Raw genomic sequence first — 288,358 nt, forward strand, 5'->3', positions numbered from 1 at the left:
TCATTTTGCTTTTTTATCCAGCTGTCTGACCTTGAAATTTCAGGAGCACACATGTCACATTGTAATACTGTAAAAGTGTCTTAGATATCTAGATACATTGTGGCGTTTCCTCTGCCAGGAGCACCGGAGGGCAGTCATTAACCTACATGGATTTTTAGGTGTGGCTTGACAGTGCAACTGTCATTTGACCTATTAACTTACACTGATAGTTTTCTACAGTTCTTTGCTTCCCCACAAATATATATCCTTTCCCATGCTATCTACTTGTAATTGTTCATATTACCAAATGACATTCCTTTAATGCTAGAGCTATCAGCTTTGCCAATGCTTGTTTTTGAAATTAGTTGGTTTCTGCAGGAGAGATATACTAACTGTCTGGCTCACCATCTCCTGCCACCGTGCTGAAAATTCAGTTCACAATTCTCCATCATTCCATGAAATTGCCTTGTTCTTTTTGCTACCTTTTAAAGTATTACCAGAACAATGTTTAGTCATCAGCCATAATGACGATGTATATAAAAGTGTCAGCAATAGTGTGTGTGTCAAAATGTCCGTTTGTGTGCCATCAATTGTATTATTATTTTTGAGTTGTTGTTACATTTGTAAGATCTCACTCAGATTCCTTTCCATGTTTCATTTTTTTTGCTACGCTTATATTGTTTATAAGTGAGCATGACGACGCTCTTTCAACCCATGACCAATGTCTTAGCTAAATAAAACACCAAATATAAACAAAATAAATAACTCATACATTCAAAACCCTGTAACTGTTGAATTCAAATTAAGAAAATTCAGTGAGTTAAATAAATTCACATTGCAGACATTGCAGTATATTTTCGCTGAATGTTTGTGTAGGTAGTCACAAACACAGTACACTCGATTCCTAGCTTGTTTCTTAATGTTGTACTTGCCTACACAACATATTTGTGTATATAGGATATATTATATAGGTGTTATAAATCATTAGGAAATCTTTTACTCAATTAAGAGGAAAAACTTTTAAATCATCCAACACATCAAAATGCAGGCCCGAATATTTCAAAACCACACAAATTGATTTTTTCAATCAGAACACTTTACCCCACCCGCAGGATATTTTGTTTTTTAAAGCATTTAAACAGATATATACATCTATAATAAACTATTAATTTAAAAATATTTAATTTACAAATTTTACAACGTAACATAGAAAAAAAGTAGCAAAAGCACAAAAATCCCACAATAGTTATGCTACTTAATCTTTTCAATAATGCCTGCATGAAAGGCCGGACGTTTTCTTACCTGTCCTGAAACTCTGGGACTCTCACCCCGCTCAGGAACTGTCACTCTTTCCTCACCTTCCTTAAGACACTGAAGACCTTCCTCTTTAGCTGCCATGTCTGATTCATTGTCTTTGAAGTTGTTGTTTAGCATCCTCTGTGGCTCGCTTGCCTCCCGTTCAGTGCCAGGAGACCCTTGTTGGGTAGCCACGCACTCTATATATGTCCAATACAATACAGTATAAAGCCCCCACCCAATTCTTCGGGCTAAAAAACCTATTTTGTATTAAATGGAACCAAACTAAAATGTATAAACCCAAATATTTGTAATACATATGCAAAACTATTTTTATTTATTGCATTATGAATAAAGATTTAAATGTTGAATGAGAAATCCACCTACCCAACCCTAAAATAAACTTTAAAACCTATAAAGAAATAACATCGCAGAAATGTAAAACATAGTAAAAACAGAACTAGACAATATTACACATTAAAACAATAATCGCAAATTAATGTAATGTTAATTGATATAATATATATATATATATATATATATATATATATATATATATATATATATATATATATGTGTGTGTGTGTGTGTGTGTGTGTGTGTATATATATTTACATCTACCCTTCCAATCCATAAACTCCATAACCTTAAATACGTAATACATATACAAATATAATACAAATTAATAGTTCACTAAATATTTCCGTATTAGTTTACAGCAAAAACAAACACAATGTGAAGCAAGTTAAAACAATTACAAAACCACATTATTTCAATAAACATTATTTCGAACATAGACATTATTGTAAGAAATAAAAAAATACCTACCCTTACTCTTTAAAACCGAATATTGTTGTTCTTCATATATTTTGACCTGATTAATATGGTCAAAGTATATTGTGAAGTTAATATTCTGGAGCCACACCCAAACAGGTCAAAGAATTTTCCCAGAAGCTTAAATACTAGTGGTATTTAGGTCGCTGCTAATCAAAGCTTCTCTGAACCTAATGGTTTTAAACATCTGCCATCCCATTTCTCTGCTGCTGTTCCTGAGGAAGTTGCTCAAAAAAAACTCATCCCGGACCAGCCTTAAACATTCACAGATTTGAAAGGCATGCTTGGTATTTATCAGGCAGGCTTTCAGCATGGCTTCAGCATGAACTGGTTGCATTCTCAGCCTTAGATGATCCCCGGAGTTTAGTTGACAGCTGTGATGTTGGAACACTAATCCTATTCGATCTATTGTCTGCCTTCGACATCATAGACTAGATAGAACATTATGCCTAAATCCCTGGCCAAATTCGGCACTGCCAGAAAGGTTTAGAACCATATTATATCCTTTCTTTCAGGAAGCTACCAGTCAGTAACATTTTCTCCTGACATCTCTGAAGAGAGAACTCTGATCTCTAGTGTTCCTAAATGTTCTACTTTCTCACTGTTCCTATTCAATCTATACATGCTGTCCTTGGCTGCTTCATCAGACTGCAAACAAAACAGGTGATGGACCGAATGTGGATCAATGTCACACATTCATCCTAGTCCAAAGATCTGGGCCCAACTCCATCGTTTTTTTGCACTCCACACCACCCTGGGTTAGACAATGGCGATATGCAAATCAGCTCTGACCCTGTGCCCCATGGGAACAGTCCAGTCCGAACTACAAAAGCCATGTCCTTCCCAGAACGGAATCAAGCATCCGAGGACCGGACCGGTTTCGAGGTAACACCTCTCATCAGCCCGGCTAGCTTGACTCCAGTGGTGTGGAGTGCCTGGGACCCACGTCTGGGCATCCCCAGCGCACTTATGGCGGCAATTGCAAACAAAACAGGTGATGGACCGAATGTGGATCAATGTCACACATTCATCCCAGTCCAAAGATCTGGGCCCAAATCCATCGTTTTTTTGCACTCCCCAAATCCATCGTTTTTTTGCACTCTGACATGGGGCACAGGGTCAGAGCTGATTTGCATATCGCCATTGTCTAACCCAGGGTGGTGTGGAGTGCAAAAAAACGATGGATTTGGGCCCAGATCTTTGGACTGGGGTGAATGTGTGACATTGATCCACATTCTGTCCATCACCTGTTTTGTTTGCAAATTCCGTCATCAGACTGCAGCACAATTTTACTAGTACCTGGATGACACATAGAACTCTCTTGTCTAGGTTATAGTTGTTTGGATCCTTGGGGTCATAGCCATGTTTTTAATGATTGACATTTTATTTCTGGTGTTTAAAGAGTCAAGTTCTGTGCTGCGTTCTATTAACAATTTTATGATGTTAAGTCAGAGAATGTTTAGCTTTTAAATAACGCATAGCCCTCTAACTTATGGATGAAGGTTCTTTCCTTCTTTTGCAATGAGTCCCACATGGCATTTTGATTAGATTTTTACATATATATATATTTATGTGTGCACCCGTCTCCTGTGGGCATATAGGGTTGCCCTTGTTGAGATTTAACTTTCTAAACGTGTCATTTTCAAAATTGTGACTTAAAATCCGACTTTCCCTCAGCCTGTACAGACTTCAGGCCATCATCAGGGCCAGGTTACGAAATCGTGTTGCCGGCGGCAAGATGGCGGCCGCTTGAACCAAGTGAGTGTCACTCCCTGTCAACGGCGGGATTGTGGATAGTTTTTTGAAGCGAGACTGCGAGAATTGCCTGGCAGTCCCGGTAGATTTCTTCAGGGCTGAAAAAAGGAAACTCTGCGGAAGAAGCAATCTATGCTGGCCGTTTTTGGTATACGGCAACTCTGGCTGCGGTCAGCGCGGCTGGCAGCCACCGCCCTTCGGAGCAGCGCACACTTGGGGGCCTGGTGGGTGTGTCTTGCAGAGGAAGCACGGAATTCAACCTTCGAGACGGCCACGCCCGGCAGGATGCCTCCCCGCTAGAATGGAAATGCTTCTGCAGCGGCCGTGAAAACGGTGGGAGAATTACCCGTTGTTGGCATCGGGCTAAGGAAAAACCCGACCACTGAAAAAGTGGAAAAAGCAAGGAGACTCGACAAGCCGGAGAAGCCTGCAGTGAAAGTAACGGCGGTGAGTGGCAGAAAGGCTGGGCTGGTTACAGGGAAGCAAGGAGAAAAATCGGCGGATAAAGCCGTGGAGAAGCCGCCATCCAGCGACGCGCCCAGAGTTAAGGACCCTGGTCCCCCTTCAATAAAAGCCATCACTTGTTGGAGGTATGGAATGCGTTAACTAAGGTTCCCTGTATTATATTTAATGTTTACAAGCGTAAGTGGATTTATGCAAAATAGACTGTTTTCTTTTTCACTCGATTTTCAGGCATAAATCAAAGCCTTATTTCTCGACTTGATAGACGTTCCTACAAGCATCTTCCCATAAGAAGTGGTAACATTTTACTGGAATAAATTACTCTATACAGAATCCATTTCGACTGCCAAATTTAATGGTATACCAATGGTAAGCCTTATAGGATAACTTCCTGTAGCCTCTCCTGGTAATGATACTTGTATAAAAGGTACTTTTATAGCCCCTTTCTATGGAGTGCCAATACCTAGTTTATATTCCAAAATAGTTTTTCTCTTTACATTTAGGCTTTAAAAATCGTAGTTAATACAAATGGAATAGTGTGACAGATTGGAGCTTTCTCATATGGTTACAGTTTACGCAGGATCCAACTATCTTATCCAAAACCCAGATGATAGTGGTAAGCCCTTTCAGGGTGACCTTTTGTGACACCTTGAGTGGTTATAGTAATGATACCTCTACTGCTGGATAAACAATCCATTCTCTCATCCTGTAGGCTGAAAACCAACACCTACCAATAAGAAACTTTAGGAAAACATGCCAAGACTCAAACCTTTAGAGGTCAACAGGTAATACTACATTTAGGAATTTATGACCACATATTTTTTAAGCTTTTAGCAAACTGTGCGGATAAGTTCCTTCAAGCATAGATGTTTTCACAAACAAATTAAAGGCATGACCCAACTAGTATAATCTACTGTATATTTCTTGTTTGTACTAGCTGACACCCAATAGACCTGTAAAAAACATCAGTCTTTTCCCTGTTATCCACAGTTACAAATCACCATTCTGGACCAAGAGAATCTAATCCTCTTTTGACCATACCCCTCTCGCCCCTCGCGAAAGATGAGCGCTAGTCTCTAGTTTACTGTTTAATCCAACAATGTGGGATTCAGACATAGATAGACAACACGATTTTTAATTGTTTATAATGTACCACCATCCTATGAATTTATAACAGGATGGGTGTGTTTCTAATTCGTTTTTCTAATTGTCCCTTAGGAGGTTGCCCACCCACAACTTTCTTTGTCCTGACGAAGACCCTTTCGTAAGGAAAAGATTCCTACTGTTTATTTGGGTCAAAACGTAGACGACTACACAACCACCGACCAACTCCGGTCCCAATTTAGACATTTACGGCTCTAACGGAGTTAGGCCTGTTTTGCCAGTTATAATTTCGGACTCTATATGAGCCTCAAGCTGTGGCCCTGATTCTAAGGGACCACATGTACATTGTCTTCAAATCATGAATAAGACTTGTCACTGAATGAATCAGACCACGTCTATCCTATCCCCGACACTGAATGGGGTTATATGGGTTTATTACAAGTGAGTAAACATCCCAGTACCTCTGTTCACCTGAGCCACGACACGCCACGTCCACGCCAGACTGAGCGTAGCGCGAAACGCCTCGAGCAGGAAGCGAGGAAGCGAGGAAGCAGGAGCCGAGCCGAGCGGGAGAACCACGGAGCGAGAGAGCCGCGCAGAAAGTGCTGCGTTTCTGCGGACACTCACCAGACAGCCACCGGACGTTCGGACGACCGCCAGCTGATTTTAGCGGTAAGCGGGAAAAGTAGAAAGTGAGCGTACAGCCGCAAACCCCCGTCCTTCGCCTCCCGCCCCGCCTGGGACTACAGCGGCGATCGCGGGGAGGAGGAGGCGTAAGCGCCGCCGGAGAATCTTCAAGAGGCAATAAAGGTTCACGCGAAAAGGGCACACGGGAGGCAGTGGTGGCGGAGGCCACTTGACGCGAGCCCCACATCGTCAGCGCCTAATCAGCGCTTCAGCGCTAGTAACCAGCCCCAGCCCCAAATTCCCCCCTAGGCAGACTCGGACGTACAGCTGGAGGAGTAACCAGCAGAGTCTGCAGGGGATCAGGGAAACAGGTGCCCAAATATCGAAAGGGAGCGCCTATAGGCATCAAAGAAATTCCAGTAATTAAAGATTACAAGCCCAGTACAAGCCTTGGAACTATTGTGAAGCAGGCGACCCACCTAAATACGGGTGAAAGGGCATTTGTGGCAACCAAAAAGGAGGGAAAACTGGCGGAAGGCTCATAAGGTAGAACAGAGGTAAGTGGATTATTTGTAATAAGTAAAAAAAAAAAAAAAATTTTTAATAATTAAGTGTTACACCTACATTAACACAACAGTGCATGCACCCTGAAATGGCGCCCAAGAAAGGGACAAATCTACCTACAGGGGAGGAACAAGAGAGGAGTAAATTAATGGAGGGATCAAAATCGCTGGATGAGAGCCAAGAAAGCCATGTATCATCCTTGGAGAATAGTAAGGGTAAAAGAAAGAAAAGGAAAGTTAAAAAAGCATCGAAGAATGCACAGAAGGCAAAAAGAGGTGGTAATCAAACGACCAATAAACAGAAAGAGAAGTCGGAAGTGACAAAGTCCATAAAGGAGTTTGTGGGTAAACACTATAAATCACTGAATCCAGCGATAACATCGGAGATTGATGACGAAATAGTGGAAATTGGCGGAGAAAATGATGAAAACCCAGACAAACCGGACAAAAGGCAAAGTCGGTTAGATAAGGGAGGAAACCATGAAAAAGCCAGCCAGGACAGTAAAGAGGAGGGGGAGAACCTCAATACTATAAATCTGACTCTTCAAAGCCAAAACCACCAAATTTCGGCGCCTCGACTATCATCATCTCCCAAACTGTTCTCACAGCTGTCTCCAGGAAACAAAGATCAAAGGGGAAATGAAGATCAGAACCGAAGTGTTATCTGGGGAGGAGCGCCAGATCAGTTCCAGCAGCTCTATCAATTGCAAAAAACACCAACGCATCAAGAGAGCATAAGGTCCAGTAACCAAGTAAATCCGGCCAGAAACACAATACAGGATTCGGTGATCTCCGAAACGCCAACATCATCGCTGATAGAGGTAATCCTGTTACTCCAGAAGGCTCTACAAGGAATCCTGGAAGTGAGCCTCTCAAATAATGGTCTGATGAAAGCTCAGAAACAACATCTGAAGAAAATAGAAGAGGAATTAGGAGAAATAAAGAGCAAAATGCCAAACAAGGTAATGTCAATGGTCTCAACCCCGCTAAAGGAGAAAAGTGACATGGTAATACTAGAAGAAGAAGAAAGTAGTGTAGCTTTGGAAAGTGCTCACCAACCTGCAAAACAATCAGCACAGAAGGCAGAAGAATCATCCGATAATGTATATATATCAAGAAGACCAATGCTGATAAAAAGGCGCGGGGGGTATGTCACACGTGGGGCCACGATCAAGACGGGAAAAAACAGGCAACTGAAACAAGAAGGGAAGAGAAAAGTGAAGGAAACAGAGATGGGGGTGATACAGTCAAGCTTGAATGCATCAGCAGCGACCTTCACAACAAGTAGACCCATGCATGTAGAGGCAAAAGCCCTAAAGACCCCAAGGACCCCGAGAATATCAAGAAAAATGCTGAGATGCAAGGAGGCAATCGAGATCCCCCCTCCCAATAGTACGATGAAACAGAAAGTAAGGCAAAGGGATGATCGAGTTACAGAACAAAGGAAAGTAGAACCCAGATCTATGAAGACCCCAATATGAGAAAGAACGGGCGGCAACCAGTGAGATCAATCACTTATCAACAGGCGATGGTAACGAACACGAATCTCTCTGAGAGAGATAAGAACAACTGGTTATTTCTGGATTTAGTACCAGCTGGGAGGAAAGAGAGGCCGACAGGAAATCCAAGACCCCTAAATAGGGCACTGATTTTATCCAAATTTGAAAAATGCGGCAGCCTGAAAGGGATTGGTACTAAAGATATACAGCATGTCGGCTTTGTAGAAAACAGGTTTGGGAAGGAAGTAACAAAAATTACTCTTCACTCAGATCTGGTGAAAAGGGCAATCCTGAAAGCATCAACTGAAATAACTCAACTGGGAATAAGGATTATCCCAGAGAGAGAAATAAAAACCCTCACCGATAACAAGTTCCTAAATCACCACGCCGGACTGCAGAAGAGACAAGTGATTCTCTGCAGAGAAACAGAAAAGGAGTTAAGCCGCCTGAACATCATAATAGACAACACAAGGAACGACTCCCCATGGGGTAACTGGTCGTCACATAATAACCCAATGGGAGAAGGTAACTTAAGTAACTCGTTGGACATGGAGGAAGTAGGTGTTTTGAGTGACATTGAATAGGATGGAGGGGGGTCGCATGATTTAGGTCTCTTAACCTGGAATATCAACGGGATAGGCAATGAGCAAAAACGTGAGTACATAAAGGAAGCTATAAATAAAGTGGACATTGCCTGCCTGCAAGAGACCTGGTTATGCGACAACACCCCTACATTTGAAGGATACGTCCATATTCAGCGGCCAGCCACAAAGAATAAGCATGGTCGGCCCTCGGGGGGGTTACTGACTTTGATATCAACAAAAGTTATGAGAGATTTCGAAATATTGAATATAAAATGCAAGTGGGTACAAGCATGCAGAATTGAACTCATGAAGGTGGAACAGAAACATAAAATGATGATTTTAATGAATGTATATATGCAGTGGGATAACAGGGAGGAGTATGAAAGGGAAATGAAGAATTTTAAAGAGGATGTAGACAGTACCCAAGAAAAATTTCCCGTAGAGACAATACTAATAATGGGGGACTTTAACCATAAACTGAATCCAAAAAAGCAGACCTATGGAATAGGGAACAGTTAGAGGTGTACGGGATAAACCCGGCTAAGTTCCCAATCGGGGAAATCTCGAAACAAGATCTAGGTCTAGTTCACACCCTAGGAGGTAGTGGTTTTCACTGCTTAAATGGGAGAGTAGAGACAGACTCACCAGCAGGAAAGACATTCATTCAGGGGCAACAGAATTGCCCCATTGATTATATATTCCTGCAGGCCTGGAGCTTCAACCTGATTAGGGATTTTAGGTTAGAACAAAAAGAAGTGAGCGATCACAAACTCCTGCATATAACATTAGCAGGAGGAAGGGATCTAGTGAGAGAAAGGGTAATCACACAGGAGGTCGAGTATCCCAAACGGGTGACGACACGCCTCACTGAGGAATACATGGAAAAATTGAAGTCCTTGCAACTAAAAATAGCACCAGACAACTGTGAGAATAAAAAATTGGAATGGTTTATAGGGAAATTAGAAGAGGTGGTCCAATGCTTAAAGCTAAAACTAAAAGGGAACCATCCCACAATGGGTAAACACACAAATCGATGCAAGGGGTTCTCTGTGGTGTGCCAAAACAAGAAAAAGGAGATACGTGCAATACAAAGAAGACAAAAAAAGAATTTTACATTAGAAAGAAAGGACCAGTTAGTTAGGCTGAAAAAAGATCTTAAGAAATTGGTAACCAACGCAAAAAGAGAATATAAAGAAAAATGCTGGTTAGAATTACTAGAAACCATAGAGAATAAAAACCTAAGGCAATTCTGGAGTCTAGTAAAGTCTGCAGCGGGGACTTCAGACGGAGATTTGAATTGTGTAGTGAGTGAGGCTGCATGGGAAGGGTACATAAGGGATCTGTACGGGGTAAGAACCCCTAGAGTGGAGGTGGAGTCTAATCTATGGCAAGAAATCTCGGATGACCTATTACATCAATTCAATGAAGACTGCGTTGAGCTCACAATAAGAGAACTCAAGCTAACTCGGGCAGCAGGGCCGGACAACCTCCCCGCGATAATATTAAAATTTGATATAAAATGGTGGGCAAGATTCCTAGCCATGATGTTCCAGGTTGTCCTAAAAGAAGGGGTAATGCCACCAACCTGGAAGGGGGCCATAATTAGGCCAATACACAAGAAAGGGAGCAAAGAGGAGCCACAAAATTACCGGCTAATCAATCTGCTAGATATAGGCGAGAAAGTGTTCTCTAAAATTGTGCTGAAACAACTGGAAGTATGGGCAGAAGAGTTTCAAATAATACCCACAGAACAGGGTGGATTTAGAGCAGGCCACTCTACAATAGACCACGGATTTGCGCTATGGGCGATGGCGATGAAGTCGACGGAACAGAACGGCAAGTTATGCTGCTGTTTTGTCGACTTCAGAGCAGCCTTTGATTCGGTGGATAGGGCCTGCCTATGGGAGTTATTAGAGAGGTTGAAGATCCCTAAGGATCTACTCAATATAATAAAAGAACTCCACAGGGAAAACTGGGGTCAAGTAATTAAGGATAAGGCGGGTTCTTTAACACTAAAAATACCCATAGCAAATGGACTAAGACAAGGATGTGTGTTGGCCCCACAGCTCTTTTCGATCTTCCTGTCTGATCTTCCGGCACATCTCGAGGTGGAGGGCAGTGCCAGCCCTAAAATGGATGGCAAAAAAATACCCTGCCTACTGTATGCAGACGATCTGGTGATAGTAGACCAGACTGAGAGGGGCCTACAAAGGAAGCTCAATGCTTTCAATACATACTGTGCCAATAAATTATTAACAATCAATCTATGCTTCGGGAAAAAGATAAGCAAATTTAAATGGTATATAGGTGATCTCAAACTGGAGACTGTCAATGAATATCGATATCTGGGTCTGTGGTTCGATAGAGTTTTAAACTGGAACTCCCACCTGGATACCCAAAAAGCTAAGGCACTCTCTTCCATATGTGGTTTAAAAAGGTTTAATGGGGTATATGGAGAGATGTCACACCGACCTATGCTGAGAGCTTTTGAAGCAATGATACCATCTCAAGTTTTATATGGCGCTGAGATCCTTTATTTGAGCGGTAAGGGATCTTGGGACATGTTAGAGGGGAATTGCCTAAAAAGACTCTTATCTCTTCCTCAATCTTCAATGATACAAGCCATCAGGTTAGAAATAGCCACAAAATCCTGGAAAATACAATCCCAGATGGCTGTGATTAGATTTTGGAAGAGATTGGAAAACCCCGAAAACCAAAAAGTAGCATATTGGTGTCGCAATGAAATAATGAGAAGCGAGCTAAAATGGGCAAAAGGATGTAGAGACAAACTGAAAGGAATCTGCAAATCTTTGGAGATCGATTGGGACCAAGAATTGCTTCGGGCCCTTAGTACTAAAGGGGATCTGAAGCAAAGGGGGAAGGAAGTTTCTAAAGAGATGGATATAGGCTACCTAGCAAATAAAAAATCAGTGGCGCATATGTTAAATGCTTGGTCTAATGAAAACTGGTTCCCCTACCTTGATAGACTTCCTAACCGCGGGCTCAGGCAAGAGATCCTGAGGTGTCGAATCGGGATTAACCCGTGGCTAATAAACAAAGAGTCCAAAGCTAAAATATTAGATCATGAAGGCTGCTGCAAGTGCAACCTGAGAACCAAGGGAGACTGGCCGCATATTTTGTTGGACTGCCTATTTCTCCTAGAGCAGAGAAAACTATGGCTGCGCCCGGTTTTCCTAAAATATGGAATAAAAACAAGGATGCAGGCAGCCAGCCTCCTAACAGAATTACCCTACATTGACATTGTAATTGCCCTAGGGAAATACTTAAAGGTGGCCCAGAGTGCACTGAGACCCAAGGAAAAATGTAGTACTGTATGAATTTTTATTGTCTGAAATTTACACGACGTTAAGAAATATGAATAGGTTTTAAACTTTTATAGCATGTTTTTAGGTATCATAATTTTAACTGGTGTTTAGTGTTTTATAAGTGGAATTTGTACCCTTGGAAATGAAATATAGAACTGATTTTAAAAGAATATCATTCTAAAATAAGTATAGATATTTATTGTATACTCCGCCTATTGTGTTATGCTCACTGTTTTGTTTAAAGACTACGGTCATAATAAACATACATTTTGACTTTGACTTTGACTATCCCCGACACTTCCCTCACGTCACCCCCCTCCCCGTTGTGAATGTGGGCACATACACTGTATATAAACTTGTTGATATCAAATAAATGTATAATGAGTTCAAATCCATTAAATAGGATGTATATGCAATTTTGAATTAAACTCCTTTTGCATTCAATAGCTTTGCTTTTTTTGAATTAATTGAATACAAATGGAATGAATTTGTAATTTCTTTGTTCTAAGTCTCGGGACCCCGTCCTTTCATTCTAATTGCTACCCAGGTCCCTATTGACTGTATTGGGTTTAACCCTGTTTTTCCATAACGTAGTTTGTACAGGCGGTGGCCTGTGAGGTTACGCTACCTCCCTCGTGGAGGTCATTCCGTGTTTTCTAAATTCTAAAAAATTTTGTTAGAGATATTTTTGTTTATAAAAAAAATTATGATTCACCAACATGGTAGATAAGGAAATACTTACCTACACAGAAGACTACATTGATCAATTATTACATGATCCAGCAAATAACTTTCTGTCAGCTAGTACACCCATTATCGACATTACCTTAAATGACAAAATTTTTCAGTTAGAGAGATTAGAAAAAAAGTTGATTTGCACAAAACTGCATGGCCATTTTCTCGCGCAGTGCCTCCAGAACAATATCATACCTGCAGGCCTGCAAGTCAGAGTTGAACCTGCTATCTTTGTAGACAGCCCTAAATTTCGTGAAGGATTTAGTTTTGTTGCAAATAATTGCTCTAGACACTGGATGGTGTTGGGGATAGAGACTGCAGCAGAACAGGTGGCCGTACTTACCAAACAGATAGCCGAATTGAAGGCAAGCATTTCAGGCGACAGCACCCTCACCAATTCCAAAGAGGCGCTATCTAAACTTGTTGCGACTCTTCAAGATTTTGAGACCTCAAATATCAAGAAGAAGCTTTACAATCTAGCCCGTGATCTCAAATTCTACGACAAAAAGAAAACATATCCATACCTGTCTGAGGATTATTTCCGACAAGACCATCAAGGACGCTTTACGAATCGGGGCTACAGAGGTGGTAGATCTAGAGGACGTTTCACCACATTCTCTGACTCTTCCTACAGTTCAGGAGAAGACTCAGAACAAGCAGGTCCCAGCAATTCCTACGGATACCAGTATAATTACCGTCCTCAATACCAACCTAATTCTTTTTTAGAACAAGGGACATGGAGACCGCCCCGCGGACGAGGCAACAACTGGAACCGAGGTACAGGACGTGGACAGCAAGGCCCCCCGATGCATTGGGACAACGACGGTGGCAGAGGCCGCTGCACGAAACAAGTTTGATTTCAGCCGGAGGAACACGGGGAACGCTCAACCAGGCGCAAGAATTACAGGTGGTAAAAACAACGGACACACCAATCATCAATCTGTCCTCACATGAACTCAATGAGGATGTACGCAGGGTGCTGAGTAAGGGTTTGTCCTTTGTCCCTACAACTCCTCCAAACTGTTTCAATACGTTAATGGAACTTTCCAAATTCTTTCGGAAAATAAGACTGCGATTCTTCTTCAAAAATAGACCACCACCGATGAACACATCTGTAACCGGATTCAGAGTACCATCCACATTTGTACCCCAGTCCAATGCAATGAGCCACCGTATACTGGCGTATGAAAGCATCATCACTGACGAGGTCAAGAAAATTTTGAGAGAGAAGACTTACGTGAGATATAATATCCGTAAGACCGAAAGAACAGCACTGATCACTCTTAAATCAAATCCCAATGTTGTTGTAAAGCCAGCAGACAAGGGCGGCGCAATCATCATTCAAGATGTATCTAAGTACAAAGGAGAGATCCTGCGCCAACTAAATGATGGGATAAGTTACAGGAGACTGCCATCTGACCCTACGCGGGACCTGGCAACGGAAATGCAATGGGTGACACAGGAAGGTGTCCAACAAGGTTTCCTCACGGATCAGGAATACCGTTATCTCAATCAGAGCCACCCACGCATACCGACGATCTATACCTTAACCAAGGTGCACAAAGACCTACACAATCCCCCGGGGCGACCCATCGTCTCCGGATGTGGATCCATTCTCGAGCCTCTATGCCGTTATATAGACTTCTTTTTAAAACCACTAGCCGAAGCTACCTCCACCTATTTCAGGGACACTACACATACGATCACTTTGGTTGATGGGAAAGCCTTTAATCCGGATGAAGAACTACTGGTAATGTGCGACATTGTGTCGCTGTACACAAGCATCCCACAGGAGGAGGCCCTAATGGTGGCCACTGAAGCCCTTGACAGTCGTGAAGCCCCTGTAAAAGTACCAACCTCATTCATAATTCTTCTACTAAAGATTGCAATGATGAGAAATTATTTCATGTTTCAAAATGTGTTTTACCTACAAACGAAGGGCGTGGCAATGGGGGCAGCCTTTGCCCCTGACCTGGCCATTTTGTTCATGGCCTTCTATGAAAAGACTTTTGTCATTTGTGACCAAAATCCCTTTCATCATCATATACAACTTTGGGTACGGTACATTGATGATGTGCTGCTAATCTGGAAGGGCAATAACAATGAACTTAAACTTTTCCATGCATGGCTAAATCTACGGTCTCCAGACATTCAATTTACGATACAAGCCAGTAACAAAAAGATTGATTTTCTAGACATTACGCTAGTGGCAGAGGAAGGCACTCTACATACCACTTTATTCAGAAAACCTGCAGAACGGAATTCATTGTTGCAGTATTCCAGCCACCATCCTAGGAGCCTTCGGGACAATTTACCCTACGGACAGTTCCTTCGTGTGCGAAGGAACTGCAGCAAAAAGGAGGACTATATGCTACAATCTGAGATTTTGATGGCACGCTTAATAGAGAGAGGCTACCCCAAATGGCTCATCAAACGCTCTAGAAAAAGAGCTTGGTTCTGCCACCGTGAAACACTCCTTGAACCATCAGTACGCAATTGTCAATCAGAAGAACGCATGATTTGCGTGACCACCTTCTCGACCAAGAGCCATTCCATTAAGAAGGTTATAAACAAACACTGGAACCTTATTGCCAAGGATCTAGACATTACAAACGTACCGATGCACACCTTTAAAAAGGCCAGGAATATCAAAGACTATGTAGTTTCATCGTTCTTAGAGTGCCAATCTGAACCCACTATAACCTCATGCTGGAAACAACCACGGGTAGTAGGACATTACAGATGCGGTAAATGTAAAGCTTGCCCGTCGACTATCCAATCTAAAGACTTTGTTTTCAAAGACCATCGGCACATACATAAACATCACACGAACTGCAACACCAAAAATGTGATCTATGGAATTATCTGTCCATGTGATCTCATCTATGTAGGTCATACTCAGCAGCGTGTAAAAGCACGGTTCCTTTCACATTGCAGCAGAATCAGATGCAAGGTACCTGGGGAACCCCTAGTTGAACATTGTACGAAACATAACCATTTGCCTGAATCACTAAAATGGGTAGTTTTGTAACAAGTCACACTAGGCCCAAGGGGAGGAGATCTATCTAATATTCTAAATATCAGAGAGCTCAAGTGGATCTACATTTTTAATTCTGTAGTCGAAGGTCTCAATGAATCTGAAAATAGTTTTGCACAATTAGCGATCCTTTAGGGTAACATGTTGAACCTCTTTCAAGTTACACAACTGTGAGTATACAAGCTGACTTTCTTTCTCAGTATCAATATATGTAAAATGTTTGAGTTTACACTATCCTACGTGATAAGTGCACTCTTCTTTCCACAATAACCGTCGCCTTAATGTATAGTACTATGATAATACAATGTTGGTATAGTTCCTTTTTGATATGTATGTGGATCCTGTAAATATTCAATTTTCATGAAATAATGTGTCCAAGAGTTTACACTATCCTATGAGATAAGTGCACTCAATATATGTTCAAATGGATTTTTTTAAAATCCTACTATGTTCAAAAGCCTCACAATGAAATAATTCATAAAATTACCGAATGTTAGTTAACCAGTAGTTTACCCTTTAGTAGCATGGTTGGTTGCTACAGACTAGGCTTGTTTGGTAATAGTGTAGGAAATAATTTTGACTACTTTGGAACGTTTGATAATTTAATTTGTACAACCATTATTTCAGATGAGATTTAACATTGTCAAGAGAAACGTATAGATGGACTATATAATTTAGACAAAACACAGAGTTCTTCAACTCGAGGAGAATTTGGTTTATAATGGGTTGAGTCTTTCTTCCTTCCTTATAACACGAGGCCCCGCCCTCTCCGGATCAACCAGGAAGTGTTAGCTCCATAGCGGCTTTTATGACAGAGAGCAAACGGAGTCTCAGATGTAACGGGAATGCATACTCTGCGGTAGTGAAACCGAACGCGGAGCAATTTCTGAATCGATTTTGGGCGCACTCGCGGACGTCATAAGGTAATCACTCTCAGCCCCTCACCTACCTTTTTTTTTAAAACATGGCGGCGTACTCACGGACATTTCCCTGAATCCCGTTTGTTCAACCTGCTGTAGGAGGCGGTGAACATTACGGAGGATCCGGTCCCCCTTCAATAAAAGCCATCACTTGTTGGAGGTATGGAATGCGTTAACCAAGGTTCCCTGTATTATACTTAAAGTTTACAAGCGTAAGTGGATTTATGCAAAATAGACTGTTTTCTTTTTCACTCGATTTTCAGGCATAAATTAAAGCCTTATTTCTCGACTTGATAGACGTTCCTACAAGCATCTTCCCATAAGAAGTGGTAACATTTTACTGGAATAAATTACTCTATACAAAATCCATTTCGACTGCCAAATTTAATGGTAAGCCTTATAGGATAACTTCCTGTAGCCTCTCCTGGTAATGATACTTGTATAAAAGGTACTTTTATAGCCCCTTTCTATGGAGTGCCAATACCTAGTTTATATTCCAAAATTGTTTTTCTCTTTACATTTAGGCTTTAAAAATCGTAGTTAATACAAATGGAATAGTGTGACAGATTGGAGCTTTCCCATATGGTTACAGTTTACGCAGGATCCAACTATCTTATCCAAAACCCAGATGATAGTGGTAAGCCCTTTCAGGGTGACCTTTTGTGACACCTTGAGTGGTTATAGTAATGATACCTCTACTGCTGGATAAACAATCCATTCTCTCATCCTGTAGGCTGAAAACCAACACCTACCGATAAGAAACTTTAGAAAAACATGCCAAGACTCAAACCTTTAGAGGTCAACAGGTAATACTACATTTAGGAATTTATGACAACGCATTTTTTAAGCTTTTAGCAAACTGTGCGGATAAGTTCTTTCAAGCATAGATGTTTTCACAAACAAATTAAAGGCATGACCCAACTAGTATAATCTACTGTATATTTCTTGTTTGTACTAGCTGACACCCAATAGACCTGTAAAAAACATCAGTCTTTTCCCTGTTATCCACAGTTACAAATCACCATTCTGGACCAAGAGAATCTAATCCTCTTTTGACCATACCCCTCTCGCCCCTCGCGAAAGGTGAGCGCTAGTCTCTAGTTTACTGTTTAATCCAACAATGTGGGATTCAGACATAGATAGACAACACGGTTTTTAATTGTTTATAATGTACCACCATCCTATGAATTTATAACAGGATGGGTGTGTTTCTAATTCGTTTTTCTAATTGTCCCTTAGGAGGTTGCCCACCCACAACTTTCTTTGTCCTGACGAAGACCCTTTCGTAAGGAAAAGATTCCTACTGTTTATTTGGGTCGAAACGTAGACGACTACACAACCACCGACCAACTCCGGTCCCAATTTAGACATATTCGGCTCTAACAGAGTTAGGCCTGTTATAATTTCGGACTCTATATGAGCCTCAAGCTGTGGCCCTGATTCTAAGGGACCACATGTACATTGTCTTCAAATCATGAATAAGACTTGTCACTGAATGAATCAGACCACGTCTATCCTATCCCCGACACTTCCCTCACGTCACCCCCCTCCCCGTTGTGAATGTGGGCACATAACTGTATATAAACTTGTTGATATCAAATAAATGTATAATGAGTTCAAATCCATTAAATAGGATGTATATGCAATTTTGAATTAAACTCCTTTTGCATTCAATAGCTTTGCTTTTTTTGAATTAATTGAATACAAATGGAATGAATTTGTAATTTCTTTGTTCTAAGTCTCGGGACCCCGTCCTTTCATTCTAATTGCTACCCAGGTCCCTATTGACTGTATTGGGTTTAACCCTGTTTTTCCATAACAAAAGAATTGTAGAAGGCCATACTTTTTTTGTACGCTCAGATTTTTGACACGCAACAGTGGAAAAAAGGTGGCGACTCCGTTCACTGATTATCCCCTTCAAAAAAAAAGGGTGTTAGGTGTTCTTAATGAACCCCGCATGGCTAAAAGTCATCTGCCGTGCAAGATCTGGGTCTTTTCATCTGAAATACAGGCTGAAGAATACCTGAAAGAACACCCTGATGGCTAAATGGCTTAAAGAACGCTCAGCATAAATGTAGGCTTACTTAGATTTAGTTTTTGACAGGGACTCTATGGACATAACAATAGACATAATAAGGGGGGGAGGGGGAAATACGTTGTGATGTTCATATCCTGGTGGTCTATTCTCTCTCTTTTCCCATTTTTTCCTCTTTTAGACTCATTTGGGACTCAGTTTGGATCTTTTTATTTGGGTACTTCCGCTCGCTTCTGTAATTGAGGATGTATAGACAGGGAGTGACCTGGGGACACTCGGGAAGTGGGAGGCATCACATGGGTCCGGGGACCTATTTTGCCTGTGTATGGGGGTAGGGGATCAAGGGGAGGAGGGGGGGTTGGGGAGGGGGATTTGCTAAGGGAGGGACAATGGTAGGATTTGAAGTTTGTTTTATGACAAGTTAACTAAATCTGAATTAATGCAAAGGGTTGCCTGTGGTTATTTGCTGGAAATACTTTTTTTTGGTATTGCTAATAATAGAATAGCATCCATAAATATATGCGGGCTTAATGACCCGACTAAACGGCGTCGGGTAAGGGAAGATTTGCGATTCTTGCGGGCAGATGTTCTCTGCCTTCAAGAAACACATATTGAAGCCAGCCGCCATAAACTGCTTGAATTTGAGGGATTTCAACTTGTTTCTTGGACCAAAATTGAGGCTAAGAATAAAGGAGTTGCTATCTTAGTAAGGCGGGGGAAGGCTAATATTATCCGCTCTTCCGCTGACATTTGGGGCCGCTGGGTAATTGTACATGGTAATTTTCAGGGCAAAAATATCACACTTTGTGCTATATATGGCCCAGTACTTGACGACCCAGAATTATATAAATCGCTTAGTCTAGAGTTGGTAGGGTGGCCATCCCAGTTCATTTTCTGCGGGGATATAAATATTAGTATGGAGTGCGGACTTTTGAACAAACCAGGGATCACATATACTGGGAGAAAGCCAAAAGTTTATCGGGCTTTACAACACTTGATAGATTTGCATGGATTAATTGACGCGTGGGCTTTTTTTTAACCAGGATGATCCTGGATTTACTTTTTCTCTGCACCACATAAAATCTGCTCTAGGCTGGATTCTTTTTTTATTTCACCCGCTCCTACTCAAGGCTCTGGTATTACAAGTTTTCCGCGAGTAATGTCAGATCATAATCCGCTTTTGCTTGAGGTGAATACACAATCATGTAGGATTAAAACTGATGCTTGGACGTTTAATCGCGGTTTGCTTAGTGAAAGGGAGCATATTGACTCCATGTCCTCTTGGATTATTAGGTTCCTGGATGAAAATATAGGTAGTACAGATATCCATAATCCTGATGTTGGTCTTGTGTCCGAGGAGAGGGCCAAAGCTCTTGCCTTACAAAGGTTCTATCAAAAATAATATAATGAAGAAATTTGCGATAATGATGCACTTCAGGTGGAAATTCGAAAATATCTGATGGGTATTGGGGTGGATACATTATCCTCGGAAGAACGTCATTCACTAGATGCTGAAAATAGCATTGAGGAGCTTTGGCAGGCTATAGATTCTCTCCCGGGGGGTAAAGCTTTTGGCCCAGATTTTTTGCTGGGAGAATTTTATAAGATATTCCGGCCTCAGCTTACCCCGGTTATGCTGGAATTGTTCCTGAGAGTTCAGGATTGAGAGGTTTCCCCTGAGTCTTGGCGAAAAGCCCGAATTATAACATTTTTAAAAAAGATAAAAATCCTACCGATATGGGATCATACCGCCCAATCAGGCTTATTAATATTGATACTAAAATTTATGCAAAGATTTTCGCAAATAGGATTTCGGGGGTGATTAAGAAGATTGCTTCTGTTCAACAACACGGTTTTGTGCCTGGGCGTGAAATAATAGATCATATTCGTCGTACAATTGCATTGTTTGATTTTACTAAGGTTTCAGGAGACCCTATGGCCTTAATTCTGCTAGATGCGGAGAAGGCCTTTGATAGGGTATCTGGCCTTTTTTATGGGCCGTTCTGAGGCATTATGGACTTGGAGAAAGAATCATAAAAGCAAATCAGAGTATGTATAAGCAACCAACGGCTCAAATCTCTGTTATGGGGATTCAGAGGGTACAATTAATATTTTAAGAGGTACACAGCAGGGCTGCCCCTGCTCCCCTTTATTGTTTGCAATTTATATAGATCCCTTAATTAAAAAATTTCTTTTGAATGATTTGATTCGGTCGGTAAGATCCAGGGGTGGCGATACCAAAATACAGGGGTATGCGGATGACCTTGCCATTTTGACAGATTCTCCTCAGTTTGCACTGCCGTAAATCCAAAACTTGACATCACAGTTTGGTAAACTGTCAGTTTATCATTTGAATGACTCGAAGACCCAAATTATCTATATTAATAAAATCTTGCTGTTTGATTCTCGGGTCACTGATAAGGCAAAATACTTAGGAATACTGATAAGCTATATTCCTGAGGAAATTGTGGCGATCAGTCTTAAACCAATGTTATGCAAGATCGAAAAGGATGCAAGTAAGATTAATAATCTCCAGCTAACTCTTATGGGTAGATGTAATGTCGTTAAATTGATTTTTTTACCAAAGATTTTGTACCTTTTTAGAGCTATTCCTGTACTTTTTGAACAAGTTTGGTTTAAAAAAATAGAACGTATAATTTCTTGGTTTGACTGGGCTGGTAAACGACCTAGACGAGTCTTTAAATATATGACGTTACCAAGAGAGAGGGGGGGCTGGTCTGTGCCAAACTTCCAGATTTATTACTGGGCAATCATCTTGAGGCACATTGCTGTGTTATGGGACTGTGCGGATTTAGAGGATCTTGAGAAATCAACTTATAATCTTATTTACGGAGAAGAGATGAAGGGGTACTATTTAGGCATATAGACTTTGCATACTTTAAACCTGTGAGGTTTAAGGTTTTATTAGCTGCTTTCAAAGTTTGGACACCTGTGCGGAAACTATATAATATAGGAAGAATACATATTTATACTCCAGTAATGGGAAATGCTCTTCTGCCTGCAATTTTTGCAGATGGGTATTTTAGAGAATGGACTGTACAAGGAGTTACTATGCTAGGGGATTTGGTTTCAGATAAAAGGGTATCGACTGTTGATCACATAAGACAGAAATTTGGTATTAGTAATCTGCATTTTTTTAAGTTTTTACCGATTCGTGATTTTCTTTCTAGGAAAACTGTTAGCTGGATCTCTATTCCACTAGTTGAGGTTATTAGGGGCGGGCATTCCACTATATCTATGATTTAAAAAATGGTAAATGAAAGGAGGAGTGATGATCTACCCAAACATTTTAGTTGCTGGCAGACTGGATTACATGCTGGGCAGGAGGTTTGCGAAGATTCATTATGGCTTAGTCACACTGCCACCATATCTGCCAACCTTCAGGTTCAATGTTTTAAAACTTGGCTCAATCTGTATATAACCCCACATCATATACAACAATGGGGTGGGATTACGGGAGTTAACTGCCCTAGATGTGGGGAGTTTGCGGTTGACAGCATCCATATGTTTTCCTCCTGCCCTAGCCTGATTCTATTGTTAAATAAAGTTAAACAACAGCTGGAGCAAGTGTTTGGTTATATGGTACAACTTTCATCTCAGGCTGTTATACTACTGGGGGTAGCGGATGTGAATATGACGTTAACAGAGCGGAAGATATTTTATATTGCAATGGCAATGCTGAGAATATGTTTAGCAACAGTTTGGTTAGATCCTGCCCCTCCGTCAGAACATGAATGGTTCAGTAAATTTCTAAATGTTGGGAAGTGGGAGCTTTTGGTTTTTAAGAGGAGAGGCCCAAGGGCTGGTAGAGATGGAGAATTAGTATGGGAACCCGTAATTAATTGGCTGGATCGTGCAAATCAATGATTTTTGCAGTAGGATAGCAGCTTATATGTATTGTATATATTGTGATATAATGTGATTAACTTGCCTCGAACATGGCTTTCTGTTTAATGGTATTTTCATCTTAATTTCTTTATTCTTTATTTTTTTTATTTATTTTTGTATTTATTTGTCCTGCCTAATTTCTACTTTCTTCTTCTTTTCTTCCTCCTGTAGCAACCCCTGGAGGGGTGGGATAGGGGGGGTTCGGGGGTAAAACTTGTAAAAATGTGAGTAATGACATAGATGAAATGTTTTGTGGTACTTTTCTTTTTGATTTCTGTTTGGATGATTGACTTTAATGTCATGATACTCTCTAAATAAACAATTAAAACAATATATATATAAAATCCGACTTTACCATTATTCATCTGTTGTCAATCAAAAGTTAGCGCTTATTAAATGTAATTAGGCAACCCAATGTTATCCTACGTAAGAGGTAGCACTCGCAGTAGTGAAAAACAAATGTAGGTGTTATCAGGACATGTAAAACTTAAAAGTACGGGGCCAGTCTTTTAACTACAATGAACCCTGCCCTATGAGTTATGGAGGGCCTACTTCTGTTATTATACACAAAATCGAATTGTAAGATTAAAACTGCATTCAAGCGGTTGCATTGGCAGGCCTGGAACATGTCTTAAGGAGCAACTTAAGTAAGTGGCACAATAAGTGCTGAATACCCACGGGTAGCATTTAATTTACAGGCTATGGTTGTATGATATACCACTGAACTAGGGACTAATAGGTAAATTAAATATGCTTACCAGGTGTAAGCCAATTTTACCATGTTTAAGGGAGTGAGCCTAAGTACTTTAGCATTGTCTAGCAGTAGAAAGATGCACAGAGTCCTAGGGGCAGATGTACTACCCTTTTTAGCAGTCGCAAATGGGAAATCAGCCTGTTTGCAACTGCTAAAATGGGTTTTGTGTATATTTTGCCAGTAGATAACCTATTTACCGACTCTCTCAAAATAGGGTTTTCGAGTCGCTATTAAGAAGGGGAGTACCAAAGGCATCCCTTCCTAAGAGCGAGTCACACTAGTAGGTAAGAGTTGGCACCTACTTAAAGTAATTGGAGAGCAAGGTGCTAACTGGAAGGGATCCCTAGGGGACTCTTCTCCTTTGTGACTGTATGGGGAAATATTTCTAGAAGCAGGCAGTGGTCCCACCTACCACTGCCTGCCCTTAAAAAATAAAAGAATACTTTTGTCTCTTTAAACACATCCTGTTTTTCTTTAAGAAAAACGGGCTGCATTTGAAAAAAAAGTAGCTTTATTTAAAAAAGCAAGCACAGACATGGTGGTATGCGCCCCCAGCAGGCCCCCATCCCTGTGATATGTGAGAATCAAAGGGGTTGCAAATTGCGACCTACCTCATTAAGACTAATGAAGTAGGTCTTCAGCAACCACGTTAGGATTCGCAAACAGTTTCTGAGACACTGTTGTACATTCCATTTTATGAGTTGCAAATTGCGAGTTGCAAAAACGCCGCAATTTGGATTTCGCAAAGCAGAATGGTCGTACATCTGCCCCCTAATGCCAGCAAAAACAAATTCAACAAAAATAAGATAGGTGAAAGCAAAATGTTTGGAGGTGACTCTGCAGAGAGGGCAAAGTCCAACAGTCACCATGTGTGCAAGGCACAGACCTTTGCCAGACTTTAAACTCCTAAATTGACAATGTCTAGCCTGCTAGATAAGAGGATCTCTTGGGTTTACTAAATGTTGGTCCTGCATAAGCCAGACATTTTCTAATGCTGACAGTGACATGGCAGATTAGTCTGGGTACTTTTGAAGCTGCAGATTGTATCACATCATTAGTTTATACAATTCAACTATTTGTATTACATTTATTTTACAAGAACAAGTTTGTTGCATATAAAAAGAAATGTGTCTATCCTATGTATGAGGTGTCAGGTGAAAGAATGGGGTTTCTTCACACTGTGTGGTTGTGGCATGAATGAGGTTTTCTGGGAAGCGATTGTCAGAGTCCTGTCTGATGTTTTGAAATGCTCAGTTATCATCACCTCCAAGGAGAACCTACAATTATTATTGAGGATCTGGACATTAGCCAACGTTAGCAAATCTTCATTTGGATTATTTTATTTTGGGCCAAACAAGATATAACGTAAATCAGTTGTGGAGGCTTTGAGCTGTGCTGATTGGAAGATAAGCCTGGATTAATGTAGAATTGCTAATTTATGAGGTGCTGAAATACCCCCAAAACATGAGAAGATAGCAGGGCATGGATGAGTTATTAGGGCAACATCAATAAGGTGTTGCACTAACCATTTTTTCTAACAGGAAGAGGGAGACACAATGAATTGTTGAATTGATGTTACATCCTGAAATGTGATAATTGTAATATGTTGTAAAGTCTCAGGCAATGCCATAGAATGATGTGGGTGTTATTGTTCATAAATAAAACAACAATAAAAAGTTTACTGAAATATACTCCCTTTTCTCCTTTGGTTTTTATTGGGTGCATGGGTTGCATACTATCTCCAGTGACATTCAGCCTGATTCATCAACGGGCCGTTTTGCGAGCCCCTAATAGCGAATCATAGCGATTCGCTATTAAGGACTCGCAAAACGGTAATCATGTAGGAATCGCATAATAAAATGCGATTCCTACTGATTCCTTATTTGCGATTAGCAAATTGCTAATCGCAAATAAGGAATAACTCGCCATTCATTCCTATGGGCCGATTTTTGCATTTGAGATGCTGAATCCCAAATGCAAAAATAGCTCTTGCAAAGGGCCGGATTCTCAGAATCCGGCCCCTTGCGAGCGCAATTTAGGTTCATGAATCAGGCGGATTGCCTTTTAGAGTGAGTTTGAAGAAGTCATGTACTCATCCTACACACTGTTGGAGTTAAATTGGACTAAATGTCTATGTTGAAATATAGGAAATGCTATATGGTGGTATCTGATATGTCTTGTCTGACTGAGTTTAAAGGTGGCACTCAGCACACTTTTTTCTCCTAGATATGAAATATGATATTTCACTGGAGAGAGGAAAGGAGCAGCAAATTAACAGGAGAGAAATGTCTTCACATCTGTCTTACAGTGGATGTGCAAGGGGCATCTTGCTATTCGAAAAGGGATGTGAGAGTTGGGGCTTGTACCATATTCTAGAAACCTGATTTTGAGAAACATAATCGTTGGGGAATCTGGAGACAGCTAGAAGGATGTTTTGACGCAATTGTGCAGGTTTAATGATAGACGTCTGGGACCTTATCAATTTTGTATGTTTTCCTACTTTGAAAAGGCAAGTGGTGCGATCGTTTGAGGTGACTAGACCGCTTTTCTTTTTCTCAGGTTCCCAATGTTCAGCCAGCTCAATTAGTTGATTTTTTTGGTGGTGATCAAAGAGGCACTCTTGATAAGGGAAGATATTCGACGAGCAGATTTTGGCAGTAATATGCATCCTTATGAAAGTTACCCGTATGCTAGTGGGATGGTGGGGATTCCATTCAGCTGTCTACATTAAAAGGAGTGTGTCGTTAAGATGCCCTGCCACACTTGAAAACTGTGACTGATATCTTATAAAATTCCAAGACAAACAGAAGATACTGAAACCTAATTGTCACCCTATATCATACTCATTTTACACTAACTTGACCATTGTAGATGGCGTTTTGCTGTTTTTTCTTCAATAGTGCATCATTTAAACATGTACTGTTGTCATGCCCTTTGATGTTCAAACCACAGATCTACTATTGTTTCAGAGATCACCTTGTAGAGGGATCATATGGATTACATGGAGTGTATTTAAAACTCTATATTCTTAATTACATTATGCATGTAATTTTCCAAATTGAAATATGGCATAAGAAAAGTCACACCTAACTAAAAGGAGGGTAATCCAATTTAATGTCTTCATTTGTGTACTGCTTAAAATAAACACCTGTGCCAAGGAGACATAGATGACTAGTACGAATATGCCAACAGTGATACATGTGGTAGTGCACCAACGTAGAAAGCACAGAACACATAAAAAAGGAAGTGGATAATTAGAAAGTGATTGAAAGTCCCCGAAATGCTTACACAACTATTTATGTATTAACAATTAGAATTTTCCTCCGTGAAATCACTTGTACAGAAACCTGTCAATATTGCTGTGCCAAGAATCTCACAATCAGGTTGACTGACTACTTTTTAAAACTTTTTTCAATTTCCACCAGCTAAATATTAGTAGAAATGTTGTTGACCTACATTTTTCAATAAAGGATGGAGCTGTTTACAATTGAAATGAAAGGTCTCAGAGCATTTGCATCGGAGAAACGTTTTTAGTGCATTACATTTGTCTTCAAGAGAAGCTGCAAGCACCAACCCAAAACAGTGTGTCAAGGCCAGAAAGTAGCTATGGCTTAGTTATGAATTTGCTAAGTAACTGAATGACTGCCAACATTCATGGTCAAACATAGACATGCCCCAATAATAATGAAACCAAACCAACTTACTATGCATGTGCCTTTAAAAAATATTTTACATAATTTTTAAATACTTTAGATGAAACTGGTGGATTCTGAAAAATGGTTTCAGAAGCAAACCAAGGCCAACTTTAAAAGCTTGGGCCACTATACAGTAAGTTCACACTATGCCATTGACTTAGATTTGCGATATCATACACCAGTCTTCCTGCAAAGGGCACTTGATGCAACTGTGGCCATGTAATTTAGAATAAGCTCACAATTTCTTATGAGAATATCCAGGTATTAAGATTTAGCAGAGGCAAGTTTGAGGAGGTTGGTATGTGGAGAGGGCATGACTTTCAAATGATAAAACATGCAGGTTCCTATGCGTACTTTTGTGAATATCATGTGACATATCTAGTGTGGTCCTATCTTTCTTTTACAGCGTTCTGCAGATTGTTAAATTGAGCACAGGTTGAATGGGTGTCCTTTTGCAAACCCTTTTTTTATTTCTCTGTATGAAGAACATTGTTTGCTGTTTAGCAAGTCCTTCGCCTACACCCCCACTAAATGTGGCATTCATTTGATGCCCTTATCATCGTGGAATGGGTGTTACTACAACTCTTATCTACTTACCTGGTGTGGAGTACAAGAACCTTGTGATGGAGAAATCAGCAGCAGTAAATGCATTTACTTTTCATGTTTTCATATTTAAATATAGGTTTATGGACAAAAATAACTTTGTGAATACGGCTCTAAGAAATTTGGGACCCCCTTTTGACAAAACCTTGTAATTGAAACCCCTTTTGATGCAGAAATATTCCCTTTGTTTAATAGCTTATGCACTACAGGACTTTATGTTAGATACAGAAGGGCCAGGGCCATGCCTTTACTAACAGTTTGGTTATCGGTTACTTGTAGTAGGGTAACAGCCTGGAAGCACCAGTTTAGAGGGGAGTATGGTTACCATGCAAATTAAATTGCCTCTAGTTGTCTTTGGATGGATTTGCATTGTAGTCATGAATCAACTAACGCATGCGCAGTTTCAAAGAAGAAGCCGGATCGGGAAGTTTGCAGTTCAATAATAAGGTAAGTTTTAATTAAACTTTATTTCCAGCCTGTAAATATAATTAATAAGGCGGGCGGGAAGGTGGGCAGGAAGCGAGAGGCAGGCGTACAGCCAACTTCCGTTCCGCAGGCATTGTGCGGAAATTTGCACCGTTTCCGCCTTTTTTGCGGAAGGCGGAAAATGCAAATTATCGCACATTCCGTGGGTGGAACGGAAATGTCCACCAACCCCTAATTGTAAGCAAGGGTGTTGATGTGTCCGAGTAGGTGCTTTGTGTCTTTCAGGTACATGCTAGTTGACTGTACTGTTGGTTGAAGGAAAAAAATCACAGTAATGTGAGAGGGGCTCAAGCAAGGACCCAATGCCTGACACTATAAGGCATCCGGGTGGTGGTGTCTTGTTTTTGTGAATTTTGGGGACTGTGTAGAAGTATGGGATTTTACCAGCAGTGGTGTTGAGGAACCAGCCTTCTTGTTTTGTGATGTGGCCTGAGTTTTCTACATCCTCCTCTAGGTTCCGAATTTTTGTCTTTAGGTTTTTTACTGGGGTCTTCTTCCAGTCTTTGGTATTTCTTGTTGTCACTCGGAAGGCGTTTGCAGTCTGCACTGTAGTTGTCCTTGTTCTGGATGACGATACAGCCACCTTTATCTGCAGTTGGTATAATGATCTTGTCATTGGACTTGAGGGTTTTCAGGGCTTCATGTTCCTTGCTACTGGTATTCTGGAATGTATGGTTTTCCTGTAGAGTTTCAATTTCATTGAAAACCGCTTGTTCGAAGGCTGGGATTTCATCTGATATGGCACTAGGAGGGGGAATGAAGGTGGATTTGGTTCTTGTCTTGCTCACACAAGGAGCAAGACAAAGGAACATCAACCGGGCCCCAGCACAAGCTAAGCCTGGTCATGAACCAATCCTTCCACATGCTGACGCCCCTTGAAGAGACAATCCTCAACAAGGGCCTGGGCTTTGGTCTATCAGCCAGACTAGATAGGTTCCAAATACACTGGTAACTGGCTGAATTTTTGTGAAAACTTAAATTAAAAGCTTTCTTCCAAAACCTTTCTGACCAGATGGATCCAGAAAGACAGGGTGAAACACATTTCAGAACGAAACCCACCTTCATTCCCCCTCCCAGTGAAATACCAGTTGAAATCACAGATGTTGGAGACTTCCTGCAGATGACAATGGAAGGAATGGCAGCTTGGTGAGTACATTTTTGTTTTATTAAGGTCGGACTGGGGTAAGGGTAATTTACAGGACTGTAGGCCTTGTTTCAGGATGGGGGGGTCTGAGTATTTATTCTGGGCTGGGGACTGGTATTTAGGGCTCGGGCTGGGGTCGGCGTAGTTTTTATGGCTGAGGGCCTGGTTTTAGGGCACAGGGCGGGCAGTCGGGGTAATTGTTTAGGGCTGTGGACTGGGATTTAGTGGAGGGAGTCAGGTATATCACAGTGCTGGGGACTGGGTTTCAGGGTGGCGGGTCGGGGTAATTTTCAGGCTGGGGCTGGGATTTAGGGCTCAAGGTGTGGGATTGGAGTCATTTCATTTTTAGGAATGAGGACTGTGTTATATGGCTCAGGGTGGGGGATTGGAGTAGTCTTTAAGGCTGGTAGATGGTTTTAGGGTTCAGGGTGGGGGGTGGGCGTTTAAAGGGCAGTTGGGATAGTTGTAGGGCTGGGGGCTGGTTTTAGGACTCAGGGTGGAGGGGTTGGGGCATTTTAAGGGCTGGGGTAGGGGTAGTTTTAAGAGCTGGGGCCGGGTTTTAGGGCTCAGGGCCGGGGGCTGGGATGTAACCTTTACCTCTCATTAACCTTAACCAATCATGCCTTTTCAACAAAATGCAGTGTTAAAGGATGCATGGTAAAGGCATGCTTGGTAAAGACCTGGGGCCAGATGTAGGTAATTCTATTTTACTGATTCATAAATACCGAATTTTACAGATTCTGTATTTATGAATCGGTAAAATAGATGGGGGAAGATTTAGGTAAAATCGGTAATTGAATTACCGATTCTGTAAAAATCGGTATTTACCGAATCGGTAAATACCGATTCGGTAATGCCCATTGATTCCTATGGGCATTGAAGCCCATAGGATCAATGGGCATTACCGAATAGGTATTTACCGATTCGGTAAATACCGATTCCAGCAAGGGTGCAGGGGGTGTCACTTTGACACTCTCTAGCACCCCAAATACAGGCATGTGTGCCATGTGGCACACAGACATGCCCTAAGGGCATGTCTGTCTGTCACATGGCATAGGTGTGCATGCACATATGTGCATGCACACCTGGATTCGGTATTTTACCACCCATTTGGATTGGGTAGTAAAATACCGAATCTGTAAGGCCTTTGGGACTCAGACGAGTCCCACCTACATCAGGAAGTTGCCGAATCGGTAAAAATACCGAATCGGTATTTTACCGATTCGGTAAATTTACCGATTCGGTAAATTTACCGAATCGGTAAAATAGGGCCCCTACATGCCAATTCCTAAATACCGGTCAGTAACGGCCGAAATCGCCCGTTACCGACCGGTATTTGGGCTCCTACATCTGGCCCCTGGTCCTTTAAAAGACTGTGTTGTTCGGCATGCATTGTTAGGTCATGTGTGGTTCTGTCATACAACCGTTTACACGGACTGCAGATATTTCACCTCTGCTGAATTGTCTACTGCTGGAGAATCCACTCTTGGGGAATAGGACCCTATGAAATGTTACAGGACATTACCTGAAATATCCTGGAAACTTGCATCTGGCACAGCTTTGCAGGTGTACTTCTTATAAATAAAAATAAATCCCAATTCATGCTCATGTGGAGCCCTATGTCGCTAGCCATACTTTTCTTTCATTTTAATAATACTTCCTATTATATTTATTACTATATTTATATGTATTTTCACATTTGAGTGTCTGAACATCTTTGAGACATTTATAAATAAGATAATCTTCCTCTGGTCAAGATTTAGTTGCTCAGGCTTAGTCTCAATTTCGGAGCGTGGCATACTCCTATGGGGCAAAGCTGTGGCCATATCTGATGAGGACTCCTGAAGGCCAGATACCTTCTCCCTAAAGTCTCATTGAATCAGATTTGCTATTGCAGAGAAGCTCTGAGTGGGAGAAAGCAGTTTCTTTGGCAAAGCGGCAATGCACCATGGGTGAATTGGCTTTGCAGGTTGTTGCAAGTCCAAAATGTTTTTACGTCCCAGGTTCTCAGGGGTAGTAGGTGAAGTTCAGCTAGAGACAGCAAAGGGTTCCAGTACCTCAGGAACAAAACTTGGTGTTCAGGACTCGCTCTAGTAGAGGAAGGGTACAGGGCAGGTTCATTTGTAACTGGTCATCGGGCATTTGTAGAAAAGGTCTCTTGTAGCTTGTTGAATTCCTTTAGCTTAAATAGGAGGTAGCCTTCTCACCCTTAGAGAATACTTCTTTCTCCTGGTTACAAGAGAGAGAAGGCTCAGTCCCTTAGTTTTTTTTTTGTTTGGTGTTTCAAACTTAAGAGGTACACATGTATCTATACACTGCATTAATATTATAACATTCAGTACATTATACGGTATGTGGTAACATTTGTGTAATACAAAATCATACAGTTACATATCATATGGTGGTCAGCCAATTCCATCTGCACTCGACATTAACATTGGTCATCTAACACTGCACTTCCACAATATTGTAGTATCAGTACACTTTCGTACCTGGATATACAATAGAATTAGGTCATCCCAGCGTTGTTAACGACAGATATCAACAAAACAGCAGGATACCCCGTCTCACACATTCTAGGTGTTTTCTACCTGTGTGTTATCAGTGAACCAGCACAGATCCTCCCGCATGACCTCCGTCCAAATAACATATAATCTTTTACACTCACTTAGGATTGTAGTTTCAAACTATCAATTGTGCTCAAGGACTGTGTTCCCTCTGGGGGTCTGAGTACTTCAATGGGGCCCAGATGTCGTTTGGTCTGGAGGCCACTGGTAATAATCAAGCTATCCAGGCTGAAGAAGGCTGATAGCCAGAAACTGGTCCTTGGATGCTTGATTCCGGTCTAGGAAAGATATGGCTTGTTAGTTCGGGCTGGACTGTTCCCATGAGGCACAGGGTCAAGGCTGATTTACATATAGCCAGTGTCTGACCTAGGGTGGTGTGGAGAGCAAAAAAACGATGGATTTAGGCCCAGATCTTTGTACTGGGGTGAATGTAAGAGATTGTTCTGCGTTCTGTCCATCAACTGTGTTTTTTGCAATTTTCACCCTGAGTGGGCTGGGTATGCTCAGACGTGAGTCCCAGGCTCTCCACATCACTGGAGTCAAGCTATTCAGTCTGAAGAAGGCTTATAGCCAAAAACCGGTCCTTGGATGCTTGATTCCGGTCTAGGAAAGACATGGCTTGGTAGTTCGGGCTGGACTGTTCCCATGAAGCACAGGGTCAAGGCTGACTTGCATATAGCCAGTGTCTGACCTAGCGTGGTGTGGAGAGCAAAAAAACGATGGATTTAGGCCCAGATCTTTGTACTGGGGTGAATGTAAGACATTGTACTGCGTTCTGTCCATCAACTGTGTTTTTTGCAATTTTCACCCCGAGTGGGCTGGGTATGCTCAGACGTGAGCCCCAGGCTCTCCACATCACTGGAGTCAAGCTATCCAGGCTGAAGAAGGCTGATAGCCAGAAACCGGTCCTTGGATGCTTGATTCCGGTCTAGGAAAGACATGGCTTGGTAGTTCGGGCTGGACTGTTCCCATGAGGCACAGGGTCAAGGCTGATTTGCATATAGCCAGTGTCTGACCTAGGGTGGTGTGGAGAGCAAAAAAACGATGGATTTAGGCCCAAATCTTTGTACTGGGGTGAATGTAAGACATTGTTCTGCGTTCTGTCCATCAACTGTGTTTTTTGCAATTTTCACCCCGAGTGGGCTGGGTATGCTCAGACGTGAGTCCCAGGCTCTCCACATTACTGGAGTCAAGCTATCCAGGCTGAAGAAGGCTGATAGCCAGAAACCGGTCCTTGGTACTTGATTCCGGTCTAGGAAAGCCATGACTTGGTAGTTTGGGCTGAACTGTTCCCATGAGGCACAGGGTCAAGGCTGATTTGCATATAGCCAGTGTCTGACCTAGGGTGGTGTGGAGATCAAAAAAACGATGGATTTAGGCCCAGATCTTTGTACTGGGGTGAATGTAAGACATTGTTCTGCGTTCTGTCCTTCAACTGTGTTTTTTGCAATTTTCACCCCAAGTGGGCTGGGTATGCTCAGACGTGAGTTCCAGGCTCTCCACATCACTTGAGTCAAGCTAACCAGGCTGAAGAAGGCTGATAGCCAGAACCCGGTCCCTGGATGCTTGATTCCGGTCTAGGAAAGACATGGCTTGGTAGTTCAGGCTGGACTGCTCCCATGAGGCACAGGGTCAAGGCTGATTTGCATATAGCCAGTGTCAGACCTAGGGTGGTGTGGAGAGCAAAAAAACTATGGATTTAGGCCCAGATCTTTGTACTGGGGTGAATGTAAGACATTGTTCTGCGTTCTGTCCATCAACTGTGTTTTTTGCAATTTTCACCCCGAGTAGGCTGGGTATGCTCAGACGTGAGTCCCAGGCACTCCACATCACTGGAGTCAAGCTATCCGGGCTGATAGCCAGAAACCGGTCCTTGGATGCTTGATTCCGGTCTAAGAAATACATGGCTTGGTAGTTCGGGCTAGACTGTTCCCATGAGGCACAGGGTCAAGGCTGATTTGCATATAGCCAGTGTCTGGCCTAGGGTGGTGTGGAGAGCAAAAAAATATGATGGATTTAGGCCAGATCTTTGTACTGGGGTGAATGTAAGACATTGTTCTGCGTTCTGTCCATCAACTCTGTTTTTTGCAATTTTCACACGGAGTGGGCTGGGTATGCTCAGACGTGAGTCCCAGGCTCTCCACATCACTGGAGTCAAGCTATCCAGGCTGAAGAAGGCTGATAGCGCGAAACCGGTCCTTGGATGCTTGATTCCGGTCTAGGAAAGACATGGCTTGGTAGTTCAGGCTGGACTGTTCCCATGAGGCACAGGGTCAAGGCTGATTTGCATATAGCCAGTGTCAGACCTAGGGTGGTGTGGAGAGCAAAAAAACGATGGATTTAGGCCCAGATCTTTGTACTGGGGTGAATGTAAGACATTGTTCTGCGTTCTGTCCATCAACTGTGTTTTTTGCAATTTTCACCCTGAGTGGGCTGGGTATGCTCAGACGTGAGTCCCAGGCTCTCCACATCACTGGAGTAAAGCTATCCAGGCTGATGAAGGCTGATAGCCAGAAACCGGTCATTGGATGCTTGATTCCAGTCTAGGAAAGACATGGCTTGGTAGTTCAGGCTGGACTGTTCCCATGAGGCACAGGGTCAAGGCTGATTTGCATATAGCCAGTGTCAGACCAAGGGTGGTGTGGAGAGCAAAAAAACGATGGATTTAGGCCCAGATCTTTGTACTGGGGTGAATGTAAGACATTGTTCTGCGTTCTGTCCATCAACTGTGTTTTTTGCAATTTTCACCCCGAGTGGGCTGGGTATGCTCAGATGTGAGTCCCAGGCTCTCCACATCACTGGAGTCAAGCTATCCAGGCTGAAGAAGGCTGATAGCCAGAAACCGGTCCTTGGATGCTTGATTCCGGTCTAGGAAAGACATGGCTTGGTAGTTCGGGCTGGACTGTTCCCATGAGGCACAGGGTCAAGGCTGATTTGCATATAGCCAGTGTCTGACCTTGGGTGGTGTGGAGAGCAAAAAAACAAACGATGGATTTAGGCCCAGATCTTTGTACTGCGGTGAATGTAAGACATTGTTCTGTGTTCTGTCCATCAACTGTGTTTTTTGCAATTTTCACCCCGAGTGGGCTGGGTATGCTCATACGTGAGTCCCAGGCTCTCCACATCACTGGAGTCAAGCTATCCAAGCTGAAGAAAGCTGATAGCCAGAAACCGGTCCTTGGATGCTTGATTCCGGTCTAGGAAAGACATGGATTGGTAGTTCGGGCTAGACTGTTCCCATGAGGCACAGGGTCAAGGCTGATTTGCATATAGCCAGTGTCTGACCTAGGGAGGTGTGGAGAGCAAAAAAACGATGGATTTAGGCCCAGATCTTTGTACTGGGGTGAACGTAAGACATTGTTCTGTGTTCTGTCCATCAACTGTGTTTTTTGCAATTTTCACCCCGAGTGGGCTGGGTATGCTCAGACGTGAGTCCCAGGCTCTCCACATCACTGGAGTCAAGCTATCCAGGCTGAAGAAGGCTGATAGCGCGAAACTGGTCCTTGGATGCTTGATTCCGGTCTAGGAAAGACATGGCTTGGTAGTTCGGGCTAGACTGTTCCCATGAGGCACAGGGTCAAGGCTGATTTGCATATAGCCAGTGTCTGACCTAGGGTGGTGTGGAGAGCAAAAAAAATGATGGATTTAGGCCAGATCTTTGTACTGGGGTGAATGTAAGACATTGTTCTGCGTTCTGTCCATCAACTGTGTTTTTTGCAATTTTCACCCTGAGTGGGCTGGGTATGCTCAGACGTGAGTCCCAGGCTCTCCACATCACTGGAGTAAAGCTATCCAGGCTGAAGAAGGCTGATAGCCAGAAACCGGTCATTGGATGCTTGATTCCGGTCTAGGAAAGACATGGCTTGGTAGTTCAGGCTGGACTGTTCCCATGAGGCACAGGGTCAAGGCTGATTTGCATATAGCCAGTGTCAGACCTAGGGTGTTGTGGAGAGCAAAAAAACGATGGATTTAGGCCCAGATCTTTGTACTCGGGTGAATGTAAGACATTGTTCTGCGTTCTGTCCATCAACTGTGTTTTTTGAAATTTTCACCCGAGTGGGCTGGGTATGCTCAGATGTGAGTCCCAGGCTCTCCACATCACTGGAGTCAAGCTATCCAGGCTGAAGAAGGCTGATAGCCAGAAACCGGTCCTTGGATGCTTGATTCCGGTCTAGGAAAGACATGGCTTGGTAGTTCGGGCTGGACTGTTCCCATGGGGCACAGGGTCAAGGCTGATTTGCATATAGCCAGTGTCTGACCTAGGGTGGTGTGGAGAGCAAAAAAACGATGGATTTAGGCCCAGATCTTTGTAGTGGGTTGAATGTAAGACATTGTTCTGCGTTCTGTCCATCAACTGTGTTTTTTTGCAATTTTCACCCTGAGTGGGCTGGGTATGCTCAGACGTGAGTCCCAGGCTCTCCACATCACTGGAGTCAAGCTATCCAGGCTGAAGAAGGCTGATAGCGCGAAACCAGTCCTTGGATTCTTGATTCTGGTCTAGGAAAGACATGGCTTGGTAGTTCAGGCTGGACTGTTCCCATGAGGCACAGGGTCAAGGCTGATTTGCATATAGCCAGTGTCAGACCTAGGGTGGTGTGGAGAGCAAAAAAACGATGGATTTAGTCCCAGATCTTTGTACTGGGGTGAATGTAAGACATTGTTCTGCGTTCTGTCCATCAACTGTGTTTTTTGCAATTTTCACCCCGAGTGGGCTGGGTATGCTCAGATGTGAGTCCCAGGCTCTCCACATCACTGGAGTCAAGCTATCCAGGCTGAAGAAGGCTGATAGCCAGAAACCGGTCATTGGATGCTTGATTCCGGTCTAGGAAAGACATGGCTTGGTAGTTCAGGCTGGACTGTTCCCATGAGGCACAGGGTCAAGGCTGATTTGCATATAGCCAGTGTCAGACCTAGGGTGTTGTGGAGAGCAAAAAAACGATGGATTTAGGCCCAGATCTTTGTACTCGGGTGAATGTAAGACATTGTTCTGCGTTCTGTCCATCAACTGTGTTTTTTGCAATTTTCACCCCGAGTGGGCTGGGTATGCTCAGATGTGAGTCCCAGGCTCTCCACATCACTGGAGTCAAGCTATCCAGGCTGAAGAAGGCTGATAGCCAGAAACCGGTCCTTGGAGGCTTGATTCTGGTCTAGGAAAGACATGGCTTGGTAGTTCGGGCTGGACTGTTCCCATGAGGCACAGGGTCAAGGCTGATTTGCATATAGCCAGTGTCTGACCTAGGGTGGTGTGGAGAGCAAAAAAACGATGGATTTAGGCCCAGATCTTTGTACTGGGTTGAATGTAAGACATTGTTCAGCGTTCTGTCCATCAACTGTGTTTTTTGCAATTTTCACCCTGAGTGGGCTGGGTATGCTCAGACGTGAGTCCCAGGCTCTCCACATCACTGGAGTCAAGCTATCCAGGCTGAAGAAGGCTGATAGCGCGAAACCAGTCCTTGGATTCTTGATTCTGGTCTAGGAAAGACATGGCTTGGTAGTTCAGGCTGGACTGTTCCCATGAGGCACAGGGTCAAGGCTGATTTGCATATAGCCAGTGTCAGACCTAGGGTGGTGTGGAGAGCAAAAAAACGATGGATTTAGTCCCAGATCTTTGTACTGGGGTGAATGTAAGACATTGTTCTGCGTTCTGTCCATTAACTGTGTTTTTTGCAATTTTCACCCCGAGTGGGCTGGGTATGCTCAGACGTGAGCCCCAGGCTCTCCACATCACTGGAGTCAAGCTATCCAGGCTGAAGAAGGCTGATAGCCAGAAACCGGTCCTTGGATGCTTGATTCCGGTCTAGGAAAGACATGGCTTGGTAGTTCGGGCTGGACTGTTCCCATGAGGCACAGGGTCAAGGCTGATTTGCATATAGCCAGTGTCTAACCTAGGGTGGTGTGGAGAGCAAAACAACGATGGATTTAGGCCCAGATCTTTGTACTGGATTGAATGTAAGACATTGTTCAGCGTTCTGTCCATCAACTGTTTTTTTTGCAATTTTCACCCTGAGTGGGCTGGGTATGCTCAGACGTGAGTCCCAGGCACTCCACATCACTGGAGTCAAGCTATCCAGGCTGAAGAAGGCTGATAGCCAGAAACCGGTCCTTGGATGCTTGATTCCGGTCTAGGAAAGACATGGATTGGTAGTTCGGGCTGGACTGTTCCCATGAGGCACAGGGTCAAGGCTGATTTGCATATAGCTAGTGTCTGACCTAGGGGGGTGTGGAGAGCAAAGAAACGTTGGATTTAGGCCCAGATCTTTGTACTGGGGTGAATGTAAGACATTGTTCTGCGTTCTGTCCATCAACTGTGTTTTTTGCAACTGGTAATAATTCAGCATATGTCGCTATTTGTTCCTGACAGTAAATAAGGTCACTTATCCATTCCTTGAATTTAGGTGCTCTCCCTCTCCCCACCGGCATGCCACTCTCCTTTTAGCCATGAGTAGCGTCATCACCGGAAACGCCAGGATCATACAGGCCAATAACATTAATGAACTCGGATATTAAAATATATTCTAAGATTTTAGCAAAGAGACTTGCAGGAGTGATTGAGCAGTTAGTGACCCCTATCCAGCATGGCTTTATACCTGGGAAAGGGACTACGCAACATGTAAGAACTGTAATTACAGTATTCGATCACGCAGAAATACTAGGAGATCCTGTAGCAGCACTTTTTCTCGATGCCGAGAAGGCATTCGATAGGGTGGACTGGAAATATCTTTGGTGTGTAATGAGATGGTGTGGGTTGGGTGAATCCTTTATAAAAGCGATCCAGGTACTGTATAAGAATCCGGCAGCGAGGATAAGGGAGAATGGGGGGCTTTCAGATGTAGTAAAAATAGCCAGGGGGACCAGACAGGGATGCCCTTCCTCTCCCCTATTGTTCGCACTATATCTGGAACCCTTACTACGTAGGTTGGAGGAGAATGTAAGGATACCTCCAATGAAAAGAAATGAAAATGTGGTGAAGTCCTTAGCCTACGCAGATGATGTGGCAATTTTAACTCCGAACCCTACTCTAGCTATAAAGGAGATAGAGTTAGAGGCTCAGAAATTTGGGAAACTATCAGGGTACAGCTTAAATAGAACTAAGACCCAGATTATTAAAAATAGATATACCCCGTGTGTGGATACTAGGGTGGTTGATTCAGCAGTATATCTAGGAGTAACACTAACTGCAAAATTGGAAAGAGTAGTAGAGTTAAATCTGGATCCTTTAATAGGCAAAGTTAAGAAAGACCTTGAAAGAATGAATAACCTACACCTTTCCCTTATGGGATGCACAAATGTTGTCAAAATGCTAATTTTACCTAAATTTTTATATTTTTTCCGCACTATTCCTTTAGTTTTCGAAGCCAGATGGTTTAATTTAATAGAAAGGACTCTGAACAGATTTATCTGGGCACATGGAAAGACCCGTAGAGCGTATAGGTACATGACTTTACCCAGAGAGAGAGGGGGCTGGGGAGCCCCTGACTTTCGGATGTATCAGATGGCTGCTGCATTACAATACATGCAGGGAATAATTGGGGGTGGAGGAAGTGGTGCAAGGGTTGGGACATTGTCCACGGAAGTGTATGCCATTATACTGGGGGCGGAGGCAGAAAATAATTTGTTAAATAGAGTAGAATTTGGATATTATAAAAGAACAAGGTTTAAGACCATGATGGCAGCAACTAGAATATGGAATACATTTCTTAAGAGAATGGGAATGGGCAGATATAATAGGTATGTAAGGCTTTACAAAAACTGTTCCTTTCCGATGGAAATTTTTGGTGACTCAACAATGTTGGGATGGATGCAGAAAGGGATAGAGCAGATTGGGGATATAATAGATGGGGATGGGGTAATCCAGTTCATAGATCTTTGTGCTAAATATGGGATTGAGAGAAAGGATTTCTTTAAATACCTGCAGGTACGGAGTTTTTTATTGCACAAGCAAGGTGGCAGGGAGGGGTTTAATAAAAATGAACTCTTGGAAAAGATAAAAGCAGGAGGGGATTGCACAATTAGATCTTTCTATGCAATACTAACCAAAGGGAAGATGGATGATCTGGAGAAAGTTAGCACTAAGTGGGTCGGAAAGTTGGGAGAGGATGCAGGAAGCTTTCAGGATTCTTTAAACTTGGGATGTACCATCCTGCGCTCTGGACCCTTGCAATCGCAACACTATAAGACGCTATTCTCGCTGTATTACACCCCAGCGAGGCTAGCTAAGTGGGGAGGGTCCACTGGAATTACTTGTCCACGGTGTAATGCAGCAGCTGCCGACATTATCCATATGTTTGCTACTTGCCCTCAGTTATATACCTTGATCCAAAGTATAGAAGACTTTATTAATAATACTCTTGATATAAGAGTTAAACTAACGCCTAGGATGATTCTGTTTGGAGTAGATAATCAAGTTGGATTGGTTCATAAGGAATTTATGTTTATAGCAATGGCAGTACTGAGATTAATAATTGCAAGAGTATGGTTGGACAAGGTACCCCCTGATTTACAGGTATGGCTATCAAATCTGCTAGCTAGCTATAATCTTGAGAGAGCTATATATGCTCGGAAGGGGAAGAGGGGAAGGAGATTGGGGTTGAAAATTTGGGAACCAATAAACATATGGAAAGAGAGGATGGCATAGTAAGTGGTGGAGATTAAAGGTTAAGTCCTTCTGCTATATGATTTGGTGTTACAAATGTATTTTGGTTTTTGATTTGAAAAGCGTCAAACCAGTGATATTCTGTAAAATGTAAAAATGTTCTGTTTTGTTTTGTTTTGTAATCCAATGTGCAAGTTAACAAGAAAAAGGGGAAAAATAAAAATATTTAAAAAAAAAAAAAAAAAGAGTAGCGTCATCGCGACAAATTTGCGGTGTGCCGCCTGCAGTGCTTTTACATATCCCAAGAGCGCCAGTACTGGGGAGGGCTCCACCACGACATTTATCATCTTAGACAGGGCAGTAAAAACCTGTAGCCAATATGCTTGTACTCCCTCGCAGGCCCACGCTAGGTGTAAGAAGTCGGCTTCTGGAGCAAGTCATCTATCACAGGTGTCTGTCTCGCACAGTCGGTACCTATGCATGTGAACAGGTGTATAATATAACCTATGTATGAATTTATAATGAATTATTCTAAGTCTACTGCTTGACGAAATTAGCTCAGTTTGTTGCAAACAAAAATCCCATTGTCTGTCCATCAGTTCCACACCTAGTTCCATATCCCACTTTGTTTTGGCTGTCGGAGCTGGCAGCTCCCTCAGCGCATGCACTGTCTTATAAAACGTCAACACTAGTTTCTTGGCCTTTGCTTCCTGAAGAATCCGCTGTAGTGGCGCGAAAACTTGGGGTTCGTTAGGAAAGTCAGGCGTAACAGACCTAAGTCCCTGTCGAAGGCGAATGTACAGAAAAGTGTTGAGAGGTGATCGCTGTATACCAAGAAACTAGTGTTCTATTGTTCAGAATGTCCCTTCATGATATAGGTCTCCCCACATTTTAACATGTGTGCGTTCAGCTAATTTATGAAATACAGTCTCCTGTAGTAGAGGCATGTCTGGGTGGTATGTAAGTGGTAAAAGCGGTGAGTATATCAGAGGTGCATCTAGCAGTTTGCCCAGTTGGAACCATGCGTTGACCGTGCTCATCACTGTCGTCAGTGTCTTGTCTCTTCCAGGGGGGTGGGATATACAATGCACCCTTAATAGGAACCAGCAGAGCCAGCCAATGTTCTGCTGCTATCTGAGGCATATACCGAGGCTGGTGTACCCAGAAAAAGGCGTAATGCGCTTGTGCACTATAAAAATATTATTCAAAATCGGGAATCCCAAATCCCCCCTGTATATAAGGCCTAGTGAGAATCTCCCATTTGACTCTTGGGTTCTTACCTCTCCACACCAAGCGGTTTAGTTCCGATTGCAACTGTTGGAAGAAATACCTCCTGGGGTAAAAAGGAATGTTCAAGAATAAATAGAGTAACTGTGGTAATATCACAATTTTTATTAAAGATGCTCTACCTGCCATTGATAATAGGAGAGTAATCCAACGTGTGATTGTGTCTGAAATACGGACCATAGTCGTCCCGTAGTTGAGCCGCATGAATTCATCTCTGTCTCTTGATATACGAATTCCTAAATATTTAAACTTATCCTCACACCAGGAAATGGGGTAGTCCATGGGGATCTTAGCTGTTGCAGCCGTAAGGGGAAAGAAGCACGATTTGCTCCAATATATTTGAACACCAGAAAGTGCCTCTCTTTATGGGTATTTCCTGAGGCACTTTTCCATTAATGACTACTTTAGCTGTGGGCGAGTCGTATAGCAACCGAATCCAGGATAAAAAAAATAGGAGGGAACCCCATACGTTTCATCACTTCAAACACATAATCCCATTCCATGGAATCGAATGCTTTTGTGGCATCTAGAAATATTGCCGCCATAGGAAAGTCTTCAGCGACGTTATTCATAACCGTAAAGAAAGTCCTCAAGTTATGAGATGTCGCCCTACCAGGAACAAAACCCGACTGATCAGGCAAAATCAAGTTTTCCATAAGGAGATTAAGGCGTGTGGCGATGAGTTTAGCCAGGATTTTAACATCACAGTTGAGTAATGACAGGGGTCTATAAGAATCACAGCTCTGCAGAGGTTTCCCTAGCTTTAGTAGCGATGTGATGAGGGCCACTCTCATGGAGGGGGGTAGATGTCCCACTTCCAATGCGTCATCATATACTTCCCGCAATATTGGGGCCTTGAACTCAATGTAAGTTTTATAAAATTCAATCGGGATCCCGTCCAATCCGGTGGCTTTAACGGATTGCATGTGCATTATAGCGTCCCGCACCTCGTCTAATTCAAGTGGGGCACTCAAAACCTGCAGTTGGATATCGCTCAGCCAGCCCAGAGATACATCCTCCAAATATTAATTTAAATCGAGTTTGTCTGTCCTCGTGGTAGTGTATAGTTTAGTGTAATGTGCACTGAAGGCAGTTAATATGTGCGCTGTATCTCTATATACCGACCCATGTGTTTCCTCAATTTCTAGCACCACATTTGTAGGACGTGTCATTCTAATCATTGCAGTTAGCGCCTTACCCGGCCTCTCTCCCTTGCCATACCGGCGGGCTGTCCAGTATCGCCCTCGAAATTTGGACTCTCTTCAGGCTTCTTCCATATATTTTGTGAGTTTCTCCCTAATTTTTGATTGACCTGTGCCATCTGGGCATATGGCCAGGGACTCTTCTAGCGATTTGAGCTCAGTTTCGAGAGTTGTCAGTGTGGTCAGGATGCTCTTAAGCACCCCGGACCCTTTTGCTATGCAAATCCCTCTCAATGTAACTTTAAATGCCTCCCATATAGTTTAGACATTCTCAACAGTACCCTTGTTGCGCTCAAAGAAGTCCAGGACTTCCTCCCTAAGCTCCTCTTGAAAGACAGTGTCAGGCAGCATAGTAGGTTGCAAACACCAGCAAGAACTCGGCGGGCCCAGATCCTCCGCGCGCAAGGTAAGCCATACTGGCGCATGGTCCGAATAGGTCCTGGCCAGGTGTTTCACTTCAGAAATCGAAGGACATAGCCCCATTGACAAAAATATATATTCTAATCGCGCCCATGACTCCGCGTGTGCAGTAAAATGTGTGCCCCCATGTGTAGTAGGGTGAAGGTGTCTCCAGGCATCAACCAAACTATACTCCATGAGTATTTTGTGTAACTCAGCACATGGTTTAGTACAGTGGTGAGGGGCCGGGTGTGATCTATCTATGTCCGGGTTATGTGACATGTTAAAATCCCCGCCCCATACTATGTGATCAGACCCAGTGTCCACAATACTGGCCCATACTTCAGTAAAAAAATTGAGGGTCATCTATATTTGGAACGTAACAACATACTAAAGTGATAGACGCATGTCCCAGTCATCCCCATACCACACAGTACCTCCCGGGTGTGTCATGTCTTTCTCCTGCCAATGTGAACTGTGTGCCTTTTTTAACAAGAATCGCAATGTCCCTCGCATATGTCGAATATGAGGAAAATATCCTGTGTTCTGCCCACCTACGGGCAAAGGTATTGTTGGGCTGAGCTTAAAATGTGTTTCCTGCAAGAAAGCAATGTGTATGTTATGCCTGTCTAGATATGACAACACATGGCGTTTTTTTCGCGGATCCCCCAACCCCCTCACGTTCCATGTTATAATGTTCGGATTACTCACAGCCATGGATAGCGTAAATCATAGCTGTAAAACCGTCTGCAGACCAGGCTGCCCTGAAAATGACCAACACAATTTTGTAATATACATCTAGTATCCATTGACATGTAACAAGCAAAAGTTCGCCACCACGAATGCAAATCTGTACTGTTATTGTTGGAAGCATAGCCCCAATGTGTGGCTTCCAAGTGCACCACCCTACAACAGCCAATCATCCAATCCCCCCCAAACAACCTCTCCATCCCTCCCCCTTTCCCATCCACAATTATCCATGCAATACAACAGCACACCTCTCTTCTCACCTCCGAACCTCCCTCCTCCCGCTGAAGTAATTCCAACGTGCCAAAACACTCTGCCCACCCGCCTCCCTCTACCCCCAACAAGAGCACCTCAACAGCAGCAGCACCAAAATCATAGGGCAATATTAAAATAACATCCATTGTTGTATACGTCCATACAAAAAATCCCATAAATGTGCTTATTGACAACCATGTGTACCAAACAGCCCCTTCGGACACACCCCCCACCAACCCACGACTAGGCAACAAGATCCACCCACACTGAACTACAATATACCAGTTGTAACTTCTCACCATTAACCATGGGTGACTGAATGTGTCAAACAATATCATAACCAGTCGCCACAACCAAGCTTCCCTACCTAATCCCCCTCCCCCTCCACCTCCCAAAAAACTCCCCTGCCTTCCAACAGGCAAACAATAAGTGCCTACCCAATCCGGTATCAATCCAATCCTCCGCCCAGTAAACCTCCCATCACCCACTGAAACAACCCTAACTTGCCTGAATTCTCTTCCCTCCCTCCCTCCCCGCTCAACAACAAACAACACCACCATTACCCAAGTGATGCAATCCAGCATGGGGGAATACCCGTTGGGGGACATCTCTAGTCAGCTACACAGCCACTCCCCCCCACAAGCCCCCCAATCGATACCACCTCTGGGCTCTGTCAGGGGAGGGGAGGTGGGGCCTGGAATACATTACCAACGGAAAAACCGTGAATGTCTTTGGTGTCCTATCACTCCAATGTCCTCAGTCCCATCGCAGACCAAGAGAATCCATGCGATCGGTCTCGACACTCAAAATCTTTACTGCGGGACTTACACCTCATAAGTTCTCAGCCTCCTCCTGTGCGTTGTCTTGTTGCACAGACCCCCGTCCTCCCCCTCCTCGATTCGCTCGCTTCACTGTCCGGAGGAAATCCTCCACTTGTTGCGGGTTTGTAAAGAAACGCTGTCTCCCTTGGTGCGTCACCTGAAGTTTTGCGGGATACCACAATGCAATTTCAATATGGGCCGCACGGAGCTTCTTCTTCACATCAATAAACTTGTGCCTCTCCTCCTGCACCATTGGAGTGAAGTCCGGATAAATCGAAAAGGAGACTCCATCATACGACAAGTTTTGCTTAGTTCGTGTCGCACGCAGGGCCACATCTCGGTCGCGGTAATTTAACAATCGATAATGGGTCTAGGCGGGTGTCTGGGCGCCGGTCTCGGGCCACGGGACCCGTGGGTTCGCTCAACAATAAATTGCGTGGAGGAGGCGTCAGATCCAACGGCGGCCAAAAGCATTTTCTCCACATATTCCTCCATCCACCCAGTGTTTGTGGATTCTAGCACACCAGTCACGCGAATATTATTGCGCCTACTTCGGGCTTCCAAGTCCTCATTCTTCGTGGCTATTACCCGCAGAAGTTTGTCCATTCTTGCGAGCATGGGCGTCTGCAGGGGGGGCAAGGAGGGGCCCCCCCCCGGAGCAACCCTCCTTGCCCCCCCTGCAGACACCCATGAAAACAGTGACTTAGACGGGGTTCTCACTCTCTTTCCTCTCCTTTCTTTTCTTTGCTTCCCTGTGAAATGGATCCGAAAAAGTAAGACGCTTTTGCTGGAAATGTCATATTTTTCTGACATTTTAATTTCAAAGTGCAGCATTTACAATAAAAGGCTAAAAATATAAAAAATAGATAAATAACTAAATAAAGTGACACAGAGTGGTAGCAAACTGGCCAAACTGATTTTATTCACACTGGAACACATTAGGGCCACTTTTACAGAGTTTGCCTGTGAAGCGCTATTTTTGTTTTCTTGTCTTTGTTTTTCCTGGACTTGGAACTAGTGCACCAATCCTGGAGGTACTGCAATGTGTGGATTGGGAAACAAGATGTGTGCTGCGGCTCTGCGTCCAGGGATGTGGTCTTTTTACCATACTGCTTACATTTTGCAAGGATATAAGAAATGGCCATTGAAATCGGTCCATTCAGGGCCCTGTAGTCATGTCCTTAACTTTTCAGGCAAAAGCACTCACTGATTTCTGAATAGTGAGTGTAAAAGCATTAAGGTATCCATGTTGTTTCTGCTTACATTTCCCATGGTTTGCTAAATTTTGCATTCCCTATAAGTGTTTGCTTTTTCCAGGATGTTTTTACTTTTTTTTTGTAGGCCGCATATTGCTCTTGTCTAGTTCTTAATTTAAATTGAGCCGCATCCAGGTATTTATAGCGGGCAACAATTGGGTTGTAGTTGAAGACAGTGGGAGTTCTTCTCAGTGGGGCAGTACGGTGTTCAGTGGGGGAGAGGATGTGGCACTATGGTTAGAGCTGCTGAATTTGGAACTGGGAACCAGGTTCAGACTTAATAACCAGTCCACCAGACCACTCTCCTGCGAGAGCACAATCACCTGCTAGACCTTAGAAGGCTCCGCAAGACCTTAGAAGTCCTGGTGTCTTCGCACCAGCAGGTGGACCCTAGCATGACAAGTGTAGGTTAACCTTCAAGGCTTGTCCACCACTATCCATACTGAAGTTCACCTCCAGTCTTGCGGGCAGGCCCATGAAGCAGCACACCCTAGGATCAACAGTCAATGAGGTCACAGGACCCTTGAGAAGGGCCAGCTCTAGGGCGGTGCAACCAGTGTGACCTCACCGGGTGCTGAATTTAGGTGGAGACATCATGTTTGCAAGTATATTATGGTTTTTAAAACACTTGCTGCCTCCTTCCTGGCCTCCAGATGTTTTTGGCAACAATAAAAATGTCATGATGACTCTGGTGATTAATGTTCTTCCTAGAGAGAGATCAGAATTTTGTCCAGTGTAAGTTTTGACTCATGGAAAGGTAGCTCAGAGGGTTAATATAGCGGCTGCAAATAACATGCGCCATGCAGATCACAAAGTGCACATAATGTAAATAGGGCAGTGGGCTACTGCTTTTGTCAGAGAGATCCTTTTGTTACTTGCAGTTACTTGCAGTTTATAATTTAAAATCCTAACTTAGAACAGTGAGCTATTAACTGTCATCTAAGAGCTGCATACAAACTGCAAGGTATAAATTAGAGCGTTATGTACCCCGCCCCCTGTCTTTGATTATCCTAATGTCCCAAAAAGTGTTCTTTTGGACACAAATTAATTCTGATTATTAAGGAGAACCCCCAACCATGGTATTATGTTTTAAATTCCAGGTATTCTGTTTCTCCAGACCATTCACTATAAAACTAGTAGTCCCTAGTCTTTTGTAATATTTTCTATACAGTGATTTGCAAACATATTGATTGTTTCTGTGTAATGTGTATGATGTAAAGAGTGTAAAGTGCTCTGACACCCTACAATGGTATGAGTGGCACTGTAAATAAATGTACATGCATCTGAGAGAGAGTGGTTATGGAGAGTTGGAGGGCACAGTTAAAGGGTGGTAGTGAGGGAATCCATGGCAGAGGTGGTCATTGGGGGGCACTAACAAACATTAATGCACAGGACACCACCAGTGCTATGGCTGACCCTACCCTTAAGGCCAGTCTGCCTCACCCATAGGTACCTCCATTGGCCTTGTTTCAGCAGTAGTAGCTGCAACTCACCAGGGATTTGCAATGCAGGATTTGCACGCACACCAAACTACGTTCGCAAACTTCACAGTCTCCCTGCTTCATTCACAAGCACTTTAAACATGTGCTGCCTGTTGTGGGGCCACTGGAATTAATCATGCAGCAAAGGATGACAACATTATGCCATAGTGTTGACTAAATTATGCATTAAAAAAAAGTCTGCAGTGTAAGGCAGTATATTTTCAGATATTTTATTATTTTGACATGTGTACACATGCTAATAGTCTCTGGAAAGATTTTGCCTTATTGGTACCAGTGTAACATACAAACACAGCAGTGAGAATGGTGACCAGTCAACCTTTTCAATAGGCCATCCACTCGGCAGCAGCACAAGTCACTTTTTATATTAACTTTTGATATGTTTGAGCTACAAACAATTTATTAGTTTAAATGGTCAGATCATGCAGCAGATCTTGCATTTTGAGGCAAATATGGCAGGAAACATTTGCAAACTAGGATATTTTGCCATTCATGTTTGATCTGCTGTTGTGGAAAAAGGGAGAAGTGCTGATGACAGAAACCCCATGGCTCGGAGACAAATGGCTTGTGTTTCCACACTTTATCGTATTTGGTACATTCTGTGATTTAATGTCAATAACTCATTATAACCTTAAATAATCATGTGTAACCATTGGTTGATTAAACTGGGCATTGAAATGCCAAACAAATACTAAAAATTGGGATGTCTGCGCATTCTGGGCACACCTCTGGTTCCACCCACAGATCCAATCATTGGGTTATTCCCGCCCACTTCGACCACTGTGTAAGACTCAGCAACCCTGGACCTGTGATGTGCCGCCGCTGCGGGCGCCGCATGTGCCACACATTTATGGTGCCGGGTTTCCGCATAAGGTAGCTGGCCAATATTGTATCCCTAAACTTGCGCACGTTGTCAGTTTGACATTGACTACACGTAGAGGGACTCTAAGTTTCTTTTAAAAAATATAGCCAACATTTGGACCTATACATTTTATTTTGTATAAATTAATTGAATGTGTGTAAAATTTAGCAATGCCCGGGGAATTCTAGTATTGGGAGAACCCATTGGCGAATCACTAGCGTGTGTGATTGCTGCATTATTTATTACTAACTTTGACGTTGTGCTTTAACTCTGGATAAAAGTTATCATGAATTCTAGCACCAAGAAGCCAATATTGGCAAATATGTGTGCTACAAATAATCCCTAACATACACTGTGCATACAGTATATTTATTCTGGTTCTTTAATCATAGGCTTTTTTAAAGTATTCTGATAAAAATCGAATCATGCTGAAGACAGCCTTGATTGGTGTTGGATCGAGGACCCAGAAGTCTGCACACCTAGCAGACAGAGATAAAGCAGCTTGTCAGAAAGTTTAGCGTTTTCCCTACAGGCGGTGATTGTTGGCCTGTGGCAGGGCCAGTCGAATGTCCTGGATTCCTGGCATTTAACTGAGTCTATCCCAGTTCTGCGCCCCAGTGTTTCTTGTACCCCACCTGGCACACATCATGTCGGAGGATGTCGTGATGATGTTAACATTTTGCCCCCCCCCCCTTCCCCCCCTGGAAAAGTGTCTGCGGGCGCCCATGCTTGCGAGCTGTGCCGTATGACCAGCCGTGGTGTCATCATTTTCGGATATGCGCCTCTCAGTGTCTGTAATCCAAGGCTCAGTCCCTTGGGGCTTTTCTCGGGTCTCAGACAGAAGGTTCAGTCCTCTTCTGACCTTCCTCAGGTCCAGTAGTGTTCTGAGGAGGGTACTAGGGATGCAACATGTATGACTGACACCAGCTTGTGGAGGAGGGCAACTCCTCATTACGCAGTGGGGTAAAAGTTCCAAGGGTAACTATTCCCACTTTTGGTGCATTTCCTGCACGTATGACCAACAAGAAACAATCCCACTCTCTGTCTAAATCCAAGATGGTGAAACCTTTCTCACCTTGTGGTGAGCCAGGGTACCCACCCTAGAGGTTTGGCCAATAGGCCGGTGCGTGAAATTCCACTCCATTCATGGAGTTTACAGATTTTCTTCCCACTCCACGCTCCACAAAAATGCAGAGTGGAGCAGAGCTTTTTCCTCGTTTGCGCTCACAACTTAATTTTGGTGTGCAAGAAAAAAACTCTGCTCCAGACCACCTCCCAGCGAGAATTCTCAACATGGGCGGTCGCAGATGGATGCTGAGAAACCTTCCGTTCACGTTGGGGAAGCTACCACTCGAGTAGAAAATCTACTGGAGTGGCAGAAAGACGCAGCACCCTCTTGCACTGCGCCGTGTGCCGTTAGTGCTAATTTTCCAACACAGGACAAATACTGGTGCTTAAAATCAGTGCGCAGAGCGCAACCTAATGCACTCTGCTGCTTCTGGAACTCAGCATAGTGTGGCAGAGATTTTTGGTTACTTTGTACAGTTTCGCATAACAAAACTCCACCCAGGCCTAGTGGCCAGTGAAATCAACAACTTCAAACCAGTGGTCACTTTAAACCAGTTCTGGGACAGCACCCTTCCCACTGTAATTAGTGCCTTCCTGACTGGGGGAACAAAAAAAGGGGCATTTTCAGGTGTCACCTGACATCTGCCTCTGACATGAGAGCCCACTATGAAGTAAATTAAGTTCCTGGGCACTACTCAAATGCTCATCCTACAAGAGGAACAGAAACACCTACCCAAACCAAAGCTTTTGCATCCTGATCTGGGAGCAGCTTCACACCTTATTCAGAGTTGAGCACTCAGAGGACTGCGGCTGGAAGCTAATGTAGAGAGCCTCCACAGGCTTCAGGCACGTTGAAAATAACTTTTTTAAAGTACCTTTTCCTTAATATTTATAACAATCTAGACTTCACAAATGAATTGGATTGTTAATAAATATTACAAAGAGTCCAAGAATGAAAGACTTTTAAACATCACTCTTCATGCCTTATGGGCAACAAGGCCTATTTAGGGGTGAAATACTATTGTTTTAAAGGAAGGTTTAGACTTGTCAAAAATGTTTTTTTTTTCAGGCTGAATTGCATTTTAAAAGCTGATTTAGTCAGGCCACAATGGTAGGCCTGAAACCATGTTTTACACTGAATGACAGAATAGGTGCTGCAATCCCCCAGGGACATTTAACTAATAGATCCTGGGCATAGTTTGCACTAAGTACTGGGGACTTATAGGCAAGTTACCTATGTAAATTAGGGATATACCAATTTCATTATGTTGAGAGGAGGAGTACAGGAACTTTCCACTTGTTAGAATAGCAAGGTGCACAGAGCTCTACAGACAGACAGCAAAAACAGGCTCGCAAAGGATGGTCGTTTCCTACAGTGGAGATCAAGATACCGATGTCTACTGCATAGGTCCAATAGGTTCAGTACACTTAAATTATTGTAGTCACCTGATATAAGGAGATCATCTATGGAAGACACTAGTGCAGGCTCATAACTTCTGTTGGTATGGACAGTCAACTGGACATCATCCAGGTCTGGTTGATCCTCAAGAATAGCAGTTAGCTGTGTGGTTTCTGTACCATATAATTCAATAGATGGTGAAATGGGTGGAAGAAGGATAATAAGTCCATCATTATCATAATTGGAAAAAGAAGTAAGCGCTCTATGGAAGAAACCATTAGCGGACCACAACACCCACAACAGCTACAGACCCATCTTGCTCCTGCCTTTTCCAGCTAAAGTCATTGAGAAAGCCATCAATACCCAACTTGTAGATAACCTAGAACTCCATCAACTCCTAGACATCTCTCAATCAGGCTTTCGCACCAGCCATACTAAAGACTCATGCCTCATTGCGGCCACTGATGACATCAAAAGCATCTTCGGTCAAGGAGAAACAATCAAAATCATACTTCAGGCTCTGTTTTTTTCTATTTTTACTGATTTTTACAGATCAATACAGACAGAAAACCATTTATTTTTCTGTCTGTATTTATTTTTAAATGTGTATAAAAACGGAAATTAGGTTGTTTTTAAGTGATTCTAAATGCTGTCAATAATTACTGCCAGGCCAATAGCTGTGCAGAATAATAGGCAAGGGGATTTAAAAAATGAAGGCATTTTAGTAAAGAGCCTGAAACAGCAGTAGATTTGCACAATCTTGATACTAAAATGTGCATGTTTTCTTATCAGTGCATATTTTAACATCTTAGTGTGTAGGTATATCAATGAAACCTAACAACAAAAGAAGATATGTCCCGTCAAATAGATGGGTGTGCTGTACTGGAAACTAAAGACAAGGTGGGATCATATAGCAAGCAAAAGAAATGACACAGGGCTGAGAAACTCCCATCAGCCCACCCTTATGGCGGAATATCATCATGTGGAATACAAATAGTAAATCCAAACCTCGCCCAACCCATCAGTCGATGGTGCAGAGATGAATTTCTGAGGTGGAACTCTAGCCACAGTGTTATTCAAATGGTGCTGATGATGTGCAGTACTGTGAGGATGTGTGTGAAATATTAAAATTGGCTACTGGGGCAAAAAGTCAAGTTTAATAAGGATTGTCCTAGTGTCAAAATTAAAATAACGCCTGATAGTCTGAAATTATAGTCTGAATTATATTCTGGCGCTGTGCAGTGAGGTCAACATGTTTCAGCCGAGCGGAACAAACTGTCCGGCTTTCTTCAAGACCCAGAATGGATAGCTACTGCAAAAGGTGAAAGTGAAGAAAATATGAAAAATATTACTGTGCAACAAATGTTCAATTACTCCTACCAGGAACTTGAGTCCCCAATGTAATCTGGTGGGATTGAATTAGTTGTCCTTTCCTAATGGAAAAAAAGGAAAACAGTGCACAAAGTACATGATATGGTTGCATACATATATATCCCAAAATGACATAAAGAGACAGTACAGACAACACACATAAAAAACGAAGAGAAACGTCTTTTCGTTAAACAGAAGGCTATAGTACTTCTGTTTCTTCAATTCTATTCGATTAATAGTTTTGTTTGATATCTTACTCACCCAGCATTATGTGGGAGATAACCTCACCTCGCCCGGCAACCGCTCGGGAAAATGAGGCCCCGCTCTGTTATGTAAAAATGAAAAATGAGGACACAGTCAATACCTTGTTTGTTGTGTCCAGCTAGATTGCTATATCATTTTTACTTTAAACAGAACCCAGTTGTTACTTGAAGACCTTCCCTCTATGAACAGAAAGGCTGAAACTTCGCAATAAGATTGCTAGTGGCATTAGATGGTCTACCTCTTTAACGATCAACAATTCACTTATGGCAAAAGGCACATAAGTGAAACAGTGTGGGGATAAGGTAAAGATGGTGGAAATCCCCATGACCCTCTGCTCGTAAAATGAGGGGAGGATTGTTCAAAGAGTAGCTGGCTAGAAAGCTCAATGCTCTCTTGGTGTAGATCAACATCCTCGAAGGAAAAACCCCGGACCTACCTAACCGTCGGTACCCCTCTCTGGCGTCCGAGAGGATGTGGAGGTACCGTAGGGCACGTCGTCGCGCTCTTTATAGCGCTCCTAATTGAAAGATAGCTCCAATTAGGTTGTCAATTGCTGGCAAATGATCGCTGCACAGTTCTTGTTGCAGTCGCATGGAAATAGGGCCACTGTTCTACCCGGGCTGTGGAAAATTAATACAGTTTGGTGAACATTATCTACGCCATCTTGCCTTTTTCCTGATGCCACACTTTTTCGTCATGCACATCTGCCATATTTTGGCTGTTACGATCAGAACCACTCTCTGTACGTCCCTGACCCCCAACCCGGTTCTTCACCCTCGCCAGCGCCCCCATGTACTAGTCACCCCCCCCCTCACATGCCTTGCGCGTAATCAGCAGCCATTTCAAAGCACCATGGCCCCTCTGCCCCTCGCTGATAGCCAGCGCGTCTCTCTCTCTTTCTTAGCCTCGCGGACATCCCCCGCACGCTGACAGCCCCCTCGCTCTCCTTGGGTCATAAACCCCTCTTCAGCGCAGCTCCACCACTAAATCCCATCCTGCTCCCAGCGCGACACCTCCCTTCATTCCTTTCATGGTCTCAGATCCTTTTGATGCAAACCCCCTTTCCCTGTGTCCCCGTTTGTCTTCCTTGTTCCCAGGCCGCCACCTGGCCCTGCGGATACTGTTTATTACCCCGTACAGTAGGAAGCTTCCCCTCCCCATCAAAAGACCCTCGAGCCGATCAAAGCCCCCACCCTATGAGATCCGATCAACTCCACGCATTCCGTGAATCGGCGGAATGCCCTGCTGCGCGACAATCATCACCTGTTGTGACCGGGGTGGGGAATTCAACTGTAAATGTATGTGGGAACGGACCTGAAGGGGAGATTCCGAGGATGTTCTTTCAAATATCAAAGTGTTGCGAGAATGTGTTACGTGCAATAAAGGTCATAAACCCTAGTATAAGAGGCCAGGCCTCAGAGATGTGGTTAGAGCACCTCGTGACGATACTTGCTGTCTGAATTGATGTGTTCTCCTCCGGAGAGAATAAAATCCTCGTTTCCTGCCTTCCAGTCTCCAGCGCCTGCTTCTTCATTGATTAATATTGGTGGGTCATAGAGGCGACACCGCCGGGCAACATAAAGGGGTCTTTGGTTACTGGTTGTCTTTGAACCCCTATTAACAATTGGCGTCCCAAGCGTGGGGCCCATCAGCGACTCGTGGATCCAGTGGGAGAGGCCCTGACGACAGAGTGAACGACTGCAACGATCGGAAGGTACCCTGTCCGATAGACCCTCGTCTGACAGCCGATCATCCGAACTTCACTGGTTCCGAACAGACCTCTCTCGAGTGATCTGCGGTCCTGACTGGGAACCATCAGGAGTGCCGCAAGGAGTACGAAGAGAAGAGGACGATCGGGCGCTGGATTCGGAAGACAAGAAACTGTCCATGCGGTCCGGGTAAGGTCGTGTAAACACGACGAATTGCGAAAGTGATTGATAATTGATGAGAAAATACTAGTATTACTTTTTGTTAATTTATTTGGAGATTCACTGTCTGCAAACGGAGAAACAACAGGCTCTCCCTTTATAAACAGTGAAGGATAGGTACGCATCCGTCGGACCTATCTTTCTCCCCCACTGAACAATTGCCCCTCCCCCATTGATTAACTGTTATAGATTGTTTTCTGGAGATTCTCTGTCTGCAAACAGGGAAGAATAGGTCCCCTCTTTGCAGATAGTGAAAGGGTAGGTGACGCGGACCTTTGCGAGCCTACTTATTCTCCCCATTGACTATATTGATTTTTTATTTTTGACCTAACATTGATTGCTCAAGATTGGTTCATGAGGTATTCACTGCCTGCAAACAACGTAGAATAGAAATATTCTGTCTAGTCTTTGCACGCAGTGATAAGATAGGTAGTGCTGACTATTATCCCATTGTGATCCGTCATGCCTGTCTTCTCCCCACTGGTTAGTAGCCTGTTTAGCCCGGACCGCTTATTAGAGATGAACCATCCGGCTCCGCTGGAAGGCACCCCTAATAAGGACATGTTCATGAAGCATGGATTGATCGCTATAGCCTATAGCGAGCTATGGCATAAATATACGAAAAGGGATCGAGAAAGTCAGTGGCCACTGATAGGATCCTTCGATCTTGACAAAATAGAAACGGTAGAAATAGCCCTTCGTAGGAATGAAACAACACCTATTATGCTCGATAGTCTCGGTATGTGGCGCAAAGAAGCCACATGACGAAAGGAAAGCGATGGAGTCAGAAAGGGTGAAGAGACACGACGGACCACCCTCCAAACGTCTAGTAGGCAAAGGGAAGGGCCAGTGATGGCACAGTTCCGAGGAGTAGACATGAAAAGGGAACGGTGTAAAGGGATGTGCCGACAAAACAACCCCGGGACACAACGACCCGAAAGTAATCCCCCGACACTATGCACAGGACGAACAGATTTAAAACAAAACCAATGTGCTTTCTGTAGATGCCTCGGGCACTGGAAATCCCAATGCCCGACTCTACAGAGCATAGGTAAGAGCGGAGGGTCGACAGAAAGAACTGGCCGACAGAAAGGGAAAAGGCGCGAGATAAAAACCAATCAGACTAGCACGGACAGGACGGATAGAACCACCACGTTTGATTATGCTCGATGGCACAGATTTCGTCAGACCAATTTTAACGACATGTTAGAGTTCTGGGACTGATTGCTCTCTGTTGCTCCCCCACTCTGAAAAACAAAAAAAACAATTACAGGCCAGTGTAAACAGCCCCCGTTAGAGAAAGGACTCAAGGAAGCCAAGCATCTGTTATATAATTTAGGATTTAATTACGGTAAAGATAACACACAACCAACGGTAAATAGAATAACTAGTAAAACACTCTCTAAAGCAAACTGTACTAATAGGAGAAATACAAAACATATTACACTCACTCCGGAAGTCCTCGAAATGTAACAGTTCGACGGTCCCGCCCACCCGAAACACATAGCACGTGTGGGGTGGGGCCTGCCAACAGCCATAGACCAAAAGAGATCGCCGGCGAGAAGGTACAGGAGGCTCCTCAAAGCAGGCAATGAAATGGTCTTCCCATACTACCCTTCCAGGGATGGCGTCCCCCGGGCCACGAGTAGGGAGGGGGCGGATGCAAATGACCCCCTCCCTCGTATCTCCTGGTCCGGCCATCGCGAATTCTTCCATCGAGCTGATGCAGGGTGGGCAGGGAGGGAGAGGCGACGCGGACGAGCCTCTCCCACCTCCACAGGTAGGAGGCTTCCCTGCCCTGGCCCGGCGCCGATGTCCTCCAGCCGGGCGACGGCCATATACCTGCGCAGCACAGAACTTACAATGTCCGACGCACATATATTTTCGTAGCACAGGACATACAATGTCCGACGGGCATACTTGCGCAGCACCGGACGTACAATGGTCCCCCAAGAGTCGGAATCAGGGGTGTAGGGTGGTCATCATGTGCACCCCTGATTCAAAGGGACGGCGTGGGATGCGCCGGGAGAGGGAGACGGCACGGATGAGCCTCCATCACCTCCCCAGATGAAGGCTCCACAGCTGCACCCTGGCGCCCCGAACCAAAATGCCCTGCTCCAACAGCATGATGTTCCGCTTTCATCACCACAAGAAGTTTCTTCCACTCCTGATAGATACGACGAAGGGCGGCAGATGCAGGGTCTCAAAATGGCGCCTGGGCCCTCTGGAAGGCGGGTCTAGGCTGCTGGAGTAACTTTGTCCAAAATTGCAACTCGGGCACTTGCCCACCTGGGCACAAGCCCCCACCATCGACAAACATCCCCTCGACTTTGAAGATTCTACCAAAGTCCCAAGAGCCCTCGGCCCCTTCAGGCTTCCGGTGGGGAACAGCTGCATTGATCACTAATGAAATAACCACGGCACAGCAGCAAGATGGCGGTGCTCTCGTGTCTGCACCAGCTTCAGTCTGAACCACCCAGGAACATTATGGGCTAACAAACTCGAGTAAGTTCCGGCTGAACATCAACATGACCCGGTAAGAAAGACTCTACCTCCCTCCCTCTCTTGATTGACGGTCCACACCACCAGCCCCTCTGTTGGCACAGGTTTTTTGAACTGCCGAAAGGAACCCTGGTCCCACCGCCAATATTCGGAGACATTTTTGCCCCTGATGCTACTTCCGGACTAAACCGGCCTCGCCCAAAATGGCGCCGGTATCAATAGGAACTAACGGATGCCTCGTGGTGTTCCTTAGCTAGTGAGACTTGATGTACTAAGATATATATACGAACCATTGCGCACTTGATGAAAAAGGGAGGAGGGTTCACTTGGCGAACATTTGAAAGGGGTCCCGTAAAAATGTTGATTTCAATGAACGATTTATTTTGATATTTATTGTAACTGGTACATAACGATGCCTATGATGCACACCCACGGTATACATCTAGGAAATGTGATTACAATGAGCTTGACTGTGTTTCCATTTATGAACTGAAATGCCCCTGATCCCTCATCACGCAATGAAACGTTTTTAGTTACTTGCAAATAATTAATTAGGCCTTTTTAACATGTTCTTGTGCCGCAAAATAACCCCCCTACTGTATGTGCTTCCATCGTCGACATGTCCGGCCAAAATATGATTGCACTCTCACATTTTACGTACTGAACGATTATGCAAATAAAGGTTTTCCAAACTATGAATAGGCATCACATACTTTTGTAAATGTGGGAATTGGTGGGAGGGCTTTTCTGTGCGCAACCGTTCTGCTCTTTTTTTAGGTTATGTGGAAAAAGCTGGTCGGCCCCGGATGGATGATTGAATCTAAGGTATGATACGCTGCCTCCAAATGTGCGACTGAGCTCGGGAACTAACACATGAAGAAGGACCTCGACTTCTGAGAATGGGTAAAGTGAAGCGGTGTGATTGATAGAATGTTATAAAGGTATGGTGGTCGAAGGTACTAAGGGACAGGGTTGACCGAAGAACTGATATGCCTTAGAACATCACAGCTTTGGGAATGATTTAAGGATCCCGATGGCCAGATACATCTACAAAACCAGGTACCTCGCGCTAGGCACCTCTGATTCCTCTTTTTAGCGTTTCCCTACACACGATCCATAATGCCACCCTCGAACCCCCCATGAACCACCTATCACACTGCCCGCCCCCTTGACTTCAGAAGCCAAGACCCTAGGGATTATATCCCGGGGAGATAAGTACGAGTATGTGGTAAGTAAAGGACTTTCGTGCCCGTACATTTGATGTGCTCGGATGTTGTTCCCCCTCCCTTTTCCTCCTTTTTTCCCTCTGCAGATTACATTGGAGTCCCGATTAGGGTACCGTAAAGGATCTGGAGCCACGTCACGCCCGATGCATGAAAACGGACTAACGCTGCAAGACGACACAAAAAGACGCCCTACTCAATGCGCGACCTTTTTGTACCTGACCTAATGCTCTTCCGTCCCAAAACTGCATGCTTTCTACCTCCTAACACAGACCCGAAACGTCTAACGTTGGGTAATGCACTGAATAGCCCAAACAATACACGGTCATTCTCCATGTCACACGTGTACTATTTGGCCTATTGTTACTCTCTCTCTCTCTCTCTCTCTCTCTCTCTCTCTCTCTCTCTCTCTCTCTCTCTCTCTCTCTCTCTCTCTCTCTCTCTCTCTCTCTCTCTCTTTCACCCCTCCACACTTTCCCTCTTCCTAGCGACTGGCACCTGATTGGCGAACCTGGTGCACCACCTGATTGGCCCCAAATACCACAAGTATTTGCACAAATTCGCCCTAAATAAAATTGTATCGATACCACGTTACTACCTCTCCTTTTCTGCTAAATATGGATGAAAATTAAATTGACCAAAAGAAAAGGGACAGGTAAGACGACTAAGGTTCCCTAAATTTGACCCACAGTCAGGGAACTATTTGTCAGTGGCTTCTATGATAAAAAATGTCTGTGGTAATGCGACCTTCCCCATTCCAAGTTGTCTCCGTACCCCAAGCAGTAAAAAAAATGATCGAGACACCCCCGTCTTCCCAAAATGCCCCCAGTTTGGTATCAGCTGCCCTGAACGAGAATCTGAAAAACGCCCCTTGCTCCAATTCACTGTGTTCCTAGTTGTTTTCCATAAGACCCCACCCACCCCAAGGATAAGTTTAATAATTATCGCAAGTCCCCCCGTGTTTTTGTAGTAGCCAGGTTGTGAGAAACTATGTAGAAAGTTAGAAAGATGCTTGCAAAGTTAAAATTAGATCGAAAACTGAAAGAACTTGTTGCAGTAAACCTTGTTGAAAATAGGATGTTTAGCTAAAAGATAGGACGCATTAATGTAATGGAGAGTCGTTTAGCCTATGTTCATCCCTCAGAAGGATGCCTATCAGACTATGGTGAATAGCACGTTGCACTTTTCCGTAAGATACAAAGCCCTGAAGACCGGCCTAGCCTTGCAAGACTCGTACTAGGGAAATGGGTCTCTACCAGAAGAACTGACATCTACTGTAATAGACGAATGCAATGAATGGGTATCAGACCTCGTACCACGACGAATGAATGTAATAACCAACAAAACGCCAAAGAATTAGCCACAAAGGGAAGTTGTAGGAAATCCAACAAACCCATCATCAATTGTTTATACGTTGGCTGCAAATCTCAATGTAGCGGATGTTTACCCCAGTTGCTTGGTGTTGGGAGAGAAATAGGTTTATGTAATTACCTTCTTCTGCAAAATCTCTAAAGACTGTCTTTTCGAACTCATTTAAGGGTACCACTGTCGGAGGAGAAAGAGACCGGATGTGGGAGCACGCGGCCTGACTGCGGATCGTGGAACCTCAGCGACGGAGGCCAAGGCGAGACCACGGCAGTAAGGAGTCGCAGGATTAGGCACTGTTTCAGACAAAGCTAAGGAAGGGGCTGACCTGAAGCCCCTGCTCTATGATCGACGTGTGCCAAAAAGGTCCCCGCTCTCTGAACCTGGTTATGGACCCGCCTGTCTCAAATTCTCCATCCCCCTGATCTGTTCCCGACTTGGCCCTGCTCCATCCCCTCCTCCTCCGACCTACCATAAGGACTGTTCACACACACACCTTTCCACCTGAACTTTCAAGTTCCTCCAAATGCTACTGAGCTATCCAGAGAAGGGTATTCCCTGCGTCAAAAGGGAGGGAGCTCCGACTAAGTAGACCACGAACTATATTAATCTCAGAACGGTGACCTAGAACTCCACCAAGGGTCGCTCTGAGGAGAAGATGAACGAAGTATGTGGTTCCACCCGCCGCTGAGCGCCCCGAAAGACGATGGAAGCAACAGGAATGCCCACCACAGAGACCCAAGAAATAAAAGGACTCCACATCTCAAAGACAATTGCACTTTTCATCACAATCCTTTTTGCCTCCTAATAACTATGCTCTGAGTTATGGAAGAAAATGTACGTGCCCCGAAACCATAACGCATTTCTCCCATGAGGTCTGGCGAAAACGACAGAAAGATGTACCCCTGCCCGCAGACCTCCAACGACTCAATCCACATGAACATTCCTGTTGACAGAACGAATTGTAATCCAGGTGCTTAACAGTGCCAACAGAAGACGACAAAGACATTGAGAACTCTGGTATTTATTTTTATTATATCTCATTTCTCTCCCAACCACCATTGGACTGACTATGCTCCTGCCGAGTACAAAAAGGACTTATTTATATGATAACTTACCAGTTCCTATTCCAAATGACTTTAAGTATCTATGATCTGTACCCAGCGCCCTCGCTACATAATTCTAGTCTGATATTGCATTACTATGACTTTTTCTGCAACCAACTTAACGATGAACCCGCCTACTAGATGATGAGATTTTTCAATGTGATGTTTATAATGTGATGTTTATATACAGTTCCTTTGCCTAAGTCCCCTCTCCCTTACTTATGACCGCTGCAATAGGTATAGATAGGAAATAGGCCAGCAAGATGTCTTGGAAATGTTAAAGGGAGGACTGTGGAAAATTAATACAGTTTGGTGAACATTATCTACGCCATCTTGCCTTTTTCCCGATGCCACACTTTTTCGTCATGCACATCTGCCATATTTTGGCTGTTACGATCAGAACCACTCTCTGTACGTCCCTGACCCCCAACCCGGTTCTTCACCCTCGCCAGCGCCCCCATGTACTAGTCACCCCCCCCCCTCACATGCCTTGCGCGTAATCAGCAGCCATTTCAAAGCACCATGGCCCCTCTGCCCCTCGCTGATAGCCAGCGCGTCTCTCTCTCTTTCTTAGCCTCGCGGACATCCCCCGCACGCTGACAGCCCCCTCGCTCTCCTTGGGTCATAAACCCCTCTTCAGCGCAGCTCCACCACTAAATCCCATCCTGCTCCCAGCGCGACACCTCCCTTCATTCCTTTCATGGTCTCAGATCCTTTTGATGCAAACCCCCTTTCCCTGTGTCCCCGTTTGTCTTCCTTGTTCCCAGGCCGCCACCTGGCCCTGCGGATACTGTTTATTACCCCGTACAGTAGGAAGCTTCCCCTCCCCATCAAAAGACCCTCGAGCCGATCAAAGCCCCCACCCTATGAGATCCGATCAACTCCACGCATTCCGTGAATCGGCGGAATGCCCTGCTGCGCGACAATCATCACCTGTTGTGACCGGGGTGGGGAATTCAACTGTAAATGTATGTGGGAACGGACCTGAAGGGGAGATTCCGAGGATGTTCTTTCAAATATCAAAGTGTTGCGAGAATGTGTTACGTGCAATAAAGGTCATAAACCCTAGTATAAGAGGCCAGGCCTCAGAGATGTGGTTAGAGCACCTCGTGACGATACTTGCTGTCTGAATTGATGTGTTCTCCTCCGGAGAGAATAAAATCCTCGTTTCCTGCCTTCCAGTCTCCAGCGCCTGCTTCTTCATTGATTAATATTGGTGGGTCATAGAGGCGACACCGCCGGGCAACATAAAGGGGTCTTTGGTTACTGGTTGTCTTTGAACCCCTATTAACAGGGCATGCGCTGTAGTGCTGTCCGATAGTGCATGCGCGAAAGTTATGCAGAATGTGCGCTAGTCTTGTGCTGATGCGCATGAACTTTAATTTATATTGACACATGACGCTGTTTAAAAAGTGCTTTATACAGCATTCAGTTGCTCAGGATCTACAAAAAATAAAGCAAATTCCCGTTACTTTTATTTGCCAATCACTCGAGGATATATGTAAATCTCGTGTGATGTAAGTGCAAGTGTCTACAAAAGAGACACTATTTTGGTATTTCAGTTGCCAGGGAACATATCTCTCTTTAACTTACGATATATGCCAGCACCTGTGCCATATTTTTGGACATGGCTTAATAAATGAAACAATGAGACATTAAATCAAAGTTTTGCTGTGTCCCTGTGGTTCCCCGGCAATTGAAATACCAAAATAGTGTCTCTTTTGTAGACACTCGCACTTACATCACAAGAGATTTACATATATCCTCAAGTGATTAGCAAATAAAAGGAACAGGAATTTCCTTTATATTTTGTAGATCCTGAGCAACTGAATGCTGTATAAAGCGCTTTTTAAACAGCGTCATGTGTCAATATAAATTAAAGTTCATGCGCATCAGCGCAAGACTAGCGCACATTCAGCATAACTTTCGCGCATGCGCTATCGGACAGCACTATAGCGCATGCGCGGGTAGAACAGTGGCCCTATTTCCACGCGACTGCAACAAGAGCTGTGCGGCGATCATTTGCCAGCAATTGACAACCTAATTGGAGCTATCTTTCAATTAAGCGCGCTATAAAAAGTGCGAAGATGTGCACTACGGTACCTCCACTTCCTCTCGGATGCCAGAGAGGGGTACCGACGGTTAGGTAGGTCCAGGGTTTTTCCTTCGAGGATGTTGATCTACACCAAGAGAGCTTTGAGCTTTCTAGCCAGCTACTCTTTGAACAATCCTCCCCTCATTTTACGAGCACAGGGGCATGGGGATTTCCACCATCTTTAACTTATCCCCACTCTGTTTCACTTATGTGCCTTTTGCCATAAGTGAATTGTTGATCGTTAAAGAGGTAGACCATCTCATGCCACTAGCAATCTTACTGCGAAGTTTCAGCCTTTCTGTTCATAGAGGGAAGGTCTTCAAGTAACAACTGGGTTCTGTTTAAAGTAAAAATGATATAGCAATCTAGCTGGACACAACAAACAAGGTATTGACTGTGTCCTCATTTTTCATTTTTACATACCAGAGCGGGGCATCATTTTCCCGAGCGGTTGCCGGGCGAGGTGAGGTTATCTCCCACATAATGCTGGGTGAGTAAGATATCAAACAAAACTATTAATCAAATAGAATTGGAGAAACAGAAGGACTATAGCCTTCTGTTTAACGAAGAGACGTTTCTCTACGTTTTTTATGTGTGTTGTCTGTACTGTCTCTTTATGTCATTTTGGGATCTATGTATGCAACCTTATCATGCACTTTGTGCACTGTTTTCCTTTTTTTCCTTTAGGAAAGGACAACTAATTCAATCCCACCAGATTACATTGGGGACCCAAGTTCCTGGTAGGAGTAATTGAACATTTGTTGCACAATAATATTTTTCATATTTTTCTCACTCTCACCTTTTGCAGTAGCTATCCATTCTGGGTCCTGAAGAAAGCCGGACAGGTTGTTCCGCTCGGTTGAAACATGTTGACCTCACTGCATAGCGCCGGAATATAGTTATACTTTCAGACTATCAATCGTTATTTTAATTTTGACACAAGGACAATTCTTATTAAACTTGACTTTTTGCCCTAGTAGCCAATTTAAATTTTTCACACACATCCTCACAGCACTGCACATCATCAGCACCATTTGAATAACACTGTGGCTAGAGTTCAACCTCCGAAATCCATCTCTGCACCATTGACTGATGGGTTGGGCGAGGTTTGGATTTACTATCTGTATCCCACATGATGATATTCCGCCATAAGGGTGGGCTGATGGGAGTTTCTCAGCCCTGTGTCATTTCTTTTGTTTGCTATATGATCCCACCTTGTCTTTAGTTTCCAGTAGAGCACACACATCTATTTGACCAGACATCTCTTCTTTTGTTGTTACATTTGAGTTGGGGTTTTGAGATGTCAGGGTCGGTAAACTGACCCCTTTAGACCCTCCTTACACTTCTTTTTTCAGTATCAAAGAAACCTGTCAGGTGTTCAGGCACAAGTGTACATTAACTGGTTAAATAAATGCAGAAATATACACATTTCAGCTTCATTTTTTCACAAAACCTAAAATAAATATGGATAAATACAAGTAAAATTAACAAACAATAAATATGGATAAACATAGACGGAAAAGACAAAAATATAAATACCATAAAACCTGGAGCTCTAATCATACTCCTCAACCTCTTTGCTGCATTCTATACAGTATCCCACAAGTCACTCATTAGACAGCATCAGCAAGTGGGTATCTGCGGACTGGCCCTCAAGTGAATATCTTCCTTCCTCATGGACCAAACTCAACGACTTACACTTCACCTCTACACCTCACAACCCAAGAATCTCATCTGCAGAGTGCCTCAAGGATTGTCGCTTGGCCCAACACTTTTCAATGTCTACATGATGCCCCTCAAGGACATTGTTAGAGCCCACAGCATCAACATAGTATTGAACAGCAATGACACACAGCTCATTCTCTCCCTTACCAACTCAACGAGCTCTGCCAAAGCAAACGTTGCCAAGTGCGTGAGCAGTGTTGCTGTCTGGATAAAGAACAACTGTCTCCATATCAACACAGACAAAACTGAAGTCCTTATCTTTAGCAACATCCACTCCCCATGGGACACCTCTCAGTGGCCCTCCAAACTTAAACCCCTATTCATCCATGAGGACCATGCCAAGTACCTCAGGTTCACCCTGGACATCAACCTCTCCATAAGCAGACAGATCACCGCTGGGTCCTCATCATGCTTTTTCAAATACTAAGCAAGATATTAAGCAAGTGGGTCCCACTGAACACCAGACAGATGGTCACTCAGGCTCTTATCACAAGTAGACTTGATTACGGAAATGTACTGCAAATCAAAATCCTAGCCCATTTCCAACACTGGCTCCAAACCATCCAGAACAGTGTCGTCAGACTCATTCTGAACATCCTGTGAAATAATCACATCTCTCCACACCTCACCAGTCTCCAAAGGCTCCTGTTCCAGGAAATATGAAAGTTCAAGCCACTCACCCGCGCCTACAAAGCTCTCCACAATACTGGTCCAGCTTACCACAACCACCACCTAAACTTCTACCAACCCACCAGACACTGTCGACCTGCATCCCAGTCAATAGCACACCTCCCTCACATCAAGAAGATCAGATGTGGAGGACGCTCCTTGTCATACCTCACAGCCAAGACCTGGAACAATCTCCTCAGAGCCTCCCTCTCTCTTTCTTGAGGACTTCTGAAGGAGTTTCAAGACATGACTCTTCCAGATGAAACAGGTATGATCTTCTCCTCCCTCTCAGATCTACCCCACTTGGTAATTAGCTGCACTCTACAAATTCACATAACACAATATAATTTGAGGATTTAGATATGACTTTTTCAGTAGAGGCTTAACTGTTCTTTCTTTGAGTTCTTTAAGGGGTATGCCAAAATCCAGGAACAGATTTACAGTCTGGAGAAGGCTGTTAATTAATCCAGGGATAGCTAAATGAAGAATCTGTATGGCACTCAGATCTCAAGGAGAATTACATGTACATTTCTTAATAAAATGCTGTATGGTGTCTAAAGAGCGCTATTAACTTGAGTAGTGATTTTCTGCTAAATTTGCTGTAATGTTTAAGGGTTTTAGGTGTTTGAACTTTTCTTCAGTTACACCAGAAGAAGTATTGTCCATTTACTATATTAAACTCCACACTGAAACATGTTTTTTGCTCTCAACTACCATTTTTTCATTTAAGCATGGAGCTTTTGTTTTTCTTCTAGACTGCCATGGCACACATCGCATGTGACTTTCAAAGTGGTAGCCATTATAAATGTGACCACTTTTCAATGCAGTCTTGATGCTTTAGTGGGAAAAATGGGACCATCAAGCAGATTGTCATACTGCTTGATCAGTGAGATGCTTTTCCTTTCTTGATAATTTGGTGAATCTAGACTAAAACTGATCAATATGAATCGTCATTGTAAGAATTTGGGTAGTTGTGTGACTGAGGTGTGAGCCCTGGTAAAGCCGCAATCACACTTCTTGTCAACAAAAGGCACAAGCAAGCCCCAAATTAACCTGTATTCAACACCATGGTAGCTTGGCACAGAGCAGTACAAATGTCCGCTCCACCACCTTCCGCATCGACCTATGGGTAGCATGGTATCTCTTCTCATTTGCGGTACTTATGTTGAGAAATGGGGTGAGTATGACTCACTGCATATGCACTGTCACGTACAGAAGAAAGAAAAACACATCAATCACAGGCCACTTCAAATACATCCAAGGTGTACAGCAGAGTGTGTCACAAGCATTTACCTAGCAGGTATCCTTCTCCATATTCTCCCCCAGTCCGACGTGTATAGATTCCTCTATGCCTGAAGATGTAAGAGTCATGCGTACTTCACGGTAATTTGGCAACAATATCAGTGTTGATGTATGAAGCATTACAAATGACCTGGACGTTGATGGAATGATAGGATTTTAAGTTTCTATATACATACTCTCTTACTGAGGGGGGACAGATTGCGACATGTGTCCCATCAACGCACACAATGACCTGTGGGAATCGGGCCATCTGGTGGAAATCCATTTTAGTTTTCTGCAGTTCTTGTTGTGTGGTCGGAAAGTGGATGTTATGGTGCATTCTTTGAAGCATGGCATCCAGGAAGGTGTTGAGGAAGCGTGACATGCAACTTTGGGAGACCCTCCGGCTGCAGCTATCATCCCCTGGTAACTACCTGATGCAAGTAGGTGCAGTGAACACAGGACATGCACATGTGTTGGAATTGCATGGGTCCTGCATGTCTGATGTTCCACGATTGGATGCAGGTCACGTATCAGGTCTAGAATGTTATCAGAGTCAAGCCTGTACCTATCATGTATTTCTTCTTCTGTCAGTTGGAACAGGGTAATGTGCACTCTGGATATGCGTTCCTGTCGCCTCCTAATTCTATGTGCTGCTGATTGTATCTGCATCCTCTTGCTATGACATACAGGGCTACCAATGTGCAAAATATTGATGCACTCTGGGCATGTTTATATGCTGTGCACCTGGTTACCACCTGCTTTGAGTTGGTGGTAATTTGTGAGTTGCAAGTAGTGATTTCAATCCTTAGTTGCGAAATCACTAATACAGAGTCGCAATTTGGGACTCTGTTAGTTCATATTCGCAAAATAAGGATCCGCAGAATGGATGGTCTCTGTTTTTTCGATTCCTTAATTTGCGATTGGGTATTTTGTTCTATACATTGCACAATGCGAGTTTGCTATTGCAAACGCTGAAATTCTGCGAATTTTTGCGTTTGCAATTGCAATTTAGCTTGCTACATCTGGCCCTACATCTTCTCAACAAAGCCACATGTATTAAAAACCCAAACTTCCTGGACTTTATAGATGCTAAGAAATCACTTTACATAGCCCACTGGCCCTTCCCCAGGCAATCCTATGGAATACTGGAATGTAAGTAATTTTCTGGTAATGGGTGCTGAATGACTATGCACACCCAGAGGCTAGAGTATGTGTGAACAGCACAACACCAGGCCCCTTTTGGATACAGAGGGGCATATACCAGGGTTGTCTGCTGTCCCTGCTCCTCTTTGCCCTACACATGGAGCCACTTGCAGAAACCATTCGCCAAAACACTTAGAATATTGGGATGATGTTGGACCTGGCTCTTTTTTCAGGGTCATCCCTGAAATTTTTGCCTACCTCCTGTATTTTCTCTGGCCTGTTTTTGTTGGTTTTATGACTCTGGGCACTTTACCACTGCAGATCAGTGCTAAATGGCATATGCTCTCTATTAAAATTGTTGTATTGATTAGTGACTCTATGATTGGCTTATTTGATTAACTTGTCAGACCCTAGTACAGTACACTTCGTGTGCCCATGGCTTGTAAATCAAATGCTGCTGGCGGGCTTGCAAAACTGATTGTGCCACCCACCGGAGCAGCTTGAAAAGTGTGTCTCAGGCCTGCCATTGCAGAGCCTGTGTGCTGTCTGGTACTGCCATGTCGACTTGGCAAGTGCACCCACTTGCCAGTCCCTAAACCTTCCCTTTTCTTCATACTAGATACCCCTAAGGTAGGCCCAAGGGCAGGGTGCATTCTAAGTATAAGGTAGGACATGCCCCGGTGTGTGTGGCATGTCCTAATAGTGAATTACAACCATTTTCGTTTTTCACTATTGCAAGGCTACCAGTCCCCATAGGTCAGAATGGGCAGTTTGATTAGAACACCTTATAATCCTAACTGACCCAGGGAACATAGTAGAAATGCGAGTTTAATATGCCTGAACTCAGAATGATAAAATACATATTTTAGTGAAGTTGGTTTTAACATACTGTGTTTGAAAATACCACTTTTAGAAGGTATTTATTTCCTTACCTAAACATCCAGCCTGCCTCTGCTAGCTTGTGTATTGTATGTCTGGTTTGTGAGTGACAGGGGGTGGGGTGGTTCCAGGAGACAGGGTGAGTCAGCACAAGGCTGAATAGACCTATCTGCATGTAGATGGGTGGGAGGAGTAGCACCTGGGTCTGAAAAGGGCTGTGCCTGCCATCCACAATGCTGGCTCCACCTCCTGTGGTGTGTCTGATGACCCTGGCCCACCCTGCCAAGGGAATGAAGGAGTCCTGTAAACAAAGTGCTCCAGGACTGCACAGAACTGGTTTGGACTAGGTATAGGCCCCTCTGCCTTCAGAGGCCAAAGGATTTTGCGGTATAAATATGGGGACCCAGACCCCAAGACTTTAGATCACTTCAGGAACAAGACAAACCTCTGCAAAGGAGAAGCACCAAGGAAGCCGTAGGAGTTGGACTGCCCCCACCCAGTGTGCTGTGTTGCTGGGGTGGCCTACAGTGGTGTCTTCAGTGTCAAGGAGAGTAAAAGGAACCTTCAAAGAACATTCATAATCTTGCAGAATATTACTCCAATAGCTTGAACTTGTGCTTGCCTCCTGCTGAAGGCTCAGGGACAAAATACTTCACCACCAGCTCCCCTATGAATTTCCTTGCTGGGAATTTTGTCTGTGGAAGCCTGCAAGTCGCTGGGAACTGGAAGCGCGTCTCAATGAGAAGAAGCTTGTTGCAGTCACAGCTGTTGCCATCGCATGGCCAGAGAAGCATGTCGCCCCAGCAGAGGTCGCCGTCGAATCACCGGAGAAACCTGTTGCAGGGCCTGTCGCTGCTCCAAAGTTACTTCGTCTTCACATCATCGCATCAAGGGCCCAATCTTATTGCATCGCACCGGATTGTTGTATCGCATAAATGCGCCATCTTGCCGCATCATAACCGGACCACAGTACGAGAATCTACACATCACCTCATCTCTGGTAAGGACCAAAACGCATACCCTACTCTGCGCAAGCATTGAGGTGCGACACATCGTCTCCCCCGAAGCAAGAAACCGACACATTGCCAACTCTGCAAACCTTTTGTTTGTTTTGCGTTACGCATCCAGGTACTTTTGTGAGAACTGAGACGCTTTTATCATCAACTTGAACTAAGTGACTTCTACCATCTTTAAGTCTATTTTAAGGACAGTATTGTGGATTTTTGTCGTTTGTGTGCTTGTGTTAAGTCTATATAAAAAATTCTTATTTTTCGTAAGCCTGTGTGGTATTACTGTGTGTGTTCAGAAATGTTTAACACACTGCCTCCGAGATAAGCCTGTCTGCTCGTGCCAAGCTACCAAGGGGGTGAGCAGGGGTTATCCAGTAGTGTAATCCCCTTTCCCTGACTTAGAAGCAAGGGTCCCTATTTGGTTAAAGGTATATACCATTGTCAACTAGAGACCCCCAGTTCTAACAGGTGACGTTTGGCAAAACAGGACGCAAATTAGCTCTCAAGGTGAATGATTTCCTTTTGATGCTTACCGACCCACTGACCACGCATCCTGCCCTAGGGCTTGAGCTAGAATCCTTTGGCTCAGTCTCGGAGTTTAAGGTGAACATGCACAAATCCCATATTCTAGGGATAAAGAATCCAAAGAGTGGCAAAGGTGCTTGCAAGAAAAATGCCCTGTCTTGGGCGCAACAATACATTACATACTTAGGCATCAAATTTAGTCTTGCAATAGAACAGAATGCCGAATTGAACTACTCATAACTCCTGCAGAGACCAACAGAACTGGAAGATGGGGACCTTTTATACAAGAGATGTATTGCACCCATTAAGATGACCCTCCTGCTAAAAATATTATACACAATGCAGACTCTTCCCCTACAGCATCCCCAGGATATTTTGCCCTCCATACAGAAACTGACAGAAGGCTTTGTCTGGAAGAAGAAGACGTTTGGATACCCAGGCAACACCAATATACCCTGCCAGAGGAGGAAGGGCTTAGGCATGAGCGAATTTTGCGGATCTCGCGTTCGCGAATTTTGCGGATTTGCGGATTCGCAATCCGCAAAATCCACGAATTCCCGCGAATTTTTTTTTTTTTGTGTTTGCCCGTGTTTCTGCCAGTTCGCGAGGGTTTTGTACACTTTCGCAAATTGCGAACTTACCTGTCGGGTCGCAAGTTTCGCGAACTTGTTGTTTCTACGTGTCCAGCCTGTTTGGGACACTCTTCTTCATCACTGCCACTCTCTGTCACCACTGCCACTCTCTGACTACTCATGCCACCCTCTGGCCCACCCATGCCACCCTCTGTTTCATCACCACACCCTCTGGTTGTCCAGTGTACATTATTTTCGGCAAAGCAAAGCACACCTTTCCTGCCTCAAGTGACCTGAATTAATTTGGGGCTGATTAATGTGTCACAGAATATTTTTTTAGCTGGCACCTGCTTCCTTAGTGCGCCCTGATTAGTGATCTTTTGCACTTGCTAAGTGCTTTCATTGTTGCAAAATTAGTTACAACACCTGCCCTGCCCCAACTGACAATAATGAATTAGGGGCTGATTAATGGATTTTAACTTCCAGCCTGGCTCCTGCTTGTCTCCCTTAGCTGTAATTCAGGACCTTTGTGGCATATGTGTAACTATTCTGAGGTTCAGAGCAGGGTCACATAATAGTTTCAACTGGCAACTGAACTCTGGAGGGGCCCCTCAGGAAGCACTACAGGAAATGGCTACTAATGATGAGCCTGAACTTTTGAACCTGGTAAGTAGTTACTTTCAGTTTTGCTAAGATCGTATTTCTGCAATTTTGCACTTATTCGCGGGGCGCGAACTCACGCGAACTCACGCGAACAGTGCGAGCAGTGCGAGCAAAATCCGCTGCTCGCGGATTTGCGGATTTTGCGGGAGATTCGCAAATCTCGCGGATTGCGGATTTCCCGAAAATCCGCAAAATCCGCGAGCGGAACGGATTTTCCGCCCACCCCTAGCTCCGAGGGCTACAGATCCCCTCATTTAGGCATTACTATAAAGATGCCCAAATCAGACATATTGCCGAATGGCACCACACTGCCTCTGAAAAACACGGGTGCTTTATGGGTTAATCGATAGCTGGCATACATGTATGGAAGATCCCATGGTTATCTAAGAAGCATAGACCATTGGGAGTATACAAGCTCCCGGTAATGAGGGCCACTCTGTCAGCCTGGGATAGTGTAGCTCTTCCTTTAGGCCTCACCTCTATGCGCTCCCCAATGACCCCGATCTTAGGCAGTCAAAAATTATCACCAGCATGGAACACTATGGACTTCCAGACTAGACAGTAAGCAAATTGTAAACACATTAGGGACGTTTTTTAACATAGAGGGCTACAGTCCTTTGAGCAAAGCCAGGCAGGTACGGCCTTTCAGAGAAAGAATGGATGCTCTATTTACAGATCCTTTTAATCAAATTGGGGAGAGAGAAGCTATGATCCATTCAGCTTCCATGCATTAGTCAGGTAATCAGAGGGGAATGGATCACTTGTCCTGTTTTTACCAAGGTCTTGGGTTTTCCTCTAATTAAAAAACCCTCATTCACGTAGTGTTCGTAATAGCGGTATATCTTGATTATCCGCTTTTATCTTTTACTTGAGCAGCATCATCATCGGGTCTTATCTGTGCTTTCTTCCGCCAGGAGGGACACCAACTGGTTATTCGCAGTAGTGATCAGGAAAGCACACTATTTACAGATTCATCATAGGGTGACCCATCCGACCATTCAGAAAATTGCAACCTGCCCATTGACTCCTTTGAAAAATAGCTCACCACCAAAACTGTCCTCTATAAATTCTTCAGGGGGCTGTCCCCTTCCACACATGTTGGCGCAAAAAAGATGGAAGCTCAAATTGGAACTCACATTCACTGACAGGGAATGAGGGGTATATCTTGCGGCACACACACAACAGCATGCAGCACTGTGGGCAAAGAGGCCATGATTAAGGTTGCCCAATACCGTTATTACACTCCAGCCCACATACACTCTTGGTCCCCAGGTAGATCTCTGAACTGCTGGAGGGGGTGCGGAGGACATGGTACCCTTGTCCACTTGTTGTGAAGTTGTCAAAAACTCCAGCCATATTGTACGACAGTCCTGCACAGCATTAGCAAAATATGTCACACCAATATCCCTCCATTTCTGGCCTATACTAGCTTGGGTCTACCCAATGCACTTGTTTCCACTACATTCACATAAAGGTAAAGCCATTGCCATGACACTCTGAGCAGCCAGACAAGCCATCATGGCCCTCTGGTGCAAAGATCCCACTCCAGACAATGGATGTGGTTCACCCTCCTTTGGTACATATTGGGGACGGAAAATATTTTGTCTATCCTAGAGACGAGGGGAAGTGGATTGAGAAAGCGTGTGGTCCCTGCATTATGTTCCTCATGATGGAATATAGGAAACTCAAATGTTTTTAATTCTTATTGGTACTACGCCTTACGACCTCTGCCATTTCCAACCAATTATTAAATAGGTAGGATTAAGTGGTGGTCTGACCAAGGGATAGGGAGGGGTTCGTTCACTACTAGGCTCGGGAGGTTAGTGAATATGGGGTCCAATAAGTGGCCCTTAGAGTGGGTGGGCTGATTGCATTTTAAATGAATATTAAGGGAGGCTAGGTCTTCCTTAAGGTCCTCCGCTATTTTGTTTGATGAGTCGTCGAAGTGGAGATTTAAATCTCCTAAGACCGTAAAGTTGGGTGACAGACAAGCAAGAGAGGAGATGGTTTCCACTAGGGATTTGCAAAAAAGACTATGCTGTCCTGGGGGGCAATACACGAGGATTCCCGAGAGGGTTTTTGACGGGGATAAGTGGATGGAGAACCGGACATTTTCACAGTCCTGAATTGGGCTGTCCTTGAAGTGGCAGGACAGGTTATTTCTGTAGATAATCGCGATTCCGCAACCCCGTCCCAGATAGTCTGTCCTGATGCTTGATTAGGATGCTCTCTCTCTCTCTCTCTCTCTATATATATATATATATATATATATATATATATATATATATATATATATATATATATATATATATATATATATATATATATTACCTACTGGCGGTCGCCAGTAGGTATATATAGTTAGGATTTTTTCCCTATGGGATTTCTGAAAATTCTATGCCTAATAACTTTTGCGTTTGTGGACGGAATTGGCTGAAATTTTCAGGAAAATGGCACATTTTGTTTCTGAGCAGCCCCTGAAAATTTGGTGGGGTTTCGTCAAGGGGGGGCTGAGAAAAAAGGGGGGTCCCAAAACGTGTTTTTTGCATTGAGTTTTCCATAGGGCGGTTGGACTCACTTTTAGCCCGAACGGCTGAATGGATTTTCACGAAACTTGGCAAAATTGTAGGGACTGTTAGCCCGATGTGCCTTTGCTAGGTCTCAATATATGTGCTTCAGTGGATTTTGAGAAATTAACGTTTAAATCAAGATATATATCTGTAACAGCGCTCCGGGCAGCGATCCGGTTAGCGAACCTTTCGCGTATCGGAACTTTGCGATGCGAAGCTGATTGGCCCTCCGGTGTCTGTCAACATTCTAAACAGTCCGGAGCGGCCGCCATCTTGTCTCTCGGTAGGATCGAGAGACAAGAGGAGGCCAAAACAAAGGGGGAAATTACCATAAGGGGGCATAGTAGATCCTCGTTGACCCCCTAGGTTTTATGTGGAGGTTTTAAAAGGGCCTAGGAGGGTCCCAAAAAAAAAAAAAAAAAATTATTTTTTTGCGTGGTAAGCGTTAAGTTCGCGAACCGGAAAGCGTTCTGGGCAGCGAACTTTATGGATAAAAGAATGAAAGACTTTTCTAATACTGTATGTTAATTATTTGTTGGTTTTGTTGATTATTTTTTAATTTTTTTATTTTTTAAGCAATTTTTTATTGTTGTGATTGTGTTTCAAAATTTAATAACATTTCTAACATTTAACTAGTTTATGAATTACATATAAAAATGATTAAAGACTCAAACAATTTTTTAATATTACATACAATTTTATTTTTCGGATTGTTTTTCGAAATTTAATACAACGTCTAGCATTTCACTGTCTGATATGTGTTCTTGTTCAGTGAACATAAGTTCAAACATTTGACCGTCATCATAATGAAGTAAATGATCCACTGATTCTACACATTGAACTAATTCATGGTCCCGTGATTCATCCATGAAATCTGAGTCATCATTGTCCGCAATAACTTTTTCTGTGTTGGTCTCCAGAACAATTTCGAAGGAAACATTCTGCTCACCTTCCATTTTATTGCTGTAATTTGCATAAAAAATAAATATATCAGTAGAGATAGGGCACTGTTGGGTTTAAGTTCAGACAGGCACTTGTGAGTTTATAACAGAGAAGTAATCTATGGGCACTGTATGGTTTCAGGCGTGAAGTAGTACTATTAAAAAGTGCCTGTGAAGAAGCCTAAGTAAATTCATAATTATACCACAGAAACCTAAATCAGTCCATAATTATAATAAAGAAGCCTTTCTCAATGTCTAACTCTTACAGAGGGATAGTATATAACTATCTGAAAAAGTTTACCATATTTACTTATAGTGCACAATATACTTCAGTTTTAAAAATAACAACTTACCTTTAGAAACAAGTTGATGTTATTAGTGATATTCTAAATGATATATACAACAACAAGTAGTAGTCAAAATGGCTGTGTTTCCTTCTCTCCCTTTATATATATACAGGTATATAACCAATCAAATGTCAGGTAATAAAAGTAGAAAAGGAAAGTAACATTTTCATTGGTTGTCAATTCCAACAATTCAGATGTGTTTTGTGAAGTAATTTACCTCACGGTATTTGGAGAGGTCTACAGGCTAAATGGCTAAATGGAATTTCAATGAAATTTGTGAGAATGGAAGGGATTGTTATGTAGTATGAGCTAATCTATATTTGGTGAGAGTGTCTCTAGTCGTTTTTCTGTAAATTACTTTCCCGCCTTTTTTAGGACCGCTTTCCGGGAAGCGGCCCGGTTAGCGAACCTTAAGCGTCACGGGAGTCCACCATTTTGTGTTTCGGTCGCATTAAGATACAAGATGGAGGGCAAATAATGTTTAGAATGGGTAGAAGGGGTCATGGTAGACTTATCTTGACCCCCTAGGTTTTCTGAGCGTGGCTGAGGAGGCTTATATGTGCGGAAAAAAAAACTTTTTTTAAAAAAATTCCGCGAGGTTAGCTTTCGGTTAGCGAACCGGGTAGCGCTCCGGGGAGCGAATTTTGTGGAAAATTAGTGAAAAAAGTTAGAGAAAAATAATAATTGTGAGTGATCAGATGTAGGGTAGCTCTGAGAAGAGCTTTTGGGTTTATGGTACATTTAGGTACTTATAAGTAGGTACCAATGCACAGTCTTAAATTCAGAATGAAAATTCTGTTGCCCTCATCTGAGAAGTGAACTCCATCTCCTCTGTAGATATCTTGCATGTAGTAACGCAAGTTATTGTTGTACAGAGAGCCCATTCCATGGTCTCTCATGTAAGCTGAAACAGATTTGTTTGCATGCTTCCTCGCTTTCTCAATTTGTGGACAAAATTGGTTGGACCACCTCCATTTCTGTCTTTGGCATATATTGGAATATACCAAGGCAGTTTGAGGAAAAAGTGCCATTAATTGCTCAAAGGTGTCCTTTAAAAGCATTTCCAGACCTACCCCTGTCAAAGTGCCCAAATCATTACCTCCACAGTGCACTATTAACAGGTCAGGTTTTGGCAAATGCATAAAGGTTTTCACCAATGGTATCAATTGGTGACATTTTAATCCTCTTTGGCCCAACCACTTAATTTCCACATCTTGTAAATTGAGGTTAGGCACTTCCGGGAGCGCTAACGCGGCGCGTCATTAGACGCATTACGCGATAACGTGATACGTCGCGCTTCCGCGACGCGTCACAGTTCCGCTAACGTAACGTTGACCGGTTCGCGGACTAGATCGCGGCATCAAGATGAGCTAACGGAAAGCTTCCCGGTTCGCGAACTAGAAGCGAAGAAAAAAAATATTAAAAAAAAAATTATCAATAAACATCTAAATATATTTTGGAATTTAAAGAAGAATACATTTTACAGCTACAGATGTTAGCTTTTAAAAAACCAATGAAATTCACAGAAAAAACCATAGGTTATAGACCATATATAGTTAGGGATTTGCATTTACAAAACCTTATTTTACTCGCATAAAACCATTGAAATTCCATATATAGTTAGTTGCGCTAACTATATATCGCGCACCCGCAATCCACTGCTGATGATGTCACATATTACATCATTCATGACATGGTCAGTGACATCACTGATGACATCACTGATGACAACATCCAGTGACTGTATGTTTCTGTGAAGTTAAAATATGTCTTACATATTGAAGAATGAGTGGATGTATAAGTGTCTGGATGAAGGATTTAGTAGGTGCATGACTGACTGTATGAGTGAGTGATTAAATGTGTCTCACTGAGTGCATGGGTTAGTGACTAAACTGTCTTAATTTGTGCATCATTATGTCTGTTGTTCTGTAAACTGCTGCATGTGTTGATCAGTAGCTATATGAGTAACTATATGGATTATTGATTGGTTGCCCAAGTATTTGTATGGGAGACTGAGTGTGTGTGTGGGTGGCTGGGAGGTGTATGACTCTGTGCATAGATGTGTGAGCAGTTGATACACTAGATGTATGGGTTCAAAAGTGCATGTGGAAACAGCTGTATGGGCGGTTGACTGTGTGCATGAGTGTATTGGTGAGTGAATGGATATCTCAGTGCTACATGTCAAAGTAAGTACATATTTAAAACACAGTACATGTGAGAGTTGACATATATAAATAACTGTGCATAAGAGCCAGTGAATGTGTGAGTGGCTGTATTGATCATTGTGAACTTGTATCAGGGATTGTATAAGAGAGTAAATATGTGTTAGTATATGTTTGAATAAGTAAGGTGTGTATAACTGTATAGTTGAGGAATTGGAGGTGTGATTGATTCTTTGCATGACTGTCTAGGTGTATGAGTAACTCCATGGATGAGTGACAATCTGTGAGTGTCTGTTTTCACTGAGTGTATCTAAGGTTATATCAGAGTCTGTAGAGGTTCATCGTATTAACACATGAATGATGTCATCTGTGATGTTGTCAGGGATGTCATTTGAGTTGTCATCAGTGATGTCATCAGTGATGTCACTGACCATGTCATGAATGATGTAATATGTGACATCATCAGCAGTGGATTGCGGGTGCGCGATATATAGTTAGCGCAACTAACTATATATGGAATTTCAATGGTTTTATGCGAGTAAAATAAGGTTTTGTAAATGCAAATCCCTAACTATATATGGTCTATAACCTATGGTTTTTTCATTGAATATATATATATATATCATGTACCATAATACAGTACAGGCACTAGCATGTTAACGATGAGAAGAATTTATTCTCACTTACTTAGGTGCTCTACTTTCTCAACCCCGGGCCAGCACACCATTAGTCCGCACGTATCGGATGCATGAATTTCACCCCCGACCGAGCGCCTAATTGCATGCAAAGTCACATTGACCACTCAGGATTCAGCCAATCCTGTCAGATGTGAGAACACATATGAGCTGATAAACATGGATTGAACGGGGACATGTAAACAAAGAATACAATGTATCTTACTATAGCAATTGTATAACGTGTGATGTTATGTGATCTATTTTAAACACGGTTAAAACAACGTTTCGTAAACCATATTCTGGGCATGAATTTAATGTTTGGAAACTTTCTGGGACAATGGTTCATGACAACAAGTGAAAACAGACTGCCATGAAGTTAACATGTGCTTAGTCATGTAATTGTCCACGTCATCACAGAGGGTGTAACTGTGATACCATAGCAACAGCCAGTGCTAATCAGTTGTGTTAATTGAACCCATGATACTTTGTATCTGTATATATTGCGCACAGTTTGTAAAGCAGATGTTAGTGAACAAGGCGGGAGCAAGCCGCCGAAACGCGTCTGAGCAGAAACTGAATAAGAAATAAACCGTTTGGATTGAGACTCACAGAGTCAGCGCCTTCTTTGAATGAAAGTTTGGTATGGTGAAAATATATATATATATATATTCACTGAAAAAAACCATAGGTTATAGACCATATATAGTTAGGAATTAGCATTTACAAAACCTTGAAAATTCACTGAAAAAAACATAGGTTATAGACCATATATAGTTAGGGATTAGCATTTACAAAACCTTATTTTACTCACACAAAACCATTGAAATTCGCATATATAGTTAGTTGCACTAACTGTATATCGCGCACCCGCAATCCACTGCTGATGATGTCACATATTACATCATTCATGACATGGTCAGAGACATTATTCATTTTTATATGTATTTTTTAAACTAGTGCCAAATTGATTATAATGTAAAATCACACTTTAAATATACTGTGCAACTTTTTTGCGTAGCATAGTAAGTTACTTCCTTTCTCCCACTATATTATCTCCAATGTGTATTTAACATCGCTTTATCATCTCCTGCCTCCATGGTGTTTCTGCTTTCCTGACAGACTATGCTATGAATTCCATATACCACAATAACTTCTGAAACAACATGCAAGATATCTATAAAGGAAACGGTGTATTTTTATTTTTAGACTCTGCATTGGTACCTACATGCTGGTACTTACATTTTTTTAAAAAAATACAACAAAAAGAACAATCAATATACATACACTATTTGAACATTCTTTCATTCTATTTTCCCTATATTACGCTCCCTGGACCGCTTCCCGGTGCGCGTACCGAGCGCCCCCCGTAAAAATAATAATTTGTTTTTTTCTCCCCACGGGGCCCTTTTAAAGCCCCCTCATCAAACCTAGGGGGTCAGGGAGGATGTACTGTGCCCCCTTATGCTCATTTCCCCCTTTGTTTTTGCCACATCTTGTGTCTCGATCCTACCGAGACACAAGATGGCGGCCGCTCCGGACTGTTTAGAATGTTCACAGTCACCGGGGAACCAATCCGCTTCTCCTCGCGAAAGTCCGTTACGCGTCAGGTACGCGAACCGGGGCGCTAACCGGGACGCTGTCACAGATATATCTGTTTTTAAAACGTTAATTTCTCAAAATCCACTGGAGCACATATTTTAAGACATAGCAAAGGCACGTCGGGCAAACCATATCTACAATTTTGCCAAGTTTCGTGTAAATCCATTAAGCCGTTCGAGCTAAAAGTGATTCCAACCGCCCTATGGAAAAATGAATGGGAAAAACGTGTTTTGGGACCCCCCTTTTTTCTCCCCCCCCCCTTGACGAAACCCCCCCAAATTTTCAGGGGCTGCTCAGAAACAAAATGTGCCATTTTCCTGAAAATTTCAGCCAATTCCGTCCACAAACACTAAAGTTATTCGACATAGAATTTTCAGAAATCCCATAGGAAAAAAATCCTAACTATATATACCTGCTGGCGACCGCCAGTAGGTAATATATATATATTCACTGAAAAAAACATAGGTTTCACACCAGTTATAGTTAGCTGGAAATTTTACTGACATAAAACCAATGAAATTCCCACGTTATAGTTAGCTGGACTCACTATAACTTGCGCGCCTGCAATGCACTGCTGATGACGTCACATATTACATCACTCATGACATGGTCAGTGACATCACTCATGACATCACTGATGACACCATCCAGTGAATGTGTGTCTTTCTGAAATATCAATATAATTTATATATGTATTTGTAGAGGTCGATGGACGAATAAATGTTTAAATAAGTGTGTAAATGGATGTTTATTTTTAATAAAATATTGATTGGTTAACTGGCTTATAAAGTGTATCTTAGTGAATACATATATTAGCGAGTAATGTTTAAATATTTTAAATATATGTATCAGAGTTTCACTTTGTGTATAAATGGCTGCATGGGTTGGTGACTGACTCACTGTTTGTATGTGTTTTTAAGACAGCGTATGTGCAGGACTGTATGGGTGGATGAGTGTGAATATGTGTGTGTTAGTGAGTGAATGCCTGCCTCACTAGTGTTTTCATGAGTAACTACATATGTTTTAATCTAGTATATGTGAGTATTGATGTATATAAGTGAGTATATGTGAGAGTGAGAGATTGAAAGAGTTCTTGTTTAAATAAGTATGTGTTTCTATAAGTGATTGTTTAAGAGAGTAAGTATGTGTAAGTTTCCTTAGAAGTAATGTACTAGTGTGTGTATAGCTGTATATGCAAATAAATGGATGTTCAATAGTTTATTTGCATGTGTGAGTATGTGTGTGAGTAACTTTTGGATGACTGTCGGTGTGTAACAGGATGTATATGTGTATCACTACATATGATGAGTGAGTAACTATATAGAACTGTTGCTGAATGAGATGATGTGTATATAGACGGTGGAATTACTGAATTGGTTGTTGTAAATGTTAGTTTCTATTTTTGAATATGTGTTTCAAGGGTTACATTACACCCAAAGGAGGTCTGTCACTCTGTCACAAGGATGGTGTCATCAGTGATGTCATGAGTGATGTCACTGACCATGTCATGAGTGATGTAATATGTGACGTCATCAGCAGTGCATTGCAGGCGCGCAAGTTATAGTGAGTCCAACTAACTATAACGTGGGAATTTCAATGGTTTTATGTCAGTGAAATTTCCAGCTAACTATAACTGGTGTGAAACCTATGGTTTTTTCAGTGAATTTAATAGGTTTTTTAAATGCTAATTCCTAACTATAACTGGTGTGAAACCTATGGTTTTTTTAGTGAATTTCATAGGTTTTATAAATGCTAATTCCTAACTATAACTAGTGTGAAACCTATGGTTTTTTCAGTGAATTTCAAAGGTTTTTTTAATGCTAATTCCTAACTATATAAGACCTGAAAGCCCACCAGGAATCTCCACTATGCGCCAGGGGACTGCATTGTAGAGAGGTGTAATGAAGCCACAACCCTTTTTACACCTCTCTGCAACGCAGCCCCCGTGCATGTTTGAAGAGGGGGAACTAATTCCCCTTGCATACTGGGGGCCCCTGGGGGCCAACTAGCCCACCTGGAACCTCCAGTATGCTCCAGGGGGCTGCATTGCAGAGGTGTAATGAGGCTATGCCCCTTTTTACACCTCTCTGCAACGCAGCCCCCTGCCGCGTTTGCAGAGGGGGAACTAACTCCCCTTGCATACTGGGGGTCCCTGGGGGCCAACTAGCCCACCAGGAGCCTCCAGTATGTGCCAGGGGGCTGCATTGCAGAGAGGTGTAATGAGGCCACACCCTTTTTACACCTCTCTGCAATGCAGGCCACTGGCGCGTTTGCAGAGGGGGGACTAATTCCCCTTGCATACTGGGGGTCCCTGGGTCATATCTGCCCAAACACCGATATTCCGAACGATTGAAAATGACTTTTCTTGAGAAACATTTGGATTTGGATTATCATGTCCTATACTTTGGAATTTTTGAAAGACTAACTTTGAGGATGCTATAAATTACTCAAGTCTGCCCGAATTGTGTGGGTAAAATTGATACCTAGTCACTTTGAATAAGAATGTACTTACGTCTCGTCTTACATTTGGAAGAAATATCTAGTTATATGACAACAGGATACCGACATAACTTGAAGGAAATAAGAACGCCCTGAAGAAGTTCTGTTGTACAGAACGAAACGTTTCGGCTGGCTGTGGTACATAAACTTAAGGAAAATAAAAGCATTTGAATATCCACCAAGATTCAGCGCTTCAATAAGGACTCTAAGTGATATGATTTGATTGGACTCATTGTGCAAGTGGTGCTGTGCCAAACTTTGGAATATTCTCCACTACTCTCTACTACTTACTCTCTCCTACTCCACTACTCTCAAATACTCACTCTCTACTACTCATTCTCTACTACTCTACTACTCTCTACTACTCTCTCTCTACTACTCACTCCCTACTACTCGCTACTCACTACTCCCTACTACTCACTATCTACTACTCTCAACTACTCTCTCTCTACTAGTCTCTACTACTCACTCTACTACTCACTCTCTACTACTCTACTATTCTCTCTGCTACTCACTCTCTACTACTCTCTACTACTCACTCTCTACTACTCACTCTCTCTACTCCCTACTACTCACTCTTTACTACTCTCTACTACTCACTCTCTACTGCTCTCTACTACTCACTCTACTACTTACTCTCTACTACTCTCTACTACTCACTCTCTACTACTCACTCTCTACTACTCTCTACTACTCAATCTACTATTCACTCTACTACTCTCTACTACTCACTCTCTGCTACTCTCACTACTGCTCTCTACTACTCTCTACTACTCACTCTCTACTCTCTATTACTCACTCTCTACTCTCTACCTCTCTAACTCTCTCTACATCTCTCTCTACTAGTCTCTACCTCTCTACCGCTACCTCTCTACCTCTACCTCTCTACCTCTCTACCTCTACCTCTCTACCTAAAAAAAAGAATTTTTTTTTTAAAACAGCTAAGTTTTTTTAAAACTGTCATTCTTTTTCCCCATGGTACGCTCCCCGGTGCGCGTACCGGGCGCTCCCCCCGCAAAAATAAATGTTTTGCCCCGCGGGGCCTTTTTATGGCCCCCACATCAAACCTAGGGGGTCAAGGGGGGGTCTACTCTGCCCCTTTACGGTCAATTCCCCCTTTGTTTTAGCCACCTCTTGTGTCTCGATCCTACCGAGACACAAGATGGCGGCCGCTCCAGACTGTTTGGAATGTTTACAGACACCCGAGAGCCAATCAGCTTTCCACACGCAGGTCGCGTAGCGCGCCCGGTACGCGCCCCGGTGCGCGTACCGGGGCGCGCCTATAGGTATATATATTTTTTTTAACCTAAATTACTCAAAAACCACTGGAGCACATATCTTGAGACATAGCAAAGGCACATCGGGGTACCAGTCCCTACAATTTTGCCAAGTTTGGCGGAAATCCATTCAGCCGTTCGGGCTAAAAGTGAGTTTGACCGCCCTATGGAAACTAACATGGGGAAAACAGGTTTTGGGACCCCCCTTTTATCTCTGCCCCCACTTCACGAATCCCCCCCAAACTTTCGGGGAAGGACCGGAGCTCCGCTGGGCAAATTTGAGGAAATTTTCAGGCAGATTCGTCAACGGACGCCAAAGTTATTCCAAATAGAATTTTGGAATTTTGCATTGAAAAAAATCCTAACTATAACTACCTACTGGCGACCGCCAGTAGGTTATATATATATATGTATATGGCAGTTTGGCAGTGGTTGCTGGCGGCGTGTCGGGTGTTGGCTCCTCTGAGGAAGTTCAAGTGAATGAACAAAATGCATAAGGAAAAGGCCACATGCTGACAGACAAATCAATTAAAAATCTACAAAGAGAAAAGTCAAGTGTGCGACTCGTTTTTCCCTCGTGTGGGGATGGTTTGGAGGATATATGACGGCTTGGTTCTGCCGTGGAGTTAACGCACCACCCAAAGAACGCCACAACGTTGCACGAACGAACCGGCTTTTGCAGACGTGGAAACACATGCAACGAGGTGTCACCAAGGACTGACTTTGGTAAGGGCTTTGAATCCGGTCTTGAAAATGGGGCGGATTTGAATTGACTTATTGCGTGAATAAAAAAGAACTTGATAAACTAAATCAGCAGCAGCATGTTTTAAGACACCGCCCATTGGAGGGTTTTTCAAAGTGACACGCTAGGCAAGCACCACATGCCCCAGAATGCAACAGTACATAAAGTCCATCTGGGGACGGAAAAAAAGTTGATTGAAAGGCAGTTTGGCAGTGGTTGCTGGCGGCGTGTCGAGTGTTGGCTCCTCTGAGGAAGTTCAAGTGAATGAACGAAATGCATAAGGAAAAGGCCACATGCTGACAGACAAATCAATTAAAAATCTGCAAAGAGAAAAGTCAAGTGTGCGACTCGTTTTTCCCTCGTGTGGGGATGGTTTGGAGGATATATGACGGCTTGGTTCTGCCGTGGAGTTAACGCACCACCCAAAGAACGCCACAACGTTGCGCGAACGAACCAGCTTTTGCAGACGTGGAAACACATGCAACGAGGTGTCACCAAGGACTGACTTTGGTAAGGGCTTTGAATCCGGTCTTGAAAATGGGGCGGATTTGAATTGACTTATTGCGTGAATAAAAAAGAACTTGATAAACTAAATCAGCAGCAGCATGTTTTAAGACACCGCCCATTGGAGGGTTTTTCAAAGTGACACGCTACGCAAGCACCACATGCCCCAGAATGCAACAGTACATAAAGTCCATCTGGGGACGGAAAAAAAGTTGATTGAAAGGCAGTTTGGCAGTGGTTGCTGGCGGCGTGTCGGGTGTTGGCTCCTCTGAGGAAGTTCAAGTGAATGAAGAAATGCATAAGGAAAAGGCCACATGCTGACAGACAAATCAATTAAAAATCTGCAAAGAGAAAAGTCAAGTGTGCGACTCGTTTTTCCCTCGTGTGGGGATGGTTTGGAGGATATATGACGGCTTGGTTCTGTCGTGGAGTTAACGCACCACCCAAAGAACGCCACAACGTTGCGCAAACGAACCGGCTTTTGCAGACGTGGAAACACATGCAACGAGGTGTCACCAAGGACTGACTTTGGTAAGGGCTTTGAATCCGGTCTTGAAAATGGGGCGGATTTGAATTGACTTATTGCGTGAATAAAAAAGAACTTGATAAACTAAATCAGCAGCAGCATGTTTTAAGACACCGCCCATTGGAGGGTTTTTCAAAGTGACACGCTACGCAAGCACCACATGCCCCAGAATGCAACAGTACATAAAGTCCATCTGGGGACGGAAAAAAAGTTGATTGAAAGGCAGTTTGGCAGTGGTTGCTGGCGGCGTGTCGGGTGTTGGCTCCTCTGAGGAAGTTCAAGTGAATGAACGAAATGCATAAGGAAAAGGCCACATGCTGACAGACAAATCAATTAAAAATCTGCAAAGAGAAAAGTCAAGTGTGCGACTCGTTTTTCCCTCGTGTGGGGATGGTTTGGAGGATATATATATATATATATATATATATATATATATATATATATATATATATATATATATATATATATATATATATATATATATATATATATATATATATATATATATATATATTTTCCCATAACAAAAAGACTCCTTGCTGGAAACTAGTGCTCATGAAAGGTAGCGCGTTTTGCTGGTGGAGACAATCGGCTGTAAATCCAATGCAAAGTCCAGTATAATGTGCACTCAGTCCAAGAAATTGGGAGACAGTTCAACAGCTAGGAGGATTTATTACTGGCATAAACCTCCGTGGCGCATTTTGACCGTTCAACGGTGTGTTTGTTCTCATGTCTTTACATACAATCATGTGACCAGGGAGTAAACATGATAATAGACAAAGGACTGCTGCTGAGGAAGATAGAGAACTGCTGGTAAAGGCAGCAGCCTTCCCGGAAAGCCTGCTTTGTGATTGGGCAAGAACAAAATGTGTGCACCATGACGCTGTGTACCTAAGGTGTTGGGTTTACACGCATCCCCAGATGTACCTTCCTCCACAACACCATAAATTGAAACAGGAGCAGTCCTCGTACTGATGTCGTGTTGGGGCTTCTGACCGTGAATAAAGGCGTAGTGCCTTATTACAGTGCTGGTCAGTTCCCCGGCTGGAAGTGGGTCATCTGGTCCATGTGGGATAGATGTGACAAATATTATCATGGAATAGCATGGTGGCCTCAAAGGAGGAGGGACGTCCTCACTGTGTCAGTGCCAGGAGTCATGCATACAGGTGTCGAGTGGCCCCATGTGGTATTGTGTCTCAACCTAAATGGATCTAAAAAAAGCTCATACGTGAAGGTGTACGAGGCTGCTGCCTACTGGTTGCAATGATGCCCCAGACCTAAATCTGCAGCAGAAAAAAATAAGATGACTATGAGACAGCACAACCTTGTACTGGTCCCCCCCCCCCACAAGCCCTCACACAGTACTCATAATGTAATAACAATAAAAAGTTAAAAAGCGTGAACATTTCTTATCTGATAAATACGAGGCATCGTGTGGATGTCATGAAGAAAAGGGTAGGGAACCTAATGTCGCCACCAGATCCAGCCTTGGGCCCCTTCCTTTCCTCCTGCAAGAGACAGACAAGTTAGGGATGTTACTGTCTGTGTTCAATTCCCAAGAACAGAGCAAAAATGGGAAATCTAACCATTAAAAAGCACGTTGAATATGTGGGCTAAAAAAGAGAGAAAAGAAAAAGAGGGTGGGAAAGAAGGGGAGGGAAACAGGTGGGGAGGGGACAAGGAGGGGGGGCAGAAAATAGGGGGAAGAGGGGGAAGGGTGGAGAGTGACGGATTCAAAGAAGGGAAACAGAGAAGTCAAGAAGTCAAGAACAGGAGAAATGAGATGACACCTATGCCCTATTCATCTTGTAGGTGTATTGCCATTTCCTCGTCCATATTGTGCCCTCCTGGATATTGGGTATCTAGGCTAATGATGTATCTAGACTCCCTTTTCCTAAGTTGGAGTACCCTGTTGCACCCTCTGGCCTAGGTGTGCACTTGTTCAATGGCGTAGTAGCCCAGTTTGGTGCGTTCAGGGAAATGATGGGTTTCAAAGTGCCTCGCAATGCTGATCCTTGTTTGTGATGGCCCTCATGTGCTCCAAACTTCTCTTCTTGGCCAATGGTAGTGCTGCACACGTATCTGAGTTTACAGGGGCATTCTAATACATATACCACAAAGGTGGTACTGCAGACGAGGAGTTGTTTGAAGGGAACCGTTGTGTTGCTACTGGTGTTGTGATACTCTTTCTTCAAGCGGCAACTGCCAGTTGCTTTTCAGAGTCCACAGGGAAAGAAGCCCTGTAGATTGATGCCACTGCTCTCGTCTGTAGTAGGGATGTTGCTGTGTACTAGTAGGTCCCAAACATTTTGATCCCTTCTGTAGGTGATTTTGGACCTATCTGCGATGGTGTTGCCTATAATGGGATCCTTGGTAAGCATACCCCTATTCTTGGATATGATTCTGCAGATGTCATTGGAATTCCCATTGTAGGTCAACATCATTCTGGGTTCGTTATCATCATTCACTGGTTTCATCTTGTTGGTGTCGTTGGGGTACCCTCTTTCTCTAAACCCAACAATCATCGTGGTTTGTTCTGCCTTGAAAGCATTGTCAGAACTGCAGTTGGGTTTAGCTCTTACGAGTTCTAAGAAAGGGATACTCCACTTCAGATTGTCCGGGTGACTGGTCATAGCGTGTAACAGTGTGTTGCCTGCAGTGCTCTTCCTGAAGAGACTGGTGTGGATTTTGTTCTCAATGTTTTCTATAGGATTGTCCAAATACTCCACCTTCTTGCTGCTCACAATGCGGGTGAGTTTCAGGTTGTGGGAATTGGAATTGAGTCTCTGCACAAAATCAAGGGTGTCCAGTTCAATGCCCTCCCAGACAACAAACAGGTTGTCACTGTGTCTGAGCCGAAGAAGTACCTTTGCAAAGTCTCTCGCATAGGTACGGTCCCTCCTGATTCCCTCCTTCCAGGTATCCAGGAACAGGTTTGCAAAACCTGGTGCAAAGCAGGTCCCCATCTCAGTGCTCAGGATCTGTCTGTATATGTTGTCATAGAACAGAAAGCAGTTATTGTGTAGGCAGAACTTGATCATGTCCAGGAGCATCTGTGTATGCTCCATGTGCCAGATAGGTATCTTAAACAGATACTTGGCGCAAGCAGTCAACCCCTGTTTGTGTTCAATGATCGTGTATAAGGAGTTCACATCCATGGTTGTAAGGAGGTAATTCTCCTGCCATATGAGGTTTTTGATCTTCATGAGAAAATCGTTTGTGTCCCTGGGTAAGATCACAACGTGATCACTAACGAAGTGATAAACGTATCTCAAGATGTTTTTGAGAGCACTACCTCTGGAAGACACAATGGGTCGCCCGGGGGATTGGTCTTGTTCTTGTGGACCTTGGGTAGGAGATATAAAATTGAAAGTTTGGGGTAGTCTTTCTTGAGGAAGCAATATTCCTCCCATTCTAACAGGCCTCTAGCTTTCCAAGCAACCAGCCTGCCTGATATGTCAATGATGCTGTTGTTATATGCAACCTTGGTCGTGATCATATACGAACAGTTGTCATTAAGCTGGAGCATGGCTTTGTTGATGTACATGGCTCTGGACAGAATGACAATGTTGGCACCATTGTCTGCATGTCTAATAATGATGCTACTATCGCTGGTCACATCTTTGATGGCATTCTTTTGAGACAGTGTAAGAATGTGTCTAAATGTGCCCATCTTTTTGACACAGTTCTTCTTTCTGAATTCTAGAAGCTGTGTGCTGACCATGCCCTTAAACGTATTGATATGGTCATGTGGCATGTTAGGTAGGAAAGTTGATCTGTGTTTAAAACTGGTGTGGGCTGCTTTGTTGTACGAAATGTCAAGGTTGTCTAAAATGTCATACACATTGTCACCCATCCCTCCTCCTCCCCCTTCTAGTTTGTGTAACATAACCAACGTGCCAATGTCACCAATGTTCAATTCACTGTTGGCAATGGCCTTGCTTGCAACATTGGATTCCTTGTTCTCGACTGATCAAAGTTTCTGCCACTTTTTAAGTTTGAGTTTTCTACAGAAATTAAAGAGATCAATGCGGGTGTCTACATAATGGATGGGTTCAGGTGGACAGAAAGAAAGGCCAAGACATAATGTATTTTTTTAGGTCATTCATGTGACTCTCAGAAAGGTTGATAATGGTGCGATTTACCATGGTGTCATCGCATATACTGTCTTCTTGGAGCGTGTTGTTCTATTTCCCATGTGCTCCGTATCGTTCCCTCTTCCATCTCCTTGGATTGATTCTCATACTCCTTTTGACCTGGTACCCCGTCCTCTTCCACGTCCTCTTGTTTTCTGAGTTGTGTCTCTGTTCTTTGTTTTGGGAGTTGTCCTTGTGGTCTGCCCCTTCACAGGAGCCGGTATTCGTCTAAAAAAGTCCTGGGCCTAGTAATGGCATTGCTCTCCTAAGTGGAGCTTTCTGATGTTCTTGATGTCAAGGATAGTTCTGTGTTTGAACCACTTGAGCTTGCTTGTTCCTCTTCCCGGATGCCATGTGCTGATGGGCCGTGGAATGGCAGGTCATAGGTTTGATCATGTAGGTGATCATACTTGTAACTGTAGGTAATGATGTGTCCCGACTCGTAGTGTCCACAGTCACTGTGCAGTTTTCTTTGTTTTATGGCTTTGATGTCATCTTTCAGATTCATCAGTCTTTGTTTCATCTCACTGAGAAATATGGTGATGATTTATTGTTAACTGCTTTTGTTGATTTCTTCAATGATTCAGTTAATTTCCCTATTACCCGCATCCCTAACTGACCATGCATATTTCACTAGTATTTCTAGCATTGTTCTTGAGCTTTTGGCTGAATTAGCTGCCCACTCCTCTAGCATGCAAGGGTTGGGAAACTTGTAGGAAGGAGTGATGTAGATTCTCAACCCCTTAGGGACCATGTTCTTGTCTATATCATCATGGAGGGAGATGGCTTCCCACCACTTGGAGATCTCAGTTTTATGTAATTTTTCAAATTTCCCTAATAAGTCAGTGATGGTGGACTCCTTCTCTCCTGTGCATGCTAAATTGTGCCCCTTGCCTTATGCGCATTCAAAGAGCACTTGTGCCGCCGCTCGTCCATCACTACCGTCGCCCATCACAATGCGTCCTTGCTGTTCCCGTACCTTTCAGAAGTTGCCCCTTTCCCAAAGTCTAGCCCCTCTGAACAATGCGGAGTTCCTTCTGCCGTCTTGTAGAAAATGCAATACTGTCCTGTGCTGCTGGTGCCCCGTACAGTTGTATATTCAGGAGGAGCAGAATGTAGGTTCTTCATAGAAGATTGTATGCCCAGACCCCAGGATTGTTTGTGGGAGCCAGGTAGTTGCTCTTTTCCTGTAGGAGGCCTTTGCCACAGTCCTCTGTGTGCGCAGTGTCCTCCTTATGAATGCACTCAACACACCTCTTTCCTGAAACTGTAATGTAACATCAGCTGCAATTCTCTGTGTGTTGCTTATGTTCAGAGTGGCAGTGTCTGCAGTAGTGCCTTTAGTGATGAAATTCTAGATGCTGTATTGTCACTCTTGGTATGCAGGAAAAGTCACATGAAAAGTAATGTGCAAGGGTTTTTCACCTGTAGCACATGTAAAGCCTGCAGGTATAGCACAAACTTTACAGGAGATACCCGCTTGCTAGGGCAGACACAGACCACCCTTCACTTCAGCATAAGTGACTAACCACACAGCCACGCCCTCCCAGCCTCGCCCATATACACCCCACACCCACCCCTTAGTAGAGGGTCATAAACCACACAGGAAGGGTTGGTTCATATGAGTGGTTCCAATATGTAATCTGTTATGTATCACATCTGCAATGTAATCTGGACCTTAGGCCACAGGGTGGTCTGTGTCTGTCCTAGCAAGCGGGTATCTCCTATAAAGTACTTAACATGAGAAATCGCCATGCTCACCTGTAGCACCCATATATTCTTAATACAGTTGATGACACCCTAACATAACTGGAGCAGACTAAAAGGGGCAATGAGCGTGGGAAATTGGCTTTAAAAACACTAGACACAGTGCAGTAAACAAACTTTCCACTTGAAATTACACTACCTTGAGCAATCACTGTTTACATCAAGACAGTTTTAAAAAAGTTCACCCCAAGATCGCAGACACATTTGATGTTTTAACATTATCACGCAAAAAAGCCTGCATGTGTAATTTTGAATACTGCATCCCCACAAACACTGCTCACTGGGACCAGAGCCAGGGTAGGAGCACAGCTAGCTGCCACGCCACCCTACGTGAGTATGCTTGCCTGGCCGCGACCAACAACTGCTGGTAAGATACAAGCAACGATCGGGTACTGATTACACGCCCGGCTTATACCATGTTTTTCCACAGGGCGGAGCAACTGTGTGTATAGGCATTTATATAGCGCACTACTTACCCGTAGGGTCCCAAGGCGCTTCGACCGCTGCGAAACCCTTCCTGGCTTCCCTGAGAGATGGTCCCTTAATGGGTATCTCCAGGGTGAGATCAGGCATCCCCGGCGGTCTGGTGGGGCCGTTAGTGAAGATGAGGCAAGCTAATGCCCAGAGTTGCCGAGTGTGATCGCTGATCAGAGTGGGCACCGAGGCGAGAGAATTATCGAGTCCGCTGACCCTGGTCCAGAAACCTGCCGCGCCGGGAATCGAACCCTGGTCTCGGGCCGTCCTCTGCTCTCGGGTCTGCCGCCTCTAACCAGTGAGCCACACTACGGGAACAGCAACGAGGTGCTCTGCTGTAACGCCCCGTCAATCCAGACCTACTAACTTTGGGGTGAGTGGGAAAGCCCGTGTTTTGCTTTGCATCATGCTTAGAAATGCACACTTGACTTTCTCCTCTGATTACCACTACAAATGTTAACTATGTAAATTACCATGCCCACAGCTGGGACAATATTATATTATATGTGTGCACTTGTATATGGCTACAACTAGGGGTCAGGTGGATACCCCCTTTTTCTGTCCGATGACTATGTTCACACATAGATGGCAAAGATTCTTGTTGCTTCAAAGCCCACTAGTTGTGTTGTTTTGTCACTGTTTGTCTCTTCAATGTTTACGAGTTACGTAACCTCTGCACTGTGACACCTATTTGGCTCCTCAATGAAATGGCAAATTGGGGCTGGCATGCTTTGTGAATAGGCACAAACCATAAAAGGATTGTCCACTAGTGCCAGATCGGACCACTATATCATGTTGATATTAGATGTCCTCCACTGCTCACCATTTGCGCTGAACCACACGGGATCTTCCTATTTTTTTTAATTCTAAGATACACGCCAAGGCACTTCACAAGGGATAGCAAGTGGCTACACATTAGGGACACCTCAAATCACTAGGTGTCTCTTTCTCTGTTTTATTTACTAGCTCTGTCACCATGGCTACACCCTTAAGGGCTCACCCTATGAACAAAACACCACAATGATGCTGCTGCAAACCCCCTAACCCTGGTCTACCCTTGTTTTTGTCACTCTCTTTCAGGTCTCAGATTACTAGGCCAATTGGACCTGGTGTTCAACTGCAAGGCTGGTTTATACTACATCACGCCAATCCATGAACAAGCATTGCGGTAGTGCTAGAGCTGCGATTAATTTCTCTGAATCAAACACGGTCTTGATGAATTTCCACTAGACCCACTCGGGGCTACATTTGGCATGAAACATATCGACTTCAAGCACCACACGGGCCCTGTAGGACTATCATATCCAGTCAGGGCTACCTGCTTTTAGTTAGGCTAGTGCCCCACCTAGGAATACAACTAATATAAAGGGCTGCCCCAGACCTATTTTAAACAATATGATACATTCACCGAACTACCCAGTCCACACACCCACATGCACCATATGGCTTCATCTACAAAAGATCTCCGCTAAAGAGCCCCTTTGCGGGTGCCCGTCGGGCATTGCAGCACTGGCCCGACGAGGAGCAGGCCCAATGATGAAGCATGACATCCTCTAGGGTGTGTGAGGGCACTTCTTAACAGAACTGAACACTCTGCCCCACACTTAGGAACTGCATACTAGTTTTACAAATACACAACTTAGGAGTACGTGTGCAGGACCTGCTTAAAAAGCTCCTGGTTCCTCTTCTGTAAGAGACATGCTTTTCAAGTAACAGGTCACAAGGGGGGTCCCCATAAATAACAGGCAAACAGGCACCCATGGAAAGCCCTGATCAATTCCTCAGATTGATAGTTGCACCACAAACACAAACAATTCTGAGGTAATTGGCCCCAATAAATCCCGATTGACCAAAAGACTCGCTTTCCCGAGAAATACCCTAAAGCAAGATACCATATGCAGCTAGGTATACTCAACTAATCAGGACACAACATGCACACCACACATACTGACCACGCGGTTCTCACACCGGACAGCTGGACATATAGACACTGGCCCACATTAGCTCTCCCCAAGGTCAAGAGCCATCAACGTCCTAATCAGATGTGTACATGTGATTTATTTACAACTAAGATGCTCTTTAGGAATGTAGAGAACATTTTATTGTACCTCAATGACTATATAAATTGACAGCCAAAACTTTGCACAACAAGAGATTTTGAGCAGGTGCATTCTGTCCAGACTCTCCCACCCACAGCGTTAAATTAATTAAACGTGTTCCTGTTTTGCCAAATGCCTCTTGTCTTTTTATTTATTTAAGGTAAAATCATATCTGAGCAGCCAGGAGATATTGGTTCATTGAGCCCGACTGCTACCGAAGGAATGACCTCGGCCTGAAAAGGTTCATCTGCCCCAATAAAGATTGGTGAGAAGACGCCATGATTGATTATAAGTTCTGCTGAATCCATGGGGTGGATCCGCCCAAAGACAGCCGCCATAGGGTAAGAGAATTCATCTTATCCTTAGTCCCAACTTGTGGTGTATGGCACACTAGGACAAGTATGTAGACTGATTTTGTTTCTCCCCTAGTCAGATCGCTAGAAGAAAGCAAAGGTAGCTACCTGACCTTGGTTGTAGAGAACAAGGTAAGCCTTGTACCCAGGTGTTCGCAAGGTAAAGCCTGACTTTAGGCTTTGAACATGTCTGCCTCGATCCCGGGTGTTAGCAAGGGATAGGCAGGCTTAGGGCTTGGAAAATGGTGTGCCTCGTCCCCGGGTGTTAGAAGGGATAGCTTGGACTGCTGGGCTTGGTGGAAAGTCGGTTTGTATAGGCTCTGGGTGTGATATAGAACAAACATCTCTAACTTGATTTTTTTGTTACAAAAGATCTTAGGGCTGTTGATACCAACAAAGATAGCACCTGAAAGAAGTAAGAGGTGTTCCCTTTGTTCTCTCTGCTTGGATTGCTTGGTGTTAGCCTGTTAGGCAGCGATACGCACAACCCCTGGATATATTATAGGGTGAAATTCAGAAGTTAGGGAACACATTTCGGACCAGGGTGAATCAGGTATAGCTAGTGTTTAGCTGCAGAGCGCCTATAGCTATAGGTTAATCTTTTTTCTCTGATCAAATTGTTGTTATTTTTGTCTGCTGAGCTGATTGTGACAGACTATCAGACTCACCTTGCTCAGCATACTGCACAGAACATCCCCTCCCCGTGGACTATTGGCACTAGGACAGGGCTACGTTTTTTGTACAAAATAATGTTTTTCTGTTAACCTTTTTAGTCTATTTTAGATATTTTTCCATTTTTTTACATCTATTGATGTTGTGGTGTTGTTGAATTTTGCAAAATGATGCCACATGTGTAAATGCTATGTCTCATTAAAAAGTCTATGCTTTTACGTGACAACAACCGTTTTTTCCACATCAGAAGTTCATGGTTGATAGTTTTCTGCTGCAAAACAATCCACACTGCCCTGAACTAACACTTGCACTTTTGTTACAGGTTGTTATGCCTTCATTGCATACTTGTCTCTATTTTAATTTTAACCAATTTGTTGTTGATGCATCAGGTTGTTTGCTGACCTCATAACCAATAAATTGTACCCACCCCGGCGACACAGTTCCCACAAATAAGAGTAGAATTGGTAACTAATTTTAAGAAAATCTCGAGATAACCAAACCAACATTTTTCAAACCCTTAATACAAACAAGCTTCCAACTTTGTCATGGAGGCTCTGTTAGACTCCATTAAAGTGAAGTTTCCTAAACAGGGTTGGAGACTAGAGAGACACTGCAGTGGGTGCCATTCCCATACTAGCGCAAAAGCATTTCCCTGGCCTGAGGGAGTAACATTAGATAACAACATCATAGAAATCACCAAAACGTTCATTCAAACCAGACATTAGGGCCAATAGAGATGCAAATTACCATGTTAAGAATGTGGGCTGACGAAGGGGCAGTGCCAACATGCACCATACACAACCCCAAAACTAGCAGCAGTGAAGAGGAAGGCTCCAGCTCCTCTGAGTCAGACAGCAAAGGTGAAAGCCTAGAATGGGGCCTGCCAAACCAGGGGCAGATAGGGAGTGCTCACCAAAAACCATCCAGGTACATTAGAACATGCTCAAACCCCTGGCAACCCTGGATAGCCTTGAAGAGAGACCTATGGTCACAAGGCTCATTAGCAAAACACTGTACCGCTTCCTGATAGGTCATGCCTACAGTACCATTGAGTTGGGTAACAATAAACATTGGTTATTTAGAGCCAGGACACCTACGGGTAATCATACGCTTTACAAATGCACCTGATATGTTATGTTATGTTACAGGAAGGAGCAGCCCCTGAATTGAAGACCACCACCAAGATACAGGGATTCTCAGGATCTGTGGCTAAGGTCTCTCTCACTGAACAGCTAGAGTTGAAAATAGGAGGAAGTAAGATCAGAGAACAGTTATAGTTCTATTGATCCTCCCGACCAATATATTAGGACCGGGCCTATTGTCCAAACTGAGGATGTCTATCCAGTTCACTGAGCATGGGAAGTCGTCCCCTGGAGTACAGACCAATAACATCAAACCACACCTCAAGCATATGAGTCAGGGCAATCCTGGACTATCAAGCCCTCCTTGAGTGAGCATTCTGGGGTTATACGGGAAACCTCCTCAACTTCTGCAAACTAGCCTGACAGTGAACTAGGCGAACACACCATCACTTTGTAGAAATGGTCTAAGCAGTACCATGTAGGGAACTCAGGGAACTTGGGACCCGGATCACCACACCCACAGGACCATCACATCAAACCCCCATGGCCAGAAGTGAGGCAGGCACGGGGCTACCCAGTTCAGCCTCCGCCACTACCCTGGTGCCTCTTCAAAGGAAGAGGAGGCCCAGGCGGAGCGGCACCCGGCCTAGGGGCGCATTTCCAACATTAGGAGCCCTCTCCTTGCTGCCCAATATAGGCTGAGACAAAATTACTGCGGCAGGAAAAGCAACATGTCTGACCATCAAGAGACTGGGCAGGGTGCAGTGTAAGTGAAAGGTAGGACATGTTCTAGTATGTGTTACATGCCTGGATAGTGAAGTACTGCGAATTTCGTTTTTCACTATGAAGGCTATCTGCCCCATAGGCTAACATAAGAAACTCTTTGTAACATCTTACAAGTATAACTTTCCATTGGGACTAGTTAAAGAAATGGAGTTTAAGCGATCTGAACTGAGAATTTAATAACACATCTTTTTAGGGATATGGTTTTAAAATTGTGTGTTTGAAAATGCCACTTTTACAAAGTAGCAAAAGACACACAATTGATGGACGGAATGCAGAACAAATCTAAACATTCACCCACAGTCAAGAGAGCTGGGTTAAATCCATCATTATTTTGCTCACCATGCCACCCTAGTTTAAACCTAGCCAAATTCAAATCAGTCTTGACCCGGTGCCTCATGGGAACAGTCCAGCCCGAACTGCCAAGCAGGTCCTCCCTGGAGCGGAAACAAGCATCCTAGGACCGGTTTCGGGGTTTCACCCCTCTTCAGCCAGGATAGCTTGATTCCAGTGGCACAGTGAGCCCAGGACCCACGTCTGGGCATACTAGGAGCATTAAGGACGAGAAAGCAAAAGACACACAATTGATGGACGGAATGCAGAACAAATCAAAAAATTTACCCCCAGTCAAGAGATCTGGGTTAAATCCATTATTCTTTTGCTCACCATGCCACCCCAGTTTAGACCTGGCCATATGCAAATCAGTCTTGACCCTGTGCCTCATGGTACATTCAAGACTGATTTGCATATGGATGGGTCCAAACTGGAATGGCATGGTGAGCAAAAAATTATGGATTTAGGCCCAGATCTCTGTACTGGGGTGAATGTATGACTTTGTTCTGCATTCTGTCCATCAATTGTTCTTTTTGCATTTGTCACCCCGAGTGGAACGGGTATGCTCAGACGTGAGTCCCGTGCTCTCTATGCCGCTGGTGTCAAGCTACCCTGGCTGATGAGGGCTGAAAGCCATAAACCGGTCCTAGGAAGTTTGTTTCTAGTCCAGGGAGGACCTGGCCTGGCAGTTCGGGCTGGACTCTCCCCATTGGGCACAGGTTGAAGACTGATTTGCATATGGATGGGTTCAAACTGGAATGTCATAATGAGGAAAAAAATGATGGGTTTAGGCCCAGATCTCTGTACTGGGGTGAATGCATGACATTGTTCTGCATTCTGTCCATCAATTGTTCTTTTAACTTTTACAAAGTAGGCATTTTCTTATTTAACCATTATGTGGGCCTTTGCTGGTTTGTGTATTGACTGTCTGGTTTTGGAGTGACAGGGGCTGGGAATGTGCATTTACTGTAGACAGCCACACGGGGGGTTAAGGTAGGTCCTGCCTTTCCTGGGTGACTTAGAGCTGAGTTGAATAGACCTTGGCTGCATTGAGAGTGGTGGGAGGAGTTGCACTTACACCTGAATAGGCAGTGTGTTCTCTGCATAAAACTGTCTCTACCTCCTGTAGAGATGCTGCACTAGAGGGGACAAAACTGGGGTAGAGTGGGCTCAGAGACCCTTGCCACAGAGGGAATAAAGACAAAATGGGGTATAAGTAGTGGACATTAAACCTCAGAGAATTAGATCACTTCTAGACTCAAGAGGAACCTTTTGCAAAGGAGACAAGCTGTAGAACTGTAAAGATGAGTACTTCCTCATGCTGTGTGCTTTGCTGGGTTGGCCTGAAGTTGCTGCTTCTGCCAACAAAGAGGACAAAGACTGGAACTTTGCTGAGGACCTGTTTTAAGAAGAATCTCCAAGGCCTTGTGTGTGCTGGCCTCCTGTTCACAAAGACTTCACCATCAGCTCCCCTGAACTCTGGGAGTTCTGATCTGATAGGATGCGCCTATTCCAATTTTGGGCCACTGGAGGTTGTTCCTGCTGTTGAGAGCTGGAAGAAACTTAAAGAAAGCAAGAAAAACAATTCTGATGCCATCGGTGAAGCCACCAATGATGCTGCGACCTGTGCTGAGGTCAGGGGCACCACTAGTCAAGTGCATGATGCACTGCCCTGCCTGCACCACAGCGCGATGCACTTTGACGCCCTTCGAAGCCTGCAGTTATCGGCCTTCTTGCCACCAGTGCTCGCACTGATGCCAACACCGCTAGTGCCAGCATCTTGTTAATGTGGAGCCAATAACCAACGAGAGTGACTTCACAAACTATTCAACTTGGTATTTCCTCACCGGAACCGCCGCCTCACTGAATATGCCACTGACTTCTCCTGTCCTGGACTCAACTTGTCGCCTCCTCATGGACAAGATGCCTCCCTCCCCCATGGCAACCAGGGAACTGGACTTGACTGTGGCACCAAAGCCTCACCTCCACAATGCGTGCATTGTCGAAAGACTTAATTTTCCATGGTATTGTTGTTTGGGGGTCCCCGTAACATAGTGCCCGATGCTGCAAACCTTGTGGTCGGTGCCGTACTTTGTATTTATGCCTGTCACAATGTTGTAATAGCCCCAGGTGGAGCCATTTGTTTCTACAAGTGCTATTTCTACAAGTAACTGTTTTTAAGTGCTATTTTGATGTATGTATGTTGGAGTTTTGTCATTTTGGTCTTGTTTGGTTTAGAAAAAGATACCTTACTCTTTATAACTGGTGAGGTGTCCGTTTGTGGTGTTTTCGCTATGTTACTGTGTTTTTTTAGTACAAATACTTTGCCCATTGCCTTTGGGATAAGCCTGTCTTCTCTGCCCGAGCTACCAAGGGAGTGAGCAGGGGTTATCTAAAGTGTGTATACCCCTTACCCTGACTAGAAGCAAGGGTCCCAACTTGGACAAAGGTACCTACCTCTCTCAATTAAAGACCCCCATTTCTAACAGGCATGGATTATGACATACATTGGTATCATTAGTGCTGATGTTGGCGCTGCTGTGCCACTCGTAGGACACCCCCGCGCCACACGGCCACCAGCTGCTGCGTGTGCCCCCTCCGCCCTGTGCCTCGCTGCCCGGCTGCTGCCGCCTGACCACGCCCCCTCCCTCGAGCCTCGAGGTCCGTGGTTGCTCCTGTGCCCTGCTGTCTTCTGTCAGCCTTAATTAGATCTGCATTCTTATTTTGTGTGATTTCTTCTTTTTTTTCTTTTTTTTCTTAAATTGTCAGCATTGTCGTCTTCTGTCCCTCTGTTCCCTCCCCGCTCCCCGCTTCCCGCCACCGCCGCTAAGCCCCGCCCCTTTTGCCTTCTGTATCCCTCCCCGCTCCCACCTCCCAGCTGACCCGCCCACCCGCGCACTTGACCATATATGGCGACCGTGCGACGCAGGTGAGTGTGACCTACTCGTAGGACACCCCCGCGCCGCACGGCCACCAGCTGCTGCGTGTGCCCCCTCCGCCCTGTGCCTCGCTGCCCGGCTGCTGCCGCCTGACCACGCCCCCTCCCTCGAGCCTCGAGGTCCGTGGTTGCTCCTGTGCCCTGCTGTCTTCTGTCAGCCTTAATTAGATCTGTATTCTTATTTTGTGTGATTTCTTCTTTTTTTTCTTAAATTGTCAGCATTGTCGTCTTCTGTCCCTCTGTTCCCTCCCCGCTTCCCGCCACCGCCGCTAAGCCCCGCCCCTTTTGCCTTCTGTATCCCTCCCCGCTCCCGCCTCCCAGCTGACCCGCCCACCCGCGCACTTCGCCATATATGGTCACGCGCAGCGGGTGCGCCGTTTGTGCACCGAAGGCGCGCCAAAGGTAAGCCCGTCTACCCCCGTCCGCGCCTGGACCGCGCCCAGTGCCAGGACCCCTGGCCCCCGAAGACCCCGGCCGACCCGCCTGATGTACACCGCCGCCACCCTCATCGCACTCAACACCGGCCGAGCCCCGGGATGCTGCAGAGCCACCCCACGACGCGTCCACGGACCCTTCAGCTGCAGCACCTGCAAGTTCACCTGCATCCGGACCAGCCCGACACCAGCACCTGCCATGCCGAACACCAGCAGCAACCACCTCAAGTGCATCCTGCTCAACACCCGCTCCGTCCACAGACACGCCATCGAACTCTGGAACCTCATCGACACCACAGCCCCCGACGGCGCCTTCATCACGGAGACCTGGATGAACGCCTCCTCAGCGCCCGACATCGCCATCGCCATCCCAGAAGGATACAAGATCACCCGGAAGGACCGCAACGCCAACCAGGTGGGAGGAGGCATCGCCATCATCCACAAGAACACCATCCGCATCACGACCAGCACCGACAACTCCCCACCCTCCGCCGAACACCTGCACTTCCAGATCCACACCGACCCGAAGACCACCCTCAGAGGCACCCTGATCTACCGACCCCCGGGACCACGCACTCAATTCAGCGAGGACATCGCCGACTTCGTCAGCCCGCACGCCCTCCCTTCCGCCGACTACATCCTCCTGGGGGACTTTAACTTCCACCTGGAGAACAACAACGACTGCAACACCAGCACCCTGCTCGACAACCTCGCCAACCTTGGACTCAAGCAGCTGGTGTCCACCCCCACCCACCTCGCCGGACACACTCTTGACGCCATTTTCTCATCCAGCAAAGACATCGCCTTCAGCCACGCCACAGAACTCCACTGGACGGATCACAGATGCATCCACTTCACCTTCAGAAGAACGACGATCCACCACCACCAGCAACAGGCTGCCCGAAGAAGCTGGAACAAGACCACAGCCGACCAGCTCGCCGCCTCCCTGAGCCAGCACCCTCCGGCCAGCTCAGCGAACCCCAGCCAGGCCGCCGACAACCTCACGAAGTGGATCAGCGACTGCGCGGACGAACTCGCCCCTCTGAGGACCCCGCCCAGCAGACCCGGCAGCAAGAGAGCCCCATGGTTCACCGACGAACTCAAGAGCTCCAAGAAGAACTGCCGCGCCCTCGAGAAAGCCTGGAGAAGGGAACCCACGCCGGACAACAGGACCACCCTCAAGCTCGCCACCCGGAAACACCACCAACTGATTCGCATCCCCAAGAAGACGGCTTTCAAGAACCGACTGGACAACAACGCACACAACTGCAAGGAACTCTTCAACATCGTGAAAGAGCTCTCCAACCCCAACGCCGCAAACAACGACATCACCCGTTCGCAAGAACTCTGCAACTCCCTCGCCTCCTACTTCCACAACAAGATCGCGGACATACACAACAGCTTCAGCACCCATCCGACCCACGCCACGACCGCAGCAACGCCACCCACCACCACCCTCCGCGCCTGGACCCCGGTCAACACCGAAGACACCGTCCACACGATGAACTCCGTCCACTCCGGATCTCCGACCGACCCCTGCCCTCACCACGTCTTCAACAAAGCCGACGCTGTCATCGCACCCCACCTGCGGGACATCATCAACACCTCATTCGACACCGCCACCTTCCCCGAGAGCTGGAAGCACGCCGAACTCAGCGCTCTACTCAAGAAACCTACAGCAGACCCCACCGAACTCAAGAATTACCGCCCCATCTCTCTACTCCCGTTTCCAGCCAAAGTCATCGAGAAAACCGTCAACAAACAGCTGGCCGCCTTCCTCGAGACGAATGGATCCCTCGACCCATCGCAGTCCGGATTCCGTGCCAACCACAGCACCGAGACCGCCCTCATAGCCGCCACTGACGACATCAGAGCCCTGATGGACAACGGGGAAACAGCGGCCCTCATCCTCCTAGACCTCTCCGCGGCTTTCGACACGGTCTGCCACCGCACCCTAGTACAGCGCCTCAGCAACGTCCGAATCCAGAAGAAGGCGCTGGAATGGATCGTCTCCTTTCTCGACGGAAGAACACAAAGAGTCCGCCTACCACCGTACAAGTCAGAGGCCACCTAAGTCATCTGCGGCGTCCCTCAGGGATCCTCACTGATCCCGACGCTCTTCAACGTCTACATGAGCCCTCTCGCGGCCATCGCACACCAACACAACCTCAACATAATCTCCTACGCCGACGACACCCAGCTGATCCTCTCCCTGACCAACGACCCCGTCGCCGCCAGAGCCAACCTGCACGAAGGGATGAGAGAGGTAGCCGAGTGGATGACGACGAGCCGCCTGAAGCTGAACTCAGATAAGACGGAGGTCCTCATCCTGGGCTCCTCGCCCTCCGCCTGGGACGACTCCTGGTGGCCCCCCGCCCTGGGCACCGCACCCAAACCGACAGACCACGCTCGCAACCTGGGTTTCATCCTGGACTCCTCCCTCTCCATGACCAGGCAAGTCAACGCCGTCTCCTCGTCGTGCTTCAACATCCTGCGCATGCTTCGGAAGATCTTCTGGTGGATCCCCACAGAGACCAGGAAGACCGTCACCCAGGCCCTCGTCACCAGCCGACTGGACTACGGCAACGCACTCTACGCCGGAACCACCGCCAAGATCCAGAAGAGACTCCAGCGCATCCAGAACGCCTCAGCCAGACTCATCCTCGACATCCCACGTCACAGCCACATCTCCGGACATCTAAGAGACCTGCACTGGCTCCCGGTCAACAAGAGAATCACCTTCCGCCTCCTTACCCACGCACACAAAGCTCTCCACGACCAAGGCCCGAGCTACCTCAACAACCGAATCAACTTCTACGCTCCCAAACGCCACCTCCGATCCGCCAGCCACGCCCTCGCCACCGTCCCACGCATCCGCAGAACCACGGCTGGAGGAAGGTCCTTCTCCTACCTGGCCGCCAAGACCTGGAACTCCCTCCCGGCCGACCTGCGCCTGACCCAAGACCACCTCTCCTTCAGGAAAAAGCTCAAGACCTGGCTGTTCGAGCAGTAGCGCCCCCCCCCCCCCCCCCCCCAAGCGCCTCGAGACCCTACGGGTAGGTAGTGCGCTCTATAAATTTCTTTGATTGATTGATTGATTGACAAAATTATATATATTGACATTTCATCGACGAGCATTGATGAAGTTATGTGGGCACAGGCTGTGGCATAGATTCACATTGCATTTACTGATATTGCCGTTGTTTGGCCTGCACATATCATGAGATTTATTTACATCGTATTCACCCATCCCAACATTCCATCTAGTGGAGTCATCAACTATTTTATCCTCCTTGAATGTCTGGTTGCAAAGAATCTTTTCATGGCTCCCCTTATAGGGTGTCCATCTACTGACATCTGTGATGCCTATTCTCCCTGCTGTACTTCAGTAATTTGGTTTCCTACAAGTGGGGGTTTCTTGTAAAAAAAACAGTCCTCAAATTAGGTAGAATGCACTTAGCTAGGGGAGAAGCAACTGACAATACATACACACACACTTTCAAATAACATAAATGTCATGACATACAAGGAGGATAGAGTATTTGATGACTCAACTAGAGGGGGGAATAACAGTAAATACTATGTATGACAGAGCCTGTGCCCACATAACTTCGTCAATGCAATGTCAATGTATGCCGTAACCTGTGCCTGCACAGCGGCGCCAACATCAGCACTAATGATAGCAATTTATGTAATAATCTAATATATGTGATGATTTTGATACAAAAGGCACAGTTTGGACTGTTTTTTTTTACAAAGAAATACAATCTTTCTCTGAATGAACTATAAGGGAGTCAGGCATACGTGTTTCCCTCACTCTCCAGGTCAAACGTATTGTTCCCCTCTTAAATACTAAGAAGTGCGTCACACATAAATCTGGATTGAGTCACATATCCTCACAGAAAGCCTTAGTAAATCGGCTACATAGTAGTTTTGAGTTACATGATGTGCACAGATAGTTAAAGTGAAAAAAACAATGTTTTTTCCATTGTTGGCACTCTAATGACAGGGTTGCCTGACAGAAGCATGCATGGCTACACCACGTGTGCCTCAACAATGCGGTCTCAACAACGAATGCATCCTAACCACGCATTCTTTTACCACGCATGCCTGTACCACGCAATTTCGTTGTACAGGCATCATTGGTAAAGGAATGCGTGGTTAAGATGCATTCGCCATAAAACTGCCCCAGCCCTGAAAACTGTTCCTCCCCCACCACCCTGAGCACTAAAACTCACCCCCAAGTCTTAAAACTACCCTGACATGACCCCCCCTTTCCTGAGATCTAAAACTGCCCCTGTCCTGAAAACGGTCCCTACCCCCAAACCTGGGCCCTAAATCTCGGCCGCCATGTTGAAAAACTACCCTGACCCCAGGCCCCACCCTGAGCTCTAAATCGCGGCACACAGGTCCTAAAAACTACCCTGACCCAGGCCCCTACCCTGAGCCCCATATCTCGGCCCCCCCCAGGCCTATAAGCTACCCTGACCCCAGCTTTCCTGCTCTGAGCCCTAAAAACGGACTTTATGCCACTAAAACCTACCCCATCCCCCACCCTGCGCCCTAAAACCCTGCCCCAGCCCTAAAAACGACCTAGACCCCCAACGCTAAAACCAGCCGCCAGCCCTAAACACTATCCCCCACCCGGTAAAACCTGGCCCCACTTACCAGATGGCGCCCCTGAGCTTCCTTTCTTGATCCTTCCTGTTCCTGTTCCTCTACCCGCCATCTACACTTCTAGACCGCGCACTGCCTTAACCAGGCTTATGCATGGTCAAGGCATATGCGTGGTTCTGCTTGTGGGGAGACGGCAGGCATGACTCAGCCCGCATTGTACAGGCCGTTTCCCTAATGACAAAAGAACAAGACAGCTTTCTTATGTCAATACATTGTGTATGCAATTCAGAATTCCACTTTGTAGCTCTCCAATATCAATAATAACAAGAATAATGTTTGTGCAAAAGGCCTACATTTTCCTAAATGGTTGGGAAATACAAACTGAAGGAATGATACTCTTTCTGTCTGTCATTTCTCTTTCACAGAATGTGAGGGATATTAACAAACTCACTCCTAGTTGCATGGTATATATCATATCTTCTGTCATTTTTCCACCCTAATTTAGATTTCGAGCTCAGCTCAAATTGCTCGACCTGGGTTTCTCCCAAGGCCAAACTTTCCAGAGAAAACCTGAAGTAATCTGTGCAGGGTAACATACTAAGAAGGGGAAAAACATCAGGGTTTATCAACCGGCAATTTGTATGTTAACCCAATTCAAACACAAGATACTCAGAAGAAGGACGAAAATACATCCAGAGGAAAAATTGATTGGACCTCATTGCAAGTTGGATGGTTCCAGGGGAGTGGTAAATTCATATGTGAAATTGCCATGTGGTAAGTCTGTCTCAATAACGTCTGTTTGCAAGTTAACCTCCATGGAATGTGGAATTCCAGTGGAGGACATACTTTTTCAAGTCGTGTACCACATTGGCAGTTTAACACATACATTTAGCACATGAGCAGGTCATAAATGAATGGAAGGACCATTGAGCAAGGTGGTGGGTGAGAGAGGGCGATGGGTAGTAGGAGAGGGAAGGCCATTTTAGCCAATGGGAGCATTATCTGGCGTGTGAAGCCTCACAAGATAATTAAGAGCGAAATTACCAGATGGTAAAATCAGTTTTCATTCTCTCACACCTGGAGATACCAGGTGCCTCGTTTATGGCATTTTGCCATAGGGCAGCAAGGCACCTCCCTGAGCTGCCCTTTGCCAAAGTGAAAGGGCAGGAATGCACCGAATTTAAGCAATACGGTGCCTTCCTGTCTTTTCTGCCTGTGTTAGCACTGTTTCAACAGCCTAGCGCTAATATAGGCACCCATGTATCATGGTACAAGGATGCTTTTGTTGCAGGCAGGATTGTTTTTGTGCAGGAAAGTGCACCTTCCTGAGCCAAAACAATCCTATGAGGCCTTTTCCTCTTTTTATGTGCGCTGAATGCAGCAAATTAAGTTATTTTCTTCTCGGAAGGCACACAGATTTGGCACTTCCCCGGGTTTACATGTGATTGTAAATGTGGGGCATGTCTGAACTGGGGTGGTGTGGAGTGCAAAAAAACTATGGATTTAGGCCCAGATCCCTGTATTGGGGTGAATGTATGACATTGTTCTGCATTCTGTACATCAACTGTGGTTTTTGCATTTGTAAATCTGGGGTGCATCAAATTCTAAGGGTCTTTCATGGGAACACCCACTGCAATGCACATGGAACACCTCCCAGATGCAGAGTAAGGGGATGCGGTAATATGCGCTGCATCGCCTTACTCATGACTTATGAGGCCACTCAATGACACGCAGGGTGGCTTTGTGTGGCTTCATAAATCTTCATGAGATCCCTGCGCAATGCATGTACCACTTTACGTATTACAAAAGTGAGGCAAGGCTCTCATAAATAGGCCCATAGGTTTGGAAAAACCTATGAACTCAAAACCAGGCGTAGCACAATTCCTTGCTGTCATTTTACTTACTTGAGTCAGACTCAAGGTCACTGTGGAGAGAAGATATTTCCCCCGTAGTTTCATCAACTGCGATTTCTTTGGGACTCAGAATGAGCATGTATTTATTGTGTTTTTGCTATTAACACCTACACAGAAAGCCCTAAAAGTCCCACACCTGGTTCTCAGCTTAAGATAGGATATGTAAAATGTAAAACAAGGAAATACTTGATTTGCTAAATGTAAAAGAAGAAAAAACTCGATTCCTGATGCAAGTTCCAAAAACCTGAAACGTACGAAAATACACAGCAACGAGACAGGGAGGCGCTCTCTCTGAATTTGAATGAACCATGTTTCTGTTTTTATACTTGTTGGTGACACAAGGGAGGCTGACATTGTTTAACATGTGAATATTTTCCGAGCACCCCAGTTAAATTTGTGTTTGTACTTCTTTACAGAGCGGTTTTACTAGCGTGTACCCCTAAAACCAGTAGCTAAGATATGACATGAGATCCAAATGTATGCACGTGGCCATGCCTTGAACTGACAACATTATATTCGCATGTGAGATTAACATAAATAGCTTAATTAACTGATACAAAGTTATACTAGCAACACCTATATGCCGGACTTTCTATTGGTCTGATTAACTTCATTATTATGAGAGTGGGCGTTATTTGAGTACATGATTATATACATGTACATGTACTGTACATGCACTTTTAAAAAGACAGAGTTTGCCCACTCTACTCAATTTGCATCGAATTCAAACAAAATTAAGGATAGTGGATTGAAAAAGGAAATATGAAGATTCTTTTTTTTTAAGTTTGAGTTTATTAAAAATTAAAGAGAAAACACAATAAAAAAGCATAAAACATAAAAGAAGAAACAGATAACATGATAAATGAATGAGGTAAACAATGTAAAGAAGATTATGATATTACAAATTACAAAGAGAAAAATACCAAATGCAATTGAGGAAAAAATATGCAAATAGAAACAACATAAGCATATCAATAATTGAAGAACCAACAAGACTATGCAATATATCAAAAACAGTATTAAGAAAAACATTCAATGAATAATAATGAGGAAAAAGGCAACGGTAAATCACGGTGGCTTTTGTACTTCAACTGATCTAACATTGAAGGTAATGGCTGAGTGGGCAGATGAAGACAGATAATTTACCAAAGAGAGCCAGAGAAGGTTTCTTTTAATCGCTAGAGAGATGGGGGTAACATAGTTGGTATCGAGACGGTGATGAAAGCAAACCGCATTCCACCATGCACCAAAAGTAACATTAGTAGCTTGTTTCCAATTAGTGGTGATTAGGTGAAATGCAATTGCTAGTAACAGATCTATGAGCAAATGATGGTGAGGAGATTGGGGGAGAGTAGGAGATAACGAACCCAGAAACATGTGTATAGGGGAGAAGGGGATTTGAAAATGAAAGATTTTTTGGATTTGGAGCCAGACCAGTTTCCAAAATTGGAGTATAGGGGACATTCGAATACCATATGTTTCAAATCAGCAGATGGACAAGGGCAAGACCAACATGTAGAAGGAGTGTCTGAGGAGAAAGTGGAGAGAGTTAACGGGGTAAAAAAATTTGATCGTAAATTAAATAAAGAGTTTGAGTAGTGTTAGTAGCTCTAGAGGTTTTATGAAGTTTAGAACAAATCGTATCCCAAAAAGGGACCGGCCATTCTTGTTGAAAATCATGTTCCCAAGCTAGCTCAGTCTTAGACTTAGGTCTATCTAATGAGAGGAAGAAAGACTTAAAAAAAAATAAGCAGAAGGAGAAGAATCTAATGCAGAAGAAATAGAACGATGAGTGAGAGGGATATCACTAGAATTTGGTAAGGATTGTAGGTATTGAGTAAGAACAGGTATCAGCAAATTGTATTGAGTACGAGAACTAGATGGTAAGGAGAATCAAGATTGAAGTTCTGAAAAGGAAAGGGGATGATCATGTGAAAGGAGTTGAGAGATCCATCGGATACCACGGTATTGCCAAGTTTTCCAGAAAAAGGAGCGATTACGAAGTTTGAGAAGTTTATTATACCAATTGGGTTGAAGATGAGTTGAAGAAAGAGAAGGATAAGGATATAATAGGAAAGGAAGAAGGAGTTTATGAGAGTAAGAAAGAATGGGATTACGGAAACAAGTCAAAGTAGACGTAAAGGACAGGATTTCGAGGAAATCAAAGGGAGAAGTAAAAAAGGATTCAATTTGCAGCCAAAGTGGAGGGTAAAAAGGGAGATCGATGGAGAGCCAACGAGATGTCTGTTTCAAGGAAAAAGCACAATGGTAGGCCCTGAAATCTGGGAAGCGAACTCCAGCATGGGATTTACACTTACGTAAAGAAGCAAGAGCAATACGAGAACGCTTGCCATTCCATAAGAACTTGAGCAGATGGGAATCAATTTTTTTGAAATAGTAATCAGGAATATGAATGGGAATTATAGAGATGAGATAAAGTATAAGAGGTGATAGCATCATTTTATTGAATTGAGTCGCCCCCACCATGACAAGAAGAGAGGGTTCCAACGAGTGATGGCAGCATCCAATTTCTTTGAAATACAATCAAAGTTTATTCTAAGAGTGTCAGAGAGGAGGGGGGCAAACCAAACACCTAGATATTTAATCTTGGATGGTTGCCACGAAAAACCAGATTGGTCAAAGAGATGTTTTTGACAGAGAGGATTAAGGGGCAAGATTTCACACTTGTCAGCATTAAGACGATAATCAGACACAGTGGAAAAAGAGGAAACCTGATGAAGAAAAGCAGGAAGAGAAGAAAGAGGGTTCGAACAATAGAAAAGAATATCATCAGCGTAAACCGAAAGTTTAACTTGATGGGAGCCATATAGAAAACCAGAAATAGAATTTTCTTGATGAATTTTGGTGAGAAAAGGTTCCAGGGCTATAACAAACAATAGAGGAGATAATGGTCAGCTTTGACGAACGCCCCGCTGGAGATCAAAATAATCTGAAATCGTACCATTAACAAAAATTGAAGCTTGAGGGCCAGAATAAAGTAAGGAAATAATAGATATAAATTTGGGTGGAAATGCCGCCCAGTTAAGAGCATGGAACATGAAATCCCAACCAATCCTGTCAAAAGCTTTCTTAGCGCCTAAAGAGATAGCAGCTAAAGGAACATCTAGGGAAGAAGCCTTACTAAGGATGTCGAAAAAGACACATGAGTTGTCCGAAGAAAGGCGACCTTTAACGAAACCGGACTGTTCAGGACCGATTAAGTCGGGTAAGAAATGATCCATTCTAAGAGGCATAATCTTGGCCAAGATTTTGTAATTGGTGTTTACCAAGGAAATGGGCCAATAATTCTTACATAAAGAGTGGTCTTTATCTTCTTTAGGGATCAAACAAATTAAAGCTTGTTGAACTGAGCCGCTAGACAAACCCGCATCAAGAAAAGATTGAAATAGAAGTGAAAGTTTTGGTAGAAGAAGAGAAGAAAAGTGATTGTAGAATTCAATGATGAAGCCATCGGGACCAGGGGCCTTACCATGACGTAGCTTGGAAACAGGGTGGGAAATTTCTGTAAGAGAGACATCATGTTCTAAAGATTCAAAATTAATATGGGTAGAAGGAGGAGGAGGAATAGAATGAAAATAGGAAAGAAGATCTTCAGAGGAAGGGATGGTTTCGGGGTGTAAAGAGTTTTATCAAATTTGAATAATTCACGTAGAATGTCTTTGTCTTTGAAGAGAGACTCCCTGGAGGAAGAGCGGATAGATTCAATTTTAGTACGTTCTTTCCGAACCTTCAGGTAGTTGGCAAGCAATTTCCCCATTTTGTTCTGACCACCGTATTAACGTGAATTACATTTTAATAAGAGATTGGAGGCGGCGTCAGTAGTAAATTTATTGAATGAGATTTAAGCATCGATGAGGTCTTTGAGGGAGGATTCTGAGTTAGAGGAGTGGTAAAGAAGTTCCAGTTGTTTAATTTTTGTGAGAAATTGAGCAGATTTGGCTTCCATTAATTTTTTCTTTTGTGAGACAAAATTTATGATGAAACCTCTAGAAGCTGCTTGAAAGAGTCCCATACCATGACATATGGGATATCAGGAGTTTGGTTTAGAGAAAATAATTCGGTAGCAAAAGAACTAAATTGTGTACAAAAAGAGGGGTCGAGAAGTAAGGAATTATTAAATCTCCATCTGAGTGAGGGGAAAAGGGAATGAGATCACTATCTACACGGACAGGAGCATGATCTGAAATTAAAATTGAGCCAATATCAGATTGTATGGCATGCTGAGCAAGAGATTTGTTAAAGAAAATATATTCAATGCGGGATTGTGAATGGTGGGATGGGGAATAGAAACTATATTCTCTAAGATCCGGATTACATAGTCTCCAGATATCAACCAATGCATTATGATGAATGGCGTTGGTGAACTAGGAGTGCATCTTAGACGGGGAAACATTTTGCTTTGGAATTCCTGTCAAGAATAGGGTCATAGATTTGATTACAATCACCACCCAATATAATATAATCTTCATTAATTGTGGTCAATTTGTCAGCGATGGAAGGACAAAATGATTTATCTATACCAGTAGGAGCATAAACATTGAAAATAACAATAGGAATTTTATCTACAAGCATTTTAACAATTACCCAACGACCATTGGCATCACAATCATGAGAAACCATGGAAACATTTAACTTTTTATGAAACAAAATCACAACACCATTTTTCTTGCCCACAGCAGGTGAATGAAAGACATGTCCCACCCAACAACGTTTAAGCTTTGAGGCTTCTGTATCTGAGAGATGAGACTCTTGAAGAAGGGCGACATCAGTTTTAAGCCTGGCAAGATGGGTTAATACTCATTGCCTTTTAATCGGGTTACTTAAACCTTTAACATCCCAAGTAGTAACCCGGAAGGTAATTCAGTGAAAAAGTATGAAACAATGATATGCTTGTTCAAAATTGAAAGGAAAAAATGTACAAGAAGAAAGAATAAAAGAAGAGATAGTAGAAAAGAGAGCGGAAAAATAAAGAGGACAGAAAAGAGAGGAATAAAGAAAGGACGAAAATGAAAATGAAGATGATGAGAATGAAGAGATAAGGAAGAGAAAATCAATAGTATCGGAAGAAAAGAAGAGAAAGAGATAAAGAGCAAGAAGACAGTACAGGTCCAAAACAGACGACTGTAGAGCATACTTACGAAAATAAACGAAAGATGGGGAAGTGACGGCGTCAAGAGACGACGACGACAACAGCGAGAACGAACATCAACCCTCGCCATAGGAACTTCAAATATTCACTGAGACAGTGCAACATAATCGGAATAGAAAAAAGGGGGAGAGGGTATCTGTAAGACAAAAAGAGGGAGAAAACGTTATATGAAAGGGAAAAAATATGAGGTCAGGACGATATGATTTAGGGGATAATGTGGAAGCATAAGAGGTAAACAACAACGCCCAGAACAAAGACAACAGAAGTCTACAAAAATGAACAGAGACAGCAAGGTCACATTGGTACAGAAAACAATCCATTAAACAATTCTGGAAGTGTCCATGACGTCTGCTCCATGATGACGAAGAAATTCCTGCAGCAATGCAGGGTCGTCAAAAGTTGTAGTCTTTTCCTTGTAAGTAACTTTGAAAAGACATGGGTGGAGGAGACCATATCAGGCACCAAGAGCTCTCAGTTGAGGACGCATGTCCAGAAATTTCTTCAGACGGTCTGCGGTTACTTTAGCTACATCTTGTGATAAAAAGAGACTGTGACCTTCCCATAAAATTAGTTTCTTGGCTTTTGCAGCTGAAAGAACCTGAAGGAGATCTGTATATTGAAGAAATAGCATTATAACACCTCGAGGCTTGGAGGAAGTCTTTGAATATTGATGGAAGAAAGAGCAGGGGAGTCCAAAATTTTGGGGAGAAAAGACTGAAAGAAAGCTGTGGGATTGGACCCCTCTGAAAGTTCTGGAAGATTGTACAAGCGTAGGTTACTCCTACGATTTCTGTTTTCCAATTCCTCCGCCTGTCTTTTAAGTTGAAGTATATCAGCTTGCATGGATGGAATACAGGAACAGGAAGTTTGGAGAGACTCAGTTGACTGCTCTATGATTAGGACTTGAGAGTCTAGGGAGGACCATTTGTCCTGCATAGTTTGGAGGGTCTTGGTGGTGAGATCCATGAATGGTTTAAGAGCTCGTATCGCCTCCAAAATAAGATCCATTGACGAGGAGGAGGAGGTACTACCTAATGAGGGAGTTCTTCAGGCGTTTAGTTGACGATGAGTTAGTGGGAAGTTTACCACCATTGTGTGATTTAGGGATTGTTCCATTTCAGGTTTGGACTTAGGGATTGCACCATTTCAGGTTTGGACTTAGTAACATCCTCCATGGCGTGTAAGGTCGAATCAGAATCTGAGCAGGTAGGTACTTTTGTAGGCGTTGAGAGTTTCAAAGAGCGAAGTCTCCCCATGAGAAATCAAAGAAATATAAATGAACCAATGCAAAAGCCACCAAAAGTCATTCCATGAGCGAGCATATGTTCAATAGTTGGAAAAGAAAACTGAAAAATAACTAAAATGGCGGCAGTTCAGTTAGGAGAAAGTATTTGAAAAAAGAAGCTGTTAGAAAAAATCATATGACGCTTTCAGATGAGAAGGAGATGCAGAAAAAACATTTACGTAATGAAGAAATGAAGAAATCCAGCATTTGCACCTCAAAAACGGAGAAACTGCGTAGAATTGAATTCAAAATGGCGGCCAGAACCATGAGGTCTAAAATTGCAGCAAAAACAAGGGAAATAAAAGCCACCAAAGGGACAGGGCAAGAGAACACTGAATTTATTTCATCTCAGGGAGCGCAGGAATTCAATCTCCTGGAAAAACCACTTTGAGGAATGTCAATTATGTGTGAGAGGTAGTAGAAGGCACAAAATGGCGGCAGGGAGCAGGAGGACCAATTTGCGGCAAAAATATGAAGCAAAAAGCCGCTAAAATAACAAAACAAGAGGGCGCTCAGCTCACCTCATCATTGGGAAGCAGGAATTCAATCTCCTGGGGCATCCCTCCTTGAAGAGCCATGAGTGTTGCCAAAATCCAGGAGGTCCGCTGCGAAGCACAAAATGGCCATCGGGACCAGGAAGGTCTGAGTCATGGTGAAATTGGGGATGAAAAATCCACTTTGATGAAAATAACATGAGGGCGCTGGGCTCACCTCATGTTTAGATGCTGAAAAACGGCAATTCCTGAATCGAAATGCCGGTCGCGTCACTCCGAGGTCAGGAACTTCGAGGGTGAGTCACGGAGCTTCACCGCAGCGCCGCCATCTTATGCACCGCGTAGCCACGCACCCGTAAATATGAAGATTCTGATGTTAAATTGAGAAAGATCAGATGGGATGATGGAGGGTACCCACTCACAATAATGCTATGTGTTCTTTGAGGCAAAAAGGTTGCATCTTTATTGGTAAATCGTCTAAAAAAACACTATCAATATGTGCTTTAGTATTTTTCAGCAGGGTCATCTAGAAGCTACGTAAACTAATGATTAGACATTAAGTTTAGAATGGCTAGCTAAAGGGGAACTTGAATCTAAGGGGGCGATTCACAAAGGCACGTAAAACTTACTTTTCGGTCAGAAAAACAGACTTAAACATGGCTTTCTTCTTCATTGGGAGTCAATGTTAGGCTTCTAAGTGAGGTGTTATGAGAGTGAGTAGAAAGCTTCAGTGTAACTCTTGCTGCGGCATTTCGGATCAGAATACCAAGGTGGAAAGCGTTGCCATATTCTAGTTTAAAAATGTTTAAACTTGTAGTATGGGTTTGCGAGATGTCTTATTAAGATATTTAAAACATGTTCTAATCCTTTTAAGGGTAATAAAGAGAAAGTGATGTGATTGGCTTGAGAGCACATAGATTGGTATAAGTCAAAAATCATTCCCAAGTTTCTCTTCTGAGCTCATAGGAGGGGTCTGGACCCAAACTGTAGGGCCATCAATCTCTGGGGTGAAGTCTCCATGAGAAGCATCCAATTAGCCACTACTTGCATACGATGTTGGATTTAGATTTTGGAAATATAGGGGTCTTTAGGGATCTGGACCTCAATCTGTGTCTAATCTGCCTATAATTGGAACACAGATCCAAAACACCTAACAAATGCAACCAGAGAGGGGGTGGAAACATTAAATATGGTGAGGCTTAAAATAAAGTCTGAGGAAACACTCCATAAATTTGACAGACGTGGGGAGCAGGGAGAAGGGACTTTATTTCGCTGGAGATATAGAACCACTGAAGGATTTTTTTAATATGGATTTTACATTAGCATGTTTCCAAAAATCTAGGGCCACAGCTTGGGATATAGGTAGGTTGAAGAGCATAATGAGATTGAAACTACTAACACGCCTATCCGACTAAGGCATTTATGTGGACAGGGTAAATGCATGAGACAGTTTTAATGGACAGCAGAGCAGATCACACCTCTAATTCTGGGATGTTGTGAAACCTTGTCAGCCTAGGTATAGTAGCAGTCAACAGGACAAAGTTCCCATTAGGGTTGGTGAGGTTGCTTGAAAAACAAGCACAGATTTTCTCAGTATGTTAGTAAAAGAGAACAACAACAAGGTGATGAATGTAATGCTTGAATTAATCTCAGCTACTGGCAGTCACTTGGGCTGCATTCTTATCCACTGTTTTTCACCCACCATGCTACTTTAGACAATAGCCCACCTTATGTAAATCAGTGCTGATACTGGTCACCATGGGAATCGTCTGTACTGAGCTTCCAGGAAAGGCCTTATCCAGAAGAGATCACAAGCATCCTCAGAATAGTTTCAACCTATTTAGGTGTCATCAGTGAGGTATGATGAGCCCTCATCATGATCCTGCATAAGGGTGAAACTGGTCTTGGGTTGTTTGTGTTCAGGCTCAGGGAGGACCTGGCCTGGCAGTACAGTGGACTGTTCCTTTAGGTGCATGGTCAGGAGTGGTTTACGTATGGCTGGATCCAAACGGAGTTGTGCAAAATAATAACTGTGATGTGGCCCGAGCATTTTGCAAATGGCTGAGATTAATTTAAGCATTTTATCAGTTAAGTGATCTACATTAAAAAAAATATTTGTATTAAACTTATTCATCAACATACAGTATGTGTAGCAGAGGAGAATGTATTTAGTTACATCAGGTATGAATTACAATATATTGACATAACAACACACAGTAAACATAGCTTATGGGGTAAGGGGTTCCTCATGGGCATCTCTGCGTGGGGGGGTGCAGATGTCCCCACTGTAGCTGTTCCAGGGGCTCCATATTCGAGACCACCTACGGGAACAACCTCGATCTACATATACTGTCTTTTCCCTGAACATACACCAGTCTAAATAGTTCTTCCAGGCTTTGACTCTGGGTGGTTGTGAGGATCTCCAAAGTTGTGCTATGTTTCTCTTTGCTAACATGAGCCCCAGGGTAACCCACTGTTTGTTGCAGGTGGAGAGGTCGGTGGGCTCCCATATGCTCAGGAGGCATTGCAGAGTCTCCAATGGCAGATCTAGAGTGAGGACTTCACTAAGGATGCGGTGTATATAACACCAGTACGTATGGATGTGATCGCACGCCCACAATAGGTGAATTAATTTACCCTCTTTCCCACATTGTCTTCTACAATTTCCTACTTCTGCTCTACCCATACGAACCAGGCCAGGCCCTGTAATGTAGATTGTGAGGAGAATTTTGAGTTGGATCAATCTAAGTCTGGGCAGGATAGCCACCTCCCCTGGGGAAGACAATGCCTCCTGCCAATCATCGTCATCCAGTTCAATCCTGTCCCATATCCATTTATCCCTGAGTGGCTGGAGGGTGTCTGCCATGTTGTTAATTATATTTTTATATGTTAGGTAGCTGGCTCTCTCAGGTAAGTGTTCATCAAGCAATCTATCCTCTAACGGTGAGGTGTCGGGGGGAAGAGCTGTCAGTAGTTGGGCTTCTAGAGCGTGACGTATATGAGTGTATCAGCTAGTTCGTATTGTTGCTGCAGAGAATCGATTGGCTTCATTCCGCCTTTCACCCATAGGTCTCTAATGTGTGAGATACCACAGAGATCCCATTTATCAAACCCTTTGGTCTTCCACAGGTTTCCCAGCCTCCCAGAATCACACAGAGAGGTTGCTAGTGTAAGTTTACGATCCCAACAAAGGTGTTTGTTTACCACGTGCCAAATGTGTACTGAGTGGTTTGTTGGCCCAGTTAACAAGTGTTTCCGGGGTCGAGAGAAGACCGCCCGGTTATAGTTCCCTCCCGGTAGGAGCCACCGATCCATAGCATATCCCGGGTCATCTGAACGTCCATAAGTGCCTTGGTTAACGGCTGCAAGGTCAGTGGCCCAGTAATATTTTTGGATATCCGGGAAACTGATTCCTCCATCATTCCAGTTTAATGTCAATTTGGCTAAAGGAATGCAGGGCTTTCCGTCCCAAAAGAGGTCCATCTGAAAGCCTTCAATTTCTTTAAAGTAGGACGCCGGAACTGGGTCTAAAGAGTTTTGTAGTAAATATGAAAACCACGGCAGAGCCATAATTTTAAAAAGGGCCACCTTACCCAGCCATGACAGTGGAAGCGCCTTCCAGCTTGTTATGTCACGCTTCAACCTTTGAAGGGGGGGAAATGATTATGATTAAAACGAAGTGTATGGTCACAGGAGATAAATATACCTAGGTACTTGAAGCCTACTGTATTAATTTGAATCGGACAGTCCCTGGGGAGGATAGGTGAATCGCCTTTTAAGACGTAAATTAGGAATTTGCTTCGATTAATGGAGAACCCAGCGTATCTCCCAAAGATGGCCAGTATGTCCAACATTGCTATGAGTGATGCTTTCGGGGAGGCCAGGTAGAGCAGAATGTCATCTGCGTAGAGTGATATGCAATTCTCCCATTTGGGGGACCAACGCAGACCTCATATGATAGGGTCTCTCTGGATCCAGGAGGACAGGGGCTCCAGGGCTGGGACAAACAGCAATGGTGAAAGGGGACATCCTTGGCGGGTCCCCTGGTTCATTTTAAATACCGTTGAGTTCTTGTTATTACTAAGTATGGGCGAATTTTGCGAATTCGCGATCCGCGAATTTGCAGATTTGGGAATTCGCAATCCGCAAAATTCGCGAATTCGTGCGAATTTGGAGATTTTTTATTTTTGCGTGTTCGCGGGTGTTCGCGCGTGTTTGGGGGGAACTTTGCGTATTCGCGGGGCGCTTTGCGTGTTCGCTTTTTTTTTGTCTGGTTCATCACTGCCACCCTCTCGTTTTTTATGCCCTTCTGCTCTCTGTACCACTTGTTTTTGTGCCTTTCTGCCCTCTGCCCCACTCTTGTTTGAGCCCTTTTGCCCTCTGCCCCACTTGTTTCTGTGCCCTTCTGCCCTCTGCCTAACTCATTCAGAAAAGGGGGTGGTGATGAACAGAGTGTCTGAATTAAGCAGACCACTCTTACCCAGTCCAAAGATCAGGGCTTGATCCATCACCGTTTTTTAGCTCACTGCACCATCCCAGCTCAGAACCTGGCTACATGCAAATTAGTCTGTTCCTGTCCCAGTGCATGATGGGAACAGGGCAAACCAAACTACCAAGCCAATTCTTATACTGGGAAGGAAACAAGCTTCCAAGGACCGGTTTCTGGCATTTCAGCCGTCGTCGGCCCGGCTTGCTTGAATCCTGATGGTGCAATGAGCAAGGGACTCACATCTGAGTATATCCTTCCACGCTTATGGTGGACAAAATGATTCAGAAAAGGGGGTGGTGATGAACAGAGTGTCTGAATTAAGCAGACCACTCTTACCCAGTCCAAAGATCAGGGCTTGATCCATCACCGTTTTTTAGCTCACTGCACCATCCCAGCTCAGAACCTGGCTACATGCAAATTAGTCTGTTCCTGTCCCAGTGCATGATGGGAACAGGGCAAACCAAACTACCAAGCCAATTCTTATACTGGGAAGGAAACAAGCTTCCAGGGACCGGTTTCTGGCATTTCAGCCGTCGTCGGCCCGGCTTGCTTGAATCCTGATGGTGCAATGAGCAAGGGACTCACATCTGAGTATACCCTTCCACGCTTATGGTGGACAAAATGATTCAGAAAAGGGGGTGGTGATGAACAGAGTGTCTGAATTAAGCAGACCACTCTTACCCAGTCCAAAGATCAGGGCTTGATCCATCACCGTTTTTTAGCTCACTGCACCATCCCAGCTCAGAACCTGGCTACATGCAAATTAGTCTGTTACTGTCCCAGTGCATGATGGGAACAGGGCAAACCAAACTAACAAGCCAATTCTTATACTGGGGAGGAAACAAGCTTCCAGGGACCGGTTTCTGGCATTTCAGCCATCGTCGGCCCGGCTTGCTTGCATCCTGATGGTGCAATGAGCAAGGGACTCACATCTGAGTATACCCTTCCACGCTTATGGTGGACAAAATGATTCAGAAAAGGGGGTGGTGATGAACAGAGTGTCTGAATTAAGCAGACCACTCTTACCCAGTCCAAAGATCAGGGCTTGATCCATCACCGTTTTTTAGCTCACTGCACCATCCCAGCTCAGAACCTGGCTACATGCAAATTAGTCTGTTCCTGTCCCAGTGCATGATGGGAACAGGGCAAACCAAACTACCAAGCCAATTCTTATACTGGGAAGGAAACAAGCTTCCAGGGACCGGTTTCTGGCATTTCAGCCGTCGTCGGCCCGGCTTGCTTGAATCCTGATGGTGCAATGAGCAAGGGACTCACATCTGAGTATACCCTTCCACGCTTATGGTGGACAAAATGATTCAGAAAAGGGGGTGGTGATGAACAGAGTGTCTGAATTAAGCAGACCACTCTTACCCAGTCCAAAGATCAGGGCTTGATCCATCACCGTTTTTTAGCTCACTGCACCATCCCAGCTCAGAACCTGGCTACATGCAAATTAGTCTGTTCCTGTCCCAGTGCATGATGGGAACAGGGCAAACCAAACTACCAAGCCAATTCTTATACTGGGAAGGAAACAAGCTTCCAGGGACCGGTTTCTGGCATTTCAGCCGTCGTCGGCCCGGCTTGCTTGAATCCTGATGGTGCAATGAGCAAGGGACTCACATCTGAGTATACCCTTCCACGCTTATGGTGGACAAAATGATTCAGAAAAGGGGGTGGTGATGAACAGAGTGTCTGAATTAAGCAGACCACTCTTACCCAGTCCAAAGATCAGGGCTTGATCCATCACCGTTTTTTAGCTCACTGCACCATCCCAGCTGAGAACCTGGCTACATGCAAATTAGTCTGTTCCTGTCCCAGTGCACCATCAGGATTCAAGCAAGCCGGGCCGAAGACGGCTGAAATGCCAGAAACCAGTCCCCGGTAGCTTGTCTCCTTTCTGGTGAAGAATTGGCTTGGTAGTTTAGTCTGCCCTGTTCCCATGATGCACTGGGCCAGGGACAGACTGATTTGCATATAGCCAGGTTCTGAGCTGGGATGGTGCAGTGAGATAAATAACGGTGATGGATCAAGCCCTGATCTTTGGACTGGGTAAGAGTGGTCTGCTTAATTCAGACACTCTGTTCATCACCACCCCCTTTTCTGAATCGTTTTTGGCCACTATAGGTGTGGCAGGGTATACTCAGACATGAGTCCCTTTCTCACTGCACCATCAGGATTCAAGCAAGCCGGGCCGAAGACGGCTGAAATGCCAGAAACCGGTCCCCGGTAGCTTGTCTCCTTTCTGGTGAAGAATTGGCTTGGTAGTTTAGTCTGCCCTGTTCCCATGATGCACTGGGCCAGGGACAGACTGATTTGCATATAGCCATGTTCTGAGCTGGGATGGTGCAGTGAGATAAATAACGGTGATGGATCAAGCCCTGATCTTTGGACTGGGTAAGAGTGGTCTGCTTAATTCAGACACTCTGTTCATCACCACCCCCTTTTCTGAATCCTCTGCCTAACTCAAGCCCTCTGTCCCACTTTGTGCCCTTCTGCCCTCAGCCATAAGTCAGCTTTAACAGGAAGCACTAATAGATAAAGTAAAGCAGGTGCTTGAGTTGAAGGTCAAATTAAGTTACACAGTCATTAATCACCCCAAGGTTGGGGTGATTAATGATTGTGTAACTGAATTTGAGATTCAACTCTAGCACCTGCTTTACTTTATCTAATAGTGCTTCCTGTTGAAGCTGACTTTGTAACTATTTTAGAGGCTCTGGCAGCTTGCCGGCGTCATTCTAAAATAGTTACAAAAAGTCAGCTTGAACTTTTGACCCAATCCGGTCCGCTCGTGGATTTTGCGGGAAATTCGCGAATCTCGTGGATTGCGAATTTACCGAAAATCCGCAAAATCCGCGAGCGGAACTGATTTTCCACCCATGCTAAGTTCTTACCTACGACCTGAACAAGAGGGTCTGAATATAGGAGCCTGACCCACTGAATAAAACTCTGACCAATCCCCAGTTTAATGCCATGGTAGCATCCAGGGACATTATTATAACTGCTTCTTGGATCGTGGCTACTCTTCCCAACACACCGTGGATTCTCTGTAGATTTAATGCAATGTTTTTATGCGGCAAGAAGCCCGATTGGTTGGGGTGGACCAGGGCGCCAATAATCTTTACCAAGCGATTTGCAAGGAGTTTGGCTAGGGTTTGGGTTCTGCGTTGAGCAGAAAAATAGGCCTGTAGGAGGCACAGTCTGTCTTTGTATTACCCTCCTTATGGATGGCAATTACGGTGGCCATTCTTTGATCATCTGGCAGGTCACTCCCAGTTCCCTGCTCTCCACAAACATTCCCCGGAGGTATGGGGCCAGTTAATCGGGTCTGAGTTTGTACAACTTGATGGGGATACCGTTGGGTCCAAGGGCCTTACCTGAGCGCAATGATCGGATGGCTTGCGCTACTTCCTCATTTGAGAATGCACTTTCCAGAAAGCGACGATTCTCTTCTGTCAGTGTGGGAAGCGCAATATCATGTATCAGAGATTGGGAGTCCTACTCAGTGTATGTCCCGTTAGTACGGTAAACCTCCTGGTAGTGGTCAGCAAAGGAGTTCACTATGTCCTGCAGGTCAGTTAGGGATATGTTGTCAGAACTTCTCTGCTTGCCCATTCCTTTTCATCAAGCTGTGCAATCAGTTTACCGGCCTTGTCCCCAAGGTCATATATTCTGTCCAGCTTTTCTTTCCCCAGGAGTTTAGCTCTATCAGTGGCTAATGCTTTATACTCTTCCCGTTTGAGTCGTAGTGTGTGGAGTGCCTCGTCAGTGACCTCTATTTCCAGCTCTCCTTCCAACCGGAGGACCTCATCTTCAGCATCAATAATTTCTTTCTGTCTGTCTTTTTTCAAACATGCAATGCGGGACAGTGCTTCCCCCCGTATTACTGATTTAAAAGCCTCCCAGAGGGTCCCAGCCGAGTCCACCATCCCATCGCTGTCCTGGAAATAGCGATCTATAGCTTGGAGAAAAGCTATCCAGACTCCTGGATCTTGGAAATACCTAGGGTTGAGGGGTGATATCTTCCCCACTCTTGTACAATCTAGAACTATGTTTGCCCATATCGGGGAGTGATCGGATATTCCCTTGCAAGTTGTTTAATCTCTTGAATATGAGTCACTCGGGACACAGGGAATAGGAGGTAACCTATTTGAGAAAAGCTCTGGTGTGCAGGGCCGGACTGAGAACGAAAACCAGCCCTGGCAAAGTGCTCGGCCAGCTCCCCGGGGGGTTGGGTTCTGGCTGAGCTGTTTGCCAGGGCCGGTTTTGGCCAATTTTTGTACAGGGGCTGCTATTGCAGCTATGCTGCAAAAACCGCCCTGTAACAAAAACGCCCCCCAGGGACCCAAAACCAGCTCCCACCCTGGCGGCCCACCGGGGAAATGCCCGGTGCCCGCTATGGCCAGTCCGGCCCTGCTGGTGTGCCCCAGAATGGAAGGTGTGTTGAATTCGGTCTGGATTGAGCATCCTCCACCTGTCCACCAACCCCATGGCCTCCAGAAAATTAGCCAAGCATCTGTGAGTGGGTCCAATCTTGCGTGGTGGGTGGCGGTCTAGAGTGCCTGATACTACTGCATTGAAGTCGCCCCCCATGACCAGGAGACCCATCGGGAGTGAGAGGAAGATCATGCCCAGATCTTTAAATATGTTGTTCTGTAAGCCAGGGGGCACATAAGAGGACATAAGCGTCAATACCCTTCCTCCCCAGTGCCCTGAGATGCCTATGTATCGTCCCTTGTTGTCCATCCACGTGGAGTCCGTAGGGGAAAGAGTTTCTAATCAGTATGCCCACCCCGCAGGAGCTGTTCGTAAAGCTGGCATGGGCTACCAGCTTGTAGCCCCATATATTTAGAGCCTTACAGGAGTTGCCCACCAGATGGGTCTCCTGAAGCAGTATAATGTATGGTGCCTGTCTCTTAATGTACTGGAGGATCATGCTACGTTTGATCTTATCCCCTAACCTGTTAACATTCCAACTCATGATTTTGGCGTTTTTTATCCCACTGTGTGCTCATTGGATCTAATAAGACTTTTTGTCTCCCCTGCATTAAGGCTGAATCGATCTGTCGATAGAAGAACAATACCAAATGACAACTGTAAAATCCCAATCCCAACCCAACAGACCCCCTCCCTGCGTCCCTGAACTTTGGGCGTTGAACTGCCCATGACTAAACTTGCAGAGTGCCGGTGGCCAACAAGTTAACTAAGAGTAGTAAAGAGAGGAGGGTGGTGCCCCGCCGACGACCCCCCAGTTGTAACCATTGCAGTAGGTTCCCTGAATAATAAAACGGTATGAGGTCCATAACTCAATGTCACGGAGGGCTTCCCTTTATCTATAAGGCCTAACATTTGCCCCAATACATGTTCCCTTTATTGGGTATATGTCCAGTATCCGTGGTGCACAGTTCTCACAGATCACAGTCCTCTGTGTGATTGCTCGTCTGGCGTCATTCCCTTCGACTGCCCAACCAGTTGGCAACTGCCTCCGGGTGATCGAAGACCCAGCTCCTTCCCTCAGCCTCAACCCGGAGCCGGGCTGGGAACAACATAGGGCATTTCAAGCCTATGTCTCTGAGTTTCTTGTTGACTGGCACAAAGGCCCTCCTTTGCCTCTGCACAGTTGAGTAAAGTCTGGGAAAAGGTAATACCAGCTTTTTCGTATCTGAGTGGCGGGGGTGCTCTGGCAGTCTGGAGAATAGTGTCTCTGACCCGAAAGTTAAGGACTTTTGCCAGCATTGGTCGAGTGGGGGCCTCAAGCTTCGGGCGACCCCCAGGGACTCTGTGTGCTCTCTCCACAACAAAGAATGTACTCAATCCTTTGGGCTGCAGGTGTTTGAGGATCAGGTTTTCCACGAAAAGGCCCGGGGACCGGCCCTCTGATTTTTCAGGCACTCCCAAGATGAAAATGTTGTTCCTTCTGAGGTGTCCTTCATAATCATCCAGTTTGGGTTCTGCAAACTTTCGAAAGGTTTGCAACTCACGGACCTCGCCCTAAAGTTGTGACTTTGTTGTCATTTTGGTGAGGTCAGCGCGAATGAGAGTGACGTCTATTGAAATCGAGTCCATCTTGTGCTCCAGCGACGTTTTGTCGCCCGTTATAGCCTCTTTCAAAGTAAATTTGGTGCTCTCATCCCCTGTCTCTCTAGTGGCTTTCTCTCGGGAGGCTGGGTCAGGCAGTGCATCTTTGGGAATCTGTACTGATTTAGAGTCTCGCATGGATGACTTTGTGACAGCGTCAAAGACCAACTCTCATATACCAGGTGCTACAAAATATATCTGCTGCAACTCTCCACCGCCCCGCAGACTATCTTGGTAGGCGATGCACAGGGAAGTCAAGTCTCCTCTACAGGGCCCCGTAGGTGGATGAGTCCACGGAGAGCACACAAGGGGAGTTCCAAACCACTGGTCTTGAGTCCTTGGGGCTCCTGAGGGGGGACACACCCGATGGGTTCCCACATCCACCACCTCACTCGTCTCGGCCCACATCTGTCACCTCCTTATACTGCAGTGGGGTGGCCCGTGCAGGCCTACACGTTCTGTGTGGATGATGAAGTTAGAGCTCTGTCGCGGGTCTGTTGGCCGGTAGCATGCACCTTGTCAGCCTACACTCTTAGGCCAGTGGGTGGGGTCGCACTTCCACTTTTATGCCCTTCTGGGAGTGAGGCCTGTCGAATATCGGGCCCTGCTCTGTGCTGGGGTCTCTTTCACCTCGCAGTGACCTTTATCATCGGGGAATCAGCCGTCGAGGAGTGGGTCGAGGGGAAGGAGTGGGGCCTTCTCAAAGATGCATGGGGAACCAAGGAGAACCTGAAAATTACCCCAGGCCCTGGGGCTCCCAATAGCCTCAGCACCATGGCTCCGCCCCTTTAGCACAAGAGATTGTCACTTCACTGTCATTCAGGATCCTTTATGAACCGCTGTACACATAATCACTGTGTAATGGTTGTTTGTAGTAGGACTGCAGGCGGGCTCGCCCCTCCGTCAATTGTTGCCAGTCCAGGGCCTCCGACCAGGTCCTTCTGCCATACCGGGTGTGTAGCCACTCTTGCCCCGTTGCAAAAGCATGTATGCGGCTGTTGCGAGCACTTCACTGCACAGGCCCATGACAATTATGGCCACATCTTCGGCTGCCAACCACCAATCAATTCCATTCAAGACGGAGCAGGTTTGGGTCACCCTCCAATCATGGCGGCCACTTTCAGGTCTTGGATAATTGTGACGAATGGCAGGGGGAAAGTCAGTTCAGATGGAGCTGTGCTAAGCAGCGACCATCCCGCCACACTGCATAACCACATCTCTAGCAAATGTTATCAAAAGTAAACAGTGATCAGTGATAGCATCAATTCAAATAGGAAGGAGGAGAAGGGAGGGGCAGCTGACCTGTGTTCTCTTTTAAATAACAACTGACATTTCTGATGTTAATTTGCAAATATTGTGTTCAAGTACAATTGCAAAAGGTTTACTAGTAGATATAATAAATATACCCGAAACATAGTTATGGCAGGGCATTATAGCATAGAAACTAAATAACAATTTCTATCAGACAGTAAACTCCATACAAACAAACATCCAGCAAATAGAGCACTGCATTAAGGACATTTATTGGTATTTGGTATTATGACAATGCCAATGCCCCACCACCACCACTTAATGGAAGCCGAACATCCGGCAAAGCCCTACAATATTGAAAAAGAAATAAGGGCTTGATGTATGGAGGGTTTTAGAATTCACAAATCCTCAAACCCAGTAAAGCAGAGGGTTTGTAAATACTAAAAAATCTCGTCCAAATAAAGATACTGTAAGTTATGTATAAATGTTTCAATGTTTTGCAACTGTATTTTGTTTGCAAAATATTGAAAATTTACAGGATCTCTAGTTGGGTTGCAAACCCATTTACAAAAAGAAGGTGGTCCCTTGGGGTCCCTCCCCTTTGTGAATGTAAAAACATAAAACAGTTTTTGCTGTGACGGCGATTCATTATACTGTACAGAGATGACCTCTAGGCCTATGGTCATCTCTAAACTTGGTGGAGAAAATAACACTGATGTGGTGGCAAGAGCATCCTCAAACATCTTGATGTACATTACTCTTCCCATCAAACCCTAAGTAACGGGACAAGTGCTGAGGCTTGTGCAGCGAGGTTGCACCTAAGGTGGTTAAGAAAAGCAGATTTGTCCCACTTTGAGATTTTTGCCGCACTGAAAACTGCTTCAACAACACCTTATGATGAAGACATACAGCCTTGTGGAGCACTGCCCACTAAAGCTTCTAGCTTCACCCCAATGGAGGATTTTAGCTCCTTAAAAAGTGACTAGGTTCAATAGTAAAACCTTGGAACAGGGTCAAATGGTAAATTATCTAACTGAAAAGTGAACTTGGTGGCTACAAAATCCAGTTTTTTTCCTGCACAGAGCGTTTGGTACCAAAATCAGTGGCTTCAGGGGTAGTACAACAATGACATCTCTGACCTCAAAGCACCCGTGCAAGCCACAGACTTTGACCTTGCCTCGCTAGAAGATTTTGAGCTCCATTTCTGTGACCAAGTCATAAGGTAAAATCTTTGATTTGGGTGATTTCCTTGGTGTATCCTACCTCCACTCCATCACAATCAGCCTGAAATTGTACTTTGGTCCCGGGCAACTCTGAACAGTGATTTTTGAATGGTACTTTACTTTTTATTTGCCCTTTTTGCCTTACCATTTACAAAATGTGTGTCTCTAGTTCTCTTTAACCTATTTTAATGATCTTGATGTTTAAACTCATTGCACTTTTGTCGCTTGTTTAAATGGGTTCGGGATGTTATTTTGTTGGTTTTTTTTACTAAAAAATGGTTGTTGCTGCTTGAACCTAATATGCTCTTCTCTGGGAATACCTGCTGCTTGTGCCATAGCTAGCATGATTTGAGCAGAGATTCTATCAGAACGTTGTCTTGACCTAACCAGACCAGATTTATTAACCACCCCTCCCAAACTAACTCCATCCCTGACAGGTAGGATACACATGAACATTATTTTGTTAAGGAAGCTATTCAGCATGATAACATCGTCTGCTTATCCAAAACTGTGTTAAATTTAAAATGTATGAAAAATGTAAGAAGTTGCATTTGTCAGTTAAGATTAATATCCTCTCCAAAATAAGTTACAAGTGGCACATAATAATCGTATTTTTACAGGAGTTCACATATTATCCTAGGTTTATAATGTGTAGTATTGTGTTGGTATATGTAGACAGTGTGCAAGCACTGAGTTAGTGACTATACTATTGCTTAAAAAAAAAGAAATATGTGTTATTTTCAAAGGATTTGTTTTCATTTATCAGAATTATAAGCTAGCAGCAGCTTGCAGAGTTATCCAGTAGTTGCTGATTTCGAGATCTGCTGAATATGTGTGAACAGTGTTGTACCTTATTGTAGCTCGGTGTTAAAGTGGGATACCTTTAGGGATACGCAATTAGTTACTAACTATTTGGAGGAATGAGATTGTCGGGTGAGCAATGATTAGCTCAGGTACTCGGCCGACTGTGGAATGCAGAGAAATATGGTGAGTATTGTTTGCATAAGGTAAGTGATGTTATAGTCATCTATCATCTGTGGAAGCATTTAAACCTAGATAGATTGCCATTTTGGTGCTGAAGACAGTAATGTCTTGATTTTATACCGGCAATTTTCATTAAGCTGATTCTTAATTTTTCCAGCTTCTGAAGCTGATAGATCGAGTTTTGTGTACTGCCGCAATATTAACTTTGGAGGAAGACACTTACCCTAGACAACAATAAGTATGAAATGAGAGGGAAGGAAGAAATGGACCAGTTAAATTCTAAACTACATCGAGAAAAAAAGAAAGTCCCTATATGTGGTAGGGATTGATAAATATATTGGTTTGCAAAAATAATTGATTTGGCGACTATATTTCTCTCATTCTTCAATGAATGTGGCATAGGTTTCAGCCGAGCCAGAACACATTGGGGCATATTATAAAAAAACGGCGTTAAAATTATTGTCGCTTTAGCGGCTGGAAACTGCCGCTAAAGCAGCGATAATGGGCTTGATAATATGCCCTTGTGCATTCCCATAGAAGCCCATGTTCTGGTGTGAACATGGACTTCTATTGGAATTCTCAGGCTATATTATCAAGCCCATTATCGCAGTTCTTGATAATATGCCCCATTATATGTTAAAATTAGGAAACTCCATAAATGCGTCCATGCATATGGGCTAGTGCCTTCGAAATCTATCACTGACTTTTTGAACAAAGAATCGGAAAGCGGTCTTAATATATTGCTCTCTTGTCAGATAAGTACACATTCTATGCATTTAGAGCGCATTTAAGCTAAGGCATGGAATCGACTAAGCTATATATAATTTTATTTGCTGATTTCACCGTTTTGCTTTTCTCGAGTCATAAAATAATGCATAGGTTAAATTAAATGTGTAAATTCGATCATGATTGTATATATGATTGTGCCTATGGCTCAATTAAATACATTTTAAATGAACAACTATTTATTTCTATACACTTATGTATGTTTGCTTGTTTATTTTATTAAACAAATGGCCTTTGTAATTAAAATCGAAATTTTCCAGCGTTCATGTTTTGGCTTTTGACATAATTATATTTGCATTTGTTCTTTCCTTTTATTGTGTGAAAGGCCACTGAGTGCTCAATGTTGTCACTAGTCGATAGATTTAGTTTTATTGACCATTGACATGAGGCAATGAAGCTTACTCCACAGATATTTAGCATGCAACAATATTTTTCATTTTTTTGAAAGCCTTTTAGCTTTCCTTATTTACAATAACTTTCCAAGGATGTAATAAGTCACAGGGAAACACTAGGTTAATTCATTTGTGACTATGACAACCATGTATTGAACTGAATTCAGAGGAAATGTGAAAAAAGGTTTGCTTAAAAGATTAGAAGCCATTTAAAATCCGAGCACAAATGCTAAACAGATTGTTTGCTACACAGAGAGAAATACATGGAAAAGAGAACACCAGGAAGAACTGCTTAAAAACAGCAATAAATTAAATCAAAATATGCGACAAAGCTCTCATTTTATTTCAATTTCACTTTTTTTACTAAATAAGTCACAAGTTGAAAGTTGTTATTACTTCGCCATTCAATAAAAAAATGTTTTGTGTCAAACTGACAACTTAGTTGTTTTCATTGATTATTTCCAGAGGATAATTGTTAGACGGTATCAAATGACTCAGTAGCAAGTTATCACATGGAAAGAGTGTTCTCATTTTCAAAATCAAAACTGATGCCGTTAAATAGTAGGACGGATCACAATTACAAATATACATTCACACCTGCTATGCTTATACATACATATACATTGCGTAAATATGCAATTGTTTGCATGATTCTTTGAACATTTTTTTATGCTTCAACATCTTTTGGGTCACAACAAATTTTCACCCAGACATACATATCATATATTAACATACACTGCAAAAGAGCCCTATTAATGAATGTAAAATTACAACCAAGATTTAAACTCTCTGCCTGATCATTTTTCATGCTTTTTTCCTATTCACCAACATTTCCAAGAATACACCCAGGAAGGAGCACCAAGCAAAGGTGTCCAACAGCGCTACTCTGAATGTCATATGAGTTTTTCAGTGAGCTTCTATTCCTGATGTGCGGAGTTCTTCATATTGTAGAAGTACACATAAAGGTAATAGAACACCCTTGTCAAAGTGCATACTCTTCATCTTTTGCATGAGGACATTTTTTCTTCTTCTTAGAGAAAGCCCTTCTCTTATGCCCCCAACAAATGTTGGGGGGGATCTGCTCCCATTTTGGTGGAAAGTGATCAGCGAGTAGTTTGGGAATGCTGACCCACATATATGTATGTGTGTGTTCCCACAATTCCAAGGCCAACCATGCCTTTGAATACCCACTTCCTACCCTTCAGTGCATTTAACAACTCCTTGGATTCTTAATCACCAGTGGCAGAGACATTTGAGGTATTAAAGGCATCTAAACCGACCAGGAATCTCTTTTTGAACTCTGACATATGTACACAAGTTATTTCTGGCTGTAAACTTACATTTAACTTCATAAATACCTTCTCAAATAGGGTTCAAATTGTAGAATATTGGTACACTTTTTCACAATTTCTGCATCACTTCTGCCTGAATCATTGAGAAGTGAATTTTGATTTACCCTGTGTTCAAAATGGGTTGCAAATGTTTGTAAATATTAAAATTCAAATCATCTTTCTCGTTTCAGCTCTTTAGTCTTACAATTAACACATACAATATTCACATATTACATATCACATATCAAAAATCCACATAAGACTAATACAATTAAGAGCCCTAAAACAGCGTTCCCGCTCCCAATCTTTTACCTACAGGGACCTCAGAAAACTGCTACTCAGCAACAACTAACTTACTTACTAACTTATGCGTACTATCACTCCTGGGGTATTGTGCATCAACCGAAACTCTCCAGCTATCGCTGTCCTGGGCTTTTCTTTCAATCTGACTCCAGGTGTAGCCCATCTCCTTTCAGTTAGCCTTGATGCATCAGAGCCTGATATTTATTGGCCTTTCTATTTTCCCTTTCCTTTGAGGGTTCCTGGTCAGGGCTTGCCCGATAATGTTTGATGTGGGCTTGTGGTGAGTGCGACCTGTCCAGACCCACTGTCCTTTCATGATTTCTTCATGAGGAGTGTGGTAAGGGACACTACACAATAAGTAGGTTCAAGTGGGTTTATTCAAGGGAAGAACAGCTTAACAACCACAGGAGGAAAAGGATGTCTTCTTCATCAATCTAGCAGTAACAGTGAGCATTCAAGGGAAAACATTCTAAGATCCTAACACTCTACTGAGTGACATGGGAAGGTTCCAGATGACATAAGGTAATGGAATACCACACACCTCCCCCCTTTTGAAAAAAAAAAAAACAACAAAAAAAAAATAAGAAAAATAAAACCTAAACAGAAGCAAGGTAATGCAAAACAAATTCAAGTTCTAATATAATCTTTAAACTTTGAAGGAGCACACTTCACGCGCTCACTACGTCTTAATGAAATATCTTCACACTCTACATTAGATTGGTTGTCTATAGCAACACATGGAACAGGTCGAACATCAGAATTGATCACAACATCAGGATTATTTGCAATAACCTTTTGTAAATTGTCGTAAACCTCATGCATACCAGAGAAACCGTCTGAAATATGGTCTGAGACAAGTTTTTTTGGAAGAATAGTTTTTTGAGAAGAAGTAGCAAAGGGTTTGCATAAGGAAACCCTTCTCAAATTCCATATTTTCCCCCCTTCGACTCTAACAGCTTTGCTGAAAATTTCAATTACTTTGATAGGATCAGACCATCTAGAGACATTCTTGTGAAACAAACCACCCATTTTTACACGAACTCGATCACCAACCTTTACACTGCAAGTATTATACTTCTTTTTGGCAGAATGTTGGGCCATACTATCCTGGGATTTCCCAATTTTATTCCTCAATACCTTAAAGTCTACCTCGTAGGGAGTATCACTTTTTAACCACCAGGGTAAAAGCCGAGAACCTGGTTTCCTCCCTCGCAACAACTCAAAAGGAGATAGGCCAGTGACTGAATTAGGAGACAACCGATAAGTTAATAAAGTTGCTTGAAGCGCTTTCTTCCACTTCAAACCACTTTTAATGGCCAATTGGCAAGATTCTTTGATGACCCTGTTGAACCTCTCAACTTGGCCGTTGGCCTGCGGAAAATAATTGGAGGTCCTTTTGTGAATAATGCCACAATTTCTGAGAAAACACTCAAATTCGTTGCTAATGAACTGTGGGCCATTGTCTGAAATAAGTTCCTCAGGCAAACCTTCTCTAGCAAATATCTCATCAAGAAAATCGATTACATGCTCTGAGGAAATGTTCTCAACAATTTTTAATTCAGGCCACTTAGAGAAGTAGTCAATTAAGACTAATGCGAACATTTCTTTACCGGACTGATAGCTGAAAGGTCCAATAATATCAATTGCTAACCTTCGCCAAGGACCATTGGCATACTCAATGGGAGTAGTGTCAACAGACAAGCTCTTCACAGATTTATCACTCAACGAGCAAGGAGAACAATTCCTGACCCAACTATCTACCATGGCATCAATACCAGGCCACCAGTAGTGTTCCCTGATCCTTCTTTTGGTGGTGGACATCCCCATGTGCCCTTCATGTGCCAATTTGCAAATTCTTTCTCTCAAACTTGTGGGGGGTATGATTTTATCTGATCTGAGAATGATGTCTTGACATAACATTAAATCATCCTTAACTTTAAAAAATGATCCCAACTCACCAGAAAGCTTCCTTTCTTCAGGCCAACCTCTAATCAAAAACTGCTTAACTTGGTTCAAGACAACGTCATTCTCCATAGCTTCTGACCAATCCTTTTCAGAAAGAATCACAGGACTTTCTTGATCTGAAATTATATTGACATCTGCAAACGAGTACGCAATATCACAATCTAAGCTGTCACCTACTTCTACACTGGCGGGAAAACGTGACCTACAGTCCGCGTGAACATTTAAACGAACAGGAACATATACGACCTCACAACGGTATTCCTGTAATTTGGCTGCTAACCTCGCTAAACGAGCAGTAAGAACTCTTTCACCACCAGCAGCTAACATGGTGATCAGAGGCTTATGATCAGTTCTCAAAGAGAATTTTGTCCCCCACAAAAATTGTCTGAAATGCTGAGAGGCCCAAGTACAAGCAAGTAATTCTCTCTCAATAGTTGAGTAATTCTTCTCGGCATCACGTAGGGCTCGAGAAGCATAGGAGACAACAAATTCGCCAGATTTATCCTTTTGCATTAGCACAGCCCCTAGACCTACATTGCTTGCATCAACATAAACGATACATTCTTTACCCACTGAGTAAGGTTTCAGAAATGGGGCCTCAACAATCTTGCGTTTCAAAATTTCAAAGGAATTTTCTTGTTCTTTGCCCCAGACAAATTTTGCATTTTTTTTAAAAGAATCCTCAAGGGATGCACAATATCAGAATAATTTTTAACAAATTTGCCATATAATTCAGTCAATCCTAAGAAAGAAAGTAACTGTTCCTTTGAATTGGGAGAGGGTGCATTGTAAGCATGGGCGGAAAATCCGTTTCGCTCGCGGATTTTGCGGATTTTCGGTAAATTCGCAATCCGCGAGATTCGCGAATCTCCCGCAAAATCCGCAAATCCGCGAGCAGCGGATTTCATGGCTTGCTCGCACTGTTCGCGTGAGTTCGCGGCTTCCCAGTACAACTTCGCGCCCCGCGAATAAGCGCAAAATTGCAGAAATACGATCTTAGCAAAACTGAAACTACTCACCAGGTTCAAAAGTTCAGGCTCATCATTAGTAGCCATTTCCTGTAGTGCTTCCTGAGGGGCCCCTCCAGAGTTCAGTTGCCAGTTGCAACAATTATGTGACCCTGCTCTGAACCTCAGAATAGTTACACATATGCCACAAAGGTCCTGAATTACAGCTAAGGGAGACAAGCAGGAGCCAGGCTGGAGGTTCAAATCCATTAATCAGCCCCTAATTCATTATTGTCAGTTGGGGCAGGGCAGGTGTTGTAACTAATTTTGCAACTATGAAAGCACTTAGCAAGTGCAAAAGATCACTAATCAGGAAGCACTAAGGAAGCAGGTGCCAGCTAAAAAAATATTCTGTGACACATTAATCAGCCCCAAATTAATTAAGGTCACTTGAGGCAGGGAAGGTGTGCTTGCGTTGCCACAATAATGTACACTGACTGGACAACCAGAGGGTGCTGTGATGAAACAGAGGGTGGCATGGGTGGGCCAGAGGGTGGCATGAGTAGTCAGAGAGTGGCAGTGGTGACAGAGAGTGGCAGTGATGAAGAAGAGTGTCCCAAACAGGCTGGACACGTAGAAACAACAAGTTCGCGAAACTTGCGACCCGACAGGTAAGTTCGCGTTTTGCGAAATTGTACAAAACCCTCGCGAACTGGCAGAAACCCGCGCGAACACAAAAAAAAAAAATCTGCAAATTCGCGAGAATTCGCGGATTTTGCGGATTGCAAGTTCGCAAATCCGCAAAATTCGCGAACGCGAGATTCGCAAAATTCGCCCATGCTTAGTGCATTGACAATATTTTTCACATGATTAACTTTGGGTTTGATTCCATAACTTGATATTTCATGTCCAAGGTACTCAACCTTGTCTTGTCTGAATTTGCATTTGTTATATTTCAGAGTAAGACCCTTGGAACGAACTTTCTCCAAAACACAAGATAAATTCTCATCATGTTCAGTATGGTCTTTCCCAAAAATCCAAATATCGTTCTGGAAGTGCTTTGCACGCGTGGGTTCGTATCCCACCCTCGTCGCCAATAATTGTGTGGTAAGGGACACTACACAATAAGTAGGTTCAAGTGGGTTTATTCAAGGGAAGAACAGCTTAACAACCACAGGAGGAAAAGGATGTCTTCTTCATCAATCTAGCAGTAACAGTGAGCATTCAAGGGAAAACATTCTAAGATCCTAACACTCTACTGAGTGACATGGGAAGGTTCCAGATGACATAAGGTAATGGAATACCACAAGGAGGGAGTTGTAAAGTTTGCTGCCATAGGTGATTCTTACTGATGGTGTTTGGTCAGTGGATTTGGAAGATTTTCCTCAGGCAGGTTTTGATGAAGGGCTGGACCTTGTTGATGGGGGTCACTATAGTCCTCCAGGTTTTGACTCCATAAAGGAGGACCGATTTTACATTGATGTAAAAAAGCCTGATCTTGGTTCTGCAGCATTAGGTCCGTGGAGCTCCATATCTTCTTTAGCTGTTCAGATATGACTGCCTGGAAATACCCAGACCCTTTCTAGTCACCAGACCTCTCCAGCCACCCGGCTACACGTTGACTGGGTAGAGAGCATCTAAATCACCTTCACAAGAGGAGTCCCTAGAATATGCTGTTTGATTGTTGTTGGAGATTACTAGAAGGGCGGGTAGGCAATATTTAACCCATTTGGGGGGGCTGAAATGAAAAGTATGGGACAGTTTTGTTGTTTCAAAAGTTTGCACCCCTCTTCCTGTTTGATGTGCTACACTCTTCCTTCCTTGGAACTCTTCAGTGCACAGTTATTGTTGATATATGAACTGCGACCTTGCAGGACACCCACTAGTACACCCCAGACTTCATATGCGTCAGTTGAAGTTCTAACTTGGAATGTCTAAGGCCTAAAAATAATCGATGCAAAGCACAACATGTCTTTTCATATTTGAAGAGACATTCCATAGCCAGCCACTTTCTATGTTATGTTATGTTATGTTATGTTAGGAGGTTTTGTATAGTGCTAGTATACCCGAAGGTGTCTTGGCGCTGCGGGGAGGATCAGGACAATGCATTCTAAGTACAAGTGTGGCCCTGGGTGTTAAAAGAGCCATGTTTTCAGTGCTTTCCTAAATTGTTAGATGGAGTTTCTTCATTCTAACGGAAGAGAGTTCCATAATCTAGTCGTACAGGTGGCAAAACGTTTGCCTCCCCATCAGGCTAGTTTGAACTTGGGTACTCCAGCATGCAGAGGAGCGTAATGGTCTAACAGGTGTGTCCCTGCGGAAATACTGTCTAGGAGCCACAGGTCCAGTATTGTGGAGTACCTTAAAGGCAGTGCATAATGTTTTGAATATTATCCTTTTTAACAGGCAGTCAATGTAAGTTTATCAATTTTGTGGCTGCCAATTGAAATTTGGGGAGAGTGAAAATGAGACGGGCAGCTGCGTTTCGTAGGGTCTGGAAATTGAATAACATTTTTGGTTGTAGGCCAATGTAGAGTTCATTACAATAGTCTAGTTTGGTTAGAATTAGGGCGGACATCACAGATTTTGGTAAGTGAGGGGAATATAGAGCATATGTATCAAGCTATTTTGAGGTCGCAAACACTGCAAATCACAAATAAAACAGTGTTTGCGACTGCAAAATAGCTTCCTCCTATGTATAACTGAGTATCGCAGTGCAAAATAGGTATTCTCAAAAATTGTGAATACCTATTTTGTGAGGACCACAATCTGCAAATTTTTATTGCGACTTCGCAAATACAAACACGCTGTTTGGATAATCGCAAAAAGCGTAATCGCAAATTGCGAATTTGCAAACATATTTATAAAAAAACACAAATTGTGAATCTTGAAAATTCACAATTTTGCACCTGATTATTACCACCAACTCAAAGCAGGTGGTATCCAGGTATAATCTATTTAAACAGGCCCACAATGCCACAGGGCTTTCCACAATAACAGACCTGTATGTGCTAGCCAGGAGGATACAGATTGAAGCAGCAACACAGAGAAGGAGGCGACAGGAAGGGGTCTTCAGAATGCACATCACTCTGTTCCAGCAGACAGAAGAAGAGATACATGAGAAGTATAGGCTGGACTCGGCTACCATACTGGACTTGATTGCTGAGCTGAAACCTATGTTGAACACCCAACCCACAGGACCCAAACCATACCACCACATGTGCAGGTTCTATGTTCACTTATCTTACTGGCATCCAGAAGATTCTAGGGGGTGATACCAACAGCAGGAGGGGTTCCCCCAAGCTGCCTGTAGTGCTTCTTCCATGCATTCTTGGATGGAATGGTGCAGAGGCTACATCATCACATCACATTCACTACCACACAACAGGCATTGCAGCAAACCAAACTGAACTTCTACCAAATTGCCCATTTTCCCCATGTCATTGGTTGCATAGATGGAACCGATGTAGACCTCCCACCACCCTCAAACAATAAGTATGTTTTAAGAAATGGCAAATGATTCCATTCACTCAACATACAGGTCATCTGGAATGCTAAATATATCATAAGTGATATGGTGGCAAATTACCCTGACAGTACACACGATTCCTTCATTTTAGACACAGTGGGATATACAAAAGTCTCACCTGGGGCAAATTTGGTGTGGGCTACCTGCTAGGTAAATGCATGTAAAGCACTCTTACATACAGTTAAGGGCTGAAGTGAGAGGATAGTGACTAACCATATGTCTTTCATCCAGTAGGTGACAGTGCATATGCAGTCTGTGAATTCATCCTCACACTGTACCTCAATCCAGTTAAACAGAGAAAGCGAAGATACAAACGCGCACACAAGTCAACGCACTGTGTTATTGAGCGGACATTAGGTATACTGAAGAGCAGGTTTCGCTGCCTGCATAAAAGTGGAGGAGCACTACACTACAGCCAGAAACCTGCTGCAAGATTGTGGCTACTTGTGCCATGCTGCACAACATTGCGACTAGAAAAGACATACCAGTGGAACTCACAGATACAGAATCAGATAAGGATGAGGTTCCAGGGTCACTTTGCAGACCAGCAGGTGAAGTAGAGGCAGCTGCGGGCTGACAGAGATGTGATGAGATAACACACAACCATTTCTAGGTGAGTAATGACACAATGCAAATAATGATTTGTGCATGACTGTGTTTTATAGTACCTTAGCTTCAGGTAAATAGCAGTCACACAGCCTACAAACACACTTTATGTGTGGCACATTCTGTTGCACATATCATGTACACAGTGCATGGGTAATGGGTAAACAAAAGTCCATATGGCATGGGTTAGTTCACCCATTAGCATTCTGCTGTGGTGTTAGTTCATTTCTTGCGTACACGTCCTGCAGTTGCAGGCTCAGGGTGCTGACTGCTCTCCCTTGAGGCATCTGATGGTGTGCCCTGTCTCCTACTATGCTGTCTGGGCTCTGCAATTGGTGGGGTGATGCTGCTTCGGCTGGAGAGCACCTCGATGTCTGCTGAGCCCAGGAGATCTGTGTCACCTATGGTAGATGTCTGCAGCTGGTCTACTGCATTTGTGACCTGCACCAGCCCTTTGGCCACATCCTGGGTGCAGTGTTCCATTTCGACCTGCATGGTCATGTGCGGCTTGACAGCACAGAAGTGGCATTTGACAAGGGGTTGACCACCTTGCTATGTGTCCAGACGTGTGAACAGACATTGTTTTCTCCTGCGTCTGGATGCATGGTCTCTTTAAATGGTGGCACAGAGTTCCTTTATTGCTACTGTCATTTCCCTGATGTTTCCTGTACAGGCCTAATGTCCCTCATCAATGTTTTCATTGAGCTCACTGATGCCCTCCTTCATGTCAGTAAGGCTGACACCAGCTGCCTGTGTATTGACTTCATACTTCTGGCTTGTAGGCACTGGACCTTCACCATGGTGCCTTCCAGGACGGAAAATACCGCAGGATCCTCTACAACGTCTGCGCTGGTTGGTGCCCTTGGCCTGTGTCTCCTGCAACTCTCATCCCTTCGGTGCATAAAGGGCTGATCATGGTCCTGATGTTCACGCTGTTGCTGCTCTGGTTGTGGCTCATCCTCTATGGTGTCCGATTCTCCCTCCAAAACAGGGAGTGGAGGCACAATGTGACGGTGTCTCCGTGGGACAAATGTTGGCAGTGTTGCCTGCTCTGTGTCCTCTCCCCCTGCCTGGTCCTCTGTGTGTGCTGCCTCCTTGGCTTCAGTGTTGTCACCCTGTGTTTCAGGTTCAACTGTGAATGAAAAAGCACTTTTTATTGTGTATTCTGCTTCCCATTGTTCACTGAATAAACTTTTCTGCATTTAGGTTAGCTAATTACTGTCTTGTATTTTTGCCTTTACTACGTTGCTTCAACTGCTTTTACCTTACTGTGTGTCATTGCTCCACTGTATTATGTGTGTGACCATGATGCATTGCTGGGTGGACTGGAAAATGTGCAATGGAGGTTCATTGTTACTTCATAATTGGGGCATTCCTGAGTGTTTGATTAAGTTGTTAATGTGTCAGGGATGATTTAGCATGCATCTTACCTTGTCTGGTGTTGGACGTGTCGGAGCTGTCGATGTCAGCCACTCCGCTGATGCTTTCCTGCTGTAGGGTGGACTCCAACAATTCCACAAGGTCTGTGGATGTACCCCAGCCAGTCGTCTTCACCTCCGCAAGCTTGGTTGCAACCGTGTCCTTAGACCTGGAGTGCATGTCATTCCAGCGCCTGCGTAGGTCAGCAATGGGGCGCTGGGTTACACCGATGGCATTCACCTTTGCCTGTATGTCCAGCCATATTTTCCTTTTTTGTGAGTCAGGGACATGAAGGGATTTTTTCCCAAACAGCAACTCATGGCTAAGGACCATCTCTTCAATGAGTACCTCCTGCTCCTTCTCACTGAATTTGTGCTTCTTTTTCCTCCCAGCTTCCTCCTTATCCTTCTCCTGTGGATCTATTTGGTATTGGTGGTGTTGCAGGCCACAGTGGTTTGCTTCTCCTCCCAGCTTCTGAAACAGCCTCAGGCAATCAGGAACAGCATGAGCTGTCACACTTCCTGGGTGTGATGTCATCAAGCTGCAACGGAATAGCAGAGTAGCTAAATTTGCAATTTCTTAATAGCAAATTCGCAATTAAGGAATCGCTATTTTGGTGTTTGCTAATAAATTCTGCAAATTTTATCGAATCGCTAAATTATTGTGAACTTTTATTGGAAGTGCATTTTGCGATTCTCAATTAGCTATTCCATTAAAATCGCTATTCCAGAATTGCAATTCTCTTTTTTTATACATATACCCCATAAAGTCAGATTTTTCTCAGAATTTTTAAAAGAAAGAAAACTGAAGATGTAGTTTGGTTGATCTGTTTTTCAAAAGTCAATTTTTTATCAAAGAGGGCACCCGGGGATGTATTTACAAGAACGTGTGATGTCTACCGCAAGAGTAGCGTATCACAACTTTCAACATCGCAGCCTATCACGGGAAAACAACCCAGTGACAATGTGGGATTCGCAACACGGAGGTAGCATGCAATAGTTTGCCGAAACCACAGCCAGTGCCCATGACACAACCACCTCGACGGAGATAAAAAGACAAACCCCAATGCGAAAAAACCTGCGATGGGCAAAAGCGTGATAAGAAAACAGTGACAACAAGCGTGAAGGCAGCAATTCTCATGAGCAATGCGTGGAAAAGCACAAGAACAGCATACAGAAAATGCCACAGAACGAAATTCATCAACAGCGGAGAACCACGGATGCACCCTGGCCAACTGCAGAGGACAACATGTACACCACAACATTCAAGCACCATGGAAGAACAGAACCAACAGGCACACCACTTGAAAGAGGCCAGTGGCCGACAAATCAGAGCCGCAGGAGCGACACACCCACTGTGCAGAATACGCACATGAGCAGGAGTGCACCTCGACATTGAAAACATCCTGGTACAAACAGCACTGCCACCACATATGAACACAGGACACAACTGGTTCAGCAAATGTGCACATCCTGGCAAATCACATCTGAAATCACAGGGAAATGCAAAATGACTATGTACAAGTACAATCTGTAACCTGCAAATATGTTTTATTCACACATGCACTGCATTTGGACATCTTCTACTGTCGCATGATTGCTATGGACGGTCACAATGTGACGTGCTCATGAGAAGTAAGTGTCAATGATGGTATTCCTACAGGCCATTCCTGCCACTGCTGCAGTGGGATGTGGACCACCTGCCCCACCACCACCATCATCGGCCGGTACCTCTGGAACTGGGATCCATGGGGCCCTGGTGCAACACACAACATGCAACGATCAGCTTGCATATGATGTCCGTGCTGTACAGGAGCTTCCCACTTGTGCTGTCCAGGCACCTGAAACATTACCTCAACACGCCAAATGTGCGTTCAACGATGCCCCTGGTGCTTATGTGGGCTGCAATTGACTGCCTCTGGGTGGGTGTGGCCAGGTCTTGGAGGGGTACAAAAGGGGATGATGGACGGAGCGTTTGAGCAAATCAAACACTCACCCCCAGTCAACTGATCTGGGTTTAATCCATCACCATACTTTAGCTCACTCAGCCATCCCAGTTCAGACATAGCCATATGCAAATCAGTCTAACCCCGTGCCTCATGGGAACAGTCCAGCCCGAACTGCTAAGCCATGTCTTCCCTGGACCGGAAACAAGCATCCTGGGACCAGTTTCGGATTCATAATCCTCATCAGCCAGGCTATCTTGAATCCAGTGGCCAAGTGAGCAAGGGACTCTTGCCTGAGCATACCCTGCCAACTTAGGGCGAACAAAGCGATACAAAAGGGGATGATGGACGGAGCGTTTGAGCAAATCAAACACTCACCCCCAGTCAACTGATCTGGGTTTAATCCATCACCATTCTTTAGCTCACTCAGCCACCCCAGTTCAGACATGGTCACATGCAAATCAGTCTAACCCTGTGCCTCATGGGAACAGTCTGGCCCGAACTGCCAAGCCATGTCTTCCCTGGGCTAGGAACAAGTATCCTGGGACCGGTTTTGGATTCATAATCCTCATCAGCCAGGCTATCTTGAACCCAGTGGCCAAGTGAGCAAGGGACTCACGTCTGAGCATACCCTGCCAATTTAGGGCGAACAAAGCGATACAAAAGGGGATGATGGACGGAGCGTTTCAGCAAATCAAACACTCACCCCCAGTCAACTAATCTGGGTTTAATCCATCACCATTCTTTAGCTCACTCAGCCACCCCAGTTCAGACATGGCCATATGCAAATCAGTCTAACCCTGTGCCTCATGGGAACAGTCCAGCCCGAACTGCCAAGCCATGTCTTCCCTGGACCAGAAACAAGCTTCCTGGGACCCGTTTCAGATTCATAATCCTCATCAGCCAGGCTATCTTGAATCCAGTGGCCAAGTGAGCAAAGGACTCATGTCTGAGCATACCCTGCCAACTTAGGGCGAACAAAGCGATACAAAAGCGATGAAGGACGGAGCATTTGAGCAAATCAAACACTCACCCCCAGTCAACTGATCTGGGTTTAATCCATCACCATTCTTTAGCTCACTCAGCCACCCCAGTTCAGACATGGCCATATGCAAATCAGTCTAACCCTGTGCCTCATGGGAACAGTCCAGCCCAAACTGCCAAGCCATGTCTTCCCTGGACTGGAAACAAGCATCCTTGGACCGGTTTCGGATTCATAATCCTCTTCAGCCAGGCTATCTTGAATCCAGTGGCCAAGTGAGCAAGGGACTCACATCTGAGCATACCCTGCCAACTTAGGGCGAACAAAGCGATACAAAAGGGGATCATGGACGGAGCGTTTGAGGAAATCAAACACTCACCCCCAGTCAACTGATCTGGGTTTAATCCATCACCATTCTTTAGCTCACTCAGCCACCCCAGTTCAGACATGGCCATATGCAAAACAGTCTAACCCTGTGCCTCATGGGAACAGTCCAGCCCGAACTGCCAAGCCATGTCTTCCCTGGACTGGAAACAAGCATCCTGGGAATGGTTTCGGATTCATAATCCTCATCAGCCAGGCTATCTTGAATCCAGTGGCCAAGTGAGCAAGGAACTCACGTCTGAGCATACCCTGCCAACTTAGGGCGAACAAAGCGTCTTGGAGAGGTGTCATCATCCAAGGGCAGAGTTCATATCCTTGATCACCTGTGACAGTGCAGGGAGAAAAGAGTCAATACTTGGTTCAGCAGGATGTGATGGCAGGTCCACCAATCCAATGACGCCGGTGCTGGCTGTGTGTGGGGTGAGTGTCAGCCAGCCCGCAGGGAGTAGCTGATGCTGGCAATTACACCAACAGTCATCCTGCACTCAGAAATGCAATGTCAGAACTACAAGGGGGGATGACATGAGTTGCACAGGGCTAGTGGCCCCGGATGCACAGCGGGCGACACGGGCTCACCGCCATGGGACGCTGACCTGAGGGAGACTGGGGTAGGGTCACGTGGGCAGAACAGCGCCTCAAATGTGTCACGTTTACATTCTGCATCTCCACACTTTTAGTTGGTGTGTGGCTGTGGTGCAATTAAATGTCTGTATTGGGTGCAGGGGTAGCCCAGAATGAGCATGGAGTGGTGTGGTTGTGTCTGGTAGGTGGTCTTATAGTTTCACATGTTGAATGTAGTTTGGTAACGTGTGCATCCCCACAGTTGTGCATTGTGGTTTGGAGGCTTTGGGATGTGTGGTGAGTTGATTTGGTACATACCAACAAGCAGTCCCGTTCTATATGTGCCATCCTGGAAGTGCTGGTTGATGATGGACTGTCGGAAGATGAAGGAATAATGCACACTGCCTGGGTAGTTGGCAACGACATTGGTGAAGAGTCCTCGGTGGTCCACTATTGCCTGCACATTTAAGGAATGCACGTGCTTTCTGTTGCGGTAGTGATGTGCAGTATCCGCAGGGAGCACAAGTGGGACATGTGTGCAGTCGATTGTCCCCAACATGGCTGGGAATCCGGATATGGTGTAGAATCCTTGCTTTGTCTCCAGCTGTTCCAGCGCAGTGTTGGGGAAGTGAAGGTACTGGGGTATGAAGCTGAGGATGGCATCCAGGACAGGTGTGATGAATTTAATAGGGCTGGATGTGAGACCCCTCTGACTCTGGCAGTTGTTGGTAGGAAGGTAGCAGAGGCCAAGAGGTGCAGCACAGCCAGCAGCTTTGTCTGCGGAGTGATGTTGGTTCTCCCTGTGTTGGTGACCGTCAATTTGTGGGCGATATGGGTCATGATGCGTATGATGGTTGTCCTTTTGAGTCTGTAGTGGACAATGACTTCCTCTGCCGTTGGGTCTGTGAGAGTGGCACGTTTTCAGTAGGATCCCTGTCTTACTCTACGCTGCCTCTGTGGTGGTCCCGGAGGGGCGGGTCCGGGTCCTGGGGGTGGTGGCAGTGGGTGTTGTGGCCCTGTTGGGGATCTGAGCTGCATGATGAGTAGCTCCATGGCGTTGTTTGTTCCTCAGGCATGGCTATGTATGGGGCTCCATTGGCTACTGTAGGTAGTCGTCCGTCTTTACACCTGGTTGAGGTAGGTGTTAAATACCTGCGGCTACCGCGGCTCATCACCTGTTTTTGGTTCACTTCGCAGATCTGTCAGCTCGTTGTGAAAGTGATGTTGTTTTTTTGTGTGTTTCTGCATGGGAGGAACACCTACTCTGCATCTCATTAGGGTTAGTGGGTGGTGTCCGCCATGGTGTTAGGTTTTGGGGCTATTATCACAGGGATTCTGACGATGTTTGCTGTTTGCAACAGCTTCTTAATGGGGTGTTAGTTCTATCTCCACTCTTGATGCGTCAAGGTGGAGATACATCGGAGGTAAGTCCTTGTGAACATCCCCCCCCCAGATTCTTGACCTTTTCAACTGGAGATGGACAAGGGCCCCATTTCTGGTAGCCACCATGCTGGGGACCAGATATCAGTATTTTTTTGGAAGAGTAATATCTCGGTCTTACCCGAGTTTAATCTTAGGTAGTTTTCTTCCATCCAAATTCAGACAACAGAGAAGCCAATGGGCTTAATAAGTTTTACCAGAGGGGCAATATAGAGATTAAATAAAGTAGGGATCAGTGATGCTCCTTGATGGACTCCACAGGGAAAGATCCTAGGGGCGGATGAAAAATTTTCTAAGGTCATGTGTTGTTCTCTATCAGCTAGGTATGATGTTAGTAGGGAGAGAACTTTATTTCTAATGCCAATCTCCACCAGGCACTTTAGAATAATGTCATGGTTGACGGTATCAGGTGCTCCCAAGAGGTCCAGTAGTATCAGTGCTGTGTTTTTTCTTCTGTCTGCTATAGATCTGATGCTTTGTGCTGCAATTATAAGAGCAGATTCGGTTCTGTGTTGGCTCCGGAAAATAAATTGTGAGCCGTCTAGTAGGTAATTTTCCTTTATGTAAGCAGATAATTGCTGATTAATGAGTTTGTCTAGTATTTTGGCTGGTAAAGGTATTGGTGCTATGGGACAATAGTTTGTTGGATCCGATGTTGGGAGGTTATGAGGGGGAGTATTGCTGCTTTCATCCAGAGTTTGGGAAAGGAGCCTGTTTGTATGATTTCATTGAAAATGCATGTGAGCTGACCAGAGATTATCTCAGGAACGAGGTGTAGCACTTTGGGTGGACATGGGTCTTCCAGAGAATCTGATTTTGTGTTAGCAAGGAGGGTCCTAACTTGTTCTTGGGTTATGGTAAGAAGTTAGGAAAACCACATTAAGTGATGGATTCTAGGTGGGGCTTTTGATCATTAGATAATGTGGAAATGTTCCTGGTAAAAGTGGAAAAAACATTAAGTATTTTAACTTGAAAGGGGTTTGCCAGCTCATTACAAAAGAGTTGACTGGCATTACTCTGCTTGTTTTGAGTTGTGTTTGATAATGCTTTAACCGTTCTAAACAGTTTCTTGGTTGAGTTTTTTGATAGCTCCATTTTTTCTGAGAAATAGGAAGATTTATGTGCAAAAATCATTGATTTGTAATTTTTGAGCACTTGTTTATATTTAACTTTATCCTCGTCATTATAATAAAATCTCCATTTCTGTTCAAACGTACGGCAGAATTTTTTTGTTCTTTAAGGCTGGGGGAGTACCATGGTTCGGGAGGGTGTTTACGTTGTCTATTTGAAATTGGTCATTGCCAGAGCTGATAATTTGTTGCCATTTTATTAGGTTCTGGTATTGGTATAAGGGCAGATAGAGATAGACCATTCTCTAGTTTGGCTGGATTTACTTATTGCCAGTGACGGCTCTTCAAGAATTACACCTCACAGAGGGAACCCATGCATGACTGCGGACAGGTTGGGTGGAGGAATGGCACATAGGGTTACCACTCCAACTATGCTTGAGGGGGGAGCTATTCAGGCAAGGGCTGCCGTGGCACAAGCTGAAGGTCATATGTGACCCACTGAGATAATATGTCCTGCTCTCCAGCATCATGCAGGACCACCCTCTTAAGCTGCTCTTAGTGTACAAATTTGATGACAGGTAGATTGGTCCTGTGACTCTATACACATCACCCCCATGCAGCTGCTCAGCTGAGATTGATTATGGAGGACTTGGGCTGACAGATTTCTGGTGTTCCCGACATGCTAATGACGTGGAGGGTATATGCATTGTGGCGGTGCATATAACATATTCACGCATTGACTACTGGTTGGGAGTCACAAGATGTCAACGCCTGGACTTAGAGGGTCTCTCACTTATCTAGGACCCTGTCTGACCACACTCTGATACTACTTGAGCTCAGCCTCCCAGACAATCCTCCATGCATCCTTAACTGGAGTCTCCGTTCTGGAGCCTTATGTGACCTAGTGTTTAGAGAAGAGATTAGGCTGGCTGTAGCAGCATACTTTGAGCACAACAACCACACTGAGATATATTGGTCCTCCCTCAGGGAGGCCTTATAGTGTTCATTGGGGGTGCATGTATAGCAAAACATGGTCGCGCATTGTGCACGCTACATGGCAACCTGGCGTGACTCGAGAAGGAAATTAGGGAACTAGAACTTCTAAACTTTACAGACCAAAGCACGTCCATGCTTGCGCCCATTTTCGGTAAGCTGACAGCATACAAGAAGGCTACGTGGAGGGAAATTCAATCAATCAATCAATCAATCAATACATTTATAACGCGCACTACTCACCCGGAGGGTCTAAAGGCGCTTGGGGGGGGGGGGGTCCGCAACTGCTCGAACAGCCAGGTCTTGAGCTTCTTCCTGAAGGAGAGGTGGTCTTGGGTCAGGCGGAGGTCGGTTGGGAGGGAGTTCCAGGTCTTGGCGGCCAGGTAGGAGAAGGACCTTCCTCCTGTTGTCGCTCTTCGAATGCGGGGGACGGCAGCGAGGGCGTGACTGGTCGATCGGAGATGGCGTTTGGGAGCGTAGAAGTTGAGGCGGCTGTTGAGGTAACTCGGGCCTTGGTCGTGTAGGGCTTTGTGTGCGTGGGTGAGGAGACGGAAGGTGATTCTCTTGTTGACGGGGAGCCAGTGCAGGTCTCTCAGATGTCCGGAGATGTGGCTGCGTCGGGGGATGTCGAGGATGAGTCTGGCTGAGGTGTTCTGGATCCGCTGGAGTCTTTTCTGGAGCTTGGCGGTGGTTCCGGCGTAGAGGGCGTTGCCGTAGTCCAGGCGGCTGGTGACGAGGGCCTGGGTGACCGTCTTCCTGGTCTCGGTGGGGATCCACCGGAAGATCTTACGTAGCAGGATGTTGAAGCACGACGAGGAGACGGCGTTGACTTGTCTGGTCATGGAGAGGGAGGAGTCGAGGATGAAGCCCAGGTTGCGTGCGTGGTCTGTCGGTTTGGGTGCGGTGCCCAGGGCGGGGGGCCACCAGGTGTCGTCCCAGGCGGAGGGCGCGGATCCCAGGATGAGGACTTCCGTCTTTTCTGAGTTCAGTTTCAGGCGGCTGGTTGTCATCCACTCGGCTACGTCTTTCATCCCTTCGTGAAGGTTGGCTCTGGCGGCGGCGGGGTCGTTGGTCAGGAAAAGGATCAGCTGGGTGTCGTCGGCGTAGGAGATGATGTTGAGGTTGTGTTGGCGTGCAATGGCCGCCAGGGGGCTCATGTAGACATTGAAGAGGGTGGGGCTGAGCGAGGAGCCCTGAGGGACGCCGCAGATGACTTTGGTGGCCTCTGACTTGAACGGTGGTAGGCGAACTCTCTGTGTCCTTCCGTTGAGGAAGGAGGTGATCCATTCCAGTGCCTTCTCCTGAATTCCGACGTTGCTGAGGCGCTTCACTAGGGTGCGGTGGCAGACAGTGTTGAATGCTGCAGAGAGGTCTAGGAGGATGAGGGCCGCTGTTTCTCCGTTGTCGAGCAGGATACGGATGTCATCGGTGGCAAGGATGAGGGCGGTCTGGGTGCTGTGGTTGGCCCGGAAGCCAGACTGTGAGGGGTCGAGGGATCCATTCATCTCGAGGAAGGCGGCCAGCTGCTTGTTGACGGTCTTCTCGATGACTTTGGCTGGAAACGGGAGGAGCGAGATGGGGCGGAAGTTCTTGAGTTCGGTGGGGGTCCGCTGTTGGTTTCTTTAGTAGAGCGCTGAGTTTGGCGTGCTTCCAGCTCTCGGGGAAGGTGGCGGTGTCGAAGGAGGTGTTGATGATGTCCCGCAGGTGGGGTGCGATGACAGCGTCGGCCTTGTTGAAGATGTGGTGAGGGCAGGGGTCGGTTGGAGATCCGGAGTGGATGGAGTTCATCATGCGGATGGTGTCTTCTGTGTTGATCGGTGTCCAGGCGCTGAGGGTGGTAGTAGGGGGCGTTGGTGTGGTCGTGGGGAGCGTTGTTTGTGTGTTGAAGCTGTTGTGTATGTCCGCGATCTTGTTGTGGAAGTAGGAGGCGAGGGAGTTGCAGAGGTCTTGCGATGGGGTGATGTCGTTGGCCCCGGCGCTGGGGTTGGAGAGCTCTTTCACGATGTTGAAGAGTTCTTTGCAGTTGTGTGCGTTGTTGTCCAGCCGGTCCTTGAAAGCTGTTTTCTTGGTGGCGCGGATCAGTTGATGGTGCTTTCGGGTGACGAGCTTGAGGGTGGTCATGTTGTCCGGTGTTGGCTCCCTTCTCCAGGCTTTCTCGAGGGCTCGGCAGTTCTTCTTGGAGCTCTTGAGTTCGTCAGTGAACCATGGGGCCTTCTTGCTGCCGGGTCTGTTGGGCGGGGTCCTCAGTGGGGTGAGTTCGTCCGCGCAGTTGCTGATCGACTCCGTGAGGTTGTTGGCGGCCTGGCTGGGGTTCGCTGAGCTGGCGAGAGGGTGCTGGCTCAGGGAGGCGGCGAGCTGGTCTGCGGTGATCTTGTTCCAGCTTCTTCGAGAAACCTGTTGCTGGTGGTGGTGGATCGTGGTTTTTCTGAAGGTGAAGTGGATGCAGCAGTGGTCCGTCCAGTGGAGTCCGGTGGCGTGGCTGAAGGCGAGGTCTTTGCTGGATGAGAAGACGGCGTCAAGTGTGTGTCCGGCGAGGTGGGTGGGGGTGGTCACCAGCTGCTTCACTACCTTTGCAAGGAAGCCCATTCCTAGTGATGTGATTAGGGAGACAGGGCTGGCAAGACCTTGACTTGTAGGCCCTGGGCAAGTGATTACATTTCTGAAATCCATGATGCTCACTCGAATGTGATCACAGGCAATGAGGCTGTGCAGGGGCAATGATTTACTTCTTTTTCTCTCTGTATCAGTCTTTACCTTCTCAAACCTCAATGCTTTTTTGGACTCAATCCAGCTCCTATGGCTGGAGGAGAGCCATAGATAATTCAGGTTATCCACATCATGCCTGCTGATAAAACCCCATCCCTGGAATGCCTTTCAGCTGCCATTTTTAAGGAATATGCCTCTCTTGTGGCCCCACACTTTCTCACCATGTATGATTTATCACTCTCCCCTGGGAGCCTGCCTCTCCCTCTTTGGGAGATGCTAATCGTACCAATCCTTATACCCTGTAAGGACCCTCGCCTTTGCTAATCTTACCATATCCATGATTAACGTGGACAATAAAATCCTCGCCAAACTTACTGCTTTGTGCCTTCTCCTGCTGATCATTATGCCCCCTGACCAGTCTGTTTTTTTTCCGGGCAGGTTGACATTGCACAATTTGATGACTTTCCTTGCCCTACTACTCACCATTGACTCAACCCACAATGCTGCTGCAGCTTGTTGATGCCACAAAAGCATTTGATTCCCTCGAGTGGCCATATCTCTTCACAATATTATCGCATCTGGGGCGGAGGTCTATATTTCTCAAATTGATTGACTTATTTTACTCTCAACAGGCGGCCTGATTTTGAGTGAATGGGCAGATCACATCGCCCTTTCCAGTGACAAGGAGCACTTGTCAAGGATAACCCTTGTCCCCCATATTATTCCCAATGGCGATGGAGCCGCACAATGCCCGACTGTGCCAGCATCATGCCCACCCAGGACTTGCATTCACCCCATAGAATTTTGGTATTGATGTACACTTACAACATTACATTCTATGTCAGGTATCCACAAGTCCACCTAAACCAGCTTATTAGAGAATTAATCAGATTCACGGGGTTATCGGGATTCGGAATGAACTGGACAACGTAAATTTTGTTTCTTTTGACAGCCGTAACGTTGCCTTTCACCCTCGGAGTTCCCGCTTGCATGGGCGGATGGTCCTGTAAAATGCCTCAGGATATGGCTTAGCAAGATCGTGGATGAACTGTGGAAGTCCAACTATTGCACTTGCTTACATAGGTTGTCGATATCTGTCAGAGACTTCCATTATCCCTAATGGGATGATTGGCCAAGGTTTTTTTTCCCAAATTCCTTTACAAGTTCATTAACCTACCGCTCCCCCGCTCCGTTATTTCGGTAGACAAATCTGGGCACACAATGTATCTCTAGCGTGGGAGGGCGGGCAACCCCTGGTCTCATGGGAAATAATGACACTTCATTTTGAACAAGGAGGACTGGGAGCTCCTGACACAGATATATTCAACCTTAGTGTGCAGGCACAATTTATGCACCACTGGCTCTTCTCTACAAATTCCAGGCCCACACAGCCCCTGCACAAGTCCAGGCTTTGCCCTACCCTCGCCATATGGCAGTATATATGATGACTTAGCACCCGCGGGGGCAGATCGACATGGTTGCCTGTATGGTATGGGCGTGGAAGGAGCTTTGATGTTCACTGGCTGAGCACCTACCTGATCCATTAGTGCCACTCTTTACGCACTCCTCCTTCCCCATTACTCTCAATGCTGGCACCTAAGCCCGGCTGGGTAGACTGTGGCAGCTATGTGTACTATATATTCAGACGGTACCTTTATAACACTGCAGCAGGCGCCGCAGGGCCGTGAGGTTTCCCTCCTAAATACTTTTACATACTATCAGTTGCGAGCATCATCCCGTGCAATCTATGCTTCATTCTTGGGGGCCCGCCCATACTCCAGGTCCTCGAGATGGCAATTACTACTCCTTCTCAACGCCTGCTGTTAATGAGATTGTATGCTGGGATGCAGGAATGCACACTGATACATGCCTCAGCTAGTAGTTACACATGGGCTGCAGACATAACACCTCCCCTCATCGATGACCGGTGGGGGTATTGTTATGCCCAGGCCAGTGCACTTTCACCTAACTGCAGACTACACCTCATGCATTTTAAATACCTTCACCAGCTCTGCTGCACTCTGTGGGGGCTGCATAGAATGAGTCTACTTGATAATGGGTGCCACATGCGATCTTCTACGCCCAGTGTCGGTTTTCCGCATCTTGCTTGGGATTGTCTGGGTGTGGCGAGTTACTGAGATGGGATATTTGGGATGATGGAAACCATCACTGGATACGTGCTAGAGCACACCTCACATGTAGTGCTGCTAGGCTATGTTAAAGATGTGCCTTCTGAGCAGCTTAAACAAACAGCACTTCTCATGTTACTTACTAAGTGTTGGGTGGCGATGAGGTGGGTCCGGCATGTATTGCCATGTGCAGAAGTCTGGCTTAAGGAGGTAGCATACTGCCAGGAGCCGCATAGTGCTTTCTTGGAGCGTATGCCAGTGCATGCCGGTTCCAGAGATATCTGGACTCCCTAAGAGCTATATCTCTTAGCTCAAGCAGATTCACCTCAGCAACACCAAGTTAAAACTGTATTCATGCTGGAGGGGCGTGGTTACGTTTCGATGAAAATGGACGTATGGTAAAAGAGCTCTGCAGTCCCTAGCTCCCACCACCACATAAATCCATCTACCAAATCCGAAAATAAGTTTGAAAGGAACAGCCCAGACCACAGAGGGGCTACCGGTGCTCCGTCGTCTGAAAACTGCCATTGCCAGCAGCTGTGTGAGGCTGGAGAAGGAAGCACAGCTTGGGCCTGAATGGAAGCCGCGGTCTCGGGTGAGGAGTGGAGCCACACAATGAAAGATTTCTGCAGTGGCCGTGTCAGGGAGGGTGTGCTGACTCACACGAACTTGGTGGACCAGCCATGTGAAGGCACAGGGGTGCTGGTGCGGCAGAATTGTGGTGTGCCTGCCACTGCAGCACTGTGTGGATGGGCGCTGAGTCCCCCCCAGACAGAGTGTTGCCGAAAAGTGCTTACCAGAAAGCGACGGGATAAATTGGCAGCCGCAGCCAAGAGGAGGACACACAATAAATAAGGTGGGTGGTGTGATCTGCCCCCTGATTCCCAATAAATGAAGCATTAATGCTCCAGCTCTGAACATCGCTCATCAGATGCACCCTGCGGGGAGTGGGCACCCAGTGCCATATAGTGACGCTCATAACTTGAGGAAGGCGGGGCTCAATCTATCAGCTCTACAAGTGTTCCTGGCAGGCCCTCGGCACCCTCCCATCCCTGCTAATGTAAAGGAGTGTTGAGGCACTGTTGTGGATCACAACTGCCTCTCAAGATAGAGAATGCATGGTATCCGCTTGTAGGGCACCATCAGAGAAGCCCAGTGCGCCAACTCCCTGCACTGAAATAAAAGCTGCAGAGGTAAGGGACGAACACACTGCATGAACCAGAGTTGGGGGCCAAGGCTTGAGTGGGCAGCCCGATGGGGGGGGCTCGTGCACCGGATTGTAGATGCTCTGAGAACAGCAAGCTGTAATACTCGGACATCTCATTGAACATTGTGAGCAATGCGCATAGTTGGAGCAACAAGTGGGAAGTACGTCAGAGGGAAGCACAATGTTTTTTGTATTGAGAAAGCCGTATCCGCCTCCCAGGAGGGAACTCCGACAGACCGCTTGGGGCATGTGAGATTAGTGCAGGGGCAGGCGGCATGTAGTACACCCGGGGGTAGGGGAACAGCGACACAGTGAAGACTCACCAGCAGCCCATCCCCTCCCACTGGTGGTGCTATTAAGTAGTGTCCGGCAGCAGAGGTTCAAGAAGTAGTCACCAAACCAAAATGGAAAAATATGCCTCCTCGAAGACTGCAGACACTGATGGAGCAGAAAATATTGAGATGAAAAATGCACCCAGACAGGGTGTGGATGACCCACTCCCTGAAAGATAATATGGATGCCATCACCAGTGTACATGCATCGCTAAAGGGTAGGATGGACTCAATAACAGCCGAAGTAACGCTAGTAAGGGCTGACCTCTAGAAAATACGAGACAAGGTTAAAACGATAGAAACATTCACAACCAACCTCTGCCACAATTCAGACGATGCAGCAGCAAATAAATTTGGTAGAACGATTGCTCACACTCCCCAAAGGGAGACTGTTACTGGAAGGAGACTTTAACTCAATATTCTCGGGGTACTATGCGCCACCCCACGGATACTCAGTTCACACTCCACTCACAAGTGCCTTTCCAGACTAGATTACATAATTGTACCAGGGGACGCGGTAGGGTAAATTAAGGAGGTGCACCACTTGGCCAGGGGTATATCTGACCACTCCCCCTATAGGTCCAAGTAGAGACAAGAGTGCAACAATCAGGGAGAGTAGCACCAATAATTCCTTCGTTCTTGAAGAACAGGTCAATCAAAAAATCAGTGATAAAAGAAATAGGTCTGTACTTCCATGTAAACGAGGGATCGGTTGAGAGCAATCACTCTGGTAGGCCTTCAAAACAGTGATCAGAAACCATGCAGTCTCCCAGATAGCGGGGTCCTTAAAGAGAAAACCGCTAAACTAGCCAGGCTGGAAGAGGAAACCTTACACCTGGAGGAGAGAGTATGAGGAGATAAAGTACCAGAGGTCAAACATCCGCTGTAGATTAAAATAAACGAATACAGAGACCTCGCCACAGATGCGGTTCAGGTACAACATAGGGTAATGCTGTGTTGAGTATATGAAGCTGGGGATAAAGCAGGGACATTGTTGGCATGGCTTGATAGAAGAGAACAGTCCAGTTGAGTGGTGGCTGAGTTGAGGACCAAGTCAGAGTTACAATTGACTGAGCTGCAAGAAATAGCAGAAGGATATGCTGATCAGTTTCAGAACATAAATAAGTCCCACACCGTCTCTACAGGTGAGGAAGCAGACGCCCTATTGTCAGACATATCTCTTCCCACCCTCTGCGAGGAAGAGTCAGTTGGTTTAGATGAAGAGCTCACACCCACTGAGGTGGAACGAGTGATCAGTGAACTACAGTCAGGAAAGGCAATGGGTCCCAATGGTTTACCTATTGAATTATATAAACTAGCCCCCAGTAAGATAGCACTGCATCTCTCTAAAGAGTTTGTAGAGAGTCGGGAGCGGGGACGCTTCTAGCTCATCAAAAACTAGCCACTATAGTGGTCATCCACAAAAGTGACAAACCCAAAAGCAAATTCTCCTCATTCAGACCGATATCCTTGCTCAATGCTGAGGTTAAGATCTTGGCCAACTTATTGGCCACCCGGCTCCTTGAGGTTATAAAAAACTGATGCACTCTGTATAGTCTGGCTTTATGCCATCAAGAAATACCACACTTAACCTTTGACGGTTATATGGCATAATAGGTAGGACTGAGACACTGAGGGAGGAAGTAGTGGTGGTATCCTTAGATGCCTCCAAGGCGTTTGACATGACAGAGTGGCTTTATATGTATGCAGTCCTAAGAAGAATGGGTTTTGGCTCAAACTTTATCAGCTGGGTTAAACTTCTCTATAGTGTGCCACAGGCGCGGGTAGTGGTTAACAGCAGGAAATCAAGAGCATTTACACTAGAATGAGGGACTAGACCTTCCCCACTGCTCTTCGCACTGATGCTGCAACTCCAGGCACAGTGGATAAGGAAAGACCCAGTTATGAAGGAATTATGATGGGCAGAAACATGGGAGGACCGTATCTCCCTGTATGCAGACGACATACTTCTCTACCTCGCGTTACTGAGAGCTTCCATAAATAGAGCACTCCAAATTTTTACAAACTTTGGAAAATACTCTTGTTACACTATAAACTGGTCTAAATCAGTAATTTATGCTTTGAAGGGCAATTTTCCCCTGCTGCCTTGGGGGTACATAATAGTGGAGGCAAAAGAAGCTTTAAAGAACCTCGGAATCTATGTGACCAAAGATCCAGTACAATACTATGAGCAGTACCTGTTGCTCCCACTGCTGAGACTTAAGAGCGATGTTCGTCACTGGAGGTCTCTCCCACTGTCACTACTGGGGTGTGCTGCATTGTTCAAAATGATGGCACGGCCACAATTCTTATCCATATTGCAAAACTCACCAGGACCAGTCCACACAGACTATTTCAGGAGTATTGAGGGTGCACAGAGGGAACTGTTGTGGGAAGGAAAACCGCATGGATAGCAACCCAGAGACTAATAAGGGGCTGGTATGATGGCGGTATAGGACTCCCTGACATCAAGAGATATTACTGCGCGGCACACTTAGCACCTATCAATCAATGCATTTATAGACCCTATGACGACTCCGGTTACAGAATGGACAGATGGCTTCTTCTGGAGGGGACCTATTCCAAAGTGCTCTATGCTAATTCGGCAAGTACTAAATTAACTTGGCCAACCAAATAAACAGTTCAACTATGCATACAGTGAATAACATTATGGGATGGACTGGGAAAATAATGCAAGTCACTTCCTTGTGGGATAATGAGGCATTGGGAACTTTGAGGAACACAAAGGTCTTTGTCGGTTAGGACCTGATTGGGATCTCCCGGGTGGGTGATAAGCATGGGCGAATTTTGCGAATTCGCAATCCGCGAATTTGCGGATTTGCAAATTTGCGATAAGCAAAATTCGCGAATTTGTGCGAATTTGCGGATTTTTGTTTTTTTGCGTGTTCGCAGGGGTTTTTGCGTGTTCGCGGGGCTTTATGCGTGTTCGCGGGGATTTTTGCGTCTTCGCGAGCCGCTTGCATAGCGAAGTTACCCATGCAGTCGTTCATGGGAGAGGGAGAGAGAAATAGATAGATAGATAGATAGATAGATAGATAGATAGATAGATAGATAGATAGATAGATAGATAGATAGATAGATAGATAAAGAAAGAGAGGGAAAGAGAGAGGGAGAGAGAGAACGAGAGAAAGAAAGAGAGGCCGGATCTCTGAAGGGCCAGATTCCTGAGTTGCCCTTACAGAACATACAGCTTTTTATTTTTAGCAAAATGCATATGAAAATTGTGCTGTAAAGGTCTCTTTTAGTTTAATCCCTCCTGACAACTCAAAATGGGTATATTTGCCATCCTCTCCCTTCTTCCTGTTTTTTATATCTGTAAGTGCTTCCTGATGAGGTTTAATTCCTTGGACAAGTGCCTCGTTGCCTACTTGTAACTATTCTCTGACCCTGCTTCAAGGGTCAGAGCAGGCTCAGAGAATAGTTGCAAGTAGGCAACGAGGCGCCAGGAAGCAATTAGCAGCAGGTGTCCAAGTTGAAGTTAATTTGTTTGTAACCCTTTTGTAAAAGGTTACAAAGAAATTAGGTTCAACTTTTGCACCTGCTGCTGTAACCCTTGCTTGGCTGAAAATTCGTCCCTGCTGATTCGCGGATTTTACCGCGATTTCGCGAGATTCGCGGATAGCGAAATCGCGGAAAATCCGCAAATTCGCTCGCGAAACGGATTTTACGCCCACCCTTAGTGGGTGACTTATGGAAAAAAGGTGATCCCCTTCACACAGCTGCAAACTGAATATGAGATGGCCAGGACAGAAATATTTGGATACTTGCAGGTCCAGCACTCACTACAGGTGGCTATTCCAAAGGGCCAATTGCTTCCCGCGGCCTCCACACTAGAGGATATGATTCTAGAAGAGTATATGTACAAAAAAAGCGATCTCTATGACATATCGAAAGTTGGCTAATAATATGCCTGACCCCCTCTTACAACTCTGTAAACACTAAGAGAGAGATATCACGGGGTTGGAAGACGACGCCTGGCAGGAAGCCCTTGCATCCCCTAAAGAAGTAGCAACCACATCAAGATTCAGACTAGTACAACTCAAGGTGCTACATAGAACATACTTATCAAGTACCGCTTTAGTGAAAATGGGCGACAGGGATGACCCTGGGTGTCTTAGATAGTGTGGCCAAGAAGGAACATTGATTCACATCCCCTGGGAATGTGTTAACATTTAACGTTATTGGGCAGCTGTGACCCGCTGTATGGCGAGTGTACTGGGAACATTTGTAGAACCCAAGATAAAACTCTGGGGCATATACATATTACCAACAACTAGCGATAATTATCGCTATGTTGATTTAGCAGCGATATTTTTATCGCCGAGCTGCGGCGATTTTTATCGCTTAGGAACATTGCTATTATCAAGGTTAATCTCCTAAGCGATAAAAATCGTCCGAAATGCATGAATATCGCTGAAAAGTCAGCGATATTCATGCATTACCGAGCTAATGCTCTTAGCCATGTTATCCACCTACCATTGGATAACATGGCTAAGAACTGCTCAGGGGCAGGTGTTAGCTTTTGGAGATATTTGCGCTTAGCACGAATATCTCCAAAAGTTGGTAATAGGAGATAGCGATGTTAGCGACTGTTTCCAGTCGCTAACATCTTGGCACGCCCACTTTGCATGTCATTAGTGATAAATATCACTGACATGCAAAGCGGGGCCCAAGATGGTCGCTATCTCCTACTAGCTGTCGCTAACTGGTGTTAGCGACAGCTAGGTAATAGGGAGATAACTTTTATGGCTGAGATACCCGCCACCCCCTCTCAACACAATCCCCAAAGGAGGGAAACCGGAAACAGTTCTTGAAGTTTTTGGAAGTGGGAGGGAGTGACCCTCCCGGCCGTATTTATTAAAACAAAAAATTAAAACATTTAAACATTAATGTACAATTTCATACCACATTGCGATGTTTGGCTAACCTTAACAGATTCTCTAATACAGAGGTTCTCCTAGCCGAACTAACATCCTACAAAACATTTACTTGAAATATTGAAATTGTACATCCTAACGTTTAAGGGCCAACGGCAAGGTCGTAACCGGTGTCAAGATCCCTAACCAGACATACCCCCCCCACTTGGGAGGGGCGACAGCACTGAGGCGTACTCAAGTGCAACTACTACCAATTTCCCTTGACTTGACGGGGGCACTTATCAACTCGACGCCAGTTAAAGGTCGTTCGAAAAACTCGTGTGAGGTATCTAGAAGGTATCGTAGACCTCCCCCCAACCCCACACAACTTACCGCATCTGCCGTCGCAGATGTCACTGGCCCCGGGAAATTCCCCAGGAGGGGGCTGTAACCCCTCCTACACAGGAAGGGGCCTTGACCGCCTTTCCTCTTCTTTCGGCGACCCATCCTTAGAAGGGACCGCCTCCCCGTTGAGGGGCCAAAGGCCACCTCCCCCGAGCGCTCCCATCCGTGTTGGGTGACGCCCACTCATAGGGATCTTCCAATTAGTGCTCACCGATCATGACCTTACCGCCACAGGCCGGATAGTTGACCGGCTATCCGGACCCCCCACAAAACTCCTACCTAAAGGTCATGTTTCAACGATTTTAACCATGCTAAGAAGTCTCCTAAGAGTAACTCATTCCCCACCCAAGACAAATGCACACCATCCCCCAAATACATACTGTCATCATTAATACAGCTATGAGAAATCGAATGCAATGTCCTGGAACGGAACAACCTACTCACTTTATTGTTAAGCTTTCTAACAGAATGGTTCAAAGCAGGAATAGAGATAGCCCCCCGCCACACCTTACGTGGAATCATATGGGACCATGCAATCGTGCACCCCGGAACTCTCCTCGCCAACCAACTTACAGTGGAAAGCATTGCCTCCAGGAGTAGTCGTCTACCGATGGTGACCAAATCATTGCCCCCAACATGCACTATGACTATAGACGGCGGTGACCTTGTCCGCCCTAACAAACCCTCGAAAAATGTTTGAAACTGGTCAATACAGAGACCGCCCCTTCCGTAGAAGGACATCCTGTACCCGTATTCCCCAGCCACGTGAATCATGTCACCTGCTTTGAATACGTCTGCGGCACGCCTCACGTATGAGTGGCCCACGACCCACACCTCCTTTTCACAGCCGGTGATGTCTGACCGCTGGCCCGGTGTAGGGTCGACTGCATAGTCCGCCCCGCCTCGTAGGCTTGCGTAACTGAAAACCAAACAAAGACAAGAAGCGTGAGTACATTATTACAGCTTCACAACATGTGCAACCGCACGTATCTTTTATAACAATTGGAGGACCAACGCCCCACTCGTTTCACTTGCTCAACATTAAGACCCCTGGCTGTAGCTTCCGTAGCAGCCCCTATCCGAAAGGAATGGGTCCCAAATTCGCCCGGGTTCAAGCCCGCAGCGGCAATTGACATCGCAAGCACCCGCTGAAACTGAAATTTCGTCAGTGGGGTGGCGTCAGCGTGTCTTAACAAAGTCCCCCCCCATGATGCCACCCTTCGTGCTAGGTAATCCTCTAAACACTTTACCGGACATATGGAGGACCCAGGAATCCTGCGTATGATGACGCAGTCACCCATCCCATCTTGGTCAGTCTTGGACTTTACAAAGGAGACAGTCATTGTTTCTCCCCGTATCTGAACGTGTTCTTGGCACAAACCCCCCGCCACATCCAGTTTGTTCCTTGCAACCAATTCGCTTACCCGCATTGCTCCGTGAAATGCTAGCGTAAAAGCGGCTCGGAACAGCACCGCCTCAAACTGAGATGAACATGTGGCGGGGAGTGTGGCCAACAACTGGGACAATCTATCCAAACCTATAGGGCGCCTTTCATCCACTCTGCGACCCTCAAGGCGTTGCCACCCACGCAGCGCTTTCTGTACAACGAAAGACGCTGTTGGGTCCTGGATAGCGTGTGCTCTGGCAACAAAGGAAATGGCAGCACGATGCCTCTGGGCCGTAGCCACCGATTTCCCAGCCCTACGTAAGGACATCAGGAAATTCACTACCCATTCCTCGTGACCCCAAAGTCGCTCTCTATCCCTCCCCAAAAAGGTTAAATAGGCCCGAAACGCCCCTTCGTATGCCTTCCTCGTCCTTGGTGCTAGACTCTCTCCCACGAGGTGACGAAGTTCGGGGCACCGAGAGACCAGAGAGCTTCGGGAAAGGGTGCCGGCTCTGGGTCCGCTGAGGGGATGAAACCCGAAAAAGCCTGCATTTGAAAACGAGACAGTGCGTCAGCCGCCTGATTCATCACCCCTGGAACATGCTTTGCTCTGAATAGCACGTTCAATTGCATACACAGTAAGACAATTTCTTTAAGCAGTCTTAAAATCAGTTTACAACGTGCTGCCTGACTATTGATGCACTCGACCACGGTCATATTGTCAGACCAAAATATGACAGAGTGATCTTTGAACCCATCGGGCCATGTTCTCAAGGCCACCAAGATGGGAAACAGTTCCAGGAAGGCAATATTACTCGTCAGACCATTCTCATGCCACCATGTCGGCCATCTTTGTGCCGACCATTTCGTGCCGAAGATGGCGCCAAAACCTATGCTTCCTGCTGAATCTGTCCACAGCCCCAGCTCTTCCGAAGACACGGCTGGTTCATTCCAGACGATTCTACCATTGAAGTCCGCCAGAAATGCTAACCAAATACGCATGTCCTGGCGGATCTCGGCCGATAGTCTCGTGCGATGATGGCACTCTTTAAGGCCGACCATCGCTTGGGAAATTGAACGGGAAAAGGGGCGGGCCATTGGTATTACCCTAAGGGCAAAATTCAACTGTCCCACCAACTGCTGTAATTGTTGCAGCGTAACTTTTGATGCATTTATACACATTTGTAGCGCAGCCCTGAACTTCAACACTTTCTCAGCTGGCAAACGGAAACACCCCTCAATGGAGTCCAACTCGATCCCCAGAAACTCGAGGCAAGTCGTAGGACCCACTGTTTTTCCCGGCGCCAATGGCACACCAAACTGTTTCATTAACACACAAAATTCGGCCAAGGCCCGGCCACATTCAAGATCCCCGGCTGCCCCAAGAAACAGAAAATCATCAAGGTAGTGCATCACATCTTGGAAACCTGTTTTCTTTGTGAAGACCCATTGTAGAAAACCACTGAATTTCTCGAAATAAGCACAGGATATAGAGCACCCCATTGGCATACACCTATCCATGTAATAACAACCCTGAAACATGAATCCTAGGAGACGCTGGTCGTCTGGGTGTACCGGGAGCAATCGGAACGCTGACTCGATATCTGACTTCGCCATCAGCGCCCCGGGCCCCAGGCGATTTAAAATGGCTACGGCCTCATCGAAGGATGCGTACCGCACTGAACACACTTCTGGATCGATTGCATCATTTACGGAAAGACCTCGTGGAGCTGATAAATTATGAATCAGTCGGAACTCACCGGGGTCTTTCTTGGGGACTACCCCTAAGGAGAACAAACAAAATTCTGGACCGGGGGTACACTAAACGGGCCGGCGACCCGACCTCGAGTCACTTCTTTCCGGATCTTATCCTGTACTACGGTCGTATGCTGCCGGACGGAAAGTTGGTTTTTACACTTTTCCACACCCTGAAAGTCCCCTACCGGGATGCGGAAACCATACGAAAAACCGTTCTGCAGCACCCCAGCAGAAGAACGATCCGGGTATTCACTGAGCCAGGGAATCATCGCCAAGGTATCAATTGGGGTAGGTAAAGGCGCCCCTCGGACTATATTAGACCTGTTTGGCACCTCCTCTCCCCCCATTATCACCCGTTCTGGCTCTGCACGAGGTCTCAGGATGGGACGACCCACAACCACTACATTCATGTTTGAATTTACACGATCCCTGGGGTCTAGTACATTTACCTCTGTTGTAATTAAAGCAGAAACCCCTTTTCCCGGTATTGCCGGCAGGTTTCGAGTAATCATCGGCACCCGTACCTGATCGAAAGGGCGTCCCCGCATATTGCCGGGAGGATTCGCCAACAGTACTTCCCACCAACGGCATTTTTAACATTCCCGACTCCTTCATTTTATCCCAAGTCAAGGAATCATAACAATCCCAGGTTAAACTTTTATTATGCTTCTTTTCTTTTCTGAACAGATTATCGTAACAGAACCAATGATTGCCCTGGTGCGATGTCGAGTACCCCATGATTCGTGATTGATAGATTGGGAACTCGGAAAGCAACTCAGGTCTACGTTCCCCCAAGATTGATGTAAAGATTCCCCAAGCATTGCCCCAATTGCCGATATTCTCATTCACTTTAAAGGCGGCCATTTTTGCGCGCCAAACACTCGGATGCATGAGATCCTTCTGACTCTTTACATGCTCTACCTCATAATGATCAACAAGTAGTGAGAAAATGTTCACATACTCCCCCGCCCAAATCTTTTCCTTAATTGCCAAAGGAACATGTTGCCCCAATTTTTCTCTCCGAGAGGGTGTTGACTCATCCCTCGCGATCGGCAATGGCCGCTTACCTGCACCTGACGCTGCCTCTGTGGTCGCAATCGTCCCTGGTGTCTTGTCCCCTACTGCAGCCGGCACGGGCACCTTGGCTGCTCCTCGTTTCTCACGCAATTGCTGTATCAGCGCCTGCGCGTCGACAGCCGTGGCGCCCTCGTTACCTTTTCCCAACCACGCTGCCAATTGTGCTGCCAGCTCGGGCGGCATATCATCCTCGGACACGGGGGTGACCACAACGGGAATTGGATTCCCCTCCTCCGGCACGGGAGTTGGAGCCTCGAGCGGGACACTGGGACCCGGGATGTCTTCACCCGCTGCCCCCCTCCTGGGCCTCTTGTTTTTCCCTCCCGGGGCTGCTCCCGCCAAAGGACGTTTTGGACCCCCTTCCTCATTCTTGTCCACCCGCTTCTTTAGCTCGGACATCTCCTTCATGATAACACGCAGCATCTGGTCAGTAGTCATGCGTTTTCCCATCTTCTTCGGCATTCTTCAACAAAGGAACTGTAAAACAAACAAGAACGATTAAAACGCTCAAAATTGGCTCTTCGTTCCGTCTCGAGCTCACGTGCAGCAAGGAGGTGCAGCTTCAGAGCACAGGAACAAGAGGATGTCTTCTGGTCTTGCGTCCCTTTTTATCCATCTTCAGGGCGGGCGTAAACCCGCCCCTGCCTGCCCCGAGGGCGTGGCCGGCCGCGTCAGTGTCTAGGCCAGCCCACTCTAGGGCGGGAAAAAGCGCGCCCCGGCTATGCCGCTTCGGGCATACCAGCCGAGACGCGCCTCCCGCCCAAAATGGCTTCCCGGGGGGATCGAGGCACTCTGCCATACGTTCGGGGGGACTGAGTGGTCGCCCCTTTCCAATCTCCGCTTTCTTGGCTTTTAAAGCCAAAAAAGCGGAGATAAACCCCCTTGATAATATGCCCCTCTGTCTCCTGAATTTGTGGGATCCCACTGATTTAAATGAGAAGAATAAGACCTGGGTGACGCTGGGGATGACTGCACCTAAGCAAAACAAGGCCAGACTGTTAAAAGCACACGAAGCACCGACGTTAGTAACTTGGAAGAAAGATATGGACTGATTCATGATAATGGAAAGAACTGAATATGAATCACAAGGAAGGGTGTCCAAGAAATGGTCGCATATATGGGGTAAATGGAACGAATACAGAGGGAATATATGTGAGCCACCGCAGGAAGTGCAGCATCCTGAACAGTCCTGAGTGATAGATAGTTTGAGTAGGATCAGAAGCTTGGGATAGGAAGGAAAAACATGACTCATTTGTAAATATATTGTCATAAGTAATGCATTAAATTGCAATTGGGTGGTATCAGAGATGTCGTCAATAAAAAGAATTGTTAAAAAAAACTGTGGCCATGCTAATGGAAACCCATGACTTGTGCTGGCCCCCTTTCTCCGAAGCCCCTATATAGAGCTCATTTTATAAATTAACTGAGCAATACATTCCTGTATGCAACAATATCCTGGCTGTTACTGCCTTTATACTTGATTGTTGAGTGTTCACATCTATGTTTTGGCTTGTATTTAGTTTGCCTCACAATTCTAGATGTGCCCAACCTAAAACATTAGCAATGGATGCATCTCTGAATCTGTAGTGCCATGCTTACGGTGCACTCCTAATGCTGTCTCTCTTCGTTTTCCGCTGTTCAAAATTTAATAAACAGTATAAAAAAGAAAAGTAGATTGTTGCTGTTGGGTTCCTCACTAACCTATCCCAGTACAACACTGGTTGTAAGGCTGCCTGTCAGGTAATTGGAGTGAACCATAGTTCTGCATAAAGTGATAAAAGGGGGGTACCAGGCACCAATCTTAACAAAGCCCTTAAAAAGTTATTTTTCACTACTTGTTATTGTAGGGATTCTGCCCCAGAACAGAACTATGTGTAGGATTATGGGACCTTAGTGCATAAGGACTGAGTCATCCTACCACCTTAGTACCCATAAGCCTGGAACCGACTAGCTATAGGGTCTCACTTGCTCTCCTACTCACTTACAGAGAAACAAGTGATTAGACACCTGAGAACACAATAACCCCAAATCTCTCAGGACTCACGGTTACAAGACACACCCTCTTGCTCTCGCTCTTGATTTTGTCCACAATAAGCTCTGATAGAGACACAAACCAGTTTAAAATATTTATTTTAACTTACGTGCTCTAAAATGCAGCATGCGTCCCACAAAAAACAGGAAAATACATAATACAAATACAGTCAGCATAGGAGCTAGTCCATAAATCATAAAGAGAGGTGTCATCATGAAAAGGCATTAGAACCTAAGCTCCCTCCCCTTGCTAAGAAGCAGTATTAATATATATTAGAAGATCTCTGGGTTTTATCAGCAGACCTCATACCTCAGACTATAGATGGCAGTTGTACATCATAGGTGCTGTCTCACTCTTCTCCCCAGAAAAGTCCCTCTCCAAGTGTCTGTCCCCTATGCATGCATCCCATATTACCAAGGTACGATTTTCAAACAACAGCTGCATTTGCATTGGTATGTTTTGTCTAGGGGCTAAGGCCTGACCAGAACAGAATAACAAGCGGCATTGTTTATCGACCCTGCTCAAAATGTTCAGACTAAATCCCAGGAACTGGCTGTGAATGCACACAGCAAGCAGTTCTCATGTGAAAAGGCCAAAACAACTCTTTGCAAAAATAGAGCTCATGCTAACTTAGAGAAAACTGCAATGTCCCCGTGAGCCATGTGACATTGCAAAGGGCGTAAACATTCAGACACCCAGAGCTCAGACCCATAAAGCGCATCCTCTACGGACATTTGTTTGTAAATTTGAATGATAGTGTTGTGCACCAGCCCTAGGCCTCAATATTGAAAACTCCCCCTGAAGTCTGCATTAGAACCAAACAGGCATTCAGTATCGGGTCCCTCTAGCTTAGTTGTTCTGTGAACCATATCCAGAATAATCAAACTGCTTTCCATACTCATTGCATTTGCTTATCATTAACGGGTTGCGCACCATACACTTTGTCTTGGTAGAATTGATAACCAAGACCTTTCTATGAAAATGGTCAAAAAATGTTTTTAACAGCTTATGGTGTGCATTTTCTGTTTGAGATAATAAGACTGCATGGTCAGTAAACAGTAGAATCAGGACCTTTCATTCTGAAATGACTGTGGTATCAATGTGTTCTTCTAGCAAATAAGCTACACCATCATTTAAAAAGAAGCTAAAAAGTGGAGTGGCCAGCACACAGCCCTGCTGCTCTCCTTTTTCAATGGCGAATGTCTCAGTACATTTACCTCTTGAGCTGTACCTGACTCTGGCTGTATTATTAGTGTAGAGTGTCATTGTTGCTCTAACAATGCTGGTCATCCCCTTGATTAATAATGACCTCCATAACAGAGTTTGGTCCACAAGATCAAATGCCTATTTTAGATCAACAAAAATTAAATATATTGACGATTTTCATTTGATTCGATTCCATACTTGTGACATATCATATATATGCAAACCAATTGGTCTATAGTTTCCATCCTTGATCTAAAGCTATATTACTACAAACCTAGTCCAAAAGTTGGTATTGTGCCTAATCTTAAATGTTTGACTATGGTTGTATATGAACTTTGTTAATACTTTCGCTAGTCTGCACATAGAACAATGCCAACATTTATATGAGCCTTTCGTTCGTGTACCAAGCCAGTTGTCCTTCTTATTCTGTGTGGGATAGCTAGTGCAAATAAGTCCACCTAGTGTCATACCTTTAAACACCACTTGGAGCACAAGTCATGTAACATGTCATTTAAGTCATTTTTGCTATTTTCTTTGTTTTAATTTCTTGTTAACCTTGCTTTTAATTGTGCTTGTACTGCCCACATACCGGCACTCTAAATTGGGCCCCTCACCGCGTTTTGAGCGGATTTACGATCTTTAGGCTTCGTTTTTGGCGCGTGGCCGCCATCTTGGGGGTGGCTAGTGTCCACTGTGCCACTGGTTGAGCGCTCTAGCGCTTATCACCACCACTGGTGAGCCCTACTTAAAGCTCGCTACACCCGCGCAGCGGTGACGCGCAGCGGTAGCGCCTGACTCACGCCGGAGTCTAGCCAGAGTCCTGCCCGTCTGCGCCCGTCCGCGCTAAGGACGCGCGGACCATGGCAGGACTCTGTGGTTTGTCACTATGAGTATTACATACTCCTGTCAGGATCTTCACCGGATTAGACATAGTTTGCCCCCCTGCCCGCACTCAGATCAGCATCCCTTGTGTGGTCCGCACTCCTGCCCATGTGGTCGGTGGGAACTGTCAGCACCGCTGTTAGCTCCCAGCCAGGTACCATTACATCGGAATAAGGCTCCTCCTCTTAGTACCTTCAAACTTTGGCACCATAATGTCAGGTCTCTGCCGAAACACCATCGAGACATATACGAGCTGATCTCGTTAGAAGGCCCTGATGCCTTCTTCATGACGGAGACCTGGCTAGGTGATGAGGATGTGGCTATTATCAACTTGGCCCTTCCTCCGGGCTATGCAATCCATACCCTAAATCGTAAGGGAAGAGGAGGTGGTATAGTCGTGGCTTTTAAAAATTGCCACACTTGTACCTGGAAGCCCATGGACTTGATCGGGGCTGAGTGTGCTCATTTTTCTATCAGAGTCGGTCATACTCAAACTCTATCAGGCCTTTTGATATATCGGCCCCCAGGGAGTGATTGTGCCTTTAGGAAAGCTCTTCCAGAGCTGGTCAGCTCTCTGTCTTTGTCCTCCTCCAATATAACCATCATCGGCGACCTTAACATACATTTTGATGCCACTGATACGCCAGCGGTTAGTAGTCTGTTGGATGATCTTGAAGCAGTGCAGCTACCTCAACTGGTCTGTCTTCCGACCCATAAGGGTGGCCACACCCTTGATCCGGTTTTTACTAACCTCCAACTGGTCGAGGTCTCTACTCCTAGACCCATGGGATGGAGCGACCACCATCTCATTGAGCTTTGTGTCACTATGACAATACGCCATACCGGGATACCTGATAAAACATCTTACAGGCGTCCCTGGAAAAAGCTCAAACTGGAGGATTTCCATCGTTTCTTGGCCACTTCTCCTTTGGATCTTAAGGAGGACATTGCAACCGGTTATAACACCTTCTGCAACTGGATTGTCCAAGCGCTAGACGCACTTATTCCAGCTAAATGGACTAGAAATCGTTCTTCTCAACCGAACCCCTGGTATACAGAGGCACTTAGACGGATTAAAGCCACCTGCCGTCAAGCCGAAAGAGCGTGGAGGAAAAACTATGACAGAGATCTAAAGGTACTCTACCTGGCGAAGGTTAAGATTTATCATAGAGCTGTATGTCAGGCTCGGGCCGACTACTATGCTGGAGAGTTTCAGGCTAGTTCCAATCCATCCAAGCTGGTCTTTAAGGTCTTGAAGGAGCTCTCTGCAAACAGACTTCCTAACACGGAGATTTGCTCCCTGGCACACTGTGATTTGTTAGCCAGCTTCTTTGTGGAGAAGGTAAATACCATCTATCGCTCTTTTCCCAAAGCTGATTCTGACAGTACGACTTTTACATTGCGTACATCACAGTGCCTGGCTTTCCTTCCCATACCATCGGAACTGGAGTTCAATCTCCTAGTAGCCAAGGTTAAGTCTGGGTCGCCGGATGACCCTCTGAGACCGTCCCAGTTTTTGGACTCGGCGTCTATTTGCCTCCCACCGATCCGAAAATTGGTGGATCAATCCCTCACCACTGGGTCAGTGCCACCTAGTTGGAAGGCGGCCTGTGTTATGCCCATTATAAAAAAGCTGGGACTGGATCCAGTGAAGCCGGAGAGTTATCGACCCATCTCTCTCCTTCCATGGGTGACAAAGATCACAGAGGCCCATGTGAATAACATCTTAACGAAACATCTGAACTCCGCTCACCTTCTGGATCCTACACAGAATGGTTTTAGATCTGGCCATAGTACAGAGACGGCACTCCTATATATGGTTGAACACCTCCGCTCTGTACTAGATGCAGGTCAAACGGCGGCACTGGTCTTATTAGACCTAAGTGCCGCCTTTGACACTGTATCCCATACCATTCTTATCCGCAGGCTTGGTGAGGCGGGCATATCTGGCAAGGCGTTGGATTGGTTCCAGTCGTTTCTCTCGGAACGATCTTTTCAGGTAGTAGTGCCACCATTCAGATCAAAACCTCACGCCATTACTCAAGGAGTTCCGCAAGGGTCGGCATTGAGCCCCACTCTTTTCAACATATACGTCCAACCTTTGGCGACGGTTGCGAAGAGTTGGGGTCTCACGATGGTATCTTACGCCGACGATACCCAGCTGGCAGTGGTTCTTAATGGGGACTCTGACCAGCTGGCATCCAACTTTGCGGATGGTTTGAGGGCTGTTGCTAGCTGGCTTACTACCAACTGTCTACAGCTCAACGCCCTCAAAACCGAGGTGATGGTGTTAGGGAAACATCCTGATCTATGGGGTGCGAGTTGGTGGCCTAACGAGCTGGGGCCTCCGCCTGAACCGGTCTCTGAACTCAAAAACCTTGGCGTGTGGCTTGATTCCAAACTTACCTTCTCGTGTCACACTAAGAAGGTGGCATCTACATGCTTTGGCATCCTGCGTGGTTTGAGGCCTATCCTCAAATTTTTTGATGCCCCCACCCGCCAGTTGGTGATTCAAGCCAGCATAGCATCAAGGCTTGACTATGCAAGTTCACTGTTTTTAGGCGCTAATCAGGCGGAGGTCCTGCGACTCCAACGGGTGCAGAACGCGGCTGCCAGGGCTCTAGTAGGCTTGCCACGGTTCTGTTCAGCCCGCAGTACAATTTGCAAATTACATTGGCTGCCAGTAATCAGGCGTATAGAGTTTAAGACGTGTTTTGCATTTAAAATTCTTAAAACCAACACCCCTTCCATTCTCCAGCATCTTTTGTCCCTGTATACGCCATCTCGCAGTCTTCGCTCTGCTAGACAAAACCTAGCACATGTACCGCGTTTTAAAAAAAGTAGACTAGGTGGTCGTTCTTTCACTGTATTGGCTGCCAAGCTCTGGAATGCGCTTCCTGTGCACATTCGAGCCTTGGAGGATCTTTTGGTTTTTAGGAAGGCTGTTAAAACGCATTTCTTTCCCCTGCCTTATTAATATTTTCTGATCTTTTCTGTTCTGCTTGTTGTGTTGCTTTTCCAGTCATAGCGCCGGGACGCCCCTTAGCTGGGGCAGCTGTGCGCTCAAAAATCTCAGTAACATAACATAACATAACACAATGCACTTCAGTAAACAAAATATTCAGTTTCTTTATGTGGAACTCTATACAGCAGATCACAAACTTAAGAGCAGGATGTTTAGAAAAGAGACTGCATGTAATGCAGTTCTACATGCAGACAGTGCCCATCCGAGTCATCAAATTAAGGCAATACGATTTGGCGAGAAAGTTAGAGCCAGGAGAAACTGTAGCTGTGATGGTGAATACCTAATTAATCTGGAAGATATCAAGTGCATGTTTCTAAATAGGGGTTATAATTCAAACACAATTAAAAGAGCTTAAAGCAGAGCCACAAAGTTGGATAGAGTAATAACCCTTATGGATAACACGCAGAAGAAAAACAGGCATATTCATATAATTAGACCTATTATGTCTTTTGGAAGTAATACTGGCAATATGAGTAAAATATTGAAGAGATATTGGCATTTGTTGATGGGATATAAGAACATAGCACCGTATATCACAACAAATCCCAGCAATACATTTCATAGAGGTATGACACTAGGTGGATTTATTAGTCCTAGCGGTTTACACACTTTCCTATGACAAACAGGACCAACATAGGTCTTTTCATTTCCATGGACTTGAAATAGTCCCACAAGGTGACAGAGGTTGCAATAGAGAATTGAGGCTTCAACGTCAAGAGGCTACTTGGATTATACTCCTTAAGGCTGTAGAACACGGCTTGAATATAGATAGAGAATTGAACTATTTTCCAGGAGTCTGAACTATCTGATCTGTACATTTGGACATAGATATGTTTTGGTCAAATAGAAACGTATTGCTACACCAGGAGTAGTGAAATATGAATGTTTTTTTTATAATTTTGTACTGTACTGGTATGTCCAACATTGAGAACATAGACTCAAAGATTAATGTGAAACTGTGTTGCAACACAGTTAATTTCTGTCATGTGATGCCTGGATACGACTAATATGTACTATGATACTATGAGCTTTAGGGGCTATGTTATACGTCTCAAATTGTGTATCATGCTGTTGTGTTGTCAGTAGGATGGGTTCTCTTGATTACAACTTACAGGTGCACACTCTTGTTGAGATATGAAATCACAAGTATCTTGTATAAGTAAAAGCCAATTTTGTAATGGTATAATACCCATAGAGTATGTCCATCAACACGTATGATGGAGGAATTAACTGCTATGATAACACTTAGTCTTATCTGTCTGTTTCCCTCTTTCTCATCCTTTTAAGTTACCTCTCTGATTTTTCACACATATAAAAATATCACAAAATCACTACTAACAAATAAAGTTACATTATGATATGACTCACTATATGATTATCGCTGTCACTTTAAATAATATTATATGAAGATCTTAACTATTTACGAATTATGAAATAGAATGAACTTTACTTTATCTTCTGGAGTATCAGCCATTAAAAGCCATTAAAAGATGGCTTAATGTTCCACTTACAGAGATAACGAGTACTATGTGCCCATACCAGACATTTAATATGGCATGTACGCGGACCGGTATGCACCACATATACAAATGGATATCATAAAAGAACTTTAAATTTCATTGGTACAATTCTGCACACTGCGATTTAATAATAAATATAAGTGTAGACCTATTACCTTGATATTAACATCACAAGATGGTTGTGAGGATTACATTTAAAATTGTTGTACAAACTAACGGTATGTAGGTTGTCCATTCTACACTGTCTTGTACAAACAGAAATTATACATGGACTTAGACATTTTTGGCCCACTCTCGGCTCGTGATGACATATAGAGGTTCGAGTATTGACTGACTAACTTTACATTAACATGACAAGATGGCTGCGATTTTTGCCACGAACAATGGCGCATATACTAACGTGTGTCGATATAAATTAGAATGACAACATGGCACCCAAGTTGAACGCCACGGATGCGAGACGAGCAGAGATCTATATACTCCCCAAGGTAAGCTAGATCACCAAGGGGACCAAATAGTATGACAACTGATACAGGGATTCTGAATTTTTATATTGGGTATGCATACTTAACTAACCAATTGCGTGATGCCTTTCCAAATGGGAACACATATGAAGTTTGGGGTTAGAAGCCATCCCTACTTTCCTAAATGGACCAATGGAATCAAAGGGTATTGCTAGAAGCGCATCTGACTTATAGGCCCCTTTTGGAGATAGATACTTGTGTACAGAGATCTAATAACACACTGAGATTACATAGATATGTTATCTACTTATCTGTTCACAGATACACCAATGCAATGATGTCGCACACAAAGTCCTTGCATTCATCTATTGAAATATTAGGTAGGCCATCCGTATGGAGTGTTACCCTGTAACTCTTGCGATATTTATTTGAGGATTATGCATAAAAATAGGTAATTTTCCCTTTGCAGATTTATGATCTCTTTGTCTGGATACCTTACCAGGCTTTCCTTGACGTACATTTGGAGATTCTAGAGGGTAAGTGAAGATCTCACACTTATGTGGCGGCCATACATAACTTAAGAAGCATGCATACACATCTACCTATCGTCTTGAGTTTTAAGACACCAGTGGTGAGCTTGCACTTGTATCAACTAGTTAAGAAGACTTTGACACTATATATAAAATGTATGTATTTCTTCACTCTTTACTTCTTACTCATCTCCCATAATATACGCTTTCTTTTCAATTTGGTATTGGAAATATCGACTGGAATATATTAGGCACCAATTGGATGATGTATGCTGGTGATAGGACTGGATATACTATAATATCCTTCCATATGCTGATTTACTTGACCATTCCTCATTCCTTATGATGCTGTTAATTTTGTGTTTCAGCCCTGATGAAGTCTTCTGTTAAAATCTAAAATAACAGATGAAACATGTGTTGGCAAGAAACTTAAAAAACAATGTCAACTGTTTGGATACTCAAATAAAGGACAGTGGATACCACAATCATTACATTGACATGGAATTATTGAGTGCTCAGAGATCTCTTTGTAAATGGAAATGACCCAGTTAGACAGATCCACATTTTTATTTCAGACATATTTTTTGTGTGTTTGTCTGGTGAGACAGAGAGCTGGCCATACAGAGAAAGGACTTCTGTTGCCAGCAGCTCCAGCTTCTGTGCTGAGAAGGAAGGGGCCCTTTCATCTGCTTGACCTGGCATGGTTGATCCCAGCGGTGACAGACAGCAGCAATAGTGGAGAAGGTCTTGATAGCAGCAGTGTTAGGAAGCAAGTGAGCTATTTTTCCAACTGCCATATACATGTATGTGATGACACAGCTGTTGGCCATCTATCGTTACGTTCACCAACATTAGCCTATGGCTGTCTCTGTTTTGGATTACTGACAACTGCATAGTCTAATTCTGCCACTGATTTCAAATGTCCTGTCAGCGAGGTCAGGCGCCCACCATTTTAGGAGTTCAAACTAGAGTATTAGTGACTATTAAGTTCAACACCACCACTCCAACTCGGGCCTTGCTAATATCAGTGGATGCAATGTCAGTGTGTGCCATAATATATGTACACACAACAATGCCAATACCGGTAAATATGATGTTGATCTACACTATGATAAATGTACGCATAATAATGAGAATGTCGGTAAACGCAATATCAAAGACCACCATTTTATATGTAAACATATACATGTAAAAATGAACTTGATTCATTGCCATCAAATCGATCTGAGATGATCACCCCATCAACCCCAAGTCAGAGATAGGTGGTCAGACAGGCCCTACAACCCAAGACTACCGATTGAGAGGTCATAGGTGAGGTTACACTTAGCCTGAAGACAAACGCACGAACACAGAAAACTCAGATCGATCCCACAGATAGGCAGTTACACCACAAAAGGCCAAAGGAGGTTGGCACCAATAAAACACATTTGGCCAAAGGGCTGCATGTTCCCAAAATATAACAATGTTAGATGCCACATGTAGTTAGGAACTCTACGCCAATCAGAACACAGAATTCACACTACATGAAGTGATCATGCATTTCCCATGCCAGACATCTAGACACATACCCACTGGCCCACATTGGATCTCCACAAAGTTGAGAGCCACATGTGCCTTCTTATTATTTATGGTTCATGACTAGGCCAGGATTTAGTGCTCAACAAAACTGTCAGTTGGTTTATTGTACTTCAAGAACTGTATATAATGCTAACCAAACCTCTGTACATCAAGGCTCTGCGACTGCTCTACTTGTTACTGTGTTTGTTTAAACCAAATTGTTCCAGTTTTGCCAAACGCCTCTTGTATTTTCATTTTGGCAAGGAAATTTCATATCCGAGCAACCTTTTTGCAAGCCAGAAAGGAGAGATTGGTTTATCGAGCCTATCTGCTGCTGAAGGACAAGGACATCTGCCCTAACAGATTCACATCTGCGCAACAAGTCTGGTGAGCAGACATCGTAATTGATTAAAAGTTCTTCACAATTTGCGGGTAGAGGTCCATCCAGAGGCTGCCGTCACAGGGTAGGAGGCTACATTTGATCATTAGTCCCAGCATGTGGAAAACTGGGACAAATGCGTAGTTCACCGTCTCCCTAGTCAGAATGTTAGGGAAGGCGAAGTTGAAGGTAGTTTATAGTTTAGTTCGCTTGGACCACTGAGTGTTACACAGATGGTACGCATAGGCCTTGGTTGTGATATAAGGTCACCACCTTGATCTTATTTTTTAATATAAAGCAGTTTGCTTAGGGACTGTTGGTTTCTTAACACTATATAAGACACACAGAGAGGAAAAGACACTCCTGGGTTAATGCCTGCCTTTAATAAACAATCAAAAACACAGAAATTGGTGTGGCACCCTCTGCTTGTGGTTGAAACAGTTTTTCAACATGCCTGTAATAATATCAGTCTTATCACCTACTGCTACTCTTCCTCCGGGGAAAAAAGGGACAGTTACAAGATTTGGATGAGGTAGGCTAACTCACGTAATGTGACATGCTTCAACATTTGCTGCCTCGTCCCACCATGGTAAGAAGGTACTACCAGGGCGGACTTGACCTCAAGGCGGGGATAACCTGAGGGAGTTCTTAGAAATTGCTTATTTTATTCTGGATAAAAACTTGGATCCGACTCAATGAATAAAAAACCTTAGGATCAACCACAAAGTATCCTTTATTAAGGTGGTAGCCTATGTTTGTTAAAAATCCAAAAGGTATTATCAGAGGACGTATATGGTTAACATGACCATTACGTACCACTGACTTATTTTTCCAACATTTTTCTTCCATTTCATTCTTGAGGCACATGGTCCCGTGGAATTCATCAGTGCCATGTCAAGGTATTCCTACTCCAACTGAAAAAACGAGGTAGGTCCTCTCTTATTACGTTCTATGGTACTCTGCAATATTAGCAAATAGGTGTAGCTGTCAACTGCGGTAGCATGGTGAGCAAAAGAACGGTGGATTTAACCCAAATCTCCTGTCCTGGGTGATTTGTTCCGCATTCGTTCCATTATTTGTGTGCCTTTTGCTTTCTCACCTTAAGTGCCTGGCTTATGAGGGGTGATACCCCAAAATCGGTCCCAGAATGCTTGTTTCTGGTCCAGGGAGCACCTTGCTTGCCAATTCGTGCTGAACTGTTCCTATGAGGAGGAGGCTCAAGAGTTATTTGCATATGACTGGGGTGGCATGGTGAGCAAAAGAACGATGGATTTAACCCAGATCTCTTGATTGGGGGTGAGTGTTTGAATTATTCTGCATTCTGTCCATCATCTGTGTGCCTTTTGCTTTCCCATAAGGTAAGCTTTGCTCACTAATGCTTAAACGAACTAATGTTTGCTGGGATGCCTACCTGGTACTCTACAATAGTTATAATGGTAATACTTTAACTTGGTTTGCACGCAGGCGCTCACATAAATGTTTAGCAATTAACCTCAAAAGAACTAACAGCCTGATTCATGAAAAACGGCATCTGCGATTCTCAAACAGCGAAAAATTGCGATTCGCTATGGAGAAATCGCAGATCGGAGTTCATGATGTTTTGCGATTCGCACGCGGCCGCAAATTCCGTTAGCGATTATCAATAATCTCAGAAAAATCGCTATTTCCGGCAACATCCGTGTCGGGATTGCGATATCGCAAATAGCGATATCGCTAATTGCGAGATCGCAAAATCGCGAGATCGGGAAAACGGGAAGTCGCATTTCGAGCACAGTGATGACATCACAACCAGGAAGCAGCCAGTTCCCACCCCCATTCACCACAGTGAGGCAGACCTCGAGTCAGCAACTGGGAGAACTCCTGCTAATCTTTTTGGATTCCTACTCTGCAACAACAGTGCTGCCATGTCTGAGGAAGCTGTTCCTGGGCCCAGCAACACCACAGGGCGGAAGAGGAAGTTACAATTTTCCGAACAGGAGCTGGAGCATTTGATAGAAGGGGTGGTGGCCAACCACTCCAAACTGTTTGGCAAGGACTCTAGGAGGGTGCCGGAGCAGGAAAAAAGGAGGATCTGGCAGGGAATAGCGTCCACGGTGAACTCCGTGGGTGTGGCTAATAGGTCACTGGATGAACTAAAAAAAAGATGGTACGACCTCAGAGGTCGTGCCAAAGAGAAGGTGGCAGAGCGCCTTGGAGAGGCATCGGGCACTGGAGGGGGAGGACGTACAGTCCCTCCAAACACAGCCTTGGAGGACCAAGTGGAAGACACGCTTGAGAGGGAGGCGTGCATTGGAGTAACGCGTCTGGACTCATCCCGCCCCACCCAAGACATCCAAGGTAAGTGGCATGCGACTGCGACCCTGTCCCCTATGAATGTCCATGACCATATAGGCTCCCATAATGTTCCATAGTCATGCCATTGTTGCACATCAGGTAATGCCCTGAAGCATTGTGGGACATGTAGTGTGGCCACAATGTAGTGGTACCACAATGCAGCCAGACAGGTTCCAAAGTACGCAAAGCCATAGCCAGTCAGGGAATGTTGAAGGACTGGGCTATTCTAAGGCCCAGCGGTGCCAGGGGACAACACCTGAAACCTTCGTGGGTTACCTGTTCCGGCGTACAAATTACAGAGACACGGGACACTTCCTTCGGCGTCAAAGATCAGCATTTATTTACTGCAGGGATACAGAAATCGCAAGAAGTACACAACGTGTAGGTTCTGAGAGACTGCCTCGAATTGCAACAGTGGATCGCTCCTTTTATACATATTTTAGTCATAGCACAACATGGCGAACAAAAGGTTACAACTCAGTTCCCACAGTAAACTTCAAAAGGGTTGCTTTCATGTATTCAGAAGCACGGAACATAATTACAGTAGCATCGCCGGTTCCCAACTGTAAAAGTACGTTATCTCACCATTAAGTACATTCCATTCTGACTGTAAACGGGTTAAGGAAAGAGACAGAAACAGGTGCAAGGAAGACAAAGATAGACAACAGATTGAAAAGGAGTGTAGGGGGCAATATCGGAAGCACGACTGCAGGATCAAAGGATTCGTGCCTAATGCATGCACGACTGAAACAATAGACCGGCACGGCAAGATGAGCCTCGAGCGGAGCCATCTGCCTTTGCAGTGTCATCCCCCTCGTCATAAAGACACCCTCAAAGGAACACGTGTCTTCCGCCAGAGCTTGGGAATCCCAGGGTCACGAAGTGGACAGTGTCCGTTCCCTGGCTACTTGAGGGCAAGAGACAAAATGGATGCCGTATCTAAAATGGAACCTGTGGGTTCAGATGGAGAAACCCATGAATAAGACGAATGGTGCAACGTAGAACAGCGAAAAACGCGCACACCCACTAAACTCGTCATTTGCGGTTCATAGATACCAGACTTGTCCATATTTGAACGTGTCAAAAACGTCATTACGATTCTCACGGAACCTCAGACGCTCCTTTTGCCCTCATGTAGGCAAGCACTAGTCGATATTAGAATCGATCTCGATATTCATCAGATCGTTCAGATGTTGCTGCAACATTATTCTATCCATCAATGCTTCTTTGGTAACAGATGGCCGTCTTATACACGTCGTAGCACAGAGGCCACATAAGGCAGGACCACACTGCACACAAAGACAACACGTGAACAGAAACGCTACAACAACCCCGATGATCATCAGAATCTTCCAACCCCACGTCGACATCAGGCCCCAAAACCATCCTAGTAGCGTCCAGTCACCAAGTCCACGTGTATGGACTCGGAGATCTTATGCAACTTCGAGATGGCTTGATATACAGTTGGAGCGTTATCAGGGATGAAAATACAGCAACTCGAATGGATCACCTTGCACACACCACCTCTATCTGCAAGAACAACGTCTAGAACCATACGGTTCTGCAACGTCATAAGCCTATCCGCCTGAAGCTCTGCTGTCAGATTACCAAGAGCACTTGCAGTTATGTTAGCAGTCGATTCTACCACACGAGTCAATTGTCTCAGGTTCCTACTATTAACCATAGGTCCCCAAAACGGCAGGAAACCCTTAAAGAAGTCTCCTGCTTCTTGACCGGCAGTGTCCTCTTTGCTAATAACGCCTCTCACAACTCTAGTCTTGTGATAGTCCGAGGCAACTGTGAAAGTTGGTGGCAACAGATTCGCAATATAACAGGTGCCCGAAAAGTCACGGGGTAACCATGTATATGCGCGATCATAACATACAAAGTATGTACCCTTGGCAGTCAGGAAAACAGGGGAAGAGAGCATTGGTAAAACATACGTTTCAGTACAAGCACTCTTCCCAAGCTGAGCTCGCGGATGTCGGCCAAGACCTTGCAAGCAGAAATTACCGAGGTGGGGTACGATCCAGATCGGAGACGAGCTTTTAAGCTGTCTAACACCCACTGACATGCTGTACTCAGCCTCACTCAGATCCTTGTATGCTCGCACCTCTTCCTCCGGAATAAGCGATGAATCAAAAATATCTCTATCCAAGTCAACAATCGCTCTTGCCAAAGTTTTATGGTATGGGCCGGGACCAGGATCTGCAGAGCGTGGCTCTCGATGGGGGTAGGAATCTAGTGCACTACGAAACATAGTTTGGAATGCTCGAGCTGACTCCTGGGAGCTATAAGGAAGAACCAAATACGGAATACCCCTATCCATGGTATGTGGCATTAACCCACACACCCAACAGTTAGTAGTATTTATCACCAACTGATGCTGATGTAGGAGCTGGACAAAGGAGTTGTTCATGAATTCCGCACGTCTAACCTGTTCATGTTGGGGCAGAGGATGAAAGGAATGTGGAGAAACAGTGGGAATGGAATCCAGTTCAGAAGAAGAAGAAGAAGGTGAAGCGGAAGGCAATAACAACTGTATTCCAAAATACACTCCACCCACCAATAGCATAGAAACAGTCAGAAACAGCAGGAATACCTGAAACAGAAAGCATTTTGTTCGTACAACCTTATGCAATTTCGATCTTTGAGCCGACATCCTCTCTACTTCCGACAGCTTAGAGAACTCCATCCTCTAAAAACCGTCCGTAACGTTCTTGACGCACTTCGTTCTGAGTAGCGATTATCAATTCCCAGGAGTTCCCAGGAATCGACAAAAGTAACCGACCTAGTGTCAGGAACCTGCTAAACAGAAGGAAGTACCCGCACGGCCCTACGGTCAACCCGGATTAAAGGTTTTCTTAATCAAAACATTAAATTTTTAATACAAATCTCCTAGCTGTAGAAAAAGAGGAACACACGTGAAAAAGAACCCAAAAATTAATAGAGGATGCAAGTGTTGATAATGTTCGTGGCAACAGTAAGGGGATAATATGAATTCAAAAAGAAAAACAAAAAGGGATTTTTATTAGTCTTTGTCACGTGAACAAAGAAAATATCGACTTCTTCCAGGACAAGTCTGTTCTTCAAATAATTGGTCAGATTGCGAAACAGTATTCGATTGATCAGATGACAATTCAAGCCTTGAATTCTCCAATGCTGACGATTCAACAGATGTATCTGGCTGCAATGAATTGTCTCCTACAGGTTGAGCATCACTAAACAGCACAAAACGTAGAGGGGTCTCAGTTTCCGTTGCAGCAATTCCAGTTCTAACCCAGGAATCTGCTGGCAAAGGGATCGGGACTTTCTTGGTGTGGGTGGCGTGCACCCAGTTCTTTCTGCCTTCCAACCGAACTGCAGTCCTTGTCGCTAGCAGAACTTGGAAGGGACCCACAAATCTTGGCTCCAGGTTACGCTTTCTCCCAAAGTTGCGGGTGACCACCCAGTCACCCGGTTGGAGCCGATGTCCAGGACCCTCTGTCTGTGCCGGTAGAGCTTCAAAAACCTGTTGATGAATTAACCTCAGTTTAGCAGTCAGATCATGAAGATAATCAATCAACATTGGGTATTCGAGACTATCAAATGACTTAGGCCTCGGAACTCCCCAAATGTTCGCAGGGCGGCCGAACACAATCTCATATGGGCTAAGCCCTACTCGAGAGTGCACAGTCGCCCTGGTCGACAAGAGAGCTAGAGGCAAAGCATCAGGCCATGACAGACCAGTCGTAGCTTGAATCTTAGCAAGTTTCAGTTTCAGAGTGCCATTGTACCCTTCCACTAAACCTGCTGACTGGGGATGATTGGCGCTATGGAATTTTTGTCGAATTCCAAGGCCCTTACATGCACTCTTCATCACACTCCCCACAAACTCACTTCGTTATCCGACCATACAATCCCTGGCATTCCATACCGAGGAAAGTATTCCTTCAGTAAAACTTTCGCTGTGGACAAGGCGGTATTATCTTTAAGAGGATAGGCCTCAATCCATCTGGAGAACGCGCAAACCACAACTAAAACATATTTCAGGTTATTGCATCTCTCCATATGGATGAAGTCCAGTTGGATAACCTCAAAAGGACATGTAGGTGGAGCAAAATAGACAGGTAGAGTGGGAGTACCCTTGCCAGGATAATACATCATACATACCATACAATTCTTAACCACCCTCTCAGCACACTTAGCAATACCATCATTCTTCCATACAGGGGACAACAATTTACATATACCTTTCGCGCTAATATGTGACAAGCCGTTAGCCATAGTCACAACGGCTAGCACATATGCATCCGGTAACATCCACCTCTGACATTCTGACAAATCAACCCAACATCCATGCGCATCTAACTTTCCCGTGCTTTCTTTCCACTTAATCTTTTCAGTTTCAGTGGCCTCATTCTGAATCGCTTTCACGCTCTCAACAGTGTCCTCACACATACCAGTCTCACCCGGCCACCTCACTGAACTCGTAACATACATTCGGGTTGCAAGATTCTTAGCTGTTTCCTTAGCAATCTCATCCGCAAATGCGTTACCACGACCAACATCATCCGTAACCTTTCGGTGCGCGCTGCATTTAATGATTGCCACCTGCTTAGGCAATGTAAGTGCGTCCAAAAGATCGTTCACGAGCTGTCCGTGTTGGATCTTCGTGCCATGCGATGTCATAAATCCTCTTTCTCTCCACAATCGACCAAAGCTATGTGCAACGCCAAACGCATATTGACTATCTGTAAACACATTCACTCGCTTTCCCTTAGACAAAACACACGCTCTCGTCAACGCAATCAACTCTGCCGCTTGCGTTGAATTCTGGCTCAATCTCGCAGTTTCCACAACCGTACTCAACGTCACCACAGCATACGCAGTCGTCACATCACCATTCGGCAACTTAAAACATGAACCATCAACATACAGAGTACCATCGGGATCTGCCAATGGAGTGTTTTTTAGGTCAACAAGACCCTTTGTTTCTTCCTCAGTTGATAGATAACAATCATGTGGTGGTACATCATCTGATTCCATATTAATCGGCAACAAAGTCGCCGGATTCAGCACATTACAACGCTTTATTTGTATATGACTTGCCAAAAGCGTCAACTCATAACCAGACAACCTTGCGCTCGTCAAGTGTTGAGTTTTCGTTCGATTCAAGAGAGTGTCAACTGCATGCAGAACCATCACCGTAAGCATATTATCCATGACCAATCCTGCAGATTGCCGGATGGACACCGCAGCTGCCGCTGTCGCTGTCGCTCTTAGACAACTCGGCAATGCTCTAGCTACTGGGTCCAAGGTCGAGGAAAAATATGCACATGGACGCTGCTTACCGCCAAATTGTTGCGTCAAAACACTCAACGCACAACCCTCTCTCTCGTGAACGTATAGTGTAAACGGCTTACTGTAGTCAGGAGTACCTAACACAGGAGCCGAACACAACGCATCACGCAATTCAGAAAAACTTTTCTGACACTCTTCAGTCCATGGCAAAGGAGTCGGAACATCCTTGCACGTGAGGGCTAACAATGGCTTCGCTAGCAATGAAAAATGTGGAATCCATTGCCTGCAGTATGACATGATACCTAGAAAAGTGTATATGGCCTGGTAAAAGAACCAGGACACCAGTACGCACTACTCAATTTTAGTTGATCATTAGTACATTTCTTTAATTTTTACAGAAAATCAGCAGAAAGCGTCTTTACATTCTTATTCGAATTTCATTTGTTATAAAGCAAATTTTTATCAACATATAAAATGCTGTCTACATGCACTTTTCATACTGCTCAATGTCAATACATTTCATCTACACCCAATGCATTTCGGGGCGCGAGCCCCTTCGTCAGGGGTCTGTGTGCAAAGAAAAGAAAAGAAAGGAGTTTCATTACTATTGATGCATAAGTTTATCGGATAATAAATCTCTGTGCTGTATGCATTCCTTACCGCTGTTGAAATTGAGTATGTAAGTTACAATGATCCAAATGATGTAAACGTAACCTGAGTGAGAGATACATTAGGGTCTCATTTAAGATATATATGGTTGTTTTGTTATACATATTATGTGAGGGTTCTCTATGTAAAATGCCATGTTACCTTTTTAGTTGTCTGCATTGAATGTGCAAAAAAAGGGAAATATCAGGGGAAGTTTTTGCGTTATTACCCGGGAAACATAAAGTTATTCAACTTTTAATTTGAGTGCAAAATGTTGCTCACCTTATTTATATCGTCATTAGGTCAAGAGCCTATATGGAAGAAGAGGAGACTATCATAAGTTACGTGAAATGCTGGTTAATGCATTTACCAGTTGTTCTCTGATGTTTAAAGGAGGCGTTTACCTGTGAGTCTTACGCGATGAATATCGGACTCATCAAGTGCTCAAGTTATTGATAAACCTGTCGAAAAAATGACACGTCGTCAAACGCTGGCCAGCGTATAAAAATTAAGGTGAAACAGTAGTTACAAGTGGCTAAAGATAGCTTTTAGCTGTCCTTACCGGAACGGGGTTCTTTAGCGGTCCGTCGTGGCTTGTTTCCCGACTGTCTGAGTGTAAGCGCTAAGTCCTTCGTCTGTTATTATTAGAGCTACGCGTGTAGCTGTCAAAAACGGATTACCGCCGTGTTTGAGTATTACCTATCATTATATCCCTGGTTGTGTCTATCGCCAGTATAGACCTTTAGCATTTATTGTATATATCAAAGAATGATATAATATTCTAACGTTTAATTTAGGTTCTCAGGGGTCTACTGCTTCCGACATAGTAATAACTGCCGCCATCTTAGAGTGGTGAAGAGAACAGTTTTACCTAGTGTGCAGTCGGTAGATATACGATTGCACCTGTCTATAATTTAGTGTTAGGAAATGGAAAATTTCTATAATTGTGACGATATCGAGGTAATGAGAAAAATAAAAGAAATTCAGAGAGTTATTGAATATTTCTTGTGTAGGTGATTTTGAATACATGTTCTGCAGATCGTGAAAGTAAATGCCTGCTGTGTTTCCATGTGTTTGTGAAACATAGATTTCACAAGATGCTATTCACATAATTGGGTTCTATTAATGGCTGTTCCTGCCTATTTCCATTCTATTTTTGACTCATGTTCTTAAAAGACCCTGCACTATTACATACATAATGGAAGGTTTGTAATATATTTCTTGTGTTAGGATTCGTTTGTGTTACATAGTCATAAAAATATGTTATTGTAGCCTTGAAGGTATGGATATGGCGACTCCTATTTGTGTGTGCTTTATCCTGTTTGTGAATACGTGATCCTAACTGTTAGTTGCTATGTGTGTGAATTCTTGAGTGTTATTTATACTATTGGAAAACAGCGGATTTCGGAAGTGTGTGTTTCTACAGAAAACAGATGAGATCCAACTTGTCATTTAGCCCATTCGGGATGAGGGTTTGAAGCCTACGAATCCAGAATGTCTCTCTTTGTAGAAGAATTCTAGCATTGTCCATTCCTAACCTTTGTGGAACCATTTCGATAATTTGGAATCTTAGTTGGGCTATGGAGTGTCCTAATTCAATCCAGTGTTTTGCCAGAGGTGCAGTCAAATTTTTATTGCGGATGCGACTCTTATGTTCCGTCAGCCTTATTTTCAGTTTTCTGTCTGTTTTTCCCACCTATATCAGTCCGCATTGGCATTTTATTAAGTACACCACGTGCTCAGAGTTACAGTTTGTAGTGTGCCTTAATTGTATCTTTTCTCCTGTGCGTGGATGAAACAAAGTGTCGCCGAGTATAACATTGTTGCAATTTTTGCAATTGTAGCATTTTTGGGTTCCTTTGTAGGTTCTTTTTTCTGCCGTGTCCTCATTGGTTGATTTATTCAATATTTCTTTTAGATTCTGTGATCTTTTATATGCAAATAGAGGTCTGTCATGGAAGACTGTTTCGAAATCTTTTTCGGCTGTTATAATTTCCCATCTTTTAAGGATAATTCTTTGTATGTCTTTAGATGCAGATGAGTATTTTGACACGAACACCATCCTTTTGCTCTCTGTCTTGTTCTTTTTTTGTAGGAGATCTCTCCTGGGTATTTTTTTGATTTTGTCCAAATGTCCTTCTAGCAGTTTGATGGGATAGCCCCTGTCTAGGTATCTTTGCTTTTGTTGCTCTAGGCTCTTTGTACAATCGGTGTCATTAGAGGATATTCTCTTGATTCTCATAAATTGAGAAATTGGAAGATATTGATGAGGCTTATTGGGTGAGAGCTTTCATAGAGTAATGCCGTGTTTCTGTCTGTTTCTTTTTTGAACAATTTGGTCTGAATTATTCCATCTTGTAATTCAACGAGGACATCTAGGAAAGGAAGTACAGTGTCGCTTACACAGTGGGTGAATTGTATTCGTGGATTAGCCAGGTTTAAACTCTTGATGTTTTGGAGTAGTTCTGCTGAGGAGCGTTTCCATATAATGAATATGTCGTCTATATAACGCTTATATTAGACTACGCCTTCTTGCCATGTGATAGCTTCCAGTATGTAGTCCAGTTCGAATTTCGCCATGAAGATGTTTGCATAGACACACGCTCCTGGAAATCCCATGGCTGTACCTGTTAGTTGGATGAAAAAATCATCTTGCCATAGGAAATAACTGTTCTGGAGACAAAACTCCAGTAGTTGTAGTATGAAACATTTCAATTCTTCTGGTATCTCTGATCTTAATAGTGCCCATTCCATTGCTTCTAACCCTTGTTTGTGGGGAATAGATGTGTACAATGACGCTACGTCAATAGTGCATAGTATCCATTTTTCGTTATCAGCCATTGTGATGTTTGTTAGGCTCCTTAAGAAATCTGACGTGTCTTCTATGTAAGTAACCCATTTTTGCATAAATGGTCGCATGTATGCGTCAATGAAGATTCCCAAGTTTTCGAAGATTGAGGAACATCCTGAAACAATGGGCCTGAAAGGAGGGTTGTTCAGACTTTTATGGACTTTCGGTAGAAAGTATATTTTAGGTCTTCGCGGAAAAGCTTGACGTAGGTATCGCTTTGTTGAACTGTCTATCCAGTTTAGTTCCTCTGCTTTATCCAGAATGTCGTCCAGGTTCTGAGATATACTCATTGTGGGATCTTGTTCAAGTTTAGCATATGTTTCTACGTTGTGTACATGTTCATCTCCTTTGGATGTATAGAATGTAGAGTCCATTAAGACTAGTGCACCCCCTTTGTCAGCTCTCTGAAAGACCAAGTTTTTGTTATTTGCTAACCTTTGAAGAGCACTGTATTCTGCTCGTGTGAGGTTCCTGGTTTTCCTTTTGAATTGGATCCTGTTCATATCGGCCTTCACTAGTGTTTCAAATGTATCCAAAGTTTTATGAGATGTTGGTGCCATAAAACTGCTTTTGGGTTTGAAACGTCTGTCTGTTTCCGTGGTGTCTGTTGTTGGGCTCAGAACTGCAAAGAAATGCTTCAGCCTCAAAATTCTCATGAATTTAAACAATGCTATCTCCATTTCCAATGCGTTTGTATGGTACGTGGTCACAAACGATATGCCTTTGTTCAGTATCTTTTTTTCAAAACTAGACAGAGTGTAATTAGAGATGTTTATTATGAGATCTTGGTCTGGCTTCTCAGCCCTGTTTTCTTCAGTAGTTCTCTGTCCTTCTCTCTTTCCTTTTCCCTTTCCCTGTCCTCTTCTCGTTTTTTGTCTCCAATCAGCGTTGTTGGAACATCCGGTGGTTTGCTTGGTGGTAAGTCCTTTTCTAAAAAAGGAACCGATGATGGTCCAGCTGCTGTGTCTGTTAAATTAGGAGGTTGTGGTGTTGATTTTTGTACCTGCGCGGTCGCTATCGGCTGCCTTACAGAACTCAGTTCACTGTCCGAGACTACACTCTCATCAGAAGAAGTTGGTTGTTGTTTTTTGTTGTTGAATCGTCGTTTGGGGTAAACTTCCGCCCACGTGTATGCCTCGTTTAATTTATAATCAATAGTGTCACGCTTAAATTTACGCAACTTTGTTTCTTCTAGATCTTTTCCGTACTTGTCTAGTCGTGTGTTAATGTCTTCTAGGGTTCTGCCCCATACGTCATCTTCAATCCTTTCTGATAAGTCCCGTTTTAAGTTGAATATTTCTTCCTCTAGATCAGCTATGGTCTTGGCGAGTTCCTCTATTAGCAGTAGTATTAGATCCAGAGAGCATTTATTCAGAATCTCGAAAATGTAAATGTAAATGTAAATGTATAGGCATTTATATAGCGCACTACTTACCCGGAGGGTCCCAAGGCGCTTCGACCGCTGCGAAACCCTTCCTGGCTTCCCTGAGAGATGGTCCCTTAATGGGTATCTCCAGGGTGAGACCAGGCATCCCCGGCGGTCTGGTGGGGCCGTTAGTGAAGATGAGGCAAGCTAATGCCCAGAGTTGCCGAGTGTGATCGCTGATCAGAGTGGGCACCGAGGCGAGAGAATTATCGAGTCCGCTGACTCTGGTCCAGAAACCTGCCGCGCCGGGAATCGAACCCTGGTCCCGGGCCGTCCTCTGCTCTCGGGTCTGCCGCCTCTAACCAGTGAGCCACACTACCATTTTTCCATGAACTTTGGATTGTTGTTCAATCTGTATAGCATGGGTCTTATTGCTAGTCTTAGTCCTCTGGGTATACGCTTTACACGATGATATTGAATAAGCGTCGTTGCGTGTAATCGCTGGTTTAATTCACGCCTGGTTAGGTATTCCAGTTGCTTGAGTTGTTGTGTGACAGATCCTCCTTGTGCATCAAAAGTTTTGGACTCCTTAATGAGCTTGTAAATTTGATTTGCATCTTCCGAAGTGTATGCCTTAGTATTGGCTCTGTTATCTGTGATAGCCGCTTTTGAGTCAAACGACATTTTTCTTGGTGCTAGCACCCCGTGGTGGCAGTGGGGTAAATAATGAATATAGGGGGGTAGCTGCACTCTATTGAATGAGTCTTAGAGCGTTTGTTCGATATGTGTGCTGTACCGGTATGTAGCCTGCAAACTATGAAATATCAAGTGTATATGGCCTGGTAAAAGAACCAGGACACCAGTACGCACTACTCAATTTTAGTTGATCATTAGTACATTTCTTTAATTTTTACAGAAAATCAGCAGAAAGCGTCATTACATTCTTATTCGAATTTCATTTGTTATTAAGCAAATTTTTATCAACATATAAAATGCTGTCTACATGCACTTTTCATACAGCTCAATGTCAATACATTTCGTCTACACCCAATGCATTTCGGGGCGTGAGCCCCTTGGTCAGGGGTCTGTGTGCAAAGAAAAGAAAAGAAAGGAGTTTCATTACTATTGATGCATAACTTTATCGGATAATAAATCTCTGTGCTGTATGCATTCCTTACCGCTGTTGAAATTGAGTATGTAAGTTACAATGATCCAAATGATGTAAACGTAACCTGAGTGAGAGATAAATTAGGGTCTCATTTAAGATATATATGGTTGTTTTGTTATACATATTATGTGAGGGTTCTCTATGTAAAATGCCATGTTACCTTTTTAGTTGTCTGCATTGAATCTGCAAAAAAAGGGAAATACCAGGGGAAGTTTTTGCGTTATTACCCGGGAAACATAAAGTTATTCAACTTTTAATTTGAGTGCAAAATGTCGCTCACCTTATTTATATCGTCATTAGGTCAAGAGCCTATATGGAAGAAGAGGAGACTATCATAAGTTACGTGAAATGCGGGTTAATGCATTTACCAGTTGTTCTCTGATGTTTAAAGGAGGCGTTTACCTGTGAGTCTTACGCGATGAATATCGGACTCATCAAGTGCTCAAGTTATTGATAAACCTGTCGAAAAAACGACACGTCGTCAAACGCTGGCCAGCGTATAAAAATTAAGGTGAAACAGTAGTTACAAGTGGCTAAAGATAGCTTTTAGCTGTCCTTACCGGAACGGGGTTCTTTAGCGGTCCGTCGTGGCTTGTTTCCCGACTGTCTGAGTGTAAGCGCTAAGTCCTTCGTCTGTTATTATTAGAGCTATGCGTGTAGCTGTCAAAGACGGATTACCGCTGTGTTTGAGTATTACCTATCATTATATCCCTGGTTGTGTCTATCGCGAGTATAGACCTTTAGCATTTATTGTATATATCAAAGAATGATATAATATTCTAACGTTTAATTTAGGTTCTCAGGGGTCTACTGCTTATTACTATGTCGGAAGCAGTAGACCCCTGAGAACCTAAATTAAACGTTAGAATATTATATCATTCTTTGATATATACAATAAATGTTAAAGGTCTATACTCCCGATAGACACAACCAGGGATATAATGATAGGTAATACTCAAACACGGCGGTAATCCGTCTTTGACAGCTACACGCGTAGCTCTAATAATAACAGACGAAGGACTTAGCGCTTACACTCAGACAGTCGGGAAACAAGCCACGACGGACCGCTAAAGAACCCCGTTCCGGTAAGGACAGCTAAAAGCTATCTTTAGCCACTTGTAACTACTGTTTCACCTTAATTTTTATACGCTGGCCAGCGTTTGACGACGTGTCGTTTTTTCGACAGGTTTATCAATAACTTGAGCACTTGATGAGTCCGATATTCATCGCGTAAGACTCACAGGTAAACGCCTCCTTTAAACATCAGAGAACAACTGGTAAATGCATTAACCCGCATTTCACGTAACTTATGATAGTCTCCTCTTCTTCCATATAGGCTCTTGACCTAATGACGATATAAATAAGGTGAGCGACATTTTGCACTCAAATTAAAAGTTGAATAACTTTATGTTTCCCGGGTAATAACGCAAAAACTTCCCCTGGTATTTCCCTTTTTTTGCAGATTCAATGCAGACAACTAAAAAGGTAACATGGCATTTTACATAGAGAACCCTCACATAATATGTATAACAAAACAACCATATATATCTTAAATGAGACCCTAATTTATCTCTCACTCAGGTTACGTTTACATCATTTGGATCATTGTAACTTACATACTCAATTTCAACAGCGGTAAGGAATGCATACAGCACAGAGATTTATTATCCGATAAAGTTATGCATCAATAGTAATGAAACTCCTTTCTTTTCTTTTCTTTGCACACAGACCCCTGACGAAGGGGCTCGCGCCCCGAAATGCATTGGGTGTAGACGAAATGTATTGACATTGAGCTGTATGAAAAGTGCATGTAGACAGCATTTTATATGTTGATAAAAATTTGCTTTATAACAAAGGAAATTCGAATAAGAATGTAATGACGCTTTCTGCTGATTTTCTGTAAAAATTAAAGAAATGTACTAATGATCAACTAAAATTGAGTAGTGCGTACTGGTGTCCTGGTTCTTTTACCAGGCCATATACACTTGATATTTCATAGTTTGCAGGCTACATACCAGTACAGCACACATATCGAACAAACGCTCTAAGACTCATTCAATAGAGTGCAGCTACTCCCCTATATTCATTATGATACCTAGAAAGGCACGCACATCTCTCTGAGTTGTTGGCACAGTCATTCGAGCAATCGCTGCAATTCTTTCTGGGGTCAACCTTCTTCCCTCCTTTGACAATAAGTGACCTAAATAGGTTACTTCTTGACAACAATACTGCAGCTTAGAAGGTGACACCTTGTGATGTAAGTCACAGAGATGCTGTAACAGTGATACTGTAGCATCTTTGCAAATCCGCTTAGTGTCAGCAGCCACTAACAGATCATCAACGTACTGAATCAAGGCCGCACCAGCCGGTAACACGAATGCATCAAGTTGACTCTTAAGGGCTTGGCTGTAGATCGATGGACTCTCACAGTAGCCCTGAGGAGCGCGTTTAAACCTGAAACTGCGACCACCTAATGAGAAGCCGAATAGATCACTGCTTTCCTCAGCAATCGGGATGCTAAAGAAAGCATTCTTCAAATCGATTACCGAGAACCAAGAGGCAGAGGCTGGAATCAGAGTCAGCAAAGCCGTAATGTCAGGCACCACAGGAAATTGTGGAATCACAATTTTATTTACCTCTCGTAAATCAATGACAAAACGGTACACAGGAGGCTTGGATGGATCAGTTTGTTTCAAAATAGGTAACACAGGACTATTACACACATTTCCCCGAGTTTCCTCAATAACATCCTTCTTGATCAAGTCATAAATGATCGCTAATAGCGCTCGTTCGCCATCAAGAGAGATACGATACTGGGGGATACGTGGTAATCGCACATTCGATTTCAATTGAACAACATAAGGTGATATGTCCAACAGGCCCACGTCATTGGGACCTGTTGCCCACAAAGACTCAGGAAGAGAACTCAATTCCGGTGGGAGCTTATCAGTTGACAAGTACATAGGAGAGATCACTCTCTGACCCAATGTAAGCTCCACTACGCAGGAGAACAGTACAGAGTCGCATATAACCGTTTCAACAAATCCAGGCCCAAAAGATTCTCACCACAACCAGTAGTTAAAATGAAAGGAGCTTCTAGCTCACGAGGCCCAATTGTAAGGGGCAAGGGGCTAGAAACCGGATTGCTAACGGGGGGGCCAGAGAATCAAACGGAAACATTCGGTAAGCCAGGCAAAGCTGCGCCAGGGAGTTTCGAATGCATGATGGAACTTTTCGCTGCACCAGTGTCCAACAGAAAAGGCTCAACTACGCCCGATGTGGCAACTGCGACGTAAGGCCCTCTCTGATCAACCGGAACTGATACTACTTCCTCTCTTTGTCCCTGGCTGTCCTAGTAATTACCGCCAGCATCAATATCATGCTCGACGTAATAGTCGTCCACATGACACGGTGCAGATCTACCAGACGATGAATCGCGCTGATCAAAGCAATTGTTCGAGTCTGACGAAGTGGTAGAACGCTCATTCTGATTCTGAGTGACACCACGACCTCTACCTCGAGATGCCTGTTGAGGACCACTACGACCTCCTCGAGCCGAAACACCATTGTTTCGGTCACGCAAAACCGAACAATTAAACTTCAAATGGCCCTCACCTCTACAATATGCGCATTAATTGTACCCAAGCATAGATCTCGGTGTAGAGGAGTCAGTACGCGACTGAGTCCTAGAAGACTGTGATTGTGATCTATTTTGCTGCTGTGAGTCATTTTGATTCGAGCGCGGAGGATACGCCTGCTGTAACAAAACCTTAGTTTTAAGATCCTTAGTTTTCTTATCTGCACGATCACTTTCTTCCTTTTCTCTGTTTTCGTAATTTTGAGCCGTAGCTAATATTTGAGCAGTGGTAGAAACAGCCCACGAACTTTCGGAATTCTTTAATTTGTTGCTGAGTTCAGGCAACAAATTCGACACAAATTTATCTACAAACAGTCGCTGACCTCCCTCAGTGCTCATATCCTGACCACTGTGATCGATAAATGCCTCCTCAAATCTGGTAAAGAAATCGGAGACACTCTCGTCTTTCTTTTGTTTGCACACAGCCAATTTATCCCAATTAACTCTCATTGCTGGCATAAGTGTCTTCATAAGTGTAATAATCCTCTGGGGCAGATCAGTAATGAGCTGTTCAGGCTTAGCCCCACCAACTTGTCGTCCGTCTGCCGCCACAAGAGCAGCCCAATCACCACCTAACTCAGCTACGTGATTCTCTTGACGGATTTTAGCCCAAATTGGTTGAGGCACCACGTTACCGAACAACATATCAATATCGGCGAGGTTCATAGTAGTAGCATCCACAAGTTGGGATAACTCCTTATAATAACCCGCCGGATTTTTCCAGGGGTCAGGCAAAGATTGCTTCACTTGCAAAACTTCAGACCGCTTCCATGGGAGGTGTATCCAAACTCTCTGGAAGTGTGGCAAAATGGGAGGAACGGCAGCAGCATTACCTGGCATCCACACTGAGGGAACTTCTCGCATGGGATACTGACCAGGTTGTGCCATCCACTCCTCAGTGTCGTCTTTGAACAATGCTCGAGGTTGTACTGTAGATCGAAATGATAAGAGACGCTCTAAAGCACGTCGAACATTACCACCTACAATCATACCGTTCGAAAACTGATTCTGGAGTTCAGTCATTTCGGGCGGTACATTGTCTACCTCATCATTATCCCACTCCTCTCGTAAGGATTTACACATTTCCTCAAACACAAATCTTTGTGTGGGCTCATTAAATTTAGAGAACGTGTCGAAAACTATGCGCGGGGTGTACTTAGCAGGAATGTCTGACATAATATTGACAGACAGAATATCGAAATGCAAAAATATCGGAGCAAAAATATCAACAGCAAAAATATCGGAATCCTATCTTCATTAAGGTAAGTACAAAAATATCGAAAAAATAATATCGTAGTACAAAAATATCGGAATCAAAAATATCGTTTTTTTAAATGTATTAATAATAATGTAAAAATAATTTTAAAATACATATAATTTTACAACTATTTAATAAAAATATTAAAACAAAATTAAAACTAATACATATACATTTAAAATAAATAAAACACTTAATAATTTAATGTAATTTTAATTTTTTTCATGTAATTTATTTGATTTAATGTAATATTTTTTGGTTTTTACCCTGTACGCCTGTACCCCAAAAACCCAAAACTGACCCTGAACCCTAAAAATACCCCTTTACCCAAAAACTGAAAACTGACCCTGAACCCTAAAAATACCCCTTCACCCATGAACTGAAAACTGACCCTGAACCCTAAAAATACCCCTTTACCCAAAAACTGAAAACTGACCCAGAACCCTAAAAATACCCCTTTACCCAAAAACTGAAAACTGACCCTGAACCCTAAAAATACTCCTTTACCCAAAATTAATTAATATTATTTAATTACCAATTAATTATTAATTAACAATAACAATACAGTAAATATAATAGCACATTTGCTGTCATTAATTTAATTTAATAATTAATATAATTTTTCCCAATTAATTAATTAAGAATAACAATACATTATATATAAAAAAATTACTATAATTAATGTAATTAAATAATTAATATTAATTAATTACCAACTAATTAATAATTATAAATATGTAAAAAATTATATTAATTAATTAACGAATTAATAGAAATTAATTACCAATTATTTATTAATTAAAATATGTACAAACATCTATCAATTAATTAATTATTATTAAATTACTTCCCACCCTATTCCCCTATAAACCCATAACCCGCTACAGAACATATTTATCAATTAATCAATTAATTAAAAATAATTAAAAATTATTTCTCAATTAATTAATTAATAATTCCTACTAATTTATAATTAAGTTAACATAATTAAATTACTTCCCACCCTATTCCCCTATCAACCCACAACCCGCTACAGTAGTAAAAGACAATATTTAATTAAATTACATTAAAAATAAATAATAAAACATAATAAATACAATATAATATACACTAAATTTATTTAAAAATTGATATTAGTAACATCGAAGTTATTAATTTCGATATTATTGACATCGATATTTACAACTTCGATATTACTGATATCATACCAATATCGATATTAAGACTGTCGATATTACTTACCTTCGATATTTTGTCCCATCGATATTTAAACTTCGATATTTTTGTATATCGATATTTAAAAATCGATATTTTGTCTGTGTACCACTTAGCAGGATGCCTAATCCATTTGCGCGTCATTTTCACTAACGTCTCACTCTCCCTACCACCAGGAATTTGACTTCGTCTCTGAGAGACATCAGAAGCATCAGACCCAAGAATCGGTCCAAATGGAGAGTAAAGATTATGCAACAGCATTAGTTATGCGACTACGGACAGAAGGAGAAGAGGAGAGAAGTACAGGGGCAACAACATGAGGGCTAAACGTAGGAGCAGTAGGAGCAGTAGGAGTAGCCAAGATAGCAGAAGTAGCAGGAACAACAGACTGAGAAGGTATAGGCAGTGGAGCAGTAGGAAAAAGGGCAGGGAAGGGAGCAGGGACAACTTGAGGAACAAGAGGATTCGGAAGGACAGGACCAACGGCAGGCTGACCAGCAGCTGCCGGAACAACAGGTTGAGGGACAGGAGGAACCACAGGGGCTGTAGTATCCTGTGCGTATGAAGGTGGTGATTTCAGTAGATAGGACAGCAAAGGGTCCTCTACCACTTCTCCTCCCTTTTTATCAGAACTCGACGGTAAAACAGGATAACACTTATCCACCACCATATGTTGCAATCTAGCAAAAACTTCCTTTTCCTTCTCTTCTTTGTCTCGCTGAAACTGCTCTGCATTTCTCATCACCGTAATGATACCTTCTCTCTTATTTTTCTTAATCTGTTTGATTTCTTTCTGCTTGGCCTCTTTGCCCCATAACCGGAAGGAATCAAACATGGCCGGCCTAGATTTCTTTTTAAACAATTTTGCTTCAAGATTCTCCAAAATTGCAGTTTCAAAACTACCATGGGGTGGCCAACTAAGGACACCATCATCTTTAGTATAGCGGATCCAATAATCATTATATACGATAGGACCCACTCTGTGGCGGCTATAGAGCTCATAAATAGGAGTTCCAACTGGAGGTATCGGACATGAGTCCTCCAACCGGGAATCCGCACCACAACATTTAAGGAAACCAAACAAGGTACTACGGCCAGGCATCGTGCCCACTAACCGAGTTTACAAACTTCAAGGGTTATCGAATTACGATGTCCTCGCAAAAATGCAAGACCCTCGATTTTTGGCATTTGCAATCGTCAAATAAAGCCCAACAACTAAGAACCAACAACTAAGAACCACAAATGCAATGGAACCATGCAAATAACCAAGTTACAACAACAACGACCAAGGACTCTGGGAGCGACCCACAAGTACTTAACTGAAAGAGCAATGGCGTCACCAGGAAGGCCCGTCTATCGTCTCGCTGTGCAAAGGACTACGAAAGGCGCCAAAACAGGTCGACAGTCAGGGCATCAGTCCGTCGCAGCCGCCAGGAGGTGGGAATCTTCGCGGGAAAAGTCTTCGGACCACTTTATTTCGACAACAGGATCGGTGAAGCGGGGTGCACCTTCCCTCGGAGATTTCACACGAACTTCCTCACGATCGTCGGGCTTTGGACCGGTACCGCCTATGTCGCCCGACGTGGGCGCCAACTGAAGGACTGGGCTATTCTAAGGCCCAGCGGTGCCAGGAGACAACACCTGAAACCTTCGTGGGCTACCTGTTCCGGCGTACAAATTACAGAGACACGGGACACTTCCTTCGGCATCAAAGATCAGCGTTTATTTACTGCAGGGATACAGAAATCGCAAGAAGTATACAACGTGTAGGTTCTGAGAGACTGCCTCGAATTGCAACAGTGGATTTCTCCTTTTATACATATTTTAGTCATAGCACAACATGGCGAACAAAAGGTTACAACTCAGTTCCCACAGTAAACTTCAAAAGGGTTGCTTTCATGTATTCAGAAGCCTGGAACATAATTACAGTAGCATCGCCAGTTCCCAACTGTAAAAGTACGTTATCTCACCATTAAGTACATTCCATTCTGACTGTAAACGGGTTAAGGAAAGAGACAGAAACAGGTGCAAGGAAGACAAAGATAGACAACAGATTGAAAAGGAGTGTAGGGGGCAATATCGGAAGCACGACTGCAGGATCAAAGGATTCGTGCCTAATGCATGCACGACTGAAACAATAGACCGGCAAGATGAGCCTCGAGCGGAGCCATCTGCCTTTGCAGTGTCATCCCCCTCATCATAAAGACACCCTCAAAGGAACACGTGTCTTCCGCCAGAGCTTGGGAATCCCAGGGTCACGAAGCTGACAGTGTCCGTTCGCTGGCTACTTGAGGGCAAGAGACAAAATGGATGCCGTATCTAAAATGGAACCTGTGGGTTCAGATGGAGAAACCCACGAATAAGACGAATGGTGCAACGTAGAATAGGGAAAAACGCGTACACCCACTAAACTCGTCATTTGCGGTTCATAGATACCAGATTCGTCCATATTCGAACGAGTCAAAAACGTCATTACGATTCTCACGGAACCTCAATGTCACCCAGCATGCAATTAGCAACTGCACATGTGACAGATACATGCAACTAATGAACGTCCACTTACCCTCACAGGTGGCGCAGACAGCAGCGACAGCGAGAGGCTGCTAATAGATGAGGAGGCCCAGGATGAGGAGTAAGTGCCGCTACAAACCCAGGCACCAGCCCCTGCCGCCGCAACAACACCAGCAGCCAGGTCCACCAGCAGGGTGCCTCCTTCGTCTGGCGCAGCAACCACTGCCGCAGTCAGTCCCAAAATTAGCGTGCCCCCAGCCTCAGCCGCAACAACTACAGCCGCAGCCAGGCCCACAACTAGCGTGCCACCAGCCTCAGCCGCAACAACTACAGCCGCAGCCAGGCCCACAACTAGCGTGCCACCAGCCTCAGCGCAACAACTACAGCAGCAGCCAGGCCCACAACTAGCGTGCCACCAGCCTCAGCCGCAACAACTACAGCCGCAGCCAGGCCCACTACCAGTGTGCCTCCAGCCCCTGCCGCACCAGCAACCCTGCTCTGACACCACCAGCAGCTGGTGCTACTACATCAGGGCCCGCGACAGCTGCAACACAGCGGCCAGCCACTGTGTCAGGCCAGCAGAGCAGGCGTGCCAGGTCTCGCCAGCGGTCCAATGCAGCAATCAGCGGGAGGGGGAATGGACAGCGGCTGGTGCGAATGAGCGTTGAAAGACGCATGCTGCGTATTCATCAGCTTCAGGCACGCCGGCAAGGTGCCATACAGCTACAGCTGTACAACATTGGGCGCAATGTGGCCGGAGTGGGGGACCGCATGGACCGCATGACGGCGGCCATGGCAGGTGTGGGGGAGGGAATGGCCCGCATGACTGCAGCCATGGAGGCCAACACTGCAGCTATAACATCTCAGCGCAACGCAGCACGCCGGCGCCACCATCAGCTATTGACCCGGCTGACGGCCTACACCAGGTCCAATTATGTTTTGGGCAATGCAACATCACAGTTATCGCGGTGGTCCCTTGCACAGCAGCAGCAGCTCATCCAGTGCTGCGAGGATGTGGCCAGGGTCCTTGATCACCTGACCACTGCCGTGACAGCACTACACCCTCCTGCCCTACCTGCCACTGTTGGGGGTGATGATGTCAGTGAGGGGACATCGAGCATGAGCAGCCACTCTGCCTCACAAGTAGGGTCACTCAGGCGCAACACCAGGCCCACGGCAGGTACACGTGCCTTGGAAGAGGATGAGCCTCAGAGGCGCTTGGGTGGTACGCGCAGGAGGCGCAATTGACTTCATTTGACTATTTCTGGCACAGGCTGAGTATAAGCCTGCCCTGTCCTTTCACACAGCAGTATGCCGAAATACTGTTACCAATGACAACATTTATAGTGGTAGCATTATTGTGAATGAAACAATAATAATTTATTTTGCAACACACATTGGCGTTGTGTCATTATTACATTTTGCATGCATTTGTGATTTGTGGGGTGAGGATAGAGGGTGCACTAGAAACTGTTCATTGTGATGTGGTTGCGGCGTCTGTGGCCTTCAGCTGGGTTCTCGCCGCATGCATGGCTTACATGTGCAGGTGGCCGGTCGTCCCCTTCCGATTCACTGCCAGAGATGTCGACAGGTATCCTGCGCTTGGTAGCAATGTTGTGTAGGATAGCACACACAGCCACAATGCGGCAGCACACTTCAGGACTGTAGTACATGGCCCCACCTGTCTTATGAAGTATGCGGAATCTGCTCTTTAGTAGCCCAAAAGTTCTCTCTATGCAATTCCTTGTGCGTATGTGTGATACGTTGTAACGCCGTTGCTGTGGTGTAGCAGGGTTGAGGTATGGGGTGAGGAGGTATTCACGCAGGGCGTAGCCACTGTCACCTGGATGAGAGGAGCAGAGGGTGAGTGCCTGTGCAGCGCAGCTAGTCATTGGCAATGTGACATTGTGGGAAAAGTGTACTTGCCAAGTAGGTGTCCTTCCCCCAAGTCTCCCCTGACCAGTTGTGTGTGGAGGCTGCTGTGGCGGAATATGAATGAGTCATGTGTACTCCCCCGGGTACTGTGCCACTATGTCGGTGATGTATGTCTTTGCATTGTAGACCATCTGGATGTTGAGGGAGTGGTAGGACTTGCGATTGCGGTACATGTACTCCATTCCAGCAGGTGGGCAAATGTGGATGTGGGTACAGTCAATGCATCCTATCACGTGTGGGAAACGGGCAACATTGTAGAATTGTAGCTTGGTCTCATCCAATTCCTGTTGGCTGGTGGGAAATTTGATGTGCTGGTGTAGCTGGGTCAGCATTGCGTCAAGGAAACTACGAAGGCAGCGGGACATGGTGGGCTGGGATATCCCCCCAGCTACCGCAACTATCCCCTGGAAGCTCCCAGAGGCCAGGAGGTGCAGGCTACACAATACCTGGACATGTGTTGGGACGGCATTGGTCCGCCTTGTTGGGTGCTGCATCAGGGGGTCAAGGTCCTGTATGAGCTTGATAATCATAGCCCATTCAGCCGGTACTTTGCGTATATTTGCTCTCTGGTCTGGCCCAGCAGGGTGACCCACTGGCGGAATATCCTCTCCTGGATTCTGCGTCTCCTCCTTGCTGCTCGCTGTAGCCTTCGCCGCCTGACCACCATGTACATTCCTGGCCTTCTGAGACTCCTTCTGCTGTTGCTGCTTCCCCTTAAGTGTGTTTGGTCTGGCCTGAACCAGTTACTGATTGGCCACCGGTTTTTCAAAAAAAAAAATTCCTATGGGTTTGATGGTTACCACCTGCTTTGGGTTCTCCTTAAATTGCGCCTCGCAAAATGCGATTTTTCATGAATACCGATTGCGAGTAATGTGCGAATTCGCTAATATTTTCGTAGATTCCGTGCATTCTCGCTATTTCCGATTCGCTATTGGTATCCTGTCGTGATTCTGCAAATGTTTTAGCGATTTCGCTAATCTGAGTTTTTGCGATTTCGCATTTTTGATGGTGAATTCCGTTTTTAGTAATTGCGCCCGCGATAGCTTTTTCGCAGCTATTGCGGGCGCAATTTTGCTTCATGAATCAGGCTGATTGTTTATCTTTCAATGTGCATGGTTCACAGCGACGCCGGGTCAAGAAGGACTCTTTCCTGTATGTTTTTAACAGAGTTGATCACAGTTTTAGGTCAAAACAGTGTTGGGACCTAGAGTGAGTCCACGAAAATGGAACAAAAGAGACAAAATAAAAGCGATCTTACGGCCACTTCCTCAACTGCTTCACCAATAACCTTGGAAATAAAGAGTCAAAACTGAAACTTCGTAACAGTGCCAGGAAAAATCAGAGCCTGGCCTTTGGGGATGCTAAACCGTGCTCAGTACATCACTACTGGTAAAGCAGGTAGACACACAGGAGCTCGAGTACCAGGTTATTATCCCCCGGGGAATCCGTTCAAGTTATTTTTAATTATAATGCAGGAATTAGGGAGATGAAATACAACCGTATTCGAGATAAAATATTGCATAACATGAACTTGATCGATATGCTGTTTTATTTCCAGTATGCCGTATTTTTTGCACTGCCGCAGTAGTTTCTTAAGGTCAATGTTGCCGGCTATATTCGCACGGATTCTTGAACTGGAGCCAGGTTTTTTATTTACTTTAATCCCCCGAGGACTCTTTCCCTTTACCAGTCATCTGGCTTCTCGCCGGGTCCCTATCCCCCGCCTTAGACAGCGCCATCTGCTTCCTACTCCACAGCTGTCAAAGGAACAAACCTGAATCATACTGCAGACAGTCATGGTAACTGCGCCCCTCCTCGTCGATAGAAAGGAAAATATACTGTAGTATAATAGGGCGAGTAAGTGTGACAAGGAGAAGGTATAAAGGATGTGAAAGAAGAACCGGTCTCGAGTCTCAGGAACCTCCTACAGTTGTGACAGCTGTTCTTTGAGCTCGGCGGTTCCAGCACAGGCGCTGGGGAATGGAGCCTTCCTTCCCATGACTCACTGGCGGGAATGAAGATGCTGCCGCGCGCGGAAGTGCTCAGTGTGGGGAAATTCGGAATCATATCAGCTGCACCCAAGTATACCAAGCTGAATTTCTTACAGATGTACTATAAACGCTTCGTTAGAAAATGCAATTAAACTCCCTTCTGGTTCCTGGGCTAAAAGAAAATGCTTTTAAGAATGGAGCTTTTTTTTGCCAATGTGTCTACGTCAATGCACTACGATTGCTGTTGTGGCAGCTGGTTAAATATTCTGGGGCATATTACCAAGCAATAGCGATAATTATCGCTATTGCTTGGTTAGAGACAAAAATTTACAGCTGAGCTGCGGCGATTTTTATCGCAGATAAACCCTTGGTATTACCAAGTTTTATCGCAAATGCGATAAAAATCGGCCGCAATGCATGAATTTCGCTGAAAAGTCAGCGATATTCATGCATTACCGAGCTAATGCTCTTAGCCATGTTATCCACCTCCCATTGGATAACATGGCTAAGAACTGCTCAGGGCAGGTGTTAGCTTTTGGAGATATTCGCGCTTAGCGCGAATATCTCCAAAAGTTGGTAATAGGAGATAGCGATGCAAGCGACTGTTTCCAGTCGCTATCATCTTGGCACGCCCACTTTGCATGTCATTAGTGATAAATATCACTGACTTGCAAAGTGGGGCCCAAGATGGTCGCTATCTTCTACTAGCTGTCGCTAACTGGTGTTAGCGACAGCTAGGTAATAGGGAGATTATTTTATCGCCGCTTTCTTGGCTTTTAAAGCCCAAAAAAGCGGAGATAAACCCCCTTGATAATATGCCCCTAAGTTCTTAAACGTAAAAAATTGCTATACCACGCAGATTTATTTTATGCAATGTGTTTGAAATGACCATCTGTTGCATGGTATTCCCCCAGATTTTTGCCTTCACTAGCCTGTTTTTGCTGAATACATTTTTTGCTGAATACTGCTGCCAACCAGTTGCAAAGTGCTTGTGCTCTCCCTTCTAAATATGGGAAAATGAAAGCACACCTGATTGGCCCATTACATTTACATATAAGGCCCTCGTAACTGGTACTATATGTACAGAGGCCATTTAAATTCAATGGTACAAGTGGGCTGTGGCACTAATTTTGCCACCCACAAAAGTAGCACTGTAAAAAATGATGTATGCCGGCCACCGTAGAGTATTTTTCAACTGTCATATCAACCTGGCAATATAATCTTTTTCCAAAACTAAGCATTCCTTTTTAATTTGTATAAGTAACACCTAAGGTTGACCCTGAAGGCTCATAGGGCAGGGTGCATGATATTTAAAAAGTAGGCAATCTGTACATACTTTTTACATGTCCTAGCAGTGAAAAAGCCCTAAACTCATTGTCACTGTAGCAAGGCTAACACTCCCGCCGACCAACACTGGGTTACCTTATTACACTTAACAAATTGATAACATCAGCTTGGGAGCAGATATAGAAATACATCTTTCACTTATTTAAATTGTAATTTAAAGTCTTCTTTAAAGATAAAGGTGGAGTTTGAGATAGTACTTGAAAATGCCACTTTTAGGCATTTGGCATTTTCTACCTGAACCAAATGTGCCTTTCTGACAGTGCCAAGGACACGCCAATGTTAATGTCTCTTGTGTAGTATGACGTGTATTCATTTTACATAGGGGACCAAAGGGCTTTGAGTGTGGTGTATGTATGTACATATGAGTGCGGGGAACGGTGTTCCTCTCCTGAGCAGGATGGGCTGAGGTATTGTGCTCAGCCGTTCATGAACTTCAAAAGGTAGCCTTATGGTTGTGCCCACCCCATTCTTGACTGCTGAAACTGCCATCCTGTCAGTGATGAACTCCGCTCAAATTGGGCATGCCTGGCCTTTGTTACCCTAGACAGATTAAAGGCAACGCAGGGAAAGGGGAAAATTGACCAGAACCTTTAGTGCAGTTGTAAGCTACTGTTTCAACCTGGCACAACAAACTATTTTTCCAAGCCTAAGCTTTCCTTTTTAGTATTGAAAAGTCACCACTAAGGTAGTCCATAAAGGCTTGCGGGGTAAGGTGCATAGTATTTAAAATTAGTTCATGAGTATGCATTGTTTCAATGCCCTCACTAATAAAGTTGTTTTTCATTGTAGCAAGGCTAACTCTCACATAATCTAACACCGGGTTACCTTATAGCACTTAATAATTGGCAACTTCAATTTTGGGAGCGGGTAGAGAATACTTCTTCTGCTCCTTTGAATTGCATTTTAAAATCATCTTTAATAGCAAGGTTGGATTTTAAATTACTATTCTGAAAATTACTCCTAAACCAAATCTGTCTTTCTGCCAGTATCCAGGGTCCCATTCACTGTTAATGGCTCTCCTGTGGTGCAATGTGTATTTCTTCTAGACAGGGGACAAAAAAGGCCTGGGTGTAGAGGGAGTGGGTCAAAGGGAGACAAATGAACCTTAGAAGACAGAATAATATGGTAATGCATTTTTCTGTTTAGAACTAAACAATGCAGAATTACAGCCGCTTAGTTTATGAGTGTAGTTTTGCCCAGAAACTTTGTTTAACTATGTACAGACTCATATATTATAAATTAACAAAACAATTGACACTCATTAAAGCTTTTGTCCTTTCTCAAAAGGACACATTGAAGGTTATTCATAAAATTATGGACTATAATTTAGCCTTTATGGATTTCGGTATTCTAAGTGACTTGGCAACCTTAGAGAGGGAAAACATTTTGAGGTGAGAATTCAGAATGAATACTTGATGAAACTATCAACATGATTATAACCCTAAATCTATTTACACAAATTAATTTCAGACCATTTTCAAAACATATACTGCAAATACTATGAAATTCTATTGACAATTTCTCAAAAATATTTTTTTATGATCTCAAATACATAAACACCAAAATGTGGCACAGAAATACAACACAACAAATACATTATCCCATACTATAAAAAAACTGAATTGTTAGAAATTCACAATAGGGAAGACAGCTGGCAAATAAAGTATTGCTATGCAATGGCCAAACAAATATGTGTAAGGAAGAAGTGCTGAAACAACTAAGTGACAGGAACTGCAATGAAATCATCAACAGAAAGGAATATCTTGATGTTAAAAAATTGTATTTTGCAGAATTATATTTGTGGTGGGGCAAAGGTGTTTTGGAAAGGGACGGATACATCTTTAAAAAAAAGTTCCTGCATTCCTTTCTGTTCTTTATTAGTAACCTAAGGTTACCTCCAGCCTCATGGTTTGTGATGCCACCAGAACCCATTGATGGCAACGTTGGTCCATTTTACACATTTACCAATTATGCATCTTCTCTGTCGTTGTTGTACATATAAATACTACTACTGCTACAAAAGATGTTTTTTGCAGGAGGGTCCAAGGGAAAAATTTAAAGACCTGCACAGGATTATATCCCCAATTCTTTACATCAATACAAGATAGAAAATCCTTGGGTGTATTATGAAGAAACAGACGGACAAAACCACTAACAAAATCACACAGATTTAACTGTGGAATAAACCCTTTCAGGGAGTAATCCCTCACCCACGAAAGGTGGCATGCTTCATCATTTGAGATTCTCTTCTTGGTGGAAAAACCTAGTACCATCAAGTGCTACAACCCCCTATCTGAGATGGAGGAGCACAGGAATGTTTTTGATGTCTATTCTAAATGGATGTTCTAAATCCACCAAATGAGAGAATGAGTATAGGTGAAGGGCACAGCGCAACAAAAAAAGGAATTTTAAAAGTGTATGGAGTGATGTTAAAACTAACTAGAGAGACCAAATATGTACTTTATTTCTACAATCTCCCAGTCAGAATTAAAAACAGTGCACCTGTGGTATGGATTTAAACCACAAGTGTCAGACGAAAATATGAGGTCAACATGCTTCAGCCGTGATGACCCACTAGGTGTCAAGGCTTTCATCAGGACTTAGAAGATGCTGCTGCTGTGAAATAAGTGATTAACTGCCAGATTCATCAAAGACCCGTTTTGCGAGTCTGTAATAGCGATTCATAAGGAATCGCTATTACAGACTCGCAAAACGGGATTCATGTAGGAATCGCTAAATAAATTGCGATTCCTACACATTCCTTATTTGCAATTAGCAAATTGCTAATCGCAAATAAGGAGTAACTCCCCATTCATTCCTATGGGCCTAAGGCCCATAGGAATGAATGGGGAGTTATTCCTTATTTGCGATTAGCAATTTGCTAATCGCAAATAAGGATGCGATTTCAAGGGTGCTAGGGGTGTCCAAAGGACACCCTGTAGCACCCCTGAAAGGTAAACTACATTGGTGTTGCGCACACACATGTCCAAAGGACATGTGTGTGTGCAACATGCAACTTAGAAAAATGCTTTTAAAAGCATTTTTCTAAGTTTTTGCTATTTACCACGAGGTTTGACTTCGCGGTAAATTGCGGCCCGAAATTGCGATTTCGCAATTTGAAAATGGATGATGAATTGGATTTAAGGAATCTCAAATAGAGATTCCTTAAATGTAATTCCTCGCTAATTAGCGACTTCGCTATTACCGATTTTTGCATTTGGGATGATGAATCCCAAATGCAAAAATTGCGCTCGCTAAGGGCCAGATTCTGAGAATCTGGCCCTTTGCGAGCGCAATTGAGGTTCATGAATCTGGCCGTTAGTAAATACAGAATAATGCTAGAATACGGAACCACTGGTACTTCCAGGTCCTGTTCAAAGAAAGGTGGCTATACCTAAACGGAACAAATAATAAGACAAGTGTGATAGCGTAAGTGATTTTGAAACATAAATGACTCACAGACTATGCATGTCGGGTGCAAGGACTACCCACCCTGCATGATACACCAAATGAGTATGTAGAAAAGATTTTTTAGCTTACCCGTAATGACTGGATAGAATACCTCACCTCTACTGGGCGACAGCTCAGGGAAGGGGGGAACCGCTCTAGAAACAAATATGGAGGGTGCAAGTGTTTAGTACACACTGTGTGCCAGTAGCAAAAAGTATACCACACACCTGGTTCAAGCAGACAGGCATGAGAAAAAGCGAAAAAGAAGAAACCCACAAAATCTGAACAGCAGCAACCTCTTCTGTCCTACTTGGAAGCACTAATTAGACTGATATATGTCTTGATGTGGCATATATACTGATGTTACAAGCAGAACACCAACCTTTAGCAAGAGCACTTATCAGGTCTAACTAGAGCGGGTACAATAAAAAGGCTCCAGTTAGAACAATGTAGGTCCTGTAGACAAAACGCCCCATTTATTTGCTGCAAAGCCATCTGGAACTAATAGGTGCCCGTCAATCTAGAGCTATTTGTTAATAATGACCCATTATGTTAAACGAGAGGGAAAGCTACTAACCAAAGTATAGTTAAACCACACTCAACCCGTAATGTAAAAATGACACTCATAGTGTTTGACATAGCATATACACTGATGTTACGAGTAACCCTGGGCGAAGAACTACGCTCCGTTCGCGGAGTTTGCGGAGTTTCGGCAACTCCGCGCTCCGCGGAGAACGCGAAGTTGTTGAATACTCCGCAAACTGCTGCGTAGCGTAGTTCTCGCGCGCTCAATAGCATTTTCGCGTGCGCGAGGATGCTTGTCGGTAAGATCGAGTTGCCGAACACGCAGAAACTGCTATCTGGCACAGAATAACTCGCGAACACGTTAGTAGTGACCGGAAATAAGGGGACGCGAGCGGGCGGGACAAACCTCATGGGTAACTTCGCGCGCTACACATCCCGAGCATGCAGGTAATCAATCAATCAATCAATCAAGATATTTGTATAGCGCGCTACTCACCCAGAGGGTCTCAAGGCACTTGGGGGAGGGGGGTCCGCTACTGCTCGAACAGCCATGTCTTGAGTTGCTTCCTGAAGCAGAGGTGGTCTTGGGTCAGGCGGAGGTGGATGGGGAGGGAGTTCCAAGTCTTGGCTGCCAGGTAGGAGAAGGATCTTCCTCCCATGGTGGATCTTCGGATGCGTGGCACGGCGGCGAGGGCATGGCTGGTCGATCGTAGCTGGTGGGTGGGAGTGTAGAAGGTCAGGCGGTTGTTGAGGTACCTGGGGCCCAGGTCGCGGAGGGCCTTGTGTGCGTGGGTGAGGAGTTGGAACGTGATTCTCTTGCTGACGGGGAGCCAGTGAAGGTCTCTCAGGTGTCCGGAGATGTGGCTGTGTCGGGGGATGTCCAAGATGAGTCGTGCGGAGGCGTTCTGGATGTGTTAGAGTCTTTTCTGGAGTTTGGCTGTGGTTCCGGTATAGAGGGTGTTTCCGTAGTCCAGCCGGCTGGTGACGAGTGCCTGTGTGACCGTCTTCCTGGTTTCGGTGGCGAGCCATGGGAAGATCTTTCGGAGCATGCGTAGGATGTTGAAGCATGATGATGAGACGGCGTTGACTTGTCTGGTCATCGAGAGGGAGGAGTCCAGGATGAAGCCCAGGTTGCGTGCGTGGTCCGTTGGTTTGGGTGCGCTGCCCAGGGCAGGGGGCCACCAGGAGTCGTCCCAGGCGGAGGGTGATGATCCAAGGATGAGGACTTCCGTCTTGTCTGAGTTCAGTTTCAGGCGGCGGTTCCTCATCCACTCGACTACGTCTTTCATTCCTTCGTGTAAGTTGGGTTTGGCGGTTCCTGGGTCGTTGGTGAGGGAGAGGATCAGCTGGGTGTCGTCGGCGTAGGAGATGATGTTGAGGTTGTGTTGGCGTACGATGGCTGCGAGGGGGCTCATGTAGACGTTGAAGAGGGTGGGGCTGAGTGATGATCCTTGTGGTACGCCGCATATGACTTCGGTGGCCTTGGATCTGTATGGGTGGAGGGGGACTCTCTGGGTTCTTCCGGTGAGGAACGAGATGATCCACTCCAGTGCCTTCTCTTGGATTCTGATGTTGCTGAGGCGCTGCACTAGGGTGCAGTGGCAGACCGTATCGAATGCTGCGGAGAGGTCCAGGAGGATGAGGGCCGCTGTTTCCCAGTTGTCGAGCAGGGCTCGGATGTCGTCAGTGGCTGTGATGAGGGCGGTCTCGGTGCTGTGGTTGGCGCGGAAGCCGGACTGCGAGTGGTCGAGGCTGGTTGGGCGAGCGCAATTGGTGATCCACTGTGTGAGGTTGTTGGCTGCTTGGTTGGGGTCCGTTGAGCTGGCGGGCGGGTTCTGGCTCAGTGAAGTGGTGAGCTGGTCGGTGGTGATCTTGTTCCAGTTCCTGCGGGGAACCTGTTGTGGGTGGTGGTGAGTTGTGGTCTTTCTGAAGCTGAAGTGGACGCAGCTGTGGTCTGTCCAGTGGAGTTCGGTGGAGTGGCTGAAGGAGATGTACTTGCTGGAGGAGAAGACTGGGTCAAGCGTGTGTCAGGCGTAGTGGGTGGGGGTGTTCACCAGTTGCATGAGTCCGAGGTTGGCGAGGTTGTCCAGCAGGGTCGTGGTGGTGTTGTCGTTGTTGTTCTCCAGGTGGAAGTTGAGGTCCCCTAGGAGGATGTAGTCAGCGGAGGCGAGGGCGTGCGGGCTGATGAAGTCTGCGATGTCTTCGCTGAATTGTGTGCGAGGTCCTGGGGGTCTGTAGATGAGGGTGCCTCTGAGTGTGGTCTTGGGGTCGGTGTGTATCTGGAAGTGAAGATGTTAAGCGGCTGTGAGGGTGTCGTCTGAGTTGGTCGTGATGCGGATGGTGTTCTTGTGGACGATGGCGATGCCTCCTCCTGTCTCGTTGACGCGGTCTCTCCGGGTGATCTTGTATCCGTCCGGGATGGCGATGGCGATGTCGGGCGCTGAGGAGGTGTTCATCCATGTTTCCGTGAGGAACGCGGCGTCTGGAGATGTGGTGTCGAGCAGGTTCCAGAGTTCCACAGCGCTCCCGAAGACGAAAAATGGCTTGCGAACGGGTCAAGCAAGCTACTACGCATGCTCGCGGAGCTATGCGTAGTTCGCGGAGTGCAAGTGCATCTTCGCGTAGCTCGCGGAGTGCGGCTACGCGAACTACGCCCAGGCTTAGTTACGAGCAGAATACCACCCTTCGCAAGAGTGCTTATCAGGTCTATCTAAAGTAGGTACAAAAAAGTCTCCAGTTAGAACAATGAAGGACTTGGAGAGAAAGCACCCCACTTGTTTAATGCAAAGCCATCTGGAAATAATTGGTGATCTTCAATCTAAAGCTATATGTCGATAGTGAACTATGGCTGTTACTCCAAGTATGTATCAACGAGAGGGAAAGCTGTTAACCAAAGTCTAGTTAAACCACGCTCAGTCCTTAATGTACAAATGACGCTCGTAGTTTTCAGACACTCACCTCTCCGTCGGTACCCCGGTCCGGTTGCCGCTTTAATCCTAGACTTTGGTTAACAGCTTTCCCTCTCATTCAGACATACTGGGAGTAATGGCTATGATTCACTATCAACATATAGCTTTAGATTGAAGGTCACCTATTTGTTCCAGATGGCTTTGCAGTAAACAAGTGGGGTGCTTTCTCTCCAAGTCCTACATTGTTCTAACTGGAGACTTTTTTTAACCTACTTTGGATAGACCTGAAAAGCACTCTTGCGAAGGGTGTTGTTCTGCTTGTAACATCAGTGTATATGCTATATCAAACACTATGAGCGTAATATTTACATTAGGGGTTGAGCGTGGTTTAATTATACTTTGGTTAATCACTTTCCCTCTCGTTTAACATACTGGGAGTAGAGGCCATGGATCACTATTGACAAATAGCTCTTGATCGAAGGGCACCTATTAGTTCCAAATGGCTTTGTAACAAATAAATTGGGCGTTTTGTCTACAGGACCTACATTGTTCTAACTGGAATATTTTTATTGTACCCACACTAGATAGATCTGATAAGCGCTGTTGCTAAAGATTGGTGTTCTGCTTGTAACATCAATATATATGTTATGTCCAGACATACATTAGCGTAATTAGTGCTAACAAATTAGACAAATGCGGTGCTGCTGTTCAGGTATTGTGGGTGCCTTCTTTTTTGCTTTTTCTTATGCCCGTCTGCTTGAACCTGGTGTGTGGTAGACTTTTTGCTATTGGCACACACTGTGTACTAAACACTTGTACCCTCCATATTTGTTTATAGAGCAGTGCCCCCCTTCCCTGAGCTGTCACCAGGTAGAGGTGAGGTATTCTACCCAGTCATTCAAGTAAGATAAATAATAATTTCTACACACTTGTTTGATGCATCATGCAGGCTGGGAGGTCCTTGGACCCCACATGCATAGTCTGTACGTCATTTATGTTTCAAAATCACTGAGGCTATCACACCTGTCTTTTTATCTGTTCCCTTTAGATACAGTCACCTTTCCTTGAACAGGACCCTGATGTACTAGTGGTTCCATATTCTAGCATTATTCTGCATTTACTTAATCACTTATTTCACAGCAGCAGCATCTTCTAGATCCTGATCAAAGCATTGACACCTAGTGGGTCATCACGTCTGAAAAATGTTGACCTCAAATTTTCGTCTTACAGACAAGGTTTAAATCCATACTGCAGGTGCACTGTTTTTAATCGTGACAGGGAGAGCATAGAAATAAAGTACATATTTGGTCTCTGTAGTTATTTTAACATCACTCCCTACACATCTAAAATTCAATTTTTAGTTGCGCTGCGCTCTTCACCTATACCCAGTCTTTCATTTGGTGGATTTAGAACATCCATTTAGAGTAGACATCAAAAACCTCCCTGTGCTCCTCAATCTCAGAGAGGGGATTGTAGCCCTCGGTGGAACTAGGTTTTTCCACAGAGAGAAGATTCCCAAATGATGAAGCATGCCACCTTAGGTGGGTGAGGGATTATGTCCTGAAAGGGGTTATCTCACAGTTAGGTCTGCGCGATTTTGTTAGTGGTTTTGACCGTCTGTTTCTTCATAATAGACCCAAGGATTTTCTATGTTGTATTGATATAAATATACTACTTCTATCAGCTTTATGATGGTTCCTGATTCTGTTGTTCCCTTCAACATCTTTCAAACATTTGTGCCAATTATTTTTTATATTGTCAGGTGTTCTCACTAATTTTTTCACACTGATGATGCTACCCCTAAAGATATACTTTCACTACTAATGTGAGGCTCCTCTAAAAGCTCTCTGCAGTGTTGTATTGAACAATCCGTATTTCCAGGAAGGCAGGCCACCTCTAATAGACCTGTTTTATAACACTGTTTCTAAGCAAGAAGGCACATTTTTGGATTGCTTTTAATAACAGTGTGCATACAAATGACAACTTCATCTCATAGGTACTGGTAGCAGAATTTAATATGAAATAAAATGCTCGTTGTTATCATTTATTATGTCTGAAACAGTAACAATGTGGCTCTTACTGATAATATAGTATAAATGCCTAATTCTTTATGAAAAGGTATCAGAAAATACATTGATTCACAGAGTGAAATGTAGATCATCCACTGAAATATTTTATTCCTGTGGAGAATGCTCTGGGGAAATTACCTACTCAAGACTACCTATGTGGCAAATCTTTTCTTTTTCGACTCAATGCAGGGTCTCCAGATTCATGGTCCACTATCAAAACTTAGGACCATAATGTGGCGGATATTCTGTTAACTGTATTACAAGGCCATTACAGCCTATTGCATTACTAATATGCCAGATGGAATAGTGGTCATGTTTGGATGGAGTATCCCATCCGCCAGACTCAAAAGAGCTCCTTAATATCTCTGCAGGTGTAAAATCTTCCACTACTGACAATGCTGGCAGAGGAAGGGCACAGAGATTTACTGACCAGAGCCGTTCTAAGGTGTAAACAAAATGGGTTATTAGTTGAGGGGGTAAGTACCCACCTCAACTAATAATAACAATACTTGTCAAGATGAACCCTCAAAGTAATTTATTTAACCTGAGCTCAAGTCCTTGGTAGCTATGGCACAGAGGAGACAGGCTTAACTTAGAGGCAATGTGTAACATATTTCTGCTCTACTGAAATAGTTATAAAGTCAAAATGCTGAAAAATATAAATCCCAAAACTATTTAGAAAAATAGAGTAAAATGTTATAAATAAAAAGACAAAAATCCAAAAGAGAACCAGAGATTTGATTTATTAAAGTTTAACGTAGAGATCACACTATGAAGCTCAAAGCATTAATGATAGTCAATGGGTGCAATAGAACAGGACTTAGGCACAATTTGACAGTGACCAAGATGGAGCGTGGGTCGGATACACTAACCAGGTTTGTCCTGGTTAAAGAGTTTACTTTCTGACTTTCATGTTTTAACTTCTAATGCACAGCAGGAGAAAACTTCTATAGCCAAAAGGAGGACCCAGTCCGGGTCCACTTGCCACTGGTCAGCCGGGCAGTTGCAGGAAATGGCCCAATTTAGCTTGCTACTTCCCTGTAATTTTTACAGGAGGACAGTCATATGACACTTGGAGTCCACTTCTTGTCCTCAGTACAGGAGGGAGAGCAGGTCCAGCCTTCTAGGCTCTTTCCATGTCTCAAACAGCAGCTTCAGTCCTCTTCTGTTCTTCCACAGGTCCAGGGGTGTACTGAAGTGGGCGCCTGGAGAGGTCACATTCATGCCTGGAACTAGCTGGTCAGTGGAAAGGACCACTGGGGACACCCTAACCAATGAGGTAAAGGTTCATGGGGCTAACCCAACCATCTATTGGCATTTTCAAATGGTCAAAGTCATCATTCACACTAAAATTGAACTCTGAGGGCTGGTGGCATGTACTACAGTACTCCTAGTGTCCTTTCACATCTAACACTAAAATACAGTTTAGGTAAAAATGTAAATTGATACTTGTATAGCGCACTACTCACCCGCAAGGGTCTCAAGGCGCTTGTACGAATACTGCTGTGGAACCCATCCTGGCTTTCCCTGTGAGGCGTCCACTCCTGGGCACCCCCAAGGTGGAGGCCAGGCATCCTTAGTGTTGTGGGGGCCGTTGTGGAGATTAAGCAAGCTATTGCCCAGAGTTGCAGAGTGGGACTCCATGATTGGAATAGGCACCGAGGCAAGAATTATCAGGTCCGTGGAATTTTGAGCCAAAGACCCGCCGAGGCGGGGAATTGAACCCTGGTCCCGGGCTAGACCTTGCATCAGGGTCTGCCGCTCTAATCATTGAGCCACACTTCTCCACTCATTAAGCCACACTTCTCCACAGGTAGTGCCTGTATCCCCACCCAATCCAAAGAGAGAAGTCTGGTAGGGCAGAGCTGAGCTTTGAGTGATAGTGGATTCATACAAATTGTTTGGCATTCTGTTTGCCTCCTTTGAAGTGTTCCCCCCAATGTCATATGAAAAGCCCCAGCAGACCTATCAAACAGGTCTTGACACTCCAGCAGGACCTGACACTCTGATATCAACTAGATACCCACTGTGATGAAGGCAGATCTGGCTGGAGTGACAAAAGAATGGTGCAGGCCTGGGTGCTACATCTGCTTGTAGCAGGTTAGGCCTCTTTGAAGTTAATCAAGTCCTAGGTTCCAACTTACAGACCATCCTGTCAAGGGCACAAAAACACCTTCTCATACCAACACCTTTTTGTCTTGTCCTGGGAGCAAGATCACATCTCATTTATGCCCAACTAAATGTTGATTACTGCCTGGATGAAAGGACAGAGAAAAATGAAGATTTAACTTCCAGAGAATTATAGAAGGGCCATGGCGACTTACTAAAAGTCATTTTCCAAAGTATGAATTAAACGTCCAACTTCACCAGTGAATTGGGCTCGTAATAACATTTTAAAAAGTCCAAAGGTAACATTTGTAGCTGTTTCCTTGGTGGTGGTAACATTGATTACATTTAATATTGTAGTGGTGACTAACAAATATTAAAAAAGAGGGGTTTAAACATCAAAAGGGGCTTTTTTGACAGGTCAGATTTGCAGTTTAAGCCTGCACAGCCAAGCTATTGGTGGCAAACCTGCAGACATGCTCTACAGCCCCATTGCAGTGGGTTGCACAATGGTTGCTGCACTCACCTTGCAGCGTTTATTTGACTAACTCTGGGCACATTTGACAACATATATTATGCACTTACAGACACATTATTCAAACCAATCGGGTGTGTACCAATTTCCCCATGTTGAAAGGAAGAGCAGTACCACTGGTTAGCAGTATTGCCAGCCAGTAAAAATAGTGTTCAGCAAAAGTTTTTTAAACTGTGGCATGATCCTGCAGAAAAGGCAACATTTCCAATACAATGCCAGTTCTATGAACAGTGATAATGGACATGTATTGGAGATAGATGACCACGATTAAAATCATCAAATGGACTAGGAGAAAGAGACAATAGAACTGATGGTTGGGCCAATGTAACAGTATCTGATGAAGAAAATGGATTTTACAGGGCACTGACACTACTGACTAACCTCTAGTAAAACTGCACCAATGCAATATGCTAACACGGTGACGCTGCAACGTAGAAAATTGGATGAAACACTTAACAGCCTCCAACTGCACACCACACATCAGAGATTACACAAGATCACTGGGAATAACACTCAACAAGAATCTCACCATGCAGGAACACATCAACACAGCCACCAGAGGAGCAAACTTTCATATAAACATTCTTAGAAAACTAAAACCCTTCCTCAACGATGACAACCTAAAAACATCTGTAGAAGCTCTAGTGATACTGAGACTTGACTATGGGACTACAACCCTTTGTGGTTTACCGAGATCCAGTCTGGCTCCATTATAAGCCTCACTCCACGCGGCTGCAACACTAGACACCAGCTCCAAAAAGAACAACCACATCACCCCTGATCTAAAAGCACTGAGCTGGCTTCCTTATGAGGCAAGATCACAGCTAAAATGTGGCTTCATGACACATAAAGCCCTGCACTTCAACACACCAAAGTATCAAACAAATCAACTGGAATTATCAGGAGGTAGCAGAACTTTGAGAAGCACCAACACCTTTCTATTGAAACCACAAACATTTTGGAAAAATAAAACCTACAAGCGCACCTTCTCAGGCCTAGCTCCTAGGATCTGGAACGCCCTGCCCCCAGCAATCAAAATGAAACCTTCAATCTCCTCCTTCAAAAAAGAAGTCAAACTACTTCCAATGAACAAAACTCTCCCCTGATCCCAGTTCTGGAGCGAGCTGGGTGCCATCCAGACTCAACTCACCTACCAGGACCTGTGATGAATGAACGCTAAGTGAGAATGACTAAAGCACGTCAGAATTCTTCTGGACCTACAACGTTTACTGTCAACATCTTCATTCTCATGTTAGCTACTCATATCTATGTTGCTAGTTCTCACTTCTCTTTTTGTTACAATAGTTGTTGTAACAGTTGTAAAGCACTCTGATACCCTCACTGGGTCTAGTTTGCGCTATATAAAACTTTATAAATAAATAAAATAAAAAAATACCAGATGAGAGGGCATGTTAGAGTAAGACACAATTAAGCACATGAAGGGTGATGAAGGCTAGCCACAGAAGGGAACAAATGTTGGCTTGTTCAGAGTGTCTGCTTAATTCAGACACTCTGTTCATCACCACCCCCTTTTCTGAATCGGCTTGTTCACATAGGCAATGACTATGAGGTTACAAATAGGGTGCTTCATGGTGCAAATAGTTTGAACATTATTGACACCCGGTGGCAGTTTACTGAATGCACAAGACATGGAAAGCTGTGCATGAATAATATCACACCATAGAAAGGGAAATGTGCATGCCATGCATGAAAGTGGGAAAATATGGACAATAGGGAGGTGATAAATATAGTGTTTGCAGTGCAACATGGAGTTTTTTTTTAATGCATGATGATATGCACATTAGAATGAGACTCATAGTGGGAAGAGTTTTGGCCAATGGGTTTTTGTAGGTTGCATATCAAATCTATAGTGTGACTAAGGGCATATGTATTGCCCACTCTTTTGGATAGTTTCTATTTTCCCCTCTGAGAGTGTTTGAATGGGACTTTCTAAGGAAGTGCCTATCCATAGTTTTGGAAGCATGTCATAGGTCTGCAGCAGTATCTTTACTTGTTCTGAACTAACCCTGGGCAAAGCACTACGCTACGCTCGCGTAGTTTGCGAAGTTTCTGCTACTTCGCACTACGCGAATAGTACATAGCACAGTGCAAACATGCGTAGCATAGTGCTGCGGTCATTTTTTTGCTTGTTCGCGGTCCTCAACTTCAAGTTGCAAAATGACATCCCGGCGAGGCTTTTTCCTCGTTCGCGATCAGCAACATCAAGTTGCCGATCGCGAGCATGGAAAATAAACCTCCCGGCGACATTTTCAAGGCGGGCGGTCAGGTTTCTCATTGTGAGTGGTCGCGCATGCTCGCGACCGCTCGCGATGAGGAACTACCAGACCTCATTGAGAAAGTTGCCGCTCGAGTAAAAATCTAGTCGAGCGGCAGAATACTACAGCTCGCACTGTGCAAGATGTCATTTTTAATGATTGCACAGTGCCGGATGCTTGTCCGCACTGTGCAATCATTGAAAAAGGCATCCTGCACAGGGCAAACAGGTTACTACGCAGTTCGCGTAGTGCTACGCATAGCTCGCATAGTGCAAAGTACACTTTGCGTAGCGTCGCATAGCGCTACTTCGCGAACTACACCCAGCCCTATTCTGAACAGAGTTGTGTCCATTGAAATTTAGTATCCCTCCCATTCTTAGATGAGTTACAGAGAACTTCAGTGTGTCTGTGGGATAGCAGGAACACTATCATTGATGAGAGGTGGTTACTGCATTAATATCTTGAGGCAGTAGTCAAAAATATGTCCATGTCCAATGGACCCTAATCTTCTGTAAGATATCGTAATGGCCTATGTATTGCTTACCTGTTTATCTGTATGCCACAAAGCCTTTGGTCAGGTGCTTCTCTTTGCTTTTTTGCTGTAGCTACACATTTCATCATTCAAGTGGTTGCATGCCCACTCAAATATAATATTAATTGCATTGTGGACAATATTGCAGGGGTTACCTGGGGCTATCTAAGATTGATAGATTTAAATTACTAGCCATTATGAGGCGCATGAGATAGATGTGTAGCATGTCCTCTTCTCTGAGTGAGCAGTTTTATGTCTGAATATTTTTATCGTAAATTTCCACTCAAAGGAATATGGGGGGTCATTATGATTGTGTCGAGATCGCCACGAACAGCCAGTTGATGGTCGTCTCACTGCCACCGGAAGCACCTTCACTGCCCGCCACATTAGGAGGGCAGGCGGTGTGACGGAGGACGGAAACACTGACCGCCACAAATCTGACGAGCTCCTTGAGCCCGATGGTGCGGCGGAGGGCCTCGCAATCCCTGCATTGGTGGCAATGCATACTAGGCACTGCCGCAGGGATTACAATACCCCTACTTCCAGCCTTTCCATGGTGGTTCTCCCACCATGAAAAATCTGGCGGAAAGGGACATTGGGGACCCGTAGCAGGCCCCCTTTCCCCGCCCCTGCAAAAGACACACAATTAATGGATGGAATGCTGAACAAATCAAAAAATTCACCCCCAGTCAAGAGATCTGGGTTAAATCCATCATTATTTTGCTCACCATGCCACCCCAGTTTAGACCTGGCCATATGCAAATCAGCCTTGACCCTGTACCTCATGGGAACAGTCCAGCCCGAACTGCTAAGCCAGGTCCTCCATGGACCGGAAACAAGCATTCCAGGACCGGTTTCGGGCTTTCAGCCCTCATCAGCCAGGATAGCTTGGTTCTAGTGGCACAGCAAGCCCGAGACCCATGTCTGGGCATAACTGGCTCACTTAGGGCGAGAAAGCAAAAGACACACAATTGATGGACGGAATGCTGAACAAATCAAAACATTCACCCCCAGTCAAGAGATCTGGGTTAAAGCCATCTTTCTTTTGCTCACCATGCCACCCCAGTTTAGACCTGGTCATATGCAAATCAGCCTTGACCCTGTGCCTCATGGGAACAGTCCAGCCTGAACTGCCAAGCCAGGTCCTCCCTGGAAAGGAAACAAGCATTCCAGGACCAGTTTCGGGCTTTCAGCCCTCATCAGCCAGGATAGCTTGATTCCAGTGGCACAGCGAGCATGGGACCCATGTCTGGGCATACCTGGCACCCGAGGCTGGGGGCATTACATGTCCCTGCACCATGTGGCAGGCACTGCATGGTGCCTGCCACTTAGGGCAGGTTTATGAGTGATGACCCCTTTTTGTCTAGCAGAATGTGCTACAGCCAGCAGCACACACCGCAATACAAAAATGGTTGCATCATAATTCCTACTGTGGGACTTCTGCTTTGTAGGCTGGCGGTCCCACATGGGAAACAATGGCAGACGGACTGAAGTCCGTCTGCCATGGTAATCAGGTCCATATTGTCCTAAATCTAATATACATGGATATTGTCCCATTAGAAGTAGATCTTCCATTATTAAGTGTAATGGACAATATCTGCATGATGGATATTTGGAGTACACTATTTTTCTCAGGCGATTTTGTTGATGATGTTCTGGCACCATACTAAATGAGCGGGGTTGACTCCAACACATTCTTTAGATGAATGTCCATTACTCCCTATTTCAGCACCTCAGGGACTTTTTTGGTGGTGAATGTCTTGCCATAAGCCCAACTGGTGTTCCTCTCTTTCCATTTGATTGAGTTGAGGTAGGGTAACATTAATCACATCTTTTTAGTATGATCTTTTTTGTATAGGTAATTACGTGCAGAGTATTATTTGATTTGATCACATGCAGAAATTTGTAGTTTTGTTTTAGAAAAATTCCAGATTTGCTTACTAAGGCAAACAAAATACCTCCAATGTTCTCAGCGTGATGTTCTAACCCTGATTTTAGCAAAAATGTGGTACTTTACATAATGTGCCAGTGTAGAATGAAAGATAAGAATTTGAATTAAGTTCAGTAAAGGATATCTATATTACCTTTTCTTGGAGGATACTGATCTCTTTACACTCAATAGACTTTATATCGTGTGACTGATATATTTCAAAATATTCTTGTATTGGTGTGTTGTTTTAGGTGACTTGAAGCCTCTAGTCACAAACATTCCATTAAAATTAAGCTATTATTATTAACATTTTCTAGAATTAAACTGCAGGTTAAGTAATGTGTAATGGCTTTCCTCGCCTAACTACTTTGTGGGTGTGAATAGCTGCAGCTGCTTTCGTCAGTCTCTTGTACGGTGTTGTGTTGTAGAAAATGTAATTTCCTATAATCCCATTGATGATGCAAGAGCTATTTAAATACTGGGTAAAGTATCCCACTCGCACATTATAGACATTTTTGCAAACACGGTAAAAGCCCAAGCTCCTTTACAAGGCCATAGAACTTCAAAATCACCTGAAATATATATTTGGTGGGAATTGTATTCCATATAATGTAGGACAACTCTATAATTCCCTCCAAAAATCTATTCATACTTTCATCTCTGGTCTGCTGATGAAAGCAGTTTATTGTTGCCAATGTGTAGAAAACATGTGGAATAAATACTGGAAAATTAAGCGGAATAATACTGCAGTCTGTCAGTAGTCACAAAGAAAACGAACTTTGTGGTTTATAATGTGTGCTAAGGTGAAGATAGATATCTGTACTTCTGCATTAACGTCAGCAGTACAATAAATAAACATGCTGCTTGTTAGGTAAGGACTGCATGTTTAGGAAACGAAAAAATTGACAAGCAAAACTCACTCTGTTTGGTTAAGTGGCAGATGCTACGTTGGTGTCTGAACAAGAACCTGGTTACACACTGCCGACTGGGAAAGATACAGGATTTTCACCAAAGGTCCAATTGCACTGACACTTTTTATAGTGGATTTTAAGCCTGGTCCCGCCTTACCACTGGGAGGTGACTTAGGCCACCAGCTCATTTTGTGCAAACCACTGAAGCGCCTTCAGTTCTTAATCACTTTGGGTCCTTATCGATCTGGGGAGATACCAGACCGAGGCCTGGAGTCAAGGTCTCTTTAACCTTCGGACAAACCACTGAGTGCATCTTGTCTCTAGTCAGCAGACTACAAACTTAGATGTTGCTTCATACTTAACAGAACACTTCCTATGGTGCAAAACGACACTATTGTGCTAAAGTTAATAATGGAAACCGTTTTGCTTTTGATATTGTAAAATGAAGTAATTTGACCATTAGCAAACTGGACAAGGTAGCTTTGTTGTGCATCGTTTTGTACTTATGATACATTGTACGTGTAGCACGGATTTCTATATGCACAATTCGTAAAAAGTCTCACTTCACTAGTTGAATGCCAAAGCTCAAATCATTTAAATAATTTGAGTTTTTCAGTGTTAATTTGTGGTATTCTCGGGCTAAAAATGACAATTTGAGCGCCGAAGAACAACGTTTTAATGAACTGCACACAAATTTGCTCAAGGCAAAAAAGCCAGTTTTAAAACATTTTACTTAGACAAAATATGCTGATGGTATTCAAAGCCTTCACATTTTGCTTTCCACCTAATCAAATATAAAGAAGCGCCCAAAATATCACCCCTGACAAATTTAACATTGCCACATCGCTTGGTTCTACCTTTCTCGTATTGTCTATTTTGTTCTATCTAGTTTCCCTTTAGAAGTGTCTATGGGGAATATGTAGCAACCATATTTTTTGTCGCAAATCGCAAAAAACAGCGTTTGCAATTAAAAATTCGCTATTACAGATGTATGAGGCACAGTCACATCGCAAAATAAGAAATGAAATCTGCACATTTTCTAGCGATTTCTCAATTTGCGATTTTCTCTGTTTGCGAAATTTGCAAACTGGATATTGCAAAATAAGAAATCGCAATGAAATGTAACAAAAAATCGCAAATTACGAACATGAGAATATCGCAAATTAAGAAATCGCAATTACCACCAAGTGCATGCAGGTTGTAACCAGGGGCAAGGTATAAAAAGCAGCCCACAAGGCAACTGAAACTTTCACAATGGCAGCACTATATGTGATAGCCAGGAGGCTGCGTACCCGTGCCCTTGCACAGAGGAGATTGAGACAGGAGCGTATTTTCAGGCTGCGCTTCCCGCTGTTCCAGCAGACTGAAGAGGACATCCATGAGAAGTACAGGCTGCAATCACAGACCATCTTGGACCTGATTGGGGAGCTGAATCCTTTTTTGGAACACCCAACACGCAGAACACAAACAATTCCCACCCATGTGCAGGTCCTGTGCTCGCTGCACCTCCTGGCTTCAGGGAGTTTTCAAGGAGTCATAGCAGAGGTTGGCGGGGTGTCACAGAGTGCACTATCTCGCTTTTTCCATGCCTTTTTGGATGCAATGCTGCAGAGGCTATTACATCATATATACTTCCCCAGCACCCAATTGGCATTATAGCAAACCAATCTTGACTTTTATCAAATTGTACGTTTCCCCATGTCAATGGCTGCATTGATGGGACCCATGTGGCCCTCACACCCTCAGCCGCAACAGAATATGTGTACAGGAACCGAAAATGCTACCATTCCCTGAATATACAGATTGTATGCAATGCTAAGTACATGATCAATGACATTGTAGCAAAATACCCTGGTAGCACACACAACTCTTTCATCTTCAGACATAGTGGGATACACAGACGCCTGAGTGCTGGAGACTTTGGAGAGGGATACCTGGTAGGTAAATCAATAGCACACATCCATCCATCCACTACTTCTTTGTATCCATGCAGGTGAAAGTGCCTACGCAGTCTGAGACTTCATCCTAACACCGTATCTGGATCCAGCAAATGCAAGGGAGAGGAGGTATAACAGGGCACGCAGATCAACGCGCAGCGTCATCGAACGTACCTTTGGAATACAAAAGAGCCGGTTCAGATGCCTACATAAAAGTGGAGGGGCACTGCAATACAGCCGTGAGACAAGCTGCAAAATCGTGACAAGCTGCGCAATGCTCCACAACATGGCTATGAGGAAAGGCACCGCAATTGATGTGAGCGACACAGACACATCGGATGATGATTGCCCACCTCCCACTAGCAGGGTAGCAGCAGGAGTCGGGCAGCTGCTGGACATTAGAGACAGTCTGAGATCACACAAAACTACTTTTTGGTAAGAAATAAAGGTGCTGAGCCAAAATGCTTTTTGTTACATGTGATGTGTTTATTCACACTTCACACTCAATAATTTTAGCAGTACCCAACACATATTTTGTACACAGTGAAGGTACTGATCAATAATGTGCAATAATATGTTTAGGTGGGTTGCTTCACCCCTTTTCCACAAAGTTTAAATGTTTAGTTCACCTCCTCCAGTGACGGTTTGGTGCAGGGCGGTTTTCTGCCTGAGTGCCCTCCGTTGTCTGCCTAGCTGCAGCACCTTGTCTGCCACTGTGACGTCGTGCATCAGGCAATGTAGGAGTGATGCTGCTCCTACTGGAGGTCTCTTCACTCTCCCCAGAGACCATGAGTGTGCTGCCTCCAGAGTTTGCCGTTTACATTTGTTCCACTGCGTTTGTTACCTGTTCCAGCCCTCTCGCAATGTCCTGGTAGCAGCGTGTCATTTGCAGCTGCATAGTAATGCTGCACCTTGTAAAGTTGCTGGTGGTGGTACAAAGGTGGTTCACCGCCTTAGTATAATTGTGCAGTCATGCATTGGCACGTTGGGCAGCCCTGTCCCTGGCAATTTCATTACGTTGCAGTGTGGCGCATAGGTTTTGTATGGCACCTGCCATGGCCATGATACCCTCCTCCATGTTCGGCTGATTTTTGTTGAGGGTGCTTAGCTGCCTGTTAATCAAACATAATGATTTGTGTTGCAGCCGCTGACCTTCAAGCATGTTCTGCTCAAGTCCAGCAAAAAGAGTATGTTCCTGTTCACTGCCAGTGCTGCTCCTGGGCCTTGACCTCCGTGCTTCATTTGCTACAACACTTATTGGTGGTCTTCCATGTCCACGACTGTCAGACTCTCCCTGCCTTTCCACTCTATCCTCACTTGCCTCCACTGTGGCGTCTAAGTCGTCCTCCAATGGAGCCAGTGGGGGCACATATGTGCACTTCCTGCACATAATGGGTGTCTGATGAGAGTAGTCACCTGTGTCCCCATCATCGGAGTGCTCCAAATTATTTGGGATGTCTTCTCCCTCTGCATTGTCCTCAGGTGCCCTGGATTGTGCTGTGGGGGTAAAAGGGGACATATGAGTTTGTGTTTTGTCTGCATTTTGGACTCAATAAAGTTTACAACTTTCAAGTTGTCTGACTCCTGACACTGTCATTTTGCCTTAAAAGCAACCCACATTTTAGGCATTATTTCCTATGTTGATTATTAGTGGAGAAGCACACCAATTCTTGTAACTTTTTTCTTTCTAGTATGAAATCTTTATTCTTTTATTTACAAGCGTGCAGCTGAGGTGGCACGTTTGTCCACACACCGTGCCTAGACAAATGAACTCCCTAACTTGAATGGACTGGCCACTCAACCTCTGCGGACTGTTGCTATATGTGAAAAATATTCACAACCATTTTATCTGCTTAATCATAATTTTTCAAAGAAATTTTCCATTATTCAATCTTAAACTTAAACATTTATTCAGCTTTTAACAAACATAATAATTATTTTTGATCTGAAATTCATCAACTCATTAAATCAATAACGTTTCCATTAAATTCACTTTTTACACATCTTTTCAATTCATGAGATAATGACAAAGTGTGACAAGCTGAATGAAGCCCGATGCATTTCGAGTCTTGAAAGACTCTTCCTCGGGGGCCTGAAACTGAACATATACATATTATAAGTAAAGCATTATAATGTTTTTCCAAAATTCTCGATGTAGCAGGCAATACACTCATTTACTGATGAGAAAAGAAAGAAAATGTGCAGATTCCAACACCTCACCACAAAAATGTGAGAACCAATTCATAAATATACTCACACTCCAAACTGAAAACGATATGCACCACCTATCAAAAGTACCGACAGTGTCAACAAATTAACATGGTTTCCTAAGGTTTTATCTTCTCAAGTTCACCAAGATGTCAGAGCGTCTTACCTTAGTTTTAAATCAATGTCCGACTCAGTCTGATAGCCACTACCTTTAAAACTGCAAACTTTTTGAAACTCCTGTAAAAACGGAACACGCTGTTTAGACTCACGTACTACTGACCTCTGACATTAGCGCCACTCGTGACAAAACGAATTTACCTTCTAAGCACCAGTTCAGTGCCCAATTCTTTGTGTCTGAATTCGGAAACGTTCGCCACAACTCTGGGAAAAGCCACTCGGTATTTACTGCCTGACTGGCGTCTACTGCTCCGTGATTTCCGCGAACGACATAAACGATGGACTTCCGAGCTCTTACAACCTGACGCCATCTTGGCCTGGGTATGCGATCAGTGTTACTCGTATTCAAAAAACGGGAAAACTCAACAAAACCACCTCCTGAGTGACTCGAAAAACTTTCTAAGAGTCCCTAGTCAATCCTCCGACTGAATAAAGTGTACTACTGGTGAAATCAAGAAAATGAAAAATGAATAAAAATAATAATGTGAGGAGAATAATAACAGAAAATAAGAAGTGAAAGATAAAACAATGAATGGTGAAAACTGTACAACAGTCAGAATGAACATTCTTAATAATTACAACAGCATTATTGAGAACTACTTCAGTTAGTCTGAGACCTACAAATGCACTACACTGCGGGTGCACCCTTATTTACAAGAAACACGAATAATCCATTTTTTCATTCAGCTTTTTCCAATGGGATTCCGAGTTCTTTTTACAACAGAGTGGTACGTCAATGGGATTTGCTGGGGCTCCAGCATACGCCACTACATTTATGGCCAAGTTTGAAGCAGATCACATTTATACAGATGAAGATTGGCAAGACAAAAGCATTATGTATCAAAGATTCATCGATGATATTTTTGTGTTATGGTCAGGTAGCAGAGAATCCCTGGAGCACAAAAGTTAACTATTGAATACATATGTTGAACAGATTAAGTTCACTCATACCATTAGTGACTGTGAAATTTCTTTTTTGGATGTGGCCATAAAATTGAAGGAAGGAAGAATAAGCACAGAAGTATTTCGAAAAGATACTGACGTAAACAATTCACTCCTGTACCAGAGCTTTCATCCGCAAAACCTTAAGGACAACTTACCAATGTCTCAATTTATGAGAATAAAAAGGATTTGTTCGGAGACTGAGGAATTGGAAAAACATCTGATTTTACAACATTCAAAATACATGAAAAGGGGTTATCCCCAAAAGGTCCTTGAAAAAACAAATGATCGTATTAAAATGTTCGACAGAGAGAATCTACTTAAACAAAAACCTAAGAAAACCCAGGATAGGCATGTATTTGTATCCAAATTCTCAACAAGTTCCATGAAAATCAAAAACATAATCTCACGACACTGGGAACTTCTACAACATGAGCCAGATTTTGAAGGTATCTTTTCGCAAAAAACAATCTTTGCATATACAAGATCTAAGAATCTGAAAGAAATATTGAACACACCACTAATACAACAAGAGCGAGCACAGAAAGGGATGAAACGTTGCATGAATTGCGTTCATTGCAATAATGTTATTACTGGAGCAAATCTGTACTACCCACAAACGGGCAAACAAATATCATTATACTACAATTGTGACTGTAATTCCAATAACCTAATTTACTACATCAAATGCCCATGTGCAAAATTGTATGTAGGAAAAACTGAGCGAAAACTAAAACTTCGCATATCGGAACACAAGAGAACCATTAGGAATGCTAACATGAAAAGCAATCTCACCAAGCATTGGTTGGACAATAAACATAACATCTCCCAGATACAGTTCTCAGTCCTGGAGAAAATCAACCAACGAGAAGGAGAGGATCTAACCAGATCCCTCCTCCAAAGAGAAATATTTTGGATTAAAAGATTAGGAACTCAGGAGCCAAAAGGGCTCAATGAAAAAATTGATTATTCGTGTTTCTTGTAAATAAGGGTGCACCCGCAGTGTAGTGCATTTGTAGGTCTCAGACTAACTGAAGTAGTTCTCAATAATGCTGTTGTAATTATTAAGAATGTTCATTCTGACTGTTGTACAGTTTTCACCATTCATTGTTTTATCTTTCACTTCTTATTTTCTGTTATTATTCTCCTCACATTATTATTTTTATTCATTTTTCATTTTCTTGATTTCACCAGTAGTACACTTTATTCAGTCGGAGGATTGACTAGGGACTCTTAGAAAGTTTTTCGAGTCACTCAGGAGGTGGTTTTGTTGAGTTTTCCTGTTTTTTGAATACGAGTAACACTGATTGCATACCCAGGCCAAGATGGCGTCAGGTTGTAAGAGCTCGGAAGTCCATCGTTTATGTCGTTCGCGGAAATCACGGAGCAGTAGACGCCAGTCAGGCAGTAAATACCGAGTGGCTTTTCCCAGAGTTGTGGCGAACGTTTCCGAATTCAGACACAAAGAATTGGGCACTGAACTGGTGCTTAGAAGGTAAATTCGTTTTGTCACGAGTGGCGCTAATGTCAGAGGTCAGTAGTACGTGAGTCTAAACAGCGTGTTCCGTTTTTACAGGAGTTTCAAAAAGTTTGCAGTTTTAAAGGTAGTGGCTATCAGACTGAGTCGGACATTGATTTAAAACTAAGGTAAGGCGCTCTGACATCTTGGTGAACTTGAGAAGATAAAACCTTAGGAAACCATGTTAATTTGTTGGCACTGTCGGTACTTTTGATAGGTGGTGCATATCGTTTTCAGTTTGGAGTGTGAGTATATTTATGAATTGGTTCTCACATTTTTGTGGTGAGGTGTTGGAATCTGCACATTTTCTTTCTTTTCTCATCAGTAAATGAGTGTATTGCCTGCTACATCGAGAATTTCGGAAAAACATTATAATGCTTTACTTATAGTATGCATATGTTCAGTTTCAGGCCCCCGAGGAAGAGTCTTTCAAGACTCTAAATGCATCGGGCTTCATTCAGCTTGTCACACTTTGTCATTATCTCATGAATTGAAAAGATGTGTAAAAAGTGAATTTAATGGAAACGTTATTGATTTACTGAGTTGATGAATTTCAGATCAAAAATAATTATTATGTTTGTTAAAAGCTGAATAAATGTTTAAGTTTAAGATTGAATAATGGAAAATTTCTTCGAAAAGTTATGATTAAGCAGATAAAATGTTTGTGAATATTTTTCACATATAGCAACAGTGCGCAGAGGTTGAGTGGCCAGTCCATTCAAGTTAGGGAGTTCATTATTTCCTATGTCTCATTCACAAACTAACATACATCCAACTACACCTCCCATGATGCATTGCTGTGTGTGATGTAAGGAGTGGACCGGAGTGACAAGCGTTTTCTTTATGTTACACATTCGACACAGTGTGCATGGTATAGGGAGGTGTGCAAAAATTATTTGCCATGCATCATACCTTGACTGCTGGATGCAGGGTCAGAGCTGTCAATGTCTGCCACACCACTTACACTCTCAGGCAGGAGAGTGGACTCCACCAGCTCCTCATGGGGTGTTGACTGTCCTGCTGTGGATGTTCCTCCCGGGTCTTCTGTGACTCCTTCAATCTGGCTGCCACCCTTTCCTTGGACCTTTGGCGCATATCATACCACCTTTTGCGCAGTTCTTCGGTGGTACGATTGGCCACACCCACGGCATTCACCTTCTCTTGTATTTGCAGCCATATCTTCCTTTTTCTTGCCTTTGATACTTTCAGGGCTTTCTTACCAAACAGGAGCACATGGCGGCAGACCATCTCCTCTATGAGGACCTCCTGCTCTTTCTCTGAAAATGTGTGCCTCCTTTTCCTCTTCTCACCCTCCATGCCCTCCTGTGGCCTCTGAGACTCCATTGGGGTTCTTGATGTGCTGTGCAGCCTCCAAACACACTCCAAACTGCCTCTAACTGTGGCTCAGGCAAACAGGTGCAGCTAATCACTCCCACTTCCTGGTTGCGATGTCATCAAGCTGCACCTGTATTGCAGATTCCCGGTTTTGCGATTTCCTAATTTGCGAATTCCCCTATTAAGGAATCGCAAAACAATATTCTGAGATTTTTTTGCGATATTTATGAAATCGCAAAACTTTAGCAATTTTTTATATACATCCGTTTTGCGAATCTGAAACTGTGAATCGCAAATTCTCGCAATTTAAGTTTCGCAAAACGGGATATTGATACACATGCCCCTATGTATTTGCAAATGAAGACAGGCCATTTTGAAGGGATATGTGTCCTACACTGCTTTTGTATTAGACTTTTCAACGCATGCATGATCACACTGAATGATAATAACTGTAAAAAGTTGTTATGACATTAATTAATTGGCAAGGCGATTAGCGGTTTGGGGAGCATGAAGGTTTTAGTGGAAATGTCATCCTCATGTAGGAATGTTAACGACATTTCATTTTCGTTAGAAGAAATCAGCAAATTTCGGATAGTCTCTACTAAAAAAATGCTGAGAATAATCTAGAAGATGTTGGAGCAGTAAAAATGTCCTGCTAGCAGGTAATTGGGCATTTTTACCACTCGTCTTCATTTCCACATTGCCAATGTTCACCATCAATCCACACCATAATGATAGCTTACTTTTGCAGGTATTGAAAGGGTGCCGAAAACGTACCTATGGAGATGCAGCAGTGACCAGTAATAAACTTGTTATCAGAAGGAGGCTGATTACGAGTTGCACAGTATGGTGTGGGGAGCACAGTAAAACTGTATACAATGTTAACATTATATTTTGCAGTACATGTATCAAAGTACTGTGCTATTATGAGTTAAAGCCCATGGAATGGGAAATTACAGTGCAAGAGTAAATCTTCCAGTTTTAAAACTACACAGAATTTCCATTTCCAATTATGTGGGGTTTAACACATACATTTACTACTTTCTCTGATCAGGTGGTAAATATAAGCAGGGAGCTTTTAGAAGGGTGGGTGGTGAGGAGGAGGGAAGGGAAAGGTGTTTTCTGGCAGGGGGGGGGGCATTGTATGCCTCCATCAGAATAATGTTGGACCGGGAATTAGCCACTGCAGACGCCAAAGTCTCATATAGTTATCTAGTCAGAACATAAATTTGGTCTGGATTTCCCTCACTAGGAAAAATTGAGTGTGAAAAAATCAAACTACTTTGAATCAAGCAGCGTAGAATTCTAAAATGGAATTCCACTCCTCTTGACTTCTAATTTACCCCAGTGTTCCCATCTCTTTTAGGCTACTAATAAATATGGTGATAATTGTGCATGCAAAAGAAAGCAACGTCCTGGGTCATTTCTGACTAAATTAACAGCAGTATCTACTGGCTCCGATGTTGAACCTGCCCCTCTCTGCAATCACCTTCAAACGTTTTGCCTTTTTCCCTAAACATTTTGCTGAATTCATATTTGTTGGGCTTAGGACCTGTACACATTACCACTGCTAAAGTGATTGTGCTCACTCCCCTAAAACATTGTTAAATTTATTTATACCCAATTGACTTATTTCATTCACATGTAAGTCCCTTGTAAAGTGTATACCATATACTGAGGGCCTGTACATTAAATGCTACTGGTGGGCCTGCATCATGTATTCTGGTCCTACTTTTAAGTAGCACCTTCAAACTAGTTCCAGGTCTACCATTGCAGCATGAATGCAGTTTTACACTGCCATGTCGACTTGGTAAGGAACCTTCCTTGCCAACCATTAAACTCCCCTTTTATTGCTTATATATATTATATATATATTTTGCAGATTGTAGAGCGCATGGTTACTCCATTCTGCAAAGTCCCCGCGCTAAATTACTTCAGGCTATGATCAAGGACAGAAACTAGACAAGAGTGCATCTAGGGTACAAGAGTTTTTTTGTTTTAAATAGCCAAGATTTAAGTCACCCTTACTGAAAGCCCTAAGTAGCCCATGGAGCAGAGAGCAGTGTACTTAAAAGGTTGTACGTGGGCTTTTAATATTTACATGTACTGGTAGTGAAAAAGCTCATAAATACATTTTTTGCTACAGTGAGGGCTACCCCACCCATAGGATAACATTGGAGATCCCTTATTACATTTAATATGCTGTAATTTCAAATTGGGAACAGGTGACTATGTCAGTTGGTGTCTTTGGAATGCTAATGAAATACCCTATTTAATGGTAAAGTCAGGTTTTCGATTACAATTTTGAAAATGCCACTTTTAGAAAGTTGTCATTTTCCCACCCCTAGCCCTTTTGTGCCTGTAGCCTGTCTTGAGTCACATGACTGGGTGCAACTGACATTTAGACTTTGTGAATCTCTCCCAGACAGTCATACAATAGAGGGATTAGGTGTGCCTTAATGGGCCATCTGCTGGCAGAATGAGGGAGCAGAGCTGAGCACAGCCCTACTTGCAACTGAGTAGGAGGTGCTCTGCCCTCACACAAAGGACCTATTGCCAACCTATTGTCACTGAAGCCAGCCTGGAGTCAGGAAATTCAATACACTTCAAAATCACTGGCTAGAAACTTTTTCCACCTTCCAGAAGGAGGGCACAATGGTATAAAAAGGGGACTCAGACACCACCTCTTCAGTACACTTTTGGACCTTTGGCTACTCTGCCAGGAACAAGGACTTCTGTGCTGCTGAAAGGACTGTCAGTCTGGTGAACAGCTGACCTGTGGACCTGCTGCTGCATATCTGCCCTGCTGACCTCTTGCCTGGGAAAAAAGGACTATGGGGCATATTACCAATGTGTAGCGATATTTATTGCTAACTAGGCTACGATTTTTTTATCGCTAAGCATCGCCGGAAATTATCGCTGAGATAACTTGCTATTAGCAACGTTTATCTTAGAAGTGATAAAAATCCTCACGCTAACTGCCAAATGAGAGATTATCGCTGGAAAACCAACGATAATCTCTCGAAGTTTGGCGTTAGCTTGATGATAGGGGCTCACAAACTTAGCCATGCTATCCACCTTCCATAGGATATCATGCCTAAGTCAGGAAAATACCAGGTGTATAAAAAGCAGCGCTAACCGTGGTTAGCGCTGCTTTTTTTGTCTCTAACAGGGTTAGCGTGAAGCTTGATAATAGGAGAAATGTCGCTTAGCAACATTTCTCCTATTATTTTGCTCTGGAACGCCCACTTTGCATCTCATTAGAGATGCAAAGGGAAGCGTAGTGAAAAAGGGTGCTAACATGCAAATTTGCGTGTTAGCACTCTGTTGCTGATAGGGAAATAATTTTATCTCCGCTTTCTTTGCTTTTAAAGCCAAAAAAGCAGAGATAAATCCCTTGATAATATGCCTCTCTATTTGTATCTTGAATCCAGGACCACAAGAGTGACTCCAGGGGGCTAGTTTGCTGGCCTCCTGGTCTGAGTCTCACGGGCACAAAAGGCTCCCTTCACCTTGGACTCACACCTGAAGACAGCCTGAGTGAAGTCTGACCCTCCAAATGGCACCCCACCAGTCCTGAACTATTGGAAGTTGTGCTGCAGGTGACCAGATAGCCAAAACTAAAAAGTGGGAATTTTTGGCTAAAGACTGCTCTGAGAACCACGAGAAAACCAGGGCCAACCTGTTCACCTCTCCAGCCAAGGCACATCACTGGTCGGATTGACTTTACTGCTTCACCTGCTATGTTCTTCTCTGCAGCAGCAAATCTGTTTCAGCTGTCTTTCGCCGAAGGGGTATCTGCCCTTGTGGAACTGTCTTTGGCTACAATCATCTGCCTTGCCCCACTGGAGATTTTTTACTTCCATTTCAGAGGCTAATTCAGTACGTAGAATCTTCACTGCTGCTCCGACCCACGGCTCTATTTGATGATGATGCACCCTCCACAGACACCAGCAGTTTTGCCCTGCTGAACTTTGCCTTCTCAGAACATATTTCATAGAAATATTTCTTAGTCTGAAGGTAAGCACTCTCTGGACCCAATCCACTTCTTGTATCCGAACCGCTTTCCATAGCGGATGGCCATATTTTTTACTTTGAATTTGACCCAGACTTGCATGACTAGATGTCTGCAGTTGGTGCTTTAATCTTTTAGCTGCTATTTGTTTCCAAAAAAATAATTACTACAGTCCTACTAATTAGATTTTTTGTTCTTTTATTGTCAAATAATTTATTAAAATTTACTCTTGTATTATACATTGGTTTGGGATTTTTCTTGTGTTGTTTTTTTTGCTTTATTACTGTTTGTGTGCTGCATAAATATATTACATTGCCTCCAAGTTAATCCTGACTGCTTTTTGTGCCAAGCTGCCCCGGGTTAAGCACAAGTTAATCTAGTGACTTTTTGTGGTTTGCCATGCAAGTGATTGTGACTGATGCTTGACCAGGGCTCACACCCCAGCCAACCAACCTCTGACCTCCTGGTCAGGGAAACTGCTACCACCTCGCACAGCTCCATTGTTGCGTGTCTGCCCACTGCGCCTCTCTGATTCCAGGTAGGTGTTCAAGGCCCTCCTCCACCCACAGGGTCCTACCTGCGCCTCATCCCTGGTGGTCTCCAGTGGGAGTGCCTGGCTCTTCTGCTGGTCCACTCTGCTAGCCTTTCAGTTTTTTCTGCATACTTTTTTCCTTTTTGTCTGTCTGTGCCTTTTGGTCTGTTTTGCCTTTTTGTCTGTCTGTACCGTTTTTCTGTCTTGTTTTAACTGTTGCTTTTCTCGCACCCTTTCTTGTCACTACTGCCCCTGCAGCCCCTCCCCTCTGTGTGTTCCTGCTCCTGCCTTCCAGCTACTCTCCCTCTCACTACTTAATGGCAGGCGCTGAGTGGCCGCACCGGTGGTTTGCCGCTGGTGCACCATAGGCAAGCCTGTCTGCGCCCGTCCATGACCCGACCACAACCTGCACCAGGGACCCTGGTCCGCCAACCCCCACCACTATGACTCAGGAACCTTCCATGCACTCATCCCTGGATGCAAGAACAACTGCCAGCTCTCGATGCTGAGCATCACCCAAGGCCCATTCTCCTGCGGACACTGCCGCCGCACCTTCACCCACCTCCGGACCATGACAGCTACCACTAACCCACCGGACACCATCGCACCCAAATCCCTGAGCTGCATCCTCCTCAATGTACGCTCTCTGCACAGACGCGCAGTAGAAATCTGGGACCTCCTCAACCCCCTCTCGCCCAATGGCACCTTCCTCACAGAGACCTGAACCAACACCAGCTTGTCACCCGACATCGCAACTGCCATCCTCGATGGGTACCAGATCCAGAGGAAAGAACGCCCCAACCATCCTGAAGAGGCATCTCCATCATCCACAAAAGCTCCCACTAACTGACAACTTCCATCTCTAACAACTCCCCCCCCTATGGAACACATCCACTCCCAGATTCAGGTCCACCCCAGAATGACTCTATGTGGAACTCTTGCCTACAGATGTTAACTAACACCATTGCAGACCACATCGCACCCCATGCTGTCACCTCCATGGACTACGTACTACCTACTTCTTGGAGACCTGAACTTCCACCTCAACAACTACACCGCCCTCATAGACAACCTCGCCAACCTTCAGACTGAAAAACTGTCACCACCCCCACCCACAAGGTGGGACACACCCTCGACCTGATCTTCTCCAGACAAAACAAAGTTTGCATTCAGTCACACCATGCAACCCCTCTGGATGGACCACCACTGCAATATCATTGATAGGAGAATGGGAGTTCTTGACAGAATGTCAGGTTAGTCTGCAAGTGGGGTCATGATTTAGGGGATATATGATGGTGATGAAATAATTAAATTAATGCTCATGATGAAAAAATAATGTATATGTTAATTTGTCACAACGGATGAAAATTGTTGAAAAAAGAAAATGATGTAAAAATAGTTTGATGTTTGTTTGTATGTGAAATAAAGAAATACATTATGCAATAATTTCTAAATAAAGAACATGATAAAAGGATATAGAAATTGAGGTTTGTTTGGTGGATAGCCACGGAGAGCTGTTGTTAGCCAGTACAAAAGCCATTTAGGTCATGTGGGAGTTTTGTTATATTGGTTTGTTTGTTTCCCCTTCTTCCTGACCTGAAAGTATTTCCTAGGGTATACCTTTGGATACTAACGGACCACCACTACATTCACTTCTCTTTCTCAAAACCCACCACACACAAGCCAACACCAAATCCCCAACGAAAAACTAGAGCAAGATCACCGAAGAGCACCTAATTTCTGCCCTCAGCCGCACTCCTCCACCCAATATGACCGACGCCAACTCTGCAGCCAGCGAACTCCACAAATGTACCAACATGCTCGCACCTCTCCAGAACTCCGACAGACTACACACCGCGAAAGCCACGTGGTCCACCATCGACCTCCAAGAATCCAAGCGCTTATGCCGAACACTTGAGAAAGCATGGAGGAACAGAAAAACCCCAGAAGCAGCATCGCTTACAGGACCGCCACTATGGACACCACCAACTCATCAGATCTACAAAGAGGGACTTCATCCAGGACAGAATCCTCTCCAACTCCTGCTACTCTACTGAACTCTTCAGCATCATACAAGAATTAACCAGACCCTCAACGAAACCTCCGACGTCCATCCCTCAATGGACCTCTGCAACAAACTCAACTCCTTCTTCCACAACAAGATCAGGACACTCTACGACAACTTCAACGAACATGGCCAAGGCACAGACCCAACACCTTCCACCAGCAATGCCTCCCAGCCGACCATCCGCGTCTGGACCTCTGTTACCACGGAAGACACTGCAATGACCATGAGGAACATACACTCCGGATCACCCACTGACCCCTGCTTGCCACACATCTTCCACAGGGCTGCTTCCACCATCGCACCAGAACTACGATGGACAATCAACTGCACCCTCAAAACAGGCACTTTGCCAGATGACTGGAAACGTGCAGAAGTCAAACCCCTCCTCATGAAGCCGTTTGCAGACCCGATGGACCTCAAGAACTACAGGCCCATCACTCTCCTCCCCCTGGTTGCCAAAGTCACCGAAAAGATTGTCACAGCCATCTACTGAACTTCATAAAATACAACAACATCCTTGACACATCTTAATCCAGCTTCCCCAGCAGCCACAGCCCTGAGACCACTCTCCTATCCACCATGGAAGACATCTGCACACTCCTCGGTCAAGGCCACACTGCAGCCCTCATCCTACTGGACCTCTCAGCAGCTTTGATTCTGTCTCCCACCGCACACTACCACCAGACTCCACAACACCGGCATACAGGGAACTGCTCTAGACTGGATCTGCTCCTTCCTTGCCGGCCAAATACAAAGAATGAGAGTCCTACCCTGCCTCTCCGAACCCACAGAGAACAGATGCGAAATACCCCAAGGATCCTCCCTCAGCCCCACGCTCTATAACATCTACATGGCCACCCTCTCCAACATTGTCAGAAAACACAGCCTCAGCATAGTATCCTATTCTGACAACACCCTTCTCATCCTCTCCCTCACCAAGGAACCCAACATCACCAGGCACAATTTCCAGGAAGGAACGAAGGACGTCTCATCCTGGATGAGCAGCAGCTGCATGAAGCTCAACTCAGAGAAAATGGAAATCCCCATCCTCGGATACAACCCCTCCACATGGGACAACAGATGGTGGCCCACTGCCCTAAGAAGCTATCCCATGGCCACGGACCACACCCGAGACCTCAGCGTCATACTCGACTCCTCCCTCACCATGAACTTACAGAATAACACTGTATCCTGCGCATGCTTCATCACCTTCCGGATACTCCAAAAGACCTTCAAATGTACCCCCTCAAATCCAGGAAGACCGTTTCCCACACACTCATCACCAGCAGGCTGGACTACGGGAACACTCTCTACGCCGGAATTGACAAAACTCTACTTTACAATCTCAAGACCATCCAGAACACCACAACCAGACTCGTTCTCAGCATCCCAAAACACGACTACTTCACCCAGCACCTACTAGACCTCCACTGGCTCACCATTGAAAAAAGAGTGACCTTCAAGCTGCTCACATATACCTACAAAGCCCTCCACAACACCCAACCCCAATACCTCAATGAAATAATCTCCTTCTACGCCCCAAGAGAAACCTCAACTCCGCTCACCTAGCCTTGGCTAAAATCCCCTGCATCCACATAGCAGGAGGCAGACCCTTCTCCTACATCGCAGCCAAGACCTGGAACAAACTCCCCCTCAGCATCAGACAAAACCCTTCACTGCAAACATTCAGTAAGACCTGGATTTTCAAATGACCGGAGATGCCTGCATCCCCCCTCGACAGCGAGCGCTACAGTAATTGTACAATCAAGTCATGTGAATAAGAGTTCATTACTATCAGGGACTTGCAATGATGAACTTTAACAAATGTATGCAAGTACAATTGACAATCCTCTGACCAAAGTATAGTCCCACTGACTATGACTCAAGGGAACTGCCAAATGCACACCTCTGAATCTCACAACAATCGTGTATACACACATCACTGCTAATATGGTCAATGGTATGCAGACATGATCCCCTGAGTCATGAAATAAACTGTGATTGATGATTGACTAGAAAAGCAAAGATTCAATATACAGTCATAAAAAATGGAACACAGCGGCCTCCCTAGGCAATAGTGAAAATGCCACCAACGTTCACATGGCATGGTGTTCAGAAGAAGACAGCATAAACCTTGGTTACTGACAGAAATGCACACAATCAAGCAGGCGGGCATACATGACAATAAGTGAGTAAGAGTTCAATTCAGCTGTGAGTTGCTTCATACTGAAAGTGAAACATTGAAATCCATGAACATAATGATCAAACGTAACATTCATACACTATGGCACATACACTGGAAAAAAAAGAAGAAAGTATAATCTCATGGACATTGATTGATATACAATATTAAAGCTATACCTGACGATTAAGGATATTCCTCCAAACTTCACTCACTGGTCTCAAAAGATAAGTTACCAACATGTTACAAATATGGTCCACAGTCCTGTATGCCGATCAAGACCTTGTATGGGATCCGACCACCCAAAGAGCATCTAGGGATGCCATAAAAGAAATTGACCCAACTACAACCTGCACCTAAACCTAATACTCTAGCTCTTAAGGATTGGTTCATGTCCTGCTTTTTCCTCTCCACTATCAATTCCCCTCAGGATGATATGGCGAGGAATAATGCAAAGATACACCCAGGGTTCCCATAGTATCCCTGTAAGCCCTAAAGGCAAAAGCAGGGCCCAGGCCCGAATGAAATGCAGCTACTGGATATGTGCAGGTAAAGGCTTGCAAGACTTTAATAATAGTGCTAGGGTCAGCCAATTGTTGTGGCCACAGCCATAGGAATCTGGAGCATGAATATAGAGAAAGTAGAACAAATTTAAACCCACCATCCAGCAGATGGTCTAGGTACATGGATTGGAGTGGTTTGTTAGAAACTAAGAGGGGTGTCTACCATGGGCATGTAATGGTGGAGTTTTAATTTGTTGACAGATATCACAACTAAGGACATACTCTTTCACCTGCTTGTACTGACCATGCCACCAATAGAGTTTTTGCAATAGCAAAATTGTGTCTTCCACACCAGCATGGGCAGATGCTAGAACCTCATGGGCAGCTATGATTAATTCTCTCCTGTGGACTTGGTTGGGAATCACATGATCACACACTCCTGAGATGGTAGCAAAAGGAATGTTTTGGGCACTTAAGTTGTAGTAATATTTTGCTGGATATTTTTTAGGTAAAGGAGGACCATTGAACAAAGCATTGACAGCAGCTATGATATCTTCATCCCCCCTTGTGTGAGAATAAGTCATCGCAGCTACAGTTTCAGTCTTAACTGCAGATTTGGCATCTTCCAATCTGCCAATTAATTCCCTACAACGGGCATTCCAAAACACTAGTGACTCAATATGTGTGTCACATGAGAGCGTGGCAAACTGCATTTAAGTTGAACCATCTTTCCCCAAAGCAATTTGTGCTTAATAGCATTACCCTTTGAGTCTCTGAATCCATTCAGGTGCAATAATGTAAGCTTTCATTAAAAGACTGGACACAGTAATAAGAATCACCCATGATGAGTATGGGGAATTCAGGGTCTGTATTCTCTAGTGCCATAATCAATGTTTTTCATTCATCCAGTTGAGCAGTACAATGCCCTGAAGACTGTGTGGAAGGTTTTGAGAATGGAACTTTCCATCCAACATGACACCGTCTACCACAGTGTAAGCCACTGAGTACTGGTATTAGGTGCCTTTAGTGGGCTGTGACTGAAGCAACAATGTATATGATGTGTTTGTAGTGATCAAGACACAACATTTTACTGAGCATGGGGTATTCATGTTTAGATTGGACACATTCTCTAGTTGGTAAAGTAGGGTGAGAGACTTAGTCTATGCCAGTAGCCGTCAGGGAAGTGGCCCATTGTATCCATCTAGGATGTGAGGCTTTTACGCTAGGAACGATGTCCTTTGTGACAGCCTCTAACAACATTTATTTATTTCCCTTGGGCCAGTGATCTTTCCTCAATGACAGCCATTTGAACAGCAATTAGTATTTTCTCTAGAGATGCAAAATGCATCTCAGCATTTGAATATAGATGTGATTTATATGCAATCTGAACTGTGTCATCCGCAATAAAATGGACACATGTAAAGCCTATGGAACCCACAATTATATGGATGAATAAGTTTGTTTTATTGACATATATATGTAGGTGTCTAGATGCAAGCATATCAGTCTGTAGTGATCTGTGTATTTGTGTATGTTCTGTTGCCGAATGTGTTCAGGAAAAAATCAGGGTGTATTTAATTGCATAAGGGTTTTATGTGTTGTGCATCATTTGATATGTATGTTCTGCCAAAGCTAAGAAATCCTAACAAGGATTGCAATTTTTTAAGTTTGTTTGCTAGTTGTATAAGAGCACATTTCTCTAGGAAATGCAGCATCGGGCACTAACTCTCATTTGATAGCTTGCATTCTAATACTCGGACACTTAGAAAAGCAATTTCTGCTTTCTTACGATTGAATTTATAGCCATGTTCAGCACATCACAATACTATGTAATCGACCTTGGCTAAATGTGTGTTTAAGTAATTGTTCATCAGATATATATCATCAACATAAGGCAATGCTTCTGTGTCAATATAATGCAAAATTGACATTACTTGGGTAGCAAACAACCCAGGACTATTCTTATACCCTTGAGGGAGTTACTATAAGCGAAGATGAGCTGAGTGCTTAGATTGCTGTAGAAATCTCCGCTTTCAGGCACTATGAGGCCCATTAGGATGGCGGGAGGACTTTGCCCGCCCGCCATCCTGTCGGGGAAAGGGACCGCCCGCTTATGGCGGGGGTCCTGTGGGCAGCATTAGGATGCGTCCGCCACAGTGGCGGCAGCATCCTGTATTCCTACCATTGTGGCGGGCGGTGCACTCAGCACCGCCCGCCACAATCGCAGGAAGGCAATCGCAGGAAGGCATGCTTTGCACTTCCATGCACAGCATGGCAGGCACCGCGCGGTGCCTGCCATACTGTGCATGGAACTGCTGGGGTACCATAGGTACCCCTATGTGCACCCCCACACCCCCAGAGTCCCTGGGGGCCAGCAACGGGCCCCTGCAGGGAGTCTCCGCATTCCTTTGCCGCCACGGAAAGGCATTGACAGACGCCCATGCTAATATGGCTGGCGGTGTCTGATAGACACCGCCACCATATAAACCCTTTTCCGCCCCGGTCGCAAAGCGACCGGGGCAGAAAAGCGGCGGACGGTCTTTCCGTCCGCCGCAGACCCCCAGCCATACTAATATGGCGGGGGTCATTCCGGAGCGGATGGCAGGCGGATTGCCCCCGCCAGGCCAGCGGTAGTCACAGCTGGTCTGGCGGGGGCAATCCGCCCGCCATTCTAATGAGCCCCTTAGTTTTGGCAGAAAAAACTGTTGAGCATATCCAAGGCTTTTTTATATTTTTTACTGGCAATATTGTTCATCAGAGCTGTACTTTGTAAATTTTGTGGTGCACATGTGTGTGTATGACTGTTTAAATGTCTGCAGCCTAAGACTATGCAGTAGATTAGATCTGGTTTAGCAATCATCAATAAAGGCCTAATCATGGACGATACGCAGGGTTTAATAATGTCTTGGTTCTCAAGTTGTGAGAGACTTTCTCTCACAAGAGCTTTTGATTCATGTTCAATTGGATATTGTGTTTGCACTTGTGGGCTGGACTTTATGGGTATAATGTGATAAGGTGACTCCTTATCCCAGCCAACATGGCTGTAGTATAATACTGGGGCTTGTGCAATTGCCCATTCTGTGGCATACCCTTGTTTAACTTTTCGGGGTCAAGCACTGAAAAAGATAGTGAAATCACCTCCTCTTCTTTGTCCGGATGTTTTTAAAACTCTGGTGGCCAATCACCTCAGCTAACAGAATGTCACAACTAAGTGTTACTTTCCCTCAGTATATTATCCTAATGGTTTTCTGTATGTCATGTTCAATTTGAATGTTTAATTTGTAAGGTCTGTCTGGAGGGCTGACGCTTTTAACAGGGTTTTTGACTTCTATAAAGTCGCCAGATGCTTTGGCATCCAGAAACTTATGGAAATTCTGGCAAATTATGGTGACCTCTGCTGGGCTGTCTAACAAAGACACTGCCTACGTCTTGTTCTGAGGCATATTTTGCCTAAAGTCCTGCAACCTTTTTTGTCTTCAATTGGTGTTTTTGTTGTAGAATTTCTCTTTCTTGTTTATGCTGACATCAGATGACCATTGTGAGTCCTTTTTCAGTTTCACATACACTTATTGTCTGTGCTCTGACCGCCCCCTCTCTCTGATGTTTTGGCCAATGAATCCTGAATAGAACGAGAAGGATGTGTATCAATGTACTGATTCCTATCAGGCTGTTTAAATGTATCACAGGTACATAAATTGTAATGTCTATCAGAGGTCTCCTGTTGCGGAGAGTCACCCAGTGATTTAGTTTTTCTTAATGTTTTTGTTAGTCCCAGAGGTTTTTTAGAAGACTTTGATCTTTTCTTGGTATTGTCCTTCTCAGAACTACCCTTAAGCTGTGGCTTATTTGGTTTGACCCCAAATGATCTCGACCTATAGATGTATAGGTGTAATAATTTTTAGTAACTTGCACTCCTGGTCTGCTGTTTCTGCAACTTGCGCAAGCCGTTGGCATATCACCATTGCTGCTGCTTCCCCTTTAATGTTATTTAATATAATTGAGCATACTGTAGCAAAATTGGCAATTAATGTAAATCCCATATCCAGGGCAGGAGCCGTCCCATATTCATTTTGAATCTGTTTTAGCAATCCCGACAAAACAGCTAGTGATGGTGTACAGTGAGTTATGGTATATATTGCAGCAACAAACTGTATTCCATGTGGCACAGTTGTCTCTGGTGGGAACCATTCCAAGCAGCAAGAATATTGTGAAAATCCTATGTTTATATTGGGGTCCCATAAAGGGAAACACTACTATGAGCTGATTTGCTTTTTATCTAATCCAGATGAGGATTTCCTCCCATCTGTTGGGAATCTTACCCATAACAGCATTAATACTTACAGGACTAATTGCAGGCACAGCAAACTGTGGCTGGACAGCTTGAACAGCCGTTGCCGGGGCAGTTATTAGTGTACTCATAGCAAACTGCATTAGGCATCTATATAGTCTAACTAGACCAGTATAGAGAGCACACAGATCACCCTCATTAAGCTGTGCTAAATGTGGATTTAGTGTATATCCGACTAGTGCTGGCCATGTAGCCCAGTCATTGTTGAGGGGGCCCAGTCTGATGTTGTTTAATGTATGTGATAGGGTGCCTTAGAAGCAATTGTGATTTTCCGGAAATGATAATGGTCTTTCTAAGTCATTATAAGGTCTGTCTTGGCCTGGTAAAGCAGCTTCACCACAATAGGGTAAAGTTTTAGCGCTAGCGTCTAATGCTGGAAAAGTGACCCCGGAGTAGAGTACTCAGTTCTATAAGCATTGTGGGCCTCAACCACAACGTTTACATCTCCACCCTTATTTTGTTGCTCATGTAATGTTGAGTGTGCTGTAATAGCAGGTCTGCAGTCATCAGGAATATTCATTTGGTTCACCATTCTGGTGAATGGAATTCAGAGAGTGAATATCTATAGTGGGGTGTCATTTTAAAGGTTCAAGCTTAAACAGCCTTCGGAAACAAATAGGTGTTTCCTATAATGGTGGGAGTATTTGTCCCTTACACCATGGACATCTCCATGTAAGGGCAGTAGGGTACCTTAGGCACATACAAGAACTACTCAGGGGACCTGACCTAAGAAAATTGGTGACGCCATAATATACATTTCCCACTCGAAAATGTAGGACTGCATATTAGGACAATAGGCCTTCAAAATGCAAGGACTGAGTCCATCTACACTATCAGAAACTTTTGGCCCAATTCCAGGTCATTTGACTTTCCATGCAGTGCCCTGTTCTCTCTCTAATGACTTTGGAGGAATCTATGCAGGGGAAAATGCAGTGAAGGATGAACATTTTTCCTCAGGGGGAAAATATTTTTCCCATTTCACTAATCTCCCAGAAACTCTGGGGTGATCCATTCCACTATCCATCAGTGGTTAGTGCAAACCTTTGGTTGATGTGAAATAATCCTTTCATGTGTGTAGAGTAGAAGGGAAGGAGTTTGTGAATGTCCATGAAAGTACATGTTCGTGGGCGTTCACAAACTTGCATGGCCAACTATGTGATCGAACACCAACTGTACCACCCCTTTTGTGAGAATTACAGGTGCTGAAAGCTTCACACACACTGCAGATTTATGAATGCCAGGAACCTATTTGTATATTTGTAGAAGGCATGCAAATATATTTAGGGTGAAAAATTATGTTAACGACTGAATTTATTTTTGTGAATAGTCCAAACATGTTTCTTAGTATAGTGAACGCAGACCTACATTACGCCTGAGGTGCAGTGCATGCTATCTTAAAGAAAGAGTTGAGGCATTTTAATAATCTATTACTTTTTCACACGAAAGCACATACTTGCTTGATGGAAATACAAGTGTCCTTCTATATATCTCATACATTCAAATTCAAATATGCATGTTGCTTCTTGAATGTTTGAATTGGATGCCCTATTGCTCATGGGCACAGAACATGCACTTTTGTTCTTACTATTCTGCAGGCTGCACACCACAGTCTGCATCCATAGTGTAAGGGTCTTGATGTGACAGCTACTATACCTTGAAATAAGGCGTGGATGCTAGCTGTCTTTTATTGGGAAAGGTAGAAATCTCACGCAATATTGTATGACACAGGGTTTTAATTTAGAGGCAGTGAATTGCTTGGGCAACTTTTTTATGAAATGACTTCATAAATGTGTTTTTTTCATGCTTCTTTTGCTTCCCTACATGCACAAAAAATATTTTTAAATAAAGCCAAACATCTAAAGCAATTACAGCCAATAACAGTTAACAGTTGTGGATTGCTGATTCAAGCACTCTCTAAGAAGGGTCATTTAGTTTTGGACTCCATTGCGGTTGCATCGCCTCTTTCAGAGTTTATGGAACCACCTGATTTCCAACAGTGGAGCATCTGTCAGCTGCTCTGCTCGATACATCTGACATGTGTAGTCTTATTGTGGCTGAGCTTCCAATTCTGTCTTATACTGTTTGTGACCATATGAAAATGACCACATGAAAAGCAGCTACAAAGCGCATGGTGGTTATTAATGACGACCAGGCAAACAAGAAAAGAAAAAAGAAAATGACAAAAGCATCACCTTTGCACAGTGTGCCTACAGGCATTATATTTTCCTTGAAAGTGCTAAAGACATATATGAGCACTTTTATGAGCAAAAAATCCCTGGCCGGTTTGTCTTAATATGTTGATTTGGCTTCAACTGGACCATATTATAAATGACACACTGTCTACTCCTATTTTGTCTTCAAGCCTTCCATATAAATTGTTCCACATAGGTCTGAACAGAGTAAACTAATTTTTCCATAAAATTGAAGATCGAAATCAATGCCTTAACCCTAAAATTACCCCTACAATTCATAAGCAACATTTTTAACCGTTTTTTAAAAATAATTTTGCAATATAACTTGAAAAAAATTTAATTTGATAATTTCCCCTTAAACGTCATTCCTGACAGCCACCAAAAAAGTAATGCAATAAGCTTTCAATTAATCTAAAATATTTCCCAGTGATCTCAATTGCCTCGATGTGAAGGTTAGTTTTTATTTTTGTTTGCAAGCTAAAGTCACTTCTTCCGATATTTGTTTCCTCAAAATACTAAAGGTGCATAAAATGTTAGATAGCAATATGTGACATTTTCTCATTACCTTATTCGTAATTGCATATTCTAAAATGAGAATAGGAGTCTGTACATCGGTGGCATAGAATTCCAGATTTTTTGCAAGTTTCAAAGAGGAGAGGTCTGTCATAAATAGCAAATTAATTTTAATTATCTATTGTCAAGATCACGTAACAGAGTTTGGAGGACCAGGGGCCTGTGTGATCATTAAGTTGGCATACTTTAATGTTTCATGAGGCAGAAGACATAGATTCGCTTCTATCCCTAGCAAACTGAATATTTACTGATTTCTTATTTTGCAATTGCTTTTTGCATTTCTTAAATTGCAAATATTTATTACCGAATCACAAACTAAATATACTAAGTATTCACAATTTCTGAATGCCTGCAAAAGAGCAGATTGAAATTGCATAATAACACCATCCTGACCCAAGTAGTAATCATCCAGAAGATCGCCCAAAATACATTACGATCTTTCAGGTTTCAAGTTTCAAGTTTCAAGTTTATTTTATTTATGATTTCGGAACTCAAATGAGATCCACATAAAAATTCAAACAATTAAGTACATTTACACACAATCATTATTCAATAAGGATATAACAATATACATTTCCAATCATAATTATTATAGAGCTAAAAAAGTTTTAAAGAAGTACATTTTTTTTATAACAAAACAGTTCATTAGGGGGATTGTGAATGGCATCTAAAAAAGAGATAGCAGAGGAAATACCCAATTGAAAATAGATAGGTCTCAGCCACTTGCGCCTGAATGCAAGTAAAGCTGGCCACACAAAAGGAACATGATTAATATCCTGATTACTATTATTACAAAGATCACATAAGGCTGAAGAGCCATACCATCTAGATGTCAAAGAGTTCAACGGAAGTAGATCCTGCCTTAATAAAAGAAAGAATCGTCGTACCCCATGATGGAGATTCCAGGTGACATATGGTTGGGCAGTTCTCATTTGGCAGGAATCTACGGCTAGATGGGCACCTTTTTTCAGGGTACGTGATTCCCTGTCCAACCTGAAGCTTAATTCCCAAGAGGCTGATTTCAGGATAGTTTTCAACTGATGTGTGGATAAGGTAAATAAAACCGATTCATCAAGTTCAAGAATATCAACTGCAGTTCTGAAATTTTTTACAATTGTTGAATATTCTTTGAGGTTTCCAAGCAACTCAGTTTTTATGATATATCTTAGGGTGCCTGGGTACCCCTGTGCAATATTAAAAACCCAGCGCACTATTCTAGCTATACCTTGGACCCACCTGCTTCGTAGGCCGAATTCCAATCTGAGGGCTGCTGTAGAGCACGCAGTAATAACCATGATGAGACTACGCAGAATTTTGCCTTCCGTAGAGTTTAGAAAGCCCCAGGTTTTTATATCTACTATTTCCATGCCATATAGTAAAGATGCAGACATTTTTGCACGATATACTTCCAACAAGATAGCAAAATGCCGTCTACCAGTAGCCTTATATAAAGAGGCCAGACTTTTTCCTTGGATAATTGTTTTCCGAGTATTATTGGCTATATGAGCTTTCTCGCCTAAATTACCCGTAACAATTTTTCCGAGGAAGACATAAGATTGTACCACTTCCAATCTCTGTCCCCCTACGGACCATGGGAAATTCGCATATTTCAACTTTTTTCTTCCCACCATGCACATAACTTTTCTTTTTGAAACATTTATCGTCAAGTGGTGTGCTTCGGCATGTTAATGTAGAGCGTGCAGACGGTTATTTAGACCTTTAGGTGTTAGGTCTAGAATCAGTATATCGTCAGCATACATTAGACAAACAATTGGGACACCCCCCAACATTGGAGCAATTCCATCACTTACAGACCAGGCTAGGGGTAGATCGGTTATATAAAGGGAAAACAGTAGAAGGGCCAAAAGGCAGCCTTGTTTTAACCCATTTGCTGTTTTAATTTCTTGCGATAGGCCTCTTTCCCCACCTAACAGAACTCTACACCAGGTTTCAGAGTGTAATGCTCGTATTAACTCCAAAAGAGTAGAAGGCATGCCAAGATTTGATAACTTCCTCCACAGCAAAGATCGGTCTACTTTATCAAATGCTGTGGAGAAATCTATGAAGGCGCCATACACTCTCCCTCCACGAATTTTAACATATTTCTCTGTTATAACCTGCAATGCTGTCAAATTGTCTAAGGTGCTATGTCTCTGCCTAAACCCTGTCTGCTCGAAGGGCAAAATATTGTCTCGACACCCACTCTTGAATTAATTTTAGAATACATTTTCAGAAAGCCTTGCCAATGGCATCCAGGAAGGCGATTTGACGATAGTTTTGAGGCATATTATTAAATAGGGGGACTAATATGCTTCCCCTCCATGAAGGGGGAACAGTTTTACTAGAGAAGCAGAAGTTAAAAACTGGAAACAGAATTTTGCTCCACATCTTACTATGTTGTTTTATAACAGAGATGGGGAGCTCATCCGGACCCATTGCTCCAGAAGATCGCAGTCCCTTAATCGCTGATTCAATGTCCTTTTCGGACGGAGGACCATAAAGAAGATCATCCACTAATAATCTGCTGTCTTCTTGGGCCCTACCGTTACTAGCATATAACTTCTCGATGTATTCAACCCAAATAAGCTTTTCAATGGGAATTGGCAGAGGTCTAGATCTTAATCCACAGCCCTCCCCAATTATTGACCAGAATGTCCTAGCTTGACCCCTATAGACTGCCTCACGAAGTCTAATCCAATGAGCATCTTCTTGCCCCCTTTTTAATTTACCCTTCATCCTATTCCTTTGTCTTCTCAATAAGACGATCCTATGATATCTTTCGGGGGTATATATAAGGTATTGCTCCCTTACCAATTTATTTATTTCGATATTAAGATAACGAAGACAGTTAGGGACTGCTTTAGGCTTTTTTACAGGTCGGGGTTTCCTAGCAGTTGAAATTACTGTATGCAGGAGATCAGAGAAGCCTTTTAATACACATCCATGCCAGTGAACCAAGTTCTCTATAGCAGACTCTAAAATGCTCGTCACGCCCTCTATTACCTTGAAATTCCAATAACATCTCCCGGAATTAACTCCAAAATTTACCTGTTCACTATTTAAAGTCCACGTATCCACCGCTGGTGGATTTACGTTTACCGAAATTGCAAGTACCTTATGGTCACTAAATTCTGTATCAATTACTAACAGGTCTTTTAAAAGATGAAAGGAAGTACTATCCACTACCACATAATCAATAATGGATTCAATGTTAACAGAGTTACTGTTATTAGATTTATGTGTGAAATGAGCTGGAATATCAGAGGGAAGCCTTCCATTTACAATGATACAATCTGCCTCTAGTGATTCCTCCAGTAGTTATTTCCCTCTCTTGTTGGTCTTGATCTTACTAGGGAATAAGGCTTGTGGTATGTGTAATGATTCTTCCTTAAGTATGTTCCTAAATAATTCTAGGCTATAATTGGAAATTTTACAATTTAGATCCCCTATTAATAGTATGTGAGGGGGAACATCAGAATCTAAAAGCGTCTGAATAAAAGAAAAAACCTTTTTTAAACCATCATTAAAAAAAGCATCTGGGGGAATGTAGGTATTTATCAGTACCAATGTTTTTTGAGGATCTTCATTGACGAGATTTGACAAAGTTATTTCTTGGAACAGTCTATCTGGGTCCAAATAGTGAGCAAAATTCCATCTTATGTTATTTGATAGCAGACAAGCTAATCCTCCCTTGGCATGGCCTCTCCTAGAAGGGATGGCATTACTATCCAGCACATAATAGTCTTTTATCATAGGAAATCTTTCATCGACCCAAGTCTCCTGGAGACAGATCACGTCTGCTTCTAATGTAAGTAAATATGTTAGTGTTTCAGGATTATTTTTTATTCCTGCCATATTCCATGAAATTATTTTTAAGTTGGTGTTAAAGACAGGAATGCGGTTTTGGAATAGAGGTGGATTTGCTTGACAGAACACCTGGCAACCAATTCCATTTGTGACTTTCTTCTGCTAGGTTTGATTGACAAGAGACAGGGTTTTTGTAAGTTACATGCCTTTCATTCCTTGAAATACAAATTTTTAATTCATCAGTTTTTAGAGACCGGTCTGTGTTGCCTATAGTTGCAGCAGGGAAGAGTGGGAAGCTTTTAGGACTGTTATTTATGAAGAAAGGAATAACATCAATCCCCCTACATTGTAATCCTTCGGACCATTGTAAAATATGATTTACTATAATTTTAGAGTGAAATTTAACCCTTGCTACTTTCCCTACCTCAGATTTTAAGATTGTAACTATATCTATATCATTTGTTTGGATCAATTTTAAACTTTCGATCTCCCGAAAACAATTCAGGAGAACAGATCGATTTATGATAAGATCCTTATCGAATAAAGGGATGAAATCAAGGAAAGCAAAATCAACGCTTTCCTTTTCAACGACCATATTTGATCGAATAGATGACCTTATGTTTTCCATCATATCGGGGAAAGGCTCAGCTAAAGGGTTAAGGTCAGATGGAGGGATGTTAAGGGGATTTCTCTCATCGGCAAATCCTAGAGTGTTCACTGTCCCTGTTGATTCAATGACCAAAGTTATTTGGTCAGATTTAGTTTGCATAGCGTTTACTTGAATTGAGGTTGATGAACGCTCTAGTGGAAGGTTTTTTTCAATGGAAAAGTTTTTATCAAAATTAATTTTCCGCTGCCTCTTTTTTGCATATCTGCGAATAGGTTTCCTTTTTTCCCTCTATACTTTTTTTGTTTACCTTTTACTTCCTTTTTTTCATCGTTAGGGGATTCCAAAGTATCTTCTTTTTTTTCTTCGTTTATTTGAGATTTAAATATAGGAAATAATTCCTTGTTACTCCTTTTTTCAGGGTCAGACAGTATTTCGATTTCTTGTTCCTGTTCAGAAATACAATTAGCTACTGCTATTTTTATTCTTTTATATTCCGGGGGATTCCCCGGGGTAGCTGTTACTTTCTTACCAGTATTAACAGGACATGTATTACTTTGTTCGTTAGAGACCAAATCTAGAATTTGAGAAATACTTCCAAGATCTTTTTCAGACGACTTCTCGAAATTTTCGTTTGCCACTATTTTGGGTAACTTGTATTGTGGACTGGAGTCGGTCTCTTGTCTACTATTTAACAATACCCTAAGTATCTGTGTTACCGTCTCCAACACACAATCCGAACCCGACAAATTTTTCTAGCAATAATAAAATAGAGGATAGTAGATGTTCTAAAGAAACCAAAGAATCAGAAATTGGCTTATTCATCCTAGCAGGGGGGTTGGGCTGAGAATTGATCATATTAAGAACCGGACTTGACGAAAAATTTACCTGAGAAAGGGAAAAGTGTGAATTATTGGATGGGGTGCTACTAAACAATTGAAGGCCCGGGGTTGCTGATACATTTGGAATATTAGTTTGGTTCGAGACTGATTTATGTTCAGAGTTAGTATGTCTCTTATGGTGCACTATATCTATGTCAGGTAAGGTAAAGTCATTTCCAGTAGAGGCCGTTGGGAGAGGTAAACCAGGAGAAACAGTTAAGCCTTCCTCTGTTGAGGGGGGGAGACTATGGATTAACACCTCAATTGGTTTAGTGGGGGCTTCGTGGGGAGATACAACCCAATTTTTACTTAGAACACCTGAAGTATATTTTAATTGCCTCTGTATATTAGGGGGTGCGAGAGGCCATATCGGTTTTACACACCGGTGTATCTGAATGTAGAGTGCCAACCTGCTTTTTACATCCATTGGTTATAGGTTGACCTTCCTCTTCCCTATTATAAATAGTTTCTTCTGGTTGTAAACCCCCAGACAGAGCCTTATCCTTTCCCCTCTCCCATAAGCTATACAATTGACCTTTTTCCTTTAGTAGAAGTGCAGGAGTGTCCTTATTTCGTAAAGGGTTTGATTTAGTCTTGGGACAAGTCCTGCCCACTAATAGGCGCCCAGATCTTAGTTTTTTTGCCGTCATTTCTAGAACAACTAAATCTCAACAATAAACAATCATACAAATTTGGGAGAACACAAAGACCGTATACAGACTACGTGATCCTAGCCCACTGTGGCGAATTAAAGATAGAAAGATATATGAAGTTCCAGTCCGTCCCTGTTATAATAAGGCTGTGAAAAAGAATTTATACATATAGCAGATACAATAGTATATTTGAGGGAACAGACCTAAAGGGTATGCCCAGCCCAGCCTACTCCAGCCTCAGAGGGCCTCGGAGGGCCCGCCCTATGCCCGGGCTTAGCCCCGGGCTGAGTCCCGCGCGCGCCCCGCGTGCGCGTTCAGGGAGATGTTTAAGTAGAATTAAAAAGGGGCGGGCTCGGGAAGAGGACCAGCTGCGGCTTGTCAGCGCCGCTGTGGCTGCTGGTCTTCGCAATCCCGTGTTGGCTCAGAGGCTCAGTGTCCAGGCAAAGGTGAGTCCTCCCTCGCAGACCTCAAGGCGAACGGCTCCCATGCAGCGGGGGCTGTGAGAGGTCGATGATATCCACAGCAAGATGGCGTTGGCCGCGGTAAACTCTCCGTGAAGAACTGCAACGGTCAGGCAACAGAGAACAACAAAACCCTACCTTACGATCTTTCACAATGGCATTACTGTCTGCTTTTCTAAGGAGGATCCACATTTTGGACCCCAGCGGAAGAGAGAATTTTGGGGCATAATATAACTTAGTTTGAACAGATGAGAAGGTATATAGTAGGAATAGGTTTATTAAAGAGGTGATTTTATGTTTAATTTCTGAGATGAAGTCTGTTTTAGGAAGGTCCATCCGGCGTAGTATGTCTATTTATCCACAAATTCAAAGTTTCTGAAGCCTTCACCTCCTTGCATCTAGGAGATAGTGCGTAGAAGCAGTTGCTGGGCATATCACAGAGTGCTCTTTCTAGAATGTTCAAGACCTTTTAAATTCTTTGGTTGATAAATGAAATATCTAAATTTGTTTTCCTCATACCCCATCTGAATAGCAAGACACAAAGGTCGCTTTTTATTGTATTACACATTTTTTTAAATTATAATTTGATTCGTGGATACAGCATATATTCTCATTTGACCACCAGTAGAGTCTTTATAGTCCTGGTCGTGCACTGGAGTATGACCCTCCAACATGTTGAAAAAGTATTGCTACCTGTGCAATGTTACAAAACATTATAATTAGGAGAGACATTCCTTCAGAAATAGTCACAGGGGGGTTCTGACGATGAGGATCAAAATATGATTACACTACCACCCCCTGACAAGATGCTTCCAGAAGGTTGACACTGTAGAACTGTTGTGACTAAAAATTATTTTTGTGGTAACAAATTACATTATTTGTTCTAGCAATAACAATTAATTTTGGTATTATAATATTTGAAATTTATTTTTTAGCGTAAACTATCTTGCAAAATGTGTTATTTCCTAAGGCACCATTTAATTTTTTTTATAAAATACGTTTTTAATTTTTTTTTTAGACAAATGCAATAATGTTGTTTAATGTATGCATATATTGACTATCGATGTTGCTCTGAATGCAGTCCCTGCACATTCAGGGTCAAGGATCTAGTGCTACATTGACGATCCATGTTGCTTTTGAAACACAGACCCATGCCCCACAGACCATCTCATCCACCCCCCTGTATACGTGCCCATGTGTAATTCTGTGTGGCTTGTGCTTATAGGGAATAGCAATAGGGTAAAACCAATAACAATCTAACAAAAACCTGAGCCTGCGGTAAAAAACTGCACACCCAAACGTGTACTGAAAGCTTACACTCAAAGTGGGGGAAAAGTGGGAAAATTCATACGTTAAAAAATGTATTGTTTTTTAAGGTGGGTGACTGCCCACCTCAAGGAGTAATAAAACTAACTTATCAGAGTGAACCCCCAAAAGTCACTAGAATTAACTTGAGTTCAACTTCCTGGTACCTATGGAACAGGGCAGATAGGATTGAATTAGGGCAATGTGTATATTGGTTGTGCTGTTCCAAAAGACTAATAAAGTCAAACCATCAAACAAACAAAACATGCTAAACCTAATTTTAAAACAGAGAACATTTTAATGAACAAAATACACTAAATAAAAATAAATCCAAAGCGGCGATATTCATTTTTAGGTCTCGGGCTTAGCATACACTGCGCAGCAGTGTCGCTCAGCCAGAGTCCTTTTCTCTTGGTTTTGAAAATGGACCTGGAAATTCCACGTAGCTTGTGGGGGTTGTTTCCTAGGTCCATTTTCATTGGCCTTTGCATGCGTGTATTTTTAAAACAGGACACGCAATAGACCATGGGCGGTCGCGTAGCTCCGCCCATGGCCTATTGGTGTTTGTTACACGCACCAAAGGCCATATATCTTCAATTATCGCTGGCAGAGACGGGCGTGATAATTGAAGACATATACTCACAGTGGCACGCGCACCCGTGCGCCACTCGCAGCCTTTTTTTTTTTACAATAGGATCACTTTTGCGATCGCTTGTTTATTTTATTTCCAGACACCACTTCTTTTTAACCCACAATGCCTAAGTCAACTGCAGCAGTGACACCTACCCAAGGGCAGGCGCCAACGCAGCGGTACTGCCCAGGATCAGGGCTGTAGGCTGCAGACAGCCTCTGCTGCCCTAGCCCCCTCCTGAGAGCGGTCTGAGATTCATCGAACGCTCCTGCCGGGGCAGACATGTGACTGCAACAAGGAAGAAGCGGCCAACACCCATTGCCTCCCGGTGGCCCCAGCCGCGTCCCACTAACGAGAGCCGGCGGTATGCAGCACTCACCTGCAGGCACGACCCTCCTGCCCGTCTGTCTGTCTGTCAGCGCGCGCAGCTGGAAGGAACAGAGCCAGGAGACTGCCGGTAAAAGCAGAGGGTGAAAGCCTATGAGGGCAGGCAGGGGGCGGGAGCTGCGCGCTAGGTGCTGCACTCGCGCCTCTGGTGGCAGCTTGCTGTCCCTCGGTCTGTGCTGCTTCCGTGTCCAGCCTGCAGTGTTACATCCGTGGGGGTGCTCAGGGACCGCATCACACGACAGCCCTCGGTTCATTCGTGCTCACTGTGGATTTTCTCTTTACCAGTACTGCGTCCGATGATATTCAATACATTAGAGCTAATTCGAAAAATGGCAATTTAATTTGTGAAAATGAAAATTTTGTAATTATTAAACTCCTGTGACTAACATAAATAAGGACTTGTGTAACAACATGTAGAGATATTGAAGTATGTAGCATGGGTAAGGAAGCACCTCACTGTGTGTAACAAAGGTGGTATGACAAGCGGTCGGTATGTGATCTGGTATCTGAACACCGCAGCATTCTCTTCACGATACCAGAGAACAGAGCGCTTCGTACCCAGAGGGCGTCTCCCACCTCACCCAATGAAGGAGAAAGCGCATGCTCGGAATAGTAAAGACCACAGCTCATTGGCTGCTTTCACTTACAAGAGACATCTTCATATTCCTTTCAAGTTACACATTTAAATAGGAGACAACTTTGTAATATTTCCTTCATGTTATCTTTTTATCTGTGGTCTTTTACATCAGCTGCAGAGCAACATCGCCTCCCTTCGGCTCGTGCTGTTTCACGGTAGCTGCAGCTCATGACCTCGCTTCAACTCTCCACTGGCTCCCAATAACTGTTGAGCTCTCTCACTCTTAGACTCCATACGTCTCACACTATCGGCGAAACCTATCCTCGTTCAGTATTGGCCTGTCTACCTAGCACATGAACTTCTCTGTCTGATGCTGAGGAAGAGAAACTCTGCCATCTCGGCTGGACCGTCTCGCTATGGAAGTACCTGGATTTCTCTGCAGTGCTGTGGACTAGCCGGTCCCCGGATGTCTTTGCTGGACAAACAGCAGTGAGTCCATTTTGAATCTGTGTGTGTGTGTGGGCAGGAGAGGGGGTGTAAGCCGGCTCTCATCTGTAATACCGTGGGACAGTGCGTGTCTTCAGAGCTTTGAGGGGACCTGCAAGTCTCGTGAGTAACATGAAACTCTTGCCATCGTCACTTACCTGTGGGACTGTGAGGCGACTGCGAGTCAGTTAACATGTAAAGTTTTTGCAATGCTACAAGGCATTGAGTACTTGTGCGTCTATGAGACATCGATGTGTGCATCCCTGCCTATGCTGTGAGACAGAGTACACTGCAATGCATGTGTGTCTAATAGTGAGACTGACACCGAGTGATTGGGCTTTGAGACGGATCGTCACTGAGATGGTACGTGATTGAATCGAGTGATTTCCCTTCCTGCCTTCTCTATCCCAGCTGCTCTAGAACACTATCATGGTCTCTTCTCTATCGATTACTTCTCACCCGCGGACAGTCCCTCTCTTTCACTTCCACCCACGCCCTCTCCCTCATGCTGACACATCTGTCCCTTTTGCGATAAATGCGTGTCATTGAGCAGCCTCACTCACACGCCCCTCTGCCCTGGCTATTTGATTGCCTGGGACACTTCCCCTTTCCGGAAGGCAGTGAATACCATGGTCACTAAGCAATTTTTTTGTTCTTAACAGCCATGAATACAGCAGTCGCAAGGTCCCACAATTCACACCTTGGAGGCTCAGCGCGACTAGACACCACAGTCGCACAACCCCTGCGCCAGGGCACAGTCAGAAACCCGCACTAGACTTATTCCCACATCAACACGACAGAGGCACACCCCCACCCACATACATAATATAGGATCAAAGGCCCCCTCTTCATCTACAGTGCAAGGCCTCTCAGTCCTAAACAGATGTGTGCCACTTTGTAACTGCAGTGTACAGAAAGTGATGGATCGAAGGTTAGAATTAATCCCAGCCCCTGGTTAACACTCAGGCTTTCATCCTAATCCATCGTTATTTTGCACAGCATGACTCCTCAGTGTGGACCCAGCTATATGAAAACCAGACATCACCCTGCTCCAGATAGAACAGTCAAGCCCGAACTGCCAGGCATGGTCCTATCTGACCCAGAGCACAAACGACCCAGTACTGGTTACATCTTAAATGGGGGTCTTCAGTCAGGTGTAGCTTGGTTCCTGCGGTACAGCCAGCATGAAACCTACATCTGGACGTGTCCGCTGCACCAAGGGAGGCGCACTGAAATATACCAAACAAGCATTTTCAATGCAATAAGTCTCGCATTTGCTAGAGTTTGAGCTATTGGTATTGTAAACGACTATGCCTTTTATTTATGTGTTTTGAAAACCTGCAAGCGGTGCGTAAACATGCACTTTGTACCGATAGTCCTTGCTTATGAGAAGCAAGGCTGGCAGCAGTGTGTGAGTGTGCAGGGTGAGCACTGTGTGAGTATGCAGGGTGAGAAGTATGTGAGTGTCCAGGGCCAGCAGTGTTTGAGTGTGTAGGGTGAGCAGTGTGTGAGTGTGTAGGGTGAGCAGTTTGTGAGTGTGCAGGGTGAGCACAAATTAAGTGCTTTGGTGCCAGTGAAGTCCAGTGCTTTCACTGGGACGTTCTTCTAGGCACCTAGAAGACCTAGCACATGTTACTTGAGGAACACTGGTGTGGTGGTGTTATAGACAGGGGCACTGCTTTCATAGTATTTGGCTCCTAAGGGGGACCCCAATCACCTGCCAGCTCTTTCACAGGAGCGCAACATTTCCATGCTCCCCCATCTGACCAAAGCTTCCATTCCAGATGACAGACCCCGGTATCTCACAGAGGATCACACAACACCACACAGACACACACCACACACACACACACACACACACCCCACACCCACACACAACACCACACACACACAACATCACACACACACACACACACCACACACACACAACACCACACACACAACATCACACCACCACACACAAACACAACACCACACCACCACACACACACATAACACCACACACATAACACTACATACATAAGACCACACACATAACACCACACACACACATCACACACACACACCACACACACACCACACACACACACACCACACAACACCACACACACACACACACCACCACACACACAACACCACACACACACACACACACACTCACCACCACACACTCACCACCACACACTCACCACCACACACTCACCACCACACTTTCACCAGGCACACACACCACCAGCCGTCTGTGCATGCTTTCACAAGGCACACACACCACCAGTTGTCAGTGCACACTTCCACCAGGTACACACACCTCCAGCCGGCAGTGCACGCTTCCACCAGGCACACACATCACCAGCCATCAGTGCACAATCTCTACAGGCACACACACCACCAGCCATCAGTACACACATCAATTGTTAACGCATCCACAATTAACTATTGTATCAATCGCAGCATGGCACCCTTTACTTTTAAACATATTCATCTAAAGCGCAGCATGCCACCATTGATACAATTCCAATCCAACCCATGTAATTACACTACACACCACATGCATACACTCCATAACACATGGCGAAAAGACATTGCCATTTACAATGACGTTAGCTCAAACTCAAATAAATCCGAGACCTATTGCATTTCCAATGCTTGCTAAAGATTAAAGTGAAAATAGGGCCAAAAACATCAAACATCAATAATAGTCTATGTAAGCTGTAGACCTGTATCTTGGAGAACTTTCAGCCCAACTGGAATGAAGCACGGTTCGGAGACACTGTTGCTCCGAAAGGAACATCCTGGAGCTGTGGAAAAAAGGTAGAGCAGTACTGTGGAGGGGGCGCTAGATGATGGTCAATACATAGGAGTCAGTCAAGTTGTTTAGCCAAGTTTTAAGCCCTTTTCTAAAAACGGCCTCAGTGGTCTGCATTCTAAGATCATTTGGCATCAGATTCCAGGCCTTAGAGGCCAAATCACCTAGTGTTTTGCCTCCTTTCGTTTTGAGAAGAAATTTCGGAATGTTAGCGAGATTATGCCCTGCTGACCTCAAAGCTCTGGTGGGATTGTAGCGGGTGAATCTATTTATTAGATACCTTGGTCGGATGTCATTTAGAGCTCTAAAAATGGTAAATAAAATCTTTCTTTTGTGCATCGGGAGCCAATGCAGAGTTCTAAGAGCTGCAGATGCAGAGGCTTTTCTAGGAAGTTTGAGCACCAGCCGAGCTGCTGCATGCTAGACGCTCTGTAGCTTCTTTAGCATTTGTTTCTTTACCCCTGCCATCAGCCCATTGCAAAAATTGAGGCGAGAAAGTATAAGAGAGATTGCAACCGATTTTCTGGCTTCAATAGGAAGAAAATCAAAATATTTTTTCAAAGATTTTATGAGATTAAAGCAGCAGCCTGCCATGTTTCTTACCTGGAGGTCAAAAGATAGAGAGGAATCATAGAAAATACCCAGATTCCATGCCGACTCCACAGAGACAGGGGGCGGAGTGGTGCCATCAGGCCACCATTTGCTGGGGCCTGATGGCATTTCCATGTTAGGTGGTTGTTTTCCATCCACTGGAAAATCTCTGTCAGGCAGATTTAGAAACTTTGTTCAGCTCTAATTTAATTTTTTTCCAGGGAAACAATCAGTTGCGTATGAAATATGAAAGTAATCTCAGTGGTGGATATTAGTCAGTATTTGGAGTGAGAAGTATAGCGGAGGGATACAAGGGGAAGAAATGTTGGCATTCATATAGCACTTGTTACCCCTGACGGGGTGTTGAAGCACGCCACTCTGGAACCCATAAAGGATTAGTGGTGAATTAGTATAGTTGAATATGGAATTTGAGAAGTGAACATGTTAATCTGTTAATTTTGATTGAAAAGGATAGTGGAGGGATAAAAGAGTGAAGGACTTGTTTTGTTTGTTTTGTTTTCAGGTCTTAGTTTTGGAAGGGAGGAGTCAGAGGAAAGAGTGTAGAAAGGTTTATTTTGGGGGATAGGTATAGTAGAAAGAGGTGTCAGATGATACAAGGAGGGATAGAGTAGGAGAGAATCAAGAAAGGGTTATTTTGGGATCATAGTAGTGGAATGGGGTTTGGGATAAATGAGAGTGGAAGTAGAGGATATATTGATAGACGTATAGGCTGAGGAATAGAGTAGTACATTGGAAATGCTAAATTAGAAGTAAGTGCTAAATATATAGATCCATAAGAACCTTAAGTTTTTGGATGGTGTGGGCTGGGTATTGCTAAATGGGACAATGGGCAGTATTTCTAGCCTAGTCCTGGTCAGTCTCAAACAGGACAGGCAGCTGCCCTTGTCCTCTCCGCCCTTAACAGTCTCAAACAGGCAGCTGCCCTTGTCCTCTCCGCCCTTAACAGGCTCAAACAGGAAGCTGACCTTGTCCTCTCCGCCCTTAGCCTCGACGGCCGGGCTGAGACGCCATAACCGTGGCCTTTTATAGCCCTGGTAATCAGGTGACCCCTTCAGCCAATGGGAACCCAATCACAACACTAGCCCTAAAATCTAGAACCAATAGGAGACCGGGACCTTACAGCCAATCTTAGCCATATTCCAAGCACCCAATCAGTTCATAAATGTAGATCTCTACGTCAAATAGAGGTCCTAGCCCTACCTTTAGTCCCAACCCAACTCCAAGCAAACAATGGTACAGGAAGCCCTAGTCCCTGCTTCCAAAAGAAAGCCTAACCCTACTTTTAGTCCCACAACTAGTCCAGCCACCAATCATACCAGAAGCCCTAATCGCTACTTCCAATTAAAGGTCTAACCCTAGCCCTAGTCCCACCCTACTCCCAACAACCAATAACATAGGAAGCCTAGTCTTTACTTCCAATAGAAATCCTAACCCTAGCCCTAGCCCCAACCCTACATTGATTGAATCACAGACCCAGAAACCAATCAGAACCCTCAAATACCCAACCAATGAGGACACTAACCCTAATCCAATAGAAACACTAGATACAACCACCAACCATTGAATTGGATTTTACTACATATCAAAAATAGACTTTGCTCAAATATTCCAGATGTTTCCTGTCAAAAGTTACAGATGAAAGTTTATAATCTGTTCTTTGACATATTTAGGATCAAGCTACAGCACTGCCAGTACCAATAGCTTCTGAGGGATATTCGTGCACCCTACCGTATGCACAATGAGGTGTACAAAGGGGTGAAATATTAATATTTAGAGGCAGGGTTTCTTGCCTGTCACAAAGGGTTATTTTGAAAGGCTTGATAGCAGGGTTTGAGGCTGCTGCAGTCAGGCTACCCATGGTCAGCCTCAGGACATGCTTTCCAGATGGCTCAATAGGTGCTGGCATTTGATTTCCAGACTGTGGGTTAATTAGGATCACCATATATTAGGAACGTATCGGCAAGCTAAATATGTAATTTAGGGAGACGTTTATTTAACCATGTTTCTTTTTTGATAATCAATTTTATTGGTTTTGTGAGCAACAACTTAGAATAGCGCATCACTATGACATACAATAGAATCAATCGCTTTCCCAGATGTAACCTAAACTCATGTATTCGGAATGATCCCATCTCACCCTTTCAGGCCCCCTAATCTTAGCCAATTTAACGTCAGTACAAAAAGCCCAACCATTTATCCCATATGCGTTCATACTTGGCAGGGCAGCCCCTTACCTCATAAACTGATTTTTCTTGGATGGCGCACCTGTCTACTCCTGTACGCCATTTCCCAATGGATGGAGATGTAGAGTCCTTCCAAGTGACTGCAATGTCTCTTTTGGCCACCATTATAGCCGTTCTGTCCCCAGGAACAGTTTATCATCTCGGGATCCATACAGCCCCATCATCACCCCCAGGAGAAGGGCAAGAGGACTAAGAGGGATCGCCCAGTCCAGTGTCTCACTCAGGTCAGCCACTATTGAAGCCCAGTACTTGGAGAGGGAGGCACAGGACCAAACCATATGATAGAAGTCTGCAGGCTCTGTCTCACATTGCGGGCATCTTGGGACCAGGAGGCAGACCGCACGGTACAATCGAACAGGGGTGAGGTACGCGCAATGAAGATAGTATATTTTAATTAGGCGAAGCCTGGCCGATATGGTAAGTATCCTAGGGGCCATCAATGTATACCTCCAGTCCTCCTCCTCTAAGGGGCCGAACCAATGTTCTCAGTGGGACTTTAGAGAGTCTAGAGTGGATGGGGAGTTGTTTATCAGGGACCAGTAGATTTGAGACACTACCCCTGGGTTGAACTCTGGGATTACAGTGTTTCTGGGTATGTGAAGGGTGATGGTGTGCCGGAGCTGGGGGTACTTATAAAATTGGGTGAAGTGTAGGGAGTACTCTTGCTGCAGGTCTTGGAAGGAGCACAGATGTCCTCCCTTCCATGCATCTCCTAAGTGTGTGATCCCAATCAGGTCCCTTTTCCCGAAACCCATCAAAGTTCCCACTTCTCTTAACCAAGTGCCATGCCAGAGGGGTGTCTGTAGTGTAAGTTTTGCCTCCCAATGAATGTGTCGCAGTGCTGAGCGTCATGCAAGAAGGGCCGTTCGAGTTACTGCCGGCAGAGTGTGGGGAATCAGGGCCCCAAAGAGAATGGCTTGGACCCGGAGAAACCTGAAGACCATTGAAACAATCATGGATCACCAGGGGAGGGGTGGCTAAATAGTACAGAAAAGGGTTTGTCATCCCTATACCTCCGTCATATGGAGCCCTCTGGCAATGTGCCAGGGCTAGCCGTGACCTCGAACCACCCTAGATGAAGGTCACAATCATACCATCTAATCAGCGGAAGGATTGTGTGGTTTTGGATCACATATAAGAGGTGGGCGAGTACAATCATTTTAAATAGGGCGATTTTACCAAGGGTATTGAGGGGGAGAGTTTGCCACCGATAACAGATCTTCTTTTGTATGTTTAAGCAGCAGGTTAATATTGAGGGAATAGGTCAATATGGATGAACCACAATCCAGATACCGAGATACTTGAAGGAGAGATGTCTTAAGGGGATGGTGGTTTGCCAATCAACACATTCTCTTGCAACATGGAGGGGTACCATGGTTGACTTGGTCAGGTTAAGGTGCAAGCCCGGCGCTTCCTTGAAAGATTGGAGGATCTAGAGGCATATAGGGCTGGAGTGTAGTGGGTCAGCATAAAAGAATAGGACATCATCTGCATATAAGGCAATGCTGTCTTCATGGGGACCCTGTCAGTGGCCAACTTGTATCTGCTGTCTGCCCAAATGAGACAAGCTAAGGGCTCAATTGCTAGGGCAAAGGGGAGGGGAGAGAGAGGGCATCCCTGTCGGGTTCTTCTCCTGATAGGGAAGGCCTCTGAGTGTACCCCATTGATGAGTGCCCTGGCCAATGGATTTGAGTAGAGGACCCTAACCAGCTTCCTGATTTGAGGGCCGAACCTGCTCTTTCCAGCACGTTACCTAGGTATAGCCAGTCGACCGTGTCAAAGACCTTTTCAAAATCGAATAGCACTAGGGCCAAATAAGGGGAGAATAGATGGCAATGAGCAAGGGCCATGTGGAGGCATCTCAGACAGTGCCTTTTACTTCGGTGCAGCATGAATCCACCTCCTCAAATAGGGCATGCAGTCATGGGATCAGGATTTCTCGGAATGCCACACATTACTCCGCTGAGAGACATCCAGACTGGGGTCTTAAGGGCAGTGAGTAGCGAGATCGAATCCCCAAGTTCAGGGCCTGGGCCTCCATCACTGAGAGCCTCGGGAGGGGGATCTCCTGCAAAAAGAAAGAGCTAGAGTCCTGCATCTCTGGCTGGTCTGCTGAGTAGAGGTCGATGTAGTATTCCACAAATGTTTGTGCAATTGGGGTGGGGGTGAAAATTCCCTCCCTGAGTATCTTGGATTTCTGGAACTACCTGGTTGTCCAGGGGGAGGGAAGCAAGCCAGTAAGGCAACTTGCCATTTTTGCCTCCCAGACATAGACCCAGGTGGCCGAAGCCTTCCACAACATTTTGGCAGATTCTAGGGATACGTGCTTAATCTCTTTCCTTAGTAATTGGAGCTGCCTGCTTTTAGCTTCTCGATCTGCCACACCCATGGTTTGTTCTAGATGGAGGGCCCAGGTCTCTACCTGGGAGAGATGGTGATCTTGCCTTAATCGATTGTGTTTGAGAAACACTTTAGCATGGCCTTTGATTATAGCTTTACACGCTTCCCACAATGTACCTTAGGATTGCACTGTGCCCTCATTATTGTGGAAATATTGTTTAGGGTCACCCTCACTCATCTTCTTTTACTCCAGGTCTTGAAGAAACCAGACATTCAGCCTCCATATAGGGCATGTAACACCTGTGGGGCCCCCCCAGCTGAAGGAGGAATGGGGAATGATCCGACATGCCGTTAGGTAGAATCTGAACCTCATTGTTAGTCATACAGTCGGGTGCTGGCATAAGGATGAGGTAAATTCGGGAATGGGTGTGGTGTGCAGCCAATGTATGGGCATACTTGAGCGTTTTGCGGTTCCAGATGCGCCAGACATCACAGAGGCCCAAGTTGGATACCCAATCTACACGCAGTTTCACTCCCCTCTTTGTATAGGAAGACGATGTCCCTATGGCATCCCTAGTGGGCTCTAAGACTGCATTAAAGTCCCCACCAACCATGGTTAGACCCTGGGGGAGGGAGGATATTACATGTACAATGGCTCAGATGGTGAGTTCCAGATTTGCAGGAGGTATATAGAGCAGTATTAGATTAACCATGGCATCTCCTAGGGCAACTGTAAGGGTAACAAAGCGGCCCTGTGGAACATTAGATGTTTGAATCTGTGTGAAGGGGACGGATCACCGTTCCTCGAGCTCCTTGAGAGAATCTTGGGTGCCAGACTGTGTCAAATCCCTGACGTGCTAAAAAGAGACAGCGATTCCCCATTAGGTGTGTCTCTAGTAACAGGAGGACATCCTGGGTAAGTCTCTATGCATATTTTAGATTCGCTGCCTGTTTGACTTCATCCAGGAGCCCATTGACGTTCCAGAGAGGACTATGAGGGGGTCACCTTTACTGTTAGACCTTGGAATTTGGGCTAGGTAATATTTCCTTGGGCCAAGGGACAGGGCAACCTAATGGCCCCGAGTGACAAGGACCTAGGAGCAACTGGGTGTATCCAGCCACGCTATACGGGATGTCCTCAGAGAGCATCATGAACATTATTCACAGTGTTGCAGATAAACAAAACAACGCTAACAGGAGCAGGGATTACATCTGCTTCCCAAACTCTCAACCAATACTTCTCCTGCTGAAGCATCTGTCACCCGGAAAAACGAACACTTAAAGTATAAAGTCAACTAGCTTATGAAGCTTAGTGTAGAAGCCAGGTGGTGGGTCCCTTTTTACAACAGGATCTTCCAGTCCTCCAGTGTCGAAGTGCTGCCGGTATTGGTTTGAAGTTAGATTTTTGGTCTTTGTGAAAGGTCAATATCATTGGGTAGTGGCTTTGGCGAGCTGGAAGAGTTGTCCCTGGGTGCCTAATTCAAATTAACAAGGTTATCTAGGATGTTTGGGTGGGCGTGGGGTACAGGCAATCCCCTTATCTTGTGGGGGGAGCCAGCGGGTAAACATTCACTGCCCTCTGAGTGCTGTGCCTCTCCGTGCATCGACAGTAAGAGCCCGCAGTTCCACCGTCCACAGTGTTGTCTGAGGGCCTGAGGTAGGAGCGTTCATTCGCAGGTGAGTGGGCACTCCTCATTTGCCCAGGTCCATGCCAACTCCGGAGTGTCAAAAAAATAAGTCTTATTTTGAAAGATCACCATGAGACGTGCAGGAAAGAGGAGTCCACAGGGCAAGTTGAGGGTTAGTAGTCTATTTTTTACAGTGAGGTATGATATTCTCTGCGTTTGTACTTCTTTAGTATAGTCTGCTAAGATCATTATTTTGGTGCCTTTGTAGGACTGGGCAGGAGCGAGCTTCCTGCAGGATGGCATCGCGATCTCTGAAATTTAGAATCTTGGCCATGTGGGCGCGCTCCACGACAATCCATGTTGAAAGGGCTCTCAGGGGCCTCCACGATTTGATCCAGTCCTCAAAGAAAGTGGTCATTTGTATATGTTCCACCCCTTCAGGAAGGCCCACCAGGTGGACACTATTCCGGCATGACAGTTTTTCAGCATCTTCAGCCCGTCTATATAGAGCAGTTGTGTTGGGTAGAAGCTGCTTGACTTTCACCTTTAAAGTTGAGACAGCATCTTCAACAGTGGCAGCTCCTCGAGGGAGTTCTGCGGGGGGTGAGGCAGGGTGAGGGAGGGGCATGGTGGGGGTAGTAAACTCTGCAATAAGGCAGACCGGAGTTGAGTAAATAAATAAAACAAATTATATTGCACGCTGCATCACAGATTTGGCATTGCAGCGCTTGTAATGTAATTAGTTTTACTGGATGCAACCTCAGCAGGGGACGGATGGACCTTGGGGGCACCTGTGATTTACAATGGAGGTCGCGCCGGGCCCCGCGGTCCAATTCCAGCAAGCGCCTCGATCTTCGGCTACGCCGTCACCACCTTGCTGCAATCTAGGCCCCACCATGGATTGTCGCTAATGGCATCCACAATCTCGCTCGGGGTCCACTGCAGGGCCAGGCACACAGCAAAGGTAGGCACCTCGACACCTGGGGTGCTGTGGCTGGGTGCTCTTCACTGGAGGAGGAGTAGGTGGATGTGGGCGGATGATAGAAGGGTCCGGAGCACTCCTACAGTGCGACTGCCATCTTGGTGCTCGAGACCACGCCCCCCGTATTTAACAATTTTTAAAGGGAGGTACAGGCCCTTTACTCCTTTGCAGCGTGGGTACAGTGCAGAAGCGCAAAGAGTTGTGAGTTTAACAAAAATAGGGTCTAGAAAAAGGTGAAAAATACAGGCAGAAAATGTGGATTTACTCCAATATAGCTCCATAATCAATTAATAAGATTAGCCCAAAGCAAAATATTCCCTGGAAGTGTTTGATTATATAGACAAAGTTCCCCCTTCAATTGATTAGTGACATTGGTTGAGCAGAGATGCCCAAGATACTTAAGTTGATGTAGAATTAAGTAGGTAATTATTCTTCCAACTCTGACTGTTAAATGGCAACCCAAGTAGCAACAAGTTACATTTTACAGAAGGGTCTAAGACTTAAGAAGGTATTTTCTGTCAACTTAGTAGCCACTATTTAGATCATTTGTACTGCTTAACAGTAGTTTTCATACCATCAGCATTTATTTTTACGCTTGTGAAGGACTGCATGACTCTTGCCATTCAGCAGTCATTATTCAGTTCGTTTATACTGTCCTATAGTGGATTACATACTATCAACATGATAAGTCATTTATGATAAACATGATATTATCAACATGATAGCCTATTATTTTACACTTGTCCTGTGGGCACCTGCCGTATTCCGAGGGTGTTATTCCATCATTACGTTTATAGGTGGGCAGATGCGACCTATTGTTACAGAGAGTTTTTGATGCCTTTCCCTGTACGCATCTATCTGTTCCACAGTGCGGGGCCTCGTATACCTGAGCACGGTCCAGGTGAGGTGAGGTCCAATCCCCTGTCATGTTGGGTGAGCAAACAATTTTTTTAACAATTTGTTTATTGTATGGTTTTCCATAAATATAAGAGAAGATGAAAGCTCGAGTGTGATAAGTTTTGTTCACTAATTTGAGTGTAATATATAGGTTTTTCTAGATCGCGTTGAGCACCTACTGACAAGGAGGATGAGTAAATAACTGTAGGTACAGGTTGTATCGTCCGTACAGGTTGTATCGTCCCTACTCTTGAATTCGTTTTCACTGATTTGTCAGATATATTATTGTTTTCAACATATAAAACAGTAGCAACTTCTTAGAGTAGTGGCCCTGACGAAAGCCATGGGACGTGTTGCCCGGTAGGCAGAAACATGTTGGCCCCAATTGCGATAGCCATTTTTTCCATACTGTCGTTTGCGCTGTTCCTATTTTTTAAATAGGGGATGTGCCTGGTTTCTATTAAAGTATCGGTTTAGACATATCACCTTATTTTAGACTCACCACTTTTTTGTATGTTGCACTGTATTTTCACCACTCTTTACTGACCATCATTATCAGACTAACAATTGGAAGTACACTGTGGACCGCATCCAGTACTTACGATGACTGTGTGGCATATGGTCTAGATGATCTAAGGACCCGCCAGGTCACAGTGTGGACGACCAAGTGATAGGACTGATCATTTGGTTTGTTTGATCGTTATCCACAAAATACACACGCACTGGATCTGGTTTGATCAGTTTTCCAATTCATCACTAGTTTTTTTCCCTGTCTCTTTATACATTGTTGCACGGTGACTGTAGCACCAACTTGGCATAGAGCTGGACCTGCCAGTTTTGCCAGCGATTTGCATGTTAAACCCTAACCCGCTTGTGCCATTAACTGTTTGGCCACCTAATGACACTATCGCAGCTCCGCCCTCGCCACAGGGCCCACAGGTTACTGGCCATAATTCAAAACAGACCTCGAAAAAACAGGAAAAAACGGAGGGCACCCTCTCCACTGCCAATGGGTCTGCTATGAACATCGGTGACCAGCTAGAGTCCTTGTTTGTTGCTCGCATTGAGCCTTTGTCGGTGGGCATAGCCAAAGACATTGTGGAAACATCGAACACCTGCCTTGCTGGCTTACTAAAGAAATGTACCCTAATTGATAAAATTGTCAAGGACTTGACCCTAGTGCCCGCTTTACACAGAGGGGATGCGGTTCCGCAAAGCATAAGATCTGATGTATTGTCAAGCTCATCTGGTATTTTTCCGCCTAATAATGGGCGGGTCACAGAAATTGATAGGCCTCTGGTTTCCCATACAGTTCCCCACACAGTCTGTCCTGCCTCAGAGGCACCCCACCCATTTTATGGCAATACAGGCAACGCCGCCCATCCTTCCAAAACCCCTCTAAAGTGGCGGGTAGGGGGACGCCATACAAGAGTTGACCTGCCCCCGGAGGCTGCACCTCTAGCTGCAAAATTTATTGGGGTACCCCCTTTAGAAGAGGGTGTGTCTGAACCTGCACAAGAGTTGATAAACAAGGCCAGATTGTTGTGAACGGAAGCTAGCAGTGGCGGGGTCAACATTTCAACCAGGATCATATTTGCCAGAAGGGTGGGCTGGATTGGGAGACGGCCTAAGATAGTTCAGGGGGATTGTGTGATAATAAATTTTGACACCTCAGACCTGGCAGATAGACTGTTTTGGGATGGCTCTGAGATATCAGAGGTGAGCCATATGAGACCGGTTCCCTTGGGCTTTGTTTACCCTCCCCCTGGTACCCAACTATGGCCCATCCTCCAGTTTACACAATGAGGAGAATGAGCCCATTAGCGAGTATAAAGATAGTCGACAGGGACACACAGAGTCAGCATCAAAGAAGGGGGCTAGGAACCCAGCCAGCTTCTCATCCACAGCCAGTTGACACATTCTTGGTGGGCAGCAAGCCAGTTCTGAGCAATTGGTTTGCTCCCCTTTCAAATATCGAGGAAAATGACTGACAGCCTGCCCCAATGCACCTGCCCGCCCGGGGTATTCGCTCCTGATGAGTTAGCGGCCTGCAAAATCCCTAGTTGGAATACAGCTGGAATCAGAGCGAAAAGGAATGACGCAGCCTGACTTGATTTTGTCACTAGCCATGATATTATAGCCCTCCAGGAATCATGGGACACAACTTCTAACTTTTGGCTAGACGGCTTTACTAGTTTTTCTGTTCCGGCCGCCCTGGTAGAGCGAAGGGTGGCCTTATTTCCCTTTTCTCACTGACTCTTAAGGGGACTTTAAATATGATTCAAACTAGTTCACCGAATTTATTAATCATGGAATGGGATGTCTCACCATCTAGTAAAATAACTTTTGTTAATTTTTATAACTCCTGGGATAGCGACAATGGCACTGAACACATTGATGCCCTGGGTAATTTTCTTTTTACATACAGTCAAAATAATCTCACTAACTTCGAGTTGATTTTATTGGGTGATTTGAATATACACCTCTGTAGGGACTTGTGCCCCATAGGTGAACATGAGGGACCATCGGGTTCGGTGGTACCCCATTTTGAGCATACCAAGCCAGGAGAGGCCCTTGAAGAGTTGGTGGCCAATTTCAATCTTTTTGAACCCTGCATCACCGAGGAGGGGACAAGAACAATCACCTACAAGGGCTCTGACCCTGGTTCTGTGATTGGTTACATCTTTTTGACCCCGGGTATCCTCCCAGGGTAGCATCCTATAAAGCAATGTTATGTTATGTTATGTTATGTTCTGTTATGTTATGTTAGTGCTATTTGTATTGCGCACGGCTGCTCCAGCGAAGGAGCGTCCCGGCGCACCGACAAGGTGGCGAACACAACACAACTGGGGAACAGAAATAATTATTAAGAAATTGGGGAGTGAAAGATTTAACAAAGCTCAGAAAATAAATGAGTTTTAGCGGCCTTGCGGAAGGAGAGCAGGTCACCAAAGGTCCGGAGTTTCAAAGGGAGAGCGTTCCAGAGTGCGGCTGCCCGCACCTTAAAAGAGCGGCCCCCCACCCGACTGAGTTTGAACCGAGGGGCTACCGCTAATTCTTGGTCTAGCGAGCGCAGAGTGCGGCCCGGGATGTAAGGGCGCAAAAGTTGGTGCAGTAAGGGAGGTGATAGGCCCTTCAGAATTTTGAAGGAAAGGCACAAAACTTTAAAGTGGATCCGCTGCCTAACGGGTAACCAATGCAAGGCTCGCAAAGATGGACCGGCCGAGCAAAACCTAGGAAGACCTACGATCGCTCTGGCCGCAGCGTTCTGCACTCTTTGAAGTCGAGTTAACTCAGCCTGGTTTAATCCTATAAAAAGGGAGCTGGCATAGTCCAACCGCGCCAAAACCGTTGCTTGCACCACCAATTGGCGAGTTGCGGCATCGAAGTATTTAAGGGCAGGGCGCAGATTGCGCAGGATGCCGAAGCAGCAAGCCGCCGTCCTTTTGGTGTGGCCAACGAAGTTGAGGGAAGGGTCCAGCCAAACACCAAGGTTTTTGATCTCCGCAACCGGAGTGGGGGTCGGCCCCAGCTCAGAGGGCCACCAAGTATCTCCCCATAGGTCCGTCCGCTTCCCAAAGATCATCACCTCCGTTTTTTTGGCGTTTAGTTGGAGACAGTTGGACGTCATCCAACCAGCCACCGCCCTGAGTCCTTCTCTGAATCTTGGGGCATCCACCCCAGAGTCCCCGCTGATCGTGACCGCTAGCTGGGTGTCACCTGCGTACGACACCATGGTCATACCACAGAGCTTCACAACCTCAGCCAGTTAAACAACGTGGGGCTCAGTGAGGAGCCCTGTGGGACCCCAAGAGACAGAGGATGACATTTGGACTGGTAGGGCGGTGACGCCACACAGAAGGAACGATCCCTGAGAAACGAACGGAACCACTGGTGTGCAGTGCCGATCACCCCTATCTCCTCAAGACGTTGCAGGAGAATGTCATGGGAGACCGTTTCAAAGGCGGCGCTAAGGTCTAACAAAACAAGCGCCGCCGTTTGACCTGCATCCAGAACTACCCGAAGGTGCTCAACCATAGATAACAGTGCTGTCTCCGTACTGTCGCCAGCCCGAAAACCATTTTGGGTGTTGTCCAGAATGTTGGCACGCGACAGATGACCAGTGAGGGCGGTGTTGACATGCGCCTCCGCGAGTTTGGCTGGCCACGGGAGAAGCGAAATCGGGCGGTAGTTCTCCGATTTTGTAGGGTCGAGAGATGGTTTTTTCAAAATGGGCATTACTACCGCATGCTTCCATTTCAAAGGCACCTGGCCTGATGCTAGCGACGTGTTGATTAAGTCGCAAACCGGGCGAGCAAAAACCTGGTCTCTGAACATAGGTGGCTTGAGCGGGTCGTCCGGCGACCCCGACTTAACTCGGAGAGCCAAGGCCGTGTAAGACTCCAAAGAGAGAGAGGGGAGAGAGTCTAGCACCACCTGATCCAGCCGGATGGGAGGCCCCATACTGGTTTGAGCAGTGGAGGAGGGGAAGGCCCTATATATGGTCTGGACCTTCTCCAGGAAGAAAGCCGCCAGCGCTTCACAATGAATATTGGAGCAGATGGAGTTACCGGCCGGCTTCCTTGCCACAAGGTCTTTAAGGGCCTTAAAGATGGTTTTAACAGGATTCCCACTATTGCGAAACTCCAGAGCGTAGTATTCAGCCCGGGTTCTACAAACCGCGCGGTGATAAGACTTGACCGCAGCCATATACAGGTTTTTTTTGCTGCTGTCGTACCTCTTCCTCCAGTCTCTCTCTGCACGTCTGCAGACACTTTTCAGAGCCCTCAGATTGCCATCATACCAGGGACTGGGGGCGCGGGAGCCACACTTACTGGAAACCATTGGGATAAGGGAGTCGAGGGCCCTGGTTACCCATCCGCAGAAATGGTCATAACCAGACTCCACGTTCTCCACTGCACCCAGTGGGTCGTCAGTGAGAAGGCGGTGGAGATCTTCCGCCTTTAATTTACTCCAGCGCCGTCTGGGCATGGCTCGCAGTGGCATCTTAAGTGGGGCTTCGTCAAGAGGACAGTGGATGGTCACGAGTGAGTGGTCTGACCAGGTCAGGGGGACGGGGGGGGGGCACTGTAACCCCTTCTAAGTTAGAAAATATATATAGTGACCACAATCCAGTGTTGCTTGAGGTGCTTTGGGGGGATTCTATGGGTACAAAGCCCTGCCCTGTTCCACCAGAGCCCGCTTTGCGCTCGGTGGATCAAGGGCGCAGGTTAAAATGGCCTAAGGTAGACCCTGGAAACTTCACATTCGATTTACTCCCCAAAATTGAGGGTAACATGGCGATATGTCAGGATCAATACGCCACAAGTACTGCCATTATGGGGGCGTTCGAAGCCATTTGTGTACAAATATCTAAAGCTCTGACAGTCAAACCAAGGCAGGGAAACAACAATCACCATAGATGGTTTGATTCCAAGTGCTCTAGAGCACATAGAGCTCTATTGCTAGCTCTAAAAACCACCCCGAGAGACAAGGCAGTTGTTGCCTGTTTAAGGAAGGAGTATAAGCATATAATTAATGGGAGGAAGACTGAGATAAAAAAATGCAGCTTGGGAGAAATTACTCTCCATTGATGTTTTGCATGATAGTTCCCACTTTTGGGCCACAATAAATCAGCCCTTCTTCTCAGAGCAAGATAACACCATTATGGACTGTGTCATACCAGATGACAAATGGCTCACCCACTTCAGTGAGGTGTACGGTGGGTCAAACTCTGGAGTCCAAGGTGGCCATTGGATGGCACCTGAGTGCGCTCCTCTACTTTTTAATGAAGCCGAGGTGAAGGGAGCCATTCTAGAGACGTCTAAAAACAATGCCCCGGGGCCGGACGGCGTCCCTGCGGACCTATACAGAAATTCCCCAAAACTCTGGGCCAGGGTGCTAACGTACGTGTTTTCTGCTGCAAATGGTAAAATCTTTCCTTCCACATGGGTCACCTCAATTATTGTGCCAATTTTTAAAAAGGGGAGGCGTGATGACCCGGGCTGTTACAGACCCATTTTCCTCCTAGACTCTGCTATTAAGATCTTAGGCAGAGTCTTATTGTCTAAATTAATGGATAACATCGAGAACAGTAGAGGGTTATCTAACATCCAGTAGGGTTTTAGAGAGAAGAGAGGCACCTTGGACCAGTTTTCCAACCTGCACTTGCTAATTTCAAAATACACGGTAGCCAAGGAGGGGTCCTTGTATTTGGCCTTTATGGACCTCTCCTCGACTGTCGATTTAGTAAACAGGGCAAAACTCTGGGATATCCTACTGGAGATAGGGATTGATACATCGTTAGTGAATTTTATGGCGTCCCTCCATCAGGAGCTGTTTGCAACAGTAAGGGTCACCAAGGAGGGAAGGTGCGCGAGCCGCTTTAGATCTTAGAAAGGAGTACGCCAGGCCTGCATCTTGACCCCCCTCCTCTTTACAATCTATATAAATGGCCTGGGCAAATACCTAGAGGCACAGGAGGTGGATGTCCCGCGTGTAGGGGATGCAAGAATACCGGCTCTCCTATACACGGACGACGCAGTCCTGGTAGCCCGTACTGAGGTGGGTCTCCAACGTTTGTTGGATCTTTTCGCGCAATTATGGACCGATTAGATTTAAAAATTAATGCAAAAAAATCACACACGATGGTGGTCGGTCCCCATAGAAATAAGAGTAAATCTAAATCTTTTATGTGCAAGGGCGAGGTGGTATCCAGGGTCAAAGTTTTCCCTTATTTAGGGGTGATTTTCGATGAGAACCAAATCAAGGCCAAGAGTATATCTATGGCTAGAGCAACATCCGCCCTTATAGGGTTCTCTAAAAGATTAGGGGCCAGGCCTATGGAGGCGCTCCTTAAAGTCTATAACACCAAATGCATCTCGATTGCCATGTATGACTCACCCCTTTGGGGGTATGTGTCTCAGGAATTGATTCAAAAAGTGGAAAACAGGTTTCTGAGACTCCTCTTGTCCGTTCCTCAGTCCACCCCCACCTTCTCGATTCATTGTGAGGTGGGTCTGGACTACGTAACCGACAAGATTAAATTGGCCCCATTAATATTCTGGGTAAAGACCTGGCGGAATCAAAAACTATCCCTTAACCACGCAATCCTGACCGATGTCAAGACCCTGGACCATGTTAAGCATATCCCGTGGTTGGAATATGTGAGACACACCTTTGCTCAGTTGGGGCATTCGGAACTCTTCTTATTACCATCCACTATTAGGAAGGAGGATGTCAATTGGACCAAAAAGCACTTCAAGGACAGGGTCAGACAAGCTCCTGAGGAGCAAGAACTGGTAAAATCTACTGTGAGATTGCATTACATATCATTAATTTCTCCCTCACTCGAGCCATACCTTAGGATTGTCACTAAGCCTTTTCACAGATTTTTATTACTCAAATTTAGATTTAACTTGATCCATTTCTCCTTAGGTAGTTACCAATCCTGGTGCAAACCAGAAGGGTGTCCATGTTGTAAATGTGACTATTTTTCCACACAGGACACCATGCATTTCATTATGTTTTGTGGACTATACTCGGATATAAGGCAAAGATACTTGGCACCAATTTTGAGAGAGGCTGGCTTTGTCCAAGTCAGGCCTGCCCTAGCGTACCTACAGGCTTTGAGTAGCACCCGCATTATATTTGTAATGGCAAGTTTTTTGGTGGCAACATATAGAACTAAAACAAAAAAAGCGTCATCTACTGTATTTATACCTCCCAAGTAATTGTTCCATCCACACTGTTTACAGTCCGGGTTTTTGTATTTTATTTGTCTTAAATGCCCCTGTATGGTGCTTGTAAACCTAAATTCATGAATTATGTGTTTTTAACTCATGTACATAAATGTTTTATGTCTTTTATGATTTTTTTTAAAATCGAATAAAGTGAATTTGACTGACTGACTGACTGCATGAGAAATTATGCTACATCGCTCTTCGATGCCAATGCAGAGGGTGCTCAATGACAGCCATTCCACAGCCTCCTCTGCTTGACGATGATGCTCTGCGCTGCTCACCTATGACGCATTGCATTTACTTCAATGGAGCTAAACAATGACGTGGGATTCCCTTTGCACGGCTCGATGATGCTGTAGAAGGCTCATAATGTTGAATCTTGTTCCAGCCAAGGTTTCGCTTTAGCGGGACCTGTCTGGGTCCTATAGCCGGCCTGCTGTTGATTGAGCTTGGCCTGAACTTTGGATTGTTGCCAGTCCTTCGTGACTTTAATTAACCTTTTGACCTTTAGCAATTTCTAAGCACTATTTTTGATTTCATCTTTAAAAATTCATACCTCAACTTCTACTGATTATATTGTTGTTGTTTCAGATATTTTTGCTTTGGTCTTATTTTACTCAGATATATATTCGCCATGGTTCCAAACCTATGAGGAGTCTTTTTTGGGTGTTTTCATTGTGTTAGTGTGTGTGGGGGTTCGACAAATACTTTACACATTGCCTTTGTAGATAAGCCTCATTGCTCTGTGCCAAGCTACAAGACAGTAAGCACAGGTTATCTAATTTTGTATCTAGCTTACCCTAACTAGAGTGGTGGGTCCTGCCTGTCCTGGGTGCATACCTCAACCAACCAGGAATCCCAGTTATAACACAAATCAAGTGTAATTCTGCTCTAAAATATTGCACAGGTACTAAAACACTCTTTCAATCTTACATATTAATAAAGCACGTCATCTTTTACATTTTCTGTGCTCTACAGCTATGCTATAACTCTGTCCTTTACCAGGGAACATTTAGAGTAGTGATTTAGCACAGGTATTTGTAACTGAGAGCCACATGTATCAATAACAGAGAGAGGAAATTGTAAGGTGGTTATAGTAACAACCCAATATGAAATGGTGAGATTAGCTATCCTGAAAATAATATTGTTTTTCTTACTTATGAGGTATCTTTCTGAAACAACATGTTCCCCTCAACCCTTTTGTTTTCAGGACGAATAAGATGTTTCTTGCTAAATGATGCAGCTTCCTGTGTAAACAATATGTACATTGAAAGCTTTGGTCTTTGCATTTTGTTCAGTATCATTTAATTTAAATGATTACTTCCAATATTTTCACTGAATATGCTCAATAAACCTTTTGTTTCAAATCGTTTTAGATATGTGAATATCAGCTGACCTCTACTATAGCAGTTGACTCTAGTATCTGCAGTAGCTTTATGGTAGGCATAAGTCTAGCCTAACCTCTAACTATTTGTAGAACTTAATTTAGAATAAAATGGTAAACCAACTTAACAAGTTACCACACTTTGCACATCTTAATCTTTTCTGCACCACGTCGTCCCAGTACTACATAAATAGTAGTGTTGTAGTGTAGAGATCACCTTTGGGTTTTTCAATATTCATGAAGAATGTTTGTGGAGCAATCCTGGTGCATACTAAAACAGCAGCAACACCACCAAACAACAATATGCAGTCACCCTACCCACCATTCATTGGAACATCTACATCTGTTAATTAGTTAAATAATTGAGGTCAATAATAACAAATATTAAAACGTGTAGGAAACCAAAACACTTCATTGACTCACCCCTTTTTTGTCTCACTGAAATCAGTTGAAAATCGATATGTTCCAGGGAACTTTTAAAGGATTTTATGAGAGGAGAACGCTTAATGTGTTAAAATCTGTTCCATCAAATGTTGATGATCATGCTTCACAAGCAGGAAAGAGCAATATGGAAATTGTTACTTGATGGGTTATAATGAGTAGGACTGGGAGGTTTTCTTTCTGATTGGCTACAATATCCCTGGGGAGAGAAAGCAATCAAAGCTGAGATGGCATAACTAGAGAGAACAATTTACAACAAATCAATCCAGCAGAGAGTACCTAGTACAGAGCAAATGGTAAGATGCCATCAACATCCATCTTTATCAGTATCACAGGCCAAACAATATTACAAAATAGTAGTACATTAGTAATATTCCTTGATAAAGTTCACTTCTCATCTATGTAGAATGGCAACTGCTCTTGAGGTTCCTATTCTGTCAAAGCCTCTGTAACGCTACCTACAACAGTGGATTCAAAAAACAGGTCTTTCAGTTTCAGCATTAGAGATCTGATTGTTGTGGCTAGAGGATCATGCTTTCAACTACCTTCTTGTATGGTATAAAGAACATCAAAAAGGTTAACTACCAGCTCCAATCATCTGTAAAGCACAGGCCCACAAGGCTATTGGAACCCGACAATATTGTTTGTCTAAGTAGAAAAGAGGCATCCCTACAGATTAGATGCCATCCAGATGAAAGTCATTGATCGCACATGTCATGCAATACGTCTTTCCATGTAGAGAAAGTGATTCGGCCCAGTGCTCACATACCTTCAGAGGTAATGGTTTATTTCCTAAGAGGACATTGTCTCTGAAAAGACGCTTAGCCACCGCTGGGGAATATCAGTCACAAGGCTATCCTTCCCTAAAATGAGTACAAAAGACATGTGTATGCGCCCACAAATCCCATCCTCAAAGCATGGATGCGTCACAGAATTTCTCTTTTGATTTGGGGAGCCATCTCACTTTGCAAGCGATTTTCAGTACTTTCCCTAGTACATCTTTCTCAAATATCAAGCAAATATTTAGCCACACTCATGAATCTCAGTAAATCTGGGCATCAGTTACTTTCCCATATATATCCATGAATCTTACAGGACACCAAGCAGAGAGGGTGTATGACTGCGAATCTGCTTAGAGTTGAACAGGCCATTCACTGCAATGACGCAAACCTTACCTAGGGTTGAGTCTTTAACTACAAGCATGAGAAATACTTCACCTTTCCAGACAGTCATTTGCATTTGAATTTCTAAAACAAAATCTGCAAAACTAAAATTAATGTGCAAGCATTTAATGGGTTCCTATCCCAGGGACTGCTCTTCCAGTAACTTAAGAAACAGCTTGACCTCTCTGCAAACTTAAGGAAGAAACTATAAAATATTATTAGGTTAATAGAAATGTGTAAGTAGTGACTTTACATTTAATTTTTATTTTTCAACGTATTACTTGTTAAGATATGTAAGTTGCTTATATTTCAGTACGATTCCACAACAAAACATTGCCCTTCTGGGTGTGGTTTTGGCTAGACAAGACTTTAAAAGTAATTAATATGCACACAGACTTTGCCTTATTGTATTATGCGCACGATAATATGTTTAAGTTTATGATGCATCACCATTCTGAGATTTGTGCTTGAACTGCTTGGCTATTTTTTTTTACACCAACATGTAATGTGGAAACAAGATGATTGCAATGATGAGCCTGTTTTACCATGGTATACTAAGCATTTAGCAATGGATAATTAACCAGGAGATATAAATCATTTACTGTTGCCTAACTGTTCCAGTCAATATATTAATATTACCCAGTACATGCGAACATGAAACACTATCCTGGTAATTGTAAAGCTCCTTCACATCTTTAATGATTAAATTAACAAGCAAAGCTCATATCTCTTGACTAGATCTTTTTTTAATTGCTATACTTTGCATTCTGTTAAATTCTTACTGTTTTGTGAGCAAAATTGGAAAGTGCATTAATAAAGAAAAATGTAGAAGGGTACATTTTAAAGACAGTTCGACCTTCATAGGACCCCTAACCATGAAATCCGACACATTTCGGGACCTATTTTATTGTTGCTTGAATACAAAACACATCCCATTCCGTGGACATCACTAAAGGAATCAATGGCCACAACCATTTTTAGGATTATGTCATAAAAATTGTAACTCAAGAAAGTAATTGCCTACTCTAGAGTATTTTCCTATTAGTTGATGAATTACAGTTCCATATTTTTTAAAGTGGCAGTAAACTATTATATTCAATTGCAATAAATGCATTTTCTTTTAACTCCTTGGGTGCTAATGATGTGCTGGACACATCCCAACTCCTCCCCCAGCAATCTGATGATGTCAGTGTGCATACAACAGGCACAGGCGACGCTTGGAAGCCTTTTGCTTCCAGTGAGTTGGGTGAGGAAATGCTCAGGTAAGTCCTCTTGGGGGTATTGGGCAGCAGGAGAGAAAGAGAAAAGGTTTTTGTTTTACCCCTGCATCTCCCTGAAGTGCATTCCTGCTGCAGGATAGTGGTTGGAACTGCAATCGTGCAGCAGTAATGCACCACTAGACACCAGGAAAGTCAGTTTTCTTTGGTGGTGGGAGTATTCCCTTTGGCAAGGGTCACTCTGTATTTGAAAAAGACCATGTTTTGGATGTTTTCTACCACCCTAGGGGCATATTGACTATTTTGAAGGGTGATCTGCCCATGGGGGTGGGGAGCCACTAGACACCAGGGCTTTGATTATTTATGTGTATAGGGAGCGACCCTTTTGACAAGCCTCACTCCCCGTGAAGAGCACAATCTTCCTTTGTCCCCCCCCCCCCCCCCCCCCCCCTGGGCAGATCACCTGTTTTTCAGGCCACTCTGCCATCCGGAGGTTGAAACCCAGTCGACACCAGGAAAATAAATCATTATTTTTCTTAGGGAGCGACACCTTGGGCAAAGATCGCTCCCAATTCGGGGACATATGTTTTTGCCGTTTTAGGCCCCCTCGAGGGCAGACTGTCCATTTGTTAGGCCAATCCTAAGGGGACATAAACCAATAGACACAGAGAATTGTATTTAAGCAATTGGGGAGCATCTCCTTGGGAAAGGGTTACTGCCCAAAAACATTAAAATGGGTTTTGGATGCTTTTCACTTCCCCGGGGCATATCAGCCATTTTTTGAGCGGATTTGCCACCAAGGGGAGGGGCTCCTTGGGCAAGGATCATGTCCCAAAAATATTGGGACATCTTTTGGCCCTGCCTTCCCACAGGAAAATCAGCCTTTTTTCACGCCAATCTCAACTGATTATTTTCCAGCAACCATGGGTCGCGACCGGTATTTCCTTCTGCAGGGGATGCTGCATTTTGTGGATGCCTAACCATGAAATCCGACACATTTCGGGACCTATTTTATTGTTGCTTGAATACAAAACACATCCCATTCCGTGGACATCACTAAAGGAATCAATGGCCACAACCATTTTTAGGATTATGTCATAAAAATTGTAACTCAAGAAAGTAATTGCCTACTCTAGAGTATTTTCCTATTAGTTGATGAATTACAGTTCCATATTTTTTAAAGTGGCAGTAAACTATTATATTCAATTGCAATAAATGCATTTTCTTTTAACTCCTTGGGTGCTAATGATGTGCTGGACACATCCCAACTCCTCCCCCAGCAATCTGATGATGTCAGTGTGCATACAACAGGCACAGGCGACGCTTGGAAGCCTTTTGCTTCCAGTGAGTTGGGTGAGGAAATGCTCAGGTAAGTCCTCTTGGGGGTATTGGGCAGCAGGAGAGAAAGAGAAAAGGTTTTTGTTTTACCCCTGCATCTCCCTGAAGTGCATTCCTGCTGCAGGATAGTGGTTGGAACTGCAATCGTGCAGCAGTAATGCACCACTAGACACCAGGAAAGTCAGTTTTCTTTGGTGGTGGGAGTATTCCCTTTGGCAAGGGTCACTCTGTATTTGAAAAAGACCATGTTTTGGATGTTTTCTACCACCCTAGGGGCATATTGACTATTTTGAAGGGTGATCTGCCCATGGGGGTGGGGAGCCACTAGACACCAGGGCTTTGATTATTTATGTGTATAGGGAGCGACCCTTTTGACAAGCCTCACTCCCCGTGAAGAGCACAATCTTCCTTTGTCCCCCCCCCCCCCCCCCCCCCCCCCCCTGGGCAGATCACCTGTTTTTCAGGCCACTCTGCCATCCGGAGGTTGAAACCCAGTCGACACCAGGAAAATAAATCATTATTTTTCTTAGGGAGCGACACCTTGGGCAAAGATCGCTCCCAATTCGGGGACATATGTTTTTGCCGTTTTAGGCCCCCTCGAGGGCAGACTGTCCATTTGTTAGGCCAATCCTAAGGGGACATAAACCAATAGACACAGAGAATTGTATTTAAGCAATTGGGGAGCATCTCCTTGGGAAAGGGTTACTGCCCAAAAACATTAAAATGGGTTTTGGATGCTTTTCACTTCCCCGGGGCATATCAGCCATTTTTTGAGCGGATTTGCCACCAAGGGGAGGGGCTCCTTGGGCAAGGATCATGTCCCAAAAATATTGGGACATCTTTTGGCCCTGCCTTCCCACAGGAAAATCAGCCTTTTTTCACGCCAATCTCAACTGATTATTTTCCAGCAACCATGGGTCGCGACCGGTATTTCCTTCTGCAGGGGATGCTGCATTTTGTGGATAATGGTACAGCATTGCCACAATATTACCCTAATAGTGACTGTTTCTTCTAGATTCTGGCTGTTCTGGACCATTTAGTAGATGTTTTCTCAGAGATCTATGTTCCAGGGAAAGATATATCTCTGGACCTGTTCAAAGGCCGTTTGTTTGGTTCACAGACATAACAAACCCAGCAAGAGAGCACGTTATTGCATTAAGATGGACATGCTGTGTGAAAGTTCCACTAGATATGTGTATAATTTCAGGGTGTACACTGCAAGAAATTATTTAGTTTACCCTCCTGGTTGCCCTTCCAGTTTTGGAGTCAGTCAAAAAACATGTATGGGAACTTGCCAGAGGACTTTTTAATAAAGATCCCAATTTATACATGGTCGATATCCACACAGGTCTGCAAATATTTAAGGAATTCTTCTAGGAGGGCACTGTGGCATGCAGCACAATCCGCTCTATCCTTAAAGTTTGCCCTAAAGAGCTTCAGTGTAAAAAATTGAAAGAGGACAGAGCAGTGCAGTGCATAGTAATGCACTTATTTGCTTGAAATTTTCAGATAGAATAGATGTCCACATGCTGACAACTATTCATGATGAAAGCACTTCACTTGTGAGTGTTGGGGTCTATACATATGATTTGTCTCCTGAGATGAACATTTTGACACTGAAATTTGAATTTTATTTTCTCTTCTCTTTTCTGCATCTTTTTTGGTCTAACATATTAAACTGTAAGTATTGCCGATTGGAAGTTATTTTACCACAAGTCATTAGTCCTAGCCCTGACTTTTGTTTTACAAGTGCCTAGGAGGTTCCTTTCTGGGTTTGCTCAGTTTGGCTTTATATTCTGCCCGGTCACCTTCCAGTACCACTATGAAGGTTTTCTTTTTGCCTGATAACAACTTGCACTTTCAGTTATCTGTATGTGCCAGTACATTAAGTATGTGGATTTTGTTTTTATTTCATTCCCCATGTGGACCTGGTATATTTGTTGTAGGTTTGTCAGTTTATTACCTATTCATGGAAACTGAATAGTGAGATTTGACTTTCATCATTACCGGTATTTACATCTTTATTTATTATCCTTTGGGGTTTCCATTCTAGTTGCACAGGTGTTTTCTAAGGTTTGTCAAGTAAAATTAGGATTTTACCTTTAGTTACTAATTTCGGTGCGCACTGTATTTTTCCTTTTCTTATTCTTTCATCTTGACTGTGTCTTCATACCCAAGGGTGACTCTTATTTATGCTGAACTTATTTCCTGAAACATGGGATTTGCTCAATAAATTTAACACTGGATGATTCGGAATATAATGTTTATTTGACATTATATTAATTAATATATATATGTATATTTATTATTACTATAAAAGATATATATATATGTGTGTGTGTATGAATATATATATACATACACACACATATTTCCATATATACATCACACATGTGAGCAAGGCCCTTTGTTGTGGCCGAAACGCATCATGGAATATGTGAGCAACAGCAATACATATTTTCACTCTATCGTTCAGAGTCCGTGCCCACTTCTTTGAAGTTGCAGATTCGGGATTGTTTTACGATCAAATATATATATATGGAGTGATGTTGAGCATGTGTCAGCCCGTTTTTGACGGAAGCGGGATTGGTGGAGTTTGAAGTCAAGCGGTCGGCGCTCGAAGACTTGCACGCCTCTCGATCTGGTGCTCCGCAAAAAGCCAGCTTTTTAGAGAGAGCGGCGCCGCCCCCTCCAGCATGGGCTCCTACTGGGCTCGGCAGGGGAGAGAGCGGCGGATCGGCTGCCGTAAAACATTTCACCAGGTGAGCAGAATCATCGACTCACTGCAGCAGCAGGAGGAACGCGACCTATCAGCTGACGACGTCAGGGCGCAATAGTATGCCAGGTACATAGTCACTGTACTATGGCCACAGACTGGATCTGTGTTCATCCCCTTGTGTGCGGCATGTTTTAAGAATGCATTCTACTGACTTTGAAAGGGGCTTGGAAATTTGCGAGTTGGAAGGGACCAAAAGAAACAAACTGCAGGGAGAGTACGATCCTGACCCTGCAGTCCTCTTTCTATGGCCGCAAGTATCCCCCAATAGGAGTGGACATTAAACTTCTTTAAGACCCAACTGCGTTCTCTGTCACGCAATAATGAATCAGCCGAAACGCGTCTGCCAGAGTTACAGCGATGGCGTTTGTTATCAGCAGGAGAATGTAAAAAGATGGTGAAAATAAGCTTACCTGGAGTGATGTTGAGCATGTGTCAGCCCGTTTTTAACGGAAGCGTGATTGGTGGAATATATATATATATCACACAAAAGGGTGAGCCCCTGTAAGAGAGCCCCAGGTATGTGATGATTTTCGATTCTTTATTGAAAACAGCTTGTGGCAGACAGTTCCAGTTCGCGCTAACATTCATCTGGTATTGAGCCCTCCAGACGCCTTTCTGAAACAAAAGTTCACTTCATCAGTAGCATGGCTCTCTGCAACATCGAGCGCAGTTCTGCACCAAATAATTAAAGGAACCTGCCCCAGTAGGCGTGGCCTGCACCATGGCCTTGTGGTCCTCGTAGTGTCAGGGAATAAAACCTCATGTGAGTTTAGTTTGATGTGCAGAAAATAAAGTAAAAGTATTTCCCAAGTGGGTTGACAAACTGTAGGCTTCTGTGTATGCCACTTTTCACCAGCTGCTTTCTCGAACACCGCCTCCCGTGAAATCGATGAAGCCAGCCTGACTTCATCACGGACCTCGCTTCCATGTGGTGGGCTCTATCGCTGCTGAGCTCCAGCCGGTAGACAGACAATATATCGAAATTAAAATATCGATATACAATAATATCGATGTTTTAATTTCGATGGTATAGAATATCGATGTCAAAAACACAAGAGGGAGGTAGAGCGAAGGGTTGGATTCTTGCTCCACAAGGATACTTAAATAAACACAAGAAATCCAACACAGAGGGAGGGAAGGGGGAGGAGTGATCAACAAATGTTGAAGCACTCAGTGTTCTGTAAAATACCCCTCACACACCAAAAGGCCCCTTGGTGTCCTGCTTCATCATCGGGGTCTTCGCACCCCTCTATCGGGATGCGGAGTGCTGCGACCTACGACTACGCTGGAGCACTTATAGAAATGACTATGTGTGGTGTGAGGTGTGTGGGGTATGTTGTTATAAGTGAGTGGTGGGATGTGGTGAAAGACTAAAAAGTACCTGGCACATGAGTATAAAATAATTTTTTTTTATTCTGAACTCTGGCTGGTACTGTCAAAAGAAGTGCAGTGTGAGGTCGAATCTGTTATATTAAAGAACAGGACCTCTGGTGTGCGTTGTCGACATGTTTCGGAGACAAGCTCCTTCTTCAGGACGGGGGCACGACCTCCCCACCTTACTCACGTCTTTTGAATAAAAAATGTGTATTTACAAAAAAGCGAAATAAATAGGCTAAGTGTGCCTACAGCAGTCTGCTACAAGTACAATGACCTGTAGAAAGACAAAAAAAGAAGAACAACTGATGGTTACCCATGTAGCGGGTAGTTCAAGAAGGTGCAGTCACCTGGAACCTCACCAGCTGCTTGTAATACGCCTGTTAAAAGAAAAAGTACTCACAACACAAACAACATATAACACAAAAGGTACTAGGAGTTCCTGTTAGTTGTAGTCATACTTGTGAAGCTTGCTTGTTGGCTTCATGAGCAAAAATCGGACGTCAGGGGTGTTGCTTGATTTGCAATCTGTAGTGAGGAATGATGCAGGTTTTTTATAAATCATTCTCACTTACTTAGGAGGGAGAGTTCAGATGGTCGTTTTTCAGTTGTTGTTCTGCATGATACTCACATTAACAGGACGCTATGATCACCGTCTTACCCCTCACGCTGCTCCGCTGGTGTGAGGCGGTAGTACGGTCTATGCTATTTATACCCTGTGTGACAATTGGGCGGAAGCGTCTATATGTCCTTATAGGGGTGTTCCGCCGTTAAGTATGTGCCCATGTATGGAGCATCCGCTCCTTAGCCATACATAGCCCTCGTATGTCTAAGGCGGGCTTACACGGGACCAGCATCTGTACAAGCGAGTGTTCATCTGTTGCGCATGCGCATAGATATCTGTCCGTCCTTCGCGCATGCGTTTTGAGCACAGGCGCATCTAGCGGGACGCTGATGTGTAGCGCACGTGTGTTAGTGCCATCTGTGTTTTATTAGAGAAACCTGGGGTTGGAATACTTATTACTGAGAGGGCACAGCAGCGGGGATTTTGCTGAGGTGGTCATGGTAAAAATATGTATTGACTAAACCAACCACAGATGTAGGGAGTACGCAACAACAGAGGATTGTTATAGAGTGCAAGCAATGAAAGATTCAAAAGTTAGTGATGGGCATCTGGACACTACATCAGTTTGTCCTATGTTTATAATGGTACCCTTTTAATTGGACAGTTGGCTCCAGGGCACATCATCATTAAGCCCTATTAGGTGGGTACCAAGTCTGAACACCCATCTTTGTTCCTTTTGAAAAAGGCCGGCATCAGAAGGTAGTTGCTCTATAATTGTCCACTTAAGGTCATTCACGCAATGTTGTGCAGTCAAGAAATGCGTGGCCATTTTAGTTGTGCTCTTTTTACAGCGCACATTGCTCTTGTGCTCATTCATTCTTGTTTTCATGGCCCTTGTGGTCATACCCACATACTCAAGATTGCAGGGGCATTTTATAAGGTAGACCACGTTTTTGGAGTTACAGTTAGAAAATCTCCTCTGCTCGCAGGTGGTTCCATTGCGGAAGGTAAGTTTTGTACTTTTCTCTGTCAAGTGGCAACTGCTGCAATTGCCGCAAGGGAAGTGACCTTGGTTGTAAGACATTTGTCGTCGGTTTCGGTCTGGTGTGTACCAGCATGTCTCTGAGGTTGCGTCCCCTGCGGTGAGTAAACAACGGTTTTTCCAGGTTCAGCTTGCCACATGTTAGCATTCTCCAATGTTTGTTGACAATTTTGGATACCTCGTTGGACATGGTATTAAATGTCGTCACACATATTGGTCGTTTGTTCTCATTTGGTTCTTTAATTCGCTCCTCCAATATTGCCTGTGGGTGGAGAGGGTACCCACCTCAATTTCCACAATACATGGGACTGACACCATTTCCACCGTTCCAGTTTAACCACCCTAAAAATGCTCAGGGATATTCACAATGGAACCAGGACTTTGATGATGGTTTCTATGGTCCACAACCTTTTTTAGGCACCCGCCCTGGGACACGGGGAAAGAACCGGAAGGGCAACAACGTCACATGGGAGGAGAAAGACCAAGGGAACCCCAGACAAACCAGGAGCATGACAGGCTCCCTGCCCAACCAACCATCAGCCAGCAACCAGAGAGGGACCTAGTGGTGAATCTAACTCAAAAACCGCTGACGAGGATACAACAACAAGTGCTAAATAAAGGCCTGGGCTTTGTGCCCACACAGAGACCAGACATCTTTAAGGTGAACATTGAGATGCAAGAATTCATACGCAAATTGAAACTACAGGCCTACTTCATGGACAAACCGTCTCCGACACCAACAACAGACACTGGCCTTAGACCAAAATCTACCTTTACCCCACCAGACTCCTTGCTCCCAATAGAGCTACTAGCTTTTGAAAAAGCTCTCATGACAGAAGTTAACAAACTGGATGTGTCCTCGACACGAACATTCCATAACACGACAAGGGAAGAACAACAAGCCTTAAAAACCCTATCTGAAGATACAAGTACCATCATAAAACCAGCAGATAAGGGGGGAGCAATCGTCTTGCAAACGACTGATGCTTATGACAATGAGTGCATGAGACTGCTGTCGGATAGACGAAACTACATGATCCTACAACAGGACCCTACAGAGAGCCTCAGGATAAAAATCGGGGGCATGATCGAAGAAGGCCTGGCACATGATTGGTTGAGCAAGAAGGAAGGGGAATTTTTGGAGCAGAAAAAACCTCGCATCCCCTACTTCTATTGCATCCCGAAGATCCATAAGAACCTCACCAATCCACCAGGGAGACCGATAGTATCGGGTATCGGCTCAATTTTGGAACCCCTGTCAAAATTTGCTGACGCCTTCCTGCGACCATTGGTACAATCGACAAACACCTACCTAAAAGACACAAAAGCTGTCTTACAACTCCTGCAAGAAATAACATTTGACCCAAAAACCCAACTTCTCATCAGTCTAGACGTAGAAAGTCTCTATACCAGCCTTCCTCACGACGAAACACTCGTGATCATCGAAGAAGTCCTATTTTCCACACAATGGAAGTATCAGACACCACGAGGGCTAGTTCTGGAATGCATATCTTTGGCTTTCCAGCATGGGCAGTACTTTTGCTCCGAGCCTGGCCGGACTCTATGTACACCATCTCGAGACCACCAAGATTCTCCATGACCAGAATCCATACAGATCAAATATAAAATGCTGGAGGAGGTACATAGACGATGTCCTGGTCATCTGGGAGGGTGACCGACAATCTGCCGAAAATTTCCAAGCATAGTTGAATAACCAGAACACCTTTTTGAATTTTACGAGTACAATTTTGGACCACACATTGGTGTTCTTGGATCTAAATATCTACGCAGACGAAGGAGTTTTGAAAACCACTACCCATTTCAAGCCGACATCCAGAAACTGCCTGTTAAGATACGACAGTTTTCACCCCAGGCACCTACGAGAGAATCTGCCGTATGGACAATTTCTACGCCTCAGGCGTAACTGCACAGATGTGTCCAAATTCAAACAGCAGGCCAATGACCTGAGAGAAAAATTGAAACAACGAGAATACCCCACTAGAATTATTGATAAAGCAATGAAGAGGGCTAAGAACAACAACAGAGAGGCATTATTGGAGGAGCGAATTAAAGAACCAAATGAGAACAAACGACCAATATGTGTGACGACATTTAATACCATGTCCAACGAGGTATCCAAAATTGTCAACAAACATTGGAGAATACTAACATGTGGCAAGCTGAACCTGGAAAAACCGTTGTTTGTCCACCGCAGGGGACGCAACCTTAGAGACATGCTGGTACACACCAGACCGAAACCGACGACAATTGCCTTACAACCATCTATAGGCATCCAAGGTCACTTCCCTTGCGGCAATTGCAGCAGTTGCCACTTGACAGAGAAAAGAACAAAACTTACCTTCCGCAATGGAACCACCTGGGAGCAGAGGAGATTTTCTAACTGTAACTCCAAAAACGTGGTCTACCTTATAAAATGCCCCTGCAATCTTGAGTATGTGGGTATGGCCACAAGGGCCTTGAAAACAAGAATGAATGAGCACAAGAGCAATGTGCGCTGTAAAAAGAGCACAACTAAAATGGCCATGCATTTCTTGACTGCACAACATTGCGTGAATGACCTTAAGTGGACAATTATAGAGCAACTACCTTCTGATGCCGGCCTTTTTCAAAAGGAACAAAGATGGGTGTTCAGACTTGGTACCCACCTAATAGGGCTTAATGATGATGTGCCCTGGAGCCAACTGTCCAATTAAAAGGGTACCATTATAAACATAGGGCAAACTGATGTAGTGTCCAGATGCCCATCACTAACTTTTGAATCTTTTATTACTTGCACTCTATAACAATCCTCTGTTGTTGCGTACTCCCTACATCCGTGGTTGGTTTAGTCAATACATATTTTTACCATGACCACCTCAGCAAAATCCCCGCTGCTGTGCCCTCTCAGTAATAAGTATTCCAACCCCAGGTTTCTCTAATAAAACACAGATGGAACTAACACGCGTGCGCTACACATCAGCGTCCCGCTAGATGCGCCTGTGCTCAAAACGCATGCGCGAAGGACGGACAGATATCTATGCGCATACGCAACAGATGAACACTCGCTTGTACAGACGCTGGTCCTGTGTAAGCCCGCGCTAGACATACGAGGGCTATGTATGGCTAAGGAGCGGATGCTCCATACATGGGCACATACTTAACGGCAGAACACCCCTATAAGGACATATAGACGCTTCCGCCCAATTGTCACACAGGGTATAAATAGCATAGACCGTACTACCGCCTCACACCAGCGGAGCAGCGTGAGGGGTAAGACGGGGATCATAGCGTCCTGTTAATGTGAGTATCATGCAGAACAACAACTGAAAAACGACCATCTGATATCTCCCTCCTAAGTAAGTGAGAATGATTTATTAAAACCTGCATCATTCCTCACTACAGACTGCAAATCAAGCAACACCCCTGACGTCCGATTTTTGCTCATGAAGCCAACAAGCAAGCTTCACAAGTATGACTACAACTAACAGGAACTCCTAGTCCTTTTTGTGTTATATGTTGTTTGTGTTGTGAGTACTTTTTCTTTTAACAGGCGTATTACAAGCATATGGTGAGGTTCCAGGTGACTGCACCTGCTTGAACTACCCGCTACATGGGTAACCATCAGTTGTTCTTCTTTTTTTGTCTTTCTACAGGTCATTGTACTGGTAGCAGACCGCTGTAGGCACACTTAGCCTATATATTTTACTTTTTTGTAAATACACATTTTTTATTCAAAAGACGTGAGTAAGGTGGGGAGTTCGTGCCCCCGTCCTGAAGAAGGAGCTTGTCTCCGAAACATGTCGACAACGCACACCAGAGGTCCTGTTCTTTAATATAACAGATTTGACCTCACACTGCACTTCTTTTAACAGTACCAGCCAGAGTTCAGAATAAAAAAAAAATCTTTTATACTCATGTGCCAGGTACTTTTTAGTCTTTCACCACATCCCACCACTCACTTATAACAACATACCCCACACACCTCACACCACACATAGTCATTTCTATAAGTGCTCCCGCGTAGTCGTAGGTTGCAGCACGCCGCATCCCGATAGAGGGGTGCGAAGACCCCCGATGATGAAGCATGACACCAAGGGGCCTTTTGGTGTGTGAGGGGTATTTTACAGAACACTAAGTGCTTCAACATTTGTTGATCACTCCTCCCCCTTCCCTCCCTCTGTGTTGGATTCCTTGTGTTTATTATAGAATATCGATGTGCAATAATATCGATAGACAGAATATCGATATTAAGGTATGTATGTTAGTAATATCGAAATTGTGTTTAGTGTTATGTATTTTATTATGTTGTTTATATGTTTGTTAAATATGTTTGTAATGTTTGTTTAGAAATGAGTAATTTTGTTTACATTTTGCGTTTTAGTATCAGAGCGGGTTGTGGGTTTATAGGGGAATAGGGTGGGAAGTAATTTAATTATATTTAATACATTATTATTATTTTTAAAACATTTTTGATTAATAAATAAATATTACTTAATAATTAATTGGTAATTGATTATTATTAAT

Source organism: Lissotriton vulgaris, chromosome 5, assembly GCF_964263255.1.
Source record: "Lissotriton vulgaris chromosome 5, aLisVul1.2, whole genome shotgun sequence".
Lineage (NCBI taxonomy): Eukaryota > Metazoa > Chordata > Amphibia > Caudata > Salamandridae > Lissotriton > Lissotriton vulgaris.